Below are 288,358 nucleotides of genomic sequence, written 5' to 3' on the forward strand. Positions count from 1 at the left end.
CCTATGTAATGAAACCCTGTTTTTTTTTTTTTAAATAAAATACTCGGGACATTGAAGCTGGGGAGAATGGCATCCCCAGAGTCCACCAGGGGAGGCCAGAGAAGCTCTGAAGCCCCCTACCCCAAGACCTTGACCTTTGCATTTCTTCCATTTGACTCTTCTTGAGTTGTGTCCTTTATAACAAAACTGTAGTTTTAAGGATGGTATTTTAGTGAGATCAAGAGTTCTTCCACCAAATCATCAAAACTGAAGGGAGAGGGGTCACAGGAACTCCCAAACTTGTAGCCAAGTTGGACGAAAGTGTGGGTATCCTGGGGTCTCCACTTGCAGCTGGGGGCTAAAATAAAGGCAGTCTAGCTGGGATCTCCCCCCTGACCTGGTGGGGTCCAGGTTGTCAATGTCAGAATTGAATCGAATTGTACAACACTAGCTGGTATCAGAGAACTGTTGTTAGAATACAGACATATTTCATGTTTCTATCTTTTAAATTATAATAAAATAAATATGAAATTCACCCTTCAGGATATAATGTACATTATAGAGAAAAGAGTCAGTAACATTGTGGTGACTGCCTGGTGACACGTTTACTAGACTTAGATGGTGATCGCTTTGTCAGGCACATAAATGCTGAGTCCTTACGCTGTCTACCTGACATTAATCTAATATTGTATGTCAAGTATAAGTAAAAGGAAATTTAAATAATTTACTCTTTTAACCATTTTTGTTTTTAAACCTTTTATTGAAATATAGCGTAATGTAGAAAACATATATAAACTTATAAGTACAACTTGTAAGTAAACTGTTCAATCATATTTCAAAAATTGAATATTCCCCTGTACCCAGCATCTGGATGAACAACAGGATATCCCAACATTCCAGAGAAGAAAAGGGATATATTGAAAAGACAGAAACTTTTCATCAAAGAAAGCTGGATATATTAATTAAAATGGAGGTGAGAGAGGTAATTACTTTCCCATACATTTGCATATTCCCACTCTGTAATATACTGTTCCTAAAAATGACCTCACGGAAGACTTTCTAAGTACTTCTGTTAATGTTAAAAAGCTTTTGCAGTAATAATTTTGGGACATATTGAATAAAAACTAGTCAAACAGGTGTATCATTTAAGAAGATCTTCACAAACTCAGACTCCAAGGCCTAGTACCTGAACATTCTCAAATCAGGAGAAGAATAAGGAAAATATTTCTTGCCCATTCTAGGTATATTTCTAAAATTATGGTAAAATATATAATAGAATCTGCCACGTTAGCTATCTTCAAGTGTACAATTCAGTGGCGTTAAGAACATTCACAATGTTATATCACCATTATCCATTTCAGAACTTGTTTGCCCCAAACAGGAATTCTGTACTCATTAAACAAACAATAATTCCCCCATTGTCCCCTCTCCCAGCCCCTGGCAGCCACTATTCTCATTTCTGTGTCAATGAGCTTGCCTATTTTAGGTACCTCCAATAAGTGGGATCATACACTTTGACGTTTTGTGTCAGTTTATTTCACTTAGCGTAATATCTTCACAGTTCATCCATGTTATAGCATGTTCAAGAATTTCATTCCTTGTTAAGGCTGACGAATATTCCACTATATGTATACACATTCTGTTTATACACTCATCTGTTATCCACTCATCTTTCTGTCATCTTTTTGTTACTGTGAGTAACACTGCTATGAACACTGGTGCACAACTATATGTATTGTAGATTTTCATAAATCCATCCTTAAGTATTTTTGTTGTATAAATAAACTTTTAGGGCACTTTATGATTCAGGGGTCAAATGGAAATTAATGATAACATGCATTTTAAGGAGTCCAATATTTTATTTTCAGCATTAATATTTGTCTATGCTGAAGATTCAGGGATAAAATAACAGGCAAAAAACTGGAATGCAAGCAACACTACATAGGCATATTATAAATATATAGGAATGTTTTGTGAATTATTGGACTAAAAAAGACAAAATTACATCAATTATTTTGTGCTTAATCTTTTTGAATATACTTTTAGTATTAAATACACTGAAAGTGCTTATGCTTAAAGATTCTGCCTTTGTTTAGCTAAGAACACATGCTTACCCTTGGCTAATCAGAATTAGTTTCGAAAGGTAAAACTTCTTAGAGGTAAGCATGGCATTTAGTACTTTAGACCTATATTCTTGCTGGACTGGCCGCTGGGCGATCGCTCTCGTTCTTTAGTAATTTCCATCTCAATTTTGGCTTTGATTTTCTCCCAATCTATTTGGAGCTGCAGTAGAAGAAAAGAAGAAAAACGCTTATATACTAAAGACATTTTTTGTTTAATCCAAACAAAGAATAAACGAAAAAGAATGACTCCCAAAACATTAGAGTAAAAGGGAATGAAAGAAAAGTTAAGAAAAAATAATGCTTAAAAAAAAAAAGCGGGGACTTCCGGCAAGATGGAGGAATAGGTGGACGCACCGTACCTCCTCGCACAACCAAGAACAGAACAACAATAATTTACAACAATGATTTGCAGTCATAATATCAGAACTGTCAGAGGATTTATCTAAATGGAAGTCGGACAGCCAAGAAGTTGAAGTAGACCCGTACATCCAGACTGGTAGGGGACGGTGAGCCGAGCGGCGCAGGGCTGGCGCGGGTCGCAGGCGTGCGTAGGTCGGGAGAAATTTGGCGCAGAATTGGCGCGACAGCAATCTGGGGCGTGGGAGCGCAGCCGTGCAGCGGTGATCCCTGAGTACGCAAGCAGCGGCTGGGGGAATCAGTGGGGCAGCGACTGTGGACCAGGGCAGAGCTCACGGCCCAGAAGCCCAGGGAAGTGTCTGGCTCCAGGAGTACGGAACGGTCGCCATTGATCCCTCCTGTCCCCGCTCCCGCCCCTGCCCCCACATATAACGTCACAATCTAGCGACTGGGGCACCCAGCCCCCCACCATAACTAGAGCGACCAGACTGGAGAAAAAATAAATAAATAAATAAAATAATAGGAGAGACAGGGAAAGACAGAAGACATGTTTCCAGCAGAACAGATCAGTCCCCCAGGACTCATCCTTTTGTGCGACCAAGAAATAGCCAATCTATCAGATGCACAGTTCAAACCACTGGTGATCAGGAAGCTCACGGAACTGGTTGATTTTGGATGCAAATTACATGGAAAAATGCAGATTACCATAAAAGGGATGCAGGAAGATATATGGAGGAGAGCCAATAGTGAAAGGAAGGAATCTGAGTCTCAAAACAACACAGTGGACCAGAAGGAAGACAGAATCAACCAAGCAGGAAAGCATGATGAAATAAGAATTCAAAAAATTGAAGAAAAGCTTAAGACCATCAAGGACACCTTTAAACGTTCCAACATCCGAATTATAGGGGTACCAGAAGGGGAGGACCAACAAGTGGAAAAGTTATTTGAACAAATAATAAAGGAGAACTTCCCCAAACTGGCAAAGGGAACTTTGTCTTCCAAGCCTTCCAAGGAGTCTTCCAAGAAATCCAAGGAGCGCAGAGAGCCCCAAAGAAGTTGGACCCAAAAAGAAACACACCAAGGCACATCATAATTACTTTAGCCAAGGTAAAAACGAAGGAGAGAATCCTAGAAGCAGCAAGAGATAAGGGGACAGTCACCTACAAAGGAGTTCCCATCAGACTGTCAGCTGATTTCTCAAAAGAGACCTTACAGGCAAGAAGGGGCTGGAAAGAAATATTCCAAGTCATGAAAGACAAGGACCTACATCCCAGATTGCTCTATCCAGCAAAGCTCTCATTTAGAATGGAAGAGAAGATAAAGTGCTTTTCAGATAAGGTCAAATTAAAGGAGTTCATCATCACCAAGCCCTTACTTTATGAAATGCTAAAGGGACTTATCTAAGAAAAGAAGATAAAGAAAACACATGTATAGTAAAAGGACAGCAAACTCACAATTATTAACAACCACACCTAAAGCAAAACCAAAAGAAACTAAGCAAACAACTAGAATAGGAACAGAACCACAGAAATGGAGGGCACATGGGGGGCTAGCAGTAGGGGTGGGAGGAGGAGAGAGGGGGAAAAGGTATAGAGAATAAGTAGCATAGAATGTAGGGGGAGGGCAAGAATAGTACGGGAAATGTAGAAGCTAAAGAACTCATAAGTATGACACATGGACATGGACTAAAGGGGGGGAACGTGGGTGGGAGAGGGGGTACAGGGTGGAGGGGAGTGAAGGGGGAAATGGGACAACTGTAATAGCATAATCAATAAAATATATTTTAAAAAAAAGCTTGAAGACCAAATAATTACCACAATGAAAAGCAAAAACTCTCACTGTGACTCAAAAGACCAAAATCTTGCTGTAGCTGTTTATAAAAGGCACACCTAGACGGTGCCAAGGAGCCGCAGGTTCTGCACAGGTGCCCCGGGGACACAGGGGTGAATGTGCACTGCTGTCCCCCGAGCCTGCTGCAAACGGGTCAGCTCTTCACTGTGTACAAACTGAGGTTTCCATCAGAGGCCTAGCCATGAGGGAAGGCAGGGCAGCCATCTGCTTCCCCTGAGTACACTCTGCAACAATGGCTCCTCTGCAACAACTCTTCAAGTAATATGAAGTCACAGTGGTGGTTAAAACACTGATGTAAAGACATCAGATGAGGTAGTGGGAAAGCTAGGCTGGGACACATTGGAATCATTGAAAAGTGGCAACTTGTAATCTGTTTCTTTCCCTTTGACCCACGATGCAGCACCTCTGCTCCGCCCACATTACATCTGGTGTCAGGAATGGACTGTCCTGAATTTCAGGAACAATCTTTAAGAAAAAACTTTGTTCTGTTTTAAAAAGTTTGGAGGTCACTAATTAAGAAATGTGTGTCCTCTCAGGCAAGATACAGGAAAAATTGTGTCCTAGGCTAAAGTGACTCTGATTTACGATGAAATAAACCGGAACTCCTGAGACTGAGCCAAAAGTGAACTGGTTTTCACCTCCACGTAGGGACGTTGGGTGGAATAAGTAACATTACATCACACTGAAGTGCTGTTTGCTGCTTGAACAGATTTATCTTAAGTAACCGAGAGATTAATTTAAGGAATTCATGCCTCCTTTATTTTGTGCCAGAAGTTGATGAAATTAAATGCTTAGTTCTTTTTTTATTCCAATATCCTTTATCCAAATTTCTGTGAATTAATTTGTGGATATTTTTGGCCATCTTTTCTTAAAGATAATAATTCCACTTACTTTTTCTATAGTATATCAGAAAGATGAATCAAAAGAATCCTTCCTACCAGCAGAAGATGAAGGTCTGTGCTAAGATGCAAGGACAGCTCATTGAAAGGCAGAGCAAACATTAGATTATTTGAAAGACTCATTTTTCAATCAGGCTGGAACCTGATATTTTTTAAATGGCAAAACACTTGTTTCTATGTCTAACAAAACATTTGCAAAGAGAAAGGCAAACTTGATGAATGCTTTGGCCTTCTTCCAGCCTTAAATTGACTTACATATGTTTCTCAAATCAATCACAATAAAACCATATATTGATGGTACTCTGAACAACTGTTGCTCTGTTACAACAGAAGTCCATCAAATAAATTAATGACATCTATACTGGTAACTTGTTATAATAATGGTGTCAGCTGATAGGTGCCCTACTGAAAATAAATGTTTCACTTTCACTTTGGCATTTATCCAGTTTTAGAACAGTGTTCTCATAATTTAGTCCTTGGAATAGAGTATTTTTAAGTGAGTTTTATATGAGGACATACTCATGACAGCTGTCAAGTGACTTCTATACTAAAACACATCCTTTCCTCTTATAGGGAGTATCAATTCTATTTGACACTTCTTATTCTGGTTCCTAGTCAATTCTTACTCACATAGAAGTAATTTCAAAATCATACCAGATGGCTCTCCTTCCTGCACCCCATCTCTCTCAGACTCAGCTGAAAATCAGAAGCTCATGAAGTGTTTGTTTGTTGGGGTTTTTTTGCTCTTTTTTCCCTTTCTCCTACCATAATGTTTTAAACATTTCCAGGTTCTTCTATTTTTCTTATTCCACAGAGTATGTGTTCAATGGATTGAATATATTCCTCAAGTGGATTTATTTGCCAGACTTGTATTATTTTATAGAAACCACTGAACACCATTGTAAACCAGGCACAATGACTCTAATTGGGGTTCTTTGAAGACAGTATAACTTATGTGAATCCCAAATTTCAACATTTTAAACTACAAATGCCCAAATAACACATCAGGGCTCATAAATATGAATGTGTATCAGCCTACGGCCATACCACCCTGAATGCGCCCGATCTCGTCTGAATGTGTAATCAAACTTTTCACTTCTAAGTATATCTAAACTTTCACATTATGCATTATTAACCCACTAGAATTCAATATATCTAGAATAAATTTTTGAATTTTTGCTAATTAAACTTTTACTCCTGAAATAAATAAGTGAGTATTCATGTACATTTTTTAAATAAATAAATGAATTAAAGGTTAAGGAAATCAACTGGTTCACAGAGTTAGCAGCAAGGTTGGCCCTCTCTTGTCTGTGTGGCTAGAGGTAAACTTGATTTCTGCAGACTGAGCCTGGTGGCCACAATCAGCTCTGCTCTAGGCATTGGGGCAAACGCTTTTGTTCTGGCTCCTCTTGTGGGCTAGCATGCACTAGAATGAGTTTCTTCTAATTGGGGTTATAAAATCTGAGGTTCTGGAATTCCAGAGGCAAGGGTTTACGCTTGGTTTGATCCTAGGCGCTGAAGTCTACTTAGGCTATGCCCTTCTGGAGGGGCAACCTAGCTCCCTAGAATTCTGGAGGGTGACAAAGTATCTGTTTTCTGGCCAGCGCCCCCTGTGCTTATGTAACCCCTGGGGCAGAAGGGGCAGCTGGTGAAACACAAAATTCAGAAGTTAGAAGCTTTTATCCCAGGCATTTATATCGTTTATCTAAAATATTAATTAACACTAACCCTTAACACAAACTGGATATTATGAAAACAGATTTGTTAATCAAAACATGGTTGTAAGAGTTTTTAAAATTAGTAATATAATTATGTAGTCAAAAGAAGACTACAACATCATAAGGCAGAAAGTAATTTTTTTAGATCAAGGTATGGATTATTCAACTTGTCTCATTAAGATGAATATTATATATACATTATAAAACCCATACATTTTTATAAAGTAATACTTACACCTTCTGCATACTGCAAGTATCGTTTATTAGTTTCCTGTTTACCAAATGTTTCCAAAAACTTTTGACGGTAGGCAAGAACTGTATCAACATGTGTTTTGTGTTTTACAGCCAATTCAAGTGCCCTATAATGAGAATAAAACAGATTATCAGCATTGCCTGTATTGGTCTCCATGGGCAGTACTGGGGTGAGAGAGCGGACAAAGGGTCTATGTTGTTCTCTCCACTCATCCCTCCGTATAGACCGTCATTCCCTACCTTGTCCATCCTGCACATTTCTATTTATACTGCGAGGTCATATCAAGAAGTATCTCTTCTCCGTGACGGCTCCCCTTGTAGAAATAAATGACCATTATCTTATCTGTGCTCCATAACATTTTATGCATAGTATTATTACAACACTACTTAAGTGCATTATAATTATTGTAAGTCTGTTTTTTTTTTTCACTAACCTATATATTTATTGAAGAAAGATCTGGCTGTCATTTCTTTTGGTGAGTACTACAGAGTATATGTATGGTAAATGTTCACTGAAAAATTCATTGAAATCATAATAAAATGCGAGTAAATGAACTTCCCCCCAAATGTTCAATGATACTGACCATTTTTGTAAATCTGTAATGAATTTATTGTTCATTTTTAAAAGATTTTATTTATTTATTTTTAGACAGAGAGGAAGGGAGGAAGAAAGAGAGGAAGAGAAACATCAATGTGTGTTTGCCCCTTACACGCCCCCCACTGGGGACCCAGCCCACAACCCAGGCTGCACAACCAAAGGGAATCGAACCAGTGACCCTTTGGTTTGCAGGCTGGCACTCAATCCACTGAGCCACACCAGCCAGGGCTGAATTTATTGTTTAATATTCAACTGAAAACTGATATCCTTACTTTATTAACATAGCAAATTTAAAATATGGAGATAAAATTTGAGGATGAGTTTGACAAAATGCCTTTGCCATTGATTCTTTAGAAAAAGTTAATAGCCATTTAAGTTTTACAATCTATACAATTATGGATTTATATAATGTAGAATTAATATCTACAGTAGATATAGAATTAACATCTTTATAACTGATTAATTTTAAGGCAATATTTAAATAGGAGATAAGAACTGAATGAATTGCTGAAATCAGTAGTACAACACTAAAGACATAAAATCTGTGTTGATAATATGGTGGGAAATGAAGAGATTAGTTCTCAATTCCAGGCTGCTCTGTGTATGCAGGTTTTGGACAGCAGCCCAGCCCGTGAGCCTGTGCATAACTCACATTAGTTGAGTCAGTCGGGAACAGCCAGTACAGGTTTCCTTACTCTACTCTCTGTCATCTTGCTTGAAGTACGGGAAACAGCCACCGTAACAGTCACGTAACAGTCACAGTACATTGTTCCTCAAGTTTTCTTGCTTTCTCATGTGACTTAATAACTTCTGAACAGGCCAGTCATAATTTATCAGAACCAACTATTATAAATCTGTTGTTTTAGACAAGACTGACCAATGACTTAGTTTTTTTTTGCAATGTGCGACTCTTTAGTAGGAAACTGTTTCATTCTTAGCATGCTTTGGTTTGACCTAAACTAAATAATTACTTTAAGATTTTAGATATGCTGTGTTTATTAACTGACGATAAGACAATTGAGAAATTAAGGATTTAATATGAAAAAATTATGAATATGTCACACTAATACAAATACAAATGATAAAATTCAGCACAATGATTCACTATAAAAATACATGGGCATAAACCATATTGCCAAATTCAAGGGTACTGATATTTGCTACCCACTACAAACTCCTCACAAAGTTCCTTTATTCCTCTGTGACTTTAAGTCTTTCAGAGAAAAACAGGATACACAGAAAAGAATGCAGAGGTATTACAATATAGAGGAACAAAAGTGGAAGATAAGAAAAGGTAAAAAAACAATTCATAGAAAGTCAAAAGATGAGAAGTAGAAGTAAGGACTGTCTGCCTTAACCTTTGTAACCCTCTCCCACATCGGCCCCTGTACGTCCCTAAGGCTCTGATTCCAGAGGTGGATGTGTGAGTGGAAACTGCTGAAGCACCCCCTTTGCACTTTAGGAGTTCCACTTCCTGTTCTTTATGATTGCATGCGATGGGAGAAGGAATGCCTGACTGCATACAACTGGAAGTATTTCTCAGTGGGGAGTACAGAAGCATCCATTCTGGGTGGGGCTTTCCAAAAATTTCAAAGAGATATTTTCCTAGGGGACATTAATACATTTAATTATGTAGAAAAGATAGAAGATGATGTCTAATCTTGCATTTAGACACTAGATATTAAGTATTATCTGTCATTACAGTCATTATTATTATAAAATATACATTAATTATCTGATTAAAGAGCAATGGCTAAAGATAAACATTCAAATGATATGTGCTATTTTAAATGTTCTCTAAAAATATACATTGGGTAAAAAATGTTTCCATACCACATTTAGGAGGGAATTCACTCCAAATTATATAAAGGTTATAGGAACAGCATGTCTCTAGCAAATGGTTATTTGGCAACCAAACAAATGTAACATTAGATTATGGAGCTGGAATAAATCCATGTATCTTCTCTGATTTTAAATAGAAGGAAGTTATATAAAAAGATAACTCCAAAATATGACTTTTTTGCGTATCTTGAAAATAGCAAAATCACTTTATGTAACTGGTAGAAGTGGAGAAATTATTTTTAGTAATACTTACATAAATAATCAATATATATACCTGGAGTTTTTAGTTTCTTTCTTAACTTCAGTTTTTCAGAAGAGACCACCCCCAATGTCCAAAGTGAAAGTCAAGTAGATAGCTTGCTTACCTACAACTCCTCACGGACTGCATTTTATTAGGTTGCAGGTAACTTTCAAATTCAAGTAGGAATGACAGAAACACAAACCAGGTAAAACTATGCTTCCCAAATGGAATAATACTATTAAAATAAAATCTGTTCCCTTCTAAAGGCTTTAAAGAAATACAGACATTCAAGGATCTTGAAAGCAATCTAGCTCTGGCTGGTGTGTCTCAGTGGCTTGAGCACCAGCCTGAGAACCAAAGGGATACCGGTTTGATTCTCAGTCGAGGGCACATGTCTGGGTCGTGGGCCAGGTCCCCAGTGGGGGGCGCATGAGAGGCAACCACAAATTGATGTTTCTTCCCTTTTTCCCTCCCTTCCCCTCTCTAAATACTATATAAAACCTTAAAAAAAGAGCCAAATATTTTTTAAAAAGCAATCTATTTATCATCCAGTCCATTCTTTGGATTATGCTATTATAAACTGATTCTTATATTAAATCCAAATATATATCCCTCTTACTCCTAGCTTTTTATCTTAGCCATACCACTTAGAATCAAAAAGTGTCATCACAGAACTTGGTTGATTTTGTTCGTGGCTACATTCTCAAAGCTTAAAACCTGGCACATGAGAGACACTCAATAAATATTTTAAAAATGAATAATAGCTACCATTTATTGAAGGTTTACTATGTCTGTGTCAGTATGCTAAGAAATTTTCACAATTTTAATCTGGACAATAAACATGAAGTTTTAATACCTCCATTTCAACATAAGGAAACTGAGATTTATAGACCCTCAGTCACCGGTCCAAGATCAGAGCCAGAAATGCAAAACCAGAAGTCAAACCCAGGTTGGATTCCAAAGCCCCCATTCTCAACCACTACATTTGTCCTTTTCCTGTTCAACAGCCTTTTTGAACAAGTACTTTTAAATGACCAGAAGCTTCAACAAGAGTATTAAATAAAAACAGATCCCCATGTAATGTCTAAATAAGCCTAATATGGCAAGCACTGATTAACATATGCTGAATAAATGAATATGCAATGAGAACAAATATTCCAAGTAGTTTCGATTTGGAAATGGCAATATATAAAAGTTTCTTAGCAGCTATAAGAACTTCCGTTGATTATCTAGTCAGTTTTTACTCAATCCTTCATAATTATGCTAAAAGTGATGGGAAACCATGGGTTTCATTTAAATGAGTCAGAAGTCAAGAGTGACATGATCAGATTTACACTGGGACAAGGTCATTGTGACGACAGTGTGAACAACGGGTAGGAGAAGAGTGGATGCAGAGAGATCAGTGATGATGACATACTGAGAAAAACTTGGATCAGCCTACACAAGGGTGCTGGTGGTAAAGTGGACGAGAGTCAAAGGTATATGGGAGGAAAAACAGTTAGTGACTGGGGGCTGGCGAGCATAAGGAAAATGTCAAATGTGACACCTAGACTTCTAGCTTTGCAGAGCCTGAAAAGATAGCTGGTTCTGGAAGCAAATATGGCCAAGTCAGAGGGGTAGATGAGAGGTGAGTATTTGGGAGTCTTGAGTGCAGAACTAGTGATCAGAATCCTGGAACCATGCTTCTGGATCTTTATCTTGTAGACACAAAAGTCTACCAGCACCTGCCCAACCCACTGGTTTACAGTTAAGATAAAAAGCAAGAAGCGTAGGAAAGGGAGAGGTCAGGTAGACGTGGGAGTGGAGGAGCACTAATGTGTTCATTCTTGCCCCATTAAATCCTCTTTGCCCTTCTTGTCTCCCCTCTCCCTGAGATCTCACACCTTAGGGTAAGGGCATTTGCTGGAAATTGGAGATAGGGGAGAAGGCAGGTACAGGGAGGGAGATACAGAAATAACAGGGAGAATTTGAAGTCACAGGAGAAAATTAGATAGGGAAATAAAGCTGAGGGAGGCAGAAAGGACACCAACTCTGTTGACACCCAGATCCTAAGAAATGTGGAGTCAGAAACAACTGATTCCATTTGAGAGGATAGGTAGAGGACCAGTGTCCCCTGGGAAGAGGTAAGTTTCACTTAGGTCAAGCAGATACAAGAAATGTACAGAGGGCATCATATGTATATGTATATGTATAAAACAATATACATTATCTATATATATTATAGGGCTATCAATAGAAGCCATCAGAGGCAAATAGCCTCATCGCCCTACTATGGCACTGACACCCTGTTATGTATCTACACTTCGTGTTTGTAGAGGAGCACTGCAAAGGGATTAAGGGTATTGCATAGAGATTAAGAGCATGAATATTAAGACCTACTATGTATATGTAATATTAAATGTTTCTATTCTGTAGTAAGTATATAATTATAATTTGAAAGGGGAAAGATGCTGTAAAAGTTTGCAAAGGTAAATAATGAAAGAGTTAAACAGCAATCCAATAAAAAATAAGTACTGATATCAATAATACATATCTAATTGCTTGATGATACAATTAGATAAGAAAATTCAAGTCCTCTTTGATAGTAGGAGACTAAGTTGAAATCTTAGATCTGCCACCAAGTTAGAGTAAGCCTCAACTTCTTCATTTGTAAAGTGCTGTGATAACAAAATAAGAAGAAATACAGAAAGTGTTAATACAATTCCAGACATGTCATAAGTACTCAATAACTAGAGGCTTCATTATTTTTTTTACTCTCTTGTAATTTTAATTTCAATTAAATCCATAAATTTAATTAAATGGAATAATATCTCATTGTTGTTTTGACTTGCATTTCGGTAATGATTAGTGATGTTGAGCATCTTTTCATATGTATATTGGCCATATGCATGTCTTCCTTGGAAAAGTGTTTATTCAGGTCCTCTGCCTGTATTTTAAATCACATTGTTTGTTTTTCTGTTGAGTTGTATGAGTTCTTTATATATTTTGGATATTAGCTGCTTATTGGAAGTATCATTTACAAATATCTCCTCCCATTTAGTTGGTTGCCTAGTTTTAATGGTTTCTTTTGCTGTGCAGCTTTTTTTAGCTTGATGTAGTCTCACTGGTTTATTCTTGCTTTTGTTTCTCTTGCTTTGGGTGGGGATCAAGTTCAATAGAACACCTCTGAGACCAATATTCTTAAGCTTACTGCCTATGTTTTCTTCTATGTATTTTACAGTTTCAGGTCTTACATTTCAGTCTTTAATCCATTTTCAGTTAATTTTTGTGTATGGTATAAGTAATTCAAATTACTATTATTAATGACAATAAGATAGAATTCCTAACTAAGGTATAAGCTTTTAAAGCTAAAGATCTTTTAAAAGTTTTAAAAAATATTATGCAGTGTTCAGAGTGCTATATAAATACTAATTTCTAAAACTTATCAACATAAATATTTTCTCAAAATACTAAATGCTTTTAACATTATCCTTTCCTATTTCTCATGGAATTCTACCTTGGTAATGGTATACACAAATTTCACTACTTACTTAACATAGAGTTTTAAAAATATTATTCATACTGTCTCTTTCCAAACTACTTGCTTTAAAATTTATGAATTAGGAATAAATTGAGGAGAAGGACAATGACTTATTCATGTTTATAGAACCAAAAACATTTTTCATGATCTTTTTACAGTTAAACAATGATGGCAAATTTGTCTAAATAAAGGACATAAACAGAGTGACTGAATTATAGGAATAGTATATAGATCATTAGTGCATAGATTAAATAAAGAGACTATAGGATGTCAATGACAAAACTATCTGCCATTCTTGTTATTTCTATTCAAGGGGAAGGTAGAGATAGGGTATGTATAAAATTCTAATCTAAGGGAATTTTAAGTAAGGGGCCTGTAATTGAAAGATTTAGGGGTTCTAGTTGAGCCCAGAGAGAAACAAAAATGAGGAAAGACATTTGTAACCTGGAAAAGTAGGCATGTCAATTTTATAACATAGTAACTAGAGGTGAATGTATATAAGCACCATAAGCCTGTTCACTGAAAGAGTGAGTGGGGGAACCCACCCGTGTCCGAGGGAAGGAGCAGCATGCCAGTCTGTCTCAGAAATCAGTCTGCCCCAGAGCTTAGTGGTGGGGAAGGTTACTACCGACCGCTCCTTACCACAAATCCTTTCAGCTTTCTTCCTTAGCATCACAAATCTCTCTTGGCTCGTCTTCTCTCTTTTTCCCATCTTTTGTGGATTTCTCTTCTTTCACTCATCCCATAAACATTGTTGATGTCAACTCACCCCACACAATTCCCCAGTCCATTTCCTGATGACTCCAAAATCTACATCTCCAGTTCAAATCTTTCCCATGAGCTCCTGTTCTATTTCACCAACTATTAGCACATATTTCTTCACAAATGTTTCAAATTCAATATACCTAAAATGAACTATTTTCACTTCCATATCTGTTATCAGTATTTCCATCTATTCAGTTACTGAAATCAAAAATTTGGGAAACATCCCAAATTCTCTTTTCTTCTTCATACCTCAAGTTCTAATCAATCGCAAGTTCAGAGAAGGCATAAATCTTGAATGACAAACTAGTCAAAAATATAAACATAAATCAATTTTTTTGTGGTGTTAGGAAACTATTAAGCACAGTGGAAAATGTAATGTACTAAAGTGGCAGGGAAAAGAATAAGATCAATTTGGTTTTGGAACTGATAAAAACTATTTTTATTACCTTTCCCAGTTGTAGAGATTAATATTGATCTGGATTGCTTGATAAACAAGGCCAGCCTGAAGAAGTACTATTTCAGCCTCCTGTATGTTCCCACTAAACATTAATATGTGGGCCATTTTTGATTCTTTAGATGGAAGATCTTTTATAGAATTGATGTATTGAACCTTATCAATCTAATAAAAGAAAAAATATTTGAATTGGATAATAACAGAAATATAACAAATTATGGCAACACACACACAAATATACATGTACATAAATGTTATTTACTTCACCAATTGCTGCATAGGCTATTTCTGCAGTAGTCATATCTCGATTAGCAACTGCCATAGCAGCTAGGCAAGCCCACATGGTTTGTTCCTAAAATGAAATATGAGAATAATTATTTCAATATGTGGCTGAAGTTTTAAAACAGTGATTGAAAATATAATAAAATTGTTTTAATTAAAAATAAAAAATTTACTGAGCATGGCACTGAAAGAACTACTAATTCAATAAATTAATGATACAGAAATTTCATTGTGGCTACTTTGTTAAATATGTACTAATAACACATAAAGAACTTCTTTGGGATAAAATTTTTTAAATTTTCATTTCTAATTATCAAAGATTTATTTTTTAACTTAACTGTATTTTTTCCATAATTTTTTAAAAAGATTTTATTTATTTTTAGAGAGAGGGGAAGGGAGGGAGAGGAACTTTGAGGTGCAAGAGAAACATCCACCGGTTGCCTGCAACACAGGCATGTGTCCCGATGGGAATTGAACTGCTGACCTTTCAGTTCCCAGGCCAGCACTCAATCCACTGAGCCACACCAGCCAGGGCTGAACTTAATGATGCACTTTTAAGATAATCCTCCAGGCTTTTTGATGAGATGTCAAAGGAAACAACATACAGGGAGCCTGAGGAATAGTTTCTTGGATAAGAGCAGATTGCCACCAACAACCCATTGCAAAAAGAAAAACATCGAAAAGTCACTCCACAAAAGTATATTCTCAGGAATGTGAAACAATGTTCAACAAGAGTTCTGTGGTCAAACATACTCAGAAAATCCTGAATTCAACCTTAGCTGTACAAATCATCTGAGAAACTTAAAAACTATGCCCAGATCACTCCCCAGATTTAAGAAATTAGAATCTCTGTAGGGGTAGAAGTTGAGAACCTGACTTTTAAAAAAGTTTAGAAGACTTTCTATATGTATCAATACTAAGAAACTGCCCATTTCAACTATAACTTGTTCAGAGAATAAATTACGGAGCATCTATCCCCCTGTATCATTTGTAGCTTCACTTATAAAAAGAGACATGATCCCAACTGCATATTTTCCAGCCCTTAACTGTTATCATTTCTCATCTTGCAAAAAAGATACTGTGTAAACTAATACACAACTATGGATCTGAAATATAAGTACCTTAACAAAGCGACAAAGTCTCACAGCATCTTCCCACTTTGAACTGCTTACATATTCATGCAGAATAGCAGGATATGGTGATATGCTGATGTGAACCAGCGAGCCATCAGCTCTTCTTATAGTTACCTGATTGCCAACAAAACTCACAATGTGGGGATTTTTACTAAATTCACTGTAGGAAAAAAAAGCAAAGTGTAATTTATATGCTGAGCAAATTTTTCATATATATTAAATTTGGGGAGTTGATCCCTGACATACATATGAAGTATCCAACTTCCAAAATGCATCTCCAAAAAAGTTAACTCCACAGAGAATGTATGTATTGAAATAAACACTTGAATCTAACTTGTTATATACACTTGGAACAAAATACACTATTTAATGTGGCAAAACTATTACATATGTGAGAGCTATTTCTAAAAACATTTCAAACAACTTTTTTCCCTCAGTTCTAAGGTAAGTCACACAAATGATTCACTAAACTTGAGCTTTTAAAGTATTAAAGTGTAAACCCTTAAAAATTAAGCTGATTTCAAGATTATTCTCCCACCATAAAAAAAGGTAAACTTTAAGTAAAGAGACTAACTTCTCTTTATTAGTTTAAAAACTTTTAATATGATGTCTCTCCAGTTTTGCTAAGGTTGTGAATTTGAATATCAAAAATGAACTCAAAATAGATTTGCAAATTAGGCTAAGATTTAAAAGTTGAGAAGTCTTTGTGATTCTATTTTGTCAAGACTGAGAGATCCCCTTACTGTTTCTTAGAGGATTTGATATTTTTTATCTTTAATATTAATTTCAAAATTCAATGCTAGATTGAATTCAATTTTAGAACACATATATTCCTGAACATCTTAAAATGATAATCTGAGATAGAGTCAAGTGACACAACCTTGTGACGAGGTTGTGACGAGGTTGTGTGTCACTGAAAAACCTTAGGAACTAGTTGAGTTACCATTAAATATTAAGCTTGAAAATTATATTCATGTAAGGAAAATTATATCCATATAAGAAACAAATAAATATAATAGCTTTATACAACACTTTTAACTTGGTTCCATCATTTAAGTCTCACTAAATTAACTTTAGCTGAACAAATTATTTAGCTGACTAAGTGAAAGACACCTTGTAGGATTAAAATTAGAGGCAAAGACATGACACTTTATTCGTTTTATTTACCAAAATAAAAAAGTCTATGCAGTAAAGCATTACCTTGCATCCTTTTCATACAATGTTTTAGGCAAAATGTCTCTGTCCACATAAACTGTGTTAGGGTAATACCACACTGTAAATCGAGTATCTTGAAGTCCGCAAAGGATATTGCACGTATCACTCCACGCCAAAGTGTGCACCATTGTTCCTCATTTTAAAAAGAATGTTAATGCACTATTAGTTCCACTATATAAATATTAAAAATATATCTTTAAAATCAGCTGACATACAAGGCCCCATCTAATTTCTGGTAGGTATGACTCTAATTTCTAATCATATAATGGCAAAACATGTACAAAAATTCACATAAGAATTGATGGAAATATTTGAATATTCTAACCACAACCATTATATTTTTAATTTCCAAGTCTTTCTTCAATGCCAATTTAGCTGTGGTAGCTAAAGATTTGCTATTAAAATGGAGTTAAATAGGTAAAAAAATGTTATGAAATTAAATCATTCATAGATTCATTCAAGAAAGTAAGCTATTTATATGGCAATAGATCTAAGAAAATTGAAAGTAATTAAAATTCTAAATGGGTTACAACTTTTTACCGAGTTTGACAATTTGTTCTTCCTTCCCAAATCGTTTCACTGAGGTGATATAAAGATCTCTATTTTTATCAATGAAAGCAATTTTTCTATCATTGGTAAGTCCTTTTTGATCTAGAGCAATTTCCAAAATTTCACTCTAAAAAAAAAAATTAAATACCGGATTAGTTTTAGTGCTTGACCATCAGACCATTTTAATTATTTAAAGAACATCTGTTTACTTAAAGATCATTATAAATCACTCCCCTACTTACAGTGATAAACTGCCCGTTAAATAATTTTAAACTGCTAGCACACTAATAAATCAAAAGCTATACTAACACGTACTTTTAAAAAAATTTACCAGGGAAAGATGCCCCTTACAACACTAAAATAACATACACTTTGAAACCGAGAAAGCTGACAAACACTTCCATCTTAGTGGCAGGGTGACGGGGGAGAGGCAGGTGGGTGTCACATGGGAGGTCTACTTTGAAAAAAAAGAGAGGACATCTACTTGGACTAAGGTCCTCATACCGAAGTTCACTCTAAGCATATTGGCTATATTGCAAAGACTTGTAAGAACTGATTTGTGGAAATATCTTGTATTTAGAGCGTTAAATTTTATAGATCCTTTCACATTCATTTCATGTGAAACAAGAAACAATCTTCTGATGTAGGATTATGATACTTATTTTGCAGATGAGAAGACTGAGATCCATAGCCATTAAGTGATTTTGCTCAGAAAAAGCTGGTAACAAGCATAACTCGATTTTACAACCCAGACTTCTGACCGCATAGCAAGTGGTCTGTCTACAGTAGCAAAGTACCTCTGGCATGTTGCATTCATCTATTATATCATCATACTAGCCAGTAAAATGAATTTCCTTGTAATTTGAAAATGGTTCAGTATGGATTTATTTCAATTCAATTCAAGGGGTATCTGTTTACTGCTTATTATGTCTGAAGACCTGCTAGGATCTGTGAATTCAGTAAGAATCATGATCACATCAAGCAGTCATACCTATCATATACTACCATAACATCCTGAAAAAAACCAAAACCTGCATATACCCTTATGCAAGTTGAGGGGTCAGAATAAACCATGTATCAGTTCATAATACATTAAAAAAAACTCTTCTCTTTGCAAATACCATCAGTTGTATTTTAAGGAAGAAAAGAATGTTGTGCCACGTATATCAAGCTATGTATGAAATATTATTTTAGGTATTTTCAAAAGGGAAGCCTTTCATAGAAACTGATCTTTACAATAAAGAACTCCTCATACCCATCAAAAGTACCTAATATACAAGGTGGGGACAAAAGTAGGTTCACAGTTGTGAGTATATGAAACAGTTTATTCCTGTATTATTTATTGTATTATTTTCCATATAAACAACCATAAACCTACTTTTGCCACAACCTGTATTTTAAAAAAAACTGTTAAACAGATATGATTCTCCTCACTAAGGAATTCAAACGGAAAGACTGACAGTAGCAATGCCTTGGTGCACAGTGTGGGGAGGAGGGTTTCCTCCCCATTCTCTCTTCACTCAGCGGGGCTTTCCCACGCTCCTCCCGTCCAGTCCTGCTAAGGCCCCTTCTGTCTGATTCCTCCTGAGTTGCTCTCTGCAGTGAGACATGGAAGCAGCTTCCTGTTCACTTGAACCTTCTCCCTTGACCTACACTAACATTCATTTAATAAAAGACAGACCAGAGTTCTAGTTTTGGCTCTGTTACGTATTTGGGTAGGTCTTGGTTTTTAGTGTCTTCATATAAAATGAAATAAAACAGACTGAGTGACTTTCTCTAGAGAATGCCAAATTTTTAAATCCTCTGTATTATATACAAGACAAAGAGGTAAAAATGTCTTGTGCAACTTCATTTGTACAATAATGAAATTGTAACTTTCTTACTCCTAGAAAGTGTTCTAGAAAAAGAATTAACAACACTAAAAGAAATGTTTGTTAAAGCTTACTAAATGGCCCTCATTTCAACCCAACTAACAAAAATAATATCTTCAATAGCTGAGAAATTGATTCCCTTTTTTAAATGCTTAATCCTACTGAAAAGGAAGAATTCTGCTTACATAGTCTTGATTTAAAATGATCGTAACAAAGAGAATGTGGGGACAGAGGCATCTCATGTATAAAGGGGGGGTGCTCAAAACACAGAACTTATAAAAAATTCTGTATTTACTCTTACATGTTTAAACTTCAGTCACCTTCGAAATACTCTCCATTTGGTGCAATATGCCCTATCAAGACTTTTTTCCACTGCTCAAAACAGTTTTTGAACTTGTCAATTTTAATGTCTTTTAGTGCTTCTGCTGTTTTTTGGTCCCCCTCTTCCACAGCAGCAAAACATTTCCCTTTGAGGACTTTTTTTCTCCCAGAAAACAAAAAAAAAGTTGGTTGAGTTGGGATCAACTGAATAGGGAGGGTGGGGCACAGGGGTCATGCAGTTTTGGTCAAAAACTGCTGAACACTCAGTGTTGAATGGGCAGGTATACTTACAAGTCACCCATTATAAAATAGTCAAACCCAGTGAAGGAATCTTCAAAAAAAAATTCACTGAAGCCAAATGCAGCCTCTCACAACAATGCCAGCTGGTACACTGGTACAGATGGGTTCCTAGAACACTTACAGAGCAGGGGAAGCCCTCCAGAAGATAATTCTGTTTTTTGGGAGGTCCCCCCTCCCAAGTATTACTAGTGAGAATATAAATTGATACAATCTCTTTGCAAGATAACCTGACAATACTTATTTGAAAAGTAATTCATCTTGGCAATATTGTAATAGAAAAAGACTGGAAACGAATTGTCCATCACTTGGGTACAGGTTAAATAAATTCTGATACATCCATAAAATATTATATATGGTGGGAGGGTGGTGGGGGGAGGGTTGAGGAACCACATTATCTGATATGTAAAGATCTCCAGAAAGAATGTTGTGTGAGAAAATCAAGGTGCAGAGTTATATGTTATGGTTTTGTAAAAGAGGGAGAAAAGAACATATCTCAGTTTTATTCATATATACACTAAGTATCTCTGAAAGGGCCCTGACTGGTGTGGCTCAGTTGTTTGGAGCATCATCCTATAAACCAAAATGCTGCAAGTTCGATGCCTCCTCAGGGTACATACCTAGGTTGCAGGTTTGCTCCCTGGTTGAGGCACGACTGATGTCTCTTTCGCACATCCATGTTTCTTTCCCCCTCCCTCCCTCCCTTCCCTTCCCTCTAAAATCAATAAGCATGTCCTCAGGTGAGGATAAAAATATAAATAAATCAATAAACAAACAAACAAACAAACAAAACTAGTACCCAAGTTGTACCCCAGACCATTATATCAGCAAGGGAGGGGCAGTCTTTTAAAAAAAAAATCTCTGAAAGGATGTGTAGGAGATTAATCAAGTGGTTATTTATTTTGTAGAAAGAAACTGTATTGATGAGGGACAGGTATAGTGGACAAACATTTTCACTGTATAGTTTTCTATGCTTTTTGATTTCTGAACTATATGAACGTACGTGCTAATCAAACTTACATCTAATAAATACAAAAAGAAAAGTGTAACACTTTACTCAAAGCATTGAACAATATCGTTAAAGGTATCTTTAGACCCTAATATATCACTTATTAGAAAGATAACACAATAAAGTGTGCTCCTTTGTTTATTCAAGGCTAAAAATCAGGAAGCAATAAATGATTCACAATTCAGTGTCTTTTTGTACTTCTACAGAATTTTTTTTCAGTTTAACTACAGTCTTAAAAACCTAAAGAAAATGCTGACAATGGAAAAGCTGCAATGCATTTTGAAATATAAATACATTTTTATTTACTGATTGGTACAAATTTAATCACAAAAGAACATTTTATTGAAAAGCAGAAATGAGCCTAGACAGCAGACACCTAAGTCAGATCCTTTTATTCACTTAATTTCCATATGTAGCTATGTTTTCCTCCTTAAAATGAAAATATTTTATTATTTTCCTTTCTTCCTTTTTTTCTTTTTATTATAGTTGTTCCAATTTTTCCACCTTTGCCCCCTCCACCTAGCACCCCACACTCCCCCAGGCAATCCCCCCCCCACTGTTCATGTCCATGGGTCATACACGTAAGTTCTTTGGCTGCTCCATTTCCTATGCTGCACTTTACATCCCCATGGCTATTCTATAACTCCCTATTTGTAATTCTTAATCTCTTAAAATGAAAACAATGTTAAAAAGGAAGTAATTACAGGCCATTTACATTAGAAATAACTAATGTCCATTACCTTATGAGAAAGAAGCTTCCCATCACCTAATGGTTTTCCAGTTGATGCCTCAAAGAGGAAGATTACTTTAAAAAAAAAAGTAGAACATTAGTTAATGTATTATGTTAGCATTTTTATTGGTAAACTTCAATGGAATTACCATAATCCTCATGAGAAATTATCTAACTCAGTGGCCCATACAGTATCTATCAGCATAGAAGAGCAGCGGTATCAAATTCCTATGTATTAATGGGCTCATAATTCTGATGAAAACAGTAGAACTGGATACATCTTCCCAAAACATACATTCCCTAATCAGAATTGTTGTTAATGGTATGGCTTCAAGGCTACATGGGATCAATGATGGCAAGTCCAAATCTGGATGTTATCTCTAGTTTTGATAACTCTGATCTAGACCAATCTAACACCACAATCATTTGACAAAGGAAAATCATATCAAGTGCTTACTATAATACCAGGCCATGTGTTTTGTGCTGTTCATTTCCCTGTGGTCAGTATACCACTATGGTATAATTTGTCTGACACTTGTCCTGAATTCCTGGCAGAGAACTTGAACCCTTGGAATCCCTTGAGGGATAGGACTGTCTTTGTTTGCTAAAAGGGATACTTGGGGGAACAGACGCTGCTTCTGACCCTTTCTGTTTCACCAAAGGTTTCCAGACACGACGGTGGTATTACTAGCAGTATCTTCTCTATTTTAAAAGGATGGTTGGAGGGGGAAGATTGTTGGAGTGTTTTTTGTGATTCTCTAATTACTTCAGCCCAAGATTCATCCCTAATGGAGTGATTTTATATAACTGACCATACACATAGGATTACAGAAATTAAATGACAGAAATGGCATGAAAAGACAAAAGTGGTACAAGCAGTCAGCAAAAAAAAAATTTGGACAATTTATAAAGATCATAAAAATGTTAAAATACATATAATGTGATATTTAAATTCCAGAGGAACACACTTTTAATATGTATATTGATTATTAGCTTTTAGTAAACCTTAGGATATTAAGTTTGAGGTCACTGGTTATATTCACAAGAAAACCCTGTCACAATAGTAAGTTATGTTCTAAGACTGCTGATTATGCTGAGAAAGATGACAAAGGAAAATATGTAAAAGAATTTTTAATTTATAGAAATAAAATGAGAAAAACTTGGTTTCCATTTTAAAAAATGCTTTGGGCTTGGCTAAACCCAGTTATTTTCATAGCCACACAAACTAATAACTTAGAAAGAAAAAGCCTTCCACCCTCATGCTGACTGCACGTATTTTATAGAGCTGGAGGTGTAAGGATGAACACGTCTACTCTCCCACAACTGGCCCTGACCTGTGGGAGGCCGGACCTGCGTTTTAGCGATAACATGTAACAAAAACTGGCAGAAAGAACAACTAAGGAGCTGGAAGCTGAAAGAACTGCTTCTAAACTTAACTGTTCTCTAACTTCCACACCCCTTACACCCAGACATTTCTTTCAAATAATCACCCTTACTAATATCATTCTGTATCTGTGAAGATGAACAGGGAGAAGTCGAAAGCAGTACCTCTTGCCCTGGCTGGTGTAGCTCAGCGGTTGAGTGCTGGTCTGAGAATCTAAGGGCTATTGGTTCAATTCTCAGTCTAGGGCACATGCCTGGGTTGTGGGCCAGGTCCCCAGTAAGGGGGTGTGCAAGAGGCAACCACACATTGATGTTTCTCACTGTCTTCTTCTCCCTCCCTCCCCCTCTCCAAAAGATAAATAAAATCTTTAAAAAAAAAAAAAAGCAGTACCTCTTTACTACTTAAACAATTATCCCAAGGGGTATCTTTGAATCCATGTGCCATGTATTCATTGAGCACCTACCATAACATAGAGTTCTGGGGTTGGTTCAAGGATCCTGCCTATAAAGAAGGTCCCAGATTAGGAAGGAACCACTGGTTTTACTTGTGGATGGCCGCCTTGAAAGGAAATTTTAACAATTCCATGGTAAGGATTTAGATACTTCAATTGTGTTTTCTATTGTTAGCATAAACCTCTATTTAGCCACTCATGAGTACTGGTTTCTTTAAAAGTGAACATAAGGAAAATATTTCCCTTCTCAATTTTTATCAGTTCTACAACAATTTTATTTTAGTCTTTCAATTTTCTTTTTATAGCAAAAGAAAACTACACAATTATCTTGCTCAACAATCAAAATTTATGTCAATAAAGCAAAATGAATTGGCATACATGTAAATCCATATTTCTGAAAATGTTCATAATTCTTTCTAAATGTAAAATTCTATGAACTAGCAAAGGATTAAAGAATAATGAAATGTTTCAGATACGAATTAACTATAGAAAATTTCAGAAGTCTTTGGTCCTCTTACCTTTCTCTACTCACTTCCTAAGTGATTTCATTTGGCGTCATGGCACCACCTGCACGTCAATGACTCCTAAAGTTATGTCTCTCGTCCCCACCTCTGTCCTGAGCCCTGGGCTTGTTCATGCAATTGTTTACTCTCCATCTACCCTCAGATGTCTAAAAAGCATTTAAACTTACCAAGGCCAAAACTTTGGGGTGGCCAAAAAGTTTGTTTAGTTTTTTTGATATGATGGCTTTAGTCTTTAACTTCATTCAAAACAATTTTGTTAGACTGTACTGTGGCAGCTGCCATATCAGCGTGCATTAAAAAAAAAAACTTACCGAAGTTGGTGAGTTTTTGTGTAGCAATTTTAACATTGAAGATGGAAGAAGATACACGACATTTTAGGCATATTATGCTTCATTATTTCAAGAACAGTAAAAACACAACTGAAAAGCCATAAAAGGCTTGTGCAGTGTATGGAGAAGGTGCTGTGACTGATTGATGTCAGTGTATGGAGAAGGTGACTGTGACTGTCAAAAGTGGTTTGCAAAGTTTCTTGGTACTGTTGACATTTTGGCTAAATAATTCTTTGCTAGAGGTCTGTCTTATGTGTGGGAAGATGTTTAGCAGCACCCCTGGCCTCTGCCCACTAGAAGCCAATAGCAGGAGATAGCCAATATACTCAAAGTATCCAAATCAATAAAATTATTGGTGAAAATGAGAAATGTATGTATGTTTTAAGGAAAAAACTGAACAGACTTTTTGGCCCACCCAATAGAACCCTGGGTTTGTGTACCTCCTCTAACTTCCCCCTCCCCTGTTTTCCATCTCAATCACCCATGATAAAAACCTATGATAATATGTTTACCTCCTCTTGTTCCCTCATGCCCCCATCCTTACCATAGGCAAGTCTTCACACGACCTGGTTCCTGCTCATCTATTCTCTGTCCTCCTCTCCTGGGACTCTGCTTATCTCAGGTGGACCTGGTCACAAGGCCTTCTGGCAGTTCTTGTACATGCTAATCATTCCACCTCAGAACCCTTGCACTTGCTTGTCCTGTTCCCCTCCCCCACTTCCGGATCTCTCTGTTCCCTCACCCTGCCCTGGTTTTCCTCACAGCAAGTTATCACTAGCTACTTTTGTATTTGTCTGTCTTGTTCGCCATCGTATCCTCAACTTCTGGAAAAGCACTTGGCACACAGTAAACACTTATGTTTGTTGGATAAATGAAATTGTGATACAGCAATGCCTTAATAAAATAGTTTTCTGGACTGTGCAATTGCAGAACACCCGACGTATTAATTTACAAATACTAATGTGGTCTAGGATTTTACATGAAAATTTAAAATTATTCATAACTTTTTTCTACTTAATTTAAAATACTGATTTTAATAATATATAAGTAAAATAAATAGTACAATGAAGCATACACTATTTACAATGAAGCCAAATGTTACCAAATGAAGAAAAAGGAAATATTTTAAAAATCAATACACTTAAAAAGTAATCTGAACCTTTTTCAGATTTACAATCTTGAATTCAAACTCTCTACCAACAGCTACTGAATATGTAAAGATTTATTCCTTACCCACTAAGCTTTGTTACTGCTGTGACATTATATATTTGTTAAATTAAGTGTCACAACTTTATATATAATATTACAACCTCAGTTCTGTCATCGATTCATGAATTACAACTTCAGTTTTTTCATTAATTCATGATTAGGAAAAATAAAAAGGTCTTAATTCTTTCATACAAAGTTAACACATTAAAAATGAGAAAATGAAAGTTACTTTATGAAAATTTTACAATATTAACAAATGTCACAGAAATCTGACATAGAATATTATAGAAAATGTACTTACTTTTTTCATCAGCTTTATCTTTTATTGCTATGGTATCATTACTCAGAGACACAGTTTGTGCATTTAGAATATCTGTTCTCATTCCAGGAAATTTTGGAGAAGAAATAAAGCGTCCTTCATAAGAATATAAATAGATACCACCACCATCTACAAGAAGAAAATGTCTAAAAAATAAAGAATAAAAAATATTCTCAAGTAGGAGTTTACTTCCCTTTGGAAAAATCTAAATCTTATAATTAAAATCAGTCCATAGATACACACAAAATGAAATATTCAAACAACCTGAAAAGACAACACTGGTTGTTCTGGTTTGTTTCTAGGTTTTTGTTTTTTGATGGAGGTCAAAGAAGTAACATGAAAATGCCCATAATCACCACCCTATATACTAAAATTCTGACCCTGTTTACATTATACTTGCAATTCTTTTCCTTTCCTAAAGAAGCATTTCTATACAAAGGCAATAGGAAAATCTCACAACTTACAATTCAGTGATTTTAATTCCTGATGCTATATATACTACAAAACAGCATGAATACATATTTCACAATTAACAATTATGCTAAAGGCAAAAATTAAGCTCTGGCTGGTGTGGCTCAGTGGATTGGGCACCGGCCTGTGAACCAAAGGGTCACCAGTTTGATTCCCAGTCAGGGCACATGCCTGGACTGTGGGCCAGGTCCCTGGTGGGGAGCACACGAGAGGCAACCACACACTGATGTTTCTCTCCTCCTCTTTCTTCGTCCCTTCCCCCTCTCTAAAAATAAATAAATAAAATCTTTTTAAAAAAGACAAAGATTAAATATTGGCTAAAGTCCAAAACAGTAAAAATGACTCAAAAATTAACATCAGGGCCAGTATTTATTAAAATTGGATGCTTTGACTTTGACCATCAGCAATGTATTCATATCTAAAATAACATTTTTTTTCCCAGCCAGGACTAGGGTTCATTCACTGTGTGGACAGCTATATTCAAGGCATAAGGGTTCTGTGTAGCCAATTTTTTATTAAGTCAAAATGTAAATATTTAATGGCTGTTATTGTTTCTTTGAAAACTGGGGACAGACTCATAGATGGAGAGTAGGAGGACAGGAAGTTGTCGGGGGGGAGGCTAGGGGTGGAGGGACTGAGCAAAAAGGAAAAAGGAATCATGGACAACAGTACAAAGACTGCTGGGAGGAGGGATATATAAGAGGACTAAAGGATAATGGAAAAAATACAATAAAGATTAAATACAAAAAAATTTATAAACACTGCAAAAGTACAATTGAAACAATACAGAGAAATCAAAAGATCTCTTGTAATCCTACTTCTGTAAAGATAATGCATAGCAAACAAAGTATGAATATACTGTAACTTTACTTAGCTAATGCACTCCTAACAGACTTTTATTTCAGATTATTTACTGTTCTAAAGAATGCCTAGAGTCTATACACATTTCTGTATGTGTACTTATTTCCTTGGTACAATTTCTAGAAATACAGTTATTGGATTGAAGGCCTTACACTGTTAACATTTTAATATATATTGTTAAACTGCCCCTGGAAAGGTTGTATTGATTTACACTCCTACGACTGCCATATTGAAGTGCCTATTTCTTCAATACTGAACACATTATTACATTTTTAAATCTTATGTCCAAGGTTTTAATATCCTTGATTCAGAACTAATTCTTGACTCAGAAGTTGCTAATTGCTCTTTCTTGTTATGGAAACAAATAGGAAATAAACACCAAACCAATGAAAAGTTAGTGCATAATAAATCCCCAATACATGTTGGGGGTTCCCCCCAAAAACTGGAATTATCTTCTGGAGGTCAGGCCCCTTGTAGTAAAGGCTTCCCCCCGTTAGGTGAGTGTTCTAGGAACCCATCTGTATGAGTGTACCAGCTGGCATTGTTGTGAGAGGCTGCATTCGGCTCAGTGAAATTTTTTGAAGACTCAACACATTTGCCTAGTTCATAATGGGTGATTTGTGAGTGTACCTGCCCACACTGTGCTGCGTGTTCAGCAGTTTTTGACCAAAAAAACTACATGACCCTTATGCCCTACCCTTCTTGTTCACCCAATCTTGCCCTGAGTGGCTTTTGTTTCCCTGGATGAAAAAAAGCCCTCAAAGTCCTCAAAGGGAAACATTTTGCTGATATGGAAGAAGTGAAACAAAAAAACGGAAGATGCAATTAAAAGACATCAAAATAGGTTCAAAAATTCTTTTGAACAGTGGTAAAAACATCTTGATAGGTGTATTGCATCTAATGGAGAGTACTTTGAAGGTGACTGAAGTTTAAACATGTAATAATAAATACATATTTTTAATAAATAAATTCCTGGTTTTTGGGGTCTCCCCTCACATACACCTTAATTAAATTAATACTTGAGAATTAAAGTATAGTTTATTTAATTAAAGGGTTTGGACCTTATACACTAGTGTATAGTAGCTAATGTTGACAAAGTAATACATCATATTGCTATAAATTCTTTCTTAGCATCAGTACTAAAAGCGTTTTCTCTCCTAAAGATACTACAGCTTCTAATCTTGAAAATAAACAGTGTTTCAAGGGGCAAACATAACTAAATGTACAAATAAGACCAGCAACAGGCACTGAGTACAAAGTTCTTTAATTACCTGATAATTTATTCCACTGACACATGCCTTTACTAAGAGCATATTCAATAAATACATTTATAAATACATCAATTTGGAATTGTCTGAGTAAAAAGAATTTCAGAAATATGGTTTTTTAGACAGCTCACATCTTAAGTGGCAAAGATGTCTTTTTAAAAAATGTGTAACTAAATAAATCATACATTCACTTTTACCAAACAGATGATACAAAATTTGACACAGTTATTTTCTTGATCAATCAAAGTCATACATATAATGATCATACTCTTCAACAACTAGTTAACTGATAGCTTTGACTCACAAGAATCTGTTGGTGCATCAAAAGAATTACATCACTCAGCTACACAGGTCTATGCTTTAAGTATTCTTTCTGTTCCCTTGCCAGGCAGTCACTTTTCTTCCTGTCACTGCGCCATTCCTCTTCTGGTTTGCTATTTATAAAATGCTATGGGCTAGAAAACCTGGTAATAAACACTATTAAGAGCTGCCTAGGTGGTGAGTAATAAAAAAAGGGATGAGGAATAAAATACATGGTTTAGTGCAAATATTTTTATAGGTAGCTATTTTAGGTAATTGTCTGTTATATTTTTATACTTTATTCCAGGTTTTACTGGGTTGTAGCTTTCTAACTTTGACTTGTGATTCAGGAGTGGATCACGGTACTTAAAAGACTGATAGTTTTCATGGAAAAGTATGGATTCCTGAGTAATAGCTATTCCATGCTTACTCTAGTTCATTGGTTTGGAGTTTCTTAGTCCTGTATACACTGGAGAGTTTGGAAGAGAATATTATTTCTCAAACTTGGTCAGAGCCAAGTAGTGGCTCATAAAATCAATGAGTTTGAACCAATATTTAAAAATAAAAACAGAAGAGAACAGAAAACAAAGGGACCATGAAGTCAAAACTATTTCATATCAATTTGCCTGTTTCACTCTCATTTTCTCATGTCATTATTCTGATGTTTACTTCTAATAAGTTTATTCTCATCGTTTTAAATAAATAACCTCCAAATCTCAACTTTAATTTTGATACAGTAAATGGTGATATATAAAACCCTCAGTATCTTTGTAAGAAGGTAAGCAAATTCTGAGACCAAAAAGTTTCAGAACTATCAATCTAAGAACTCATCCTCTGACTTTCTCCTTTTAAAATAAATAGTAAAAACGGATTGATAACCAATGACTATTGTACAATATCATTCTGTAAACAGCATGCTTTAAAGAGTGCTTTGCTGTGATCTGAAGTATCTGAACCCCAAATTCAATAATCAAACATGATAAGCAAATTACCTTTCTGCCTGCAGAATTAAACTAACAGTTCCTTCTTTGAGATCAAATATAAGTGGTGTGTTCCAGTTCTTTGTACTAGAAGATAAATAAAATGGATATTTATTAACATTTAAAATACTGAACACTTTTTATAAGACAGGTACTCACTTTAAGTGTTTTGAGTTTCACAATAACTCAGTATATGTTTCTATTGCAGCAGTTGGCACATTGTTCTGAAACTATTCCCTTAACTTCTGTACCCCCAACTAGAATGCAGACTTGGTCCCTAGCACCTAGGGAGCAGAGGGAGCATTCAATAACAGTTATTGTAGGAATCACAATAAATGAATTGAAGAATTCTTATACTTAAGTACAAGTTCTGTCATGTATTAGCTTTGTGCTTCGGGCAACTCATCTGATGTTTCTCAGCTGAAAAACAGTAGCAGTGTGGCCCAGTGAAGGAAGGATGGGTTTTTGGCTTAACAGCTCAGGATTAGAAATCTGGTTTTACCACTGTTGGCCAAATCTTAATAAACTTAGTCCCCTAAGTGTCAATTTCTTTATTTGTAATATGAAGATAATGGCAACTTACCTAAGTGTTTAGCTAATGGCCTATTATATAGCAGATACTGAACAAACAGAAACTATAGTAACAATAAGATGATAAACAGGATTATTTTTCCTACAGGTCTCCCAAACAGATGTTTGTGAAGCATTCTATAAACTGTAAAATATTATATAAGTACTTATTAACTAAATAGATGAATAACTGAACAAATAACTCCTTTAGTTTTTATAGTGTAATATGATTCAAAGATAAGGATGGGTAGAGAGAACATTTACAACCTGAAAAACCTATCTCCAGATAATCGGTTGTTTCACAATTTAAAATAGTTTTTATTACTCCTATGTATTCTGGATCTCTCAATTATTTTCATAGAAGCAACCCTTTATTTTTTTTAAAGGTCTTGGCTCTTAAACTTACATTTATTTATTTATTTATTTTAAAGATTTTATTTGTTGTTTAGAGAGAGGGGAAGGGAAGGAGAAACAGAAGGACAAAACACTAATGTGTGAAACACCGACCACCCCCAACAGGGGACCTGGCCCGCAACCCAGGCTTGTGCCCCAATTGGGAACTGAACCAGTGACTTTTGGTTCACAGGCTGGCACTCAACTCACTGAGCCACACCAGCCAGGGGCAGAAGCGATGCTTTAAATTTCATCTTCAGAACTAGAAGATGCAAGAAAGGGAAGGATGCAGTGAGGACATACACTGGTGGGAGATTAATCTTGGCTAATGTAGGGTCTGATACCCATTTCAATAAGTAAATGCATGCATAAAGCAAAACAACAAATAAATTAGTACTAATAATTAGTAAGTCTGGGTTTTGCAGGTATGATAAAGATGTGCTTTTGTATTTTAGAAAAAATATGGCATGCTTCATTTATGAAGCTATTAGAATTAACCTTCATTCTTTGTCAAAAGAGCTGATAAGAATAGTGATTATGTGAGGTATTTTTAATGTCCCCTCACAAAATGAGATTTCTAACAACTGAGAAATAAACATGCCATGGAAATATAAACTCCCCAAACCATACTGTTGAATAATCAAGAGCATTTTCTATACAATTATTGGTAAAATTAGAAGAAAATTTAACACACAGTTGCATATATTCTTTTTGCAGAACTTGTTTTTTCCAGAACTTCTCATATAAACTACTATATTGCTTGCAAGTTTGTTTTAAAAGTTGTATTTTTTATTACTAAAAAAAGGGCAACAGTTATTAAAAACTTAGATTCAAATCCTAGCTCTTCCTTTAGTAAAGAAGTTAAGTAATTGGGCCTGTGGCCAGTTATTTAATTCCTCCCTATGTCATTTAGTTTCTTCATCTCATAAAATGGGGGTAATGATAACAACAGTACCCAACACACAGGGTAAATTAGGTCATGACCATAAAAAAAGTCTAACAGTGCTCAGTAAGTGATAATTATTACATAAAACCCTAGAAAGCTTTTTAATGGAATGAAATAGGTTTTGGCGATGACAGGTGTCAGGACTACCCGTTCCTACTACTGCTCCTTGGTATTCCACATCATTAGATGTTTTGTGCCTTAAGGAATGTCTTGACAACAAGCGAGGGGAGTCATGGTTAAATCAGAAAAGAGAAGTAGTCTACTATTTTGCCAAATATTAACCGGTAAAAGTTAATTAATGGGAAAGGTGGAGTGACCAAAAACACCCCTGCTAAACTTTTGGTAACTATTTTTAAAAGCAACCTCTCAAATATAAGTAACACCTAATGATACTAACCCTACCCTTTTCAATGGGTAACCCTACAGATCCAAACATTACATCCTTCTGCAGAGTAGAAGAAATCCCTCCAATACAGCTGTTCAGAGTCCTACCTTCTTCAAACAAACAAACCCTAAAATGAAGAGATATTCTCTATTTCTGCAACCCCATGAAAACATCTGAATAAGTATTATTCAGATACTAATGTACACTAAGTGATTATTAAGATTTTTCTCACATTCTATATAATACCTTCCCTATATCTCAACTATTTAACTTTGTATCTTTCTTGACTTTTTTCACATTTTCCCTGTTGTTCCTTCTGTTTCATTCTTGAGAAATGAATTTTCATGTAAAACTGAGCTCCTTGTTTCTCAGCCCCCTCTCCTCTGCTTCCCTCTACTCCAGACTTGGCTATTATCCCAGCTACAGATTCTGATCAGTAGCAAATTTACACAGTGACTGAGGAATATTAATACATAGTTTTAAGAACTGTCAATTGGGTATCTTTGTGCTGTGTATTACTGGGTATTAGGATACCAAGAAAACACTATTTTTCATGCTTTCATTTATTCATCTAAAACTATTTTCTTATTTACTAAGTACCTACTACATGCTGGGCACTATGCTACATGAAAGTGTCAGGAGCACAACTCCTGAAAGTGTCACAGTGGCTACCTGAGTTTTCTGGATAGTTAAGGAGTCAACTGGTGGTATGCTAGAGCCGGCTTGTACCAACTGTTTGATTTTTAGGAATTTGCAAGCCAATTGTTCAATAAAGCCATTATTTAAAATTATACTACATTATATTTAAAACAAAGATAATAAATACTTAAAACATCACCTCCAGATTATGTTACACATTTTACTATTATCTGTGCACTTGAGATTTACGTGGCAATACTACGGAATGGTTTGCAGCTGTGCGCCCCTCCTCACTTCTGCTCTCAGACACCACACTGGCAGCTTGAAATCGGCCACAGTTCCAGTATTCACATCATAGAAATCAGCAATCAATGCGTATCAAGTCTGTTTGTTTCCAGAAAGTCCACTGTTCAACATTTATTAGCATATACTGAGTCACCATTTAAAAAATACCAAGTATATTATTAGAGTTTTAGGTGCAAGTCTTGGAAGTGTTGAATCATTCTCTGACTTCTAATGCAAAGTATACTGAATGCAATATTTGCATTCATCATCCCTGGACAACTCTGGGTCATCAATATGAACATCCCTGATTACCCTGAGCTATGTTAAGCCTAAATGCCTCCTCGTGTCCTTACTGAATATATGTCAGCCTATTGTCAGGCTGCCAACTGTCCCCTATTCCAATGGTTGGGACTTTCCTTTTCATATCACTTATCAGCTGCTCCTAATCTTCTCTGGAATCTGAAATCAAATGATACTAAATTCCTTAGAACTGTGAGTAAAGTAAGAGCAACACTATTCCAGAGAAGCACTTTAAAAGTGATTATTAACTTTTGATTCACAAACTTTACTGGATCTATTTTCAGTGCTCACAGCTCACTTTTTCTCACTCTTGTTTGGGATGAAGTTCAGGGTAGGTGAGATTTTGAGAAGGGTAAGTTTAAACCAAACCATGTTGTTGCAAAAGATTAAAAATAAATTCCTCACCACAGACAAAACTCTGGATTTTTAAGAAAAGCAAGATGCTTACGAGAACACATAACATTGAAGAGACGTTGAAACAACTAAGTGTGCATAGTTCAAAGATGCTTTAATGACTCTATCACGGAATTCCAGTAAATCCACTGCATCATTAAGAACATTACGAACCTAAACAAGGAAAAATGAAATACCAACAAACAACATTAAAATACATCAAACTTTTATTAGATGTTCACAAGATTTTGAAAAACAAAAAAATTCAATGCTCTCATGATTGACTGCCCAATCATATAAAAAAGAATTCAATAGGAACTAGGCATCAGATGGCATGTTTGGGTATAAAAATCAACCAACAGGATTACAGACACAAAAAAATCCTTTGGAAATAAACAGAAAAAGATGTATAGAGATTTCTAACCTGCAAGCCAATCTGAATGATGTAGCAATGGAGAAATAGGGTGAAAAATGCTATAACCTTGAGATATAGTCAAAGAAGGGTGGCAGACAGGAGTTGGGAAGAGACTACTATACAGGGTGGAGCAAAAGTAGGTTGACAGTTGTTCATATGAAAAATAATACAATAATTAGTAAATAATAATACATAAACACACTGTCTTGTGTACTCACAACTGTAAACCTACTTTTGTCCTATCATATACAATTTCTGTTCAAAATGGTAAGTATATGAGGTCTGTCTGGGAAAAGTCCAGCTGTTGTTAACAAAATGAGAATTGATGTAACCTGGCAGCCAAGGAGAGTGGACTGGAATGTGCATGGGTGAACAATGACAACTTCACTGTACTAGTCAGTGAGGGTTGTAGATGCCATTGAGTGAGCATGTGGACTGTGTGGACATGACATTCAAAATGACCGAGTAGAACAATGAATCTGCATCAAATTTTGTGTAAGCTTGAACTTTCCTCTCCAGAAACTATTAGGATGACTCAGAAGGCCACAGCTGTGGGAAACTGATGACTGGCAGCTTCACCACAACAATGTGTCTGCTTATGCATCACATCTCGTGCAGAGTTTTTGGTGAAACATCAAATTACCCAGGTGACTCAGCCCCACTAGAGCCCAGATTTGGCAACCTGTGACTTCTGGCTTTTTAAAACTAAAATCACCTTTGAAAGGGAAGAGATTTCAGACCATCAAAGAGATTCAGGAAAATACAATAGGGCAGCTGATGGCAATTAGGAGAACTGTGTGAGGTCCCTAAGTACCTACTTTGAAGGGGACTGAGGCCTCACTGTCCTAGTACAATGTTTCTTGTATCTTGTATGTTCTACAATAAAAGTCTCTATTTTTCACATTACATGGCTGAATACCTTCTGGACAGGCCTCATATATCTTTTTCAGTGTTAGCTATTACTTTAAAATTTAAGTTCTAAAAAAAAGAGAGATAATAACTTCAAAAATCAAAAGCAGAAGAGGATGTATTAGTCAAGAAACCAACTGCATAGTGAAAAAAACCAAGCTGCAATGAGGAGAGAAAGTATTTCCATATGTAAAAACACAGAGATGATATATAAGAAAACTAATCACCAACTAACAAAAGGAGATGTGGCTTTGATAGTCAAAAGTTTTATAAATGTTTGTAACAGAATCAAGTTTCTGAGGATTTTAACAGTTGGTAGTGTTGGCCCAAAATCCCAAAGTTGACTGACAATCTGCAAGAAATCTGGAAAAATGTTGGGCAAGTTAAATTTATCTAATCTCTGGTCAGTAGCAGAATGGGTAAGATATTATAGTACGAGCTGAAAAAGAAAAAAAGTTAATTGTAATCAGTATTTCTCCTCAACATGATATCTTTCTAAATACAGCGTTATGTGACAATTACAGTATTAATGAAGAATGACAGGGTGTGGGAAAAAAGATAGGAGGACAAAGCCAAACTTCTTATAAGTATTTCTTGGAAGTATTTCTATCTATAAGGCACATTATATTTTTATTACCTGCTCCTCAACTCCCAACACCACCAAACTATTATCACCACAACAATAGAGAGCAAAATTATGTACACATATATTCCTTGACCCAGTAATCTTGCTTCTGGAATTCTGGCCCAAAGATGAACAAGCAAAACCATGAGATAACATGCACACAAGTCTATTACTACACACAGCATAATGGTAACAGCAACAGACTAGAAACAGCCAACTACCAGTACAGGATAGGTACATTCACAAGTGGAACGCCATGCGGCTGTAAAAGGAACAGGACCATCTATGGAGTGTTCTCCAGTATATATCATAAAGTTTAAAATGCAAGACACCAAACAGTGTGTATAGTATGATACCTTTTATTTAATAAAGGGAAGGACTCGGAGATATATGCATTTGTTTATATTAAAAAATAAAACAAGAAATCTAAAATAGTATTCAGTAACATATTATTAGAATAATATTGATTGATTATTTGAAACATATTTTAGGAGACATACACAGGGTCCAGCACCAATAATGCCCCTTTTATTATAAAATCTTTTTATTACAAAGTTATAAGCATGTAATTCTGTCACATAATAGTATCACATTCAAGTATAGCATATGACATTTTAGGTAAAATGTTGAAATTAAAACTATATAATTATTACACCCATGTTATCACCCTACCTACCACCACTCACACAGGCCTTACTTCCTGTTCCAGATGGAAAAAGTAAGGTCTGCTTGAGTGTGGTTGGCAGGGTCCATGAATGCTTTGCACGAGATGGACAGCAATTTGAACATTTCACCTAAAATGTCATGTGCTGTGCTTGAGTGTGATATTGTTATGTTACAGAATTACAGGCTTATGATTTTGTAACAATAAAAAGGAGTGTTATTTGTGCCATATATATATATAGATAGATAGATAGATATAGATATATAGATATACATATATATCTCTCTATGTATAGCGCGCCATTAATTTCTTCAGGAACCAAAATTTTCTTATAAAAGAACTTCAAATTAAAAACCAAGAGTAAAACTCTGTAATCTAAAATTTGAACTTGAAGCCTCAGCATACACTCCTGACATATTTTTATGTCAAAAATAAATACATTTTATCTAGAAGTAATGATCAAACCAGTAATAATGAGCACACCCAGCACCTGGATCATGGCCTCTAAATAACATTCCCCTCCAAAAGGAACAAGGCCTTCTTGGAAAAATGGCTGATCTCCAAGTCTGGAACAGAAAATGTATAAGAGGAGCCTAGAACATCTTGTCAGTAATGCGAGCAAGCTACTAAGATCAGGTGATTGCTGTGGGGAAGAGGGGTATAAGGGGACTAAATGGTAATGGGAAAAAATATAATAAAGATTAAATTTAAAAAAGAAAAAGAAAAAAGAACAGAAGAGCAAATTAGCCAAAGCCACTTGAGCATTAAAGAAAATAATAACTGCAATGGATTGAAACACAACAAAAATGTTAAAATCTGCAAATTTATAATGATAACATCATCAACAACAACAAAAAAGAAACTTATTGGACATGCTAGAAAATCAACTCATTATATGAAAACTGATAAATGAAGGAAAATAATTAAAAATTTGGCTCACCTCAGGGTAACCAAATGGTTGATGAGGTAAAGTCTTTGATAAAAGTTTTAGCTAATAAATACAGAAGGAATGATAGAATTACAAATTAACACTTAGTAACTCCCAATGAAACATGACTCTCGACAAGTATCATCTACAGCAAATAGAAATATTAAATTAAGCCCTGGCTGGTGTGGCTCAGTAGATTGAGCATAGGCCTGCGAACCAAAGGGTTGCCAGTTCGATTCCCAGTCAGGGCACATGCCTGGGTTGTAGGCCAGGTCCCCAGTAGGGGGCAAGAAAGAGGCAATCACACATTGATGTTTCTCTCCTTTTCTTTAAAATAAAAAACGAGAGAAAAAGAAATATTCAGTTCAAAGTCTAATGGGGCGTTATATAATAGATACACCAGACTGACAACCTGAACACACTAATCAATCTGTGCGTCCCTGAAGGAGAAATAAGCAGACGTGTCTCCTGATGTGATGTGATGGGAAGCGCACAGCCTCACCTACAAAGCAGTCATCATCAAGGCTCAAACAGGGATTGTTCCAGATTTTAAAAGACTGAAAAGACAAATTAACTAAATGCAATGTGGGACCTTGTTTCCTGATACAAACAAGCAAACAGTAAAAATATACAAACAAACAGAGAAATGGAACCTGTCACTGTAGAAAGACATTTAGGAAACAACTAGAGAAATGTGAACTATTGTTATGGTTATGCTAAAATAAAAATAGCTCTTATCTGTTAGACATTTTTAAAATTCTTAATAAAAAGAGTGATGCCAGGACCCGTGGTAAAGAAAAAGAATATGTTCACGTCACTCTTCAATGGGTGGGGAAGTGACTGCAGGAAAGGGGAGCAGTCCGACAGCAGGAGTTCAAGGGGCTGGAGTTCTTCAGGGAGAAAGGAGTTGTTTGGCCTGGGATCAGCAATGGCGGGTAAGGGAGACACTTCCCCCAACCTCCGGACCCAGCTATGCTTGGCATAAAGAAGAAATACATCTCTCCTTGGGAAGGCTATAGGAGAAACAATGGCCTCAGGAAGCTGGTTTTTACTTAAAACAAAAATGTATAGAGTGCCTTGAATGAAAACGCTGAGCTCTGTCTGTCTGCAAGGCCACAGAGGTGTGCCGTGGATGTGTACTGCACAACTCTTGGTCTCAGGCAACAGGCCCCGGGCGCTGAGCAAGTCATGCCTCCAGGTGGTAACCCTGTGAATCTCTCTTCAAACCCTAGGCTTTTAAAAGTCTTCTTGCATGAAGGGGAGAAGAGGGCTACCCCACAGATCCCCATGCTCTAATTTCAAACAGAGACCCGGATCTGGCCATTTGTCTCACTTCGGGTACTTTTAGTTCCATTAGCAGCAGCCACTCTCCTCACTGTCTTCGCCTGCCTGCTCTGGACCTGGAGTCAAGCAGGTCAGGGCCCGCATTCCACACTCTGCATTTCTGTTCCATTTCTGGTCCACAGAAATGTTTATCTTGTTTTTTGAGTCCACATAAGACATTTAAAAAATATTTTTTCATATATTATTGATGTCTTTGGAGCCAAAGGTATATCTATTCCTTCCAAGTGTGAACTTATGACACCATCTTCACTAGAAGTCTGAGCTCCCAGAAACTTTTTAAAAGGTCCAAAATGCCATCCTTTCCTAGAAACATTTTAAAGTTAATGGAGTGAAATAAAAGTTTTTAAAGGAAGTTATATGATAGTTTCTTTATAGCAATGATACCCAGTGAAACAAACCTGCTCTGAATACAGGCTTAGAGAAATTCAGTATTTAAAAACCCAATTGTATAAACTTGTCTACATAAATTATTTAAATTATAGACAGGTTTCTTAAAATTCATATTTGCCCAAAGCTTCACATGGAAGAAATCTCTTTTTTGTGTGTGTGTGAATCTGGAACACTAGAACCAAACAGGAAAAAAATGCTAGCCATAATAAAAAAAACTAGCTCTGGCTGGTGTAGCTCAGTGGATTGGGCACCAGCTGTGAACCAAAGGGTCGGAGGTTTGATTCCCAGTCAGGGCACATGCCTGGGTTGCAGGTCAGGTCCCCTGTAGGAGCCATGTGAGAGGCAACTACACATTGGTGTTTCTCTCCCTCTCTTTCTCCCTCCCTTCTCCTCTCTCTAAAAATAAATAAATAAAATCTGTAAAAACCCCTAAAGGTACACTGATGATTGCTGTTAAAATTTCCCAACTACAGCAAATCCTACATCAAAAATGTCCTGATAAAACTTTAATTTGCATCTACTACTCTGCTCAATTCAGGGCAGATTCAGAATTAACCTCTTGATACTTTTATCTCCTGACCAAGATATTTAGAATCCCCAGATGTACATAAATCCAAAAATTCTGTTTCCAGATTTCCAAAATACCTGGTATCCAAAATACCACTTAATCCTATAGATAGCTATAATCACAGTAAGCAGCTACCATTTATTTTTGTTTTACATACATTATCTCATTTAATTCTCAAAATTTCTCTATTATTAACTCTTATCTTTACACAGGAGATAAAATGACTAAGATTCAAATAATCCTGAACTTCTGCAACTATTAAAAATCAAAGTTGTGGCTTATGCTAAATTAAGAGTGGTGGGAAAGAGGTAAGCTTGAGGCCTGAGAAACGCCTCATCTCCTACACCTGTACTCTCTCCCTTCCAGGCACTTCCTCCTAACAAAGACATCAACCATCCCGTTTGGGGGAGAAACATCCACTGGAATACAGCTCAGAGGCAAGGAGCTGATTAAGAAACCTCCCTTCAAGGTTACTGAGTCATAAAAAAGCTGGTAACAGGGATTCAGGTATAGCAATGTAGCCTACTGCCAAGTAAGGTCTAGATTCAAGAGCTACGATTCAACATGATCTCTGCTTTCTGAGTTAATGAAATACAAATCAACCAATAGTCTACTAAGCTCCTAAGGATATCGTAAAAGTCTATAAAACCAAGCAAACAAACAGTTGTGATTATTCCCTCTCTATGGCAATTCACAACCCCCACCTCAACAAAAGTAAGTGGGCAACTTCCACTCCTGGGTATTTACCCAAAGAAAACAAAAACACTAATTTGAAAAGATATATGAACCCTTATGTCCACTGCAGCATTATTTACCAGCGACAAGATATGGAGGCAACCTAAGTGTCCATTGGTAGATGCATGGATAAAGAAGGTGTGACTTGTTATGGAATATTGCTCAGCAAGAAAAAAGAATGAATATTGCCATTTGCAACACGGAAAGACCTAGAATATATTATGCTACATGAAATAGGTCAGACAAAGAAAAATACTGCATGATTTAGTTATATATGGAATTAAAAAAAACCACCAAATGAATAAACAAAATGAAACAGAAACAGACCCACAGATATACAGAACAAGCTGATGCTTACCACAGGGGAGGCAGAGGAGTGGAGGAAGAAAAAAATTTGCACTAAAATGGGGCTAGTTATTAGGGTTTTCTAAATATTATTGTGCAGGGTGTCTGAATTAAAAACAAACAAAGAAATCGCCACCTGCTTCCATTAGGGACTGAAAATAAAACTAAGTGGGCTACTAAAATGTATAGTCCCTAAAAAGGGAATCCTCTGACACAGCAGACTACCCCAGAAAGGCAAACTAGAGTTATGAAATTAACCAAGAAACTAACTCTGTTGCTAAGAAAAAGGGTCTCAAGTTCTCAGGATATTCCTGGCCAGCTCTATTTCAGCTATGGACCTGGCTCATCATTGTGTTATTTTCCCTTCTCCCCTCTTTCAGACTGTTTTCACCCTCATCATTTTAAATTGGGAACACAGGGCGAGTGAGGAGAATAATTAAAATACACATTTATTTATAGTTTTCCAGGCCAGAGATCTGAAGTGGAAAGAATAACTGGAAGAATCTGCGTTATCTTCTTTTGGGGAGGGGATGGGTTTATTTTCCATTGCATATGGAATAGCTGCATTAGTTAAGTAGTACAATGCTGAATTATACATATATGAATAAGGGTATGTATGTGTGGTTAGGTAGCTTGTAAAGTGGCTCTTAATGATCCTAACTTCTTGGTACCCGCATCCTTGTGTAAGTCTCTCCATTTGGGTGTGGACTGAACCATGTAGGAGCTTGCTTCCAATGAATTAAATATGGCGAAAGTGATGAGATGTCACTTGTAAGAGGAGAAAATACACATGGACATAAATGGGACAGTTTTGATCATGGGTTGGGACTGGGTGATGAGTGATAGAGATTCATTACACTATTCTACTTTTATATATGTTTTAAATATTCCATATTAATAAGTTTAAAAACTTAAAAATAAGTAAACAAAATAGAGAAAAATTATAGTGTGCCTAATCATTATGAATCTGGTGACCACATTATCCAAATTTAAAAATTTGGATTCTTAGGCTAAAAAATATTGGAATAGATCTATCCAAAAGATCACACAATATATGCTTCCAAATTTTTATAGTATTTATAACAACCTGAGTTCTGAATACTGAAGACAGCAGCAACTGATATAGACAGGGGAAAGAGGAGGAAGAAGGTCAAGTTCCCCTTTCTTTGGCAGAGGGTTTGCCATTGGCACATTGTCTTTGGCCTCTTCCTCCTACCTTTTATCAATTAACTTTCAAAATATCTGTTGAGTGCTTATTATACGCAAAGCACTGGGCCAGGTCCTCTAGGGGAAATAAAGAGAAGTGAAATGCAGGACAGTGTCGGAGGCTGACAGCTGAAGAGAGAACCCCTCCCTCTGATGTTCTCTGCCCGTGAAACATTTCCCTCTGCCCCCCACTTCTGCACCCCAACCTTTCTGTCTTCATCTACAAAGTACTTCACTCCAGAATTACCTGTCTTTCTTCCTAATTCCCAATAAGAACTTCCTATTATTTTCCCACTTTGGCTTGCCTTAGGTAATTCTTAAAGGGAAAAAAAAATAATAAGGTTAAATAAACTTATACAACTATAAATAAATAATGTAACCCTGATGTGATGAGAAAGAAGATTAGGCCTGCCTTGGCGTCAGGTCCAGGAACTAAATCTAATTTGTCATAGCTTCCCCCCTCCCTCCTCAGCAGAGTCCACACGTTTCCTAAATGTTTCATGTTTCACTATCCCTGACTCAACCCCATAACTGCAGTAGCTGTGGACACTTAGGGTCTATATTAGTGAAAGGTTCTTACCTTATGTCATGAAAAAATAATCACTAATAGTACAGTTAAACTACATCTAATGTGACTGAATTTCTATAAACTCAATTTAAATATAATTAATGAAGATAGTTCCATAATCTGTATAGCGAACCAATGTGAAAAGAAGCAGGTTTAATCACCCATGCACCCTAATCATACCTGCATAGTCCTCCTTTTCGTTAATGTCACTTGGAAGTTTTTCCACTCCCAACGCTGCTCCACCACGTGGGCAAAAACAACATGCCCGTTTCCGCAGGCTCCGGCGATCTGAGTGCCGTCAATGGACCATGCAATATTAAATATGCTGCCGGTGCTGGGCTTTTCTAAAGCGTATGACCACTGGGAAACAGAAAACAAGAGAGAAACCAATTTAGTTTTTTAAAATTTTAAGTTTTAAACTGAGCATATGTTAACATTAAGATAATTTTTTGGAAAAGTCTCCATTCTATAATTAAGAAATATTTTTGTTATTAAATCATAGTGTACTAAACAAAACATGTAAGTTTAAAGTACATAGTAGAATATGTATGAAACATGTAACATGTTTGAAATCTCTCAAGAACTGCAGAATGCCCACACCATTTCGAATCACATTATTACTTTTAAGTAACAATACTGTACACATACAAAAATTCTAGAAAAAAATCCAAGACATCTTACTATTAATTCTCAAGGATCTTTATAGTCCCTACATCTAAGAATTCTAATCATATTTTAAGAATGTCATTAAAAATTGAAACTAAACATAATGTAACTAAAACATTTTTGATATACACTTTAAATTGTGAAAGTATAGGTAAATTGATCTCTTTTTTTCCAGAATGCAGTAAGTATAAACTCTTCTATGTGAGAATCTTCTATGTGAGAATCTATGTGAAAATATTACCTAGATGTATCCAATAAGCATTAGCTGGAAGAAAAAAAAAAGAGGGGTGTGTGTGTATAAGACAGTAGAAAAAAACTTTGAAAGATGGTATTACATGCATTTTCTTTCATTTTTCAGATGCAAATATGTATATGCTATGTCAGGATCCAGGGCAAACCACCCCCAAATATCTCACAATGCCGTACTGATTACCAAAAATTAAAGTTACTTGAAAAGCAGCTAGTGCAAGAAGGGCACTTTGAATGCAGGAAAGAAATCTCCCCTATGAAAGGTACCTTTGTGCTCTGAGGGGGATGACACCCTAATTGCTAGGATTAAGGAATCCTGAGCTGAGAAGCCTCTTTAAAAACACCTTATTATTTTTCACTAATTTACTACCCAAGGTCTCTTTTTATTTAGATTCCTTACTAATGAGCACCCCAAACCTCAGTCTTACCCTATCAGTTCTCCACAAATTTGTCTAAAAGTATAAAAAGCTGGCTGTTTCAATCATTTGCCTGATAATCATTTATGATCTCCCATATGGACATATTTTTTTTTCCTCTTAACCTGGTCTTTTGTCAATTTTATTAGTAGTCAGAACTGAAGAGGAAGTAGGGAAGGGAATTTCCCCTTCCCAACAGCTAGAAGGATGGTTTATTTATTTGACTAAACTTATACACATTCTCTTTCCATTCTTCCAACCCTATCGTCAAATTGTCTTGATTTCTTTTTGTTGTTGTTGCTCTTGGGTGGATATTTATTTTTGTTCTACGTATTTTTTCAATATTATTAGCTATGGGCTCATTGACAAAAAAGTAGAGGAAGTGGCAAAAATACAGAAAAACATTTACTCATTCATGCAACTATAAAACAAGGTTTTATATTCCCAATAAAAGTTCCCAAATACAATCAAAATGCTGAACGACTTGCTGCACTGAGTTTTTTTGCAACTCCCTCCCATTCCCCTTCAGACTTCTGTTCCTTAAGGAAAAGCACCAATCATCAAGTTATCAAGGAGGTGGTAATAAACCAAACTTCACTACATTGGCAGCATGAAAATTTTAGAAACTTCCTTTTCTGAAATTAAGAATAAGTTCAAAAAAGGAATGTATGTAATACTTGAGGTCCTCTTTTTAAAAATCAGTGTAGACAGCAAGCATAGTAATCATCTGCTTTGGGTAATAAAATGAAACTAACCCACTTGTTTTGACAAATGAGAATTATAAACTACAACATGACTACTACTTTACTAAAATGTGGTTGATATAGACAAATGAAACTCAGTTTGATAATATGTAATATTTCACGGCTTGGACCAGGCTTATGGCACATCTCACTCAATTAATAAATCTAGTCTATTCTTTATGGTGTCGATGAAACAGAGAGAATTTATTTTAGAACCCCAGATTCACATTTTAAAACTTTAAAGTATGATTTTAAAACACTCAAAGAATTAAATCAGCCAGAAAGAACCATCTGACTAAAATTGAACACACAAGTATTTATCTAAAAACTCATTCCTGATCCTAAGAAAATAAAATGTTGAGATTACCTTTACCCTATATTCAACTGACTTCTTTCACAGTCCACATAAACCAACAAAAATGAAATCTGCAACATGCAACTTATTCCCCCCAAATTTTCAAGGAATATAAATCATGATATACCTGTTACATTGTTATTTTTAAATTGAAGAAGTTATTTTTTCAGATTACTGTAGTAATAATAAAAAAAGCATACAGCACAAGCAAATCACCAGAGAACAGGTCTTTAATAGTTACTAAATTTGGTTAGTAACAGGGTTATAGTTTGTCCAGTCAGTAAATTTAATGATTTTTATTTGTAAGTCAAAAGACCTATTTATCATTTGGGCTTTTAAAGAGTCTTTTACAGCCTAATCTCTTCTTTTTCCCAAATATGCCAAGGAATATTGCATTCAAGTTTGTATTTCTATCCTTTAGAAAAGAATGAGGTAGCTTTCCCAGATGTAATGTAGTAGTTCTAGCAGTAAGAGCCCTGAAGATGAATTTTCAAATACCCCTCACTTACGGTTACCTCTTTCTACAACCTAACTATCCCCTACTCTAAGATAATGTAACTCATAGTGTGCTCAGGCCAGCAGCATCTCTATTTTGAGTGATCTTGTTAGAAATGCAAATTAACTAGTCCCACCAGATCCTAGAGTATCTGATCCTCTAGGGGATGCGGGCCAGGAAACTTTTAACAAGCTCTTCAAGAGATACTTAAACATGTAAGGTTAGGATACTGGTTCATAACTCTGGCTGTACATTAGAATTCATCTGGGAAACTTTAAAAAATAACCAAAGCCCATAAATTCAACCAGCTAAATCCAGAATCTCTTGGGGGTGTGTCTGAATATGTTTTTAAAATTCTCTGATTTTAACGTAGAGCCACCGTTCAAGAGAATAGCGAAATGCATGCGTTGGTTTCAGACTATCATGAAGCTGGCTCACTGTGAATTGGCAACACCTTGCCAATTCATCAGCTAACTCTTAAGAAAACCACGTGACCTCCTTCTTAGCCTCCAAACCAGCTTCTCATAATTATGTGTAAATTTGGTTTCTTACATTCATCAACCTATTTTTTTCTTTTTTATTATTAGATATTATTAGAATTTCAAACATCCAAAATCCAGATTGTGGGAACCTATAGGATGTGACCCAGTTTCTTCAACTACAGAAAAATGCAAGGGGAAAAAAAGATGCATAAGGGAAGCTCATAAATCAAGAGATCTAAAAGATTTGTCAACCAATCTCGGTAACTGCCTTATTTGCATCTCAGTTCCAACAAACTGAAAAACAAAAGACAATTGGAAAAATTTGAACAGTGACTGGATACTTGAGAATTTTAAGGAATTACTCAATGAACAACGAACAATGAACTGTTCATTATTTTTAGATTTAATAATAGTATGTAAGTTACATTTTTATTATATTTTTAAAGGTTTTATTTATTTATTTTTGAGAGAGAGGGGGAGGAAGGGAGAAAGAGAGGGAGAAAAACTTTGATACATGTTTTGATTGCCTCTCACACACCCCCACTGGGGACCTGGTCCGCAACCCAGGCATGTGCGGACCTTTTAGTTCACGGGCCAGCACTCACTGAGCCACACCAGCCATGGCTAGAAGTAAAGCCTCTATATTTAGTGATGTGTGGAAATATTTAGTGATGAAATGACATGATGTCAGGGATTTGCTCAAAATAATCTGGGCCATAGAGAAGTACATGATGGTATAGATGAGGTAAGAATTAGCCATTAGTTGACAATTCTTGGAAGCTGGGTAATGGGTAAACAGGAATTAATCACAGCAACTGATGCTCTTGTAACCTCTAAATGTCACCAATAAATGTTATTGCTCAGTATCATGAATTCATTAATTTTAACATATTTGATGTGTTTTCATATATACATATAATGCTCCAATTAGCCCAATTTTAACCAGTGGGATCCCTTCAGGTTGGTTCTTTAGTTTTTTTGACAGAATCCTGTAGTCTCTGCTCACTTTTCCTTGTTTTCTACTATGACAAAATGTGCCAGGTTCATATTTCGTACTGCCTGACCCACACCTGGAATCAGCCTTTTCTCCAATGGGCCCTAGCTCACTTTATGGACATGTGGAAAATGGTACTGAGAGAAAGCCCACAGGTGCTAGGAGTACTTACTGCCACTGAGTTGATCATTGCTTTTCTAGGCCTTTTTAATGAACAGAACTACACAATTCTTTTCATGAACTGAAACCGACACTTTCTATTCAAACCCAGGACTACAGAATTTTCACTTATCCTAACCAATCTTCCCTTAGTATCTCCTTTTACATGGCAAAAATCCCTGTTCTTCAGAGAACTAATATAAATACTCAAAATATCAATATTAAAATCACAACTGATTGCAAGTTTTAAATTTTTTTTCATTTTTTTGCCCTTAAGCCTATTTCCTTTTTTAAAAAACAACAACATTGTGGTACATTTCACATATTATAAAATTCATCCTTTTAAAGTACAGAACTCAGTGGGTTTTTAGTACAGAGCAGTACAGCCATCACCACTGTGTAATTTCAGAACATTTTTATCACCACAAAAAGAAACCGATACCCATTAGCAGCACTCCCATTACCCCTCTACCCCAGCCTGTGGCAACCACTAATCTATTTTCATTTTCTACTCCTGCCATTTCATATAAATGGAAGGATACAATACATGGCTTTTGTGACTGGCTTCTTTCACTTAGCACAATGTTTCCAAGGTTCTCCCATGTTGTGGCGTGTGTCAGTGCTTCATCCCTTTTGATTGCCAGATAATATTGTATAAATACAACATTTTGTTTCTCCATTCACCACTTGATGGGCCATGTGGATTTTTCAACTTTTTGGCTATTATGAATAATGCTACTACGATCATTTGTGTACAGGCTTTTGTATGGACATATGCTTTTGTTTCTCTGGGTCCATACATGCCTAGGAGTGGAACTGCTGGGTCTATGGTGACTCTACATTTGACATTGTGAGGAACTGCCAAACTGTTTTTCAAGTGGTGGGGTCATTTTCTATTGAGTCTCTACTGTGGGCACAAGGAGCAGACAACCAAATCATTTAGTCATTTGGAATAGCTCCTCTCTGTGTAGTTACACATACAATTAAATACAGTTAGGTTCATTTATTTCATTTACTTTTGAGTTTTAGGAATTGTTTTCTAAAACTTTAATTTTGTTTTATAACTATGTAAAATATTTACATGGTTCCAAAGTTAAATTTATTACACACACACACACACACACACATATAAAGGTATAATCAAAGAGATCTAACTTCTATCCCTTTTGTTTCCCCATTTTCTTTCTCCTATAAATTATCTTTTATTCTATGTTTTATCCTTACATCTTTCTTCAATATATGTGTGTGTGTGTGTGTGTGTGTGCGTACACGCGCAGACATCAGCATTTACCTAAAAAAGGGGCAGGAATAGTGCTACAAATATGTCTAACAATATGCAGGATATTATCTATTATAGTATATGAATACATACATTCTTTTCTTGCCATTGACAGTTTTTATTTAAAGCCTGTGCATACATGTGTGCCTTTCATATGTGGTCTATTTAATTTGTTCTTCCTCTTTTTTGGAATGTATTTTAGTATTCAAAAAGGTTTCCATTTTTTAATCTAATGAATCTAAGGTAAGAATCTAATCTCTTACCTTTATACTATTTTTATAAAAATACCCTTACCAAGCCCTGGCTGGCATAGCTCAGTGGATTGAGCACGGGCTGTGAACCAAAGCGTCGCAGGTTCAATTCCCAGTCAGGGCACATGCCTGGGTTGCAGGCCAGGGCCCACAGCAACCGCAGTTATGTTTCTCTCTCCTTCTCTCTCTCTCCTTCTCTCTCTCTCTCTCTCTCTCTCTCTCTCTCTCTCTCTCTCCCTCTCTTCCCTCTCTAAAAATAAATAAATAAAATTACATTAAAAAAACCCTTACCTTCATGCCACATTTTGGGGCATTTTCCTATTGGTTGTCTATTATAAGCAATGTAAAAATTAGGAGATATCCTACCCCTCTCCTTTTACCCATATCTGATTTTAAGTAATATCCTTTTATTACCAAATTAATACCTGTAAACATAATCAGTAAGTTTATTCTACTTTGTTTTAATCCTCACTTGAGGATATGTTTATATTGATTTTAGAGAGAGAGGGAGGGGAAGAGAGAGAGAGAGAAACATCTATATGAGAGAGAAATATTGATTAATTGCTCCCCGTATGCACCCTGACCGGGGACTGAAACCACAACTTAGGTATGTGCCCTGACCAGGAATCGAACCTGCAGCCTCTTGGTGTATGGAACACCGCTCCAACCAACTGAACTACCTGACCAGGGCTACTTTCCATAAACTCTCTCATCCTCCCATTTTGCAATGTTAATGACTTATAGCCATTACATACTATACTATATTCTTCACAGACACCATTTTGTCTTAGTTCTACCGGTGAGTATATACTTGGTGCTCATGACCACTCCTTAATTTACTATGTCCCTAGTCATGTTGTTAATCTGAGGCTAATTTTCTTGTAGACTCCTCTAAACACTCATGAGAACAACATTCCTTAAATTCCTACATAACAGTTTATTTCAGTTTGTTTATGACCTTTATACTTAAATGTTAGAATGGCTGGATATAAAACCGTTGGCTCACCTATTCTTTGTTTTTTTAGCATCTTATGCTAATCTATTGTCTTCTCACATAACCTATAGCTATCAAAGTCTGGTGACAGAATCAAGATGGAGGTGTAGGTAAACATGCTTTGCTTCCTCAAACAACTACAGCAAAAATTACAGCTAGACTACAAAACAATATCACCCAGATTTGTCAGAAAATCAAGCTGTATGGGAGTCTAACAACCAAGAACTTAAAGAAGCTACATTCATCCAGACGGATAGGAGGGCAGAGACTTGGATAGGCACAGACAGGCATGGAAAGGCAGAGAGGTGTGGCAACATGGAACAGACAGTCATACATTCCTGTGTGGTAGATAAAAATCGGGAGGGATACCTTGGGAGTGAGGTATCCCATTCCCAGACCATACCACCCTGCTCAGGATTCCAGTGCCAGGAAGATAAGTCCACATAACTTCTGGCTATCAAAACCTGCGGGGATTGGGGCGGCAGAAGGAACTCTGGGATTCTCAAGAGACTCCTCTTATAAGGCCCACAACAGACTTAGGACTCATGCAGACCCACCCCTCTAGGATTTAGCACTAGGGCATTAGCTGGAAGGTCACCAGTGGCTTACAGATTGTGAAGTGATTGGCAAGAGGGCGAGTGCTGGGCAGAAACTGTCTCTTGGGGAAATCTCCAGAGGCCAGGCAGCAGCATTCCCCTCTCTGAGCCCTCCCCACACAAAGCCCAGAGCCCTGGTGATTACCTAAGGCTCTGCCCCATCAGTTTACAGGCGCCTTTTCCACAATAGGCCATGCTCCTAAGACAGGGAGTCAAAGCATCTCCACCTAATGCACAGAAACAAACACAGGGAGGCTGCCAAAATGAGGAGACAAAGAAACATGGCCCAGGAGTTCCGGCCAAGATGGAGGCATAGGTAGAAACTTTCACTTCCTTAAACAACCAAAAGGAGGGTAACAACCAATCTAAAATCAATAAACAACCAGAAGTGCCAAAAAAAATCAAACTGCATGGAACCCCGACAACCACAGAACTAAAGAAACAGTCAAACAGAAGAACCAAACCAGTAAGGTAGCAGACAGAGAGAAACTGTGGTGAGGCAGCGAACCGTGGTGGTAAGGCTGACTTAAGAGGAAACTGAGACTCAGAGTGGGCTGTGGACTACAGCAGTTGCCATGGTGGGAGAAACTCCCAGTCTCACATGAGAATTCATTGAAAAGTGGGCTACAGACAAGCAGGGGAGCTGCATTTTTCCTCTGTGGCCCCTCCCCCACAGGCAGTGCCACAGCACAGCAAAGAGGGTTGCCCTGCCCAGGTGAATACCTAAGGCCCTGCCCCCCTACAACTTAAAGCTTAACGGGAGCCCTGAACAAAGAAATAGGGCAAAAATGAAAGAACAGAGCAAAACTTCAGAAAGAGAGCCAAATGATAAGGAGATAGCCAACCTACCTGATGGAGAATTTAAAGCCCTGGTAATCAAAATGCTCACAGAACTAATTTGAGCTTGGTCAAAAGATGAAAGAACAAATAAATGAAAGATACCCAAAGTGAAATAAAGCAAAATATTAAGGGAACCAACAGTGACAGGAAGGAAACCAGGACTCAAATCAATGATTTGGAACAAAAGGAAGAAATAAACATCCAACCAAACAAAATGAAGAAACAAGAATGTAAGAAAATGAAGAGAGACTTTTGAACCTCTTTGACAACTTGAAATGTTCCAATATCCTAAGTATAGGGGTGCCAGAAGGAAAAGAACAGCAAGAAATTAAAAACTTATTTGAACAAATAGTGAAGGAAAACTTCCCCAATCTGGTCAAGGAAATAGACTTTCAGGAATCTCAGAGAGTCCCAAAGAAGTTGGACCCAAGTAGAAACACACCAAGGCATATCATCATTAAGTTACCCAAGATTAAAGATAAGGAGAGAATCTTAAAAGCATCAAGAGGAAAGGAAAGAGTTACCTACAAAAGAGTGCCCATAAGACTATCAGCTGATTTCTCAAAAGAAACCCTGCAGGTAAGAAGGGGCTGGAAAGAAGTATTTGAAGTCATAAAAGGCAAGAACCTACATCCAAGAAAACTCTATCCAGAAAAGCTATCATTTAGAATGGAAGGGCAGATAAACTGCTTCCCAGATAAGGTCAAATTAAAGGAGTTCATCATCACCAAGTCATTCTTATATGAAGTGTTAAAGGGACTTATCTAAGAAAAGGAAGATCAAAAATATGAACAGTAAAATGACAACAAACCCACAACTACCAACAAATGAACCTAAAAAAATTAAGAAAAACAATGAAAACAAAAACTAATCAAACAAGCAAAACAGGAACAGAATCAGAGAAATGAACATCACAGGGAGGGTTTTCAGTGGGGAGGGGGAAGGGAGGAGTGGGGGGAAGGCACAGGGAAAAAGAAGCATATTTGGTAAGCATTAAATAGATGTGGAGAGAAAAAAATGGTATAGGAAACAAAGAACTCAAAGAACTTATATGTACGGCCTATGGAGATGAACTAAGCAGGGGGAGCTGAAAGACTGAAGGGTGGAGGGGGGGATAAAGAGGGGAGAGTTGGGAAAACTGTAATAGCATAATCAATAAAATATACTTAAAAAAAGAAAATATGGCCCAAATGAAAGAACAGAACAAAACTCCAGAAAAAGGACTACATGAAATGGATATAAGCAACCTATCAGATGCACAGTTCAAAACACTGGTTATCAGGATGCTCAAAGAAATCACTGGATACTACTATAGCATAAAAAAAAAAAAACAGGAAGAAATAAAGGTTACATTAAGTGAAAAAAAAAGAGAAAAATCTACAGGGAATCAAGAGTGGAGGGGGTGAAACTGAGAATCATGTCAATGATTTGGAACATAAGGAAGAAAAAAGCATTCAATCAGAACAACAAGAAGAAAAAAAGAACTAAAAAAAAAATGAGGATAGTATAAGGAGCCTCTGGGACATCTCCAAACATACAGATCCAAATCACAGGGGTGTCAGAAGGAGAAGAGGAAGAGCAAGAAATTGAAAATGTATTTGAAAAGACAGTGAAAGAAAACTTTCCTAATTTGGTGAAGGAAATAGCCATACAAGTCCAGGAAAAAGAGGACCACACAAAGATATATCATAATTAAAATGCCAAAGGTTAAAGATAAGGAGAGAATCTTAACAGCAGCAAGAGAGAAGCAGAGTGTTACATACAAAGGAGCTCCCATAAGACTATCAGCTGATTTCTCAAAAGAAGCTTTGCAGGAGTAGAAGGGACTGACGAGAAGTACTCAAAGTGATGAAAAGCAAGGACCTACAACCAAGATTACTCTATCCAGCACAGCTATCATTTAGAATTGAAAAGCAGATAAAGTGCTTCCCAGAAAAGGTCAAGTTAAAGGAGTTCATCATCACCAAGCCATTATTATATGAAATGTTAGAAGGAATTATATAAGAAAAAGATCAAAACTATGAACATTAAAATGGCAATAAATTCACAACTACCAATAACTGAATCTAAAAAACAAACTAAGCAAACAAGGAACAGAATCATAGATACGGAGATTGTCTGGAGGGTTATCAGCTGGAAGGGGCTTGGGGTAGAATGGGGGAAAAGGTGCAGGGGTTAAGAAGTACAAATTGGTAGTTACAAAATAGACAGGGGAGGTTAAGAAGAGTATAGGAAATGGAATAGCCAAATAATTTATATGCATGACCCATAGACATGAACTAAGGGGGGGATTGCTGGAGGGAATGGGAGTACCTGGTGGAGGGGAGCAAAGGGTTTGTAAAACTAGGACAACTGTAGCAGCATAATCAATAAAATACATTTTTTTAAAAGTCTAATCATATTCTGATTCTCTTCCCTGTATGAGTGACATTTGTTTCCTTGGATGCCCATCAGACTTTTTTCTTTTTCTTTAAACTTCTTTAGTTTTATTATCATATAACTGGGTGTTAGTCATCTGGGTCTATTTCATAGGTATGTGGTATGTCTTTCCAATAACAATTTCAAATCTCTTATGTTTGAGGAAATCTTTCTTGAGGGGTAGCTTTTAGTATCTGTTCTGTTAATTTCTTTGGCTTCTCCTCTGAAGACTCCTATTATGTGTACTTTGGATCTTTTCTATCACTTTCTATCAAAACCTTATATGTCTTTCGGCATTTCCTTGCTTCCTAGTTCACAATTCTATTCACCTTAAGGCATTATCCATTATGTTTATTTGCTCTTATATTCCTTCTAGTTTGGTCTTCACTTTTGTAATAACTTTTCCTTTTCTATAATTCTCCCCTGAGTTCTGTTATCTCTCCTTAAAAGTTTCCCTTTCTCACCCTGGCTGGTGTAGCTCAGTGGATTGATCACTGGCCTGCAAACCGAAAGGTCACTGGTTCAATCCCTGATCAGGGCACATGCCTGGGTTTCGGGCCAGGTACTCAGTTGGGGTGTGCAGGAAGCAACAGTTGATCTTTCTCTCACACATTGATGTTTTTCCCTCTCTCCCTCCCCTCTCTCTAAAGATAAATACATAAAATAAAAAATACAAAATAAATCTCCCTTTCTCTAGTCACTTAGTTTAATTTTCTTAGTTCTAATTTATATGGTTATTTCACAGCTTCTGTAATATTCTTAATATCCTTCAATATTGCAGTGCTTGTCTTATTATGGCATGCTTTCACTGCCTTTGGCAGCACTATATAATTTGACTGTGATCCTGTTCTGCTGCTCATCTTTAAGTGAAATGGATTTTGTTATTCTTTTGAAAAGGAAGAATTTTCCACCAGGGTAGCTCTAGAGCTCTCTCTTCTGTTGTTTCTCTTAGTGATAATTTTAAAAAAAGCTCCATTTTCTTTGAGACCATCTTCTACTTCTTTCCTCCATTTTCATTGGGACTTCCTATCTTTTTTTTGCTCACTTTTCTCTGTTCTGATCAATCTGGATTTTACTCCCAGCAATTTCTGCTCAGTGCAGACTTTGGTCCTGACAAGAAGCTTGATTTGTTAGTTTCAAGGGTACACTAGGTCTACACAGCTACAGAGCTGTCAGGTCCTACCATGGTCCTTCCCACTGCACCCACTTAGAATTGGATCCTCTAGAAATTTCTTTCCAGTTTCAGCTACTGTTCTCACTTTCAGGTATTTATGGTGATTTGGTGTTCTTTTCTCATGGTCTGAGAAGCCTGGTTGCCTTTCCTCTGCTTCCTCACACACAGATTCTGATACCAGGTGTGCCTGTCATTAGCACTTGGGAAAACACCTGTATTTGGAAGTTTGCAGGTATACAGTGTCACCTACTTTCACTGTAGTTGTTTGTGGGTTTTAAAGTTTATGGTCTCTTATTTTCTCTGTTTTATGGGGAGATTAGAGAAGATTCAAAAACTATCCCACTATACCCAATGACATGGACAGATCTCACGGACATGACTGAACAGAAAAAGTTGGTCACAAAAGTGTAAATACTGTATGATTCAGCTTATTAGAAAGTTAAAAACAGGTAAAACTCATCTCTGGTGACCGAAGCCAGTTACTATGGGGGGGGGGGGGTAACTGACTGAAGGGAGTCACAAAGGAAATTTCTGGGTTGTTAATAACGCTCTATATCAACATGGGTGGTGGTTTCCTGGGTATTTACATACATAAAAATTTGCTGAGCTATTAACATAAGATACTATATATGTTATATCTCAATTTTTTAAAAAATGCTGCCTCTCCCATTATCTTTCCCCCTCAACCTCTTTTTATTAAAATTTACTCATGCTTTCTTTTCATAGTTTAATAGTGTTTTAGACCATAATATTGAGCTAAGTATCTAACATCAATACAAAAAGTAAAAGGAAATATAAAATCTAGTAATCATAACCATGTACAAACCTGCTCAAAGACTTATAAGGTGCATAAAAATGAAAATATTTGATTTTATGACTATGGGTATTATTTTTTCATTTTTATTATTTTTCTTATATTTCTTTTTGCCATAAATTTCTTCAAAATATAAGTCATATCTAATTAAATTATTTCATACTAATCACTATTTGTGCCTATACAATACTGATGAGGTTTTATATTTTTCCCCCCTAATTCCAAACAATACATTGTAGATTAACAGTCCTCTTAGGATACAGAATACAAAAAAGGAAACAAAAAAAAATTACTTTTGACTTGGTGAAGTGCAACTAATTTCTAAAAACACAAGATGAATAAGCAAAAAGCAGAAGGAGAACAATAGAAAAAGTAGTAAGTATAAAAGACGTTTACAGAACACAAATGCGGTCTGTATTCACAATATGACATCCAAGTTATTTTAGGCGGCCACTGAACAAGAACACAGGAAACTGCTGTTAGGCTGTTGAGAGACTTAGCGACGTATTTTTGTCTAAAGAGCTCATCACAGTGGCTTTGGCTGTGGGCAAGTATCTCCCCAAGTATCAAGAAGTTGATGGCCCCCCAAAGGGCCATCTCCCTGGGTAACAGTATTCCATGCCTCTCTCTTCCCTTTCTCATCCAATACCTGCTCTTGGTTAACCAAATTACTGACAAAGGACCTGATAAGAACAAGTGTAATCTGTTACGCCCATGATACTATTACATTCTAAGAAATAGCAATTTCTTAATTCAAAACAATAAAGCTAATAGGAGAAATTTCGTTATCAATAGAATGTAGTGAAAGCCTTTCCCCGGACATTCCACCTAACTCACTGCTAAGACTGGCCCTGATCTACAGTTACAAAGTTAGAGTTTTCTGTAACAAATTACCACAAACTCAAAGGTTTCGAACAACACAAATGTGTTATCTTAAAGTTCTATAGACCATACATCCAACTCAGCACTCCCCAAGCTAAAATCAAGGTGCCAGCGGGGCGGCGTTCCTTTCCAGAGGCTCTGGGGCAGAATCCGTTTCCTCAGTCAAGCTGGGTGTTAGCAGAACTCAGTTTCTTAGAGATGCAGGACTGAGTCCCCACACCCTTTCTGGTCATTCACGGCTTCCAGAAGCCACCTGCATTCCTTGGCTTGGTCTCCTTCCTCTATTTTTTTTTTTTTACTTTGTGAGTACATTTATTAAAGCTGGGGACGGTGAAACAAGGGAGTACAAGGGAGGGCCTAGGATAGAAGGAGCAACACAAGAGAGCCTAGGCAGGGGTGCTTTGACTCACTGGAGAGTCAGAAAAAGGGGGACCCTGGAGACAGGTTCAGGGGGTTAGCCTGGGATGAGCTGCCCCTGCCCATTGCTCCCCTGGTTGCAAGTCTCAGGGGGATCTTCAGAGTTTAAGAGATGCATACCTGTGAGGGAAAACAAGGGGAGAGCGAAAAGTCGCTGGTGTGTGCTCCCGGGAGGGAGAGCGTACCCGCTCCCTCCTTCTTTAAAGGCAGTGAAGTAGAATGAGTTGCTCTTTGAGTCTCTCCAGCTTCATTGTCTAACCGAGCTAGGAAAGATTCTCTTCTTTTAAGGACTTACATGATCAGACTGGGCCAACCTGGATAATCCAGCACGTCTTACCATCTAAAGGTTCATACCTGTAATCACATCTGCAAAATCCCTTTTGCCTTTTCAGGTTGCCTATGTTCAGGTTCTGGGGATAGGGCGTGGGCATCCCTGGGAGCCCATTATTTGGCCTACCATTAAATTACAGCAGTCAATTTGGGGATTTTTTGAAAGGTGATTCATTTTTTTAAAGATTTAGATTCATTTATAAGCATAAATACAAAAAACAATATTTTTAAGTAGTTTGGAATTTATGGTTTGGGCTTTCAAAAAGTTTATTTTCACAATTAAAAGGTAATTAAACAATGATTTGACCATGTTGTCACCAAATGGTAATAGAATCTGGGATTTTTCATGTGGTACTGAATTATCAAGGATATCCAAAAGAAAACATTTAAAAATTATTAAACAAGTTGCTTTAAGAAAAAAGCAAAATAGGTTTATGACATCAAACAAAATATGCATTTACTATTCTATCATGTGAATTGTACAAAAGCATTGAGATTATATTGAGAAAAAAAAGCCATCATTTTTCATGACTGTCTCCCAACAGTATGAGAAATTAGACTGAGAGGGAACCTTCCTCAGAGAAAATGTGAGCATTGTAGAATACTGAGGAAAAAGTCCTTATGGAGCAATTTTAAATCATCAAATCTATAACCCCTATCAGATGATACTTCAAATAATTAGATATGGCCTAATGGTCTAGAAAAATCTATGAAATTCTTTAAAAAGTAGATGGAGAGGAAGGGAAAAATAATTTAACTAAAGACAATGAAATGAAAGAACATCTTTTCTTAAATCAGAATAAAGGATTTAAAATTTTTTACATGACTGGAACCTCTGGCAATGACAAATCAAAATGTATAAATGTTACAAGTTTGATTTATGAAGCATTTATAAATTGAAGAAAATACTAGACAAGAGATTGCACCACTTTCCCCCCCAAAGTGGCATAAGGGAACAACGACATAGCTGGATTGCCCATGTGAAACAGAAGCTTTTGCATAATTTTAGTGTATGTGTATCTAAAGAACATTTCTCAAACAGAAGTAAAATTCTTTGCTTCTACACATAGAAAGTTAAATTGAGATCTTTCGGCAGCAAAATTAAAAAATCAAATTCAAATTTATACAGGATATCACATTTAGAAATTTTAAACTAACTTTCTCAAAAACATCAACCAAACTGACTAACGGGATCAACTCTAGTAATGAACTAATGAACTAGTCAAAATGCTACTTGAGTTACTTTAATTCAGTTAAATTAATGTCATTAAAAACCAAACCAAAATCTTTTGTGTACATAATGATCCATTAAAATGCAACATTCATGGAATACCTACTATGTGTTAGGTGTTGATTTTTCAAAGATTAAAAGTAAATTATGTAATAATAGAACTGATTTTTTTGTATGCTTGCCTAGTTTCTTACAGCAAGTCTAGACACGAGGGTCCCACTGTTAAGAAGTACAGTTGCCTTAATTTACAGTTTATATTTTATGACTCCTGGAAATATAATTCTAATTTTCACTATAAAGGCAGAAATTTATTCCTCTGAAAAGAAATCTCTCAGAGGATTAAACTGAAAATTGTTGGCCAATTAGGCTAAGCTGGCTTCAAACACAAAAGGTAACCTCCTGGGTTGGCTGCCTCCCTCCGTTTTCAGCACCTGGACCTCACCAGCTGTCCCTCTGGCGACCGAGTTAGCGTCCTGGCAGCCATATTTGCACAGCACAGTGCAGCCTGCCCAGGCACATGTGATTAGATCGGCCAGGAGCACCTTACCGAGGCCGGGCCAGAGACAGGCAGGCAGAGGCAAAAGACACAAAGGGAACATTTTCTGTGTTTTCGAAGCACTCCAGTTTCTGATTCCTAAAGCCTAGCTACATCCTTCCCTGGCTTCTGGAAGATATTCCCATAACATTTTAACCAATTCCTCTCCTTGCTTAATGGCTTCTGTTACTTGTATGCAACTATAACGAAATGTAGAGTAACTCTGAAGTCACAGGACCAGCCACATAGCTCCAGCCCTGCTTCAGTTTTTCCCACTTCTAGCATGCCATGTTCAGGGCTGCCTCTCATATACAAAAGCCTTATACTTAAACACAAAGAAACAAACAACATGCTAATGCTACCCACGAGAGGAAGCGAGCATTATGTTCAATGCCCATGGAAAAGATCTCAAAGAACTGTGAAGTTAAAAGGAGGCAATCACTTAGCCCAGCCCATTTATTTTATAGATGTGGAAACTGAAGGCCCAGAAGAAGCCTTTAACTCTGTAAATTCACCACTGGAGTCTTGACTCCAGAGCTCTACAAACATGCCAATGCTATTCCTACCTTAAAATAAAACAAAACAAAACAGGCAATCATACTAGAAAGAACAACAACTGAAAATGTGTCTATAGAGTGTTGACCTACTATGATATTACATGCCTTTGAGGCCATTTTTTTCTTGTACTCTGTCAAATTGCTTAAGCATGCAGATTATTTTCCAATAGGGAAATAAGAGATATTTAAACTAAAAAACATGACTTTACAATAATAACTTTTAAAAGTACCTCTTAAATGCCTACCTCACCCTTCTCTTTACTCCTAAATAAATATACTTCGTTAAAAGGATCCTCAAATAATTCAAGTCATAAAAGTAAGTGTGTTTTCACACATTAAGTTTAGGTGGAAGAGAAAATAGATGCAAAGCTTCTTACATTTCTTCAAGGTACATTAAATGATTCTTAAAATCAATATTCTCTCTAATGTACCAGGAATTAGCAAATTGCAGAGTGTCTTAAATTAGGTGTTGATATAAATCAGCGATTTTCAACCGGTGTTGCCACAAGAATCTTTAAAACATGCAATATCTGACTATTTGGTCAGGGGCACTGACCTCTTTTCCCTTAGATTGTCAAATTTAAAAAATGTCACTCTGACTGGTGTAGCTCATTGGATTGAGCATGGGCTGTGAACCAAAGGGTGGCCAGTTTGATTCCCAGTCAGGACACATGCCTGTGTTGTGGGTCATGTCCCCAGTGGGGGCCATGTGAGAGGCAACCACACATTGATATTTCTCTCCTTCTCTTTCTCCCTCCCTTCCCCAATCTTTAAAAATAAATTAATTAATTAAAAGTCAAAAGTAAAAAATGTCAACAGCCAGCACAATCATAGCTGTCTGGTATAAATGAATCAAAATTATACCTATTTTTTGACAGATTGGCAAAAAATAATATTTCTTGGGGTACACAGAATTTTAATTATTAGTTTAGTATGCCATTAGATGAAAAAGGTTGAAAATCACTTATATAATTGACAACAAAAGATTATATGTAACAGTAAGACCAGTTACTGCAGATGATATAATCATTGCAATTAATTGAATGGAAGTATAAAGGAACAGAGGGTAATGTTTTTATTATAATGACAAACTGGATATTCAAACACAGAGAATATAAGAATGGCAGTAAGTTCTCTCTTACACAAGCAATAGCACCACCTGCTGATAAGTAAAAGCTAAAAGGTCAATAGACCTTTTTAATTGTGCTGAGAAGTACCTTATACATTCAAAATTTTCCCTTGATTTCCATTACATCTAATTTAATATAATGCAATTCATTAATACATTCTGCATATTCATTTATGACTATGTTATTTTGAAAGATTTTACCTTATATATTTGAATCATGCCTTCTAAAAATCAAAGGTAAAAATAATACTATAGAATCTAGAGAAAAAATATGGTACTATGGCTTTTAATTTTTCTGCCATAAGTAATTCACATACACCATAATTTCCTTTACTAACCACTCAATAATGTACATTTAGTTTGTATCTGATATTCCCTGACCACATCTAAAATAATGCCATCTCCCATACCCAGTTTTATTTTTGTAGCATTTATTACTATTAAACATACTACATATTCATTTTGTTTGTTTGCTTATAGTGTTTCATCTGCTGGAATAAAAATTCAGAGCAATTTACTTTGTTTATGACTATTTAACACCTAGGGCATGTGCTTAGCATATAGTAGACTCAAATACTGGTGAAGGAATTAGTAAATATGAAAATAAATGGGCAAATTAACATGTAACACATTTTTTAAATTCCTTGAAAGTACAATAGTTTTGTCAAAAGTTTCAAGGATCTTGATAAATGTTGCCAAATTATACTTGAGAAAAGTTGTACCAATAAATGTTGCATTCAGTGCATTATGAGGAAGCCCATTTTCCCATTCTCTGGTAAGTGCGAAAAAGCATTGCTCTGTAATTTTTTTTTTTTTGCATGAAGCTCATTATTGAAGAGACTGGACATATTTGGGGGTTCTAGAGATATTTACAATGTACTTCTTTCATCCTTTGCTCATTTTTTACAGTTTCAGATTTTCTATTAGGTTCCTTTTTATAATTTCTGTCTCTTAATTGATCCTTTCTATTTGTCCAGATCTTGTCCTCTTGGTGCCCTTTAGCTCTTTGAGCATATTTAAGACCATTGATGTAAAGTCTTTGTTTTTAAAGACTTTATGTTTGATTTAAAGTCTCTGTCTTTAAAGACTTGAAGTCTAATGCTGGGCCTCCTCATGGATGGTTTTATTTCTTTTTTTTCTGTGAATGGACAATACTTTCCTGCCTCTTTGTATGCCTTGTAATTTTTTTGTTGAAAAGTAGATGTTTTGGATATTATAATGTGGTAACGCTGGAAATCAGATTCTCCCCGCTCCCCAGGTTTTCTGTTGTTGCTTTTTGAGGGCTGTATTCATTATTTATTTAGTGACTTTCCAAACTATTTTTGCCAAGACTATTGTTTTCATGTGTAGTCACTGAAGTCTCCATTCGTTATCTCAGGGGTTAGCTTGTGACCTGACAGAGCCAAAAAGAAAGAAAAAAATACTCTTCCCCTCTTTGCCAATTGGCTCTGAGCTCGAGGACTCCAGCCACACTTAGCCAGGCCACCTATAATTCTTCCTTATCCTTCACCTCCTGCTTGTGATGCAAAGCTCTACACAAAGATCAGCCCATGCTACAAAGCTAGCATCCCCTCAGGTCTTTTCTGAGCCTGTGTCTGGCTCTGGGCATGTGTGTTGTTCTCTGGATTCCTCAGTATATGTGAGAACCCTCCAAAGCTTTCATTCTCCCATGTACCTTCCTCTTCAGCCCCCTCTTTCCTAGGTTTTTTAGTCTGTCTTCTGCTTGCCCCAGGTGGGTTGGGTATGCTTTTTTTGGTTTTGGCAGAAGGCCACAAGGGAAGCTACTCCAGCTTGGAGAGATATCCAAAGGAAGCAAAACAAAGACAAGCCTCTGCGCCAATCCCTCTGAGAACCACCAGACAGGTCAAAAAGTACAACCACAATTTTCTGAGAACATGGTTCATATTCTCCCATCCAGCACCAGCAAGCCTCACCAGAATGCAGGCTACTTCCCCCATGGCCACAGCCAAGCTGGGAATGAGGGATGGTGAGCAGGTAAGCAAATATGCCACAATGCTTTCTTACCAAAATTTAGCAGTCTCTCTCTTCATTAAGCATTCCCCCTGACTGCTACAAGTTTTAAAATAGATTCCAGAACTCTAAAAAAGTTGAATCTGACATTTTTTGCCAGTTTAATGGTTGCTTGAGTAGACAGACCAATTCCTGGAGCTCCCTACTCCACCATTTTCTGTGACATCACTCCTTTTTTGCTCATTTTTACTGGAGAACATATTAAAGATCTTTATTATACCTGTATAATTGACACCTTTCATTAAGAAAAGTTCACACTATACAAAATCATAAAAGAAGTAAAAGATATAGAATACAGCAACCATGGGTATATCTCTAGCAGTGCAGTCAGACACATGGCTATACTATTTTCCTCAGTGGGATCCTAGAATAAAATGCTCTCCTATAACCTGGTCTTTATATTAAGTAACTTATCATGGATATCTTTCCAGGTTTTTAAACATAACCCTTCTCCATTTTTAGGAGTTGAGGGTAGTCCATTTTAGGTATATAGAATAACACCTAACTAGTCTCCTACATGAGGACATTTAATTTATTTCTAATTTTCACTATTATAACAACACTATGATGAAACTGCTATGCATACATCTTTGTGTACTTGTACAGTGATCTCTTTGGAGAAAATTCCTATAATTCAGATCCTTAGGTCAAGGAATGGGTAGTCTAACACTTGGGTATGTATTATTAAACTACTCTTCAAGAAGATGGAATCAATTCACATTCCTACCAACAGTAAATAAGAGAGCTCATTTCCTTCTACTTGAGTAAACCCAAGGTTTTTTAAGTCATTGTTAATCTTTCCAACCTAGTAGGTAAAATATATCATTATTTCTTTATTTTATATTTATGTACTAGTTAACTTGAACATCCCTTTGTGTTTGTATTGGCCGTTTGCACGTGTTTTGTGAACTACTGTCCAAGTCACCTGGCTGTTTCCCTGAGCAATTCCGTGCAGAGTGAACCTCAGACAGGTAGCCCTCCCTGTCCACTTCACCTTGAGAACCACTGTACTAGTTAGCACAGCTCTCAAATGTGCAAAACTAATTTTCAAAAACTCATGACCAATTATTTTAAATAAAATTTTGATATGCAGAGAATAGCTGCTACCAGACCAGCCTTCTCATACTTGTATACTAAAGACGAACTACAAAAACAACTACTTGAACACGGGAGAAAAATCAAAAGCAGGCAGACAGCCACACTGAAAAATAGTTTGGCCATTGCTCAAAAAGTGAAACATACAGTTACTATTTAACCCAGTAATTCTACTCTTAAGTTTATACCAAAGAAAAATGAAAACATATTTCCACACAAAACTTAGACACATTCATAGCAGAATCACTCATGATAAAAAATTGAACAAATCCAAATGTCTGTCAACTGATAAATGGATAAACAAAACATGTCATATTCATGTAATATTCCATATAATGGAATATTATTTGTCCACAAAAAGAAATGATGTATTGATATATACTACAACATGGATGAACCTTAAAAATATTACGCTAAATGTAAGAAGCCAGCCACAAGAGGCCATATAATGTATTATTCCATTTATATGGCGAGAATAGACAAATCCATATAAAAGAAAGTACCAGTAGATCAGTAGTTGCCAGAGGCTGGGAGTGACTTAGGGAGAAACAGAGATTGGCAATGAGTATGTGATTCCTTTTAGAGGGGAGGGAAATGTTCTAAAACAGAGTGTGGTGGTGCTTGCACAATCCTATGAATATAATAAAAATAGTGAACTGAACACTTCATGTGGATACATGTAGAATATGTGAATTATATCTCAATAAAGTTGATTTTTTAAAAAAGCAGTCAGAAACTTGAGGGGAGTCAATGGTTGAGAGAAGGGAACAGTAGTGAGTGAAATTCCATGTTTTTACAACTTTTTACCTGAGAGCAGGCCCTACTTGTTGCCTGCACCACTCTTCCTTTGAAACTAAAGCAGTATTTCCAATATGTGAATAGTATTGTGTTACTACCCACCACCCAAGGTTCTCTACCGGCTGACATACTGATGTTCCAACTGCATTGTTTTAGCTGTTTAAAGCAAATCTTATATTGGATGCTAATAGTAAAGCTGACCAATGTTTAGCTTCTCTGTTGTGGGTGAAGAGGAGGACCACCAAGAACTCAGCCCTCTCCCCTGTTTTCCACCCCAAAGCACCACTTTAGGAGGCTCCACAGAAAATAATTAGATTTAAAATCATTAAAATTGAAACTCTTCCATGGCAAACAAGATCTTATCTGAGAATGTCTTTTTGGTATCATCTCCTGGTACCATCCCATGTAAAATCTTACTGCACAAAAAGCACCAAACTCTCCTATATTTTGATGCACAAGAGGTTCCCTCTGCCTGCAACTACTTGGAGAACTACTCATTCTTTAAGCCTCAGCTCTCCGATTAATGTCCCCTGCAGAGTTAGGCCCTGCCACGCCTTCACAGTGCTTACACTGAACAAGCCTCCTCCAGAGCACTAACCACGCTGCACTTTAAATCCCAGTCTCATCTCTACAAGACTGTCAACAACTTGAAGGAAAATCTTAACAGCTTTCCATCCCTAGTTTCTAAAATACTTTGATGAATAGTATATATTTAATGTCTATTGAATAAAAACCAAATCCTTTTAGAAAGTTGTTTTCTAGATTAACATTCTAAAAATGGATTTGATGTTTAATAAAGTAAATCTTTAATTCATGTATTCAGATCAACTCGATGCCCCAAGCTTTTAAAATGTTTAACTATTTTCATTAAAATGGCAAAAGTATTATGCTTAAATTGACTTATTAGTGAATTATTGAGTATCTACTGTGTTATATAGATAAAACAGAATCCTTGAGCTTTGGGATCTTTTTAAAGAGTTGTTTGTTTGTTCGTTTATTTATTTATTTATTTTTAAAGAGAGAGGGGAAGGGAGGGAGAAAGACGGGGAGAGAAACATCAATGTGTGGGTGCCTCTCTCACACCCCCCCCACCAGGGACCTGGACAGCAACCCAGGCATGTGCCCTCACTGGGAATCAAACTGGGAACTTTTTGGTTCACAGGCTGGCACTCAATCCACTGAGACACACCAGCCAGGGCTAACCATGGGATCTTATAAACTATCTAGGGGGTAAAAAATAATATATATAAAACTAAAATGGACAATGTAAGAGCACAAGATATTATGAAAATGTGAGTAGATATTCTATAGACAGAATCATTGATAGAAAAATCAGATGAAAATGAGATCACGTGCTCTATTATCCTGATGTTATAACTAAGAAAAAAGAAACCTAGGTGACAAGTTAGAAAAACAGATAAACTTTAGATCATCTGTGGAAGGAACCATGAAAAAGAAGTCAAACATGAGATGGGCCTTATAGAGTGAGTTGTTCTCAGTAAGTATAAGACAGAGGGAGAGCGTTCCATGAAGAAATGACTGAGAAAGTCAGTGAGTGCAGAGGATTCGTGAGTCAGTGCTGGACCTGATGTGGGCAGACAGAAATTAAGAAGGAGTTGTAAGAAGGAAAGACTATAAATGGATTGTATGGCACCGGGTTTCAGAGAATTTGTAAAGCCAGGCAGAGGACTTTATATTTTATGTAATAAAAAACAAGTAACCAGAAAACTTAAAAGATCATTTATAAAGTGCTAAAAATTCTCAGTTAACAGTCTTATTTTGCAATGGAGGAAAATAAGCCACAGAACAAATTACGTGATTTCCTCATAGAAATAGTGTGGAAGAGCCACACTCATACAGAGCTGCTATTTCTGGAAACGAAACGACTTATTCTTCAAGTACAGCTGGGAAACGCTGCTGCATTTGGCTGTGTGCTGAAGTGCTACACAGAATTCGCGTGGCAGAAGGCACATTCTCTCGTGAGGAAAACGTCTCACAGGCATTCAAACACGGAACTCTTAACAAAAAAAATAGTCCTTTGGTTTTAAAATGGCCAGTTTTTAAGTTTACCGTATTTTACCAAAAATATGAAACCAAAATTTTTGTATGAAACATATTTGACAATTGAAAAAATGTTTACAATTGAACTCTCCATATTGATTGAGCATGAATTTTAATACTTTAGATACTTTACCATCTTTTATAATCATGCTTAAAATAAGTATTTCCAGAAAGACAAATTGGAGAGAATATACCTGTTCTTCAAACTTAAAGAGTTTGGTTCCATAAATCTGGAATTAATTGAACCAGTATATTAGGAAGACAAATCAGAATTGCAGATTCAGTCAAACGCAATCATTGAAAATGTTTTTTTAAAGACTGGGGACCATATAAGGGGAATAAATGGTAATGGAAAAAAATACAAATTTTTTTTAAAAAGCAATTTACTGGAAAAAATGATTGAGAGCCAGGTGTGCTGTGCATTACCACATTTATGACAGCACATCTGTGACTACTCACCACTATAACTTACCCCAGTTTTATCACACAAGCGTAAGGTATGAAACGAGCCAATAGCAAATAATTCTCCATCTGGAGCCCAGGCAACTGAGGTAATAGGATGCTCATGAGGTTGTGAACTGTACAAAAGACGGCCATAACTATCCCATACCTACAAAAGCAAATTTTAAAAAATCTTTGAAAACAGTCACCACCGCATTATTACAAACAAGTTTGTCTTACAGTGAGATATCAAGTTAAGACTTGGAAAGCACTGCTTTACAATATTAACAATTAAATGTCTTTATTATCACAAAAGGGGGAAAAAGGTATATTTCTTGAAACCTAAATACCTCAAAAATATATATATTATGGTAACAATGTGATAATTTTCAGATGTTACTAAATCTCTGATTAATCATAAAACCTACCATTCTGAGTCCATTTAAATGTAATAAAGTTTTGAGATGTTGCGTTTTTGATTAAATTCTTTTTGTCCAACAAATGCTCTATCAACTTTCTCTAAAAGCATTTATTTAAATTAAACTTCCTCTCACTACAGTTACATTAAATTTTATCCCCCCTCCCAAATTATTTTGGTCTGAAGCTAATAATGTTTAACTAATAATCTTGATTTTTAAAATCTTAAATTGAGTCACTAAAACTAGAAGTTGTATTTATGTTGATACTTACAAAATCAAAGTCTACAGGTCAATGAGAAAATCAGCACTTTAAAATACCAGTTAAAATTATAAAATAACAACTTGCTAAATTATTAGAGTTAAATGACATGGCTAAAATGAAGGACTAAAAGAGTATTCTTAGATACTAAGTACTTTTCACCTAAATTTGACTCTTACAACCAGGTGATTAATTCAAACATACGTACCTTGTATTTACAGTCTTCACCAGCAGATAAAATTAAATCGTTGACTGAGTTCCAATCTACTTTCAAAATAATGCCATCATGAGCTTTCCACTATGAAAAAAAAAGATATTAATTATAACTTCAAGAGCACCAAAGTTTTTTTTTTAATAGGAAAAGACATTTTGCCTCTTTCTAATGATTCTCTTGTGGTCTCCTTGGAGATTCCCATCTTCCTTTCATAGCCATTACGCATAACCTCACTTGCCTGTTTCATTTCTAACCTAAACTAATGAAAGTACCTAGCACTAGGACATCCACTATATAGCTGACGTCCAAGTATAGCTTACATCCTTAAAAATTTCCTCACATGCCTGAACTCCAGATGGAAAATCACTTGCTGCTGAATGATTCCAAGTTTGATATTTGTGTGATAAGACTGGAATGAACGTTATGTACTCCAAAACTTAAGTTAAATCCAAAGCTTGCTCTCCTTTGTACAGCTGGATCCATTACTGATACTGCTTTCATTCTTATTAACTTATTCTTTTCTTTTTTTTATTGTTGTTAAAGTACAGTTGTCTCCATTTTCCTGCCACCACTTTCACCTGCCCCACAACCCCACCTCTCACCCTCAACCCTGTGCCCCTCCTTCTTTAGTACTCTCTTCATTCCCTTCTGCATATTCCCCTAAGCTTCGTTCTCTTTACCCTTGTGTCTCTACAGTAGTCACTGAACAACTGTGAGAATCTTCTGCTGCACTTAGCATAAAACAAAAGGATGTATTCCACAGACATTTATATATTCTACACACATATATATAGATGTATATACACGTGACCCAGAAATTGGCAATCCAGAAAGTATGCACAGATATTTTCTTGTCCTTAAATAATCTTGTCCTTGGATAATTCACATATCCATTTAGTCATTACTACACATGCAATTAAAAACTATCTTTCACCATGTTTAGGCAGAACAATATAACTGAAAAATAATTAATTTTCCTTGAAGCCTCTAAGGTACATATTAGTGTCTGAGCCATTTAACTTCATATTAAATTGTGATCAATTTTAAGGGCTCTCTCTATACACCATTCCCAATCTATTATTCTTAATGTGTTCAGAATAAAATATTAAATTAGGCCCAAATAAGAACAATTCATAGCTTGTTTTATTCAAGATATATAAAAACATGCTCTCTCAACATGTGTTACCATGTTTTGGTAACACATGTTAAAAAGCAATAATTCTCACAAGTTCCAGCTAAATTAACCCAATGTCCTAAAATAAACTGCAAAGACAAAAATAACAATATATAGACAGACATATATATATAGCTAGATCTACACATAGAGTCTTGAGAGTTTCATTTTAAAGCTATGAAAATTAATTTTGCATATTCAAAAGTTAGAAACAAAATATGATTTAAAGTTCCCTTACACAGTTGATCCATGAGTTTGAACTGAACGGGTCCACTTACATGAGGATTTTTTTCAATAAATACTATAAATGTATTTTCTCTTCCTATGATTTTAATATTTCCTCTACCTTATTTTAATATAGTATGTAGTACATATAACATACAAAATATGTGTTAATTGACCGTTTATGATATTGGTAAGGCTTCTGGTCAACAGTAGGCTATTAGCAGTTAAGTTCTGTAGAATAGAAGGTTATAACTGAATTTTCCACTGTGCAAAGGCCAGTGCTCCTAATCCCTGGGTTGTTCAAGGATCAACTCTACTATGCTTTAGGATATAAATTTATATACTACATATATGTACTATTATATATATTACTATTATATACAACATACAGTTTTCACTTATTTCTCAATGTTGGTCATTTTATGAAATTCTTTTGAACAAGCTCCTTAACACCAGAGAACATTCTGTTTCACTTTGAATATCTCACAGGTAGCACACTGCCTGGTATACAGTGGGTATGCACTACATTTTCACTAACTGAATAAATAAAAAATGTCTCCTCACTATAAAACCACATTCTGGGTCTCTGTAAGTCCAGAGAGCTCTTATAGGAAATGAGATATATACTTTTGAACTGTATTCTACAATCGAGAATTAAGCGTTCTGTTTTTTGGACAATCCAAATTTGAGTATATATTTATGCTCAGGGAGCACTGTCACAGCTTTAGTTTTTTAAAAGGAATAGAAAATTTGCACTGTTACTAACCATACTTTAACTCTTCCTCTCTACTCTAGCTGAACTTTGGCACTAGATACTTTTCCTTCCCTCCATTACTTCCCAGCTCAAAGGCTCTACCAAACCACTATATTATAATTTTATTTACCAGTGGTGACATAAGCATCTTCCAATCACATAATTTTAAACTAAAAGATTCATCTTGCCTGTTTTTTGCTATATAATTTCACAGCAGATTTTCTGAGTGCAAGTGGTAGGGAAGAACTTTGGCTAAAGGCAGTCAGAACTAGTTCTCTTTTGCAGCTTTTTCCTTTTGCCCAAATTCTTCTCCTTATTTATCTAAGAGGAAGAACTTATATATCTTTTATTTCTTGTTTGCCCCACAGTTCTTAGCAGACTGTTCTGCATGTAGGAAAAATGTAAATGTATGCTGACCACATGATATATAGCATAATCTATAAATAAGTTACTAATATGAAATCTCAAAGTCATTTTGATCTCCCTACTCCCCCAAATCTGTATCTACTCAACTGTTAAATCTGATGCTTTTTCTTAAAACACCTTTATAACCTACTGTAGCAGATCAATCTCCAGCACCAAAACCCTTCACCAGGACCTAGTCATTCTACATCTTTTTCTGACCTCCTTGCTCTAATGTATTAGGGGCTGACTACAAGGTAGAGATAAGTTAATAATAACTCCAATAACAATCCCTCTACACTGAATGCTTACTGTATGCACTCAATACACTTACTGTATGTACTGTCCTAAGCACTCTGTAATTTAACTCATTTAATCCTCACAATAATCTTATCAAGTATCACAACTAAGACAAGAGAGCTGAGGCTCAAAAACATAATTTGCACTTGAACCCAGGCGACTAACTACAAAGCCTACATTCTTATTCACCCCACTACACTGTATTATTATCAACAAATAAAGAAAATGATTCTTCCTTTTACCACTGGAATCAAACATCAAAATTCTGGACATAGGCTTAAAGGTTTTCCATTAATCTGTCCTATGCTGACCTGTTTTAACTGCCACCATTGTTTTGCTTCTATGTAATTGGTAAAATTACCTGATTTATTCTAAATTGTTCTACACTGATTACGCCTCCATTCCCAAAATACTGAAAGAATGCCAGAGTCTCAGAGAAACCCCACGTGTACTGAATAGATGAGGAGAAGCAGGAAGATGACAGTCATGATGATAAAAAATAGTCTAAACAAACTTTTAAAGTTTCATGATTTTTGTCTTGTTTTGTCTCAAATCTATACATTTGAGACTGGTTCTGCTAAATTGCCAATTGTGCCAAATCATATGACAATTTGGTAACTCAAAACACATTTATGATTTACTGGTAAATTGTGAGTTGGAATAAGGAGGAAGTGAACCTTGTTGGCAACATAGCCAAATATTCCCAATTCTATAAAAAAGGCTGATAAAACCACACACTGAAAATCCTCAGACTGTAAAAAGACCACCCAGAAGAAAGGGACTACTAAGAAAATGACCTCTCACTTAACAGTCTGGCAAATCCTGGTAACAATTTACAAATGCCTGAGAAGTACCTGTAAAACTTTAGCATTGGGTTGAAGAGGTTTAATGATCAGCTGCTTGCCTGCTGTATAAAGAACCTTTTCTGAATCAGGGCCCCACGCCACTGAATACACTGGTGTTCCTGTAAAAAAGAAAAAGAAAAAAAACCTGATCAACTTTACCATGTCTTTTAAAAAGAGAGATTGTTAAGAGGATCAAAAACGTAATTTGGGGTGTCATTTCATTTCCTCCTAATTCAAAAGCCCTTTTAAATGTGAGTAGAGCCTTATATTGAAATACAGACTGGGTTAACACTGACCATTGAAAATCTGCTTTGACAACTGCCAAACTATAGTTTTAACTAATTTTGGTTTTCTCAGAAAAGATGCAGTTTTTAGGAATTTAAAATATTTTGCTACTGAAATATATAAAATAAATATACTACATTATTTTAATACATAAAGAGGTACCATTTCCCATCATCAATAGCCATCAGTTTAAACTGACTCAATGCATAAATTGACTTAAATTTTCACACAAAAATACATGTGGTATACTCACCTTATAAATAAGTCCCATTCCTGATGCTGCTACAGGAAACGGAACTTCCCCTCATCCACTGCTTAAGAAGTAGCCTAATGCATAGAAACCACCAAAGCCCCAAATGACCTATGTCTCCCACCTATGAAATCACAAATGGCATATTAAATATCAGATCGGGAAAAGTCTTGCTATCAATCAAGTGTGGCTTTAGCCTAAAAGCTGGGCTAAGGGCTCAAACATCCTATAACCAGGACAAAGTTGACTCCACTTCCAGGAGAAAGATGCAAGTTCGAATTACCTATCATACCATAAACTATCAATACATTAAATTTCATACTGCTTTCAATGTCCTAGAGTAGGAATTTAGGGGTAGTATTTTCTAACTCAATTACTTTCTAAATTACCTAATATCTTCTGGAAGGCTATACTTTTTGTGAGCCTAGGTTTTTTTAAAAAATGAATACCTTATCTATTGAAAGCATTAAAAATCGATATCCGCTGTCTGATTTAGTTAGCTGTTCATGAGGAAAGTGAATCAGGTTATAAAATTAATCTATGAAATATGAAATATATATCAGGTAAAAGCTTGTGTTCACTCTTTTTTTTTGTGCCATTTATTTCTTTTCCAACCAAAACACAACTGTAAGCAAGTCTCAATGGTATACAAGACTTAGAAAGTCTAATTTAGATCTAGTCCAAAAAAATCCTGAAGCATGCCTTCCACAGTTTAGGAGAAACGTACTGGGTCTAAATATCCTATCCAGTCAATGACACCTAGGGCTGTTCTGTCATCAGAGGAACCTACCGATGGCCCATGATGTGGCCAATCTCAGAAGGCACTTCTCCTTTTTCTGTACTTAATAAGTACATTTTCTTGGAGTAGCCAGGAGCTGACCAGGGCTTAAAAAATAAATCTCTAAATGAACAGAATGAAGTGCTAATAAACTCCCCAGGAAATGTAAATAAAAATTTCACATATCTCCAATGTGGTTCTCAGATGAGGACTGGAAGGGAACAGGGGAGGAAAAGTTATTTGATAAAGAGGTAGTATTATAGGGGCCCTCTTTATTTTCACTATTATAGTTGTAATTATTGTGCAAAATATTAAATAGATTTTAATGATAGATTATCAAATCTTCATGAATACACTCAGTAAAATTACACTTTCCTGAGCACATACTAAATGATAACAAACATCTATACCCAAGGAAATAATTCAGTAACTACAGCTCCCATTTAGTTATACAGGATGTGACTCTAGCCCTTTAGTTGTGGTAAAAGGCACAGTTGGGGTATAGGATGAGGAGCTACGGATGCTTCAGTCCTCTTTAGCATTGAATCTGTGGCCCCATTAAGTCAGCTGTGTCACCATTTCCTTGTTGATAAAGCGTATAGATCTTCAGAATACTTATTTTTCCCTTTTGGGACATTAAGATTATTCATTTCCTGTTTATAAAACAATATTTTAGACAATAATAATGTTAAAGAAACAGATATAATAACTATGGCTTAAAACAAAATAAGCTTATGGAGAAAAAGTAACTCCTTTGTTATAACATGTGATTTTGAACCACATTCCTTCAATCAAAAAACAAATACTGAGCTATTTATGATAAATAACCTTAAGGAAGATCACTAGCTATGTCCCATGAATTTAGTCTTCCTAACCATCAATATTCAAAATGGATAAAACATCAAGAACAAAGAGAAGTCTCATCATAGTCACTCTTTATATTTGTAATAAAATATTAAGTGTGAAACTATTGTATGTATGAATGTTTTCTTTTCCAAAAGGAGATGTACTACACATTGCTGTATAACTTCCAATTTGCGTGGTTCCAACATGGATCATTACTGAAAGTAGATTAATTAGCTTTAGAAAAAACGTAATTATTTCTATTATGATGAAATCTATACCATTAACATCTGAAACAAATCTATAATATTTTAAATTCTTTAAGAAACATTATTAAAGCACTGAATTATTAGTGCTATACTTCACTCTGTAAAGTCAGCATGGAAATAAATTTAGCTATTAAGACTGAATAACTTTAAACCAAAATGTTTATAAAATTATGTAATAAAATTATGTAAAAAATTATGTTTTTATTTCATAATTAAGAAAAATAGATAAAAAACAAAAAAATTATAAGAAATTGTTTGCTTTTTATATTGGGAATTTTTATTTATGTTCCATTTCAGTTAAGACACTCAAAAAGATCTTGTTTTTCTGACTTTGTACAATATAACCATGTGACCTTTTTGACATTTTTTAAGAAACCACATGCACCTGGGGTTGTGTTAAATGTCAGACCCTTATCTCTTGGTAAAACAAATTATCTAAATTCTTTCAACCTGTTGAAGGCATTTTAAACCACAGAAGAGGAGACAAATATGTATTTCAATTGTTTTAAGGAAGTACCTGGTCAAACATACCATGTTTTTCACATTCATACTAAAAGGTATCCCCTAAAAATGTTGTTTTTGAATGTTTTTAAGAATGCTTTTGAAACAGACACTTCACTATTTTAATGAAGCATTAGTTATCTTTGCCTTGAATGCAATATAGGTTTACACTGAATGAATATAAGGAAAGTGCTTGGAGCAGAGTCTGGCACTATATGAGCACTACCTGTTAGTGACTACTACTAAAATTACTTTGCAATGCCATAAGCAACCATTTGTTTATTATGTTGTTTATGGTGGCTAGTAGGTTCTCAATTTTTTACTTGCTGTTACCAAATCATTAAAAATTTAAAAACCAAGAATTATTTCTCTTTATTCTATTTGTACAGGCAAGTACTAACAATTGGTAATCAAGTGCGATTTATAAAATTAAAAAAGGAACTTTTTGGACTTCCAGACAAAATGTTGGAGGCATAGGTAGATACACTTTGCCTCCCTGAACAACCAAAAGAAGGGCAACAACAAACTTAAAAACAAAAAATAACCAGAACTGCAGGAAAATCAAACTGTATGAAAGTCCGACAACCAAGGAATTAAAGAAGAAACATTCATCCAGACCAGTAGGAGGAGCAGAGATGGGCACAGGGGCAGAGAGGATGCATGACAAGGTAGCAACTGGAGGACCAGGCAGGCAAGGCTGTGGCTGGTGGTCCCACATTTGCATACGGATAAACTGGGGAGCAAGACAGACTGTGCAACCCAGGGTTCCAGAGCAGGAAAAGGAATCCTTAAAACCCCTGTCTGTAAAAACCTGTGGAGGTTGCAGCAGCAGGAGAAACTCCCAGTCTCACAGGAGAGTCCACTGGAGAGACCCACAAGGTCCTAGAATGTAAGCAAACCCATCCACCCAGAAATCAGCACCAGAAGGGGCCAATTTCTTGTGGGTATCGGGGAAAGTGACAGAAAGCTAGCCTAGAGCTGAGCAAGTGGCATTGTTACCTCTGCGACACCTACCCACATACAGTGCCACAAAGCAGCCACATGGGTTGCCCTGACTTGGCAAATACTTAAGGCTCTGCCCATTACTACATAACAGGCACAGAAAGACAAAGAAATAAGGCCCAAATAAAAGAAGAGATAAAAACTCCAAAAACAGAACTAACCTATGAAGAGAAAGGAAACCTATCAGATGCAGAGTTCAAAACACTGGTAATCAGGATGCTCAGAGAAATGGTTGAGTATGGTTACAAAATACAGGGAAAAGTGAAGGCTATGCAAAGTGAAACAGAGAAAAATATACAGGGAACCAATAGTGAAGGAAGGAAAACTGGGACTCAAATCAATGATTCTGAGCAAAAGGAAGACATAAACATTCAACTGGAACATAATGAAGAAACAAGAATTCAAAAAAATGAGGAGAGGCTTAGGAACCTCTAGGACATCTTTAAACGTTCCAACATCTGAATCATAGGGGTGCCAGAAGGAGAAGAGGAAGAGCAAGAAATGGAAAACTTGTTTCAAAAAACAATGAAGGAGAACTTCCCTAATCTGGCAAAAGAAACAGAGTTCCAGGAAATCCAGGAAGCTCAGAGAGTCCCAAGGAAGCACACACCAAGGCACATCCTAATTACATTAGCCAAGATTAAAGAGAAGGAGAGAATCTTAGAAGCAGCAAGAGAAAAGGAGACAGTTACCTAAAAAGGAGTTCCCACAAGACTGTCAGCTGATTTCTCAAAAGAAATCTTACAGGCAAGAAGGGGCTGGAAAGAAGTATTCCAAGTCATGAAAGGCAAGGACCTACATCCAAGATTACTCTATCCAGCAAAGCTATCATTTAGAATGGAAGGGCAGATGAGGTGCTTCTCAGATAAGGTCAAGTTAAAGGAGTTTATCATCACCAAGCTCTTATTATATGCAATGTTAGAGGGCCTTATCTAAGAAAAAGAAGATCAAAACTATGAACAGTAAAATGACAACAAATTCACTATCAACAACTGAACCTAAACAAACTAAGCAAACAACTAGAACAGTAGAAAAGGAACAGAATCACAGAAATGGAGATGACAAGGAGTGTTGTCAGTAGGGAGGAGGGGAGAATAAGAGAAAAGGTACAGGGAATAAGAAGCATAATAGGTTGGTACAAAACAGACGGGGAGGTTAAGAAAAATATGGAAAATGGAGAAGCCAAAGAACTTATACGTAGGACCCACGGACATGAACTGAGTGGGAGGAATGCTGGCTGGGGAAGGGGGGTAGAGGAGAATAAAGGGGAAAAAATGGGACAACTGTTAATAGCATTATCAATAAAATATACTTTTAAAAAAAGGAACTTTTTGGTTATGTAAGTCACTGGGTCAATACAGAGAAAAAGTTTAAATGGAGACTTTTGTTTCTTTAGTTTCCATCAGCCACCTCCCCCTTAGGTACCTCAGTTTCCCCCTTAGCTTCACCTTTTACCTTTCTGTAACTGACTCTCACATTAATATTTCAGCCTTTACCTCTGAGCTCTAACAATATTTCTACTTGCCCCAACAACATGTCAGAACTCAAACTCTACATATTCAAAGCTATCATCCCTGCACACATATCTCCTCATTTATTCTTCCCTCTGAATTCTTCCCTCTTATAGGGTACCCATTCCTCTCAGCCACGAAAAACGATTCTTTTTTTTTCCAACTACTATCACCACCACTGCCTTGGTGTTTAAACCTAAATCCACACTAACATGGAATATTTCAGTAACCTCCTTAGTAGCCACCCTTATTTAATCTCTAACTCTTCTAATTTATCCTGCATATTATCACTAAGGTAATATTCCTAAAAGACATCCTTATCTCTTACTCTCATGCTCAATTTTTTTCAAGATTTTAGAATAAAAGGCTTATGAAATAAACCCCACCCCCCCCCCCCCCCCATGAAGCATCTGAGACTGTCAGTGTCTTCGTCCCTTGGGCAGTCCCTCACACAGCCTACCCCTTGGCCCGAAGGGCATGCTCTCACTCCCACTCACCTGACTTCCATGTTTTATGCTGGTCACCTCTATGCCTCTAATCATCTAATGTCCTCCACAGAAACAATACATCTCCTTACCTAATTTCTTCATCCTTCAAAACCCACCCAAAAGATGCTGCAACTTTTCCCAGGAAGCTTTTCTGATACTTTCTCCCCCATAAGTATTGATCTTGGCCTTCCTCGTCTTCCCACAGCACCTTATAGCGATGAGCACATTCTGCCCTGTATTATAGTTCTTTGTACCTCCAGTTAACTCCTCTCACTAAATTCATTATGGACAGGTTCCATGTTTTGTCATTGCATTCTTCCATTTGAATATAGTGTGGAAAAGGTTTGTAATACTCTGTTCCAATTTTAATCTATAATTAAAATACTATATAATGTAACACATGATAGGGCCTAATTATAATTACCCCCGGCCTATACATTATTTTTCTCTAAAAAGGAAAAACAACTCCTCAAAGGTACCAGTAAGAATCCTTTTTTAAACTAAGTCAAATTTCCCCCCAAAACTTGGGGTTAATCCTTCTTCTACATCAGAGGAGAAGGTAATGACTGTGACTTTGTCTATTTGTATACCTGGTTCCAATCATCAAGAAATTAATTTAGGCGGGTGGAAATGGGAGGGAGGTGGGGAGCACTGTGGGGGCTGGCTGGGATGGGAGTAAAAGACAGAAAACTACTTGAACAACAATTAAAATAAAAAAATTAACTTAGGAATTAATTTGCGTTCATCAAGAAATGAGTATAATTAACATAAACATGGAGTAAAAATCACAAGAATGCTTTCAACACTGTTTACTAAATTCCAAGTTTTATAATAATTCAGGCTTATTTTATTTTATTTTTATGCCAAAATTTAGTTTTTTTCCCTCAAAGGAGGCAGATGTCCCCCACCTCCACCTCACATGACCTTAGTTGAGCCTTCAGCATCCAGCTTGCAGTAATTCAGATTTACAAAAACCCTCAAACCTTGTAGTTTCTAATAAATCAAATAAACCTTATAAATAAGGAATTCTCCCTTTGAGGTTAATGTCACTATAACTTAACTTCTCTAACAATTTTTCTCGAAGATACAACAGGGAAAGTCTGTGCCTTGTTAGAGAAGTGTGGTTTGCACCAATGACTAAAACTTAAAAATTAGTTGCATGGTTCTCTAGTCAATTTGTAATCCTTCACCTAGGAAAAGATAATCAGGCTGCCCCACTGAAATACCAGGAGGTTAACTAAAATAAGAAAATCTAATTTAATTTTGCGCATTAATTTTATAATTAACATAAGTCTTGAGGTTGAAAAGAATAAATGGAATTCAAATAGGATAAAAATGATTGGTCCTTTCACAGCCATTTGATGTTAAGGAATTTATAGCTATTTAGAATGTTGACGGAAAGTATCATTATATGATATGAATATATAATAAAATTACCTATATTATATGATATAATCTGCATTTTGGCTTTTAAGAGAATCCTATTTACCCATGTAGTTTGGAGGAAGAAAAAAAAAAAACCACTCATCCCTCTCCAAAATAAACACCATAGAGAAACACTAACTCAAACTGAATCACAGACCTAAGTGCAAGCACTAAAACTATAGAACTCTTAGAAGAAAACATAGGTGTAAATCTTTATGGCTTTGTGTTAGGCAATAGTTTCTTAGATATGACACCAAAAGCAGAAGCAATTAAAGAAAAAATAGATAAACTGAACTTCATCACAACTTCTCTATTTTAAAAGATATCAAGACAGTTTTAAAAAAATCATGGAATGGATAAAATATACACCAAATAAGTCTATTACCCAGAATATACAAAGAATTCTTGCAACTCAGCAATAAAAAGTGTGCAAAAGTTTCAATAGACATTTCTCCAGAGAAGATAAATGAATAGCCAATAAGCACAGAAAAATATCCTCAATATCATCAGCCATCAGGGAAATGCAAATCAAAACTATAGTGAGATACCACTTTACACTCAATAGGATGATTATAATAAAAAACACAACCAATAACAAATGTTGATAATGTGGAGAAATGGAAATCTTCATATATTTTTAGCAGGAATATAAAATGGTACATTTACTTTGAAAAACAACTTCAAGATTTGTATTTACTGATATAGAACTATATAGAACTATCTCGAAGATAGTTCATGACTCAAGTAAAAATAAGCAAAGAGCACATTGTAGTAGACAGCATGCAACCACTTGTTTGTAAAAGGAAAAAAAGGAATATATAAAAGCAGATTTGTTATGCAAGAAAAAGTTATACTAGTTGCTTCTGGGAATGTTTGTTGGGTGGCTGGACAACAGGAGTAATATGAGAGATCAAAACAACATTTAAAAAGCAACTTTATCCCCTCTTATATGTTTTAAATTCTGAAGCATGTGACTGTATTATCTATTAAAAATTAATACTTAAAAATAAAATAAAAAGATTTAAGTGCTCCCTGCAAGGTACACACTACCAATCAAAATTAATGATCATTAATTAAAGGCAGGGGTTTCAAACTGAAATACTTTCAGATTTATGGTGTATTCTCCCATGTAACATAATGAGTGAAGTGAGTGTAAGAAAAATGAGAAGTTTAAAATCCAATTAAAAATCGAGCAGCCACTGCTGAACTCCAGCTTACTGTACTCATTCCAAAAAGCAGGCCCAATGTTGTCAGATCTTCCAATTTTTCAAGACACTAGAAATCCAAATTTGTATGTGAAATGTCCTGGTTTGTAATATTGGGTCTGTACCATGCTAGTGTATCAGATTCAGCCCAAAAGCCACCTGGTTTGTGACCTCTAATTTATAAAGTCTTTAATTTATGAATATATATTGTATTTCCAACAGCCTTGCCAATCTGGGGCCTCTAAATGCATTTTCTCAGGAAGAGTAAAACAAGTACCAGCTTCGTTTCCAGACCCATTACACAGGTAAACTGTAGTACTGTCACCTACTCTCTATGATTAACAATGTTTATGTTAAACAACTGATTCTAAGTTTCAACTTTAGACTTTGGAAGGCCCCAAAACAGAGGATCCAAGGGTAGTAAAAGAAGATGTCTGGGAAGAATTTACTGAAACAGAAGGAGCCTTAGGGGTGCACTGATGAAGGATCTTAGGCAGGAATTCAGATATAGTGGGAAGTGATATAAGCTTTCAGAATTTCTCTGAAAATCTGTGTCTTCTGTAGACAACAAATTTAGCAAAAGAAAAAAGAAAGGAAAAAAGGATATGTTGCAGCAGCAGCAACTATAAAGAACTGCAGCCCCAGCTCCAAGAAGGCGATGGTCTCTGAAGGAATTCTGTCAGCTGCTCATATGTCAGACATCGTAAAGTGAGAATGCCAAATAATTAGCCCTAACAGAAGTATGAAGCCAAAAGTAAATCGCCAGGCCCGCTAGAAGACTAAAGTAAAGTTTATTTTCTAAAGGTGCATTTTATTACTCAAGTAACAATAAATTGACTTTTTTTTTAACTAAAATTCACCCATGAATGTGTCTATAAACTCTAAATTTTCTACTCATGGATAAATATTCTATTTGGAGATTATCTGGAGGGAAGATTTAACTTTAGGAGTAAGTCCTAACTAGTACTCTGGTTCCTCTGCTAACGTTTGGTTAATGGGTAACTAAAAGAAACAACTATTTTAACGTTATCCTGAGAATAAACAACTTAAAAGCGAAATCTATAAATTTTTATTAGTCAGTTGTTGAAAATGCTTCACGGTATGATTTTATCATATAATCTGAAGAGCAGTCTGCAAGCAGCTTTTTGGCAACCTGTCTCTGAAGATCAGTTGATACATTCTCAGGTCAACATTAATCTGCTTTATTGTTCCTTGGTAAATGTAATTAGGAAAATAAATCTGCTATACAGGAAAAAAATCTTACACAACCTAAACCCCAACAGGAATGACCATTTTATAGACTGACTCTACGGGCACTTCTTCCCAATTAACATAGAAAACCGAGGGGCTGCTCTAAGTAGCTGCAGCTTACCGAGTTTTGGGTCATCAGGGCATCTGCTCCCCTCCATTGTATAGCAATTCAATATACAACATAGTTTAGAAAGGGTGATAATATTATGAAGTGATTAGGACTTTTTAAGTCAGGAGAAACTTAGTATTTCCAATTACTATTATTCACTTAAGCAGATACTAAATCCTATTCTAGATGGGATATGTTCATAATGCTTCAGAATTATTTATATAAGAACCATTAGCCTTTAACCATATTTGTATGGATTCACTAACAAAGAAAAAGTTCTTGAGTATTTCGTATATTTCTTGGCTTGAGTAACACAGGTACCATAGTCCATCAGGCAACATGGAAAATAAGAGGAAGAAGTGTAAATAGAAATGAGATTTTTAGCTTTTGAAACTGACCAAAATCAGTCTCAGAAACGATATTAGACTATTGTTAAAGGAAAATGCTAAGACATTTTTATTTATTATAATACATACCTTGCTGAGCTAAAGTTGATCTTAGCATTCCAGTCTTTGACCAGATTTTTATTTGTCCATCTTCTCCCACTGTAAAGAGAAAATGATAATTGACATTTTTAGCTACAAGAAATAATTTAAATTTAAGTATTACATTTACATGTAAAAATCAGTAGTATCTATATTAATGCATATTTAAAATTTGGTCAAAATTCATTCTAATTAAATAATAGTGCTTCATAACTGTAAGATTTAATTGAAATTTTATCAAAGTATCCTTCCATAATAAAAATTGTTACTTTTTAATATTAGAAGGCTTATGAGTACATAATTGAAATAATGCCTTCATTTTCACTGAAATCTCCATCCTAGAATTCTAAGAAAAGTACTTTCAGTGCAATAAGATGAAGTTACAGCTGAATTCCAATGACCTGGGGGCTAAACAGATGAAGCAGTAGACTACTTTTTTAAACAGTTTGCCTGAAGGGTTAAAAAGAAAGAGGAAGTTGTAGCTAGAGAGAGTTATTGGTTAACAAAGGATTTTTACTTCTTTCTTCTCAACTTTCAAAATGGATGACATCTGAACACCCTCATGCACTGAAAAAGAAACCACTGAAAAAGGAGAAGTTGAAGAAACAAGTAAGAGAAAATGACAACTCACTGAGAAAAGTCTGACAGAAGGCCCGGGGGATGGTGTGGTGATTTTAAAACATATCCACAAATTGTTTGTTGTTCCTCCTCTGAAGAGGTGGAATTTAATTTCTCCTTCCTTCAGTGTGGGCTATACTTAGTGACTTGCTGATAATAGAATGGTAGAAATGATGGAGTACAACTTCTGAGGGTGGGTCATAAAATACAGTGCAGCTTCTATCTTGTTCTCTCATGGATCGCTCACGTGGGGAGAAGCCAGCTATCTTACTGTTAGAACACGCGAGCAGCTCTATGGAGAGGCCCATGTGGTGAGGAGCTAAGGCCTCCGCCAACAGAGGAACTAAGAACTCTGGCCAACAGCCACGTGAGTAAGCTCTCTTGGAAACAGATCCTTCAGTCCCAGTCAAGCTTTCATATGATGGCAGCCCTGCCTAACTTCTTAAAAGTCTGGGACAGAACCACCCAGTTAAACTGTTCCCTGTCTCACAGAAACTGTAAGGTAATACGGGTATACTATCTTAAGTCACTAACTTTGTAGGTAATTTGTTATAAAACAATAGATAACTACTACAATAGGTGAAGAAGAGAATCCCTGCAGTAGGGCAGGAGATGGGAAAGAGATAGAAGAGGGTAATGGTCAGTTAAATGGGAATATTTTGACTTTTAAAATTTTAAAGAATTATAATTTTTAGGAAAAAAGGAATTATAATTTTTATTTACATTCTACTTGAGCATTTCAAAAGTATTTTTGACAGAATATTCTCCATAAGTCATGTAGGAAAATTAGTAATAAGACTTCCAGCTAACATGGAGTTGTACGTAGATACACTTTGCCTCCTCACACAACCAAAAGAAGAACAACAACAAATTGAAAAACCAAAAATAACCAGAACTGCCAGAAAATCAACCTGTATTGAGTCTGACAACCAATGAGTTAAAGAAGAAACATTCATTCAGATTGGTAAGAGAGGAGGAGAGGACGCAGGGCCAGGCAATGGCTGGAGGACCAGCCGGGCAAGGTGGCAGCTAGCGGACAAGGCAGTCCCACGTTTGTGCCAGTAAACTAGGAGGAACATCTGGGGAGCAAGACAGACCATGAAACCCAGGGTTCCAGCGCGAGAAATTAAGCTTCAAAACCTGACTGGAAAAACCTGTGGGCATTGTGGTGGCAAGAGGAACTCTCAACCTCACGGGAGAGTCCATTGCAGAGAACCAAGGGGTCCTAGAACATACACAAACCCACCCACCCTGGAATCAGCACCAGAAGGGGCCAATTTGCTTGTGGGTACTGGGGGAAGTGACTGAAAGCTGGCCAGAGCCCCCAAGCAGCACTATTCCCTCCGGGACTCCTCCTCCACATATAGTACCACAATGCAGGGCTTTGCAGAGACAAAAAAGTATGGCCCAAATGACCAAATGAAAGAACAGATCAAAGCTCAAAAAATAGAACTAAGTGATGAAGACACAGCCAATCTATCAGATGCAGAGTTCAAAACACTGGTAACCAGGATGCTCACAGAAATGGTTGAGTAAGGTTGCAAAATAGAGGAAGAAATGAAGGCTATGAAAAGTGAAATAAAGAAAAATATACAGGGAACCAACAGTGAAAAGAAGGAAACGGACTCAAATCAACAATTCGGAGCAGAAGGAAGAAATAAACATTCAGCCACAACAGAATGAAGAAACAAGAATTCAAAAAAATGAGAAGAGGCTTAGGAAACTTAAGGACAACTTTAAACATTCCAACATCCAAATCATAGGGGTGCCAAAAGGAGTACAGGAAGAGCAAGAAATGGAAAACTTATTTGAAAAAATAATGAACGAAAACTTTCCTCATCTAGTGAAGGAAATAGACATGTAAGTCTAGAAAACTCAGAGAATCCCAAAGAAGTTGGACCCAAGGAAGCACACACTAAGGCACATCATAATTACATTACCCAAGGTTAAACATAAGAAGAGATGCCCTGGCTGGCGTGGCTAGGTAGATTGAGTGCCAGCCTGTGAACCGAGGTGTTGCCGGTTTGATTCCCTGTCAAGGCACATGCCTGGGTTGCGAGCTAGGTCCCCAGTGGGGGGCATGCAGAAGGCAGCCACACATTGATGTTTTTCTCCCTCTCTTTCTCCTTCTCTTTTCCTCTCTCCAAAAATAAATAAATAAAATTTGGGGGGAAAAAGATAAAGAGAATCTTCAAAGCAACAAGAGAAAAGGAGACAGTTACCTAAAAAGAAGTTCCCATAAGACTATCAGCTGATTTCTCAAAAGAAACTACAGGCAAGAAGGGGTTGGAAAGAAGTATTCAAAGTCATGAAAGGCAAAGACTTACATCCAAGAATACTCTATCCAGCAAAGCTATCATTTAGAATAGAAGGACAGATAAAGTACTTCCCAGATAAGGTAAAGTTAAAGGAGTTCATCATCACCAAGCCCTTATTACATGCAATATTAAAGGGATTTATCTAAGAAAAAGAAGATCATCAAAAATATGAACAATAAAATGACAACAATCTCATAACTATCAACAACTGAACCTAAAAAAAACACACACACACAAAAAACTAAGCAACTAGAACAAGAAGAGAATCACAGAAATGGAGATCACATGGAGGGTTACAGGTGGGGAAGAGAAGAAAGGAGAATGAGGTGCAGGGAATAAGAAGCACAAATGGTTGGTACAAAATAGACAGGGGAAGGTTAAGAACAGTATATGAAATGGAGAAGCCAAAGAACTTAAATATGCAAACCATGTACATGAACTAAGGTGGGGGAAATGCTGGTAGCAGGGGGGTTGCAGAGCGGAGGGGAATAAAGGAGAGGAAAATATGGGACAACTGTAATGGCATAATCAATCAAATATATTTTAAAAAACTAGTAATATATGACATTCTCAATTATAACATTATATAGCAGCCTGGATCATTACTGCCAATTATTTACTGTTAGTGAAAGATGGTTTCTAAGAAAATATTTTCTTCCTTTGAAAATTTTTCTTTCAAAAAATTCATTTAACCTGTTATTTTTGCAGACAACTTACCTGTAACCAATGCCGTTCCTTCATAATTCCATCTTCCTGCAAGTACTGCTCCACAGTGAGCTTCTACACTTTTTTCCACTCTTCCTAACTTAGAAATCAGATGAAATTTACCTGAAAGAAATTATACTTGAGAAATCTATTTTATTAAATGAATTTGTTCAATCAACAAACATCTGTTGACTATCAACTACTGGACTAGTTAGCAGAGTGCTAGCCACTAGAGACAAAAGGGCAACAAATATAAGTATTCTTACTCTCAAGGAACACACAATCTATTGGAAAACAGGCACAAAAACAAAATTATAAAACCTTGAAACAAGTGGTATAAGAGAAAATACGTAAATGATGCTATGATAATTCAGAGGGACAATAAAACTTGCCTCGATATGGCCAAAAGGAATGCAAAGAAATGTCAAGAAAGCCTTCTATTTAAGCATTTTTGTAGGCTTGCATTTTTACAGGGGATTGAAAAGCAGGAGAAGGTGTAAAGGAGAGGAACCAAGATAGTGAAACGGTTTTAAAAGATAAACTGAGGCATATTTTAAAATTTTAAGAGTTTCTATGAGCAAAAATTGATTCTAATTAGAGCACCAAAGCAGAAGTGGTTAGGAGCGCTCCCCTGATAGGAGCTCAGAGAGAGGCTTTTATAGGCAAAAGGCAGAAGCCCAGTAAGGAAATTACTGACTATAGCTTAAAGCCTAGTTGGCTGTTCATGTTTCGTTGTCCTTCGGTTTCAGTTACGTAAACTTGAGGCATTTATAGGCTTAGACTTTGGTTTGCACATGTGGACTGATAGCATTAGAGTCACCTCAGTCTAATGGCCTCCTTGTTTAGTTAATTTAACAATTAATGATCCCACATTTTAAAATACTTGCCTTATATGATGTTATATTGTGGCAGGCACCAGGTAGGCTATCTGGTTCCCAACCCAAAAAGTTCACAGAGAGTGAGCCAAAAGTAAGTTACAGTTGTTTGTATGAAAAAATACAATTATTAATAACTAATAGTACAAGAATAAACTGTGTTTCATGTACCCGCAACTGTATACCTACTTTTGCCTAACCCCATCTTCAGGGAAAAAGTTAACAAACTGCATCTTTAAAGTACAGAAACAAAGTATATAAGAGATGTCAAGGGGATAAATCAACTGTGCAAAGAGTAAGTATTACAGGAATCTGAGAAAAGATTAGTGTGATTTTGAATGATCTTGAAGTCTAGTAACACATAGATTGTGTTATTAGGTAAATTAAGTGCAATGAAATTAAAAATGTTACCCAAATCAATACATATGAGGTCTGTCCAGAACAAGTCCAGCCATTGTTAATATAACAAGAACGGTTTACACAACATCGATCTACACAACATCGATCTAACCCGGCAGCCAAGGAGAGTGGACTGGAATATGCATGGATGAACAATAATGACTTCACTGTGCTAGTCAGTGGGGGCAGTAGATGCCATTGAGTGAGCATGTGTACTGTGTGATTATCACATTCAAAATGACTGAGTAGAGCAATGAATCTGCATCAAGTTTTACATTAAGCTTCAACATTCCTCTGCAGAAACTACTTGGATGATTCAGAAGGCCTCATCTATGGGCAACTGGTGATTGGCAGCTTTATCAAAACAATGTGCCCACTCATGCATCACGTCTTGTGCAGTTTTTTGGCAAAATATCAAATCACCCAGGTGACTCAGACCCCCTACAGCCCAGATTTGGTGCCCTGCAACTTCTGGCTTTTCCCAAAGCTAAAATCACCTTTAAAAGGAAAGAGATTTCAGATCGACAATGAGATTCAGGAATATAGGATGGGCAGCTGATGGCAACTGGGAGAAATGTGCGAGGTCTCAAGGTGCCTACTTTGAAGGGGACTGAGGCATCATTATCCTGTGTAAAATGTTTCTTGTATCTGTATCTTCTTCAATAAATGTCTCTATTTTTTACATTATATGGCTGGATACCTTGTAAACAAACCTCCTATATAAACTTGTGTATACACCTATAATTTTGGGCAGGGCAGTAGAATAACATGGCTGCCTAACTAATTTTACCTCAGAAGATTTATTTTGTTTCCATTCATTTTTAACTTAAGGCTTTCAAGATCTGGCTTAATAGTAACTATTCATTAAAAATATATTTAAGTCAGATGCTTAAGATGGCTTTAAAACATTTCTCTGGAGAATCTAATACAGATAGTTTTAAAACATTTAACACCTAGCACACTGTGGTTCTTTCACTGACCACCTATCCACTCCCACCAACAAAGTCTTTCCCTCTTTTTTACACAGTGTACATTGTTTGTAGCTCTGTTGCATCATTTTTTATTGGGCTGTGATTCGTTTCAGGGCATGGGGCCATGTCTTAGTCATATTTTTTATTTGCAATATGCTTTTACATAATCAGCATTTGTTAAATTTAACCAACTCAGCAACCATACCCAGTAACTAAAAATAAATACATTTTTTAAATGGACTGCTTTGATTGTTTTCTTTCTCATTCATTTTCTAGCACTTCAACGATAATCTACCCTTTCCTTTGATCCAACCACCCACTAACACCACCGACACCATCTACTTTTCCCCACACCTTCCTTTTAATTTTATAATTACCTCTGGGTCATTTTTCAATGTAACAATTACTTTGAATTAAACTGTGGTACCATTCTCTTTATGATACCAACTTAAAATTACAGACAACATACAAGGGAGGAAATCTCAAGAGAGGAAACTAAAGATGACATATAATACATGGAAAGCTAATCCTGTGGCCATTATTTACTTAATCAGGTCTGTTTCACTAAATGTTAGCATATTGCCTAGCACAGAATATCCACATACTACACAATTACTGGATATAATGAATAAATCCGTCACCAAAGAAATTATCCAAACTCTTAAACTAGAAATGAAGGGTCCAAAATTGCCTTTTAATCTATTCCATATTTCAAAAATGTGTTTTGGTCAATATTTCTTATTATAAAATACCAAATACTGACTTTCTAACAAGTGGTAAAATTATTTGTGCTTCTTATGGCCTCACAAAAGATGTACCACATTTTGCCATGTATGTGCTCCCATGTATAATGTGCACCCATGTTTTTGTGCACATTATACATGGATTATTATACCCATTATTGTATCCATGGTATGTAATCCTTATACACATGTATAATAATGTGCATCCTTATTTTTCCCTCAAAAATTTAGGCAAAAAAGTGAGCATTATACATGGCAAAATACAGTATATTGGGATAACTAGGGTCAGGCTCTTTGCATAGATTTGGCACTTAATAAATCTTTGGCCTTTGCATATTGGCTGATTATTATAAATTGCTTGAATAGCATACCCCAGGGTAAAGCATAAATATGTTACATATATCAGATATTTAAAACTGATAATCACTCATTTTTAACTCTTTTGGTTCTTCTTCTCCCCAGATTTTCTATAACTTTTTAAAAGTGCAAGCCCAAAACTAGAGATCAACTAATTTATTTCCAATTATTTGCTAGGGGTGGGGTTGGAAAGATAATATAACCAATATGATTATTTATTAAACAATGAATAATTTGGATAAAAACATGGGTATTTAAATTCTGGGGTATAAAATTAATCTCTTGTTATTGCAGATAAACTAGAAAGAGGAAAATGTTATAAAAAGAAAGAACAGAGGGAGTAGATTAAAGTTATATGAAACACATTTTTTAAAATTAGAAATGCCTTAAGAAATGTCCATGGAAACCTAAGAAGGCTTGGAATAGGGTGTTAGGAAAAAAGGGCACATGAACACTTTTGCAGAATGCTTAATAGCAGAAATGTTTTGGCAGATGGTTGCAAAAAGCCACAGAGATCAGTAACTGCTAACTTCTGATAAAAAAAATAAATACACAAATTCTTTTTAAAGTGGGTTTTAAAATGGATGTACTAACTAGTAAGAGAATATAGGGGTTATTGTAAGATATCTAATACAATGTAGGAAAGTATCAAACATAACATAAACATATGCTTTCACTAAACATAATTTAAGGAGTGTTTTCTGGCTTTACAAGATCTTATACCAGAATTCCTTAACATAGCAGCTCCCCTAATGCATTTTAAATAATTCAATTCTTTTTAAAATGTAAATTTTTAACACATTGTTACAGAATGTCTCCTCTATAAAGTGGAATACAATTGCATGAAATGTTCAAAAAAAGGAAATAATATTGAAGAGAGAATTACTGGTCAGACAGAATACTTGGCAAAGGGCTGCTTTATGTGCAGGACCTGCCCCAAACCCAAGGATGTCTTCTGAACATCACCAGTATGACCACAGAAGAGGGAGGGGGATGGACAAACTCAAAAACTGTAATCTTGTCTGACAGGGTAAAGGTGGAAAACTTAAGAGGAGAAAGTTGGTGGCAACTAGAAAACCTCTTAGACAATGAATTAAATCTTGAAGAGAATTTATTTTTAAAGTATAAGGTCAACATCACACAAATTGAAAAAGCCCTAGAAATCTATGGTACAACATTATTTTAGTGGTTAACTATGCTGCATGATCCCATACAAATGTGTTAAGAGGGTAGATCTCGTGTTATATGGGCTGTTTTGAAAACCAGAATAATAGGTTGGGTTTTTTTTTAAATTAAAGTATTGGGTTAACACAGAATATGGTGCTGGTATCTCCAACACCTCAGATCTTTAACTGGCAGGAAACTCCTCGACCACCTCCTAATGTCATCCACTTTCTTCTCCACTTGAACGTTTCTTTTTCATTTCTGGATGCTGGTTTGTCTTACCCTTCCACTTCTTTCCTTTGATCTATCGTCCTTTCCCTTCTGTTTCATCAGACCCCAGACACTCCTCACCCTGGCCCAGGAGAAAATACTCAACTGCTCTGCTCTGGTTCTCTCTCCTCCCCACAACTAGCTGCGGCGTGTTACCTTATCTGCTTTTTTATACAGTACGCCCCAAAATAAAATTAAACATTCTAGTTTCTCAAGAGTCATAATGTATGTTCTCTTATTTAATCTTGCAGATTTATCTTTTAAATTAAATTTTTTAGACTTTTTTTCCTATCAGAAAGTGTTTTATCTAAAGCCAATGTGAAATAAAGACCCAAGCAATTATTCTTTAGTTAAGTAATTAAGTAATCTTAATAATTTAGGGAACACTCAGACAACAGGAATTATCAAAACTAATTAGATTTACTATTCATATTTAGCAGATAAAATTCAATTGTCATACTGTTGAGTTTAATAACGAAAATGCAAAGAAAATATATGATATGCCATCTGCTGTGTAACTTATTTTAAAAAGGTGAAATGAGAAAATATACATGCATTTGTTTATTTCTGTCAAAAGAAATCCAGGAAGAATAAACCAGAACCAAAAAGATTAGCTACCTGGAGGTAGCTAAATAGAAACAAGATGTATGGGATTGGGTGGGTGAGGGCAGTAATACTGCTCTGAGTAAGTATATTTTTTAATACAATTTTGACTTTGTGGAACCACCCACGTTAATGTTTAACATACACAAAAAATAATCAAATCAACAAGAATGGAAGAGAGGAAAACCTTAAATGAAAAACAAACAGAAACAAACATACTTAACTGTATTTTAAATGAATGACATAGCACGTAAGCAGGGGAAATGCAAGTAACTTTTGAACACAGGCCTTTGACTCTATAGCCTCAGTGTAAAGAAAACAACAGGAGACAAATAATGAATTTGAATTAATTTTTTCAGTAGTATGGGTTGGCAACTCTGAAACAACCTACTGTGTATTGTAGTATTGAGCAAATGACTAAATACAGGGTCCAGCACAAGTAACACTTTTTTTATTACAAAACCTTTTATTACAAAATCATAAGCATGTAATTCTGTAACATAACAATATCACACTCAAGCACACCATATAACATTTTAGGTGAACTGTTCAAATTAAAACTTCAAGTTGTTATACCCATATTATTACCCTACCAACCACACTCAAGCAGGTATTACTTCTGCCAGACCCTGTATATGGGGAATAATGAAAGCCAGGCTTTCTCACGGTTTTCAAACATGGAGAAAAAGACACTAGAATTAACCTTGTGGTATTGAATTAGAACTGGTGGCATCAGAATTAACTCATGGTTGTTAGCATGAAAAAAAAAATGGAAGGAAGAAAGGGAGGAAGGAAGAGAAAGAAACAGGTGTAGATATGTTTTTAAATATTCATTTATATTTGTAATTCTTAGCTCAGTCCTCTGAAAGGGCCTGGAAGTATACACACTCCTTTGAAATGAGTACATCTAGCACTCTCATCTTAGTTTTTAAATACCATTAAGCACCCCCCCCCCCCAAAAAACAATAAGATTTGGGTGCTGGGACTGGAAAAGTGCAATATGAGCCTAGAACACCTTGTGCCAGCAAAGAAGTGCTTCAGAAATGATGAAGACACATACCCTACCCTGCCAAAAAACACAAATTTTTGAGCTGGCTTAACAGGGCTCCCAATGGCCAAATCTGGGACAATGTTAACGTCAAAATTAAAAAATAATGGTAACAGTATACTCAAGAAATAAAATAAGAATCTATGAATCTAAATGACGTAAGCAAACAAATAAATAAATAGCGGGGAGATGGGAGGCTCTACCTTGCAGCAGAAAACCAACTAAACAATGTGGAAAGAATTATGAAGTTTTTAAAAATTACCAACTGGCAACCATCTTAGTAATAACTCAGCCAAGAATCATCAATAGATGCTAAGATAGTGGGAGGAAGTTTGAGGAGGAGGAAAAGAATATTTTTAAATGGTCTGAAAGTGGTATTTCACAAATTATTTATTAAAAGAGAAAAGTAGTAACTATAGTAGATTGACTTAGTGAATAGGCCTTTTGAATTAATCAAAGTTAAGATCACTAAAAATGGGTCAAACCAGCATCATGAATCTCCCAATATGATACCCTAAGTATTGATGCTAAAAAAGTGTAAACTACATCTAATCATGAGGAAACAGCCACCAAACACAAATTGAGGAACTTTTCTACAAAAATAACAGGACTGTATTCTTCAAAGCTGTCAAGATTAAAAAAGAAACATTAAGGAGTTGCTCCAGATTAAAGGAGGCTAGAGAACCATAATAAAAGCAATGTGTCACTCAGCACCAGAAAAAACAAATTTCTATAGAAGACATTATTAGGACAATTGTTAAAATTTTAATATGAACTATAGATTAGATAGATAATACTATTGAACCAATGCTAAATTTCTTGATTTTGATCAATCTATTGTGGTTATATAACAGAAAATTCTTATTCTTAGGAAATACATTAAAGTATTTACAGTTAAAGGGCATGTCTATAAGTTACTTTCAAATGTGGGGGAGTGGGCAGAGAGAGAGAACCAATGATAAAGAACATGAAACAAAATGTTAACAATTAGTAAATTTAGATTAAGGATATGGAAAAGTTACTCGCACAACTCTTGCAACTTTTCTGTGAATGTGAAATTAAGTAAAAATTAAAAGTATTTTTATTAAGCCAATGCTTTATCATCTGAGGCAAACTGAATTCTAGCTGTGGTTCGAGCTTCTAAGCACCAGGCACTATAATAAGTTCTGTCTGTGAAAGTCATGGAGCTGATGTGCTTGTCTGCCATAACGTCCCTTCTCCGTTCTGGTTACAAAAACCCTCTTCTCTTTGCTTCCCTTTCCACAGCGGCCTGAAGCTTGCTGTGCTCAATCAGTGTCCCCTCCCCTGACCAAAGTAATTTACTAAGTGATGGGCAAGTGACCCCATGATCTCCCACCACCCTCTCTACTACTTGCCTGCAAGAAATATTTAGGGAGAAGCACTCTGCTGATATTTCTTTTCTAGTACAATAAGACTTGGGCTGTGGGCTGCGATGATGCTCACTTGGTAGGGGCAGCCTATCTAAGACACGGTAAGAACAGGGGCCTGATGCAGCTGTGCTTAAAGATCTATCCCTGGAGCTAAGTGAACCAAAAAACTACATCTGTGCGTAAGTGTTAACTGAGTGACTTTCTATTACTTTTGATGAATGTACTCTTAATTGACATAGTGGGTAAAGTGTCATACAGACAATAACAATTCAGATTATTTATTTTACTTTTATTTATTTATTTTCAGAAAGGGAAAGGGAGGAGAAAGAGAGGAAGAGAAACATCAATGTGTGGTTGCCTCTCACACACCCCTTACTGGGGACCTGGCCCACAACCCAGGCATGTGCCCTGACTGGGAATCGAACTGGCGAGTCGTTGGTTCACAGGCCGGCGCTCAGTCCACTGAGCCATACCATCAAGGGCCAACAATTCAAGTCATTTCTAAAAAAATTAAAATATTCCCTTAAAAAGTAGAAAATCATGCTTTTTTATGTACCAGTAATAAAGCTATGATCAAGTTAAATAAATCTCCAACTCTGTAGAAATCAGCATGTACTAGAAAATAAAGATAGCTTACTAAATGGGTATGTGTTGTGTCCTTACTTTTAGTGTAGTTATGTCATGAAGTTAAATTTGAAGAAATTATAAACCCAAACTCGTAACAGCTTAATAACTAGTACAAGAGCACAGAAAAAATAAAGCCAAAGGCTCATATTCAACCCCATGATATACCAGTTTAATTCACATTCCTTCATGACAATAGTTTTATAGCTTGTATTGTACACAAATCAATTGACAAAACAGAAAATGGACAAAATGTGTGGATGAAGGCAAACAGATCCACAAATACCAGTTTGTAAAACAGCTCCAAGCATAAAAGTCAAATTAACATGATGTCTTTTGAATACAAAGAAGAGCAAGTAACATCAAAAACTTACCATCAGAACTTGTGAGGACAAAACTTTCTGCCTGAGTTTGTTTCTTTGTGCCTAAACTTTTTGGAAACCAGTGAAGATCTATTGGGTAAATATCATCCGGGAGCTTTACTATTTGACTTGTTTCACTGGTTAACAAGTTCCACTTCACTATTTGGTGATCATCACTGCATGAATACAGTTCTTCAGCAGTAGTCCAGCCCACGCAGCTTACTAATTCTTGATGTGTCACCATGTTAAGGAGACATAAAACACACAAAAGTCTTAAATTTTAAATAATAAAAGACTTTTCAGATGCAGATTATAAAATGAGTATAAAATAGAATGAAACATTTTAAGCTTCTAAATGTAGTTACCATTTTATGACTTCATATACTTTCCATTTAAAGGAAAATGTGCATCTAATCAAAACAGTTGTAAGAATGAAAAGCAAGTTAAGAAAACCAGATGCCAACAAAAAAAAAAAGATGACTACATCGAAATATGAAAATTGTGTTACAAGATATTCCATAAATAAGGCCAAAAGATATACAAAGACATTGAACAGATGAAAAGGTACGAAAGGATATACACTAAACTACTGGGGAATAAATAGGGAGAAAAGGGGGTCATACTTTTTTATCTACATATATTTGTATCATTTAAGTTATTAAATTAAGCATGTATTATTTTGATAAGTTCTAAAAAATCAAGTATTAATCGAGTACTGAAATCTACTAGTAAAATATCTGCTTAAATTACACATTATAATAACAATTTACCTAGGAAAAAACCTATAGCTTAACAGCTGAAACTACAATCTTACCAAACTTATTCACATTAAATTCAGGAAATAGTTCAATTAGAATTTACTTTATCTATAAAGTGTATAATGCTGGATAAGATATGAACCCTAAATTTCTTACTTTATTTCATCCATTTTTGGTCTCTGATTTGTCTGAAAGATTTCTGATAAATCAAGAAGCCCTCACTTCCTCCATCAGAACGGGCTGCTTATCCTAGCAGAACGGTGTCTCTAGAGAAGGCATTTCAGTTTGTTGTTTATGAGGGACACTTTCTATTGCTTATATCTGGAATCCTATATTACAGATCATTCCTAGGTGGGTTGACCAATCCTTTTACTTCCTCCTCTTCTGGTCAGTGCTTTCTATTAGCTTATCTGAGCATTCAAAAACTTCAAGGAGAAAGAGACAATGTGCCATAATTATTCTGGGATGTTCTAAGATTTTTAATACTTCAAAACATGGCAAATTAAGCAAATGACCAAAAAAGGCTAAAAGAAATTGTAGAAAGATTATAACAGTCTAAAGATAAATAGGTAATAAAGTGGAACTGGAATACTGGTAAGTCAAAATATAATCTAAACAAAAGAGACCAGGTAGCTCAGTTGGTTAGAGCATCATCACAATATGCCAAGGTTGTGTGTTATGGTTCGATCCGCAGTCAGGGCACATACAAGAAGCAACCAATGAATACGTAAATAAGTGGAACAACACATCTATGTGACCCCTACTCCTTCTTCGCTCTCTAAAGTCAATAAATTAAATGAATAAATAAATAAAGGATATCTTTAGACCATTACTAAAAAAATTTCTATAGCCTAAATGATGCATTTTTTTAAAAAAATTATTTACTCTTTATAGAGAGGGGATGGAAGGAAGAAAGAGAGAGAAACATCGATGTGTAAGAGAAACATCAATTGATTACCTCTTGCACATCCCTAACTGGGGACCTGGCCCGCAACCCAGGCATGTGCCCTGACTGGGAATTGAACCAGTGACCTTTCGCTTCGCCAGACATCCAACCCACTGAGCCTCACCAGTCAGGGCTATAGCCTAAATAATGTTAGGTAAGAGCTTTAGAAAGGGAGAATGTTAGGTAAAATTTAGAAAAGGAGAAAACAACACACACACCAAAACATAACACATTAAGCTTCTCCTTACATAAACTGCTAGAGATACACATCAGATGTGCATGATATATCTTCAAACCAATAGGACAACTGCAACTATGAGGGAAATGAGAAGACTACCAGATTAAAAAAGTCTAAAAAGACTGCTATGAGACTATTACTCTTCAAGCTTGAAAAGAAAGGTAAACACAGATAATGGACATAGTCAGAGTCTTGTGAATGGCACGAACCTTGTATATGGTATGATTGTATATGGTATGATTGTATATGGCATGAATAGCTGAGGGCACACTTTGAAAAAGCAGTAAAAATGACTTAAGTAGAAATAAGAAGGATTATATCTTCACTTAGAAGAAGACAATATAAATTCAAAAGATGTGATCAAATGTCTAAATCAGTGCTTTTCTATCTCTGAAGAAGGAACACGTTTTTCTTGATTTCAAATCTGCCTCAAACATTTCATAAGATAAAATAAAAATGAATTACTAAAAAAAGATCTTATATTTGGATGGTGTCACAATGTCAAATTGTTACAAAAATTTTTTACTTCTTACTTTCAATTCCTGTAACTTATCCCTTTATAGGCCTGTAATCAAGTCTCTAGATCATACTTTTAGAAGCAGCGGTATAAATAAGAACGAAAGTAGAGGGGCCTCCCACATGTTCCTGAAACATAACTGGGAATCCTGATGACAAACTACGGGGTCACGTGCCCGAGAAAACTTTATTTATTTACTTACTTACTTACTAACTTACTTATTTATTTTAAGTTTATTTTCACCCTGCAAATCACTGTATCAAATCAGCTCAGCACTGTCCCGCTGGAATAGCAGTTTCTTTTTCTTTTTAAAAGATTGTATTTATTTATTTAGAGAGCGGGGAAGAGAGGGAGAAAGAGAGGGAGAGAAACATTAATGTGTGGTTGCCTCTCATGCTCCGCCAACTGGGGACCTAGACCCCAACCCAGGCATTTGCCCTGACTGGGAATTGAACCTGCGACCCTTTGGTTCACAGCCCACACTCAATCCACTGAGCTATACCAGCCAGAGTGAGGAAATATATTTATAGCTGCCATTTTCCTGCATGAAATAATAAAGGTCAGATTTTCCCAGCTCGTTCTCCACTTTATCATGAGTATGAATAAATAGAGCAGAACTCATTTAAAAACATACTAGATCGCACTAGCAAAGAAAACTTTATTTGGTTAAAAAGAAAAGTTTCTCTTTAAGATCTTACTAGACTAAACAAAACTGTTTTTTATGTACTTAAGCACAGTACTTAAGTAAAGTAAGAAAAATGTCAATAAGAATTTGAAAGTAAGATTTAGAGCAAATAGTTTACTTTGGAGAATTACCTGCAACACATGATCTCAATATTTCAAAACAATTTAGCTAAGCTACCATTAAAGGAACTAAAAAAAATTATCCAAGTAGAATACAAAATAGAACGAAACTTTTAACAACACTCTAGTAAGATGATCCCAGTATGGTCTATAAGTGTTAAAAGGATATGCTTTGGTTCTTTTAGAAGAGATATCTTCAGTCTCATGTTTCCGCTTTCCAGCAAAATTTTAAAATGCAACTTGACTGTATTCACTGTAAAAAATAAAAGTTAGGGGGGAAATAGAAAATCTGCATTAAAAAAACCACATGTACACAAAATAAATACAAGCAAGCAAAACACCTAAGCACCCCAAGGACACTGAAACACACTTTCAATCCTGCTGGTATTAAAGATGGAAAAGAGGAAGAAAACTAGTCAGTGTGCTAATCCTGCCAAAAGGTGATTGAAGGCCTTGGGTTGGACCCCAGAGGTCCTCTACACCATGCCTAAAACAGTCCTACAAGTGCAGAACACCACTAAATCTGGTCAGGTAAATTATTTTCAAAAGCTATCCTGAGGTCAAATCAAAAGATTCTGTAAACTGGGAATCCTCTCAATGGCAAATCAATGTTGGTCCTGTTGAATACATTAGTTCACATCCCAAGGTCTGATCAAGGACTAAGATATTAAGAGTCTTAACTATGGAACCCACATGGAAATATCATGACATCACTGACCCAGCGGTCCAATCTGAGATTTACATTCTATTGGAGGTAGATAACGCCCTCCCCCAACAGTTAAGGTTGCCATAGTGGCAATGTGAAAAACAAGTGAGTTATTTAAGGCAGAGGTAATAAATCCCTTTAAAAGTTATATAAAAAGCACATAAAGCCCTGGCTGGCGTAGCTCAGTGGATAGAGTGCGGCTGCGAACCAAAGCATCGCAGGTTCGATTCCTAGTCAGGGCACATGCCTGGGTTGCAGGCCACAGCCCCTAGCAACCACACATTGATGTTTCTCTCTCTCTCTTTCTCCCTCCCTTCCCTCTCTAAAAATAAATAAATAAAATCTTTTTTAAAAATCACATATAATTGACAAATATATATATTTGACACACAATTATATGTAATTGACACATATATTGACAAATAAAAATTTGGAAAAAGACTAACTTCCCCTCCCCCCAATAACCAAGTCATCAAAAGATACAAATCAAGAAAATGCTAACCTGTCTAAATTCACTTTATAGTTACGAGATTCTTTCTGAGTAGTCTCACTAATCTAATAAGAAAATAAATAAGAGTCATTAAAGGAACAAAATTCTCTTCACCAACTATAAAATTACTGCTAACTAGATGAAAGAATGTGCTGATAAGAATTCAGTAGGCCTCCCTCAGATAACTTCTCATTCCCCCCAGTCCAGGAAGACTTTTAGATCAGCAAGGTGCTAAATATAGCTGCATTTCAAAGCGCCTTTGTCACTTATTCTACTTGTAAATTTGTTAGATTGGAAGGAAAACGTTGTTAAAACCACAGAAAAAAATCTGAAGTTTCATGGTCAGCCAATATGCAACTAGAGTAAGAAGACCTCTCTCTTCCAGTTCACTCAGAAAGATTTCTGTTCAACACCAGAAGTATGAAACTGTGTACGGCAGCCAGAGAAAGAATACAATCTCTCCCTGGCACACTTCACAGGCTCGTTTTTAGTCCCTAGGAGCTTCAACATTTTTCTCAAAACTTCTTCCTCCCTTCCATCAGAGCTCTTCTAATTAGAGAGGGAAAAAGAGTAAACACATTTATAAAATTCTGCTCTTTCACAGTAATTCAAATTCTCCCAGTTTATAAGGATTTTAAAAGAATAACAGCAGACAATTGTTGCTTCTGGAAATGACAACACAAGAAAATACAGATAAAATCTGAATATACATTTCAACTAGAAACTTAAAAGATCTTTGACAAAAAGGCATGACGTAATCTAGATCAAAATACCTCAGACATGAAATCCATAATAATTAGGAAGAATTTCTCATTTTTTTTAACGAAAAAAGAATCTGCAACCATTCGGAAACAAGGTGCCAGGGAATTACAGAAAGAGGAGGGTGGCATTCTAACACTGGGAAGATTCTCCCTTGTTCAGAAAGATCTTCCCCATACGTCCTGTTTTGCTGAGATGATTTGCATGAAGCATATGTGCATTCAGATGTGAAACAAAATAGAGGAATAATGAAAATGTAGTATTAGAACACAGCCAATTTGGAGAAGTGCAGAGCTGCCCGAAGGCTGTGTTGAGGCATTTTTATCTGTCCAAAGGCACTAGCTACCAAAGAGCTGACTAGTCAGTGGTGTCTGGGGTGGGATGGGGGAAGGGGGAATAATAAAGAGAAAGTTTCTTGAATACAGATAACTTGATCTACTTCACAACCTTGTATAGGGAGTACATGGGAGCAAGTACGCCTTTGCTACAAGAAATCATTTATAAGTTGTCTAGTGTGGATCAACATTCACCAGGCTTAAGAGAAAAAAATGTGCTCAGCAAACCCCAATAGTCCAGCTACCAAAATATACTCCAAATGTGACTACTTCACAGCACGTCCATCATAGTTCAAAGCCACCATCATCCTCTGCCTTGACTACTGCAGTCACCCCAGAGCTGATCTTCCTCCTCCTACACTTACTCTTTTCAAACTCTTGTACACGCTTTTAAGGGTAAGTAAGATCATGAAGGCCAAGTATGGCTAAGACAGAGGGAGTGAGGGAGTGGCAGGAAGTTGACATTTTTAAAGTGTCAGTATGGATAAGTACATTTAAAACAAACAAATAAATAGATAAATTAAAACAAAGCAAGGATGAACATGACTGGAAACAGACCAGCTAAGATTTTAAGAATCTGCAAAGTGGCTTGGATGTGGAAGGCAGTACTGGTACAAATGATAAGAAGTGGTCATATTCTGAATATATTTTAAAATAAGATTTCATAGGATTTGTTGATGAACTGGGTTTAAGAGATAGAAAAATAAAATAGGACATTGAAGCTTCAACGGGCAGAATCGAGTTGCCATTTACTGAAATGAGGAAAATGTTAGAAGGGATGATATCAAAAATTCTGGTTTGGATATGTTAAGTTTAAGGTGCCCATGAGACACCCAAACAGAGAATTCAAGGATAAATAGGATATACAAGTCTGGAGTCAAGGAAGACGACAGATCTGGAGATAACAATGAAATATCACTATGAAGGTTGTCAGCACAAAGATCATGTTCAAAGCCATGGATGAGAATTCCCAGCTACGTGAAAAGGTGGTCGCTTCAATGGCCTAGAAGTCCTTCTGAAGTCTGAAGTATTGTTTGCACTAAGATGCTACAGGAAGTGAACCAGAGAAAAACAAGTGGAGACACATAATCAGATGCTTAAGACAGGTTTGGGGAGTGCTGGTATTGGTAATGATGAGGTGGGTTAAGACTGTGAAAAGTAGGTAGCCAAAGTCAAGGAACTGACAGGCCAGGGAAAGGGATGGATTGATTTGTGGGTATTAAATTACTGAGAATAAAGCCCTGGCTGGCGTAGCTCAGTGGATTGAACGCGGGCTGGGAACCAAAGTGTCCCAGGTTCGATTCCCAGCCAGGGTACATTCCTGGGTTGCAGGCCATAACCCCCAGCAACCGCACATTGATGTTTCTCTCTCTCTCTCTCTCTCTCTCCCTCCATCCCTCCCTACCTCCCTTCCCTCCCTTCCCTCTCTAAAAATAAATAAATAAAATCTTTAAAAAAAAATTACTGAGAATAACGAGAAGAATAGTGGTGGAGACGGAGACAGATTATTCATTAAATAAGGAAAAACACCTGAGATCGGCAAATGACTGTAGGAAGGCAGGACAGAGAATGATCTAATCTGGTAGGACTCGTTTCAAAGAGAGTAGGGGATTTTAGAGAGGAAAAGGGAAAAAGTATCAATTGTCTGGATACACTAATGATGAACAAGGGAGGCCTGGAGGCAAAATAGCCTCCACTTGAGAGGACCATGGGGAAAGCAGTTTCCTTAGGAAACATCCAGATTTAACTTAGACTACGAAGGTAAAGAAATAAATTAGGGTAAAGGTTGAGGACACAGATTTGGCTAATGATACACTGTGAGTTCAAAAGGTAGAGTGAGTGGTAGGATTTAGATTGGAAAGAGTTCAGAATTTGGAACAGTTAGTGGGAAATGGTCAAAATAGGTGACTGTCCTCCAATATTCATTTATCCCTACTTATGTGATAGAAAAATCTGAATTTTTGCTACATACCTGGTCGGTCACCATACCTGTTTCTCCAGCTGCCCTAAAAACCAGGTGTTGCCACACAGGACATTAACAATCCTGAAACCCGCATGGGAATGTTACATCATCAACCTACGGGTCCAACCTGGTATTTACATTCTGTGAATGTAGATAACACTGCTCAAAAGTAATGGGCCCACACAAGTAACTCATTTACTTTTTAAGGAAGCTATTTATAAAAGTTATTAAAATCTCAGCATAAGTGGAAAATAAAAACTTAGAAAATAATAGTAACACTCTCCTTGCTATGCCATCGAGGCCATGTATAACACAGTAATAAGATGGAAAGAACCAAGACTCTTGGCCTCTTGGAGGGTCACATCAGTCCTGTACCACCTATTCAGAATTTTGTGTGATAGAGAATAAAGTTTTATCATGTTTAAGTTACTGTCACCAATAGCTAAACCTACTGACCAACTAATGCAGGGAACTAAGAGTGTTGAATTAAGAGTCCTTACATCCCTGTTTTCTGGGAAAAGAAAACAGGGGTGTAAGGTGTGATAGAATAGTCCCAGTGGTCTCTTAAGGGAAGGTGGATAATCAATTTACACTGTAGCCTCCTTCCTGGAACCGGTCTCTTAGGTACTATGTAGTGTTGATGGAGATAGAGCAAAGACCAAGGTTTCCCAAAGAAGGAATTCTGCTTCCAGACTGAAAAAAGAAATTTTGCCTGAATTTTCAGCTTTACAACTCAAGACTACAATATCAAATGTTTCTCTGGAGAGCCCTATTAGGGTTTATGTTATGGATATATGTGTTTACAATGTGGAACATAGTTAGAACTAAAAGAGAATTAAGTATTAGTGTTAAGAATTAAACTTAACATTATGCTAATTGAAATAAGCCAGTCACAAAAGCACAGATACTTTATTATTCCACTTGTATGAAGTATCTAGAGTAGTCAGATTCATACAGACAGAAAATAAAATGGTGGTTGTGAGGGATGCGGGGAAGGAGAACTGGGGAGTTATTGTTTAATGGGTACCGAGTTTCACTTCTGCAAGATGAAAAGCGTTCTATGGATGGATGGACGTGATAGTAGCACAATACGAATGAACTTAATGCCACTGAACTGTACACTTAAAAATCGTTGCAATAGTTTATCAAAAACCAGAAAATTGTATTTAACAAATAAAGTAGAGATAGAAACACTAACAAAAGCATAAAGTTTCAGCAGGAAGGCATGATTTGTCAACAAGACTGTACCTATAGATAAGAAGAAGCAGAAAAGCCTCAACAGTGAACAGGAATGTGAAGGATAAATAAGAAACACAAGAGCTAGATCATAAGGACATTAATTCCAAGTTCTTTCAAGGTCATTTGCATATTGGCTAACCCTGTGTATTGATATTAATAGTTGAAATTAATGGTTTGTTTGTAACTACCCAAGGTCCTATTTTTAAAAGTGCAATTTTTATCAACAATCTTCTTAACTGACAGCTCTAATCAGACTTCTCGGTCTCATTCCCAGAAAAGAAGAAAAGGGAGAGAGGTAGATCTTTTATTCAGACTGGTCCCATCATAGAACTATACAAGAATTCTCTTGTATGACTGGGAAGAGAGAGACAGGCTCACTGTGCCCAGGGATAGATTCAAAGACACAAAAAGCAAAGGAAACAGGTTTTCAAATACCAGTATAATTCAATTACAAAAGACTTCCAACCCCTACCACACTCCAATTACCATATGCATTTGCTCAAGTGTAGTATATACTTGTGATATTTACATTTCCTTGCAACTTTATCATTATAGCTAGATCTTGCAAATCATACTTTAATATTCTTTTCATTGGTTATGCTTATAATCCTTTTGCAAGGTGCCCTAATAAATGCAGGATGTTTATTTTTATTCTAGCCAATAAACCATGTGATTCAAATATTGAAAAATTAGTCATCTTTAATTCACCTTTTTAATTCACCAACTAGCATAAAAGAACCACACTCAACTGATATATAGAGTGCTATGCAACTATTTAAAAAATAAGATGAAATGTGTATATGTTGAAACAGAATGATGTCTATAAATAAATGCAAGAGGTATACAGGAATAATATATAACTCAATCCCTTTCGTGTAAATAAAAAGGGATATATATTTAAGCTATTGGATACTAAAATATTTTTCTGGGAAGATATACAAGACACTTAATGGAGATGTCTGTGAAAACAGGGGTACTGGGATGAGAAGGGCAGCTTTTAATTCTCATTTTACATGTTTCTATAGTGTTTGAAGTTTTTTTATTTTTTTAAAGATTTTATTTATTTATTTCCAGACAGAGGAGAAGGGAAGGAGAGAGAGGAGAGAAACATCAGTGTGTGGTTGCCTCTGGCACACCCCTCGTTGGGGACCTGGCCTGCAACCCAGGCATGTGCCCTGACTGGTAACCGAACCAGTAGCCATTTGGTTTGCAGGCCAGTGCTCAGTCCACTAAAGGACACCAGCCAGAGCTGTAGTATTTGAGGTTTTAACATGTTCATAGCATTTTATTTATCTATACAGTCATATATTTATTATAGAATTAAGTGAGTGATAAGATTATGGCCCAATTATATTTTTCCTTTATGCATTTCTGCATTTTTTAAAAACACAATGTTATTTTTTCATAAGATCACCATTCCCATTCTTTGCAGTCTCTATTACACTTGACCCCTTTCTTTTAGTGACCCTGTCCTAGTGACCTCACACATATTGTACACTGTTTTCTTCCTTATCTAAAAAGGGGTTAATACCTACTTCAGATTGATTATGATGATTACGTAAGTACATAAAATGTCTAGTAGAATGCTGAAATACAGTAAAAACTTAAGCATTGTTACCTATTTATGGTGCAAACTGGGGTTTTTGTCATCCTGCATATATTCATTCTTGTCCGAGCTACAAGGAATTTCTCATGAAATACAGACTTCCTCACTCTAAACTCTTGTGGCTTGAATAGAGTCAGCATGAGAGCCAGACTTCAGCCAATTAGAGAATTCCATTCCCTTTGCACAGAACCTTCTTCAAAAATGGCCCAGGACTTTTATTCAAATAAATGGTGGGAAAGAAAAACTCTTCTTACCCCCAGTCTTTAATTTTAGATTTGAGGCTGGAGATACTGTAGCTATCTTACCACAGCAGGGACTCACCCCAGAGCTGCCAAAAGCCACCATGTGGAGCCTGAGAATAGGAAGACAGTGGTATGCAAAGCAGAGCAAAGACAGAAACCAAAGCCTGCTGTCTTTGTTTGAACACTGAATCCAGTTATGCTCACCTGATTTTTGGTTATGGGAGCCAATTTTTTTTTTCTTAAAACAAACAGGATTGGGTTTTCTGTCACATGTAATCTAGAGTCCTACCAGAGACATTACTACGATTCTTTCTTTTTCCTAGATTCTAAGAATGACAATTTTCTGATGTTATCCCCTCTTCACTCACAACTTTAAAAACCTAGCCTATTTTTAGTGTTCCAACTATTCTTACAACATTATCTCATCCTATTTTCTCTCTGAGCTATATTCTCTACTGCTACTGCCCATGGGATATACACATATATCTCCATAATCCTAACAAACATTAATTAAAAAAAAAAAACAACTCATCTTTCCAAATGGTCCTTCCCAGAAAATCTATTCTGCTTCCTCATTTCCTATTTTTTCTGCATTAAATTAGGTGAGAGTTTCAACAAGGTTAATGTGCTTGGGGACCTATATTATCAAGAGGGATAGTCACTACTATCTGTCCTGTCTATATCCAATTTATTAACCTTAAACAATAGGCTCTAAGTACGCATACATCACTTACATAAGTTCATGTTTATTCATTTTGATTTAGTAGTTAATATCTAATTAACTCAAATATTTAAAAACACAAACTTGACTAATATTTTTAAACATTTACCCGCAAAACTAGTATCACTTTATGAAATGTTGTGACCACATTGGAAGGCAGACAAAACAGATATTGTAATAATGACAAAATCATGCACTTAAAGAATTGCAAATGTGGGTTTTAATTCTAATTCCAACTTTTTTCTGAACTTATTTCTTCTTGTGGAGTACAATTTTACTTTTAAAATGTAAAAAGTGTGGTTCTCTTCCCTGGCTGACTGAAATTACAGATAATGGTTGTTAGATAATTTTGGACCAGAAAGATGAGACTTATACTTTCTGAAATGATTATAAACTAGTCCATTTCAATTGGACGAGCCTCTTCTTATAATTTGATAGTGTTGATTTCATGAGAAGTATCCCAGGTATTGGCGGGGATTATTCAAGTCTTTATTTCTTGTGACTCTCAAAGCACTTCTTAATTTGAGTCCTATTTTCACTCTAGATTTACGTATAATCTGTAGCTGTTTATTCCGGATGTCTTTTCTTCATAATACAATCTGGTTTAAGCCTGTTTTGAAATATTTGTTGTGAGTGGGGTATGTTAGGTTCAACTACATCTAAAGCCATCAGTCACTTTATTGATTTACTGAAATTACATTTCTTTCTCACCAGTCATTAAGACCTACTGTTATTTAGAACAATCATCAAAGGCAGTAAAACTAGTGTTTGTGATTTAGCCTTCTTCCTATCCCTTCATCACTAATTCAAAGATACAAAGAACAATATCTGACTTAAAGAGTTTACACTCTTAACTTTGTACATTAAAATCTATAAAAGCTATAGATATTAGTTCTCCCAAATGTGTCAGGATTTTTTCCATTCTGCTACATAGGGATTTCTGACCTCACACATGGAGGACTGTACAGTAATAATCTAAGCCATGCCTGATATGTCTCTTTTGCCTTTAACACATCCCACCTAATAACTATTATTTTTTTACCAAGTCATTCCTTAGCACAAACTCTAATAGGTATTTCCTCCATATCATATCTCAAATCCTGACCTAGCTTTCAAGACACTTCATAAACTAACCTTTTTGTAACTTGACATCCCATTATACATTCTTAGCATATCAAATGCTTACAGCGTGTGTGCTGTATGAACAATCATAAACAATCCTATGAGATAGGTATTATATGCTGGTTTTATAAATAAATACTCTCAGAGAAACTGATAAATTGAATAAATTGTCCAAGTATGTCCAAGTAAAAAGTGATGGGACCTGGGATTCTGTTACCTTTTACATTTTTCTACTACATTGTGCTGTCTCCCCTTTACACCACTCAATTCAGTCAAGCCTTGTCTTTTTCAGGGTCAATATCTCTCCAACTCATGTTTTGCATTGTTTTACAAACTTCAAAAACCCAAAAGATTTCAGAAGCTTTCAACCTTATATCTTCTTGTATGCCTACAGCCATTTTTTTCCTTCAGCTTTATTTTATGTAGTTTGTCTTACAAAAACAGTAAGTATAAAAGTATAATATCAAGCCAGTGCTTATTCAAACCACACCAAGTCTCCCCAGCTCACCAGATTCATACACTTGTGGTGAGTGTCCACACGCCTCTTTGAGAATTACTAAACCTCACTGTATGCTCCTCAGGACAAGAGTCATAATACTTAGAATGACCATGTAAATTCAAAGAGCTGACTGGTGCTTTAGTATGTCAGACCCTAAGCGTGCAAACGTTAAAAAAAGAAAAGAGGCCCCTAGTTCTCAATGTCAAGTACATAAAAGTTGCTAAATAAATATTTCCTGGGTGATTAAGACCACTTTGGAGAATCTGATCCAAGTTCTGGAAAAACTAACTCCTCAGACAAGCACACTAACACACAAAACTTTGTATACTATTTCTGGGGGCGGGAGCGAGGGGTGGGTACTAGTAATTCCCCTTAAGTCCAATTCACAAACCCGCGGTTAAAAACTCACATAACTGAATTCTCTAGGAACAGGAATACTTGCTTAATAACCCTGTTTATGTCCTGCACGGTGCGATGTATACAACAGCAACTTTAGAAATATTTGCTAATCTATAATTTTCTCATAAAGATAACCAAGTGACATCGGCATATCTTTTCTTCCCTGACGGAATTTTTGAGTCAAATGATTTCAAAAGCACCCGCCCCCGACCCCTCCATTAGTAACACTAACAACTTAACACCAATAACTCGAAATCATTACTTAGTTATTCGCATGTGTGTTACACGATCATTCACCAATCCAGATCTTCTCCTTGTTGTCCCTCGACTAGCTCCAAATTCAGGGCTTCCTCCATCGCATCCCAAAAGCTACGTCCAGGGAGCCCCATTGACCCCAGGGAGACAGAAAATAACTGATGCTCCACGCCGCACACACCCTCGAAGCAGGAAAGGTGAAACCCAGTGATGGCCACAACTTCCAAACCCTTTCTTCGCCACCACCTAAGATGATGAGATTTACCTTAAGTTGCACGAAAGCGGTGCCCATCGCTCTCGCAGAGAAGACACCAGCTACCAAGAAGCTTCCCGACCTCCCCGTCACCATAGCGACTTCTAAAGAGCTCGGCTCCATCCCTCTTCCCGCGATACTTCCCCACAGCGCGTCACGCGAGCGGGCCTGAGGCTCCGCCTTTTAGAGAGCCCGCCCTCTCTTTAAGGGACCTTATTGGACGACTGAGTCCCGCCTCCAGCTGTGGGCGTAGCCCTACTTTTATTTTATTTTTTCTCTTCTTCAAAACTCGCCAGGATGGTGGAGGGTGGGGGATTATAATATTTTTATAAAAGTGCTGTTCCCGTGGGTCACAGGGAAAACATTACTTCTCTCTTCTTTTTCAATTAGTAGAAATATCCCCCGTTTCCTGGGTTCCCCGTCCAGTAGTTCGCGCATGTGTGTAGGCGACCAGAAGATGGCGGTGATAATCGCCGCACTTTTTTTCAAATTAGTGATTCCCAGAAAGCATTGCGCACATTTGTAACGAATTTCCGTTCGAGTTTGTATTTTAGGCGCCATTTTCGAGTGAAGGACCCGGAGCCGAAACACCGGTGGAAGAGGGGGCTATATACAGCCGTTTCCAGTCTTGGTGGGAGTGGACTGTCCCGCAGGTAAAGTACATGTTTTTCTGATCAGGTTGTCATACTCTCACTTCCTACCCCGTCCGCGCGAGCGCTGAAAGTAGAGGCCTTGAGCTAGAGAAGCCGAAGTCTGCGCTGAGGCTGTCGCCGGGAGATTTGTCTCGCTGTCACCCCTCCCCCCCCCCTTGGCCGCTCCTCCGCAGTCCGGGCTCCCGCGCGCTTTTCCCGGGCGCCACTTCGCTGAGCTACTTTAGCGTCGCTTGGGGTGTGGGGTAGGGGTTCTGAGCCTTGCAGATTGCAGAAATTCTGGTGTCTGTCGGGGGAAAGGGCGTTACCCCTTGCCCCCTGCCCTACTCTCTTCTCCCAAGAGACTAATCACCGGGTCTTAGCCCTTACTTGTGATCTTTCGTAGTTTATTATCCAACGGGAGTCTGCCGCGGGCCCCGGAGGGACAAACCCCAGTCACCCCAAAATGATTGTACCCGGAGCAGGCGCCGCCGGCGTCCGATTTGGAAGTCTCGAGTTGTCTACCCCAGCTTCCGTCCGCCCTTCCCAATCGGACTGTAGAGACCTTGAAGTCCCCGAGCCGTCAACGGCACCCAAGACCTAAAAGGCGGGGAGAGGACAGTGGGCGGCGAGTCGTCCGTTAGACTTCTGCTCTATAGCCCCTCCAAGCTAAAGCTCATACGAACTCCTTAAGAAGTCTGCGCATCCCTGGCCCCGAGAGCGTGGGAATGTTAGTACATGCCAGCGTATGGAAATGACTTCGTTTAGAAATTACATTCAAATATGCTTATACACATATACTGTGGGCGAAGGGGGTGAGGCATTTAAAAATAAAAATTACTTAAGCAGTTCCTCCATCGTTGCTTGATTCCCAGGCACGTCTAGGTTTCCCCATTTGTTTAGGACTTTTTTAAGAACACGAATCCCGCCTCCTTAGCACTTTTGTTTGTGTGTGTGTGTGTGTGTGCCCTCTTTCCCCAGGACCCGCTGGAGTTGAGCGGGGTTTTTTAAACAGATTCTCGGAAGCGGGTGGACGGAGTTTTTCCTAGATCAGGGTGGGGTAGAAGCTGAGTCGTCCCGCCGCGGGTTTCGGCGGGGAACGTCCGTACCCGCTGGGCCCTGCGGCCGGTGGGCTGTCTGACTCCGGCCTCTCACCCAGCGGCAGCGACCATGCCCGGTAAAGGCAACCATCCCTCTACCGCCCGGCGCAGAGAAGAAGGGCCGCCGCGGTCCTCGAACGGCACCAGCAGCGACGCGGAGCCTGAGCCGCCGCCCGGCCGTGCCCGGAGCCCAGCCCCTGCTGTCGCAGGTGAGTAGCCCGCCGAGACTCGGCGGCGGGAAAGCTCGCTGGGGGACCCCAGGGGGTCCGCGCCCAGCCCGGGACTGGCAGGTTTTATTTGGCTTGGGCCAGAGGGGCTGCAGGGGTGACATTTGAAGATCGCGTGTCGGTCCGTTAGGTCAGCTCGGGAAAGCGATTTGGCGATTTCCAGAGATTAGACTCCAAGTGCAATTTCGGTGTAACGGTGCTGGAGAGATTGGGGCGAGTTTCAGTTGTGAATTTCTGTTTGTGGCCTTGTTATTTCCGCGGAAATCGGCACGGTCAGCCAAGAGCCAGTGGCCTTTTTTTCAGACAGCATCGCTATGACTATGTTAATATAATGAAAAGTTGCTTGACCCTAACCTCACTTACGTGGTCTTAAAGTGCGGTTAGAGAAATGATAATTTACTAGAAACCATTGTACCTTTTGTGAGTCCAATAATTGGATGACATTATGAAACCCCTGTGACAGTTTCGGTGGAGCTTGGAAGTATCCGAAGTTAAGATTCCAGGTGCTCAAAAGATACGGAGAGAATTGGATCTGGAGTTTAGGATTTAACCACTTCTTTAGGCAGGGAACAGGGAATCAGGTAGTTGTGGTTTTCCCAGATTTGCTTTATGGAGTAGTGTTTTGACTCTTAAGAGTAATGTTTCTATAGGTTTTTGTGACTGGTGGCATTTCTTTAAAGAATTTTTTTAATAAAACCAAGATGAAAGATTCTTGTCCCATGTGAGCTTAGGATAATACTATTTAAGTGGAAAATACAGATTTCTAGGTTTCTTAAATAACATCTCTCCAGAGATTAACAGGCTCTGCTAGTCCTCAGAACGAATTGCACTAATGCAGGCTTTTCCCCCCTTCCCTTCCCTTCCCTTTCCTTTCCTTTCCTTTGACTGACTTAGAAACTCCAAGTGAAGACATTGATAATAGGAGTTTAGAAGAGATTTTGAATAGCATCCGTCCTCCCCCACCTCCAGCAATGACCAATGAAGCTGGAGCTCCTCGACTTATGATAACTCATATTGTAAACCAGAACTTCAAATCCTATGCTGGGGAAAAAATTCTGGGACCTTTTCATAAGGTATTTGACCATTTTAAATAATTACTGGAAGATAATGAGTCTTTACTACAAGATGTTTCGATTTTGTAACATTTATCTTGATTGATACATGGTATGTTTGCTTTTAACAACAAATTAGCTTTTGTTTCTTCTGATTATCTTTGGTACCTCTTTACCTGTTATAAAGTTTTTCTCACTGAATAATATTGGTGAGGTTTTGGTTTGAAGGGAGTATTTTCTCTTTACTGTTAGAATGAATTTTGTAAAAAGTTAGAATGTGGTCTATTCTAAGGCGTAGAAATAAGAAAAATTAAGTTGTGTTGTAGCAATGAAAACTTTTGAATATTTGTAAATTTGTTGCAAGTTAAAAAAATCAAGCAGTGTATAATCATAGTATGACCTTTAAACTTCACTTTAATTTTTTTTTCCTGTTCTTTTTATGCAGCGCTTTTCCTGTATTATTGGGCCAAATGGCAGTGGTAAATCCAATGTTATTGATTCTATGCTTTTTGTGTTTGGCTATCGAGCACAAAAAATAAGATCTAAAAAGCTCTCGGTACTAATACACAATTCTGATGAACACAAGGATATTCAGAGTTGTACTGTAGAAGTTCATTTTCAAAAGATAATTGATAAGGTAAGGGGCTTTGACTATTTAGTCATTTGCAACTTCAAGTAGGGAATACAAAGAATTCTAATACATTGCACATGTTGTTATGTTTGGCTTCAGTTGGCTTTTAAAAATTAATATATGGTTAAAGCAGAACAGATTATTGATTTAATTACCTCCATGACCATATTTTCTTTTTGAGGAGTGGTGGTGGTGGCTGTTAAACTTAAAATATTGAAATTTTTAACCAGGGAAGTTAATTTTAAGTAGCCCAGAGTAGTTCTTACCTTTCTAGAATTAAAACATTAAGCAGTTTTAGTATTCTGAGTGCCAAATAGGCATTCTTTTACTATAAATTTTGGCTTCATTTTTAAAGTTATATTTTTATTGCCTTCGGGTAAATTACCTAAATTGAAAATGTAACAGTTGACTAATTTTACCATCTGTTAATTTCAGTTCACATTAAATTTAATGTTACTAGTAGTCCTGTGTATCTGATATGTAAGTGCTTTGCTTCAGTTTGAACTACCCTTTTAAAACAAGAAGGGTCGAGCTTACATGTTTGTTTTCTAGAAAAGGAGGCAAATACATGGTTTTGTTGGTGTAGGTTTTTTTTCTCTTCTGATTAATAATTAACTTTGGAAATCCATGGTTCAAAAATGAGTGGCTGGAACCTAAAAAACTAATTATGTAATGAAAAGGGGATGTGACTTGGCTTGTAGGTTTTATTTTCTTTTTTTTTTAATATAAAGGGCTATAAAGCTATACAGTTGTATCTATTTTAATTTTGTTTCTTAAGTCCCTATACAATTTGAATTGGAAAATAGATTGCTAGTAAATCAGATTTAATTCATGTAAATTTTAAGCCATAACTTCAAAATGACATACTTTTAAGGGGAAGTAAAAAGTTATGATTTTGATGAAGTAGATTTTGTATTTCAATTAAATCTGAGTATTTCTAAATGTGGGGAATGTAGTTGTCAATTATTTTTTTACAATTCTTTTTACCTTCGAGGAATGGTATTTTTTTCTCTCCCAACCCCTCAAAAAACAAACCAAAAAAAAAAAAACCTAAGCCGTACCACCTCCTTTTTTTTTTTTTTTTTTTTTTCCCCTTGAATCATCCTTTACAGCATTTTTTTTAGTGGGCTAGTAACATTTGGTTTTTCAACATGGTTTAATAATCTGTGAGTTTGTTTTGGATATGGTGAGATTCTTGTCCCCCTTCATCAACTCTTTTTTCAGTCAAATGTTTTTAGGCTTATTTGAATGTGGCATTTTTGTTTTGTTTTGTTTATTTGGTTTAGCGTTTTGGTTTTTGTGATCTATGAGGAAGGAATCAAACAACTTTGAACCATATCAATTCATATGAAGTGAGTAAGATTTGGAGCAGACTTGTAACTTAGTACCAACAGTTGTTTTCTGGTCTTGTTTTTCCTTAAAACAGGAAGGGGATGATTATGAAGTCATTCCTAACAGTAACTTCTATGTATCCAGAACGGCCTACAGAGATAATACTTCTGCCTACCACATAAATGGAAACAAGTCCACGTTTAAGGATGTTGGAAATCTTCTTCGAAGCCATGGCATTGACTTGGACCATAATAGATTTTTAATTTTGCAGGTAAGTTTATTGAAGACTTAAGAGGTTCTCGTATTCCTGTTACTTTTCTTTTCCAATAAAGTTTTGGAGGGGTGGTTCCCCTGTTGAAGGAATCCTGTATTTTTTGAGGCCTTAAAGTACTGTAGCAGCACATCATGGTTTACATTCTAGTCAAGATGCGAATCATTATTTGCTGCTCTAGAAATTTAAGGAAATTCATTCAAAACTATATTTTCATCATTAGATGCTCCTGTTTAGATGGACTGACATACTTGTTCCGCTCTAGCAGCACGTAAATATTGGCGTAGTGAAATAAATATTAAACACCAATATTATTGTGCTGCTTTAGTGTGACAGGGATATAGCAACTATTTATCATTTTTGTTTTTATTTCCTTTTAAGATAATATTTTAAATAAGATTCATTATCTCCTAATAGTTCTTTTTCTTTACTTTTGTTCTTATTCTTAACTTTACTAATAATATATAGCAAAAAAATAAGTAAATAAAAGATTCTGTACACGTGGTGTTTGCCAAATTTACCTGGACACTTACCTAATTTAATTTAATCTCGTTTTTAACACTTAGAATTATTAACTAAAAGCTTGCTCAAGTTGGTTTTTGTTTTGGTTAGAGTGGCCTACTTAACCACTGTTGGAAAATCAGAAAGTAACTGATATTTCATTAAATATTAGAACTCTTCAGGGTTTTTTTAAGGGGCATAAATTTAAGTACTGGGTGTTAAGTTGATTTTTATTAGAAACTCTGTATTCTTTGAGTAAGGATATATTCTACTAGCAGTGCTTGGTAAGAAAAATCCTTTATCTTTTCTTCTTTATGTGTTTCTTTAAAGTTTTTAGTGTAAAGCAGGACTTTGACATACTAAAATTCCTTTTTTATTTAAGGCTCTCTTTTCCTGTGTCCTGCCCAGAATCATCAAGGGTATCATAACAAAAGCAAAACTATATTGTGATGTAGAAATAGCTAATTAATATTCTTTAGTATCTTGTCCTACTGATTTTACACTAAGTTGGGAATTTCGATTTGATACTAAAAGTTTTGTTAGGATGACTGAGTGTTCCCAATAACAAACTTATAAAATCTTTTCCATTTCTCCATTTTTGTCTTTGTTCCTCAACTATTTTTTTTTTTAAATATAACTTGTAGACATACATAGTGTATGTACAAGGTAAATAATTATTATTCTGAAATGACTTATATTAATATCTTCTGCTACCAGGCACAGTACATTTGTAATGCTTCTATGTAACCCACACTTCTTTTAAAAAGAATGTTGGTGAATCTGCTCTAGATATATTTTTAAACAAGATTTTAGTTAACACAAATGTGGAATTAAAGCTTTGTGGGTTTTTTAAAAATCAAATTTAACTATTTTATGGATGTTTATTATGTTATGAGATTTGGTTTGATTAATTATGGATAAAAAGATATATCCCTTTATAATACTAAATTTGGTAGTGCTACTATTTTGCAAGAACCTATACTTGTGTTTATCTTTTGTTTATAATTTGCTGTTTAATGTTATACTGGGATAATCAAAGTTTTACACATGTGCAAAAACATCAAAAGTAAGTGGACGGCATTTTAACCCTTGTAAGGGTAAATTTTTTCCTTGGTGCAGCCTCTTCATAATTTAATAATAATGAAAGCAAAATAAAGCAACAGCTTCCCAAAAAACTAAATAAGAATACTTTTTAAAATTGTCAACTTTATATCAATATGTAATTCTGAGGTACCCAAGATGCTTAATACTAAGATAAATTGTCCAAGTTAACAGATTAAATTCCATTTGATTAAATTTACAGGTAAGCACTTTAGAAACTCATCTATTAGGAAGAAGAAAGAGGGATTGGACTAGGTAGAACTAATGCTGCCCCATTTAAAACTTAGAGGGAAAGTTGCAGTGGTTTCTATGGATTTTTATTTAATTCCTTATCAAAAGCTTAGACTTCTGCACTAGAGATTTAAGGAATTTGGAGGTAAGTAAGATGTGGTTTTTATTACTTTCTCTCCCACTGGATAACATTTATCTTAAAAACTATCTGTGGTTTGGGAGTCTGGAAACATGGAGACGTCATAATATCACCATCTAAGACATAAATGATTAAGTACTTTGAATAAAATGTATAGACTAGCCAGTGGTTGTGATAAACAGAAGTCTGTGAGGATACATTTTATCAGTTGACCACTCAAATGAGTACCTCAGTAGGTACTATGCTAAGATGCTGTAAAGGATACAAAGATGGTTAAACCCTGTTCTTGTCCTTAGGGGCACTAATATCTGCCTTCAAAAAGTGTTTGATTATAATTGACCATTGTACTTTTCTTGTTTGTGCATTTATTCATTTCTGTATACCTCATTGGGATCCTTTGCCCCATTACAATAACTATTGGTGCCAACTAGTGGTGTCTTATTAGCCCCATAAAGCACTTTAGGGTGACAGTGTCATATAAATTAGGTTTAGTTGGTTTGGATGCTTTTGCTCCATTCAAGGTTGGAATGCTAACCCTTAATGCTTTCATTATAGTTCAAAGTTCCATTAATGATTGCTATCTCAGGAGTGTTTTTATAAACACCTGAAAAGCTGCAACTATTAACACAATTTCAGTTTTGTCAAAGTGTTCTACTTCATATGCCTTGTGTTTCTATTATAAAATCTGAATTACATTTTCAAACAAAAACCAGGATGTTTTTCTTACCATAAGTTAGGTCTGAGTTTTTACTTGTCCATCTCTTTCTATCCAGTATAGTTCTCCTAAGCCAGGCATGGCGTACAAACTATTTGAGTTCTGGTATTTTTGCCTGTAGAAATAAGTCTGTGCTAGATGAAAGAAATTCTTACTTTATCAATAATAACCTTAATTATTCAATAGTATCTTGTTCAATGGCCTCAACTATGAAAGAAAATGGGAGGCCACCCATAAGTGACCAGAAGAGAGACCAAGTCATCCACCCACTAAAGCAACGATGTTCAACGTTTTTCATCTCATTCATGGCACACATAAGCTAATTACTAAAATTCTCCGGCACCCCCAAAAATATTTTTTTGGCCGAACCGACCCCCCAAAAATAGGTATAATTTTGGTTCATTCACACTGGAAAGCTATTGTGTTGGCTGCTGTCATTTTTTTTTATTTGACAGTCTAAGGGAAAGCAGGTCAGTGCTCCTGACTAAATAGTTAGGTATTGCATGTTTTAAATATTCTTGTAGCGCACCAGTTGAAAAATTGCTGCTCTAAAGCATTATCCTATTTATGTGCTTATTTAAGATAGGTACTGGCTACTAACCTTGGTGGTTTCAGTTTTTGGCCTCTGGAGCTCACAAAGAGCAAATTAGAATCAAATTCATTAGAATAAGATAAAGGATAATAATTTACAATGAAAATGGAGAAAATAAAAAGACTGAGACAAAATAAAAATTTAAAGTTCAGTAATTGTGGGCCATTTAATTTTGATGCAAATATCCATATTTTGAGAGCAATTTAGGCCTTTTTAGGGAAAATATTTGTGTTATAACTATATACTTGAGTTTTGTAGTTCTTTTGCTAAAATTTGGATTTCATTGAATAAGGATAAACAGCATCATATCCATTCATTCCTCCTAGGTTTTTATGTTGAATTTCTGTAAGTTGGGTTATCAAAAAATGGTATAGCTGAATCACAATATCCTGGTTTTTCCACCCACTTCAGTTAAGAGTTAAGCCTTTGTATTATAGTTTCTTGAAGTATGATTGTTATTTCTGTGTTACTCTTAAAAACCATAGTTGATATTTTCCATAGTTGTTCAATGTCTCTGATATAGTTTAAACATAATTTAAAACATAGTCTGTAGTAAATAACAGCAAAAAAAATTGTTTAAAACTTTGTGTAGTATACAGAAGATGTAGAAACTAGAAATAACAGAATACAGGCCTATAGAACTGTGTTAGCTTCAGATGCTAGGATTGCAGCAACTTGAAACTTTTTTGTTGTTATTATGTCACCGCTATTTGTGAGCCTTGATATGGAAGGGTGACTTTAAATCAGGTTGATGCTTTAAAATTATCTCTGAAATGTATTGAGCTTAGTGCCCTAAATTAAAACTATAGTTTATAATTTCTTATGGGGTACATAATATTTCTGAAAAATAAAGATGTGGTTGCCTGGGCACAGACTATCAACTCACAGATTTTTAATCTGTGAATTTTGTGAAATGGCACAAAATGTAAAAAGCAAGAAAAAATAGGAACAGGTGGTAAAGTGAGGCAAAGGACATCAAGGAACAGTCAGAAGAAAGGTCCCAGATTGTCATTGGAGTACCAGAGCAGTCCTAACAGGCATGCTACAAGTAGAGGCCTAAGTGTTCTAATAGTAATAGCTTATTGGTTTATTAGTGCCGATCTGACAATAACTGGTTTAAAATTCTTTTTTGAATACCATATAATAAGCGATCTAAAACTGAATGTTATGTGGGACTTGAGATAGAACTGTTGTGATTCATAAATGCCCTTGTTTTTGTTTTTTTTAGTTTAATATTTATTTAACTAGTCAAGCTTATTAGAATGAAAAGAAATTACAGCTCTATATCCTTCATTTTAGTTGTGGGTAGAGGGAACAAATAACCAAAAACAAGTAACCACTGTACCCAAAGCTAGTCACTCTCCTAATAGTGGTATGTCATTTCTTCAATAAGTAATTAGGCCAGGAATATTTTCATCGGTATAAACTGGTATAACTGGATCTTAATTTCTGGTTATCTGAAAAAATGTATACTGTATTTAAATGATACAACCATTTGACTCATGTGTAAGTTTTCTTGACATCGTTTTAATATCAGGTGTCAACTATTATATTTGTTACTTGGATAACTTAAAAGACTTAAACAGAGATCTGTGGTTCTCAGCTGAGGGTAGTTTTGCATTGAGACAGTTTAGGTTATTATAGCTGGGATAGGGGAGATGCTAGTAAACATACTAAGATGCTCAGCATAGCTCCCCATAACAAAAGAGTATCTAGCATAAAATGTCACTATTGGTAAACCCTATCTAGATAACAATTTTGAATAGGACTTGGCTTCTTCAGTGACTAGAATTCACCCTGTTGTAATTCAAAGCTTTGGGTATTTTTCCAGGCTTAAATCTTGTCTAAAACTTAAACTATCGCTGCAATTATTTAGAAAGAACTGATCATTGAAAGCAGAATAAGATATCTACATATTTTAGTTTAAACACTAATTTTTTTTAGGAAACACTAATTCATGCATACTGAAGATTATAGAAAATCTAAACAGGTTCTTTGGATAACATTTCACTTTGTATTTGACGATCGTGTACTACTGTGTTGTCAGTAGAAACTGGTGATGATATATAAATATTAAAAATTATACATTTCAATGAGTAGATTGAAATGAAGTTTTATTTTTTATTTTGTTTTTCATAATTATGTTGAAGCTTTTGGTAATCATGACACTTTGTCATCAGCAAGTTTTCTCCAAATATTTGGGGTTTGTTCATAAATAAATATTTTAAATATGTAAGGAGAGAAAGAGTAGTATGCTCTTTTTAATGTGTAAATTTTTTCCTTAATTTTTTTCATCCTTGCTGTTTTTCTGAAAGAAAGGTTTTTCTATTTTTTCCTTCTTGTCTGCCCCTTTTCTTCTGTTGTAATAGTATAGAATTCAAGCAGGCTACTTCTGTGAAGTAAAGTAGCAGCATTTTGCCTGAGCATATTTACACAAAATTTTCTCCACCATCAAACAAATGACTGCCTGGAAGTCAGTCTTAAAGGTTACTGATTATGTGGGGTTTTTTTTTTCCTCTTTTCTCTTTGTAAATCAATGGCAAAAAATACTAAAACATAATAGTAATCTAAGATTTTAATTACAATTTAGTTTTATATTCATGATTGCAAACAAAAGTTTTTCAATGTCATGTATCAGGGCCTTTAGTTTTCAGTCACTTGGGTTTCTTCTCTTGCTTGAGAAATAGGTAGTTTCCTTTTCCAGTTAATGGTCTTATTTTTAGAAAGTTAGAACATTAGGTTTGAGACATCCTTATGGAGCCCAGCCCTTGTTGAGCAACTCATAATACCATATATATAGAGAAAGTTTAATAATAATACTAACCACCTAGAGATACGATTCTTACCATGTCATAACCAGGAAGGGTCTTTTTGAAAATTCTTGGTTTTAAGACAGGAGCTCTAATTATGTTATTAACAGTTGATAATGTTAATGTTGCCACAATAACTGAGTTGCCGATTATATGAATAAACTTGCTGAATCTTGCAATAGAAAAGTTGATAGTTTTATTTATATTGAATTACTATTGTAGATGGGGAAGCTTCCTTTATTTTACTTCTGTGTGTATATGGGGGTGTATATAATATATGAGTTTATGTAAGAGAATGTAAATGTACATTTCTTGTAGAAAATTGAAACTCTTAAGAAAAATATCAGTGAAGAGAACATTTTTTTATTTGTATCTTGTTAAATGTCTAAACTACTCATTTACAACATTTATTTTTTTATTACTGTTGGATTTGTTCATTGTTCCTAATTCTGAGTTTAAGGTTGATGTAGCTAAACATGTAAAATGAATGTGAAATGTGACTTTTTTTAAAGGGTGAAGTTGAACAAATTGCTATGATGAAACCAAAAGGCCAGACTGATCAAGATGAGGGTATGCTTGAATATTTAGAAGATATAATTGGTTGTGGACGGCTAAATGAACCTATTAAAGTCTTGTGTCGCAGAGTTGAAATATTAAATGAACACAGAGGAGAGAAGGTGAATCTTTTGTAGACTTGTTGTAAATCAGAATGTTTTATTTATTAACATTTTGCTGAAGTAAATATTCAAGTTATAATAAATAATAATTATTGGAAAATGTTTAGTATTTTAGATTGACTTTCATATATTTTTTAATTTTATGTTTGTATTAATCATAGTTTATATGTTTTTAATATTGGCATATTTTAAATTCAGATTGTACATTTGAAGTGTGTTTTAACAATCTACACACTATTACTTTTTGTAGTTAAACAGAGTTAAGATGGTGGAAAAGGAAAAAGATGCCTTAGAAGGAGAGAAAAACTTAGCAATTGAATTTCTTACCTTGGAAAATGAAATATTTAGAAAAAAGAATCATGTTTGTCAATATTACATGTGAGTACCTTAATTAATTTTTATATTTCTGACATTAAACCAAATCCCTTTCTCTTTTCCTGTATTAGAGAGATACAAAGACTGAAGTAAAAAAAAAAAATTCTAAAAATTTTTTTATGTGATGAATTCATTAAATTAGGGTTGTTTACCATAGTATTGAAGTTTACTTTGAAAAAGCCTACTTTAAATTGAGAGGTGGGTTCACACGTATTTATTTACTATGCTTAAAAACTTCATACTTTTTAATTCATGTGACAGATCTAACTTTGTTTATATGGAACCTATTTTGTCCCTAATTCTAGTCTTGACCCTGGCTTGGTTGTCTTCCCCTTCCTCCACACACATCCCTCAATAGCCCCAGGCAGTTGTAAAATGACTTTAAAGAAAAAGAATCTTTTAGAAACAGCTGGTTTTACTAAAATAGTTACATAATTTTAGAAATGGCATTTTAGGATCTCCAATTTCTTTTTTCCCTCCCTCTAGTCATGATCTGCAGAAACGAGTTGCTGAAATGGAAACTCAAAAGGAAAAAATTAATGAAGATACCAAAGAAATTAATGAGAAGAGCAGTATACTATCAAACGAAATGAAAGCTAAGAATAAAGCTGTAAAAGATGTAGAGAAGTAATTATTTTTTGGAAAGTACTAGAAGTATTTAAATTCAGTTAGTTTTATTACCTGTATGTGTGTGTCTATATATAAACTTATTGGCAGCACATAAGTATAATACGTTTACCACCATATAAAATGGTCTCCTCTTACAGACAAAAACAAAAAATGTAATTGCCCTGCATCCTGTACGTCATTTCTACAGATTCAAGTGCTCAGTGATCTTAGAATAATGGAGGATACTACCCCCTTGTGGCAGAACTCCGTAAGACAAAACGTCAGTAAAAATAAGCATGTAACCTGACAGGTTGTCTTTAAGAATAGAGTTCACAAACCTACCAGAAATAGAATTGAATTTATGTTGGATTTTTAAAAATTTTGCCTATGACTTTTTTTCTGTACCAGTATTTAATGAAACCAGTATCTCTAACTTATGTGATTTTTCTTTAAGATAAGTTTCACTCTTACGATAAAAAAAAATTTTTAGCCCTGGCTGTGTCGCTCAGTGGATTGAGTACCTGCCTGGGAATGTAAGGGTTGCTGGTTCAGTTCCCAGTCAGGGTACATTCCTGGGTTGCAGGCTAGGCCTCCAGTAAGGGATGCACAAGGGGTGACCACACATTGATGTGGCCGTTAGCATTTTTTTGTACCTAAAATTTTTTTAGACATCATCCTGGAAAATGTAGTTTTAGACATTGTTCCTGGAAAATGTAGTGTTTATCATCTAGCGTAGAAGGACAAAATAACTTTCATAATCACTTAATGGCTTCCTCAAATATGAGGGTAAGGTAGGGTCAACTTGAAAATAGGTTATTTTAGGATCGTACCTTACAAGAAGTTGGACACATTTATAGAGAAAATGTCCAAGGCAAGATATATAATGTGGCTTCAAATACCTGAGTATCAAGAATAGTGACTGATAATTTTCTTGCTTTGTTAGGAAACTGAATAAAATTACAAAATATATTGAGGAGAACAAAGAAAAATTTACACAGCTAGATTTGGAAGATGTTCAAGTTAGGGAAAAATTAAAACATGCTTCAAGTAAGGCAAAAAAACTGGAGAAACAACTTCAAAAAGATAAAGAAAAGGTAGGTTTAAAGAAAATCCTTAAAATTTAATGTCTGCATATCAGATTTAGTTTTTATGATTTTTCATTGATATGGTTACTCCATATTACCTAACAGAATGCATTGGAAATCTAAATGTTAAGTGTTTTAAGATTTCCATTGTAACCTGATTATTTTCCCCAAGGAGAAATCTTAACATTCATTGATTTTGAGTTTTGGAGCTTATGTTTCTATGATATGCATTGTTGGGAAACATTTACCAAATCAGCAATTCTGTTTTGGTAGATAAAATAGTTTTCCCCCTCTAGGGTAGTCAGGGAGTCAGTTGTGAGGTGGAGGGATCAAGCAAAAAAGTAAAAGAACTCCTGGACACAAGACAACAGTGTGGTGATTGTGGGGTGCGTGGGAGAGAGGTATAAGGGGGATAGATAAATGATAATGGAAAAAAAACTTTTTAAAAACAAGACCAAAAATTTTTAGTTATATGTTATAGATTAAGAATTATTACCCACCTACAAAAATTAAATTGTGCCCCCTTAAAAAGGAGGAAGGGGAATCTGGTAATTTACAAGGTTTTACCAAAAGATGAACTTTGGACAAGAAGGCCTAACTGCTAAGGGCCCGACTGTAATAAATTAATTTGGGCCTTTCAAACTATGTCCAAAGCTCTATCAGATTCTAATAGATATGACACCTAAACAAATCCCCTTCCCCCAAACAGTTTTTTACCATGTAACTTCACAGTAATTATAATATAAGCTTTGTTTTACCTTAAAAGCATTTTCTAAATGTATTTGTTCACAAAATACTTTCTGCTTGGTACAGTAACAAATCTTACATGAATCATTGTTTGAGGAATACCATGTAGGAAAATGCTGACCTTCTCTAGTACTAGATAATGGGAAAAAACAAAATATACCATGTAAATTTGAGAGTAACCCCTAAATTAGACAGATAGCCAGATTTAACTGTTATAGAGGGACTGGCCTTTAGGCATCAAATGTGAGTAAGTAGTCCTGGCTGGTGTGGCTCAGTGGATTGAGCACTGGCCTACAAACCAAAGGGTCGCCTGTTCAATTCCCAGGTCAGGGCATATGCCTGGATTGTAGGCCAGGTCCCTAGTGAGGGACATATGAAAAGCAACCACACATTGATATTTCTCTTCCTCTCTCTCCCTCCCTTTCCCCTCTGCCTAAAAATAAATAATGCTTTTTTTTTTTTTTTTAAATGTGAGTAAGTAGTTATTACCAGAAAGTAGTAATGGAATAAAATATTAGTCCTACATGGTGACTCTGGGAGGGTAAAGTTGTGAATGACCTTAGGATTTGAGGGAAGGCAGGGGTTGCAAGGATAGTTCGTGCTAAGCTGTAGTATACTGTGACCGATAGTTTAAGAAACGTCATAGAGCATTTTAATAGGTGAAAGGATAATTATCACCTAAAATTGGAACAGAAGGAAGAAAGACCGAATGTCTAGGCAGGGAGAATTTTCTTCTTAAGGAATCAAGAATTCATAGAATTAGCTTTACCACTAGACAGATAGAATATAGAAATTTCAGATAATTGGTAAGAAGGTATTATACTTGCTGATATCCCTTTGCAAGTAAATTATATCGAAGAGACAGAAAAAACAAAAGTACTTGCTGAAACCAACTAATTCAAATCTAATTACAAACAAAACCACAAAGACCTGGAAGACCCTATGAAACACTTTTAAATAAGTCAGATGTTGGTAGTGCTAGACAGCCTAAAGGCATGCACTCCTATAACTTTATTTTATAATCTTAGGTAGAAGAATTTGAAAATATACCTGCCAAGAGTAAGAATATCATAACCGAGACAACAACTAGAAAGAATGCCCTTGAGAAGGAAAAAGAGAAAGAAGAAGAAAAGTTGAAGGAAGTTATGGATAGCCTTAAACAGGAAACACAAGGACTTCAGAAAGAAAAAGAAGTAAGATTTTTTTCATCACTTGGTGTTTATTTTAGTAGCTTTTTAAAACTTGAATGTTTTTGTAGTAATAAAAACTGACCTTTTAGAAGAAAAGGTTTGGACTTTAATATCTAATCTAACATTCCTAAAAATAGCCCACACCCTTTTTCATTCCTGCTTTCCTGTTTTAAAAAAAAATAGCTGAGTGAGAATTTATAATGCTTGCAGAATATGTACCATATCAAATATTTTATTATGTATGCCATTCTTTGTTGGGCCTGTTAATTTCATCATCAAATTTTCTTTTCCATCTTAAGTTATTTTCTTGGTAACTTAATTGGTTACCACCTGTAAAAACCTGGGACCACACTAACCACAAGTTGGCCACTCCTTTCTTTGCTTCAAGAAGCTTTTATGTAATAGTTTACACTGTAGCAGTTGTGTCAGTTCTTGGTTCAAATTCTAGATCAGTAACTTACAATTTCTGATCTTTGCAGATTATGTCTCCAAATCATAGTCCTCAAAACAGTGAAAAAATAATGCCCATCTTATGAATCTTTGTGAAAATAAAATGTGTGTGTGTGTGTGTGTACACACTCATAAATGCCTTGAAATTAAGAAATGTTAACTATTATATTACTTTAGCACTTGATTAATGTAATGAGTTTACAGTTGTCCCATTGGTATGACTTATCTACCTAATGAGTATTATTTAAGTGCAAATTTTATGTGTCTTCATTTATATTCACCACAGCCTTTTTGAGAACATTGAACATGTTAAATTGACATTTTAATAGATCATGGTTATTTAGTTAAATTGACATATGTACAACCTCTGTATGTTAATTATCCGTATTTTTTGGACCATAAATACACCTAGGTTTTAGAGGAGGAAAATAGGGGGGGAATTTGAGGCAAAACATGTGGTATAATATTTAATAACATAACATAATATTTCACCAATATAAATGTAAACAGAACTAAACAGCAGTATGAACAACCATTATGGGGGTGGGATGCGTCTTATGGTCTAAAAAATACAGTATGCTTCTTAAAAGTTTGATTTTTTAAGTTATAGGCATAATAGATCCTATTGTGGAATATGGACGTGTTTTAATGTCACACTGAAATTTTTTTTCTTTTAATTGTTGTTCAAGTACAGTTTTCTGCCTTTTACTCCCATCCCAGCCAACCCCCCCATTTTTAAAAAAAATTATTTTAATTGTTGTTCATCACTACAAATTTTTTTAAGTAGGACACCTATATGGTAAAGTGGCAATGGATAAAACAGCTTTCATAATGGAATACTCTGGATATAGATTGTCACATTTGCTCATCTAATGTACATGAGCATTTCTATTTGCCTTTGTACCCTTTGTTAAAAAAGAAAAAGCAGGACTGACATCCAGGTGTCTTCATTCCTGAGCATAAAGTAATAGCTAAAAACAGATGCTTTGCCACTTACGAGTGAGTGCATTTGAGCAAGTTATTCCAACTCTGATCTCATTTTCCTTAAATGAACATAATGATGGTATTTACCTCATTGCATTGTTATCTTAAGGAATTAATACATATAAGCCATTTATAATAATGTCTAGAATATAGTGAATTGTGTGTGTGTGTTAGTGTTCATGATTTTCACCATCAGACATTTTAAACTGATGACTTTGTACAGAGCTTGATATTTCTGGACCTATTCCTTAATGTGTGAAATGAAGGGGTCAGACTTTTGTAAGGGCCTTTCTTATGCCATTGCTCTAACAGATTTTTTCTTCACAGTCCATTATAGTGGGCCAACATTTCTGCTCTAGTACATGACTAGTGTTAGAACTTTCTGCTGAGTAGACCTTAAACTACTTAGCATTTCAGGTAATGTAGTATGCAAAGACCATAGGGAGTTTAGACCTAAATTTTTGTTCTCTTAACTATTATTTTGTTTTAATTTCTGAAATGAGCATATTGATATATATCTCATTGAGCTCTTGTGAAATCAGTTGGGAAAAGACTATGTATAATGAACACTGGCACCTAGGCAAAATCTATTAGTCCATTCCATTTGTAAAACCTCTTAGTAGAATTCAAAATACATGGCTTCTATTTCAGTTTAGGTTTGAAAATACGGTGTTTCAGAATTAATGGAGTCTTATGTTTTAACAGAGTCAAGAGAAAGAACTCATGGGTTTCAGCAAATTGGTAAATGAAGCACGTTCAAAGATGGATGTAGCCCAGTCAGAACTTGATATCTATCTCAGTGGGCATAATACTGCGGTGTCTCAGTTAAGTAAGGCCAAGGAAGCTCTAATTGCAGCTTCTGAGACTCTCAAAGAAAGAAAAGCTGCAATTGCAGATATAGAGGCAAAACTCCCTCACACTGAACACGAATTAAAGGAGGTAAATCTCTGCTTCTGTATTTCTCCTGAACATTGTTTGTCAACCCAAGTTTTGTATATATTTTTTTAATCTCAACTGGTATACAGATGGTCCCCAACTTAAGATTTTTTAATTTTATAATTGTGTGAAAGCAATATGTGTGATAAGTCACGTGAGATACTCAACACTTTATAATAAACTAGGCTTTGTGTTAGATGATTTTGCTGAACTGTAGACCAACGTAAATGTTTGGAGTACATTTAACTAGGCTAGGCTATGATGTTCAGTAGGTTAAGTGTATTAATGCATTTTTGATTTAATGGTATTTTCACCTTACAGTGGGGTTTTTGTTATATAATACCATCCTAAGTCAAGGAGCATCTATACAGATTGTTTTTCATTAGCATTAATCTTCCGCAAAAGAATGGAGTTGAAATTTGAGTATTCCAACTGACATGAGCTGAGACTGTCAAGAAACTGGTATCAAACAGCAAATAATACTGCTACCAGCACCATTGTTTCCCATGGAAATAATTTAAACAAAAGAAAGTTTATGTTTCCCTAAATCTAAGTGTAGACAAATTATGCACAAATAAATGAAAACCATAAATATATTTGTGGATGAACATGCCGGCCAGCTATCTTAATGTATTCTGTTTTTGAATTTATGGATGTGGTTTCTTTCTTGGAACTACAGACTGTTTTGAACTAATGAAGATACCTAGTTTAGCCACTTGGTGCCCCTCTTGACTTGAATGACTTATATATCTAAGTAATCTTGTAACTTGAATCCCCAAAGCATCTTTAGATGAGATGGCAATAGAAAAATGCAGTCTGAAGAGAAATAATAGTTTTGGGTTTTGTTTTTCTATGTTTAGTAAATGTATACCCTTTGGTCATTGGGGAATTTCTTCCATGTAAAATTTAAATGCAAACTTGTCTAATCCAGTGACCACTTCTATCTCCCCCATAGTAATTCACATTATTTTTGGATAGATTGTAGCTATAACTTGAGCTTTTTCTTTATACCAGTGTGACTGCTATTAGAGCTAATAATTTAAAGCCAGGAGATGAGGGAGAATGTCACAAAAAATGGCTGATCTGAGTTGGAGATTAAGCAGCTGAGAATTTGAATTTTTGTGTGCATGCATGTGTGTGGTTCCTCTCCTTTTGGCACCCTGACATTTTTGTATAGCAATAGTACCGTTCACTCATCACATGCCCCTTCATTTCAGAGCTGTGCTTTTTTTGTTTTTTTCTTTATTTAATTAAATATATAATACATTTTCTTTATTATTTAGAAAGCAAAGCATAGTATAACCATAGTCCTGCCTGGTCACCCATATCTAGGATTCTGTACCAGAGTCTATTTCTTTATTAGTGCAGAATTTAAGAATTAGGACACACATACATAACTGAGGTTCCCCAAACTGGGATTTCCACAGCCCTAGCTCTACTTGCTCTATCAATATCAGTGTGTTGCTCCTAGAACCATACTGCATTTATGCTCTTTGTTATTGACTCAAAGAATTTATTCCCTTATTAAAGGAGAAAATCCATCCACATTTTTTCAAAACCAAATGGTCACTTAGTTCTGATTCAAGTGTTTATTGTTGGTCTGTCTTTTCCCTTTTTTCAGGTGTTATAACTGACACTATGCTGTGATTGGGCATAGAATTATGAGATTCATTTTTTTTTTCACTTTTCACTTTCAGAAAGAAAAGGAACTTCAAAAACTTACACAAGAAGAAATAAGTTGCAAAAGTTTGGTTCGTGACCTTTTCCAAAAAGTTGAAGAGGCAAAGAGTTCCTTAGCAGTGAATCAAAGTAGGGGGAAAGTTCTTGATGCAATAATTCGAGAAAAAAAAGCTGGCAGGATTCCAGGAATATATGGAAGATTGGTAAAGTAGATTTATTTGGACATGACTATGCATTTTTCTGAAGTAAAACATAAATAATTTTCTTGCCTTGACTTAAAGAAACTGTATACTGAGTGTCACTGAAATAAAATAACACTCATTTTTTGTTTTCTTTTGTTTGAAAGGATATTCATTTTAGACATTTTGCCCTTATACTCAAGCATGGTAAAATTTTTTGTAATATGGATTCTTTCATATTAAAAATAGGGTTTTTTGTTTGTTTTTTAATTTGGATAATTGTAATCATTTTAATTCCAAGGAAAAAAACCAAACTTTAGTAGTGATAAACTTAACAAAGCTACTCTATTCTTTTTGTAAAAGAAAAAAAGCATTTTACAAATTATATTTTGGGTTTTATACCATTGTACCAAAGGATGTGGCTAGAGTTTAGGGACATCAGCAAGGGATATTCAGAAACCCAAGGCTAGCTAGCAATAGTGGACACTATTCCCGCTCCTGAGACCAAAGAGGGAAGGAGGAATGGGGAAAATGTATTTCAACCCCATTCAATTGATGCAATCTCTGAGCCAGCATTCCAGAGAATGGAGCAGAAGAAAATGATTCACAAGGGCAAATGAAAATTATCCAGCATAGTTGATTCATGTCTAAATGTTAAGTGAGTTCCACCTAATTTTCTCAAAGATACATAATTTAATCCTATGATGGAGGACCCCCCCCCCGTCAAAAACAAAACAAAACAAACAAACAAAAAAAACCATTATTTTCTGGTAGGCAGACCCTTGTAGTATAGGCTTTGCCCGCTAGGTGAGTGTTCTGGGAACCTATCTGTGTCAGTGTACCACCTGATGTTGCTATGAGATGTTGAGTTCAGCTTCAGTGAATTTTTATTTTTAAAGATTTTATTTATTTATTTTTAGAGAGAGGAGAAAGGAAGGAGAAAGAGAGAGACAGAAATATCAGTGTATGGTTGCATACCATACACTGCACTGCACGCGCTGCACTGGGGACCTGGTTTGCAGCTCACGCTCAATCCAGTTTCGGTGAATTTTTTTTAAGACTCAACACATTTGCCCATTTCATCATGGGCAATTTACAAGCTTATCTGTCCACACAAAAAACAGCATGACATCGTGACCCATCCTCTATATTCACTCAATCTCATCCCTAGCAAGTATTTTTTGTTTCCCTGGATAAAAAAATCCCTCAAGGGGAAATGTTTTGCCAGTCTATAAGAAGTGAAACAAAAACCCAGCACACTAAAAGGCATCAAAATAGCTCTGGCTGGTGTGGCTTGGTGGGTTGAGCACCAGCCTATGAACCAAACGATTGCAGGTTCGAATCCTAAAATCTTTTTTTTTTTTTTTTTTTTAGTTCTAAAAGGCATCAGAATAGAAGAATAGATGAGTTCAAACACCTTGATAGGTATATTCCATCAAATGGAGAGTACTTTGAAGGTGACTGAAGTTTAAATATGAGAGAATAAATATACAATCTTTTATAAACTCGGGTGTTTTGGGGGATCCCCCCTCATATTCCTTTGCTCTCAAAGAAAAATAAAGCTAGTCAGCGAATGCTTCTTGACAGCTAATTTATTAATAGATAAGCAGGCAAAAGCATTTCATTAGGACTCTTCATAATCTTAGATTGGCTTTGAATAATTCAGAGCTTTATAATTTTATAAGTTTATTATTTTTAGGTTTCAAATTTTCACATTTTAATTTTTGTGCAATGAAAGCAGTTATTTCATTTCGTGCTTTTATTAACAATTTAAAACTGCATATTCATGACCTTTTAAAATGTACATTAAAACTTTAGTTGAGTAACAGGAACACCTACATTTTCATTGTGTACCCTTTTCGTACTTTTTAAAACCATGTGAGTATAGTTTTTCAGTTAAGAGTCATTTGCAAAATCTGTATGAATAATTATGAGATGATCCTGTGCCTAATTTCTTGCTGGTTGTACATTGATTTTGCCCCCCTTCTTTTATATTAGGGGGACTTAGGAGCAATTGATGAAAAATACGATGTTGCTATTTCATCCTGTTGTCGTGCATTAGACTACATTGTTGTTGATTCTATTGATACAGCCCAGGAATGTGTAAATTTCCTTAAAAGACAAAATATTGGAGTTGCAACCTTTATAGGTTTGGATAAGGTAGGTACTCATAAAAAGCTACATATAATTGCATTAAGTGCCAAGCATTCCAGGGGGTTTTCCCCCTAGGTTTTTCCTCATGGTTATTTAGGGAACACCTGATAGGTTTTGAGGATTATTTTAGGCTCTGGGGTTAAATGGTTGTGGGAAAAAAAAAACATCTTGTAATTCCTCCTCTAAAGGATTATACATTCCATTGTCAGAGTGACTGATAGTTTGCATTTCTAATTTCTGTCATCAATAACTGCTTTAAAAAAATAAAATCTTATTGATATATAATTCATGTCCTATAAAAGTCACCATTTTAACATACACAGTTCAGGGAGTCTTAATATATTCACAAGGTGGTTTAATTGGACCTATGCAATTCCAGATTCTTTTCATCGTCCCCAAAAGAAACCTCATTCACATTAGCGGTCACTACTTCCCCCAAGCAACCTCGAAGCTTTTTTTGTCTCTTACCATAGATTTATCTATTATGGACAGTTCATATAAATTGAATCATACAATAAGAAAGCTTTTGTGAATGGCTTCTTTAACTGAGCAGATTTGCAAAGTTTATCCATACTGTATTATGCATAAGTACTTCATTTCTTTTTATTGCTGAATGATATTCCATTGTGTGGATATACCACATTTTGTTTACTCATCAGTTAGGCATTTGTGTTGTTTCTATGTTTGGCTATTATGGGTAATATAGCTATGAAAATTCAAGTGCAGGTTTTTGTGCAAATATGTTTTTAATTCTCTTGGGTTGATGCCTAAGAATGGAATTACTGGGTCAAATGTGAACTGTTCAACTTTTTAAGGAGCTACCAAACTTTTTCACAGTGGCTGTGCCATTTCCTACCAGCAATGTATGAGGATTCTAATTTTTCTACATCCTCACCAACACTTGTTACAGTTGCATTAATGAGTATAAAGTAGTATCTCATTGTGCATCTCCTGATGACTAATGATGAATATCTTTCTGTGTGTTTATTGGCTATTTGATGCCTTCTTTGGAGAAATATCCAGATCCTTTGCCTATTCATTAATTGGTTTAATAGTTTTGTGGGAGGTTCTTTAGAATTTTATATATGTAAGATCATGTCATTTTTGCATAGGGATAGTTTTATAATTTCTTTTTTTAAAATAAGAGTGAAGTAACAGTCTAAACATATTAAATGGAAAATTCCAAAAGTAAACAGTTCATAAGTTTTATTAAATTTTACACTATTTTCAGTAGTGTGATGAAATCTCGCACTGTCTTCCCAGACATAGGTTATCCCTTTGCCTCAAGTGATATTGCTACTTTCCTGTTACTCACTTAGTAGCCAGATCTGTTATCAGAGAAATCACATTCACATAACTTGTATTACAATGAATTATAATCATTCTCTTTCATTAGTTGTTAGTCTCATACTGTGCTTAATTTATAAATTAAACTTTATCAGAGGTATGTATGTATAGGAAAAACATAGTACATACATGGTTGAGTACTATCCACAGTTTTAGGCATCCACTGGTGGTCTTAGACCATATCCCCTGTAGATAAGGGGGAACTGCTGTACTCAATTATGCAGATACTTAGAATCTTGCATATATTACATGTATAATACTTATGATCTTAAAATGATATGTTCTTTCTATAAGTATATATTTATTTAATTTTTAGATGGCAGTATGGGCAAAGAAAATGTCCAAAATTCAAACTCCTGAACATACTCCTCGGTTATTTGATTTAGTAAAAGTAAAAGATGAGGAAATTCGCCAAGCTTTTTACTTTGCTTTACGAGATACCTTAGTAGCTGACAACTTAGATCAAGCCACAAGAGTTGCGTATCAAAAAGATAGAAGATGGAGAGTGGTGACGTTACAGGGACAGATCATAGAACAGTCAGGTAATATGGTTTTATTCCTGATATTGAGTCTATCTTTATTTAATCTTGTTGCAGGAGACATCTAAAGTCTGACTTCTCTTTTCTCCAGGTACAATGACTGGTGGTGGAAGCAAAGTAATGAAAGGAAGAATGGGTTCTTCAGTTGTTGAAATCTCTGAAGAAGAGGTAGGTATGTTTAAAATTAGTCATACTTAAAAAAAACAGCTTTATTGATATATAACATACATACTATAAAATATAAAATCCAGCCATTTTAATATACTATACTCACATTTTAACAGATTTCTATAAATGACTAATATTTAAGGCCCTGGCTGCTGTAGCTCAGTGGATTGAGTGGGCCTGCACAGCAAGGGTCACCGGTACTATTCCCAGTCAGGACACGTGTCTGGTGCAGGCCATGTCCCCAGTAGGGGAGGCACAAGAGGCAACCACACATTGATGTTTCTCTCCCTCTCTTTCTCCTTCCTCTACCCTCTCTCTAAAAATAAATTTAAAAATTTTTTAAAGACTACTATATAAGATGTGGAGTTTTCTGTAAAGCTCTTTAAAGTTCTAAAAATAAAATGTTAATTGGAAAATATGTGCTTAACATTTTTTCTATTACATTTGGATCATATGACTATTTCATAATTTAACCATTCACTTACAGTTTGGCATTTAACTTGCTTTTTTCCCCACATAATTATTACTGCATTACATAATTAGTTTTTTTCTATTTCAAAATATTTTATATGCACCCACAAGTATATTTGAATGTCAAAAATGGGGAAAATTGTGTTCTCTTGTCACCCTCAGAACATTATATCTACGTTTTTTTTATCCTTAAAAATATATACATGGCCCTGGCTAGTGTAGTTAAGTGGATTGAGCGTGGGCCTGTGAACCAAGGGTCGCTGGTTCAATTCCCACTCAGGGCACATGCCTGGGTTGCAAACCAGTTCCCTGGGTGGGAGTACACGAGAGGCAACCACACATTGATGTTTCTCTCCCGCCCTTACCCTCTCTCTAAAAATAAATAAAATCTTTAAAACACACACACGGATGTCCTGGATACCTGACTTTTTCCCGCTATGCCTTCATTCCCCCCCCCCCAAATTTTGAAATACTTTATATCATTCCACTTAAACATCTGCATAGGGTAACTGACTTTGCTGTTAATCTGAAACACTCTTATTAAAAACTTAGTTAACTGGTACTCTTCTTTGTAGGTAAATAAAATGGAATCACAGTTGCAGAGAGACTCTCAAAAGGCAGTAAAAATCCAGGAACAGAAAGTACAACTGGAAGAAGCAGTAGTTAAATTAAAGCATTGTCGACGAGAAATGAGGAATACCCTAGAAAAGTTTACTGCAAGCATCAAGGTACTCTTGTCAATATTAGCTGAAACTATTGGAATTCAGTAGTAATTTAGCAGAAGCATTTTGATATTTGCTTACAATTTTAATATAAGGGAGGAAGGGGATGGATCTCTAGGGAGAAGACTGCCTCTTGATGATTTTGTTTCCCTGAGTACTAATGGATAAATGCCGTCACAGTGTTGCTCTAGCCACAGTTATTCCTGGTTTCCATTAGTACTCCATAGAAATGTCTCTTCCTTAACAACTATATGACCTTTTCATTTTTTTCAAAGGGGAATGTTTTCATAATCATAAAATAGCAATGCATGCTTATAAACAAAACAAAAAAACAAGTTTTCAGAAAATATCCAAAAGATAATCACCCTCAATTTTTATGTATCCTTGAACATTGCATACATGTTTATGTATGTAATAAATATGGATATACATATTAAGTATACATGTGGGATTTCAATGAGTTACACTATTCTTCAATTAAGAAATTGTGGTTTTCTGTCTAAGCCAATGAAAATTTACTTGGCAGTTGAATTAGAGCTTTTTGTTTATATAGTTTGATAAATGTTTTTATGTACACTGCTATGTTTAAAATATCTTTGTTTGGTATATACTCATTCAATTATTTCCTTAGGTTAGATTCCTAAAATAAAAATTACTACTCAGTATGTATACAGTGTTTAAGGTATTTATTGCATAAGACCAAAGTGACCTCAAAAAGATGGTTCTAATTCATTTACTCCTAACAGCATATACAAATAATTATTTGTCCAAGTCTTAATACACTAGGTACTCTTCAGTACATTGTAAATTCGCTACTTTAATATACTGAAAATGACATTTAACTTTCCTTTGTAATGAATTTACCAACCCATCATTTTATGTTTGTTGGCCATTTTCATTTTTTATATAAATTGTTCATGTTTTCTGTTTTCATTGGTCCTTAAAGATTTTAAGTGCCTTTTTTTAAGTTCAGAATGTTTAAAGGAAATGTTACTGAGTTAAAATACTGACCTTAAATATTAAAACTGTTCTGTAGCCTTTATCAGAGCAAGAAGAATATTTGAATGTCCAAGTTAAGGAACTTGAAGCTAATGTACTTGCTACAGCCCCTGACAAAAAAAGGCAGAAATTACTAGAAGAAAATGTTAGTGGTTTCAAAACAGGTATGTTTACAAATACAGACCTTTTTTTTTTTTTTTTTGAGTTCGTTAAAAATAATGTTTGAAATGTTTAAAATAACAGTTTATAGGCTATTTAAAAATAGCAAGTCACTGCTCTGTTTTAGGGTTTCTATTGTTTCATTCTCAAGATTATAAAGTACTATTAAGGTTAAATAAGTACCATTAAATTGAGACTTACATTTGACAGATAAGGAAGCCAAGGCATGAAAGAGTTTATATAATTTGCCCAAGGTTACATTAGCATACATATGGTGTTATAAGAATTCAAGCCAGTCTGATTCCCAGAACCCATGCTCTTAATTTTCATATTTTGTACTCTTAAGATTTTATTTATTTTTAGAGAGGGGGGAAGGAAGGGAGAAGAGAGGGAGAGAAACATCGATGTACAAGAGATACATCTATCAGTTGCCTCTCCCACACTCCCAGCTGAGGACCTGGCCCGCAACCCAGGCATGTGCCCTGACTGGGAATCTAACTGGCAACCTTTTGGTTTGCAGGCTGGCACTCAATCCGCTGAGCCACACCAGCCAGGGCAGATTAAATATTTTGTTTTACATTTATTTAGTGCTTAAACATTTCTCCAGCTAATGTGCAGCAAAATAGAGAAGGGATAGTGGGGGAGGCGGGCAGCATGGTATAGAATGGTGATTTAAAATTACAGATGTTATATGCCAGTTTTTTTCTCCTACTTCTAATAGACATGCTACTATTGATATAAAAAAATGCATTGTATATATTTGAAAATGAGGAAGAAAATGTTCTAAAGATCTAGCCCCTCATAGCTGGCCCATCCCAAGTGTAAGTCATGGTGCCAGCCCCCACTGCAGCTACAGGTGAGCCTGGCACATAGGCAGCCTAATGGAATTTCAGCCATCTTAGATCTGAAAAAAAATTACTCCTGTTGGCAATGTAGACGACCTATTAAATGTGTATATTTAATATCCTTAGAGAATAAAGAGGGACCCAAAAGACAAAAAAAAAAAACACACACACACAAAAATACCAAAACAGGTTGTTTTGTTTTTCAAGAGCCGAGTGATCTCAAAAACATTTAAAAAACAATTCTAACCTATCTAATAGAGAAGAGACAAAAAGGAAGCAATCGTTAATTTCTTATCCAATCCTTTTCTCAGTAAATCCTATCTCCACCTGTGCCAGATGCCCACATACCTACTAGGAGCTTTATGGGAATCTCTTTCCATAAGTTAGCTCAATTTTTTGTTTACCTGTCTAGGTATAGATATTCTTGGTAGCTTGAGCATCTTACCTTTTTGTCACCTTTCATCCTTCTGATCTTGTATTGTGATTAAGATTTAAATAGAACAGAATCTACTCTGGCGTATGTGTGCATAAGAGAATAGTAGGTTGTTTACAGAATTATTAGGCTGACTAAAGAAAGAAATTCTAAGTTGAACATTCAAGAATAATTTCCTGAGCTACTCTGCAAAACCACTAAAAGAACTATACTGCCTCTCAAATTGGAAAGCTTAACACTACAATTTACCAACAGCAGAAGCACATTACACCCACTGTAATCTGTACCATCAAAGTTAATGTCACTGCCTGTAATCACAAAGCTTTTGACCGGACACCAGAACTCCTAACTCCACTAAGAACTTTCCTGTGACTGCTTGCTTACAGAAACATGTTTGATTCATCACTTTTGCCTCCCAAATAATACTTTTGTTTTGGTTGAATGGACCTAAATGATGTCTGAATCCTAGGTACTAGGGAATCTAGGAAATGCAACTTAGCTATCTGTACCACACAAAAGAATGCCAATTTTACCATCTCCTCCACTTCTTATAACAAATGGAGAAGAACTCTAAGGTTAGCAAAATAAAATGACCACAATTTCTTCACCCCTGGGAAGTTAATGGGCATAGAGTCTCACGGTAAAAATCACTACAAGACCAATAGTCAAGGAAGTACCCTAAGAAAAAGTTGTAAATGTCTTTGAAATGAGCTTCAGTGCATGAAGCCATTGAGAAATAAATGGGTTATTTTCAGAGCTGAGCCAGATATTGTACCATGGCGATTGTAACACCATTCGTCTTGACAAGAGTTTTTGAGGTGCTTTTCCCCAAATGTCTAAAATTTCTTTTAAATACGTCAGGTTAGTCATATTGACTGAAGAAATTTACATCCAACAAGTGCTTGTTAACCTAGAAACATGAATTAAGAGTTTGGTGTTTTCTTGTTTTTTGTTTGTTTGTTTGTTTTTTGTTTTGTTGTTGTTTGTTTGTTTGTTTTCCAGAATATGACAAGGTGGCTGAGAGAGCTGGTAAAATAGAAGCTGAGGTTCAAAGATTACACAATATCATTGTAGAAATTAATAATCATAAACTCAAGGCCCAGCAAGACAAACTTGATAAAATAAATAAGCAATTAGATGAATGTGCTTCTGCTATTACTAAGGCCCAAGTAGCAATCAAGACTGCGGACAGGTAGAGTATGTCCTACCCTACTTTGTCTTCCTCTTCCCTCCCTCAACATTAGAAAGGGGCTTAATACTTAATATCCATTGAATGTCTCTATTACTGTTACTTACTAAATCTGTCTGATATGTTATTACCTAATAGGACTTAAGGGGAACACTATAAACATTTATCATATGACTAGTTTTGTTTTAAATTAATAAAACAGGTATACCTTGACAAAGTGTAGTTCTGTAACTCCCCAGATGTTGTGAGGACATAGAAATTAGTTTTCTTTCTCTGGCTTAGGAGTAGTTGGTGATTAAATAGATGTAGATCTTTGAGATCTCTTAGAACAATTGTCTAAGTAATTTAAATTCTTAATTAACTAGATTATTCGGTTGTCTTAGATCACAAAAAGTTTTTTATTTTATCCATTCATAGATCGTTTTAAAATGAATTTTTAGATTACTATTGAAGTATTTCTAAAAGAATTAAAGCCAACTGTGTATATAAAAGTGTTGAAATGTGAATAGCTGTCTCTTGAAACTAGAAGAAATTGATTGCATATTGATTATCTCGTGACTAAGCTATTCCAGTGCTTTTTGCTCAAAGATAAGGCACTAATAAGCCATTTGTTAGGAGCAGATTTTTGCAGAAACACATTTGTCAAAGTAGAAGTAATTTTATGAGGGGAGAAAACAGTCGTTCTTCCCACTGTGCCCCCATCCCTATACCCCTTTGGAAGTACTTGTTGCCCTGAGTTGAACTGGGAGGTAATTTTTATTTCAATATATAGCTTCATGGGTACAGTGACTTTAAGAATGTCCAATTTGACAAGTGACAAAAGAATATAATAATTGAACCTGCTTCAAAGTGTAAGATTGAATGGTACTAGAAGCTTATATATAAGGAACTTTCATTAATTTGTACTGAGTTTAATAAAGTATACAGTACCCACAAGTGTACATATATGTGTAAACAAAAACAAACAAAAATATGTGTAAACAAATTCAGGGGTGATTTTGAAAATCACAAATCTTTAAGTCTGTAATAGAGAAAAATGTCATGGTACATCATGAAAAATTATTTGGGAGGTTTTAAGAAGCAGATTAATCAGTCACATTACCATATTTTTAATACATTATTTTGCTTGTTCAGAAATCTTAAAAAAGCACAAGACTCTGTCTTTCGCACAGAAAAAGAAATAAAAGATACAACGAAGGAAGTAGGTGACTTAACAGCAGAACTAAAAAGTCTTGAAGAAAAGGCAACAGAGGTCATAAAGAATACAAATGCTGCAGAGGTAAGAATTAGAGAAGGGAGAGAATGGTATTTGAAACAGTTGAAATAATTGGATATATGACATCAGTGCCTCGCATAATACACGCTCAGTAGGTTATAACTATATTAACTTTTACTTGTACAATAAAAATGAATGCTGTAACTTTTGAGTAAATAAGTTTTAATTTAAAATGAAAAGAGCATGGGAAGAGATTGCCAGCTTCAACTTGGTAATGTGAAACTACCTGTTCTTTATTTGGGAAGGTCATATCTGTAGCAATTATTCTTGGTTTTTAGGAGTCCTTACCGGAGATCCAGAAAGAACATCGTAATCTGCTTCAAGAACTAAAAGTAATTCAAGAAAATGAACACGCTCTTCAAAAAGATGCACTTAGTATTAAATTGAAACTTGAACAAATAGATGGTCACATTGCAGAACATAATTCTAAAATAAGATATTGGCAAAAAGAGGTGAGATTTTTACCATTTAGTTAAATGCAACTTTAAAATACCGTTTATGAAACATGGTTTAGTTTTTTGGGTTTTTGTTTGTGTAGTAAGGTATGTTATGATTCTTAATTTCATGATATAATGACTCCCCAGGTTTATAGGGAATATAAGGAACAATATGCAGTAAAAGTAATCAACATACTCATCCAAGGGCTGATTTGGAGATTTAACAGAAGGCTACGTTGAACACTTTGGAATACTATACCTGTTTTTCTTTTTTTTAATTACTTATTATTTAATTGTATTTTTCCCATTTCCATTTATTCCCCTTATCCTGTCTTCCATCTCCCCCCAGTCCCTCCACCTCCACCCACAATCACCACACTGTTGTCAGTGGCCATGAGCACTTTTTCTTCTTTGCTCAATCCTGCCACCCCACAGCTGTCAGCCTGCTCTCCATATTACTGTCTCTATTTTGCATGTTAATTCAGTCTGTTAATTAGATTCCACATAAAGGGAAATCATATGGTATGTGTCTGTCTGTGACTGGCTTATTTCACTTAGCATAATGTTATCTAGATCCCTCCATACTGTCACAAAGGGTAAAATTATCTTTTTTCTTTTTTTTTTTTTTTTTTTCTTTTTTTGGCGGCCAAGTAGTATGCCATTGTGTAAATGTACCATAGTTGTTTTTTCCATAGTTGAAAAAAATCATATTTTTTTTGAAGTCCTTTGAAAAGTAGTTGATGCACAAATTAGTTACAAATCCCTGATATATATGTTGTTATAATAGGTAGGTATGTTATCATATTGTTGATTTGATTCTTTTAAACAATGAATGATAGTATGGTGCCCTCCCTAACTGTTCATTTAATTGAACTTTTAGATTTCAAAAATATCACTGCATCCCATAGAAAATAATCCTGTTGAAGAGATTTCAGTTCTGAGCCCAGAGGATCTTGAAGCCATCAAGAATCCAGATTCTATAACAAATCAAATTGCACTTTTGGAAGCCCAGTGCCATGAAATGAAACCAAACCTTGGTGCCATTGCAGAGTATAAAAAGAAGGTATGAATAAACTGTTCATGTATCATAGTCAGAAATTCTTAGTCCTCAGTCTCAGTTGTGGCCCCTGATTTCATATAATGTGCAGTGTTGTCATCTCAGATTTATAACTGAATAGATGCTTATTCTCATGATATTCTTTCCATAGGAAGAATTATATTTACAACGGGTAGCAGAATTGGACAAAATTACTCATGAAAGAGATAATTTTAGACAGGCATATGAAGATCTTCGGAAACAAAGGCTTAATGAATTTATGGCAGGTTTTTATATAATAACAAACAAATTAAAGGAAAATTACCAAATGCTTACTTTGGGAGGTGATGCTGAACTGGAGCTTGTAGACAGCTTGGATCCTTTCTCTGAAGGAATCATGTTCAGGTTTGTAATCAAATCCTAAGTTCTGGATCCTCCTATTACAGAGTTCTGTATTTTCTCCAAATTCTTAAGTGTCTTTTAGAGGTGGGACATGAAGTTTGAAGATGTGTAACTTGTTTTATTTGATCATAAATACTAAATTATTTACATATTGACAGTTTAGAGCATAAAACCTGGACAAACAGCAAATACTTTTTTTAAGTATGTTTTATTGATTATGCTATTACAGTTGTCCCAATTTTTCCCCTTTTTTCTCCCCTCTGGCCCAGTACCCCCATACCCTCAGGCCTGAGATTATCACCAGGGCCAGTGGAGCAACTGTCTTAACCGCTTTGTGACTCTGGTGGGGAGGGCTCATAGAGGGGACAGTGCCACTGACTGGACTATGGAGATTGCCTGGAGGAAGCTGTCTGTCTCCCAGCACTCACACTTCACTTTCTCCCCATATGCCACTTGAGCCCTTCCAGCTGTTGCCCTGGTGCTGAATCCCAGAAGGTGTAGGTCTGAGTAGGTCTATGCGGGCTCTTTAAGAGGGAAGAGGAGTCTCTTAAGAATCCCACAGTTTCTTCCGCTGCCCCAACCCCCACTGGCTTTTACAGGCAGAAGTTACGGGGTCTTATCTCCCTGGTGCTGGAACCTTGGGCTGGATGGTCTGGTCTGGGGCTGGTATCACTCACTCCAGGGGTATCTGTTCTGACTTTTATCCACCACACATGAATGTGAGGCTGTCCGTTGTGCCACCTCTCCACCTCCATGCGTCTTTGCCCCTCCTACCCGTCTGGGTGAATGTACCTTCTTTAAATCCTTGGTTGTTGGACTCCCATACAGCTCAATTTTCTGACAAATCTGGGTTATACTTGTTTTGTAGTCCAGGTGTAATTCTTGCTATAGTCGTACACAGAGGCGTGTTTACCTAACACCTCCATCTTAACATCTGTAAAAATTGTATTAGAAATGGGGGGAGAATAGCAAAAAGTACTTATTAGCCTGCTTTTTAAATCTTAAAGTTTAGGTAGATGCTCCTATGTGTTCATCCTCCAGTAATGTTTTTATAAAATTACCCTCCCCCCCCAAACTTACAATTGTGAAAAGCAACTTAGAAATTCCTGAGGAAGGTGATTATGGAAAACAAATCAGAGTCTTAACCTTTACACATAATTCAGCTAATGAGATTTTATTATTTCAGTGTTCGACCACCTAAGAAAAGTTGGAAAAAGATCTTCAATCTTTCAGGAGGAGAGAAAACACTTAGTTCATTGGCTTTAGTATTTGCTCTTCATCACTACAAACCCACTCCACTGTACTTCATGGATGAGATTGATGCAGCCCTTGATTTTAAAAATGTGTCCATTGTTGCATTTTACATATACGTAAGTAATCATTTAGAGCTTCGTTTCTTAAAAATTGTATGGGTTGCTCAAACATTGCAGGTTGAATTCTTTGACTTCTTTCTTTCTGTTAAGGTTTTATTTATTTATTTTAGGGAGAGGGAAAGGGAGGGAAAGAGAGGCAGAGAGACATCCACGTGTGGGATTGCCTTTTGTGCAACCACTATTGGGGACCTGGCCCACAACCCAGGCATGTGCCCTGACTGGGAATTGAACCTGTGATCCTTTGGTTTGCAGGTGGGTGCTCAACCTGTGATCACAGGTGAGCCACACGGCCAGGGTTCTTTGACTTATTTCTTACTTTTGAGCTTTTTTTTTAAACTATTCTCTTCTAACCCCGTGTCCTGGGGTATCAAAGGAAACAAACTTCTTTACTTGAACCAAATTCTTCCATTTGGGGGAAAGAAAGATATAAATTGATAGTATAAATTAGAAGATACACAGCTAGAATCTTCTATATCCTGCTTAGAACTTTTTCCATTAAAAGACTCCTACGCAGCCATGCTTCCAGAAATACTCAAATTTCTCTCAAATACTGTTGCATAAATTATACATCTCATCATTCCTGTTTGTGTTAATTATCAATGTATTATTAAATTTATAGCCTAAAATACAAGGTCCGCCAGAAGTAAGGCCCTGCTTGAGTGTAGTTGGTAGGGTAATAATATGGGTGTAGTAATTTATAGTTTTAATGTGAATATTTCACCTAAAATGTCATATGGTATGCTTGAGTGTGACATTATGATGTTACATAATTACATGCCTGTGCTTTTGTAATAAAAGGTTTTTGTAATAAAAAGGGGGCATTATTTGTGTCAAACCCTGTAGATTGCAGGGAGGTAACGCCTAGATCTTTATTGTATGATGTACCTGTCAATACTTAGTGTTTCTTACTCTTTCTCTTTAGGAACAAACGAAAAATGCCCAGTTCATAATAATCTCTCTTCGAAATAATATGTTTGAGATTTCAGATAGACTTATTGGAATTTACAAGACATATGATATAACAAAAAGTGTTGCAGTAAACCCAAAAGAAATTGCATCTAAGGACTTTGTTAAACTTGTTTATACAGAAGATTCATCAAATTGAATCAATACAGATCCAGTGTATTACTGATTTTTTTTCTTTGTAAAGGATTACAACTATATAAAATTCATATTCCTGAACTTGATCGTGTAAACTTGCTTCTAGTTTCTGCTGTTACAAGTCTAATAAAATATTCTACCTACTTCTAGGAGATTGTAAGAATCTGACAATTTTGTAAGGAGCAGACAATGAAGAAAATAAGATACCTAGAAGGTCAGATTGCTCACCTTTTTACCAAATTGCTACCATCAGAGTTTAAAGTATGTTAATTTAGTTACTTTTAAGTTCTAAACTAGTTCATGTTATCAAGATGCAGCATACTCTTGTGGACCTTTGACTTACAGTGGAAAAACCTGCCAGCTACTAGTTTATAAATTCCTAAGGTGTTGTGTTCCCATTAATTTAATTTACTACTTTAGACAGTCACTGTTTGTTACTCATATACTGGGAACTTTTTTTTAAATCAGTCATTCTGAATTATAAGGATGAAAATTTAAATACTTTATATTGCTTGTCTAAAATTTGATATATGTTTAAAACAATTGCAAGAGGGCCAGCAAACTGAGACAGTGTGTCAACATGACTAGGATATTGCATACGGTGAAAAAAAATACCCACTATAGTTACTTCATAAAAAGTGAAGTATACAGAGGTTAAATTCCATAGTGTAAGTGGAAGTTAAGATAGAGGGCTGTTTCCTACCAAATTGTCATGGGGTGTGTGTGTTGACACTATTAGCTCAAAAAATATGCTACTGTAAATAAGCTGGCAACCGCTTGGTTTTCAGGAGTTTGGGTACTGAGTCAAAAGGTTTTACCCTTTCTATTCAATTTCTACATAAAGATCCTGAGGACTTAAAAATAAGAGTTAATTAGCTCATTATTCAGTAATGCATTATTTAGGGACTAAAAATCCAACAAATATTTGTGTTATAATGTAAATACATTAGCATGGACCTAAATAAAGATCTAAACCTCAAGTATAGTCTTTTGTTTGTTTTTTAATTTTAATTATATTGTGAAAAAGAAGGCCAAACTGCCACATGCAGAGCCTCATTTGGATGTGTCCGGAGTTTTGGAAGCTTGACTACTCTGTTGTCCTGCAAAGGACCTTGAGAGCTTGTTTGGAGGTCCTAGCAGGGGAGCATGGCCTTGACAAGGTGCGTACAGCTTCAGGAGGGACACACATGGAGCAGTGAGGGAGGAAGGGGACATCTGCCCAGCCAGCCAGATCAGCAGAATCAACCTGGCAATAGATGTTGCAGCCAGTTTGTCTTCACACCCTAGTTATTTGTTTTCGATCAAGATTATCTAAAAGTAACTAGAAAAGGCTATAATTATAATCAAGTGTGTTTTCATTGGTGAGAGGAGAGATGAATGGAATTAAGTATTTTATTGTGTTTTACTTTTTGTTTTAATTTTATTTATTTTTAGAGAGGAAAGAGAGGGAGATAGAGAGAAACATCAATGTGCGGTTGCTGGGGGTTATGGCCTGCAACCCAGGAATGTACCCTGGCTGAGAATGGAACCTGCAACACTTTGGTTCCCAGCCTGCACTCAATTCACTGAGCTACGCCAGCCAGGGCTTTATTGCATTTTAATAACCAGTGTAATAGTAGAGTTTAGTACTAAGTTTTAAAAAAGTAGCTGTGACTGGCGTGGCTCAATGAATTGTAGCTGGCCTGCAAACCAAAGGGTCACCAATTCAATTCCTAGTCTGGGCATGTGTCTGGGTTGCAGGCCAGGTCCACAGAGGGCATGCGAGAGGTAACCACACATGGATGTTTCCATCACTTCCTCATTCTCTAAAAGTAAATAAAATCCTTTAAAAAAAAATGCCTGATAACTCACAACTCATATCAAAATCCCAAAGTTACCACCCCTGAGTCTGAGTGCCTTAAGTCACTCAATAGTTAAGAGTTTATGGAAATATATATTTTTGTTATGCATAAAACAAATAACTTGAATATGTACTTCAAATATTACCATCTCCTGGTAAAAATGCAAAGAGAACAGCACATTTAAGAATTGGTTACTTGTATATAAGCACAACTTGGGAGATATTGCAGGTTCATTAGTAGACCAAGACCACCACAATAAAGCAAGTCACACAATTTTTTGGTTTGCTAGTACATACAAAGGTTATGTTTATCCCACACATACTGCAGTCTATTCAGTGCAATAGCATATCTTTTTAAAAATGTACATACCTAAATTTAAAAATGCTTTATTGCTGCTTTAGAAAAAGCCATTATCCATGGCTTTAGTGAGCTGTAATTTTTCTGGCATAGACAGACTTGCTTGATGAAGGGTTGCCATGAAACTTCAATTTGTAAAACACAATCTGCAAACTGCAATAAAACAAGGTATGCCTGTACTTGACTATATTCATACACAATACATAAATCAAAAAATAAAATTTTAGTCTCTTAAAAATTGGCAAATGACAAAATAGTTGCATCAAATACGCAAGCCAGTGAGGCTCTTTTGGGCATTGTCTCTTGAACCAAAACATCGCAGGTTCCATCGGGGTCCATGCCTGGGTTGCAAGTTTGGTCCCCTGAGGCAGGCACAGAAGGCAACCAATTGTTGTTTCTCTCACACCCATGTTTTCATCCTCTCCCTCCTTCCCCACACTTAAAAAAAGATGATGTCAGACTAAAAGTGTTGTTTAAGACTTCTGGCCAAGATGGAGGTGTAGGTAAACACTACCTTCTTGCACAACCAAAAGAAGGAAGGACAACAAACTTAACTAGAACTGACAAAATCAAATTGTACGGAAACCCAACAACCAAGGAGTTAAAGAAGACACATTCATCCAGACTGGTAGGAGGGGCGAAGATGGGCAGCCAGGTGGAGAGGACTTGAGGCAAGGCAGTGGCTGGAGGACCTGGCAAGGAAGCGGATTGCAGATTGGGCGGTCCTACACTCATGTGCAGATAAAACTGAAGGGACAATTTGGGAGTGAGACAGACCACACAACCCAGGGCTCCAGTGTGGGGAAATAAAGCCTCAGAACCTCTGACAGAAAACAATGGTGGGGGTTGAGGCAGCAGTGGGAGAAACTCCCAGCCTCACAGGAGAAGTCGTTGGAGAGACCAACAGGGTCCTAGAACATACACAAGCCAATCCACCCAGGAATCAGTACCAGAAGGGCCCACTTTGCTTGTGGGAAGCAGGGGAGGTGACCGAAAACCAGTGGAGAGCAGAGCAAGCAGCACTGTTCCCTCTCAAACCCCTCCCCAACATACAGCAGCACAACGCAGGGACGTGGGTTGCCCTGCTCTGGTGAACACCTAGGGCTCCGCCCCTTACAACATCACACGGGTGCTGAGATAAAAAATAAAAAATGGCCCAAATGAAAGAACAGATCAAAGCTCTAGAAAACACAACTGAGCAACAAAGAGACAGCCACCCTATCAGATGCATAGTTCAAACCACTGGTAATCGGGATGCTCACAGAATTGGTTGAATATGGTTGCAAATAGAGGAAAAAATGAAGGCTATGCTAAGTAAAATAAAGGAAAATGTACAGGGAATCAACAGTTGACAGGAAGGAAACTGGGACTCAAATCAATGCTGTGTACCAGAAAGAAGAAACATTCAACCAGAACAGAAAAAAAAAAAATTCAAGAAAATGAGAAGCTTAGGAAACTCCAGGACATCTTTAAACATTCCAACATCCAAATCACAGGGGTGCCAGAAGAGGAAGAGCAAGAAATTGAAAACTTATTTGAACAAATAATGGAGAACTTCCCCAATCTGGCAAAGGAAATAGACTTCCAGGAAGTTCAGGAAGCTCAGAGACTCCCAAAGAAGCTGGACCCAAGGAAGAATACACCAAGGCACATAATTACATTACCCAAGATTAAAGATAAGGAATCTTAAAAGCAGCAAGAAAAAACCAGGCAGTTACCTACAAAGGAGTGCCCATAAGACTGCCAGCTGATTTATCAAAAGAAACCTTACAGGTAAGAAGGGGTTGAAAAGAAGTATTCCAAGTCATGAAAGGCAAGAACCTACATCCAATATTACTGTATCCAGCAAAGCTTTCATTTAGAATGGAAGGACAGATAAAGTGCTTCCCAGATAAAGTCAAGTTGAAGGAGTTCATCATCACCCAGCCCTTATATGAAATGTTAAAGAGACTTATCTAAGAAAAAGGTCAAAAACTATGAACAATAAAATGACAAACTCACAGTTATTAACAACCGAACCTAAAACAAAAACAAACTAAGCAAACAATAGAACAGGAACAGGATCATAGAAATAGAGATCACAGGGAGGGTCATCAGTGGGGGAGTGGGAGAGAAAGAGGGGGGAAGGTACAGAGAATGAGTAACATAAATGGTAGGTGGAAAATAGGGGAAGGGAGATAAGCAATCTATCAGATGCAGAGTTCAAAACACTGGTTATAACGATGCTCAAGGAACTTAGTGAATACCTCAACAGCATAAAAATGACCCAGGCAGAAAGGATATAATGGAAACAAAGAATAATTTACAGTCCTCGCTAGTGTGGCTCAGTGGATTGAGTGCTGGCCTGTGAACCGAAGGGTTGCTGGTTCAATTCCTAGTCAGGGCACATGCCTGGGTTGCTGGTCAGGTCCCCAGTAGGGTGTGCGTGAGAGGCAACCACACATTGATGTTTCCCTTTCTCCTTCCCTTCCCCTCTCTAAAAATAAATGAATAAATAAATAAATAAATAAAATCTTTAAAAAATAAAAAACAATTTACAGGGAATCAACAGCAGAATGGATGAAACTGAGAATCAAAGCAATGATATGGAACATAAGAAAAAAAAACAACCAATCAGAACAACAAAAAGAAAAAATCCAAAAAAAAACGAGGCTAATATATGGAGCTTCTGGGACAATTTCAAGTATATCAATCAATGTTCACATCATAGGTGTGCCAGAAGAAGAGAAAGAGCAAGAAATTGGAACTCTATTTGAAAAAATAATGAAAGAAAACTTCCTTAACTGGCTGAAGGAAATAGACATGCAAGTTCAGGAAGCACAGAGAGTCCCAAACAAGATGGATGCAAACAGACCCACACCAAGACACATCATAATTAAAATGCCAAAGGTTAAAGAGAGAACCCTAAATATAGCAAGAGAAAAGTAGTTACCTACAGGGGAGTTCCCATAAGACTGTCAGCTGATTTCTGAAAAGAAACTTTGCAGGCTAGAAGGGACTGGCAAAAAATATTCAAAGTCATGAAAAGCAAGGACCTACTGCCAAGATTGCTCTACCTCACAGAGATATCATTTAGAATTGAAGAGCAGATAAAGAGCTTCCCAGAAAAAACTAAAACTAAAAAACTAAAGTTCATTGTCACCAAACCATTATCATATGAAATGTTAAAGGGACTTAAGAGAAAAAGATCAAAACTATGAACAAGAAAATGGCAATAAACATACCTATCAACAACTGAATCTAACAAACAAACTAAGCAAGGAAGAACATAGCCCTGGCTCAGTGGATTGAGCACTGGCCTGTGAACTGAAAGGTCACCAGTTCAATCCCTGGTCAGGGCACATGCCTTGGTTGTGGGTCAGGTGACTGGTTGTGAGTGTAGGAGAGGCAAGCTGGCTGATTCGATGTTTCTCCACACATCAATGTTTCTCTCCCTGTCTTCTTCCCTTCCCCTCTCTCTAAAAATAAAGAAATAAAATCTTTTTTTATATCATTAGTTTATTAGAAAAGAGACACAGAAGTTATTTACATGATGAAAGATTTCAGTACTCCAAAGGAATGGACTGCATAACATGATGCCATTTCAATAGTGATTTATTTCCATCTACATACTTTCCAAGAATGTCACCATCTCTAAATAAGAAATAATCTTTGTCATCTAGAACTACTTTGGTTCCTCCATATTCTGGAAGAACTTTATCTCCAACTTTCACTCTACTGGTTGAATCTCTCCACCCTCTCATTTGGAGCCAAATCCAACAGCTACTATGATTACTTGCAATACTTTTCCTTGAGATTTTTCTGGGAGCATAATGCCTCCTTTGGTCACAGTTTCTGCAGCACACCTTCCAACCAATACACAAAGAGGGACAGAAACTCTCTAAATGCCTGTCCTGCCATGACTCCAGCCACCACAGTTTGTGGTACTCTGCTCTCACACTGTGGCTGAAAGAAGAGACCAGCAGTTGGGCCAAGAAATAAAATCTTAAAAAAAAAAAAGAAAAGAAAAGAAAAGAAAAGAACAGACAGAATCATGGATATGGAGGGCATTTTTGATGGATGCCAGATGTGAGGCATGTTTGGGGAAATGGGTGAAGACATGAGGGAATTAAAAAGTACAAATTGGTAGTCACAGAATAGCCATGAGCATGTAAAGTACAGTACAGGAAATGAAGTAGCCAAAGAACTTAAACGCATGACACATGGACATGAAAAATGTCTAGGAGATTGCCTGAGGGAGTAGGGGCTTCTGGGGTGACAAAGGGGAAAAACTTGGACAACTGTAACAGCACAATAAAATATAATTTTAAAGATTTGAACAAAAAAAAACCCTGTCTTTAAGCAATCCCTTAGCATTTTAGACTTTGCTGCTTGATTTGAAAACATCACTATATTTGCCCATTTAAAAGTTTCAAGCCACATCAAAAATAAAGGCATAGGCACTTTCAGGTTTTTGCCATCTTTTAATCTAAAAGCTAATTTGCATGAAGAACTGCAAAGCCAATCACTACAGTATATTAATGCTAAAAGACAATACTGGTACAAGAATGTTTAAATGTCACAGCAATATTAAGTCAACCTCTCTAACCAATAAAAACAAATAGGATAATAATATTCAAGTCAAGAAATCATTAGATTTTATTCTAGTTTTTAAACTGAAAACCAGAAATATTGTCTTATTTCTGACACATTTCTATCCAACAGAAGCATGAAAGGTTTAAAATATTTCTATATATTTGTTGTAACTCTAATAAAGTTTAGTTTGCTATTCTATTTATCCATGCAACCCCTATTTCTCCATTTAACAATGGTTGTTAGTCCCTGTACAGAGTAAGCCTATTTCAATAATTTAGATCTGAATTTTCAATGAAAAGCTGTATTCCACATAAATTCCTTCAGTAAATATAAAGTGTGACATAGTGTATTCTGTAAATCATGCAGACTGTTAGATAAACTTTGGTAAACGAATAGAGAGACTTCAGAAAAACATAGTGAAGTGATTTCATTTAGAAAGGTTATTATGTGTTGATTAAAAAAAAGGATCAACATCAGTATCACTGAAATTAGTGTAACTATAATGACATTTAGAATCTTAAAAAATTCAACTTCCTTTACATCATCAGGCCAGGAACATGGCATTCTTTGTGAAGAAATTTTCATTTCAGGAATGAGAAGTTTTTTTATTTTTCCAATTTCTGTTCTGTTCCAATCTTCTTTCAATACTTGGCTTACTCGAGGATAAATTTCAATACATTGGACCTCAGGAAGTGGACTTTGTTTCAAGACCTGCACACGCTGGCGGATGTCATCAACTTTTTCAAGAAATTTAAGTGGAGACTCTTCTCGTAAAGATGTTGTCAATGTCATTAATTCAAGCTGCTGCTCTCTCATTTCTTTTATTCTTTCAATGTGTGGAGTATATTCTTGATTAATCAGATTGCCAACTTCACAGAGAGCAGTTAGGAAATTTTTTTTTTTCTGTTCTAATGTATCACTAAGCTCCTTAAAATACTGGAGAACAACTGCTTTCTCACTTTGGACCATTTTCTCTGAATGAGATTTTTGTTCTTCCAGCTTTTCAATAAGACAAGTAAGATCTGTCCAGTGTGTGTCTGTTAACTGTTCAAGCAGTTTTTGAGGTGTGTCCTTTTCTTTTAGATAGGCGCTTTGAAGATCATCTATAGGATGACCATGATGTTGGCCTATGGTAAGGCACTGACCACAAACTAACTTTTTATCTAGTAGGCAGTAAACATTTAATGGTTGTCTGTAATGTTCAGGGCAAGTGACAATATGTGGATGATCTTCCTGCTGGTACTTTTCAATAATAGCCCTTAATGCAAAATTAACAGGTAAAGATTCAATACCAGTTGGAGCAATTTCAATACTACTTCTGCAATTAGGGCACTTGAGTGGAATTCGTAAGGGTCTCCATATATAAAAGTTACCAGATGCCTGAAGAACGTTTTCCAAGCAGTTTCTACAAAACGTATGAGAGCATGGTAGTACACGAGGATCTTCAAAAATACTGTAACAAATGGGACACGTCAACTCGTCCTCAAAATTGTACATTTCCTGTCAAGAGAAAAAAAGTATTTTAAGTCTACATATAACAAAGATAACTGTGCATATGTAAAGTTTTGGCTGTTAACCTCCACTGTTAATATATTATACCATGCTTCTCATTTAAAAGATGATAAGAGAAGGTGAAGAAATTAGTCAAAGAACATGTATGCATAACCCACAGACCCTGACAACAGTGCAGTGATGGCCTGGAGCTGGTGGACTGGATGGAGATGGGCAAAGGAGAGGAAAATGAGGCATCTGTACTAGTGTTAACAATAAAAATAATGTTAAACAATAACTACAAAAAGTATGACAAAGAAAAAATAATAAGAATAACTGAGGTATTTACTAAGATCTTTTTTAATGTAACATTCTTAGTAATGCAATTCCTAATATATAATGCTGAATAACTGATCATCATTAAGAGCTTATTTAGGACAAAAATCATGGTAAACAATTCTAATTAATTTGTAATGTTTCAAATTGAAGTTATTTAAGTTTGTTTCTATGTAATGAAGATTTAAATTCAAAGTGTTCTATTGAAGTCTACTTAATCACTGTAACTATTCTGTGCAACTTTTTACATTCTAAAATGCTAAAAATAAGTTAGGCTTAGCAGAATTATATTCTTTAATGCATTCTTTCATGCTCTCAGTTGGCTCAACCATAGGTTCTAAAGCAAGTTACTAAATTTCTCTAGCAACTGCTATGATAAATTTCTTAGCTTCTTGCACTGGACTAGTAGTGTGCTGAAAACCCAGGATCAGCTTAGGGTAATACTCTAAAGTAATTTTATTTATTTAAATTTTGAAAGCATGTTTATTAAAGTTGGGGGCAGTGAAACAAGGAAGGACTTAGGATAAAAGGAGCAACAGGAAAGAGCCTAGGTGGAGCTGCGTTGGCTCTCTAGAAATGTTAAAGTAATTTTAATTTGAAGATTTAGAAGGGAAAAACATTTTTTAATTGGTCCTCGCAATAAAAAGGAGGTGTTAATCATGGCAACTGAATTATCACTAGACCATAAGCAGTAAAGAACACCATTAAGACTCTCTTTAATGAAAGAAGCCCAGTAATAGTTCAGAGACCCTGACACAATAAACTTGACCTCTCGGCAAGCTATTATTAACATTTTCAACAAGCCTGACAGTTTTGCACCTAATCACCTCTTTGTAATAGTCCTTTGTACCTATCAATACAAGCTACAATCCTTAGGACTTACTTAGCCCTGATAGAGAAAAACCAAGTTACACTACTGTTTAAAGAACCTCAAAAAGCAAAACAAAAAACCCAAGTATAACATTATGTAAAATACAGGGCCTGGAACAAATAATGCCCCTTTTTATTACAAAGTCATAAGCATGTAATTCTGCAACATAACAATATCATACTCAAGCATTTTACATGAAATGCTCAAATTAAAACTGTAAATTATTATATCCCTATTACTACCCCACCAACCACACTCAAGCAGTCCTTACTTCTGTCATACCCTGTGTAAAGATTACTATATCCTCCTCTATAAAAAAATTAAATTTGAGCCCTGGCTGGTGTGGCTCAGTGGATTGAGTACTGGCCTGTGAACCAAAGGGTACTGGTTCAATTCCCAGCCAGGGCACATGCCTGGGTTATGAGCCAGTTCCCCAATTGGGGATGCACAAGAGGCAACCACACATTAATGTTTCTCTCCCTCTCTTTCTCCCTCCCCTCCCCTCTCTCTAAAAATAAATAAATACATTAAAAAATTAAGCTTGAGAAAACAAATTGTATTTTTAATAAACATAAAAACCACTTTAGACTTTTATTTCTGTGCTCCCTACACTTACCATTTTCAAAACCAAATTCTTATTCATGCTTCAAATCTCAATGTAAATCTACCTCCTCCCCAGATTAGGTGCCCTCTTAATCTCAACTAACGTTGCACTTCCACTTTACAGCATTTACCCATATTTTCAGACCATAAGATGCATCTAGGTTTTAGAGGAAAATAGGAAGAAAAATTTTGAAGCAAAAAATGTGGTAAAATATTTAATAACATAAATAACATAATATTTCACCAATGTAAATGTAAACAGACCTCAACAGCATTAACAACCATTATTCCTCCCAGATTTGGTGAGGCGGAGGGGTGGGGGGGTGCGAGTACTCTTATAGTCTGAAAAATATGGTAACTGGCTTTCATTTAGAAAAAATTCATAACATTTTTCTATACATCAGAATATAAACCTACACTAAGGGCAAAATTGTGTCTAAGCACAAAAGATGGCACACAGAGTAGGCATTTGCTCACAATTGGTAAATATTGCCTCTTTTTTCCCCTAAGGATTTTATTTATTTATTTGTAGAGAGGGAGGGAGGGAGAAAGAGAAGGAGAGAAACATCAATGTTTGGTTGCCTCTCTCATGCTCCATTTGGGGACCCAGCCCACAATCCAGGCATGCGCCCTGACTAGGAATTGAACCAGAACCCTTTCATAGGCCGACACTCAGTCCACTGAACCATACCAACCAGGGCTAAACACTTCCTCTTACAAGACCAATGTTAATGTCAGATCTTAGTTTTCTGGTTTCTTTAAAATAGCAAAATCTCTACTTTCTTAGGAAAAGCTCTAACTGGAGAGTCCATCAGAAAATACATTCTATTCAGACCAATCAATACTAAGAACCCTAAAAAGCCAAGATGTGTCACAAAGACAATAAGCTTCTTCAACTGTAAAACATTCCAGGAAACTCACGTAACTGGGCAACAGTACAAAAGATGACATTCAATGCACATAAATTCAAGTGCGTGCATGTTGGACTTTATGACTTTACCCCATTATCTCCAGATCACACAAAGCTACCCAAGAAAAACAAACATGTTTCTCAGAGAATTTCAGTGATGTCATGAAAAATACAGAAAATAGCACTTCACAAGGAATAAAATTTGAGCAGTGGACATATATTCTATTTAGATTTAACATTAGAGCTATTTAATATTAAACACAAAAATTATCCTTGAAATAGAATCCAATCTTTCCCTCCAAAGTCCTACAAATTTGTCAAAAGCTACAAAACATTCTCCCTCAGGACCCATTTAGGGATCCCAAAAACTCAACTTTCTTTAGAATGAGGATATTCTCAATAATAATGTAAAGAAAATATCTCCTAAGCTCATATAAAAATGAAAGCAAATATTATGGTCTCAAAACTTACTTTCATAGTATGTAAAATTTCATTAGAAATTTATGAATAACTTGAAGACACAGAAAGTGAATTTTACTCTTGAACTACCTTCTTCTTGCTGAGTTATTAAAAATTAATTTTAGACAACAAACCCATGGGAAGTCAGATACTGAGAAGCCAGGCTGGTTGACAATAACTATAAGACTAGGAACTTTCTAACTCTGGTTGCTGCCCAAGAAACAGAAGATATGGGTGGTTATCATGTTTAGAGGCTAGTTCTTCCATGATCGGGTGTGACATTTTATGCACAAGAAATTTCCATAACCAGCCTAAATTCTTGATGGTAAAAAAAGGAGCAAGAAACTTTAGCTACATATATTTTCTAGGGTAAATATATTAAATTTAGCTATGTTGTATATATGTAACAACACTGAACCCTGTAAGACAATGAAGCAATAACTTCAATACAGATGTGGGCAAAAATAGGTTAATAATAATAAAATTCAATAATTAATGACTAAATAATCATACAAGAATAAACTTTGTATTTTGTGTACTCACAACTGTAAACTACTTTTGTCCTTCCTGTATTCTCAGAAAAAAATGGCTTCCAACCTAAAATCTTATGCAAAGAAAAATAAAAAACTTTCCAGGGTAGACTAAAGATAACTTGACATGAGAGTTCTCAAAAATGAGCATGCCTCCCTCCCCACTAAGTAAAGAAGCTACTGTAGTGTTGAAAGAAAAGCAAAAATTCTCATAAGGATAATGGTGCAATGAAGTCCAGGAAAAGTGTTCAGCAAGCCTATAGAACAAGTAATCCAGAGGAAGAAGACAGAAATCCAGAAATAAATGTCTTTTAAGTAAATGAATGGAACTGACAATATTTCATGTGTCTGAACATACTGAGAGGTAATGAGGAAACTAAATTTAAGGAAAAGTGATAGAATCATGAAAAGAGAAAATATGTCATAATTATATGGCTTGTCATATTATTCACAAAATCATAGATATTTAATATTGACTTGTTCAAAAAGCATAACTGTTATAGACTGTCATGTCTGTGTCCCAACAAAATTTCTATGTTGAAATCCTAACCCTTTATGTGATAGTATTAGGAGTGGAGTCTTTGGGAGGTTGTTATATCATGAGGGTGGAGCCCTCACGAATGGGATTGGTGTCCTTATGAGAAGAGACACCAGGGCTTCTGTCTGCTCTCCCCTGTACGAGGACCCAGCGAGAAAATGGCCATCTGCAAACCAGGAAGAAAGCTCTCACCAGACCCTAACTATGCTGAGCTGACATTTTGATCTTAGGCTTCCTAGTCTCCAGAACTGTGAGAAATAAATGTTTGTTGTTTAAAGCACCCAGTCTATAATATCTCAAACTAAGAAAATGATATAATTATATTTGGGGGAGGGAATATGGGAAAGAAACTGTGTTAAGAACTAAGTCTTCTCTTATAAGAAGTCAATACATACCTAAGTGAAAAATCAAGAAATCACATAAAAAGCGTATTATTTAGAAATACAGAAGCAAATATCAAAAGAAATCATTAGAAGAAATATAAATGATTGCTTCTGGAGTACAGGAACCAGAAATGAGGAAAGAGAGAGCAGGGCACTGCTTTTTTTCATTATAAACTTAAATACTGCTATTTTACTTTCAACTGCTAATATGCAATTAAAATATAATAAAGTTTTAAAGAAAGAAATAAAGACAATCCTACAAACATCCTAGCAGAAAAGATAGCTAAAAACAAACAAACAAACAAAAAACATAATGGTCTCCAAATTCTCTTCTGGGAGACTGTAATTTCCAAAGATGGTGACAATTATCGCCCACATATGCAATGGAACTTTGCTAGTACTCCCCCATCAAGAGATGAAAGCTATACCCCTCCCGGTGCCTCCCCCCCACCCCCAAATCTGGATAGGATACACGACTGCTCTGACCTACAGGATATAACACAAGTGATGCGATGACAGTTCTGGGTATGGCCCGTAACTGGCCTGGCAGGTTGCTGACTCTTAGAATCACAAACTGCTAAGTTAAAAGTCCAGGCTACTCTGTGGAGAGGCCAGATGGAGAAGCAATGAGGTGCCAGACATGTAAGTAGAAAAGCCATCTTGGACATGCAGCCAGCCAGCCTTCAGATGTTTGTAACATAGTAGCAGATAACCAGAGCCAGGAAGCAACAAGGAATGCTAAAACACAATGTAGCATGTCCACAAGGTCTGGAAAAGAACATGACCTACAAATTCTTGTCCCCAGCCAAGATCTAACTTATTGATGTGAAACAATATAAACACTCTCAGCAAAATCTGTAGGGTTAAAAAAAAATTCTAGAGAGCAGAGCTGAAACCATATACTTTCATTACCAAAGTCATATGCTCTCATTAACCAGTAAAAAGTATTACTTTCTCCAGGAAGTCCAAGTAAAAATGGATAACTTAATTTGAGATTTCCTGCTTCTCTTTTGAAAGTCACCAAGAAAAAGGAATATAAAAATTCTTTTCAGAAAGAAACCTAAGGCTACATCATCTACTTATAAATTATTTCACAGATTTCTTGTGTTTAAGTATCAAAAAACACATTTCTGAATTTCTAAACTTGTTATGCAGTCTTTCTCCAGAGGGCTGATTTTGTATGGTGTCTCCACAATGTCTAACCAGCCTATTACAGACGGGTCAGCGCTGATAAGAAATGATGGAGAATTAAGCAGCAGCAAAAATATTGCTGCCCATTCTCCTGTGTAAACAATTTTTTACTAATATGTTATTGCCTTTCATCTCTAAACATGAATGGTTATAAAACATTTATTACATCTAACATCCATTAAAGAGGAACTATATTTACCACATTATAGAGTTAGATGACTTGTTCTAGGACTTACAGTGTGAGTCAGCTATAAGTCTGGGAAAATTCAAGAGGTGCCACCACCCAGACTGGGGCTCACATCCTTGTGGCCCTAACTGATAAGAAGCACATATCATGTAATTAAACTTACTTTAGAAATACTATTTATCATTGTGCAGTCTATATACATAAGGTAAGGTTTAAAAGTACTTTTGTACATCCCTGGCCCACTGGCTCGGTTGGTTAGAGCATCATTATGTGCACCAAAAAGTTATAGGTTTGATACCTGGTCTGGGCACATACCTAGGTTGCAGGTTCAATCGCCAGTCCGGGTGCATATGGGTGATAACCAATCCATGTTTCTCTCTCACATTCATGTTTCTCTTTCTCTTTCTCTCTTGCCTCCCCCCTCCCCCACGCAACCATCCTCTCTCTGAAAGCAGTGAATATATCCTTAGGTAAGGAGTAAAAAAGATAAAATACTTTTGTACATATACATTGTGCAAAACAGTGAGGGATCACCATAACTCTTTCAAATAAAAAAAAAATCCCTGGTCAGATTTGATTACAACTCTGCCCATTTGTACTGTTTTCCTGCATTTTGACATCAACAAGTTTCCCCAAACTAAAAAAGAAACAATTAAGGCAGGGAATTAAGGAAATTCAGGGAAATGAAGAAACTATTTATTCAGGGAATAAAAATTACCTGAAAATTCTTTTGTTTTGTATTCACTTGATTGATCTCCCACAGCTTACTCACTTTGTCGATCTTCTGCTTCGAAAACTGAATATATTTTATCTCTCCAAGTTTTTCAGACTCTTTTATTCTTATTCTAAAATTAAAATTCATGTTTTAGAAGCACAATCTAAAAAAATACAATAAATAGGATACCAAAGGAACGGTTATTTCGCTGTCTTTGATGTTTACCTTCCCTATGCTTCCTTGTGTATTTAGAAAAGTAGGGACAAATACTAACAGTTGTTCAGCAGCAGGAGAGGCATCACTTTACCTTGAAAGTCCCAACAACTCTGCGACCCAATAAATGGTCACGAAGGACTTCTTTTATGACGCCAAGCATTTCTTGAGCCCTCAAAAATACTGTTAGCCAGCAATGGTGATGATGAGGCAAACATTCACGGTCATTTCGGACTGCTTAAAGTGTAAGTGGAAGGCAAGAAGTATCCATGCACTGAGAGATGTTTGCCACCTTAGGCCTCGAAGTATTGATTTAGGTTATTCCCATCAATACGCCTGTTCATGCAACTATTGTGAGATCTTGGGTCACTTTTACTTAATGCATCTCCGAACTGAAGTTTCCCATCTGTTAAAATGGGCAGGAGTGCACCCACCCTGTTAAGTCCCAAAAGAACCTCTCCCAGAGAAAGGGTTCCCAATAGCAGCAGCCTTCCCCTTCTCTTTTCCAAGATTTACGAGAAATCCTCCCGGGCCTCCCTCCTCCCGGGCGCCCGCCCACCGGCTCGGGCCTCCTCCGCCCGGAAGCCCGAGCCGCGAGGCAGACCCGCTCCACGGAGTCCGGCCCCTCCCAGCCTCCCCGCCACTGAGCACGGTCTCCCCCTCGGGAACGTCGTTCCACACTGGGGGGAAGGAAACGAGGCTCCCCACAGTCCCCAACGGGGACAAGCGGGAATAGTTGCAGGACCCAAGCCCGTTCTCTCCAGCAAGCCCCTCGACTGCCCTCCAAACACAGCCAACATACCAGCCTCTGCTACAGCCAGAGAAGAGGAGCCGCCGCCTTCTCCAACGCAACGCGAAGAGAAGCTCCTTACACTCAGCCGGGCAATTTCACAGGCCCACACGGAGCTCGCCACCCTTCACGTAGAGGCGGAGAAAACCTCAGCTTCCCCGCCCTCCTCCGTCTGAGGGCCCTCAGGTGCTCAGTGGGGCGGGGCTTCGCCGAGCCCCCCAAGGAAGCCGCCGTCTCCCGGCAACATTCAACTGTCTAGCGCCGGCCAATGGGAAGGAGCGCGGGGTTGCAGTTCGAAAGTAAACCGCTGGGCTCCTTCAGAGGCGGGGCGTGAGCGCCGGGTCTGGGTGGGAGGTGCCACGCTGCTTCCCGCGCCTGCGCACTAGGTGCAGGCAGCCCCCTGCCTTTCCCCGGAGGTCCAGTGCGGGTGGCACGGAGGCTGGACAGGGGTCCTTCGTCAGGAATCCGGATGGCACCATTGGTCCCGGGAGAGGTGGGATTAGGAAGCAACCAGCGATTCTCAGTACTATTTGCTTCACAGGCTCCCTGCTTGGAGGAGTCTCCGCACCCGCTGTGAAGACACACTCACCCCAGTGGGCAGGGTCTGGGCCCCAGAGCCGGGTTTCTTTTGTTTACGGAGTCTGGGCACCTGACCCTACCCGAGTACTGGGGTGAGCGTGGGGAGAAAGGGCTTCTGATTATTTAGAATTGTCTTCTACTTAAAGAAAACTAACCCTGTTAGAGCTAGTGGGATCTTGGGACTCATTGGGACGATCTCCCTGCTTCTCTCCCTGCTCTTCCCGCCCCCCAGTTTATGAAATTATCGCGTAGCGATGACGACTGTTGCACAAATTCCTGACTTCCAATTCAATTTCTCTACCAAGTCCCTATTTCACTTCCTTAACCCCCTAGAATCAGAAAACATAAATGGCAGTCATCCTTTTAATTCAGAAACTTTATCCAGCTGTATCTCAAGATACACTTATACAGTCCCTCCCTCAACTATACCTAAAAGCCATTTACCACCGTGCTAAATAAAATTATGAGTATTGTTATACTGTGTATTGCCAGTACATTCAGGTTTTAAGCTCTTAATATCATAAATTACAGGAAAAAACACAACGCAAAACAATGTGATGAGTCCTAAGCCGAACTGAGATGTCTTCCCCAATTCAGTTATTGAAAAAGCTACTTTATGATGCGCGTATTCTGGCAATATCCAGAGATATCCAGTATTACATGGTGGTGTTGTAACAGGGAATAAAAACTTTATACTACTCTGACTTATCATAAAGTAGAATTAGAATAAAATGTACTAACAAACTAATACAAAGAACTCACATACTTACAGTTTCCTTATAAGCATACTGCAAATGCCAGCAGTTCCTATATGAAAAACAGCCATGACCACAACTTTGGGTAATGCAGATCACCCAACTGCAGGAATTTGGCTGCACTGAACAGCTCCAGGATGCTGACACATTAAAGATCCGTATCAGGACCAGCTGCCTGCACATCCACAGCCTCTCCTCCCAGTATCTTTGTTCTCCTTGTCCCTCACCCTCCTTATAAAAGCCTCTGCCTGCACTGAGATATTAAGGTGGGCTTTGAGATGAGAATCCACCATCTTCCAGGTTACTGGCACTTGAATAAAACCACTTTCCTTTATATCATCAGTACACGACTCTAGAGTTGGCTTTCAAAGCAGCAGGCAGCTGGAACTGCTCTAGGTTGTAACATATGAGAACATTTCAACTTTGTTATCCACGTGCATTTTCTAGTTAAACATAAGGATAGCTTTTTAACTTCTGTCAAAACAGTATGTTGGGAATATCTTTCCATAACAATATATGTACTATACTTCTATAAAATTATTCTTTTTTTTAAAGCATAACTATGATGATAACTATGGGCTTTGGGTGATTATGATGTCAACATAGATTCATCACTTGTAACAAATGTACCACTCTGGTGGAGAATATTGATAATGGGGAAGGCTATGCATGTGGGGGAGCAGGAAATATGTGGGAAGTCTCTGTACTCTACCCTCAATTTTGCTGTGAGCCTAAAAATTCTGTTAAAAATAATAGGTTCTTGCCCTGGCTGGTGTGGCTCAGTGGATTGAGCACTGGCCTACAAACCAAAGGGTCACTGGTTCAATTCCCAGTCAGGGCACATGCCTAGGTTGCAGGCCAAGTATCCAGTGTGTGGGGTGTGTGAAAGGCAACTGTACATTGATGTTTCTCTCCCTCTCTTTCTCCCTCCCTTCCCCTCTGTCTAAAAATAAATTTAAAAAATCTTTAAAAATAATAAATTCTTAATTTAAAAAAAGCTTTTAAATTTTTAAGTGTAATTCCTCCAGAATGCATACATGTGGCCGAGTACTGCTTTGAACTATAATTTTTTCCACCTGTGTTTTCCCCTAAAAAGAGTTATGTGCTTAGCAAGAAAGCAAAAATAGCTTTCACCACTAGATTTAACTGGCCTTTATTTTCTGAAAAGCCTCGGCCCATTGAGGAAAATAACATTTGAGGGAAGAGACTGAATGTTCAGGATCAGAAAGAAGTCTAAAAGAACCTATGCACCCCACTGTTCACAGCAGCACAATTTACAATAGCCAAGTGCTGGAAGCAACCTAGATGCCCATCAGGAAATGACTGGATCAAAAAACTATGGTACATTTACACATTGGAATTCTGTGCATCAGAAAGAAAGAAGGAGCTCCTACTCTTTGCAGCAGCATGGATGGAACTGAAGAGCATTATGCTAAATGAAATAAGCCAGGTGGTAAAAGACAAATACCATATGATCTCACTTTTAACAGGAACCTAAACAACAAAACAAACAAACAAACAAGCAAAATATAGTCAAAGACACTGAAATAGAGAACAGGCTGACAGTGACCAGAGAGGAGAGGGGAGGGAATTTCAGGGGATAAGGGGAGGGGTTTGCAGGAACAAGTATAAAGGACACATGGACAAAAACAAGGGGGGTGGGGAGCATGGAAACAGGAGGGAGGTGGGGAGGGATGGAAGGGTGGGCTGGGATGGGAGTAAAAGGCAGAAAACTGTACTTGAATAACAATTAAAGTTTTAAAAATTTAAAAAATTTAAAAAGAAAGAAGTCTAATAGCTCCAAAACAGAGACTACTCAGGTCCTAATGGGGGGTGCTGTGACACCTACAAGGAAGGGCTACATCTGTTCCTACATCTGTTCCTGCTTTAGAGGCCCGTGGGTTTCCAACTTTGCCAAAGACGTCTGTCACTCAATGTGACCAGAAGTGCCAGACAGCTAGCTACAGGAGCCTAAAAAGCAGCCTTAACAGTCACAGTCACCGAACATACTTAGGTTTATGAACTCCATGGATGAAAAGTGGCCGCATACTAAACCTGAGAAGCTCTGGGGAGGCCTGCATGGCAGCCTTACAAACTCAGAGACTAAAGTAACCACATAGGATGGTCTGAGATGAAAACCTTCTAACTCCAAGCAGTTCATGGCAGGTAGTCCTGTCCTAGGGCAGTACTTTTCCCTAACAAAGGTCAGTAGATACCCTGACTGAGCCTGTCGTCTTTTTGCATCTAGGATAATATGCCTGGTATCATGTCTTTGCAATAACAAAGTAATTTCCCTTTTTCCAGACCCTTCAAAGCACAGGTACCCCAGCAGGTCAGACTTCCTGACACAGTTGAAGGCTACAGTATGAAATACAATCTGCTTTCTAAAAATATTTTTAAAGATTTTATTTATTTACTTTTAAAGAGGGGAAGGGAGAAAGAGAGGGAGAGAAACGTCAATGTGAAAGAGTCACGTAGATCAATTGGTTGCCTCTTACATGCCCCCAACCTGGCCCACAACCCAAGCATGTGTTCTGACTGGGAATCGAGCTGGCAACCTTTCATTTCACAGGCTGGCTCTCAATCCACTAAGCCACACCAGCCAGGGCTAAAATATTTTCTGATGACAAAGAATAATTTTCTAAGAAATCATCATTGGTAAAAGAAATGAAGAAAATGCAAATTATAATAATCCCATCCTTTAGAGTAACCACTGTTCACAATGTGATGTGTACAGAAATTGCCTCAACTTGTGAACTTACATCAGAATAAAAGCCTCACTGTCTTTCCCTGTCACCAAGGAATGAGATTAGTGGATACTGGCATAGTGATATCACCTTGGACTTAATGAAAGTCTGGCCTTATTAAAAGTATTTGAATCAGCCCTGGCTGGTGTGTCTCAGTGGATTGAGTGTGGTTCCTGGTCAGGGCACAGACCTGGATTGAGGGCCAGGTCCCCATTGGAGGTTGTGGGAGAAGTCACCACATAATGATGTTTGTTTCCCTCTCTTTCTCCTTTCCTTCTCCTCTGTCTGGAAATAAATAAATAAAATCTAAACAAACAAACAAACAAACCAGGTCTTTGAATCCTTTTCCTGTTCATAAATTGAGCAGCTTCTGTATTCTCCAGATTTTCTATGCATTTGCTAACATCTGCTGGATTATGAACATCAGGCTTTATCATATCTTCCTAAGGAATGCATAATGTTCTCCTCTTCCAGAACATTTCTTTCTCCCCAGCAAGCACTTCTTCCTAGAAGACCTTCAGTGAGGGGATCAGCTGGGTTATAAAAATCTACTGCACCTGCCCCTTGATTCAATTATTTTATCTCTTGAGTTTTAAAGAGCAATTCCTTTAAATCACCTTCCACCCTCAATTTCCAACACCCGGGGAAATTCCTGAGGCTTCCCTTAAGATTTCTGAAAACTTCCATGGATTTAGTTTGAAGTCCCCCTTCTCTCCAGGGGTGATGTCTCTATTTCACCCCTATGTCATCCCAGAATGCACAGCTCAACCTCAATTTTAGTTTCCATAAGAAATCTCTTCACCCCAAGCATGTTATGTTGGAAAACTCTTTACTAGAGTTTAGAGGACTGCATTGCATAGCACCCAGCACTCCACCATCTCCTTTGCCTACTTCTTTTCTCCTTTCCTCCTGGATCCCCCTTCTTCCAGTCCCAAATTCTTCCTGCTCATTTATTCAGGTAGCCTCCTGTTTCTTGTGGGCCTGTGCTTCCTAAAATTTAGTCTTTGAACCAGTAGCATCAGCAGCACCAGGAATGTGTTAGAAAAGCAAACTCTCAGGTCCAAACCCAGACCCACTGCATCAGAAACTCCTGTGGCAGGGAGCTGGCAATGTGTTTTCAAAAGCCCTCCAGGGTTCTGATGCCTGTTAAAGTTTGATAACTACTGCACTCACATCCAAGGTTTAAATTCTCCCCCATGTCTGCCTCTGAAGTTATTCTGTGAGCAAAGGAGCATCCCCCACCCCCACCAAAAGAGACATCCTCACACGAGCTATTGAGAGAATATATATATCCTTATCAAACTATATTTTATATTCATTATCATACATTTGCTTCTTGCTTTTCTTTCTCATCCCCTCTGATCAAACAGCTTCCCTTACTTGTTATGAAACACAGGTGGGGTGAGGGACCTGGCCATTCTTTGACCACAGCCTGATTTACTGAGTTGCCAAACCGCTCCAGAGTAATCTGGGTGGGTCCAGCCTGTGGGTATTTGATAGACAGTGGATTCAGGACAGGACACTTAAGTGTAAGAGCTTTTGAGGATAACGAGTGCATGGAATTAACTAGCAACACTAAACTCTGAGAGGTTGAAAGGCTAATATAAATTAAGGGTGCTCCCATTATTCCAACAGGTAATTAACTTAAAAGCGTTGAGCTGCTTTGGAGGAGCAGAGGAGATACAGCAGGGGAAGAGACATGACAGTAACCCCAATTCCAACCCTCACCATGTCCCAGAAGTTTACAGACCACGTCATGAGTACCCCATTCTTCAGAGACTGATGTTCTTTCCAAAGAATGGAGACTTCATTGGGCTGAAGCCCTGTTAGAAGCACAGCGAATTCTTTTTTTTTTAAGACTTTATTTATTTTTACAGAGAGGGGAAGGGAAGGAGAAAGAGAGGGAGAGAAACATCAATGTGTGGTTGCCTCTCATGCACCCCTTACTGGGGACCTGGCCTGCAACCCAGGTGTGTACCCTGACTGGGAATTGAACCAGCAACCCTTTGGTTTGCAACCTGTGCTAAATCCACTGAGCTACGCCAGCCAGGGCAACAGTGAATTCTTTATCAGATCTGAATTTGCGTTCCCGATACCACCTCCCAATCTGTGTCTTCTATCTTTCAAATCCTGATTATTTTCGGTCACCGCCATCTCTGGTCTTCTCTCTTATGCATGGTTAACCCCTTATTTCTCCAGTTTTTCTTTCCCTGACCCATATGTCTACCATTCCACTTCCTACTGAAATTTTCTTTCCACTGTGGCCTCTGGAACTTCTGTTTCCAGGAAAGCAAACTCCCCTGTATATTCCACCTTTCTGATCAAAGTACCCTCCGCTTCTGAAAACTGACTTCTCCCTGAGGAAACATGTCTCCTTCATCTCCCCCAGGAATGCTGCTCTTCCTCCCACACTCAGGTACAAGACTAACCCAATCTCATCAGCGGTGGACACAGACCAGAACACAGTTTGTGTTTGTTCCTTCATTCTTGCCACCAGCAAAACCTTGCCCCCCACCCCCCGACCCCAGAGGGGCACTCACATGTACTCTTGCTCTCCTCACCAAGATCTTAAATTGAGCTCACAGCTTCAGGCTACTGGAGGCTGGCCCTGATGCCACTTGCAGCTCCTCTGTGGGCCCAGCCACACAGAGGTGGCTGGTATGGCATAGAAATGAGGCCCCTATCCCCAACCTTGTATCCCCAAGACCCCCAAGCCTCACAGGGCCCCTGATCATCCAGTCCCTATAGCTTCTATCGAACCTCTCAGGGTCTCCATTTCCTTCCCTTTCACCATGTCTTCCACACACCAGGTAGCAATGTCCTTTTCCTCTTTTTGTTTTGTTTTCAGTTTTTCCCCAGCTTTATTCAGACATAATTGACAAGTAACTGTGTATAAATTTAAGGTGTACAGAGTGATGATTGGATATATGCATATACTGTAAAATTATTACCACAAAAAAGCTAGCTGAAACATATATATCACTCACATAGTACTTTCTTATCTTTTTCCTATTTCAGACAAGCAGAAGAAGCAGAAGTTAACATTATTCATGCATATTGAGAATACAAATGGATCCTAAGGGTTGGGGGTTTATATAGCCTCACACAACAAGCTTCAGCAGCATCTATACGCACTTAATCACCCTCTTTCTAGAAAGACTCGAATTTTTGGTTTTCAGGACACCACATCCATTCATTTTCCCCCTTCTCTCTGGCCATGTCTTCTCCTGTGGAGGTCCTTTTCTATGCCTAAGCCTACATGTTGATTAATGTTTCTTTCTTGGGCCCCAATTTTCCTTTCACTCCACCTACTTCTCTTGGCCCAACATACTCCCTGTCATAGCTTCAGTTACCGTAGATAGGATGAAGATTGCTTGAATCACAGCTTTAGCCTAGACCTCCTTCTCCGCTCCACAGCCACATATTTTCTCCCTCACTAGACATCTCTTCTTGGACGTCTCTTGTGTACCTTATCATTAATATGTCCTAAATCATAGTCCTTCCCCGCAAACTAGCTCTTTGCCTGTGCTCCCCAGTTCAGTGAATGGCACTATCACTATTCTAACGGCCTAAGACTAGGGGGTCTCTTATTTCCTACTTCACCTTCACTCTTGACAATCAGTAAATTACAAAGTCTAGAGTCAGGCCTTAACCTCCTGGTTCAGGTCAACGTGATTCCTCTTGGATTTCTATGTAATGAGATATTGCCCTGGCTGGTGTAGCTCAGTGGATTGAGCTTGGGCCTGTGAACCAGAGGGTCACCAGTTCGATTCCCAGTCAGAGCACACACCTGGATTGTGGGTCAGGTCCCCAGTGGGGGGGCATGTGAGAGGCAACTACACATTGATGTGTATCTCTCTGTCTTTCTCCTTCCCTTTCCCTCTCTCTAATAAATAAAATCTTTTAAAAAAATAATTGAGACACCCCACCTAGAGTTTTGCTCTTCTCCAAGGTAGTGCTTTCCAATCTGTTTCTCATCATAGTATACCCAAGTTTTTGCACAGCACACCGGGATAACCATTTGAGACTGCAGGAAGAAGCTATGAGGTTATGCCTGTTGCCTCAGAGACTAAGGCAGTCATAATCTTGGCTCACTCTAAATCTGTTCATGCCATGCTGAGAAGCAATGGGCTAATTTCTTCACCTTTCTGCAACCAGAGTGGCCTTTCTAAAGCACAGAACTCACCAGGTTGCTGTCCTGCTCAGAGTCCTCCTGTGGCTACCTAGCAGCTTGCACTGTATTCAAGATCTGACCCTGCCTCCTCCTCTAGCCTCCTCACTCCCTCTTGCCTTCTCATATCCCCTTCCTCATGCTCCAATCACACCAGCATGGCGTGCCTTTATCTAGAGAGGCCTATGAGCTCTTGCCTCTAGATTTCCTTTTCCCTCAGATACCACCAACCTTCCCCCACCCCCCAGGGCTGGCACTTAGTACTACGTAACATGTAAATTAAACAAGGACAGAGACCGTGCCTGGAATTGAATCTGGTTCATTGTAAGAACCCAAACACATCTTGAGGAGTGAAGGAGTCAGCTTCTGTGATAGAGCACTAGACCCAGGAGGAGACACTTGGGCCCCTGCTGTGCCACTAATCTGCTAAACCTGCCTGGGCCTCAGTCTTCTCAGCCATCAAATTAGGGAACTGATCTCTGAATGCCCTTCCAGACCAGAAAACCATGCTCCCCAGAGCTCTTTGGATCCCAGTAGTCCTTTATGGCCATGCAATTCTTCACCTTTGCAGATAAATGAAGGTTTAAATTTGTGACAATTACTACAAATTTCTGTTCTACTGGAAATCAGAAAGTAACTAAATGTAAACAGTACCTATTTAATAATACTTTTGAAAATTCTAAATTTGGTGAGGACAGCAAACCTGGATTCCCCTCCACTCCTCTGACCCTAGTGTTAGTGCATTAGGGGGTAAACCAGGTCATGGTGGAGGCGGAGGTTCTAGAGCCCCCGTGCCCCCCTTCTTCCTGCCTTCATCCCCTCCCCACTTGGTTCCAGGAAACAACAGGTGCACTGTTTGGAGGCTGGCTGTGGAGTAAGATCTAAGCAAGGAGGTGGAGAGGTAGGTAACACAAGGTCTGGGGCAGGCTCTTCAGTTCTTCCCAGGCCAGTCACCAAAAAAAGCTTTGGTCATCATAAGGAAAAGGGGTTACCTTAATGCTGCATTTTATATTGGGCAGTGACTCCAGCTGAAAATGAAGCCAGTAAATGACCCAACTCAAGAAGAAAGAACAGAATGTCATTCCTCCCAAGGGGAAAAAAAAAACCCTAAGAAACTCAGCCACTGTTAAGGGCCTTTCATCCTGAAGTTCTCTCAATTTGTTTTGGACTAAAACCAAGTGTCAAGCCAAAGTCATTGCCTCTGTTAGGGTTTCCTCCAGGTAGTAAATTTATAGTTCAAAGGCTGTGCTAGGAGCTGCCGATCGTAATGCTGGCCATCAAATGCTAAACCATTGTGTTGTTGTACTCATTGTGGGCAGATTGAAGCTTATATTATAGTATTCTTGTTCATTTATATACTTATTCCTTCTTTGAAAGAAATGATAGCTATAATAAACACATACACATATATGCACATACATATATATAGCACTAGCTCTTCTGGTATGTAACCTAAACCCATATACTAATGACTATTTTTATTCCTATAGCTTTTTTAAACTTTTAGGTATATATTTATTATTTCACCTTTACTTATATTTGCTTTTAAAAACATGTTTACTATGCCCAGTAGAGCAGTGGACAGGTGTTGAGACTTGAAGGGCTGAGAAACTTCAGAAACATGACAATTGCTGGCAGGTGAGGAGTGATGAGGGAGGGAGGGAGGAGAAGGAAAATAAAAATTAATTCCTGCTTCAGCAGCTCAGCATTTCGCAATATGTGTCCCTGGAGATAAAATTACTTTTCTTCTGGCTGTAAAGTGAGAGATATGCCCTGGCTGGTGTGGCTCAGTGGATTGAGTGCTGGCCTGTGAACTGAAAGGCCACTGGTTCAATTCTCAGTCAGGGCACATGTGTGAGTTGTGGGCCAGGTCCCCAGTGGGGGGGGGGTGTGAGATGCAACCAGTTAATGTTTCTCTCCTTGTCTTTATCCCTCCTTTCCCCTCTCCCTAAAAATAAATAAATAAAATCTTTAAAAACAACAACAAGGTTCACTGTATATATGAAAACAGTGGCAACAAAAGGTAAGAATCAAGATAAGCAAAACTTACCTGATCACAGAAAAAAGAATATGTATGTGTAGATATATATCTGGGAATACAAGGAAAAATAACCGTTTAGTGCTGGTGGGTGTGGCTCAGTTGGTTGGGCATTGCCAGGAAAAGTGGTTCCATTCAGGGTCAGGGCACATACTTAGGTTGTGGTTTGGTCCTTAGTCGGGCACTTGCAGGAAGTAACCAATAGATGTTTCTCTCCTGCTCTCTCTCCCTCCCTCCCCTTCTTTCTTAAAAAAAAAAAGAATAGAAAAGAATAACCTTTTAATTAATATTAAGCAAGATATAAAGCCAATAACTCATAAAATAAGGGCAGAATGCAATGAAGAAGGAACATTCAGGAATATAAATAAAGCTCCTGGATATAAAAAGATTGGTAAAGTAAAAAAAAAAAAAAAAGAAAGAAAAGAAAGAAAAAAGAAAAAAGAATTAATAAAAGGATTGAAATAAAAAGTGAAAAAAGAAAACCTCTCAGAATGTTACATAAAAAAAGACAAAGGGATGAAAAGTAGCATCTAAGACCCAGTATTTATGTTCCAGAAAGAGAGAAGAGAGGAACTAGAGAAATTATTTTTAAAAAAATTACAAAACATTTTCAAAATCTGAAGTCACAAGTCTGCCAAAGCTGATAAATTAAGCAAGATTCATGCTAAATAGATCATCATCAAGTTTCAGAACACCAGGTACAAAGAGATCCTTAAAAGATTCTGAGAGAGAGGACTTCTGGCCAAGATGGAGGCATAGGTAGACACGCTGTGCCTCCTTGCACAACCAAGATAGGTACGATAACAATTTAGAAATAGAATAACAACCAGAACTGACAGAAAATTGATCTGAATGGAAGTTGGACAACCAAGAAGTTAAAATAGACACATTCATCCAGGCCAGTAGGAGGGGAGGTACTCGAGCAGCCAGGCACGGGTCATGGCAAGGAGAGCAGAGAACGTTGAGACCTGGTGTGTAAGGTATCTGGGGCACACAATACGACTGTGGGCAGACCCTGAGCATGCAAGCGGTAGCTGGCAAACCCCAGCCGAGGGGTGGCAACCAGCAGACCCAGTGAGGCAGCGATTGTGAAGCAAGGCAGTGCGTGCAACCCAGGATGCTAGCGCTGGGAAATAGAGCCTTGGGGCACTGACTGAAAACACCTGTAGGGGTTGAGGTGCAGGGAGAGACTCCCAGCCTCATAAGAAAGGTCATTGGAAAGTTCCACAGAGTGCACAAGCCCACCCACATGGGAATTGGCACCAAAGGGGCCCAGTTTGCTCAGGGGCAGCAGTGGAAGAGACTGAGGTCCAATGGAGAGCAGAGCTAGTGCCCTTGTTACCTCCCAAACCCTGCCCCCACATACAACATCACAACCCAGCGACTGGGGTGCCCCACCCTGGTGAACACCAAAGGCTCTGCCCCTTACATGTAACAGGCACAACCAGACCAAAGGGGGGCAGGGGGAAGATGGCTCAAACAGAATTGAAAGCTCGAACCAGTTCTTTTAAGCGACTGAGAGATAGCCAACCTATCATATGCACAGTTCAAAGCACTGGTGATCAGGATGCTCACAGAATTGGTTGAATTTGGTCACAAATTAGATGAAAAAATGAAGGCTATGCTAAGTGAAATGAAGAAAAATGCACAGGGAACCAATAGTGGTGGAATGAAAGCTGGGTCTCACATCAATGGAGTGGACCAGAAGGAAGAAAAAAAACATACAATCAGAAAAGAATGAAGAAATAAGAATTCAAAAGAATGAGGAGAGGCTTAGGAACCTCCAGGACATCTTTAAACAATCCAACATCTGAATTATGAGTACCAGAAGGAGTAGAGGAAGAGCAACAAGTGGAAAACTTATTTCAACAAATAATAAAGGAGAACTTCCCATTCTGGCAAAGGAAATAGACTTCCAGGAAGTCCAGGAAGCTCAGAGGGTCCCAAAGAAGTTAGACCTAAGAAGGAACACACCAATGCACATCATAATTACATTAGCCAAGGTAAAAATGAAGGAGAGAATCCTAGAAGCAGGAAGAGACAAGGGGACAGTCACCTACAAAGGAGTTCCATCAGACTGTCAGCTGATTTCTCAAAAGAGCCCTTACGGGCAAGAAGGGGCTGGAAAGAAGTATTCCAAGTCATGAAAAGCAAGGACCTGCATCCCAGACTGCTCTATCCAGCAAAGCTTTCATTTAGAATGGAAGGGCAGATAAAGTGCTGCTCAGATAAGTTAAAGGAGTTCATCATCACCAAGCCCTTATTTTATGAAATGTTAAAGGGACTTATCTAAGAAAAAGAAGATAAAAAACATGTATAGTAGTAAAAAGACAGCAAACTCACAATTATGAACCACACCTAAAACAAAAACAAATTAAGCAAACAACTAGAACAGGAACAGAACCACAGAAATGGAGATCACATGGAGGGTTAGCAACAGGGGAGTGGGAGGAGGAGAGAGGGGGAAAAGGTGCGGAGAATAAGTAGCATAGATGGTAGGTAGAAAATAGACAGGGAGATGGCAAGAATAGTATGGGAAATGTAGAAGCTAAAGAACTTATGACACATGGACATGAACTAAAGGCGGGGAATGTGGGTGGGAGAGGGTATGCAGCGGGAGGGGAGTGAAGGGGGGTAATGGGACAACTGTAATAGCATAATCATTAAAATATATTTAAAAAAAGATTCCGAGAGAAAGGGGGATAAACAGACCACCAATAAGGGAATGAGAACCCAATTTTCCTAAGAACTACCATAAGTAACATTAAACTCCAGAAGACATTGAAATCATTTCCTCAAGACTCTGTGAATTCTGGATTTAAATGTAGAATTCTATACCAGGCTAAATTAATGTGAAAGAAAAAGAAAGATATTTCCAGACAAAGACCTCAAAAATTTACTACCTCCATGAAATATTTCTGAGGAAGTTACTAGAGGATAAATGTCTATGAAACAAAAGAAATAAACAAGACAGAGAACGACAAGGGATTCGCAAAGGAATTTTCAACCCCTGGATTACCTCTTGCAATGAGTTCATATTGGAGCAGAGAGTGAAAGGCTGAGGAAGAGAGAACTCAGGGGAAAAAAAGGAGATTGTGATATCAGTTTGCAGAGGAGTTAATATAGTCCTAGCACACTATTTGGCTCTGTAGTGAGAAATATGTACACAATAGTGTAATCCTGTTTGCTACTTTTTGACTCTTAGAACCAAATCATAGTCAAGACAGACAATTATGTTTACAGAGTAAAAAGAAAAATAAACGTAATGGTTTATAGCAATATTATTCATACTAGCAAAAACAAAGGGGAAACAACAAAACTGTGTATCAGCTGAGATGGAGAAACAAAATGTGTTATTTTCATACACTGGGATATGATTTGACAAGAAAAAGGGAAGACATACTGATACACACTGGAACGTGGATGAACCTCCAAACCATTATGCTAAGTGAAAAAAGCTAGTTCCAAAAGACTACATATTGTGTGGGTTCACTTATATGATGTGTCTAGAATAGATAAATCCATGCAGACAGAAAGCAGACTAGTGGTTTTGTAAGGCTGGGGGAGCTATGGGGAAATGGGGAGCGACCGATAATAGGTATGGACTTTTTTGGGCTAGTAAAAATGTTCTAAAGTTGTAATAATGGTTGCAGAACTCTAAATATACTAACAACTTCTACTTCTGGATTGCACACTTTAAATGGGTGAACTTCACTGTATGTAAATTATACCTCGATCAAGTGTTAAGTTTTTGTTGTTGTTTTGGAAAGCTAACAAAAATTGGGAGGGTGAGAGAGGGACAGAGAGGTGAAGAGTTGAAGTGATAATACCCTTATCTTACTTATCATGGAATTAAAAGATAATGTTGATAAAATAAAAAATGGAGGTTTAAAGGAACAATTTTAACCCTGGTTGGTGTAGCTCGGTGGATTAAGTGTGGGCTTTGAACCAAAAGGTCACTGGTTTGATTCCCAGCCAGGGCACAGGCCTGGGTTTTGGGCCAGGTCCCCAGTGGGGGCCATGTGAGAGGCAACCACACATGGCTGTTTCACTCTCTCTCTCTCCCTCCCTCTCTCTCTCCCTCCCTTCCCCCCTCTCTAAAAATAAGTAAATCAAATCTTAAAACAAAAACTAAAGGAACAATTTAAAGTATAGAAGAATTCAAAAATGAAAGATCCCTTGCATCTAACCTAGGCATGTGCCCTGACTGGTGACCTTTCACTTTGCAGGGACAACTGAGCCATACAGGTCAGGGATATAGTGCTTTAATTAAAACAAAAAGGCTATGATTATAAAATTAGCATATAAAGGAAACATATTTACATGGCTCCAAAAATATGTTATCTTGTATGAAAACATATATTTCAATCCCCAACTAGACAATTATAGACCAAATTAACATTTCTGTCATGAGACCAATTTCAAAATACTGCATTCTACCATAAAGCCTTTAACACTGCCACCTCGTGGCAGTAAAAGGAAATTTCATTTATGTAGAAATTACATTTATTTATATAATTCACATGGTTCAAATTTAAATTTTTTAAAAATATCATGTGATAAAAAGCATCTCTCCAACCCTGTAGTTCAGAAATCCAGTTCCTTTCCATAAAGAATCCAGTGTTAACAGTTTCTTGTGTGTATTCTCCCCAAAAATACAGGGTCCGGCAGAAGTAAGACCTGCTTGAGTGTGGTTGGTAGGGTGATAATATGGGTGTAATAACTTATAGTTTTAATTTGAACATTTCACCTGACACATCATATGGTGTGCTTGAGTGTGATAGTGTTATGTTACAGAATTACATGGTTATGATTCTGTAATAAGAGATTTTGTAATAAAAAGGGGTGTTATTTGTTCTGGACCCTGTATTTTTAAGCATAACTAAAGCAAACATGTATATGTATATATATTTTAACACAAATAATAGAACACTAGAGTTATATATTTTGCTTTTTCAGTATTTTAATATTTTGGAGATTTTTCTATATCAATACACGAGTCTTCCTTAATATTATTAGTAGGTATAAAATATTCCATTATGTGAATGTTGGTTAATTAGTCAGCCCCTTATTTATAGTTAGTTCTAGTCTTTTGGTTTTTCAAATGATGCTGCAATGAGTAAATTTTTATGTATGCCATTTCTAACATTTTGGGAAGGATACCTGTATTTATTATTTTGAGAGGTTTTTTCAAATTCCTCTCCATGGAGTTTGTACTCCCAAGAGCAAGAGACATGAGCATACTGTTTTCCGACACCAATGGCATTGTGTTATCCAGGCTCTTCTGATCTTTCATGTAGAAAACAAATGGTTCCTTGCTGTTTAAATTTAAATTTAATTTATTATGGGGGAGGATGAGGATATATTCATGTTTAGGAGCCTGTCTTAGTTTGTTGTAACAAAGTACCACAGAGTGGGTGGCTTGAACAGCAGAACTTGATTGCCGCAGTGGTGGAGGCTGGATGTCTGATCAAGCTGTCGGCAGGGCTGGTCCCCTCCCAGGGCTGCGGGGATCTGTTCCGTGCCTCTGCCCTAGCCTCTGGTGCGCCGCTGGCAATCCTTGGCATTCCTTGGCTTGGAGGAGACTATCACTGTCTTCATTTTCATATGCTGTTCTCCCTCTGTCCAAATTTTCTCTTTTTATAAGGACACTAGTCATAATGGGTTAGAAGCCATCCTAACGACCTTATTTTGCTTGCTTACCTCTTTAAAGACCTATCTTCAAGTTAGGTCACATTCTGAAGTGCTGAGAGTCAGGACTTTAACATATGACTTCCAGGAGGACAAAATTCGGTTCACAAACAAAGCCATTTATGTTTTCTTAACCTCTCCGTATATTTTATCCAGTTTCCCATTGAGCCCTTAAAAATTGATTTGTAGGACCTTTTCATTTGTGAGGAACGTTGTTCCTCTTTCTAGGATCATTAGAAATAATTTTGTTTTTCTTTTTTTTTAAGATTTTATTTATTTATTTTTAGAGAGGGAAGGGAGGGAGAAAGAGAGAGAGAAACATCATTGTGCGGTTGCTGGGGGTCATGGCCTGCAACCCAGGCATGTACCTTGACTGGGAATCGAACCTGCAACACTTTGGTTTGCAGCCCGCACTCAATCCACTGAGCTACGCCAGCCAGGGCTTGTTGTTTTTCTTTTCAAGTTTTCTGTCCTATATTTTCCCACACAGGTAATTTTTACTTTTTAACTAAGTAAATTAATTGATTTCTTGTTTATGGTGTTTCTGAGTTTTCATATTGTACCCAGAAATTTCTTCCTCACTTTGCAGTTATAGCTCTCCCATGGTTCTGCGCTAGTACTTTTATAGTATTAGTGGGGTTTTGTCTTTGCTTTTTTTTTGCTTTTATTCATTTGGATTTCTGCTGTTATGAGGTGTAAAGTATGAAGCCAGCCTTCTTTCTGGATGACTACTCAGTTTTCCATTACTACTTTCCCTAGTTTTTTGAGATAGTGGTTTTCAAATACACTATGTTTCCAATTTGTTTATTTCTGGATTTTCAAAAAAAATTAACTCCAGGGAACTGTTGAGCCACTCTCTACACTGTTTTAACTAAGAGTTTATATTTTAAAATATGGCAGAGCTAGTACTCTTTTTCAGAATTTTCATCTTGCTTCTTGTTTATATATTTTTTCTTTTAAAAGGTCAACTTGGGTCGAAACTTCATGGAGGCTTCCATCTTGCATCTCAGCCACGAACACGCCATCCAGACTGAGGAAGATCAGGAAACTTCGGGGCCACACGAGCCAAGGCCACGGCTGCATGGACAAGCACAGGAAGTGCCTGGGAGGCAAAGGTAACGCTGGTGGCTTGCATCATCACAGGATCGACTTCGACAAATATCGCCCAGGTCACTTTGGGAAAGTTGGTACGAGGCATGACCACTTAGAGAGGAGCCAGAGTTTCTGCCCCACTGTCAACCTGGATGAACTGTAGACCTCAGTCCGTGAGCAGACGCGGGTCAATGCTGCCAAAAACAAGATCCGAGCTGCTCCCATCATTGATGCCGTGCAATCAATCGGGCTACTACAAAGTTCTGGGGAAGGGAAGACCCAAAGCAGCCTGTCGTTGTGAAGGCCACGTTCTTCAGCAGAAGAGCTAAGATTAAAGAGTGTTGGTGGGGCCTGTGGGCTGGTAGCTTAAAGCCACACGGAGGGGAGTTCAGTAAATACAAGTGCTTTTGTCTTCTGGTCTGAGGTTCTTTGGCACCTCTACCTGTGTGCCAGAAACCTGCCTAAAAGGTTCTAGGAGTTAAAGGTATGAGGACCTGGGCTCCGCTGCCAACTCCCCTGAGAAAGAAAGTGTGCAAGGTACTACCAACACTTACATGCCTTGGTCAGTTACCTGACTTCAACTTTTCATTTATAAGGTGAAAATGATAGCAAAATAAATAAATAAATAAATAAATGGTCGCCTTGGGAGAACTGACATTTACAATATCTTATTTAAGAAATGCACATGATTTTTAATTTAAATCCCCATGTGTTCAATAGTAGCATGTTATTATTTTTTAACTGAGGTGTATCTCACATACAGTAAGTTTCACTCCTTTTGGTGGACAGTTCTATGAATTTTGACATATGGATACAGTCCTATGTAACCAGCACTGCACTTTTCTTTGGAGCATTTATTTCTCCATCACTCTTGTGCACCTGTATAGTTGGTTTCTCCCCTCCCTAGTTCTGGACAACCACTGATCAATGTTTTATCCTTGTATATTTAAAATTTTTTTAAGTTATAAAGACACTTATTTAAAGTTATATATTTGCAGCCCTAATGGTTCTAAATTGTACATTTCAGGTTGAAGCAACACATTAAAATAATGAAGACAGCCCTGGTTGGTGTGGTTCGATCAGTGGACCGATCGTGGGCCTACAAACCAAATGGTTGCTGGTTCAGTTCCCAGTCACAGCACATGCCTGGGTTGCAGGCCAGGTCCCCAGTAGGGGGCACACAAGAGGCAACCACACACTGTTGTTTCTTTCCCTCTCTTTCTCCTTTCCTTCTCTTCTGTCTGGAAATAAACTCTTTAAAAATAAAATAAAATACTGAGGGCAGATGCATTTACAGATTTTGATTACATAATTATTTCTTTGCCCATTCTTCTTTCTTTCCCAAATAACCTCTTTCAGATATACTTCAAGGTAGAATTTATCCTCCTCATATTTTGTCCACTGCTCTTTATTTTCTGAAAAAGGGGAAGGGAGGGAGAAGGAGAGGGAAAGAAACATCAATGTGTAAGAGAAACAGTGAACATCAGTTGGTTGCCCCTCACACACCCGCAACTAGGGACCTGGCCTGCAACCCAAGCAAATGCCCTGCCAGGGAATTGAACCTGCAAAGGGAATCGAACCTTTTGGTTTGCAGGTTGGCACTCAATTCACTGAGTCACACAAGCCAGGGCTGCCCACTGCTCTTTAGGCAAGAGCAACTGTCTCACAGACAGGTCCAGTGCTCTCTTATTGTGAACATCCTGTTGTTAATACAGGTTTTCAGGAAGCCTTCTACAGCTTTTTGCGTTGTTATCCACATGTATTGTATGGGCCCCCATTAACCCCAGTTGATTGAATCCTGCAGCATGTAATACTATTTCTGAATGCCCTCTCACCACTAGTCTGATGCTGCAACATCAAGCCTGCTCACCACTTTGACCTGAGATGCTATCCTCATAGTTTTGTCTATTCTTGACTGTCATATAATAGGAATCAGATGGTATAAAGCATTTAATTCTAGCTTTCACTAGGCAAAGTGCATTTGAAGTGCATTCATGTTGTCATATTAGCTTCTTTTTTTTTCGAAGATTTTATTTTTTAGAGAGAGGGGAAGAGAAGGAAGAAAGAGAGGGAGAGAAACATCAAATGTGCAGTTGTCTCTCATGCACCCTCTACTGGGGACCTGGCCCAAAACCCTGGCATGTGCCCAGGTATAGTTATATGGATGTACCAGTTTATTCCATGCACCAGTTGAAGGAGCTTTGGGGTTGTTTCCAGTATTTGGGGGTTACGACTAATACAGCTAAAAACATTCACATATAGGGTTTCTGTGAATGAAGCTTTCATTTCACTTAATTGAATACCTAGGAGATTCCTGGTTATAGGGCAAAGTATGTTTAATTTTGTAACTGCCAAACTGTTTTCCAAAATGACTGGACCATTTTGTCTTCTTTCCAGGAATGTATGAGAGTTTCAGTAGCTTTGCATCCTTGTCAGCATTTGGTACATTTCATTCATGGTTAGTGATGAACATCTTTGTGTGTTTATTTGCTACCTACATATCATCTTTCATGGTGTCTGGGCAAATTTTTGTTCACTTTAAACTGGATTGTTTTCTTATTGAGTTTTTAGAGTTTATTTATAGGAGTGGGCAAAAGTAGGTTTACAGTTATACACAAGAGTTTGTGCTTATATTATTAATTATTGTACTATTTCCCATTTGAACAACTATAAATCTACTTTGCCAACTCCTGCATTTTAAGATGACATTGATTTCCTGCAGTAGCAGTCAAAGTTTTCTGCACGTTAATTGGACACATCTTTCAAAGTTTATAATGTGGGTGAATTTCTACTGTAAATATATTTTCATTGTATCTACTATATGATACTCACATACATATACATATTGCTAGGGAAGTGGCCTGTTGTACAAAGCAACAGGTCAGCAGGGGCTGGTCCCTGAGGGTCACTGGGCTCTAGTGGACCCCTGGCACCCAGAAATGTCTTCCTGCAATAGTAGTCTTGTGGCATTTACTCCAGTGCTCTCTGATGATAAAAAGCCTAACACTGTGCCAGCTGGTAATGAAGAAATATTTACAGTCCAGCTCCAGTGTCATGAAGTAGGGCGGAGAAGGGTGCATTTGGAGCTGAAAGCCAAGTGATAGTGGATATACCTCTAGATATTTTTTAGGCCATTCCCTCTTCTCTATTTCTACTATGCACTGTCCTATTCTAGACTTCCTTTTCTTTTTTATTGTTTATTTTTTAAAAAAGATTTATTTACTTATTTTTAGAGAGAGGGGATGGAAGGGAGAAAGAGAGGGAAGGAAACACCAATGTGTGAGAGAAACATCCATCAGTTGCCTCTCCCTTGCCTCTTGCAGGTTTCTCGCATACCCCCAAACTGGGGACTGGCCAGCAAACCAGGCGTGTGCCCTGACTGGGAATCCAGCCTGCTACTTTTTGGTTCACAGGCCAGCACTCAATTCACTGAGCAGCCAGGGCAAAACTTTCTTTTCTGAAGCTCAATTGCTCTAGAAGCTTTCTAATTAGTCTTCCTGCCTCTATTCTTGTCTCCCTGAAACCCATACCCAACAAGGTTGATTTATTTAAAAGTTTAAATTTGACAATGGCACTTTCATACGTAAAATCCCTAAGTCTCTCCTCCTAAATGCTATGTATTACTTGTTTTGGTCCCATTTCTCTGCTCCCTAGTTAGATTAAAATGACCCCTCCCCCCACCTCCTCAACACACACACCTCCCTGACATTGTTTATAGGGAAAAGCTCTGGTCCCAACTTTGGCTAACTCCTGAGGCAGTCAGGAGATCCTACTTTCTCCAAAAAGCGTTCCCGGAAAACTCTCCCCATAGTCTGCATGAAGTACCCATTCTGTTTGCTCCCATAAATCCATTTATTCTTTCATCTAAAGAATATTTGTACTCTGCTCCATGCAATGTGCCATATGGTTCCTGCTATAGTTGAGTGACACATGAATCTTGTAAACTTCAATGTGTTTTAAAGCAGCGATTTTCAACCAGTGTACTCCTAGAATTTTTAAACCATGCCATACCTGTTTAGTCAGGGACACTGACCTCCTGTCCCTTAGATTGTGAAATAAAAAATTTGACAACAGCCAACACAGTCATTCCATGTAAATGCATAAAAATTATACTTTTCTATAGGTCAGACTGGCAAAAAATATATTTTTTTGGTATGCCATGGAATTTTAGTTTGTGTGCCATGAGATGAAAAAGGTTAAAAATTGCTGCTGTAAAGGAGTGGAGTTCTATTAGAATTTTTAATAAAGAAATTTGACATAACTTGAGCAGTAAGTGCGGGCTTCCCTTATAAAGTTATGCTTAAGCCCTGACTGGTGTGGCTCAGTGGGTTGAGTGCTGGCCCGGCCCGCTAACCCAGGCGTCACTGCTTAGGTTCCTACATGCCGAGGTTGTGGGCCAGTTCCCCTGTTGGCTGCATGTGAGAGGCAACTGACTGATGTCCTCTCTCACAAATCAATGTTTCTCTCCTTTTCTCCCTCCCTTCTCCCTCTCTAAAAGTAAATAAAATCATTTTTAAAAAAGTTATGCCTAAGCTGAGGAATGAATAAAAGAGAGAAGGGGAGACTGTAGCAGAGAAAACAAAGTCCAAGTCCCCTTGGGAGGAACTGAAAAGTCGGGGTGGTGTGTGTGAAAAATAGCTAGAGAAGTTCTCTCTGGCCAAAAAAACGTCATGGCCATGTTAATGATTTTGCCTTAAATCAATGACATTTAAATATGTACTAGATACTTGCTATTAAAGAATTAATTTTTTAGAGATATACAATAGAACTGTGGTTATACTAAAAAAATAAAGCCAGTATTTTCAGAGCAAAATAATCAAATGTCTAGGATGTGCTTCTAAATAATCCCAGGGAAGTAGGAAAGGTGGGTGGGGCAGAGATGAGACAAGACTGACCATGAGTTGATGATGGTTGAAAATCAGTAATTAGTACATAAAAATTCAGTATTTTATTCAAATTTTGCACATGCTTGAAATTTCTAATAACTTAGAAAAAAGGATGCTGGTTTTTATTCTAAGAGCAGTGTGAAGATATGAAGTACTCTAAGTAACACTGGCACACTCAAGATTTAATGTTTAAAAATTCATTCTGGTTTCAGTGCAGAAATCAGATTAGGAGGGGGACAGTGGCTGAGGGAGATCATTTTCGTGTACTTTTAGATTTATCCTCACCCAAGGGCATGCTAACTGATTTTAGAGAGAGGGGAAGGGAGAGGGAGAGAAACGTTGATATGAGAGTTGCCTCTTGCACGGGCCTTATCACAGGTGGCAAACACAAGGCCCACAGGCCAAATCTGGCCCTCCACTTTGTTGTATCCGGCCCTGGCACCTTGTTTCTACCTGGGGGTAGCACCAAGCTCCTCGCCCCTAGTTAAGGAGTAGTTACATTTATACAGTCCTAAAATTACATTTGGCCCTTTGAAGGCAACCACAAGGCTGACATGGTCCCTGGTGAAAATGAGTCTGACACCCCCAATCTACATGAACCCACAACCTAGGCATATGCCCTGACCAGGAATGGAACCCATGACCACTGCATTTACAGGATGACCCTCCAACCCAGCCACACTGGCCAGGGCCTGTTCTATCTAGTTTTGACATGGTTCAAGAAAAGAGATGATGTTTGACTAAGGAAAAGAAATGGAAGTAAGTGAAAGGATACAAGAATCATTCTGGAGAACTTGAGAGGGAGGGGAGCTGACACTCACGGAGCCAGGGAACAATGCAAGAGGACATGTTCAGGGTAGGAAAGGAAGATTGCAGGCTCAGTCTTGGCCAAGTTATGGTTGCCTTTCTACACCTAAGAGAAAATTTCAAGGAGGCAGTCTGAAGACTTTAGAGAAAGCTAATACTGAACTTGGGATCAATGGCATGTCATAGGTGATCACAGAAGTGTGATCACTGTAATCTTTACACAGATTAAAGAGTTTAGTGTGAGAAGAGAATCTCAGGTTAAGAATTAAACCCTATCAGCATTTCATGATCTGGGAACATGTGCTAGCAGAGACAAAATGTTGGGTAGGAATGGCCAGAAAATCAGAAAAAAAACAATGTGATGTTATCTAAGGGAGCGGTCAAGCATCCAATGTTTCTCATATCAAAATAAATACAAAAATAACCCATTTAGTGAGATAGGCATTGGTGACTTTTCAAGGTTTTATGGTATAACAGGGGCAATGAGACTGTAATGGGTTGAGAAGTACGAGACTTGAGCTTGGAGAAAGCATACTTCTCAGAACTTCAGCTGTGATGGTAAGGGGAGGATGGGAGGGAGGGCTGTGCTTTAGTGCTTAAGATGGGAAATATCTGAGTGTGTTTAAATGTCAATGGGATCACATTGAAGGGGAATAGTTGAATACAAATACAAAGGAGAGGAGAGAGAAGGAGGAGACAAAATTCAAGACAATGGGACTAGTTATGAGCAGATTCCTCCTCTGAGCAGCGAGGAATGGACAAGTAACACATAGGGGATTTCTAAACTGTGAGCTGGTTTCTCTTTGTCACTTCCTCCCATTGAAATTAGAATCTACTAAGAATGAGGGGGGAGTTGGGGGCTTGAAAAAATTGAAATCTGAATAACAAAGCCTTAGGGTGGAGATAATTGAGATAAAGGCTACATTTTTGTGTGCTTCATTGAATGCTCTAATGTAGTCCCAAAACAATGGGGTCTACTAAAGGCACCACCTACATCTGTGTTTGTACTTAACTACTTTTAACTTTCCATTTATGACTGTCTCTCTCCCACTAAGCTGGACAGAAGGCAAATGCTACATTTTAACCAGCTTTCTATGCATGGCTCCAGATTTAATAATGCCTTGACCAATGTTGAGTTCTATGTCAAACGTAAAATGAATCAAAGTCCTGCCTTTATTTGTAGCAAAAGTAGAAGAGAACTTCCTTAGCTGCTATGCTTATTATTTACCTAGGATTAGTCTAAGTGCTTTACATAAATTAACTTATTTAACCCACAAAATAACCCACTGAAGATCACTTCCCAAATCAAGAAACAGAAGCACAGAGATAAACTTTCTAAGGCCCCACAGGAGTTAAGTGACAGAGCTAGGATTTGAATGAAGCCTGATAATCTACCAGTATTCACTTATGAACTTGTATCCAGTGCCTCTGCAACAGCAGCAAAAGAATGGGTGAACACCATGGTGATTATCAGAACTGTTTAAATTGGGACTAGATAAAACTTAAGAGTTCTTGTGCTTGCTCCTAATTTTTCTAGCACTAAAATTTTGTGTAACTGGCCCTGGTTGGTGTGGCTCAGTGGACTGAGCGCCAGCCAGCACACATGCCTGGCTTGTGGGCCAGGTCCCCAGCAGGGGGCGCACAAGAGGCAACCACACAAGGATGTTCCTCTCCCTCTTTCTCCCACCCTCTCTCTAAAAATAAAATCTTGAAAAAAAATTTTTTTGGTATAATTGCCATTTAGGCAGAAAAAATCTTGTGTAATTATGTAAATTAATAAACACTGGCTGCAACACCAATAACCAAAAGAAGCATTCTAATAATTTTATATTATAGACAGACTACAACAGCAATCACCTTCAAGGTTTGGAAACTTTGTAAAAACACCTACTACTAGGATGCACTTACTTCAATGAATATTTCAAAAATCAACATCAATAGGACTAAGTTACATCTGCCTAATAGTATATAAAATTGGTATTTGAAAAACACATCAGAACTCACTTCAGTATCTTATGGGCACCAGAATATCAAGTTAAAAAAAAAGGAAATAAAGAAATGAGCCTCCATCTGGCAAGGGATGAAGTGTCTTCCCTTCTTATAGAAAACATTCTAAACAATGGGGCAAATTAAAAACTTCTAAATTGAAGGAAGCCTTTTTAGAAATAGAGTAAGTTCATCTCAGAAACTGCATCATTATTGCAAACCTTTACTAAGTGCCTACAGAACTCAGGGTACATTCTTGGGGTTCATAGCACTTTGTTTATATGCTGACCTTGCCCTTTAGGAGCTTACAATCTCATGAAAAGATGGAGAAATGCAGATGTGACAGAGTAATGACTGAACAGACTCCACAGATCGAAAAGTTACCATAAATGTAAAACATACACTGCAAAATCAGCGGTAACGTGGATGGCAAGGGTAGCAGACAGTACTGGATATATCGAGCTCCCTGACGAAGACAAATACCTGGAATATTCAAGGGACAGAGTGAAGCCAAGAAAAATTCTACCTGCTGCCTCTTTCCTTACTCTGCCGCTGAAGAAAATTGCAGAACGAGGAATATGAGGATAGAAATGAACAGAGAAACAAACTTTTCAGTACTCTTGAGCACTTCTGATCACCAGACTGGAAAACCCAGGAACCTTAACAGCTGTCCTATAACCACCCTAAACAGGTCTGAAGAAAAAGGTAAAAACGTTTCTCTGCACTAATGGCATACTCACACAGGTGGGGCACCTTACAGACTGCACTGGGAACTACTAGATTTAAGGCAGAAAGTATAACTTTATGGAGGAAATATACTGTCAGGGACAAAGGGTTGGAAGTTGGAAATACCCATAACAGGTAATAGGAAACAGAAGTTTAATGTTAATGAGTTGAACAGGGGGACTACCCCTAAGAAATGAGAATATTGTAGGAGAGAGTAAGGTTATGTTGATTCCTGCCCAGCCCAATTAGCCAAAATATGGCAGAGGTTTTTTTTCTTTTTTAAAAGAGAAATAATCTCCTAAACCAAATCCAAGAGTTGGACACTGACACTGACAGTACCCAAAAACAGTAAAAATGATGGGGGAAAAGTGGCTCATGAGGCCCAGAAATCAGAGGAATGGAGGACCAGGATGCTGAATGAATTATCTGGATGACAGGGAACTGGAGATTCACGGCACCACAAAACAGCATGAAGATTTAAGCAGCTTACTGAGCCATTTTAAACAGCTATACGAAGAATAAAAACAGCTGAGGAAATTTTGAGTAAAGTTAGGGAGTAACAAGGAATACATCAGCTACACGAATCAGAGGTAAGATACAGTAGGTAAGAAAAGACAGGTCGTGCAGTATTTCCTTTTCTTCACACTCACCTGTCAACTCTATAAATAGTAGAGATTGAAATGGACATCCTGAACCAAATTTTTCACCCAAAGGGCCTGAATTTAAAAGAATATTCAAAATTAATGGAACTGCTAGGTTAAGTCTTAGGGAAAAAATGTTAATCTATCTCCTCTGTACATTGACATGTTAACTAATATGCGATGTGACACTATAGTCCAGTTATTTCTGATCACACCAGAATCCAGACTTTACAAATTTCCACCTTCCTTTAATTTAGGAATTCAGATTACAAGAATATCGGTGTGAACCTTGATTTTACTTAAAGGCATCTATGCGTAACTTTTTTATACTTCATTGATGTGCTGATTAAAAAGGTCACTTTCTCCTTTAAATGTTCAAAATATCAAATTGTTAGGCATGGATTTGCTAGTAGAGTGTTCGGAAATATTAGAACAATGTCTGGGCAAATCTTTCCCTCCTAATCATATTAAATTATTGGGTTAAAGAATTTTTGCGAATGAGTAAAGACGGTACAGAAACACACCAGATACAAACCTTCAAAATAGTCCATAATGGATTCTAATTAAATTTTTATGCTTATGAGGTAAATAATCCACTAAAACTGAGAAATTAACAATTGGTAACTACTTTTGATTCAAGCTAAGTTAGCCTGCTTATTTAAAGCTCACCTTCTTACTATCCATGATGGAAGATTTCAATTTTGAAAACTCAAAAGGAAATAAAATAAAATACAGGCATACCTCGTTTTATTGTGCTTAGCTTTATTGCACATTGCAGATGCTGCATTTGTTACAAATTAAAGGTAAGACCCTCCACCAGCAAAAAAATTGACTTACTGAAGGCTTAGAAAAGTTAGCATTTCCTAGCAATAAAATATTTTGAAACTAGGATATATACATTTTTTTAGACAGTGTTATTGTACACTTAACAGACTATAGTATAGTGTAAAACATATATGCACCAGGAAACAAAAAAAACTAGATTCACTTTGTTGTGGTGGTCTGGAGCCAAACCCTGCAATATCTCCGAGGTATGCCTGTAACAACAAAACTAGAACGACACATTTCTGCAACAATTAGTATAAGCCATTCCACAAAACACAGATAGGAAAAGCTGTGTAAACTTTTTTGCATTGGTTCACAAATTTAAGTGAATTTTTTGAACAGTAATTGGAAGCACAGCTTCCAATGGTATGGAAGGTGAGGATCTGGGTCTTACCTGACCCTCAGTATGTGACCTTGATAGTTAATTCATCTCTTGACAATTTATCATCTGAAAGGGTTAGTAAGGACCATTCATTCATGCTCTGAAATTCATGTACACCTATAGACCCCCTAAAATTGTATATGCATTTTGGGAGGTGGGAGCTCTTCTAATTTCCATTAGATTCTCACAGGTGACCTTGATCTAAAAATAAACTTGTAATTACCTGATCGCTTTGTAAATTGCTCCAGATCTAAATGTTATTCCCTTGTGGTAGGTAGAACTCAAGATGACTCACTTCCAAGCTTCCCTAGTGTACCTTACCTTTTTAATCCCCTTCCCTCAAGTGAAGAAGAATCTGTGAATATAACAGATATCGCCCTGTGATTAGTTTACAGCACAGGGCAAAGGAGAAGGGGTTTTGCAGGTGCAATTAAAGTACTAACCAGTTTGACTTTGAGACTTAATCAGGTGAGTCTTTTAGAAGGCTCCAGGCCTTCCCTAAAAGCAGATTCTCCTGCAGGTCTTGAAGAAGCAAGCTGCCATGAGTTCTAAAGCTGCAAGGAAATGAGTTCTGCCATAGAAGGATGGAAGAGGACACGAGCTTCACGTGAGGTTCTGGCTCTGGTTGAAACCCTGACTGTGGCCTTGAGTTCCTGAACACAGGAACTAGCTAAGCTGTACCTGGACCCACAGAAACAATAAATATGTTGTCTTAAACTGTAATTTGTTAGACAGCAACAGATACTACCTCACTCTTTAAAGCCAAAGCTTAGCTTAATTTCTCTTTTCTTGAGGGAACTGAGGCAATGGAGAATTCAAATAGGGTGTTCTGGAAATTACATTACTGTTACAATACCCAGTCACTTTACAAAGGAACAGGGTAAGCCTAAACTAGACGTGAAAAACTCTTCCAGACGTATTTTTAGTAGTCAACAGTTTCAACTATAGGAATGCTCTGGGTTTGGTTCAGAGTAACGTGGAAAACACTAAACCTACTGTGACACACAATAGAAAGGAAAAAATATCTTTAAAAAATATATTTTAGACCAGGGCTACTCATGTACCTGTAATACACTTATTTTCACAGCACTTGAGAAGGGCTCAATGCTCCAAAAAGGAAGTTTAAGACACGAGAAGCCAAGAACATTAAGCTTACCCAAGGCTTGTTATTTCATCCCACCCCCATCACAAATAATGCTCTATGTTAAAAATCAATCAGGTTCCTAGATCAGTGACTGTGGCGAATGGTTAACTGTGCTGAAACAATTTCAGATGAGGTAAAGTTCCTACAATTCTATTGGAACATCAATGTCTTGTATGAGACCATGGACAGAAATAAAATATTTAGACCACAGGCGGCAAACACAAGGCCCGAGGGCCAAATCCAGCCCCCCCACCTCGTTTTAACCGGCCTGGCACCTTGTTTCTGCCTGGTGGCAGCGCCAAACTCTCACTTAATTGTTAAGGAGTAGTTACATTTATCCAGTCCTAAAATTATATTCAGCCCTTTGAAGGCAACCCCAAGGCTGATGTGGCCCCTGGTGAAAATGAGTCTGACACCCGATTTAGACCATCAGGTAGCCCTTGTACTCAGAGATGTTAAAATCATCTACAACTAGTTTGTACATAAGGATAAGTATTCTATAAAATCATCTGGCCTACTATAACTTCATCAGCTTACTTTGAACCAAATTTTTGTTTACTAAAAGCCTTGAATTATGCAAAGTATTGTTATATTCACCTTGAGGTAACTTAAAACCTTCTATAAAACCCACACTTTGTATGCAATCTATCATTTGGAACTATATGTTGAAGTTATAGTAATACTTAAAATATAGCTCAAATTCTCTCTCTCAGCCCATTTTGCTGGAAGAATGAAGAAAGGCCAAAACCTTCATTTGGACAGGGAGAAAGCACAGCATAGTTGGTTGTCACCTGAACAAATTCAGTGGTTTAGAACAGTAATATATCTATATTGAAATTATAGAACTGAAAAAATATGTTCTGTTATGTTGGTTCTGGGTCAAAAGTTTAGAAAGACAAGCTAATAAAACCCACATAGTTACACTAACTTTGCATTAATATGTGTAAGAAATCCACACAGCACACACACACACACACACACCCCATGTAAAACATTGCTTAAGTTTAATGTTTATTTCCCCAAGACAGCCTAGCCTGCACTCTACTTGGATAAATTTTACAAGCTAGTTTTCTGCTGCTTCTAGTTTTAAACTTTAACCATGTTTCTGATGACAAGGAATGCTGCAAAAATACTCTAGTTCAACAAAGAGTTATGATCACAAAATAATTTTTATCCATTCTACAGTGTTTCAGATTTACCAGTTGATTTTTAAACACAAAGTATAGATAGATGCTAATGGTGGCTAATCTGGTATGTTTCTTATAGCAAACTGTTGTTCATGCAACACTTGTGCTCAAAGGGGAAGGCACAGGATTTCCTACAATGAGCCACCTTATAAAGAGTTCTTTTTGTACAAATTAATTTATGTCACATTTAATTTAGTGTGCATAACCTCAAAACTGAGGTATTATTCCAATTTATAAAAACCACTTGCATAACTTTTATGCAAGTTTTAAAAATACAAAGTTTTCTCCCTAAAGTGGCTCAAAATAGATTGTTCATGGCTGCCTACATCTAAGATAAAAAGATTCTAAAACAATTGAACAGATTAGGCATATTATTAAAGGTGTTCAAACCATTACTTGATTTGTACATCTATTCAAACCTCTTCATCAGTCTTTATTCAGCAGTACATATGCACCAAATTTCATTTTAGAAGTTTCCATATCATTTTCATAGAAAACAAAGTTTGAAAACAAGTAACATTTAAACACAGCACGGTATTCTACCACAACTGAAACTCTTTTCTTCTTCTTTACAGGACTCAACAAAATCTAAAAATGAACTATGTTGTAGATTTACCTCATGCAAAGATCTTTATGTTGTCTCTGAAAATGAAAAGGATGGCTTTTAAAAGCACATTTTACTGTTTATACTATTATGGCAACTTGTGTACTGCAACACAGTCTATTTTGAGGGAAATTTATGATTTTTTTCCATGCAAAAATCTACACAAATTAGTTTTGATGATATGGAAAACTTTTCATAGCATCAAACATTCATCTGGTGCAAATGCACAGGGAAACCTTCCTGAAAAGTTTTCTGACTTGAGAAGCAACTAAAAAGCCAAGTAGGTAAAGTAAATAAAAACTTAAAAAAAAAAAAAAGGGAGCGGGGTGGGAGAAGGGAAGGGGGAATAGAAAACACAGGCTGCAGAGTAAACCGATGTCTGCTGCTAAACCGGTCTTTGTTTTCATGTCCAGTGTACATTAACACTTATGATCTCATTTTGATGATTTACTAGGTTTGTTACCAGCCCCCTGAAGGCGAATCAAGCTTGCATGCATTCACATACAGCACCACAACCATACTCTCATACACAGTCACTCCAGGACTAGGAGTCTGCTTCGTGAGTGAAGAGCCCTAGATTTGAAAGATGAACCTGGCTCTCTCTCTTTGAGCCATTCATTCAACACTGTCCATTCACACACTGCTTCATAGCAAGGCCTGGGCTCATTTTCCTTTGACTTATATGGGCGTCCTATTCTCTTTTATGCTTACAAGGCTCGAAGATGACAGGTACTGCACTTTCCCCTCAATTGATATAGAGTAAGTCAATGTTCCTTCTCAGGCACTGAAGTTCTGTGACCTGTAGCCCTTTTTACTTTGATCAGCCTAAATAAGCACTCATGTAAAGTTTTCATTACATTTTGCCACTCATTCTCACTCGCACCCACTCGCCATCTTGACTTCATTTGGGCATTTTCTGTGATTCCAAATGAAATCTTCACATTTTCTTTCCCGATTTAATGCAGCAGCAGATCCCATGAGCCAAGCTTGATGGATCAAACCTTTTTATATATATGTGTATATATATGTATCTCAGTGCTGCATTGTACCTAACTTCCACAACATCTTTCTAAAACTGGAACCCTTCTGTTGGTACATTGGCAGATGAATTGAAACCAAATGTTCCACCTTGTATTGCCTCTGGAACAAGGCTAGCATCTTCATCAATCTATAGGGAAAAAGAAGAAAAATGAGGATTAGTTTTACAGTACACATAAACAGCATTATAGTAATGTTCCCATTTCCCCTAAAAAGGTGTGAGAGAAATAAGCATCAACTATCCTATCATCTCTTTAGAAAGCTGAAACATTTTGTAAAAACTTTTTCTTGAGGACAACAAAATGTGAAGAAACTTGAGAATATGCAAGACAAATATCTTTTCAAGTATGAAATAGAAGTAATAAAGATGATCATATACCTCAAACTGAGAAGATACTATAATTTCCCGTATATCTGGGCAAATACAAAATAGTTGATGACATAAAAAAATATGCCACCGCTTTTAGAATAAGTGTAATCTTGGTTAATTTTTAATAGCAGTTAGGCTTAAATAACAGCTAATAATGAATACATACTCTATATGCTTTATATCTAAAGATTCTTTTTTGAAGTTAACACACAATTATGAGCCTATAGTGAAGTTCCTATAAATGTGCATATCATCTTAATTATTTTCACAATGTAAGAGAATAATAAAGAACTGCATATTGAAGTATTAGAAATCATAAGGCCTTGTGTATAACTAATTGCAAATTAGGACTTTCAAAAATACAACTTTAAAAGACATGTAATAAAAGCTACCCTTAAAAGAGTATGTCTTTTCTGGATTTTATTTTTGATTTATTTAACTGGTATCATATTCTAAATGGGACTTGATCATCTAAAGGACCTGATATCTAAATAGTTTAATCATCTACAGTGTCCGGCAGAAGTAAGGCCTGCTTGAATGTGGTTGGTAGGGTAACAATATATAGTTTTAATTTGAACATTTCACCTAAAATGTTGTATGGTGTGCTTGAGTGATACTGTCGTTACAGAATTACATGCTTATGATTTTGTAATTAAAAAGTGGTGTTATTTGTGCCAGACCCTAGGTAAGTACATTGTACAATTTTCTTTTTCAATACAGACATGCATCAAATTAACAATGGGGACACATCCTGAGAAATGCATTGTTAGGTGATTTCACTGCTGTGCAAACATCATGAAGTGTACTAACACAAACCTAGATGGAGTAGCCTAATACTGTAATTGCATGTGCTATAATTTTCCCCCAATTTTTAAAAAAGAGTTTATTTATTTTTAGAGAGAGGAGAAGGGAGGGAGAAGGAGAGGAAAAGAAGCATCAATCAGTTGTCTCTTTCATGCCCCCAACTTCACTTGAGTAATGTAGTGGGGTACAACATTACAATGCCTGTGACATAACTAGGCAATATGAAGTTTTCCGCTTCGTCATTATAATCTTATGGGACCACTGTCGTATATATGGTCCATCACTGACCAAAATGTTGTTATGTGGCTCATGACTGGTACTGTCCTTGTCAGGTCAATGTTCTGACAATGTATGCTTAAAAAATGTTTGATAATATTCTACTCCTTTTTGATAATGTGGAAAAGTTTGTGCTATGAGTTATTTGTTAAAAAGTTGAGAACATCATTCAAGAAATTCACTGGTGGCTACACCTAATCATTATAATTTTCTAAGGAACAACTGCTTTAATCATTGACTTACTTTCCAAATAGGAAATACTAAAAATAAGTTAATACTTTAAATTCCATTACCATATACTAACAAATCTGAAGACTTCTATATACTACACCTTACATTATATGGAAATTTATCTTTTTTGATGATTTATTATTTTAGATTTATTTATCTTCATATTTAGTTTTGGTCACCACTAAAAATAACAGTGAGAATATAGTCAATAGTGGATTAACTAATTATCATCACAAAGGATTTGTCACAGGTCACACTTGTATCACTGTTTTGTTTATAAATACATTATGTTAGTAACAATATACAATATATAATTATAGACACATCAAATAAAAAATAAAGCCTAACTTCTCCAGTGTAAAAAAAATTCTTAACTTTCTTGCTCCAAGGGACTTTTAAATATTGAAATTATTATGTTTCTGAAATAAGTGACCTTACTGTCATTTACCTATTTTAATTCCACTCCCCTCAAAACATATGTGCATGTTCTAGCTTATATTATTTCATCCAGACTTATATTTATTAAGAAAACTAAAAAAACTATAAAGTTATCAAATACATCATCTGTAGAGAAGAACTGATCGATGATCTCATAGGCCAATTTGTAGATGTCTTCATTTTCATGATTTTGTAGTTGTTCGATTTTCTCCAGTCCTGCAAGAGATTTTGTGAAGTGAAACAAGGTAATATTTAAAAAGTAATGGCAAAAAGGGCACAATAATCTTGGGACCACATAATCCAATTACTGAATTGCAAATCTACAATGTTGGGGAATTTATTCTAAAGGTGAATCTTAAAAATCAGATCTGGTTTTGCCTTTTAGGAGTTGCAATTTTAAGGTCTCTGAAAAGTAATGAAATTTCCTTTTCACTTGTGTTCTTCCTTCCTCTACTCCTTAAGAGGTGAGTTGTTTTGGGCTCATTTCTCACTCTATACACACTCTCTTTATGGGACCCTTTTATTAAAAAATTGAGCTACTAATATAGGCTAAGACCTGTAAATCTAAAGTTTCATTTCTTTTCTGAGCTTCAGATGCATAAAATTTACATGTCCGCATGATAATTTCACCAGGATGTTTCATAGTTACCTGAAAGCTGAACTGTTTGGAGGGTTGGGCTGGGATGGGGGTAAAGGGCAGAAAACTGTACTTGAACAACAATTAAAAAAAATCAGTCATATGATATTATGTACAGCACGGTGACTGCAGTTAGTTACTAATCCTGTTTTGTGCATTTGGAAATTGTTAAGAATAAATCTTAAAATCTCTGTATAAAAAAGGCTGAACCATCTTAAACACAATTTGTTATTTGCCTTTATGCATTTAAACTGTTTGTTCTACTGTATTCTTACTTGATGGTAACAGCTTGAAGTCTGAGAGAAAGCCAAAGTTCCCCTTCCCTCAATACTCTACAATTAAATCTTAAAAGCCTCAAACTCCACCCATTTTTTAAAAGATTTTATTTATTTTTAGACAGATGGGAAGGGAAAGAGGGAGAGGAACATCAATGTGTGGTTGCCTCTTGTGTGCCCCCTTCTGGGGACCTGGTCTGAAATCCAGGCATGTGCCCTAAACTGGGAATAGAACCTGCAGCCCTTTGGTTTGCAGGTTGGCGCTCAAGCCACTGAGCCATGCCAGTCAGGGCTCTATCCACTTCTTGAACCTTGTGATGATCCCTTTGTCTCCATTATTACTGCCCTCATTAATTGTGGCCCAACTACTATATACTTTCCTAACCAGTTTTCTGTCTCTAGCAGGTCCCATTCCTCTGGTAAGCACGCTCCACCTAAACATACTAATGGCTTACCAAACAAAATCTTTCAATGGCTTGTCATACCCTATGTCAAAATCCATTGGGATTCTTGGACCTCACCTCCAATGGGGTAGGCAATGCTCAAGATCTATATTTTCATTTTAATACATAAAAATACATTTTTAATAATTAAAATGTTTTCCATGGGTAAAAATAGCAAAAGTAGTAAAATATTTTTAAACTATGTCTGTTTTTAATTTTCTGGTACTCACTTCCCAACTAATTCCCTAACACTATTCTCCACCTTCTGTTCCTAACTTGGTATTATACATGGTTTCTTTTTAAATTTTATTTGTCATTTTAGTAACTTTAAAAATACCATTTCTTAGTAATTTTCAAGCCTCTGGACTCCTCTACTAAGTTGAAGATATAGTTGTCCTACTCCTATCATTATGCTTCCCTTCATTTACTTCTCAACTTCTGTCAGAAATACCTTTAGTTTTATGTTTATTCAGGTCAACATTTACAATTTGTTTCACAGCCACATTCAAGACTTCCATGTTCTGTGTACTTGTTAATTCTAAGAGTTGAAAGCTAAGAGGTGTTGCTTATATTCCAGGTGGCTCGATACACAGCCATGTATCACAGCCGTGTTGCGGCACCATGACTTATACCAGTTATAGCAAGTGTAATGAGTCTCCAACAAGCACAATGAGTCCCGAGCAAGAGCTGAATGCTGAAATATTCTTTTCTTGTCAAAATGCAGTAAGGATTTGACCAGTTCTGAAGCTGACGAGTACCAAAGTATAACTGTATCTCCATCATGCTAAAAAGCTTGTAAGAGTACAGGGACCTGCTTACTGGCCCTCATCCTTTTGGCATTTTCTACCCCATATTCTGTGATTCAGCAATAATGAACTACTTACAATTTGCTGAATGCTATTTCTCACCTCAGACTTTGCTCATGGTGTTAATATCTGCCTGGAACACCATTCATCCCTTTTTACTTTATTAATCCTTATTCATCTCTCAAAATCCAGCTCAGGTGTGACTTCCTGCTTCTTCCAGGATGGATTACATATTTCATTTTGTTGTGCATTTCTATTAGGGTAATTAGCACATTAAATCAGTTCATATTTATCTGTATGACTAGACTACATGTCTCGAGGGCAGGAACTGTGTCTTGCTTACCACTGACTTCCAAGTATCTTAGCACAGTGCCTGTTCAATATATGGCAGCAATTCAGTTACCTAAGCATGTGCATGAAGCTGAGAAGGACTGTACACATAGAACATATATTTACTTTATTCTGTTACTTGATTATGTAAGACAAAAAAAATACAGAAGTGCTGTATTCATCAGAAAATAAAGGTAGTTACAAAATGAACATTAAAATATGTAGTAATAGCTTATAATAAACTTACCTCCACATTCTTCTATAAGATTGGCTATGGTTTCTGCCTCATCTTCAGCCATTTTTAATATATTACTTAACCCATCCAGTACTACCTGTACAACTTGTGCATCTTTTACAGTCAGCAAGTTGCAAAAAGGTGGAATAACATTTTGTTGAATTAGGTAGGCCACCTGAAGAATAAAAACACCATAATATAATAAATGTAGGTGAACTCTGTGTACTTATCTCACTGGAATATTTTGACTTTCAAATTCTAAGTGTGAAAACATGGCTTCATCTCTTGCATGTTAAGTTAGACTACATTAATCTAACTTCCTTTTCATGTACTATGTTTATTTTCCTTGAACTTCGAAAAAGTTAAAACTTCTAGCCAAGATGGAGGTGTAGGCAGATACATTTTGTCTCCTTACACAAAAGAGGAGCAATAAACTTAAAAACAAAAAACAACCAGAACTGCCAGAAAATGGAACTGTAGGGAACTCTGACAACCAAGGAATTAAAGAAGAAACATTCATTCAGGCTGATAGGAGGGTGGCAAGGTGGCGGCTGGAAGACCTGCTGGTCCCACATTTGTGTGCAGATAAACCAGGAGGAACTATTGGAAAGTGAGACAGACCACGCCATCCAGGGTTCCAGCATGCAGAAATAAAGCCTCAAACTTCTGATTGTAAAAACCTGTGGGAATTATGGTGGTGAGAGAAACTCCTGGCCTCACAGGAGAGTTTGTTGGGGAGACCCACAGGGTCCTAAAACATACTCAAGCCCATCACCAAGGAATCAGCATCAGAAAGGCCCAATTTGCTTGTATGTAGTGGAGGAAGTAACTGAAAGCCAGCCAGAGCCAAGCGACATTATTCCCTCTCAGACCCCTCCCCATATACAGTGCAACAGCATAGCAATGTGCGTTACCTCACCCTGGTGAAGACCTAAGTCTCAGTCCCTTACTAGGTAACAGGCACACCGAGACAAAAAACATGGCCCAAATGAAAGAACATATCAAAGCTCCAAAACCAGAATTAAGTGATAAAGAGATAGCCAACCTATCAGATGCAGAGTTCAAAACACTGGTAATCAGGATGCTCACAGAAATGGTTGAGTATGGTCTCAAAATAAAGGTAAAGTGAAGACTATGCAAAGTAAAAGAGATAAAAATATACAGGGAACTAACAGTGACTGGAAGGAAACCGGGACTCCAATCAATGATTTGGAGCAGAAGGAAGAACATTCAACCAGAACAGAATGAAAAAACAAGAATTCAGCCCTGGATGGTGTGGCTCAGTGGACTGAGTACTGGCCTGCAAACTGAAAGGTCACCAGTTCAATCCCCGGTCAGGGCACATGCCTGGGAGGTAGGCTGGGGCCCCAGTTGGGGGTGTGCAAGAGGCAACTACACGCTGATGTTTCTTTCCCTCTCATTCTCCCTCCTTTCCTCTCTCTCTAAAGGGAAATAAATAACATCTTTTTTAAAAAGATGTTATTTATTTATTTTTAGAGAGGGAAGGGGGGGGAGAGAGAGAGGGAGGGAGAGGGAGAGGAGGATCAATGTGCAGTTGCTGGGGGTCATGGCCTGCAACCCAGGCATGTGCCCTGACTGGGAATTGAAGCTATGATGCTTTGGTTCGCAGTCCGTGCTCAATCCACTGAGCTACGCCAACCAGGGCATAAATAACATCTTTAAAAAAATAAAAAAAAAAATGAAGAGAGGCTGAAGAACCTACAGGAAAACTTTAAACATTCCAACATCTGAATCATAGGGGTGCCAGAAGGAGAACAGGAAGAGCAAGAAACTGAAAAATTTCAAAAAATAATGGAGAACTTTCCCAATCTGGCAAAGGAAACAGACTTTCAGGAAGTCCAGGAAGCTCAGAGTCCCAAAGAAGTTGGATCCAAGGAAGAACACACCAAGGCACATCAGAATTAAATTACCTAAGATTAAAGATAGGAGAGAATCCTAAAAGCAAGAGAAAAAGGAGAGTTGCCTACAAAGGAGTTCCCATAGGACTATCAGCTGATTTCTCAAAAGAAATTCAGGTAAGAAGGGACTGGAAAGAAGTGTTCCAAGTCATGAAAGGCAAGGACCTACATCCAAGATTATTCTATCCAGCAAAGCTATCATTTAGAATGGAAAGGCAGATAAAGTGCTTCTCAGATAAGGTCAAGTTAAAGGAGTTCATCATCGCCAAGCCCTTATCATATGAAATGTTAAAGGGATTTATCTAAGAAGATGATCAAAACTATGAATGGTAAAATGATAACAAACTCCCAACTATCAACAAATGAACCTAAACCAAAAACATAAACAAAGAAAAAGCAAACAACTAGAACAGAAATAGAATCACAGAAACTGGAGATCACATGGAGGGTTATCAGTGGAGAGGGGAGAATGGGAGAAAAGATAGAGAATAAAAAGCATAAATAGTAGGTACAAAATAAGACAGGGGGAGGTTAAGAGTAGTATAGGAAATGGGGAAACCAAAGAACTTATATGCACGACCCATGGGTATGAACTAAGGTGGAGGGGAGAGAGTGCTGGTGGGAGGGGAATAAAAAGAAGAAAAAAAAGGGATAACTGTAATAGCATAATCAATAAAATATATTAAAAAATTAAGTGAAAGTGAATGAATCACTCAATTTCACATGAAACAATTCTTTGCCATATGGAATGCTTTCAAAGATCCTTTCCCCTTTAGGATTAAGAAATTATAACAGCAGTTAAAAGGCTGGATATTTTTTTAAAAAAACTACTAACTGTTTAATGTGAGAGTATCCATGGATTCTTTAGTATTATTACGTTTGGCATTCTCATATACCTGGCCATCTTCAATTCACTATTCTATTGCTCCTGTAATATTTTCATAATATTTTCCTATCATTTTCATAGTTATTATTTCCCTGTACATTTATATTGTGCTCAGTATTCCTATTTAAGTGGATTCACTGCTTACCACCAGTCTACAGTTTATTTGTGATAATTATCAGTTTACTGTTCATCAGCTCCAAATTCACTCTTTGTAACTATCTGTGAAACATATCTTTCTTGGACCTTTAAAACCCATTTTATTTTGCCAGTAGGTACAATGTTAAGCTCTATCACCTGCATACTTTGCAAGTGAGTGCCTTTCTAAATTTTATGCCCTGGCACCTCTCAGTTCTCTAATTTGTATTCCCAGCCTTTTGGTTCAGTTTAATGCTTACCAAGTGGCTGGTAAATATTTGTTCATTTATTAGGAAAATATGAGAGGCAATTTCATTCTGTCCAATTAACCCAAAAAGTCCTTTTTTAAAAATTAATACTGTTATAAAGCAAAAAAGCAAAAGCAAAACCAAAAAAGCCTGCCAAACAAAGAACCCCCCGCCCCCCAAAAAAACCCCAACCCTGACTTAAGCCCTCAATCTTACCATGCATTAGAAAATTCTTGTAGATCAAGAAGCTGGGAAGGGAACACTTCTCATCTATGAAATACTGCTAAAGGAAGTCAAGGTGACACTTTCATATTAAAAAAAATCATAGATTGTCTGTTTTCTTACTATTATTTTCAATTATGATTTACCAAAATCTAAAACTTAAATGATCTGTACTGTTATTTTATCAGTTTTGAGAAATAAGAAAGAACTGAACTTACCTGATCTTTCCTCCCACTAATTGTTAAGTTACTTATGGCCCAAGCAGCTTCTTTCTGAGTGCCAAAATCCCCCTGCAACAGCAAAGCAAAGGGTATAAACTGCAATATCAAGTAAACTGGAAAGATGGTTTTTGAACACAGGGTTACTGCTAGCCTTTCTATAGGCACATATAATTTTTACTTATTAAGAGAACCCTTTGCCCCTGGCTGGTGTGGCTCATTGGGTTGAATTCCATCCTATGAACGAAATGTCACTGGTTGAATTTTCCCAGTGAAGGCACATGCCTGAGTTGCAGGCCAGGTCCCTGGTTGGGGGTGTGTAAGAGGCAACCGATCGATGTTTCTGTTGCACATCGATATCTGTCTCCCTTTCATTCTCCCTCCTTTTCCCTCTTTAAAAATAAATTAAATAAATAAAAATTAAAAAGCAGTACAAGAAGAATACATGGTAGGGTGGGAACAGGCATGTGGATAAGCATCTGCTTATATTTAAAGAGGAAACAATGGAAGAACAAATCAAAAACTAATTTAAAAATGAAGTAGTCATGCCCTGGCCAGTGTGGCTGAGTTGGTTGGAGCATTGTCCCATAAACTGAAGGGTTGTGGGTTCGATTCCCAGTTACAGCACATGGTTAGGTTGTGGGTTCTGTTGCCGGATGGTTGTATACGAGAGGCAACAAATTGGTGTTTCTCTCTCACATCAATGCTTTTCTCCCTCTCTTCCCCTTTTTCTTAAAAAAAAAAAAAAAAAAGATAAAATATCAAAATCAATAAGCATGTCCTCAGGTGGAGATAAAAAAAAATGGAGTAGTCATGTCACTATTGGCTGTATGGTCTTGTTATTTTGATAGATTTTATATTATATTTCTCAATACATGCTCAATTTTCTTCAGGAAGATTTCCAGCGTAAGAGAAATGAAAATATAAAGTCCAAGAAGTAAAAATAAAATCACTGTTATCTTATACCCAGTAATATCCAATAGCTTCCTTTCACTCATGATTTATTTTTCATGAATTCTCATATTCACATTAAAATATACTTTTCCACTTTCTAGAAAAATACACCATCACCTATTTTATTCACTCAGGCCTAGAAACAATGACAGCTTTATAGCAATGATCATTCTTAGTACCTGAACTATATCCTTAAATACCATTTGCTACAAAAAGGAGCCAGGACACCTTGTAGAAATAGTTCATTTAAGGTCTAGGTCAGAAAATATACAAGGTAAGTCTCAGAATCATGTCATATCCAAAATGAAGGAAGCTCTCACAAACTACAAGGTGATACAAAATAAAAAAAAACCCACGGACACCAAATTTAAGAGCTTCCTATTAGTCGGGGAACAACCTGGGCATCAGAGAGAACTATAATGGACCAAAACTTACAAAACATGTATGTATCTATATCATCTATATCTATCTATCTATATCTATTTATATATATCCATAATTTCATAACAACACTAGAAATTCCACCTTCGTCTCCTTTTGAGGTTGTTAGAAAACCATGTCATTCTGAAAACTGAGTAATGAGCAAAAATCATTTACCTTGCCATTGCTATATAAAATGTTCCCGTGTAAAATAATAGCTGATAAGCAAAAGCTCTTTACTGATGAATAATGGCTAATACACTGAATACTGATGAATAATGGCACCACATAAAGAATGACAAAATTACAAAGTCAGCATTTTGCAGTTCCTAGTAAAATAAGGGATCCAGGCAATGATCATTGATAAATGCCTAAAAACCATTATATGAAGGACTGATGTCTAGTTTTATAATAATCAGCTGGTATCGGCTAAAAACACCCGTGCTCACTCATTAATCTTAGTATCATCAGAAGTATGACAAATAGAACTTGTCTCCTGATGTGAATCACTAGGAAGTACAGAGTAGTACATAAGCATTCTTGCCTAACAAACTAAGCCTAATCTACCAGTTTATATGAAAGTAGCTTCTACTACCAGTTTATAAAAAACAGAGAGAAAAATAAGTTAGAAATATTTTTCTCTTTAATTATAGCTCCAAGTTCAGGAAAAAAAACAACAAAAAACCCCCAAAAAACTCCATGCTGTGATTATGACATTTTATTATTTTATCCTCACCCACGAACATTTTTTTCATTGCTTTTTTTAGAGAGAGAGGGTGAGGGTGAGTGAGAAACACTGATTAGTTGCCTTGCATAAGCGCCCAGATGGGGATCATGGGAGCCCAGATGAAGGATCAGGGCAGCAATATAGACATGTGCCCTGAACTGAAATTGAATCCGTAACCCTTTGGCTAGGACCAAGATCCAACCAAATGAACCACACCAGCCACGGCGATTATGAGACATTTTAAAATGTCTCTTTCCCAAACATTAATATAAACATGATACAGCATATGATTAAATACCATACTTACTTGCAGTTTAATCTTGGGTAATTTATTTATCTATACAACAGTTTCCTCATATGTCAAATGGGAATAATTCTTAACCTCACAGAGCTACAGTATTAAATGAAGCTCATAGAGCTACAGTATTAAATGAAGTAATATATTTAAAGTGTTCAGCACAATGCCTAAGCATGTATAATCAGTAGTAATAATATGAATGTTTAATAAATCCCAGGGTAATAATATTTTTAATAAAAGAATGATACAGAAGGGCCAAGGGTTCCTAAAAAGAAATGTTTCTTGTATATAAAAACTGGGTTTGAAAGTTTTAATATTAATACCACTTTGGTGTAGCATTTCTGTCAACTGTATAGGTTTTAATTAAATAAGAAGTATATATTCACATAATTTATTAAATTTAAATCCCTTTACTTTTACTCAGATATATAAAAGATGATTTTCTTACCTTATCCAAAAGGTGTATTATCATTGGGACAAGATTGGCATCAATTACTGCCTGAACCTGCTGCTGATTTCCTGCAGTGATGTTAGAGAGGAACCACACTGCTTCCTGTAGAACAAGACTCCTTCAATATTTCTCATTAAAAAAATAAAATTTGCACCTGAACTAAGACAAAACATGTTTACTACAATGTCCAAATGACTTTATTATGGAGTGAGTGCCATAATAAAAATTTTAGGAATCTCAACTCCTCTATCCCTTTTCATATTTTCTGTGGACAAATTGCTAATTGTTCCAATCCAAGTCATAATGAACTAATCCTTATAGAGAACTCTTGAAAACAATTCCGTAAATGCAAAGACTCAAAAGAAAATTGGATGAACAAATAACTAAGGAATCTAAGGCTGTAACACAAATACAAGTCCTAAAACTATTGTAAACAAGATTCAGCATCCCCTTCATATAATGTGCTTTACTCTCTATTCTGATTGAGTCCTAGCCAAAGTAGATAAATCTCAATTATCCATAGTAATTGAGACATGAAAAAATGAAATAGTGGTTTATATTAGTATACTTATTTGTAAATAGTCATTTACTGCACCAAGCCTCTCAAAAACTAAAGTAGCAGCAGACGTTTGATTCCTTTACTGGTCTACCTTAATGATCTTTTCATGCTTCCTTTATACCACAGCACAAGGTTACTGTAGCCAAGACTAAAAGTTTTTTTCTTTTTTGCAAGTTTCATAAATGCACACTGAAACCATAATTAGCATGAAACAAGGCAAAATATCCACTCAACATTCTATGCAGGACATTACTCTAATTTATCAAACTTAACAGATTTATCAATTTACTAAAGGAAAACATTTTCTCTATTTTAAGAAACTAGTAAACAAGTTTTACTCTAAAAACTATTAGTATTAGCTAGTGTGCAGTAGGCTCTTTTGGATCAGATCACAGGACCATGTTTAATGAACCTGTTAAAGATTTTAGGGTGCTAGGCTACTTAGGTGAGCTGTTCTTGGGTTATAATCATTGGCAATGTTGTAATCAATAACCCATGTATGTCTACAACAGCCTCAGATGCACTCCAATATCAGCATCACCAATCAGTGCCCCCTTTCCATAGCCTCCACAAGCACACACACACACACACACACACGCATGCACACACACACTCTATTAACTATCTATAAAATATTAAACCTAGATTAATTACTTAACTTAGATATGAAAAATTTCTAATCATATAACACTCAGCACCCAATTATCTTTATTTCATCATTTCCAAGAGAGCCAATTTTGCAATTTGTTATTTATCTATTCATGGAAAATCATGCTAATCCATGTTATGAAGAGTAAAATATTTTATATTCTCCTGATGTCTAAATGACAGTTTATATTAATAATATTATAGATAGTTCTGAGTTCTTGACTTTACAAATGAAAACTACTGACATTTTCTATGTCTTTATTAAATAGTATTTAAAAATACTTACTTTATTAATTTTCTCTTTGGGATGTGTCAGAAGTGCTGGGAAATGTGACAGAGCATCGCAGTTCAAAACTACTTGTGTTTGTTCATCAGTTCCAGTGACAATGTTGCCCACAGCTCGAAGAGCAGCAGTCTGAAACATAAAAAGCTTTAATGAAAATGGTGTTCTATATGAAATATTCCTTCTTATCAGAGATGTATGTTATGAAAGACAGATTCATTCATTCATTTGTTCATTCATTCATTCATGCCAACCTAATTCTTTTTGAACAAGCTGTGTTAGACACTGACTTAGAAACAGGTGAGTGAATAGGAAGTGAACAGGACACAAACCCCAGCTCTTATGAAGCTTATATTACTGTAGCAGTCAGTCAATAAATAAATAAATAAGAAGGATAATTTTAGATAGTAAGTAGGGCCATAAAAGAAGGCAGTACCATATATTTGGACCATAAAACACACCCAAGTTTTAGAGGAAAATAGGAAAAAAATTTTTGAAGCAAAAAAAATGTGGTAAAATGTTTAATAACACAACATTTCATCAATGTAAATATAAGCAAAACTCAATAGCAGCATTAACAACCATTATTCCTCCCAAATTTGGGGTGTGTGCATCTTATAGTCCAAAAATTATGGTACTTTAAATGATTTTAGAGAGAGGAAGGAAGAGAAGGAGGAAAAAACACATCAATTTGTTGTCCCACTTATTTATGCATTCAGTGGTTGCTTCTTGTATGTGTCCTGACCAAGGACTGAACCCACAACCTTGGTGTATCAGGACAATGCTCTAAGCAACTAAGCTACCTGGCCAGGGAAAGGCAATAATACCTTAAATTTTAGGTTTAGTGTCTCAGTAAGTTCACAAAACCATAGTGCCTTTTGGGAGGAAAGCAGGAATCTGCTTAATATATGAGATTTCATTATTCATATGAATTTAAATTATCAATTATTTTCTTTAGTTATAGTAGTTAAAGATTTTTGGGGGGCTAGTTTTTCCTTCTACAATATAAACCACACAGGGTTTTTTAAAAATGAAGATATAATTTACATAACAAAATTCATCCTTTCAAAGTGTACAATTTAGTTGTTCTTAGTATATTTAAAGTTGTGCAACCATAACTAGTATTTAATTCTAGAACATTTTCTTCACCCCAGAGGAGGATATCTGGATCCATAAGCAGTAATTCCCACTGCCTTCACTCCCAGGTTGCTGGCACACACACTATGCCTGTTCTGGTGGATTCTGGACATTTCATGTAACTGGAACAAAACAGCAGATGATCTTCTGATTTGGATTTTTTCATGTAACATAATGGTTTTAAGGTCCATCCATGTTGTAGCATATATCAGTATTTTATTCCTTTTTGTGGCTAAATAATTTGTATTATATGGACATTCCTTATTTTATTTAACCATCTGTTAAATATGGACATCTGGATTGTTATACTTTTTGGCTATTAAGAATAATACTGCTATGAACGTTTGTGTACATGTTTGTAATCTGAAAACGTGTTTTCAGTTTTCTTAAGTACAATACCTGACAGTGAAATTGCTGGGTCACATAATGACTCTACGTCTAACACTTTGAGTTACTGTCAAACTCTATTCCCAAGAGACTGAAACATTTTATAAATCTCATCAGCAGTGTATGAGGATTCCACTTTCTCTACATCCCTGCAAACACCTGTTACTGTTTTTTTGAATTATAGCCAGCCTGGTGGATATGAAGTATTATTTCCTGTGGCTTTGATTTGAATTTTCTTAATGATTAATAAATAATGTTGAACATCTTCTTATGTGCTTATTGACCATTTGTATGCCTTCTTGGGAAAATTGTATTTAAATGTTCTGTCTTTTTATTGTTGAGTTAAAGGAATTGTTTCTATATTTTAGATACAAGTCTGTTTTCTTATCTAATTTTTTCCTTGGTTGCTTGCAGTGTCATATCTAAGAAGCTACTGTCTCATCAAAAGTCGTAAGATTTAGACCTATGTTTTTTTCTTCTAAGAAGTTTATACTTTTAGTGCTTACATTTAGGTGTTTGGTCCACTTTAAGCTATTTCACCCAAGGGTATATTTACTGCGTTTAGAGAGGGAAGAGAGAGTAAGAGAGAGAAAAAAACATCAATGTGAGAGAGAACATGGACTGGTTGCCTCCTGTATATGTCCCAACCAGAATCAAACCTGCAACCTAGGTATGTGCTCCAACCAGGAATTGAACCTGCAACCTTCTGAGTGTACTGAAGTGTACAGAATGACACTTTAACCAACTGGGTCACCCATTAAGGGCATCAACTTCATTCTTTCACATATGGAGATCCCGTAGTCTGAGCATTATTTGTTGAATAGACTTCCTTTTGCTCATTGAATTTTCTTGGCACCCTTGTTGAAAATCAATTGATCATAAATGCATGAACTTATTTTTGAACTCCTGATTCTACTTCATTGTCTGTTTTTGAATGTTACCTTAAAGCAGTTACTGATAAGAAAAACTTACATTTTCATCAATAATAAACTCACCTGAACTTTAACTTCCTGGTGGCTGAGCAGAGGAACCAAATGAGGGACTATTCCAGAGTCTATTACCATCTGTATCTGTTCATTGCCAGCATCAGTAAGGTAAGAGAGGGCCCAGACTGTATCTACCAATATCTAAGAAATAAAACAAAAGTTCAAATAGCTTTAAAATATTTTCTCATTTTAATAATGAGAAATAATTTAATTCTTCTCATAATAATAATAATAATAATTCTTAACCATACAGAATAATCTATGATTGTCCTATTATGGTCTTTCTTTTTCTTTCACCTCAATTAACTGGAATCTTGATCTTTGTTACACTAGATATCATTATCTTTGAATGTCTGTACCAACTAAATACATCTTTAGGTCATATTCAGAACGTTCAGGTTAATTATGACCCATCCCTATCACAGATTAGTATCCAATCTTAATTCATTAAGATACAAATGTACTACATATCACATAAAATAGAAGAAAAAGACATTCTTTTTACCAAATGCTCAGACTGAAGGATAATAGGTCTAAGGATATTGTAGTAAATATATATAGTTGGAAAGAATACATGTAGCTAGCATACACAGTGGTTCCAAACATCTGGGCTAGATGGATATATATTCAAGGTGTTCTCTAGTTATCATTACTACCATGCAGCACGTCTAAAGCCAATACTCCAGCATTAGGATTAGAGTAGTTTCATCTTTCCCAATCAGTTTGCTTTGCCTTATAAAACCAGAGGCAACTTTCCAAACAGTGGAAGTCTCCCCCAGCTATAGAGTAAAACATTAAAAGCAACCTGTGCGATTAATAGTAAAAAAAAAGAAAAAAAAGAAAAAAAAGAAAAAGAAAAAAATAGTTCTAGGTTAAAAAAGGAAAAAAGAAAAAAGAGAGAGATAGCTCCTACACATATTAAAAAATTGTAATTTCAAATTATATCTGGGCATTGTGTTTCATCTTTTTTGTATTTAAGCCCTAATTAGAGTTTATGGCCAAAAGGAAGAACGACAAACAACTGTTAAACTACTACATACGTAATACAGTTAACTGACTATGACACAGGAATAAAAATTGATCCTGGAACTTGCTAAGCTTTTATGAAATAGGGACTCTGTGTCAAAAGACAAGCCAGAGAACTCTGAAACCTTTTAAATTCTAAACCAACATTATGTTTAAAACACCCAACAATCTCCTAGGAGGAGGATATATCTATCACTTAGCCATTGCTCCTTTTGGTAGTTTAAGAAAGTTCTACAAATATTTTTAATGTAAAAACAAAACACCAAATGACAAAATTCATACAATAGTGCACATCAAAATCATAATTTAAATCAGATAGGATCTTACATATATTTTTGTAACAAATTTAATATTCCAATGTAAGTTCACTAACTTCAACTTCAGTGTTTCATTTATGATTGTGGGAGTTTTTAAAATAAAGATTGTATTTATTTTTAGACAGGGGAAGGGAGGGAGGGAAATATCAATGTGTGGTTGCCTCTCTCATGCCCCTTACTGGGGACCTGGCCCGCAACCCAGACATGTGCTCTAACTGGGAATTGAACTGGCAATCCTTTGGTTCACAGCCTGGGCTCAATCCACTGAGCTATGCCAGCCAGGGTGGACTTTATTTTTAAGTATATTTTATTGATTATGCTGTTAGAATTGTCCCATTTTCTCCTCTTTACTCCCCTCTGTCCTGCACACCCCCTCCCACCCACATTTCCCTCTTTAGTTCATGTCCATAGGTCATACATATAAGGTCTTTGGCTTCTCCATTTCCTATACTATTCTTAATCTCCCTCTATTTTCTACCTGCCATTCATGCTACTTATTCTCTGTACCTTTCCCCCCCCTCCTCCCTTCCCACTCCCCTGTTGCTAACCCTCCATGCGATCTCCATTTCTGTGGTTCTGTTCCTGTTCTAGTTGTTTGCTTAGTTTGCTTTTGTTTTAGGTGTGGTTGTGAGTAACTGTGAGTTTGCTGTCCTTTTACCGTTCCTATTTGTCTTTTTCTTAGATAAGTCCCTTTAACATTTCATGTAATAAGGGCTTGGTGATGATGAACTCCTTTAACCTGACCTTATCTGAGCAGCGCTTTATCTGCCCTTCCATTCTAAATGAAAGCTTTGATGGACAGAGCAATCTTGGATGTAGGTCCTTGCCTTTCATGACTTGGAATACTTCTTTCCAGCCCCTTCGTGCCTGTAAGGTTTCTTTTGAGAAATCGGCTGACAGTCTTAGGGGAACTCCTTTGTAGGCAAGTGTCTCCTTTTCTCTTGCTGCTTCTAAGATTCTTTCCTTTTTAATTTTGGGTAATGTTAATTCTGATGTGCCTTGGTGTGTGCTTCCTTGGGTCTAACCTCTTTGGGAGTCTCTGAGCTTCCCGGACTTCCTGGAAGTCTATTCCCTTTGCCAGATTGGGGAAGTTCTCCTTCCTTATTTGTTCAAATAAGTTTTCAATTTCTTGCTCTTCCCCTTCTTCTGGTACCCCAGTCCAGTAATTCAGATGTTGGAATATTTAAAGATGTCCTGGAGGTTCCTAAGCCTCTCATTTTTTTGAATTCTTGTTTCTTCCTTCTGGTCCACACTGTTGATTTGAGTCCCAGTTTCCTTCCCGTCACTATTGGTTCCCTGTACATTTCTCTTTATTTCATTTAGTGTAGCCTTCATTTTTTTCATCTGATTTGTGACAAAATTCAACCAATTCTGTGAGCAGTGTTTTGAACTGTGAATCTGATAGGTTAGCTATCTCTTCGTCACTTAGTTGTATTTTTTCTGGAGCTGTGATCTGTTCTTTTGTTTTGACCATTTTTTTATGTTTCAGTGTGCCTGTTATGTAGTGAGGGGTGGGGCAACCCATGTTGTTGCTTTGTGATGCTGTACGTGGGGAGGGGTCTGAGAGGGAACAATGGCGCTTGCTGCTCTCTCTGCCAGCTTTTAGTCACTTCTCCCTCTTCCCCCAAGCAAACTGGGCCCACCTGGTGCTGATTCCCTGGAACAGGGAGTAAGGGGTTTTGTGTTATGTCCTGGGACCCTGTGGGTTTCTTCAACGAACTCTCCTGTGAGGCTGGGACTCTCCTTGCACCTCAACCCCCACAGGTGTTTACAATCAGTGGTTTGAGGCTTTATTTCCCTAAGCTGGGGCCCCAGGTTTTGAGTTCTGTCTTGCTCCCCATTTGTTCCTCTCAGTTTATCTGTGCACAAACGTGGGACTGCCCACTACACAATCCACTGCCTCGCCAGGCCTGCCAGCTGCCACCTTCCCCACCCCGGTCTGCCAGTGGGTCCTCTCCGCCCAGCTGCCCATCTCCATCCCTCCTAGTGGTCTGGGTGAGTGTGTCTTGTTTAACTCCTTGGTTGCCTGACTTCTATACAGTTCAATTTCTGTCAGTTCTAGTTGTTTTTTGTTTATAAATTGTTGTCCTTCTTTTGGTTGTGCAAGGAGGCACAGTGTGTCTACCTATGCCTCCATCTTGACCGGGAGTCATGTTTTTGTTTTGTTTTTAAACAAAAATATCTATCTATCTATGAATGAAGGGGACTTCAAAAGACTTCCAGAATTTATAAAGTTGTGTATTTATTCTTACATGTTTAAACTTTAGTCCCTTCTAAGTACTTTCCATTTGATGCAATACACATTTGGAGACATTTTTTCCCCTACTCAAAAGTTTTTGAACTTGTCAACTTTGATACCTTTTAGTATTTCTGCCATTTTTTTGTTTAATTTCTTCCACATTAGCAAAACATTTCCCTTTGAGGATTTTTTTCATCCAGGGAAACAAAATAAAAAGTTGTTCAGGGAAAGATTGAGTGAATAGGGAGGGTGGGGCATGGGGGTTATGCCATTTTTTGGTCAAAAACTGCTGAATACGTAGTGCAGTGTGGGCAGGTGCACTCATAAATCACCAACCATGAAATGGGCAAATGTATTGGAAGTGTCTTCAAAAAACATTCACTGAAACTGAACACAGCCTCTCACAATGCCAGCTGGTACACTGATACAGATGGGGTCCCAGAATATTCACCTAGCACAAGAAGCCTGTACTACAAGAGGGCTGTTCCTCCAGAAGGTAATTCCAGTTTTTTGGGGGTCCCCCCTCATGCGTATGTATAAACTAGGCATTATGTATGTATCTATGTACATATTTATAGAGAATGGGTGGGAAGGAGAAAGAGAAGGAGAGAAACACTGATTGGGTTCCAACCAGGAACGAACCCACAACCTTTCACCTTGTTTTGTTTTTATATCATTTATAATTTTATCAAAGCCTTTGGCTATAAGGAGGGCAAAACAAAAAATTGCTTACATTTTTTAAAAGATCCTAGACTATTTGGAGTTACAAAAAAATATCATTAGAGAAAACTCATCTAATGAGTTTTGCACATTATGTCACTGCTTGATGTAGTATAATTCTAAGTGTAATTTGTTCTATATGTTTTAGAGAGATCCTGGCAAAACAGTATTACCCTAGAAACTGTAAAGGAATGGAACAGCTTATCAAACACTGGCCATCATATCAAACTGTTTTTAAAGAACCACACAAGTCCCTGATTGTAGTCGCAATGTATTTTATCCATGTGATTTTCCTTACCCATTGTGTATATTTCTAGCTTTACTTTTTTTTTTAAAAAAAGATTTTATTTTATTTTTAAAGAGGGGAAAGGAGGGAGAAAGAGAGGGAAAGAAACGTCAACATGTGGTTGCTGCTTGCACTGGGGAATCTGGCCCGCAACCCAGGCATGTACCCGGACTGGGAACCAGCAACCCCTTGGTTCGTAGGATGGCACTCGATCCATGGAGCCACACCAGCCAGGGCAGTTTTCTGCCTCATTCATACTTCCTGAGTTGCTTTTTCCTTTGCCATCTTCATTAGTAAGAATGAGTATGACATATTTATTGTGTTTAAAATCTAGTCTATACTGATTATTTTCCTTGTCTGGAGTTCAAGAATGATCTCTACACCACGTGAAGCCACTACCAAGGTCACTATATAAGGAGGAATAGAGTAAAAACAAAACTGAAGAGCAAATCATGTCCATGGTTTGGAGTTATGTATATGAATATAAAGTTATACATAAAGTCTAACTATTTCTTTTTTTAATCTTTCAAAAAACAAAAATACCTGGTGTATGTGTTCTCTTATTGGCCAGGCTATCAAAATGAACTTCCATAAAAAGGTGATGAACAATCAAAGAGCTTTCAATGTAAGTTCTACAACACTGATATATGTGTACACATTTTATTGTTCAGACCAAAATAAGAGGCTTGACTTCTTCACTGAAATTACATTTAATGATGTAAATATACACAGTAAATACAGAAATGCCAAACTATGTATTATAGCTCTTGAAACGTAAATATCTGACAGAGTACACTGATACGATGTCCAGTGTAATCTTTTCACCCCTATGTCATGGGGGAGCCCTAAGACACATACAAACACATACACATAAAAATATATGAAGCCTTTACTCACGTTTACATCTGTGTGATGAATTAAAACACAAAGAGCTGGAAGAATCTGAAGAGAGAAATATATGGATTTTAAAATATATGTATATAAATACATGCATATAACGATACCTACTTTAATTTAAAAACAAAAATAAAAAACACTTGTTTACCTCCTGAATGGTTTCCATTGGGGGTGGTGGGTCTTTGTGCCGACATAAGTTGACCATAACCCAAGTAACATTTCTTAAGAATGTTATAGGAATAGATGGACTTATGAAGGAAAGTAAAGGTTTCACAACTCCAAGACTTATGACATAATCTCTACACTGTGGCCCATCACCTGTTGGGAAGAAGGATTTGTTAAGTCAACAAAATATGTTGATAATAAACATTCAAAAACCAAAGTACTGGGTTCAATGTGCTACTTTCTGTATTTTAACCAGTTATACTATTTAGTTTTATACAAATGTTGTAGATAATAACCAAGTTCACATTTTGGTCTCTGAGTCAAGAGAAGTAACATAAGGTACTCAAGTTATTTTTAGCACATTATTCACATACTCTATAAAATATTTTTATGCCATCTAAACACTAGAAGCCTAAAAAGTCTTTAAAATACTTTGCAAATAGAGAACAGATGCTTTTATTTTCGTTCAGTGGCAATCTCAGTTTAACAAATTTTCATGTAAGAAAAAGATATACCAAATATTATTAGAGATAAAATATTTGTAGAACTTATACTGATGAACCAATATCAGAGCATTGAGAGTATTAACTATGTCCCTGGCCAGGTAGCCCAGTTCATTAGAATGTTGTCCAATATGCCAAGGTTGTGGGTTCGATCCCTGGTAAAGACATGTAAAAGAACATAAAAGAACCAACCACTAAATGCATAAATGAGTGGAACAAATTGATGTTTCTCTCTCTCTCTCTAAAAGTCAATAAATAAAAAATTTAAAAGAGTATTAACTATAAATTACTCTATGTACTCAGAAAATTAAGTAAAGAAAAAAGGGGGTAGGGTGGGGAGAACCAACACCTGATTGGGTTCCATTTCAGATCTACTGAAATAGAAAATATGCAGGTATAGGATGTGTTTTTGATTCTTTTCTTGAATAAATAGGATTCGATAACAGGTTAAAGTTTGGAAATCACTGTATTAGACAACTGCCAAATTTAAATTCTCTATCTACAGTGTCACTGTAATTTCAGGAGGAAAGCCATGTTGAAGTATTACATTCTTCATTGTAAGTGAAAACACTTTTCCTTGCCCTATAATATTTGTAGATAAAAAGCTTGTTCTTTTTGTACCCATGTATGCTAATTAATTTTATAATGCCACTAGAACTAAAACTCAAAGACCAAGATGTTGCAGTAATAGTTTTAAACCTAAAATTTGGTATTAAAAGCAAAGGAGCGAGGAACCTAGGATACACAAATGACAGTATTCCTGATAGCAATACAGGGTGGGGCAAAAGTAGGTTTACAGTTGTTCATATGGAAGATAATACAATAAATAAAACTACAAGAGTAACCTCTGTGTTTTGCACACTCATTTTATAAACCTACATTTGCCCCATACTGTATTTCAGTGGCCAAGAAAAGTTTACAGACAAATTCTGCCTTCTGAAAAGGCAGAATAATTATAATTATGAAACTCTAACCATCCCTTGCCTTCCATTTTGGCCCCCCAAAAGAGTAATGAAAAGGAGGTATATCAAATAAAAAGGAGATATTTCCAAGCAAGAATAACAAATTTATGACAAAAATAAATTTTAACATCAAGAAATATAACACAGTTCAGATCCCAGATTTTTTCCTGCTAGAAAATAGTTTTCTCAATTTCTGTGTCTGGTTGATGTGCATACTCAAGCTGAAAAACAATTCTCGCCCTGGCTGGTGTGGCTCAATGGATTAAGCTCCAGCCTGCGAACCGAAAGGTCATAGGTTCCATTCTAGGTCAAGGCACATGTCTGGGTTATGGGCCAGGTTTTGAGTAGGGGGTGTGGGAGAGGCAACCACACATTGATGTTTCTCTCCCTTTTTCTTTCTCCTTCCCTCCCCCTCTCTCTAAAAATAAATAAAATCTTTTAAAAAACGTTCATTTTGTTTACTACTGGTTTATACTTAAACAACTTTAGCTTGCATAAACTATTTCACAAAAACTAGTAAAACAGACAAACTATTTTTTCCTTTTCAACTACTAGAAGTCGTCTTTATTATAATAGTATATGATAACAATTGTTGGGGTACTATTACAAATTTAAGACAAACCTATGATATTTCCCAATGCCCACACTGCTTGCTCACAGACATTTTGATGGGGTGAATGGAGAAGCCTCAGGAAAAGTGGCACAGCATCTGCAGGGGGAAATCGTAAGATCATTTAAGTCTAAATGCAGTTATATGTCAATTATACCTCAATAAGATTGTAAAAGAGGTTGAAGATAATATAATCTAAACCAAAATCAATCTTTGTCAAATTAAGCTGGTAAGATTTCATTCACAATTAAACTTGAATTTAATTCTAATTTTATGAGTAATTCCTTATAGATAAAGCATCGTCTTCAAATTAAAAAATCAAGAGTCCAATTGTGAAAGTAACTTTTTAATTATATCACATGAATAATATTACATGGACCTTTAGGTCAGCAATTCTTGTGCCACCTGAGACTTTCTGAATCAGAAATAATTTTGTTGTTTAACAAGAGTCAGAAACACAGAGAAAGGTTTGTATGTGAACAGAATACTGCACTGAACAAATGATTCTTCTATTTCCTTTCAAAAATTCTATTTGAACTACTTCCGGGCAAGATGGAGGCATAGGTAGACACGCTGTGCCTCCTTGCACAACCAAGATAGGTACGATAACAATTTAGAAATAGAATAACAACCAGAACTGACAGAAAATTGATCTGAATGGAAGGTGGACAACCAAGAAGTTAAAATAGACACATTCATCCAGGCCAGTAGGAGGGGAGGTACTCGAGCAGCTAGGCACAGGTCACAGCAAGGAGAGCAGAGATCGTTGAGACCTGGTGTGTAAGGTATCTGGGGCACACAATACGACTGTGGGCAGACCCTGAGCATGCAAGCGGTAGCTGGCAAACCCCAGCTGAGGGGTGGCAACCAGCAGACCCAGTGAGGCAGCGATTGTGAAGCAAGGCACTGCATGCAACCCAGGATGCTAGCGCTGGGAAATAGAGCCTTGGGGCACTGATTGAAAACACCTGTAGGGGTTGAGGCGCAGGGAGAGACTCCCAGCCTCACAAGAAAGGTCATTGGAAAGTTCCACAGAGTGCACAAGCCCACCCACATGGGAATTGGCACCAAGGGGGCCCAGTTTGCTCAGGGGCAGCAGTGGAAGGGACTGAGGTTCGGCGGAGAGCAGAGCAAGCGCCCTTGTTACCTCCCAAACCCCGCCCCCACATACAACCTCTGTCACAACCCAGCAACTGGGGTGCCCCGCCCTGGTGAACACCAAAGGCTCTGCCCCTCACACATAACAGGCATGACCAGACCAAAGGGGGGGGGGGGGGGGGCGGAAAGATGGCTCAAACAGAATTGAAAGCTCCGCACCAGTTCTTTTAAGTGACCGAGAGATAGCCAACCTATCAGATGCACAGTTCAAAGCACTGGTGATCAGGATGCTCACAGAATTGGTTGAATTTGGTCACAAATTAGATGAAAAAATGAAGGCTAGGCTAAGTGAAATGAAGAAAAATGCATAGGGAACCAATAGTGGTGGAATGAAAGCTGGGTCTCACATCAATGGAGTGGACCAGAAGGAAGAAAAAAACAAATGACTAGAAAGAATGAAGAAATAAGAATTCAAAAAAAAAATGAGGACAGGTTTAGGAACCTCCAGGACATCTTTAAACGATCCAACATCCAAATTATAGGGGTACTAGAAGGAGAAGAGGAAGAGCAACAAGTGGAAAACTTGTTTGAACAAATAATAAAGGAGAACTCCCCCAATCTGGTAAAGGAAAAGGAATAGACATTCAGGAAGTCCAGGAAGCTCAGAGAGTCCCAGAGATGTTGGACCCAAGAAGGAACACACCAATGCACATCATAATTACATTAGCCAAGGTAAAAATGAAGGATAGAATCCTAGAAGCAGCAAGAGATAAGGCGATACAAAGGAGACACCTACAAAGGAGTACCCATCAGACTGTCAGCTGATTTCTCAAAAGAGACCTTACGGGCAAGAAGGGGCTGGAAAGAAGTATTCCAAGTCATGAAAGGCAAGGACCTACATCCCAGACTGCTCTATCCAGCAAAGCTTTCATTTAGAATGGAAGGGCAGACAAAGTGCTGCTCAAATAAGGTCAAGTTAAAGGAGTTCATCATCACCAAGCCCTTATTTTATGAAATGTTAAAGGGACTTATCTAAGAAAAAGAAGATAAAAAACATGTATAGTAAAATGACAGCAAACTCACAATTATGAACCACACCTAAAACAAAAAGAAACTAAGCAAACAACTAGAACAGGAACAGAACCACAGAAATGGAGGTCACATGGAGGGTTAGCAACAGGGGAGTGGGAGGAGGAGAGAGGGGGAAAAGGTACGGAGAATAAGTAGCATAGATGGTAGGTAGAAAATAGGGGGATGGCAAGAATAGTATGGGAAATGTAGAAGCTAAAGAACTTATGACACATGGACATGAACTAAAGGGGGGGAATGTGGGTGGGAGAGGGTGTGCAGGGTGGAGGGGAATGAAGGGGGAATGGAACTATAATAGCATAATCAATAAAAAATATTTTAAAAAATTCTGTTTGAGTAAATATATTTCAATAGTACTTACTTTTAAAAAAAAGTAATTTACCCATTATTTTTGGTATATCAAGACACACTAGCAGTGGTAAAACAAATTCTAAGTCTCTTTTCTAATCTTTAAAGAGCACATAAACAGAAAGGGAAAAGAGTAAGGGATTAGACATTGTCTTTAGATTATATAAAATTTACTGAATAGTCAGCCCTGGCTGGTATGGCTCAGTGGATTGAGCACTGGACTACGAACTGAAATGTTGCTGATTTGATTCCCAGTGAGGACACATACTTGGGTTGCAGGCCAGGTCCCCAGTTGGGGGCATTCGAGAGGCAACCTACCAATGTTTTTCTCACACAATGATATTTTTCTCCCTCTCTGTCTTCCTCCCTTTCCCTCTCTAAAAATAAATAAATAAAATCTTTTAAAAAAATTACTGAATAGTCAACTATAGAAAACATTAACAAAACCCCTAAAAGGACAAAAATAATACTATCTGAGCCCAACAACATTAAACCAGTTTTACTAAGACTTAATGTGATTATTGAATATTCTTTCTATATAATATTACAAATGTCTACAATGAAATGCTTACTCAGATAAAGGGGAACACTTTTGTTCCCCTTTAAAATCATGTAGAAATTGGTGCCTAAGATTTTAACAAGTTCAGACAAGTGTAAAAGTTTATACACTAAAAAAGAATTTTAAAAGTATATCTTCTTTAAAATTAAGTTCTGGCAGTTGCATAAAAAAATTATTTCTTTGGTAGAAGAATCAAGTAGTATTTATGAAAAAAAAAAAAAAAAAAATACACTCAGGTTATTACTTCCAATAATGATTTCTTACTTCTTGAAACAATAAAGAAAAACAATCTTATTATAAAACAATGAAAAAAAATGTGAAGTTATCCTTTGAACATGACTACCTTACGAAAGAAGATTTCTCTGAAACGTGTGATAGAAATATCATTAAAACAGGCCCAGAGGCAGTATGGGAAAAACACCTTTATTTCTATAATGTCTGACAATAAACTATAATTACAATAATGTAATCTGCTACTATAATTAGGAAATGTCATTTTGAGTCAAATGAATTTTTGGAAATAGAAAATGCCAGTTATTGGTACAAGATGATCCAAGTAACATACCTAAGTTGGCCCATCTCAACTATCTTATTGAATAGCTATTTTTTATGATATAAAATTTTATTCTTTTCAGTAGAATGACTATTTTTACTAGCATCTTTAAAAAAGTTATCACAATTTTGTCTGTTAACCAACTTACTGGACTGAACTACTGCTTGAGTTTGTTCGGAGGTTCCAGACGCAATGTTTGTCAAAGCCCATGCAGCTTCAAACTGTAAAGAAGGACTACAAAAAACAAATAATTTTAAACAAAAGGGACTTTACATTGGCCCAAATATCTATGAACCCTTCCTCCCTTCTAGAGCATTATAAAAACACTGAATAGTTTGTTTCAAGAGGTATCTATGCATCCAGAACTTCTGTTAAACTTCCAATGACTGTTTAAAATTTCTCTTCAGTGTGAAAGGCATACAACCTAATCAGGTATCCTTATTTTTTAGTTAAGAACTCTTTAGTAAGATACCTGCACATTACTACCCCAACAGTTTTCTCAAGTACCTATCTGGCCAAACTATTTTTTGCCAGTTTTCAAAGTTTAAAAGTTACATGTGTCATTCTCAAGCTCCTGTATCAACACACTTTCATCTCCTGGTACCAACACATTTTGCATTGTTTTCTACTTTGTCTTTTCAACTCCACTTAGTAGGTCTTTTTTTTTAAATTTAAGGACCAAACTAATTACTAGAAAATCTTATCTTCTGCAAAACATACATCTTAAATGATTTCTTAAAATAATGTACTTACTTGTCATCTCTTTCAAGACAATGGACTAAAATAGGCAATATTCCAGATTTTATTAAGTCATCAATTGGTGGATTTCGATCACTGGACAACAGCTTCCTATAAGAGATATACACATCCCCTGTGAAACTTAGTCACATTAATTATATGATAATTAAATTCAAATTCATATTTGATATAAAGATCATAATAAGTCTGAATGGTTGGCACAAATACTCTCTGAAAAGCTTTTTAAATTTATATAATATAACCATTTCTCTGTTAAAGTATTAATTTATAGATTAATAATTAGGAAAATATGGTAGACCTAACCACCTTACTGCTTTTTTTTACTAGTACTGTAATATTATTCCCTCGATAAAGTCCCAAATATGACACAAAAAGACAGCTGTTTTTTGTGTTACCTTTAGACTTAATTTTGAGATCAGACGAAAAAAATTGGCCAGACTCCTTCATCATGTTATTTACCTTGCTAACAAAGGAATTAAGAAGTCACCAAAATATCCCAAATTATCCATCCCAGGTCACAATAGCAATAGATAAAAGGACAAAAGCAGGTAGGCTGCTGATACAAGTGTATAGTTGATACTAGTGTCCAGTATTTCATCCTACGGTATACACCAAGTCAAAGGTCATATAAGCTCAACAACATCCTCTAAAGAACAGCAATACATAGAAAAATATCCAAAGAGATACTGGAGATACTAAGGTGAACAAGACAGACACATCTTGCTTTCATTGCACTTAGAGGGTAAAACAACAAAACTTGGTGCCTATTTACAACATGTGGTAGATGAAGCCCTCAGTGTGGCCTAACCCAAATCACCCATTTAAATCCTGTGCACCAATATAATAATTAAATATTCAAGAAAACTTAATGAGATCATATGATGCCTATGGTATTTATTTACTACCTTATCAATGCAAACTCCTATACCTAGCTTTAAATCACTCCAAAAGTTGGCTTCATTTCAGCTAACTAATATTACTCTCTGTAATTCAACAAAAGGTCAGTTCTTTGTCCCACCATTTCAATGGCACTTTCAGGCCCTTTACATCGTATTCTTTGCCCTTGAGATGCCTTCTTTTCTGTCTATTCAAACTCTACATATTCAAAGCCCACTTCAAATTCTATGTTTTCACAGTAACCTTTCTGAATTCTAAATTCTCTGAATTACTAATAGAATATTTACATAGAACATGTTTATGTTTGCTGTTAAGTATCACTATTTTACATAGTTTTGCCTTCCTAATCAGGCTTTAAATTTCTTATAGGGCAAGAATTATGCCACATGCCCTTTCACAGTATTTTCTGTAACACATGGCACAATTCTTAGCACAAAGTAAAAAATAATCCAGTCTTTCTTAATTGAGGTACAAGATTTCATCTTAAAAAAAAAATTTTTTTTTCCCTTTTAAAGACCTGGCTGGTGTAGCTCAGTGGATTGAACACAAGCCTGTAAACCAAAGCACTACAGGTTTGATTCCCAGTCAGGGCACACACTTGGGTTGCAGGCCATGTCCCCAGTAGGGGTACACTAGAGGCAACCACATATTGATGTTTCACTCCCCCTTTTTCCCTCCCTTTCCCTCTCTCTAAAAACAAATAAATAAAATCTTGAAATAAAATTTTCTGTACTACTTCATTGAAGACATTCTCAAAGAGAAACTTTTTTGAGTGCATAATAGTACAAGCAGTATCTACAAAATAATAATAATACCTGTAATAATACCTGTAAAATCAGTTTTGTGCCACAGTCAATCTGTGCTAAGTTGCCAGCAGTTGCCAGCAGTTACCCACAGTTGCTTCTGTAATATCAGTGTAAATATTAACATAGTGAGAAAGAGCAAATGAGGTCTTAGAATTATTGTGAAAATAGGTATGATATTGTATACCTCCTGAAATTGTCTCAGGATCTCCTAGGGAGATTGAGAACCTCCCTGCCTTAGGGATTTAATTATCTTGCAGAACTCATATAGAACTCACACTGAGAAGAATTACTCCAAATTTATAAAATAATCAGTTCTGATAATGGTAAGCATAAAGTATCAATTTCTTAATTATTCTTCCTATAAACATTAGTTTGCCAATTTGAGGTGTGAAAATTTCTTTGATTTTCTTTCTACAAAACAGGGTCCTCTCCACGAAGTTCTGTTATCTGCAGTGGGCTAAATACTCTAATTCCATAATTTCACGTTTGAAATTCTCTAAGTAGGATCGATTTTTTGCTTAAGCCTTTCCTACTCCAAATCACAACACAGGGTGTTATTCTTATATTTATAAATATACAAAGCAACCACTATATTGTATATGATACAACCATGTCATCCCCAAACTATCTTTTAACACAAAGATCTCAGTAATAAGTTTTTATGGTTCTTCCCTTAAAATATGAGAGCAGCCCTGGCTGGTGTGGCTCTGTGGATTAAGCGCTGGCCTGCGAACCAAAGAGTGGCCAGTTCAATTCCCAGTCAGGACACATGCCTGGGTTGCAGGCCAGGTCCCCAGTTGGGGGTGTGTGAGAGGCAACCACACACTGATGTTTCTCTCCCTCTCTTTCTTCCTCCCTTCCCCTCTGTCTATAAATGAATGAATAAATAAATCTTTAAAAAATGTTTTTAAAAAGTCTCTCCATATTAAAAAAAATAAATAAAATATGAGAGCATAGGTTGTACAACAGAAATATACAAAATTACTCAGTATTCCTGCCTTAAAAGAGAGTGGGAATGTTTGTAGTCTTAAATCTTAATGTCTACTTGCCGATACACTGTTACATTAAGTTTTTGCTCCTCTACTCCGTACATAGGCCAGGATTTTCTCCCCTGTGCAGAGGGAAGCCAAATCTGCTCCTTCCTACACTGACGCCATCTTAGATTCCCCTACATTAAGTTTTTAACCCAATTTATTATTTGATCAATATGAGGATTGTGAGAATTAGCTACCTGGGCAGGATCTGAACAATCTAAGCTTTTATTAAACTAAACCTATTAATCAGTAAAAGGTAAAACTTTTTAAATAACGCTTTCCAATTAGTCTATAGCAATAACCTGTTAAATCGACTTTTCCCTAGCATCTGTGCTTCAATGTATTTGTGAGTTTAGAGCACTGCTGCCAATTTTAATACTCTAAATCAGAGGATAACTTAAATAAATCGGTTGGTTTCTGACTATTCTGTATTGTTTGTCATCCAAATTTAATGAGTGCCAAGACCAGAATATAGTGAAACCCTAAAACAGAACTCCTATATAAGCTATAAAAGTTAAATAAATCCTCAATATTTAACTTACCTAGCAGCTTGAACTGCACTTAATTGAATTCCTTGGTTATCACTTGAAGCATTCTGTAAAAAATAAAAGTTTTGATATAGATACACAATAATCAGTGAAGTCCAAGAAATATAATGAAGAGAGGAAAAAAATAACTGAACTTACTTGAACAATAGCTTCTAGAGAGGTATTTTGCTGGGAAAAAAGTTAAAGAGAAAACTAAGTTAAAAAGTCACCGTAAAATTCCATATTTATGTAAACTTTTCACTGGTAGTTTTAAGTCACCAAAATAACAATAACTTACCACTCTATAATCACCATCTATATCAGAATCTTCACAGATATCTTCATGTGGTACGTTCCTTCTCTTTAAGAGATGTTCATCTCTTTTATTCTTTAAAAAAAAAAAGAAAAAGAAAAAGAAAAAAAAGAACTTTAACTAAATAAAACTAAATACTTTCATACAAAGTATTTATGCTATCCTGTGCCTACAAACTGAAATATGAAGTGCCTTAAAATAAAATGCAAATGCAGAAAATTAAACCAAATTGTGAATTAAACACTTAAGCAACATTAATTTGAGTGCCAAATATTACATTTTGAATAAACTGTGAACTATGCAAAAACAAACTAAAAACCAGAAAAATTTGATTAAAAAAAGAGTATACAGTTTAAGCCAGAATCAAACATCCATATTTATTTAAAAGTACTAAATCATTTTATACATCTTCTGAGAGCTTCTCTTTATCACCTAAAAAAAAAGTCAAAGCAAAGGTTGGGTATTTCAAAAAGCAGACAGAAAGCAACACTGCCTTACAAAAATCAAGGGCCACTTGAATTTCACTAAAAATCTTTGGGACAAATTCAAAAATATATTCTCAACTACTTTAATACTTGAAAAGTTGATGAAATTTATAAGTAACAGGTTTCTTTCAGGGTAACTACTACTGTAAATAGAACTATTTAGCATAACTATACTTATGACTTACCATTTATATGTATCACTAAAAATTACAGAAGGAAAAAACTACCTAATAACTTGTTTTTGTTTTTTGATAATCATGAAGTTGTATTTTGACAACTTCAAAAGCTTGTCAAATTTAGTTAAAATCTTCCAGTTTTCAAAAGAAAAAGAAATACTAAGCACTTGAGAGTTATATACATTCGATATCTTCTATACATGCGATATCTTCTATACATGCTATGTTATTAGAATGCTGCTTAGAAGTATCCATTATTAATCAGACTTACCTTCCTTAATTCAACTACAACCTCATTTCGTTGTCTTCTCATAGTCTACAAGAAATTAAAGAAAAATATTTTAAAAATATCACCTCAAGTTCCATGATCCAGAGAAGACCACTATTAACATTTTGAAGTACATCTCCTTATCTTTTTTTCTAGCCATATCTGAACGTGTAATATTTGACTCATAATAAAGACCATATTATATTATATAGAAAATTTGCTATTTTCATTTCACACTCATATTCTCAAATATTGAAAATGTCTTTGAAGTTATCAATATATCCATAATACCAGATATATCACAAAATTTAAAAAACTGTAACAGAAGAATTATAAAAGTACAAAGACACAAAGAATAAAAGAATCCATGATCTCACTCCTCCCCCATATGAAATGTGACAAGTTAAAAAGTAATACATGTACAAGGGGAGTAAATTAACTGCTTTAGGAAAAAAGGTGGGGAGCCCTCTTTTCCTATCCAGTCTCTTTCTAAATGTAAACAATGTTAGATTCACTATGATTCTGACACATTTATCCATGTATTCTATTCTCCTCACTTCCACTTCATCTGTAAATTTTTAGAGATCTTCCATGGTGGTATATACAGAGCAACCTCATTCTTCCTAATGACCACATAATTGTTCTATTATGTACTGTAACCATTCTCATATTTTTAAACAAGGTCTTCACATTTTAGAGTCACCTAACATGTGGATGAATATATGTTCACTGTAAAACATTCAAGTGTTCACAAACAATACAAATTCAAACTCTTTCCATGTATGGTTCACCTCAGTCTTTATAATGACTGCACATTCCAAGGCATAGTAAGTGAGAAGAGCAAGGCACCAAGTTTTACTTACGTGTCTAACGAGTACCTCAATTTATGTCCAAAACCAAACTTTTGATCTTTAACAAATATACGTACTCTATTTCATCTCATACAGTTTATATGTGGAATAAGATTATGGGTTCTTTTTAAAAAAGGTATTTTATTTCCTTATTTTTAGAAAGGAGGGGAGGGATAAAGTGAGACAGAAACATTAATAACCTCTCACACCCCCCAACCAGGAACCTGGCCCACAACTGAGGCACGTGCCCTGACTGGGAAGTGAACCTTTCGGTCTGCAGGCCAGTGCTCAATCCACTGAGCCACACCAGCTAGGCCAAATTACAAGTTCTTTTATATTCTTTGTAACTTTCATATTTTTATAAGCCTTATATTACTGTTCACAATTTTTATGGTATACCCAATAGTACAGATCTATTAACAATTTCAAAGAAAATTTCAGCAAATGGCAACTCCATCCTTCCAGTTGCACAGACCAAAAATCATGGAGCCATCTTTGATTCTTCTTTTTTCTCTCACACATTAAATGTTAGCAAATACTATTGGTTCAACTTCCTCCTTTCACTCTTTCTTTCCATCTTCCTCCCCAGTCCATTCTTATCATAGCAACCAAAGGAACCCTCACAGGGAATCTTGTTTTTTTTTTTTTGTTTTTTTTTTTTTTTGTGAGCAGTAGACTCCTTTGGGAGCCTGGTGAAATCAATGGATACCTTCTCAGGATGATCTCATCATAAATTCCAAACTGGGCAGGTCCTGGTGGGTCATCACACCTGAGCCATGTAACTTTTTTAGTAAAAGGTTTATCTCTGTCTTAAGCAAAAATTGTTTCTGTGCATATAGGCTAAACACATCTTTCAAATGCCTCTTTTCAGAAGAGGCGTGACCACCCTCAAAAAGGCACATAACCTTAATTATGCTGTAATCCAATAACTGCCTTCCTTTCTTCCACCTTCCTGTAATCTTCCTTGCATCTGCTAATACATAAAACAAACTGCAAAACTGTCCCTCTCCAGAGCATCTGAGATCTTGCTTCCTCGCAACTGTCATCAGTTTGGCTCAAATAAACTTATAAAATCCTCTACAGGTTTAAATGTTGATTGTCAACAAAAGGGAATACTATTTTAGTTAGAAGTTAGTGAAAATAATGATGTAATTTTTTCTAACTTCCCAGGCATGCCTAAATTGTACACACAGACTCCACAGGAGGAAGGACTCAGTCAAGAACCCCTTTCTAAAGTCAGTTGTATCACATTACACTCCTGTTCAAAACCATCCTGTGGCTCTCTACTTTGGAGCAAAACACTATTCATTACAATGGCTTAAGTCCACTCAATCTTCCCACCTCATTTCCTCCTGTGGAGGAAAAAGGGGGTTCTATAGAAAGTAACTTTACAGTTGACCTGATGGTAAATTCCTCGCTGAGCAGGTCATGGAGGGTTAGTTTTGTCATAGGCCTATTACGTTTAAAAAATTATTTTAAATTTGATTGATTGATTGATTGAGAGAAAGAGGGAGAGAAAGAAAACAGACATTGATTTCTTGTTCCATATATTTACGTATTCATTGGTTGGTTCTTGTATGTTCCCTGAACAGGGACGGAACCCACAACCTCGGCATATGGGGACAAAGCTGTTAACCAACTGAGTGAAAGGTTTTAAGCAAGCCTTCCCATACAGCAACTCCTAAAAAGATGGACTCCAGAGTTAAACTCCTTGGATTCACTGTTATTCTTTCTCAAGATGTATTGGTTAATTTTATATGTACAGAAACCTTCACTTCAATTTTTGACCAAAGCAACTCATTCTATCATTAAGTGATGCTCTGGTTCAGGAGGGATTTAAAAAATATCAAGACTCATTAAAAAAAATTACTGATAAATAGGCTGCAAAGTGTATAAAAATGATCGAACAAGTATTACAATAAGAGTTTCAACATTCATTATAATTTGATGATTATAATCTTAAGAGCTAAGAAGAAATATATATATTCTTATTTGTAATATATATGTGTGTATATATATATATATATAATTATTATTTTTTACAAATAAGGAAACTCAGATTTAGAAGAGTTAAGTTACTTGGCCAAGGTCACATGGGTAGGAAAGTAGGATAGCCAGGATTAGAATTTAGTCTCATACAAGCCAATTAACTACTAAGCCATATTGTCCCCCAGAAGTCTTACAGTCAAATAAGAGTCCACGCCAATTTTAGAGCCTAGGGTTAATACTAAAGCAAAAGCTATACCCAAAGAGGTTTGCATTGTATCACAATATAAAACAACAATAACAAAAAACTACGTTTCACACAGAAAATAAAATTGGTAAAATATACTACTTATAAGACTGTTCAATAAAAGGTATACTTCTAAGAGACAGAGATATTTTTAGTCTGAGAATTAAAGTTTTTATTAGTAACTCCATCCAAAGAAGCAGGATTATGGTATTACATGGGCTTTAACTTCCTGCTAAAGCAACCTATTAAATAAACCCAAAACAACTACTGTTAAATATATTTTATATACACCAATTTTTTTCCCCATTACAGTACATCTTATTTATTAAGTTTGGAGTTTCTGATAAGTTGGAACTATTAATAAAAGGTTTATCGAACCAATTTAACACTGTAGTTATGACGTAACTATTCACAGAAACTTAACTTGCAAAGTAGGAGATTTGACAATCTCTTTAATAGAGAGCAAAAAAGGAAGAGTTCTCTTCTTTTGAAAAAACGCTATTACCTCCAAGGTAAAGAGAAAATTGAATGACATTTCCATTTTCAGCAGAAAGCCATTCTATGCACTAGCTTAGCAGCATTTTTACCCCTGTTTTTTCTTGCAAAAAACAAATGCCTTTAAAGTGGTATCACATATTCAGACATTTTCAACTCACAACTCCATCTGAATCAAAGACTTCTTTTTTAAAAAAATTTTTCTCTAGGGTCCTATGCAAGAGGTATATAAGACTGCTTTTTCTAAGTCTTTTCTAATCTTAAATAGCAAAGGTTTTATATATCACATGTGAATATAATAGTTGTGAATTCACATGACCTACACTGATACAGTAAGCTGTCAATTAGAATTCCAAAAGGCTGTGCCAAACTGGCTGAAGGCTTATTTATAGGCCAAAGAGCTATGTAAAGGACAAAGGCCGTAAATGGGGAGGAAGAGGCAGATAAAGCACTGAGTGAAAGAGGAGAGTTCAAACAGATGGCCCAGGATTTCTATATTTCTTTGCTTGTAATACAATATAAAGTTTTAAGCTCAGACAAAAGCAGACATGACATTGTCAAAAATTAAAAAAAATTAATCTTACAGAACACAGAATGCTATTTTATCTAAAAATTCAGTTTTGAAATTTAACAAATAATTACTGTGTCTATCATTGTGCTAAATTTTACAGATTAAACACCTTTTTTGCTCTAATGAGGTATACAATATATTACTTAGGTAATATCACACAAAAAAACAAAAGAAATAAAAATTTAAAAAATTAATCTGGTACAAGATCTTTTGTGGGGTGATGAGATATGTTCCAAAACTGGATTGTGGCAGTGTTTGTACAACTCTGAAAATTTACTAAAAATCACTGAATTGTACACTTAAAATAGGTGAGTTTTATACAAGGCAAATTGTATCTCAATAAAGCATTTTTAAAAAGTTATAAATACACATACATACCCCTCCTCCCTCAATATGAATTATTACTATACCATTTAGAACCTGCTGGAAAATATTGCCAGTCAGATATTTACTAATCGCCTATCTGCTAAGCACAAAAAGTGCAAAGATGGACCAGACATGGCATATCTATGGCCTTAAGGAGGTACTCTTATGATACAGAAACAGTACAGTAGTAATACCTATCATTTATAAACACTGAGTCCTGAACATGTTACTTGATTTTACTCATTTAATAAATGTAATGAGTTACTAAAGGTCCACTGCTCTTGACAGCAAAAAACTGAGTAATAGAGATGAAATATGAGCTGAGTCTTTAAGACTGAATGGAAATTCATTTAGACACAGGGGTTCCAGGTAGAAAAAAGGGCAAATACAAAAAGAGAAAACTATAAAAGATGGCACATGCTGCATCTGCTGAAGAATGTCAGGAGCCAGGAATGGAAAGGCAAGGAGCCAAATCAATGTCACAAAAAGCTAACCTAAACATTTTCAGAGAAAAGTGAGTTACTGGTATTTTCAACCCAAATGGTCATCATGTCCAAACTTACTTGTTAAGTACAATGGCTGTTCAACCCATAAATATGGTGAACAAAATGCTAAAAATATATAACCGCAGAAGTCTGTTTTTCCATTCCTTTCCTATTTCTCGCTTTCATCTCCACTTGATCTGTCCAGCAGCAACCATCATACTGCTTTATTCATGCCTTTGCCAAATAGTATATATGTGGTCAAATTGTATTATGGTTAGCAGATAAACCTCAACTTGACATTTAGGACAATAAAACAGAAATCTTAAGTGTTTAATCAAACTGTGGATTTCTTTCTCAGAGATGATATTTGTTAATAGTAGTAACAGAGAAAAGTTCTAATCAGCACTACTACTGGTGGGCAAAAGTCTACATAAGAAGAATCAAGTTCTTATCTGTGACAAGTAAAAAGATTAATGATGACTGAGTATAAAAGGAGTTTGAAACTAAATTCAGAGTAGCAGACTGAATTTAACCTTGGCAAGACTATTGGAGCAGTTTTAAGAAATAATTCTAGTCCAGATACTATATTCTAAATGATCCATATCTAAATTATAAGCACAGAAACTTAATAACACGAATATAATTTTAAAAAATCACAAAAAAAGTAGGCCACTGTTAACAGTTCTTAACTTCAAGAAATGGGATTACACTAGAGTTTCAAGCAATAGGGGTATGTATTAAATTAAAAAATTAGGAGAGTTCTGGTCAAGGTGGTGGTATAGATAAACATGGCTCACCTCCTCACACAACCACATCAAAACTACAACTAAACTATAGAACAACCATCACTCAGCACCATCAGATACTGAGCTGAATGGAAGTCTGACAACTACGGAATTAAAGAAACCACATCTACCCAGAGCGGCAGGAGAGGCAGAGATGCAGAATGGACTTGTCCCATATCCACCCTAACCCACACAGACTTACTCAGACTCACTCCCTCTGAGCTCCTGCACCAGGCTGGCAGCTTGAAGGGCACCAGTGGCATGCAGGGAGGAACTAAAGTGTCTGGCATCAGGGCAAGAGCTGGGGAACAAACAGCTTTCTCCCAGAAAGGCGGGAAAGGGTCATTGTCCCTTTTCTGAATCCTTCCCCTCAAAAGAGCTGCAGGACTGGCAGGCAAGTGCCATATCTGAGACTCCATCATCCTGGCTAACAATGTTTGCCCTGCCCTGGAGTTCCCTTGAGACTCCATTCCACACAGGTTGTTAACAAAGACTTTTCCATGTAAATGGCTGGCCATGGCTCATGCTTCACAACTTCCTAAATCCTCTCAAACAAACAACAGCTGGCATCACTGAGCCCCCAACCCCAGTATCTCCTGCTAAGTGGCCCCAAGCCTTGCACTAGCAGCAGCCACTTCAAATTGCTTTATAGCCCAGGCAGGGTGGCCCTGGGTAGAACAAGGGAGGCGGAGGGCAGGTTGACCTTAGCCTGCACCACCCAGTGGACAGCTACAGATCACACTGGAGCACCACCACCACCTGCTACACCTGCACAGCTGATCCTCCACAAAGGGTGGTGGTTGGTGGTAAGTGGTCACAGCCAGTTCTTGCAGCTGACTGGCCTCAGTTAATCCTTCCCATTAACCTGCCAACATCAATCAAGGCTCCACTACAAGAGGAGGGTGTACGCGGCCCACAGAGAGGGTATACCTCTAGTACCCAGGCTGGGTGATAGAGAAGACTGTGCCAATTGGACCCTACAGAGCACCTACTACATTAGGCCATAAGACAGGGAGTCATAGCAGCTTTATCTAATACATAGAAACAAACACAGGTAGGGTGCCAAAAGTAAGACACAAAGAAACAAGGCCCAAATGAAAGAACAGATCAAAACTCCAGAAAAAGAAAACTAAACAAAAGGGAGATAAGCAACCTTATCAGATGCAGAGTTTAAAACACAGGCTATAAAGATGCTCAAGAAACTTAGTAAGGACCTCAACAGAATAAAAAAGATCCATTCAGAAACAAAGGATTCACTAATTGAAATAAAGAACAATTTACATGGCAACAACAGTAGAGTAGATGAAGCCAAGAATCAAATCAAAGATTTGGAACATAAAGAAACAAAAAACAATCAACCAGAACAGCAAGAAGAAAAACAATAAAAAAAAAAAAAAATGAGAACAGTGTAAGCAGCCTCTGGGACTTCAAATGTTCTAACATTCACATCATAGGGGTGTCAGAGGAGAAAAGAAAGAGCAAGAAACTGGAAAGCTATTTGAAAAAATGATGAAAGAAAGCTCCCCTAATATGGTGAAGGAAGTAGACATGCAAGTCCAGGAACCACAGAGAGTCCCAAACAAAATGGATGGAAAGGAGCCCACTCCAAGACACATAATTAAAATGCCAAAGGGTAAAGATAAAGAGAGGATCTCTGAAAAGCAGCAAGAGAAAAGAAGTTAGTTACCTACAGGGGAGTTCCCATAAGACGATTGGCTGATTTCTCAAAAGAAACTTTGCAGGCTAGAAGGGACTGGCAAGAAATATCAAAAGTCATGAAAAGCAGGGACCTACAGCCAAGATTACTCTACCTCACAGAGATATCATTTAGAATCAAAGGGCAGATAAAGAGCTTCCCAGACAAGAAAAAAACTAAAGGAGTCCATCATCACCAAACCATTATTATATGAAATGTTAAAGGAACTTAAGAAAAAGATCAAAATTATGAACAATTAAATGGCAATAAATACAGACCTATCAACAAATGAATCTAAAAAACAAAGCAAACAAGAATAACAGAGACTCATGGATACACAGAGAGTTTCGATGGCTGCCAGATGGGATGGGGGTGTGGGGGAGTGGGTGAAGAGGTAAGGGGACTTAGAAGTCCAAACAGGTAGTTCCAGAATAGCCATGGGGATGTACAGTACAAGAAATGGAGTAGCCAAAGCACTTATAAGCATGACCCAGGGACATGAACAATGGTTGTAAGGATCACCTGAGAGAGTGGGGCATGCTGGTTGGAGGTGGGCAAATGGGGAAAGGTAGGGAGAATTGTAATAGCATAATCAGTAACATTTTAAAAAAAGTTACACATATCTATTTGGTAAATTTAGGAGGGTATGAAAAAACAAACAAACAAAAAAAGAATTTCCAGCATTTTCTATTTACCTATCTTATACAAGAAGAGTGGTATGTATGCAGGAGGAAGGAATAGGTAGGAGAAAATGTATGTATACATATACTTATCTCCTCCCAAGATGAGTTGCTACTATGTGACTATACTGCTCTACTAGTATATGGCTTCCAGTCCCCAGTTCTACTGTAATTAACAGAATCTTAGGTAAGTTACTATTTTTATAAGCATTAATTTCCTCATCTGTACAGTAAGGGAATTCAAAAGATCTCTAAGATTTCTTTGTCTCAAAAATTTCAATTTACTCAACTTCAAAAAACAATGTCAAAAAATATCTAACTGCCATTTGTACAAGTTATGCACAGCAATAATTTCTGTGCTAAGAATCCTGAAAAAGCCATAGCTCGAAACTGTAAACAATGAAGAATTATTTTGTGGCTCTGGAACAGCTGTTTTCACATTCTCTACTTCTATTTTCCTTGAAGTATAACAAATGAACTTTGTGTATGTGTGTATTGCATGTATGCATGTGTTGCTGGTGAGGAGGTGTCTGACAGGGAAAGAAAAATGGTTAAGAAATGACCATAGGTGGGTGAGGCACATATATAATAACTTCAGAGATGTGAATGGCTGCCAAGGTAAACTTTCAGAATCACTTATAGAAAGTGATTAAGGACGACACAGAGAGATCTGTTACATTAAACAAGTACATATTTAAGTTTTATATGAGCAAAGGGAAAAGTATTTCCGTTTTAGAATGAATGGATTATAAGGGACTGACAGAATGCTGGCAAGAACGATTATTTCTCTTCAAGTGTTTTGAGTACTTTACAAAAAAAATAAAATTTCACATAATGACTTAATGGCAGGGTGAAGAAAATTCAACACATGGGCAAGACACTGGGAAAAATTATGGAGAATATGAAACAAAATGAGGTGAAGCCAATTAAGGAAGTCAACAGAACCCAAGCTTTACACCATTGCTGTAGAAATCTGATTTCCCTTATTTTTGGTCCATTCTCAGATAATAAAAACAGTATTTTGTTCCAGTTGTAAAACAATAACAGATTAAAATGAAGTATGAAAAGAGATTAAAGAACGTTTTCCTTGTCTTATATAAACATAATCAATTCAAATTTATGGTTTTGTTACAGAAAAATCTACACAAATAGCATTATAAGATTTTTTAAATAGAATACAAATCATTTAAGTTATCTCAATTTATAAAGAAAGGAACCGAGGCCCAGTGACTTCCCCACTAGCAAGGCTCAGATTATCCTGGCCCCAGTCCATTGTTTTCTATACTACACTACACTACACTACCTTTTGATCCTAGGTTTACTTCTGTTACATATCTCTTCAAATAAGCTACTTTTCCTTCTCTTTATTTATTTAGAAAATATTATTTTTTCTCTGCGAACTTATATTCAAAGACTTCAACCTTGATAATACAAAAATCTTCATTAGGCCCTGGACGGTAGTTCAGCTGGTTAGAGCATTGTCCTGATTCACCAAGGTTGCAGGTTTGATCCCCTTCAGGGCACATACAAGAAGCAATCAATGAATGCATAAAAAAGTGGAACAACAACCAAAATACAATGTCTTTGTCTCCCTCTCCCTTTTTCTGTCTCTGTAAAATCAATTAAAAAATTTACAAATAAATTCTTCACTGAAAGGCAAATTAATGAGTTAAAAAGCCTAACTCTGTTTTCTTATACGTACACCTATGTTCATGGAAAGCCATTTTTTCCACACCACAAATATTTGCTGACCACCTACTATGTGCCACAAACTGTTCTCAGTGCTAAGAATACATCAGGGAACAAAATGATAAAAATCGTTGTCTTTATCAATCTACATTTTAGTGTGGGAGTGAGACAATAGATAAAACTAAAATATACAGCATGCTAGATGACGACAAATATTGGGGGAAAAATGTCCAGAAGAGGAGTATTTTTAAGATCACCTGTAAGAAGATAAGCAAATAAACCATATGGATATTTGGTAGAAACTATTCAAGGTGGAAGAATTAGCAAGTAAAAAAGGCCCAGACATGAGAGAAAAAGGAAGATAAGGAGTCTAGATGGGCTGACATACAGTGAACGAAGAGGAGTAGAAAATGGATGACCACTGTACAGATTTTGGCATTTACTCTTAGTGAGACTTGAAGACAGAACCTACAAAACTTGCCAATGGACAGGATAGGGCCATGAAAGAGAGGAGACAATGATGACTTGAAGTTTTATTAACAGATAACTGTTAAAAATCTCAATCTAAACTCAGCTTTCTCCCTCTCTTCCCCTTTATGTTCTCCCCAGAAACATTTTTAAAAGTTTGTTTAATTCTTATGGATGTTTTCACTGTATATAACACATTTACAGTAGTTTTATATATTTAAGATTTTTACATGAATATCATGCCATACATATCCTTTTAAAAATAATCTTTTTTTAAGCAGTTTTTAAGTTCACAGCTAAACTGAACAGAAAGTAGAGTTCCTATGTATTCACTCTCTTTCTAGTGCTATCAAATCCTACACGAGGATGGTACATTTGTTACAATTGATGAACTTACACTGACACGTCATTTCCCTCTTAAGTCCACAGTTTACATTTGGACTTTCTATGGGTTTTGACAAATGTCCCATTATAACACCATACAGATTAGATTCACCGTCCTAAAAATCCTCTGTACTCTGCCGATAACCCTTGGGAACCACTGATCTTTTACTGTCTATAATTTTGCCTTTCCAGAATATTACACAGTTGAATTAATAAAGTAGCCTTTTTGATTGGCTTCTTTCACTTAATGATATATATTTAGGGTTCTCCCATGTCTTTTCATGGCTGGACAGCTCATCGCTTCTTGGGCTGAATAATATTCCATTGTCTGAATGAACCACAGTTTCTTTATCCATTAATCTACTGAACAGCATCTCAGTTGCTTCAAAGTTTTGGCAATTATAAAGCTGCTCATACGGACCTAAATTTTTTAAAAATATATTTTATTGATTATGCTATTACAGTTGTCCCACCCCCCCCTTTATTCCCCTCCACCCTGCATGCCCCCTTTAGTTAATGTCTGTGGGTCATACACATAAGATCTTTGGCTTCTACATTTCCTATACTGTTCTTATCCTCCCCCTATTCTCTACGTACCATTTATGCTTATTCTCTGTAGCTTTTCCCCCTTTTCTCCCCTCCTACTCCCTCATAACCCTCCATATGATCTCCATTTCTGTGGTTCTGTTCCTGTTTGAGTTGTTTCCTTAGTTTGTTTTGGTTTTGTTTTAAGGTTCAGTTGTTAATAGCTGTGAGTTTGTTGTCATTTTACTGTTCATATTTTTATCTTTTTCTTAGATAAGTCCCTGTAACATTTCATATAATAAGGGCTGGGTGACGATGAACTCCTTTAACTTGGACTTTATCTGGGAAACACTTTATCTACCTTTCAATTCTAAATGATAGCTTTGCTGGGTAGAGTAATCTTGGATGTAGGTCCTTGCCTTTCATGACTTGGAATACTTCTTTCCAGCCCCTTCTTACCTGCATTTCTTTTGAGAAATCAGCTGATAGTCTAATGGATAGTCTAATGGACACTCCTTTGTAGGTAACTGTCTCCTTTTCTCTTGCTGCTTCTAAGATTCCCTCCTTATTTTTAATCTTGGGTAATGTTAATTCTGATGTGCCTTGGTGTGTGCTTCCTTGGGTCCAACCTCTTTGGGAGTCTCTGAGCTTCCTGGACTTCCTGGAAGTCTATTTCCTTTGCCAGATTGGGGAAGTTCTCCATTATTTGTTCAAATAAGTTTTTAATTTCTTGGTCTTCCTCTTCTCCTGGTACCTCTATGATTTGGATGTTGGAACATTTAAAGATGTCCAGGAGGTTCCCAAGACTCTCCTTCTTCTTCTGAATTCTTGTTTCTTCATTCTGTTCTGGTTGAATGTTTCGTCCTTCTGCTCCAAACCACTGATTTGAGTCCTGGTTTCCTTTCTATCACTGTTGGTTCCCTGTAGATTCTTCTTTATTTCACATAATGCAACCTGCATTGCTGCCTGGGTCTTTTTTATGCTGTTGAAGTACCCAGTGAGTTCCTGGAGCATCCTGATAACCAGTGTTTTGAACTTTGCATCTGATAGGCTGGCTATCTCTTCATCGCTTAGCTTTGAACTGTTCTTTCATTTGGGCCATTTTTTTTTGTCTTGGCAGGCCTGTTATGTTGTAAGGGGCGGAGCCTTAGGTGTTCACCAGGGTGGGGCAATCCCTGTCTCTGGGTTGTGAAGCTGTCTGTGGGGGACGAGTCCAAGAGGGAAGAGTGCTGCTTATTCCACGCTCTGCCGGTTTCCAGACACTTCCCCAGATACCCACAATCAAATTAGGCTCTTTTGGTGCTGACTCCCGGGTGGGTGGGCAGGCTTGTATATGTTCTAGTACCCTATGGGTCTCTCCCACAAAGTCTCCTGTGAGGCTGGGAGTTTCTCCTGCTACCGCCTCAACCCCCACAGGAGTTTCCAGTCAGAGGTTTTGAGGCTTTATTTCCCACACTGGAACCCTGGGCTGTCCGGTCTGTCTTGTTCCCTAGTTGTTCCTCCCAGTTCAACTGCGTGCTAATGTGGGACCACCCAGTCCACAATCCACCGTCTCACCAGGCCCGCCCGCTGCTGCCTTGCCGAGATTCCTCTCCGCCTCTCCTACTGGTCTGGATGAATGTTTCTTCTTTAACTCCTTGGTTGTCCGGCTTCCATACAGTTCGATTTTCTGTCAGTTCTGGTTGTTTTTGTTTTTAAATTGTTGTCCATCTTTTGGTTGTGCGAGGAGGCACAGTGCGTCTACCTACGCCTCCATCTTGGTAGGAAGTCAGACCTAAATTTTCAATTCATTTGCACAAATACCTAAGAGTGTGATTAATGGATTATATGTAAGAGTATGTTCTGTTTTGTAAGAAACTGTCAAACTGTCTTCCATGGTGGCTGTACCATTTTGTATTCCTACCTGCAGTAAATGAGAATTTTTATTGCTCCAAATTCTCTCCAGTATGTGTATAATGTTGTCAATTTTTTCCTTTTCTCTAAAATTATGGTGAAATTCACATAACATAAAATTTACTATCTTAAATAATTTTCTAAAAATTACAAATATTTTTAGGTAGAAAAACCCACAAATTATAAAATTTACCATCTTAACCATTTTTTAAAAAGATTTTATTTTAGCCCTGGCTGGCGTAGCTCAGTGGACTGAGCGTGGGCTGGGAACCAAAGTGTCCCAGGTTTGATTCCCAGCTAGGGTACATTCCTGGGTTGCAGGCCATGACCCCCAGCAACCGCACATTGATGTTTCTGTTTCTCTCTCTCTCTCTCGCTCGCTCTCTCTCCATCTGTCTTTCTCCCCACCTTCCCTCCCTAAAAAATAAATAAATAAAATCTTAAAAAAAAGATTTTATTTTTAGAGAGGGGAAGGAGGGAGAAAGAAAGAGAAACATCAATGTGTGGTTGCCTCATCATGTGGCCGCCACTGGGGACATGGCCTGCAACCCAGGCATATGCCCTGACTGGAAATTGAACCTGTAATCCTTTGGTGTACAGCCCATGCTCAATCCACTGAGCTATGCCAGCCAGGGCAAATCTTAACCATTTTTTAAGTGTGCAGTTCAGTAATGCTAAGTACATTTGCACTGCTGTGCATTCAATCTACAAAAGTTTTTACCTTGAAAAACTGTTCAGTGGGTTCTATACCCACTGAACAACTACCTATTTCCCTCAGCAATCATCAAGCTACTTTGTTTCTATGAATTCCACTATTCTAGGCACCTAATATGAGTAGAATCATACTGCTTTTTGTTTCTTAGCATAATGCCCTCAAGGTTCATCCATGTTGTGACATGTGTCGGAGTTCCCTTCAAGTTTGAATATTCCATTTTGTGTATACACCACATTTTATCCATTCACCCATAGAACACTTGGGTTGCTTCCAGCTTTTGTCTTTGTAAATAATGCTGCTAGGAATGCAAGTGCACAAATACTGCTTTGGGTCCCTTTCAATTCTTTTGGGTATATACTCAAGTGGAATTGCTGGATCATGTTATAATTAAATTTTTAATTTTTTAAGGATCCACCATACTGTTTTCCATAGGGGTTGCACCATCTTACATTCTCATTAAGAGTACACAAGTATACCAATATCTCCACATGTTCACCAATAGTTATTTTATCTTTTTTTAAGTTTTTATGCTAATGAGTATGAGACAGTGTCTCATTGTGGTTTTTATCTGCATTTCCTTCATGATTCTTGATGTTGAGGGTCTCTTCATATGCTTGTTGGCTATTTGTATACTTTTTCTAGAGAAATGTTTATTCAAACCCTTTGCCCATTTTTAATAGGTTTGTTTGTTGGTGAGTTGTAGGAGTTCTTTATAATTCTAGATATTAACCACATAGCAGATTTGCAAATATTTTCTCCCATTCCATCGGCTGACTTTTCAATTATGTTAACTGGATACTCTGATGCACAGAAGTTTTGAAATTCGGTGTAGTACAATAAATTTTTTGTTACCTATTCCTTTGGTATCATATGCAAGAAATCACTACCAAATCCAGTATCATTAAGCTTTTGTCCCATGTTTTCTTCTAGGAGTTTAACTGATTTAGGTCTTACATTTAGGTCCTTGATCTACTTCAAGTTAATAACTGTATTAACACATGGTGTTAGGTAAGGGTCCAACTTCATTTTTTTGCTTGTGGATATCAAATTTTCCCAGCACCTTTTAATGAAAACACTGTTCTTGTTCCAACAAATGAATGAGTGAGTGAATGATCTTGGCACCCTTGTCAAAAACAATTTGACCATACATGCATAAAAGTTTATTTCTGGGCTCCCTATTCTAGTCCATTGATCTATGTCTTACTTTAGGCCAATATCACACTATTTTGATTACTGTAGATTTGTAATAAGTTTTAAAATTAGGAGGTGTAAGACCTCCAACTTTTTCTTCTTTTTTCCAAGATTGTTTGTGACTATTCAGGATCCCTTGAGGTTCCATATAAATTTTAGGATAAATTTTCTTATTTCTGCAAATAATATCATTGGGAATTTGATAGAGATTACAGTAATTCTGTAGATCACTTTGGGTAGTACTGACATTTAGCAATAAGTCTTCCAATCTATTAACACAGGACATCTTTTCTTTTATTTGTCTTCTTTCTCTTTCAGCAATGTTTTGCAGTTTTCTGTGTAAAAGTCTTTCACCTCATTAATTAGGTTTATTCTTAAATATTTTACTTCTTTTGATGTTACTGTAAATGGATTTGCTTCTTAATTTCCTCTTCAGGTTGTACCTTGCTAGTGTATGCCAATTTTTTTAAATCCTTACTTGAGAATATGTTTATTAATTTTACAGAGAGGGAGAGACAAACATCAAAGTGAGAGAAACAATGATTGATTGCCTCCTGTATGCACACGAATAGGAGACTGATACTACAATCTAGGTATGTGCCCTGACCAGGAATCAAACCCTCAACCTTTGGTGTACAGGATGACACTCCAATCAACTGAACCACCAGGCCAGGACTAATGTATGGTGATTTTATGTCCTGTAACTTTGCTGAATCATTTATTATGTTTAATTTGTGTGTGTGTGTATCTTTACAGTTTTCTACATGTAAGATCATGTCATCTGCAAGCAGATAATTTTACTATTCCTTTCCAATTTAAATGCCTTTTATTTCTTTTTCTTGCCTAATTGCTCTGGCTAGGACTTGTTGAATAGACTGGGTGAAAGCAGGCATTCTTGTCTTGCTCCTGATCTTACATGAAAAGCTTTCAGTCTTTCACTTACTGAGTATGATGTCTGCTGGTCCTTTTCATATTTGGTCTGTATTTATGTTGAGGTAGTTTTCTTCTGACTTTGTTGAGGGTTTTTATCATGAAAGAGTGAATTTTATCAAATGCTTTCTCTGTAACAATTGAAATCATGTGATTTTATCTTCCATTCTGTTCATTTTCAGTATAGTACATTGACTGATTTCATATATTGAACTGTCCCCGAATTCCAGGAATAAACCCTATTTGTTCACAGTATATAATCCTTTCAATATTCCATTGAATTCATTTGCTATTATTTTGTTGAGAACTTTTGCAATGCTACTTACCAGGGATATTGGTCTTCAGTTTTCCTATGAAGTGTTTTTGCTTAGTTTTAGTACCAAGAGTAATGCTGGCCTCATAGAATGAGTTTGGCAGTGTTTCTTTGTCTTTAGTTTTTTGGGAAAAGTTTGAGGGGGATCAGTATTAATTCTGCTTAAAAGTTTGGTAGCATTCACCAGTGAAGGCATCTGGTCCTGGGCTCTTCTCTGTTGGGAAATTTTTGATTACTGATTCAATCTCCTTACTAGTTATAGGCCTGTTCAAATGTTCTATTTCTTCATGATTCAGTCTTGGTAGGTTACGTGTTTCCAGGAAGTTTCCCATTTTATCCAGGTTAACTGATTTGTTGGTGTATTAAGTCATATACATCATTTTGCAGTACTCTTTTTTCTATAAAACATATAACAAGTAAAAATATCTTACATGAGGAAACACCGAATCCTGAGTACTAAAATAACCAAGAGTTCAAGAAAAGGAAGAATCAATATGAATTGGTATGGTGAAGAAAAACTTAACTGAAGCCTGGACACTTAAGTTCAACTTGGAAATAGAAATAAATGGCAAGGTAAAGGAAAGACTAGAAAGTTTTTCCAGTTAGGGGTCCAACAAAAGCAAAGACAGAAAAGCAGAACTGAATGGTAAAGGTGAGGTGGGTTCATCTGCCTGAAGTGGGAGGAAAGTCTGATATGAAGTCATATAGATGAGGGAATTATAAGCTAAAAAGGTAAGAATTAATCTGGCCAGCCACAGGCATACTTCATTCTATTGTACTTTGCATTTTCATCAACATCAAGGCAAGACCCTCCAACCAGCATAAAGAGTTCAACTTGCTGAAGACTCAAGTAGTATTTTTTAGCAATAAAGTATTTCTTTAATTAAAATATGTACACTTTTTTTTTTAAAGACATAATGCCCTTGGACACTTAATAAATTACATAGACAGTATAGCACAAACATAACTTTGATATGCACTGGGAAACCAAAAACTTCACGTGACTCACTTTGTGATTTTTGCCTTATTGTGGTGGTCTGGAACCAAACTTCCAGTATCTCCGAGGTATGCCTGTACTTTAGTGTATGCCCCTTCATTAGCATTCATGCAGGAAACACTAAAAAATCTGCTAACCTAAACCAAGAACCTGAAATATCTAGCTTATTGACTCTTACAGACAACAGAAATCCACCAAAGACTTCTGAGTTGAAAAGTGTCAACAGCTATGGTGTTCTAGGAAGTTTACTGAAATACTGCATTGCAGTGGTTCTCACCTGGGGAGACTCTGTCATTAAGAGGACATTAGGCAATTATACACCTGGGGGGAGGGGAAGTGCTACTGGCACCTAGTAGGGCAGAGGTAGGGGTGCTGCTAAATATCTTATAATGTACAGTCAAGTTCCCAGACAAAGAATTACCTGGCTCAAAATGTCAACAGTGCCAAAGTTGAGAAACTTTGCTGTATTCAACTATGAGCTATTCTCACAAGAACCCAAATTAAGTTCAAATACAGGGTCCCACAGAAGTGACACCCGCTTGCATGTGGTTGGTAGAGTAATAATATGGATGTAGTAATTTATAATTTTCATTTGAACATCTCACCTAAAATGTCATATGGTGTCCTTGAGTGCGCTAGTGTTATGTTACAGAATTACAGGCTTATAATTTTGTAGTAAAAGATTTTGTAATAAAAGGGGCATGATTTGTGCCAGACCCTATATATTAGAAAAAATGTACAAAGACAATATTCCAAAAGATCAATAGCAGTAAGATTATAGAGGGTTATTTTATTTTTCCACTTTTCAAAAAAACTTCCACAATTATCACACCATTATCATTTCAAGAGAAAAAATTGACTTAGAAACTTGGATTTAGTACACTTTTAAAAAAAGTTTCATTTAACTCCCTTAAGTATTTAAGTGCCACTTATATGCCAGACTCTGTGATAAGAATTAAGAGTGGTGTACAAAACAGACAAGATCCATACTCTTAGAGAACTTACAGTCTGATGGGAGAAAATAACATTGAGTAAATACACTAACAAATTATGATTAGTGTTCTTAAGTTAACAACAGGGGGTTTTCAATTAGTTTGTTTAGAGATGGCCTAAGGAAATGATACTGAAGAGCCAAATGATGAGAAATAACTACACAGCTGAAAGAAAGGGAATGAAGGTAAAGGGGGTAAGAGAAGGCATTCTGACAGCCAGAGTAGCATGTGTAAAGGGCCTGAAGAGAGGGCTATTGATGTGTTAGAAATAAATGAATTAAAATAAGATGAATGAGAATGTAGTAACTAAAGGAGATAATAAACTTAGGTAGGAGAAATGGGCAGGAACCAGATTTGGCAAGGCCTGGAAGGTCTCAGTAATGAGTTGGAAAGGAAAATGTGGTGGGAAACTACTGAAGGAGAAGAGAGGTGTGATTTAACTTATTTTTAAAAAGAACCATTTGTGCCCTGGCTGGGTCCCATGCACCAAAGGGTTGCTGGTTCAACCCCCGGTCAGGTAAGGGAGACAACAGGTCAATGTTTTTCTCTAACTTGATGTTCCTGTCTCTGTCTCTCTCTCAAGTCAATTACAAACATATCCTCAGGTGAGGATTTAAAAAATAAAAAAAGCAGAAACATGCTGGTTATTTTATGATTAGAAAAGAGCAACAGCAGAAACCAGGCAACCACAGTGGAGATGAGATTTTGTCAAGGCAATAATGATTTACCCCAGATTTTAAAGTGAGTAAAAAGTTAACAGAAAGGAGTGGAGTGACAGTAACTAAATAATACAGTATTTACAGCCTTGTGCAAGAGAAACTTTTCTTTTCAGGGAAGCTGCTGCAGAAGGAGGCAATGATGTTCCCTGTCATATGACAGGTCTCCCCACCCCGAAATTCCACAGCTGAGTGGCAGTGAGGATGAAGCGGAAAACCAATTCAAAAAAAGGCCAACAGTAAAAAATGTCTACTTCAGGTAGGACTGAGCTTATTAACTCAGTGAGAGTCTCTCAATAATTTAACATAGATATAAAGACTAAGAGTATTTGGAAAAATAAAACAGTACTGGAGTTAGTGGCTGACAGAGCAGTACAGAGAAGATAGGTGAATTCCTATCACTAAGACATTCCTACTTGAAGTATCTTGGATAATGCAAGAACTGGTTCCCTAATTTTTCTAATACCCCATCCTTATTTGACCTAGTCTGAATAAGGATGTTCCTTGCATTCTCAAAAGCTTTATCATAACAAGTATTCATTATGGTGGAATTTTTATTTTACAGAAATTGAAATAAAAAAAATTTTAAGTTCTCCTAATGACATACGGCTGGCTAATGAGATGCAATCCTACAAATCTCAAGGGAAGCATCACTAACACCAAACATTTAGGGTGTCCTTTGCTTTCAATTTTGAGGTACATATTTATTGTAAACGTGAGTTTAGGAAAGAAAGATAAGGAATCCACTACAACACTAGTTTACAGAGTGGTTGAATACCCCCACAGGGTCAGTTTAGAATAGGAATCTGGGAAACCTTGACCTGCCAGAATGTGAACTCAATGAGAACAGGAATTTAACCCATGTTATTCATTCCTCTATCATGACTGCTTACAACAGAACCTCGGACACAGAAACTGAACAAATGAATTCAATACAGGAAAGAGCAGACAAACAAGTCAGTTAAAATAAGCTGCCAAGAGTTCACCTATGACCCTTAGGTACCAGAAAGTTGTCAGAGCCTCTACTGATTTCTCTTAATTAAACTTCGTGTGTTTTTTAAAAAACATACAACTTTACTGAGATATAATTCACACACCATATAATTCATTCATTTAAAGTGTAGTCTGTGGTTTTTAGTACATTCAGAAAGCTGCATATTAATTTTCACTGTAAAAGGCCCCATATCTATTAGCAGTCATTCTCCATCTCCCTTTGTCCTAGGTACTGGCAACCACTAATGTACTTTCTCTCTATGGATTTGCCCACTCTGGACATCTCATAAAAATGGAATTACAGAATATGTGATCTTTTTTGATTGGCTTCTTTCAGGTAGCACAATGTTTTCAAGATTCATCCATGTTGTTGCATGTAGCAGTACTTCTATTTTTTAAAAATAAGATTTTATTTATTTTTTAGAGAGACTGGAAGGAAGGGAGAGAAACATCAATATGTGAAAGAAACATTGATCGGTTGCCTCTCACACTGCCCCAACTGTGGACTTGGCCTGCAACCCAAGCATGTGCCCTGACCAGAAATTGAACTGGCAACCTTTCAGTTCACAGGCCGATGCTCAATCCACTGAGCCACACCAGCCAGGACAGCATTTCCTTTTTATAGCAGAATAATATTGCATTATATGGATCACCACATTTTGTCTACTCATTCATCAGTTAATGGACATTTGGGTTATTTCCATGTTTTGGCTACAATGTATAAGGCTGCTACGAACATTTATGTTTCAGTTTTTGTGCAGACACTTGTTTTCAGTTCTCTTAGGTTTATACCTAGGGGTAGAATTGCTGTTAAACCTTTTGAGTTTATGCCATACTGCATTCCAAAGTGGCGCCACCATTTTAAATTCCCATCATCCATGTCTAAGGGGTTGCACTTGTTCTACATCCTCACAAATGCTTCTATTTGTCTTTTTGTTGACAGCTATCCTAGTAGGTGTGAAGTGGTATCTCATTATGGTTTCGAGCTACATTCACTAATGACTAATGATATTGATCATGTTTTTTATTTGTTCCTTGGTCCTAAATAAGCTTTTTTTTTTTTTTTTTTTACCACTGAAAGATAATACTGTTACTGTTTTAAAGCATAGGAACAAAAGGGGTTAGAAAAAATTAGTCAAGACATTACGAGGAAAAAATGTGAATACTTAGATATAAGATATTGGAGGGACTCCTCATTCTTTTGGCAAACTTTGTTTAAATGGAGGTACCAACACCCTTGTGTGCATATACACACACAGAGAACTGGATGCACAGCACATGATCTTGTGCTAGCCAATCACAGAACCATATTCTCCTGCCCATAGTGAGTAATTCAGGTCTAAGCATGCAATCAAATCTTGTTTGATCAAAATCCTCCATAGACTTCCCCTACTACTCTAATAATTAATGCCAGCTGTGGCCCCAGACTTACCAGGTTATGAGAGACAGGCTCCCCCATTATGCTAAAAATAATTTGAGCTAGGTTTCTGTTGCCTAAGACATAATAACTACATAGTTAATATTTCAGCCTAAAACTATCAGACCTACCTTTCAATGGCAAGTCTATGGAAAAAAAGAGTTTATGGTACCCTTAAAGCCCCTATTCTAAAGAAAGCCAGAAAACAACAATTTTCATACTTAACCAAAGAACCAAGAATGATGAACAATTATTTGAAAACCTTAAATAAAAATCTGTCCTTGTTTTTCTGGACCAGGAACAGCTGTGGAAAGTGGCTAAAGAGGTCCAGGATAAATGGGCAGGATGGGTGGCAAACAGGATAGGGTCATTTAATATAACCAAGTGGAGATTACTTCTAGGTCTTTCAGGATACAACTACTATAACTAAATTTAACACCCACTTTAAGAAACCAAAAAGAAATGCTACAAAAGCTAAAACAAGTATTGAGAGTCAACATTGGGTAACTAAAGGTTACATTGACTAGGAAACTGAGAGACAATTTCTTTTAATATTTGAAAGGAAATCAGCCCTGGCTACCTAGCTTGGTTGGTTAGAACATCGTCTCAATACACCAAGGTTGTGGGTTTGATCCTTGGTCAGGGCACTTACAAGAATCAAACAACGAATGTATAAATCAGTGAAACAACAAATCGACATTTCTTTCTCTCTCCTTCCCCCTTCTCTAACAATCAATAAAAAATGAAAAATTAGCTTTCTTTTTTCCATCATCTTAGACATTGTGGAGGCCTGCTGGGAACAGGACTTCTATGACAAGTATGTGTAGAAGGCTGTGATCCAAAGCCGTTTTTGCCAGCTATAAATGGGGTCTCTGGAATCAGAGGGGGCACACAGCTCTTCTTAAAATTGAACGTGTTTATGTTCAAGATGAAACTGAATTCTATCTAGGTAAGAGATGTGCTTATGAGTACAAAGCAAAGAACAACATAGTAACTCCTGGTGGTAAATCAAACAAAACTGGATTAATCTGGGGAAAGTCGACTCATGCTCATGGAAAGAGTGGCATGGTTTGAGCTCAATTCCGAACCCACCTTCCTGCTAAGACCAATGGACACAGAATCCATATAATGCTGTAACCCTCAAGGATTTAAACTTATTAAAAAGGAAATAAACAGCTGACTGGAGTGGCTCAGTTGGTTGGGGGTCCTCTGGCAAAGCAAAGGATTACCAGTTGGGGCACATGGTTGGGTTGCAGGTCTGGTTCCCTGGTCAAGATACAAAGGGGAGCCAACCAATGAATGTTTCTCTTCTTCCCTGCCTCCCCTCTCTCTAAAATATGTAAATAAAATCTTTTTCTAAAACTAATTTTTAAAAATATTTTATTTATTTATTTTTAGAGAGGGGAAGGGAGGGAGAAAGAGAGAGAAACATCAATGTGTGGTTGCCTCTCATGTGGCCCCCACTGGGGACCCAGCCTGCAACCCAGGCACGTTCCCATCTCAGGGAATCAAACCTGTGATGCTTTGGTTCGCAGCCCATGTTCAATCCACCAAGCTACGCCAGCCAGGGCTCTAAAACTAATTTTTTTAAAAGTAAATTAAAAAAATAAAAACATTTGATAAAGATGAAAGCAGATCATATTCTATCACCAAATGAAACATTATTTTAGGATTATGACTTTTGTTAATAAAAATGTAATGACATTCCAGTTTGCCAAAATATAACCATTACTGAAAATGTAATTTTTAAGTTGAATGTAAATTAAATTTTAAGTAAAAGTGAAAGCTAATCAAATTTTGTCCTAACAGTAAATAAACAGTAATAGAAAAACAGTTCAGCATTTTAAATAATCAAGCTAATCCTGTATTACCAGCACACATCTATGACCTTAGACCATTGTTCATTATGGATACTAAACAGTGTGAATTAGAGCTATTTTCTGGTTAAATCTACAATCTTGTGGAAAAGGTTACAAAATCTACATAATGTATTTACTAACAACAGAGGATTAGAAAAATAAAGTCAGCAACTAGTAATTTTGAAACAATTTGGTTGAAGCACAGGAGAAAGTAGGCTTTCACTTGTGTGCTAATGAAGGGATAAAGGAAGCCTTCTCCAATTCAAGTGATGTGATTTGAATTATTCTAACAGGGAACACGAGGGGGAGGAGGTATTTGGAGTAATGTCTGATGAAGCAAGTTGGTAGAAATAAGAGAGCCTCCTTTCACTCTATATGTACTATGTCAATTACCCTTAAGCATTTAAATGGTTTAGAGAAATTAGGGTAAATTCAGTAACTATTAAATGGAGGAACCAGGGTTCAACCACAGATTAAGTAACTCCATAATCCATGTTCTTTAACTATAATGCTGGAAAGCCTTTTAAGAACCATTTCTTATTAAGCAACAGTCACTAGTACCAGAAGCAATAACAAGCAAAGACAGTGGTCAATGCGCCCCTGTGGGGACACTGAGGCCTTTTCAGAGGGTTGATAAGATCAAGCCCATTTCATAATATCTCTACTTTCTTATTATGTTAACATTTGCACTGCAGTGTAACACAGTGGGTAAAACTGGTGCTTTAGCAGGAATTAAGGCAATGTCACCAAGCTCTACTAAAAGTTATTGTATTTCAGGGTAAAAAAAAAAAAAGCCATTACACTTAGAATGTCCTTAATGAAAAACTGATCTTTTCTTTCTAAAATTTTGTGATAAAATATGGATTACACATAAACCACCTTTGCAGCACATGTATTTCTGCAGTAGGATGACTGTCTCAAGGTAAAAGTTTTTGTGTAATTGCAAAAGTTGCAAATTGAACTGGCCACTTTTTTAATGGAACTTCAGTTTGACTCAAAAGAATGACAAATTATGGTTATTCAAACAGTGTCTGTCAGATATTTTCAAAAAAATGAGCAAAGTGATCTTACAGCTTCAAGGGAAACAACTTACAGTATTTATTGGGTAATGATAAAATTTGAGCCTTGAAAATAAGACTTTTGGGAAAGTTGTACTCACCACTGTGAGCCCGACAGATTCCTAATATTTAAGATTTTTCTGATGAACTATGTGGTGATACTAATAATTGTGGATTTTCATTGTATAATAAAATGTGTCAGCATTTGGAAGAGCTACTTAATTCAGGGAACTAATATTTTCCAAATGACCAATACATGATATTACAAAATCAGCCATGGGCAAAAGAGACATGCCAAATGCAACAGACCAATGAATTTCAACGTAACAGAGTAGGAAAAGTCGTCTGATGTGGCTTCAGATTCCACATTGTACTTTAAGATATTACTACTTCTGATGTTATGGTATAGTATCAAAGATAATTCCCACAATTATGTAAAAGGGCTATTAAGACTTTGCTTTTTCAACTGCCTCCCTTTTCAACTTGGATATTCTTCATATACTTCAACCAAAGGGGCATTCCACAAAAGAATGAATTTAGACATTGGAAAATCCAGCTATCTATTTCTGTGTGAAATATTAATGAGCCCCGAAAAAAAAAAAAGTTAAACATGGTCATTCTTCCCACAAATTTTTTCAAGGTTTTGGAAAATAAGTCATTTTTATTAGAAACTTATATTTCTATAAAATAGCTTTATTATTTTCATACACATTTTTAAAATTCGTAAGTTTTAACTTCTGAAATGGTAAACGGTGGTAGAATCCACAGAACTCTTTGAGGGTCCTTAACTTTTTATAGCAATAAGCAGGTTGAGCCCCAAAGCTTTGAAAAGTTCTAAACTAAGACCATTATAAGCATGTATATATTGTCCTTATTTAGAATGTACTAACACAAATATTGTCCTTATGTTAACTGTAGATGAGAGTCTTCTCTGGCCCTTTTAGTAAACCTAAATGGGAAGCTTAGTATATGGATTGTGTTCTTTAGAATTTAAAGCCCACAAATGATGCACAATTTCTAAAAATCTCTTTGGGGAAAAAAGGAAACACTGAATACCTACTACACTCCATGGACTATGCTAGAAACTTTTACATAGAAGCTTTTAATCAACTTTGAGTTCTGTATTGAGGCTGAAAGAAGTTAGAAGGAGGTAGTAGAGCACAGTATGAACAGTATAGACTTTACTTTGACATACGTAAGTGAAAATCATTCCCTTGAATGCTATGCTATTAAGTCTCTTCACTCTAGAGTTTTTCTTCTATAAGATAATAATCTCTACTTATAAGATTGAGAGAAATGAGAATACAATTAAAAGTATATATAAGAAGTACTCAAAAAGTTAGTTCCCTTCAATCCTACTTCTCCTTTGTTTGAAAACTAAACAAATGAGTACCAAAATCATCATTCAAAGTTAAATTTGAGAAACTTACATTGTATTATTTTAGGCCTAATGGAGATGAATGTGCTTCAGTAAATGTTTAAAAATATTTTAAGAATCCACAACCAGTATCAGGTATTAGGGATCAATTTTTAAAAACTACTTATACATTTTTTCTGAAGTAGTTTCATTCTTTTAAAGCTAAATCATCCTACAACTCTTCTAATCTTGTATATTCATTTGACATACTAATATCTATGAAAACAAAGACATCTTGGTATATATAATTATCAATGAAGCAATTCTGAAATGGTTGTCCTGTAAACCAGGAAAGCTGGCAGGAAGTACAAAAACAATTATTTAATTCCCAACTATCTTTCTATCAGATATATCATATTGTCACATGCTTGGACTATTATATGAAAAATTAGACAGTAGTTATTTTAAGTATAGTAAATATGTTCCAAGATTTGTGATGAGAGAGGTCAGTCTCTAAAAGTTAACAAGACTTAATAGCTTAACAATGCTTTTCACTCTACAGTTTAACAAATCACCAAGGCCAATACTAAACAATGCAGCCGATCAATTTATTCAACTTCTGCCAACCAACAACTTTTTAAAAAAAAGTTCAAGCAGACTTCATGTTTTATGTTGTGTGGACAGTCAAGTTTCCACTTACATAGTATTTTAATATTCTTTTGTTTTCAGGTTTATTTCCCCTTAAAATCGTGTTTAAAAGGTCTAATTATTCTTCTAACATATGTTCTTTTCAAACCTGAATACTCTCTGAACTTCTATAAAAATTAAGTAGGTTTATTAGACAATCTACTAGAGAATTTTCCCTCTACTTTTAAACATAAACTAGATGAGCTTAATTTGCTTTATTCTGACAAATTTTCTCTTTGAGGTTTGGTCACTATCCATTTCCTGTGTTGCACTGTACATATCCTCCCTATAGTTACTATTCTCAAAACAAATACAATGATGATCCCCTAACACACTACATGAAAGAAGCCAAGCACTGGATATCATCTGACAGTTCTGTAAATTATTTTAAATGGATACTGGCATATGCTTTCTTTGATATTTTTGTCTTTCAAGAAGTTAGCATGACCACATTTGGGAGGAGCCAGAAAGGTTGAATGAAAGATAGGAGTGAATCAGATTGGAAGCTGTGAATCAGTTTCAAGCCCAACACTTAAAGTATGACTTTAGAAGTCACTGATTCCCTGTGCCCAAATCACCCTTCAATGAGCAATAACATTATTTCTACATAACAGTATCAACAATAAAAATAAAGTAACATAAACAGACAAAACTGTGGTGATGGCCTGAAGGAAAGCGAAGGTAAGGGCTGGGTGGAGGGCAAACAGGGAAAAAAATAGGGACAACTATAATAGTGTAAACAAAAAACTAATAAAGTTAAAACAAAGTAAAAAAGGTTCCTTATTAATTTTAAGTTCAACTTAAATTATATATAAACATAAAGAAAAACAAAGAGCCAATTGCAAATGAAGGAGTAAAAGAAAAAATTACTGAATCCTATAAAACCCCCTCCCTCCCCACAACCAGAAAAGTTGGAAGTGATAAAACACTCAGAGAATTACTGGACATCATCCTAACATTAACCTATTAAACTACATAACACTCATGAAACATATGTAAAGTACTTCTAGTTTTAAAGAGAAAAGAACCCTAAATGTGATTCTCTAAGGTCACAGATCTTAGATTAGACATCAGATTAAACTCTAGGTCTTTGTACTCTTCATAATTTTAAACTGTTGGATCAAACTGAAAAATGCTACCATTACCTCAATCTCTATGCTATCCTCTATATCTGTGCTGCCCAATAAGGTAGCCACTAGCTGCACTTAACTCTTAAGCACTTGGTATGTAGGTAGTCCCGAACTGAGATAGCTGTACATGTATAAAATACAAACTAGATTTTGAAGACTTAATATGAAAGAATATAAAATATTTCATTAATTATTTTACAACAATTACATGTTGGAATAGTATTTTGGAAATAGTGGATTAAATAAAATTCACTGAACAGCACTGGTCCATACATACTTCTTTCCAAAGACCTCTCAGTGAAATGTGATTATAACCAAATGAACTAGCAGTACATATTTAGAATTTGTCGTAGTATAACACAGAATCATATTGGGGGGTGGGGGGAGGAAACATGCATAAGTGTTTTGAGGGACACAAACATAAATGTAATTAATAAATATATAAAGTAGGCCATTCCAGTGTACTCTAAGGACTATAAAAGATGTTTCTACCTCAATACAGGCATGTGAGACTTTGAGTAGTCACAAGTGAGGAGAAAGTATGCCTTTCCATTAGAGTCATATCACATTTCCTTAGGTGGAAAAGTAAAAATATTCCTATTGTAATGTACACGCAGGCTTATCAAAGTTAGCAGAGGATGCTCATAAGGCACTATGATCATTTCAAAAAAACTTGCCTAATGTGTATTTACAGATCACATTATCACAATTTTGTTCTAATATGGAGTCAACACTTAATCTTATTTTGACTAAAGTAATGAGATATACAACACAGTAAGGGGGCAAATCAATTTAAAAAATAAGGATCACTTAAGAGAACTGTTTGGCAATTCTATACAATGTTACATATAAAGTTACCATGTGACCAGTAATTCCATTCCTAGGTATATAAAGAGAAATGAAAACATAGGTCCACAAAAAATATGTACATGAATGTTCATAGCACTATTATGTATAATAGAAAAAAGTGGAAACAATGCAAATGTCCATCAATGGATAAATAAAATGTGGTATATCCATAGTGTGGAATATTATTCAGCCATAAAAAGGAATGAAGCACTGATACATTCCTGTTACATATGTGAATCTTAAAAAAATGATGCCACCTGAAGGAAGCCAGTCACAAAAGATCACATATTGTATAATTCTATTCATATAAAATATCCAGAATAGGCAAATCTTAAAAGAAAGAGTGACTGCGAAAGGGAGAGTGACTGCTAATGAATTTGTGTTTCTTTTTGGGGAGATAAAAACATTCTAAGAGTGACTGTACTGATGGTTGCAACTATGTGAAAACATCAAAAGCCACATCAAATGGGTGAAATGTAAAATATGAGAGTCATATCTCAACAAAGCTGCTAGAAAAATGTAGGCCAAAATGGAGGGAAAAGTATTACAAGGATTTTTCAAGCATCTAATTGCTATTTTTCTGGATTTTATCACTGTGTAGTCTTTGTCTTTACGTTTTATCATTTGCGATTTTTTTTTTCATTTTTAACCTTAAAACAATCAGGAAATTAATGGCCTACTCCTAACCACTCAATAGTTCCTCAAACTTTGAAACCCACTTCAGAGATAAAATGGCTTTGGGGAAAACTCAAAAAATAGTTACTGTGTCAGCCAAGCAAATGGTACAAGTTCAGAAACAGGTGATGGGAATTTGGAGATCTCAGTATACAGAAATACCCAGGGACAACATAAAAAAGACTACTTTACCACTTTCTCTGAAAAGCTAAACTCTTAATCCATTCCGATGCAGAATAGATTGAAAAAACAAAAAAACCCAACCCTATTTATGTAAACTCTTAAAACTAAAGGGAAAAGGTCTATCAAAAATCTGTGTGCGTGTGTGTGTGTGTGTGCGTGTGTGTGTGTGCGTGTGTGTGTCTGTGTGTGTAACCCTCACACTGTATGTATCCTAAGAACCTCGGGGAGCAGCTAAATATGAGGCAATGAAGGGTTTTTATTTTCGCCCTTTTAAAATAATAAAGCGATGATGCCATTCCCTAGCCCACCCCATCCCCCACTACCACCGCCAGCAGGTGGAGGGAAAGGATACTGTAGACTAGAGGATGAAAGCTTTGTATAACCCTTTGGACTTTATATGTAAGAATGCAGCTGGTAGTCTCTCAAGGGGGGTGGGGGTAAAGAGATTTGTGAATAAGCTGAATTAAGGGGCATCCTTTGCCTGGAAGAGGGCACACGGTGAGCCACATCTTGAATCAGCTATGTCCATAGCAAAACAGAGGCCGCAGGAAGGCACTGTTAGCATCACCAGGATGGCCACTCACGCCGGGGGTGTTTTTTCAACGGAGAAGTTGAATCCTGTAGTTTGAATATCGGAGGGAGGCAGGGGTAGAGCGGGAATTGGGAAGACCAGAAAAAAATGCCTGTAAGTGGAGACGCCTCGGGCCTCGCCGAGGAAGTACCGAACCCCACTCGGTCGCCACACGCTCACACTCCCCAACCCCACCTCCCACTGCACTCCTTCCTGCGGCGCCAAACGCCGGTGCCCGAGAGAAAGCCGGAATCTCCGCCGCCGCTGCCGGGGTGGGGGCCGCAACCGGGCCGGAGAGGCACGGCGCACGCACGCCTCCTCCGCACTCGCCGCGCCCGGCGTCCCCGCGGCGCGGCCCAGCCCCTCGCTCCCGCGACGGACCGGCTCCTCCGGGCAGGCCTAGGCCGCGCTGGCTGTACCCCAGCACCTAGCTCCCCGGCAGAGGCGAACCAGGCCCGACACAAACTTCCCGGCGCGTTAGCAAAGGCGTCACGGACGGGCCGGCCCCCAGCGCCATTCCCCTGCGGCCCGGCGGCAGCTCCCGCCCCTACTCCCCAAACTCGAAGTCCCGGCGGAGATCGGTCCGAGGTCCACGGCCCCCACCCCTCCCGCACCCCCGAGTTTACCTCCAAGTCGCGGCCTTTGTTCTTGAAATTCTTGAGCCGTTGGTTGTCCAGTTTCTCGTTGTCCGCCATGGCCGGGCCGGTGACTCCTTCCCCCGCCCGGGCCCCGCGGGATCCGCCCCAACCACCACGCCGCACCGACACTCCCAGGAACCCGGCCGCCGCCTGAGCTGCTGTGCTCGCCGCGCCGCCGCTTCCTTCCTCCTCTCACCTGCCTCGGCCGCGGCCTTCTCCTCCTCTCCCCACCCGTCCCACCCCCCGCCCTAACCCCAGCGCGACAGCAGCTCCAGCAAAGACAACTGCGGGGCCGGGCGGCGGCAACCGCGGCGGAATGTGCTGCCGGCTGAGAGGGGGAGGCAGCCTCGATCTGAGGGCCCCGGCACTGCGGCCACGCCCATCGCCGCCAGCCCAGTTCGCCAATTGGCCGACCAGGCTTTGCTGCACTGGACCAATCAGAAAGGACGATGGAGAGCTGGGGCGGAAGAGCGAACGAAAGGGGAAGCAAGCGGCACTGGGAGGAAGGGGCTTAAGGCCCTGAAGGCTGGCAGAGGAGGGGCAGTGCGGGGGGGAGGGGAGGGGCGCGGCGGGGGCCGGGCGGGGAGGGACCACGTGCTTGCGGAACAAGGGGGAGGAAGCCAAGAGAATTAGACTTGAGAGGTGGGAAGGGGAAGGAGAAGGCTGGGGACGATTTGTTCAGCTCTGGTGGTAAAGGCAGCCCCAGACTTCTGGAGTCCAAGATAGAAGCCGAGTTAAACTACGTTCTTTTCTTCTGCGTTTTGCCTTCTCTTCCAGGGCATTCTTTGCGCGCTCCGCTGGATTTACAGGAAGTGGGAGCTGCGCCTCGGCATTAATCTGGGTCAGAAATCACCCTTGTCCAGGTCCCCACCGAGCTCCTTTCTAAGGCTCAAGGTCCCTGCCCTCCAGGGGCCGGGCTTTGAGGAGCGGACTGGCAGGGGTGATTTACGTGCTGGAGGCTCAGCGGCAAGCTGGAGGGACGTTGGGTGGAAAAGGACGCTTTAGACAAATCTGATTCATTCTCTCTGACCAAGTCCCCGCAACAGGTAGGAACTTGTGGACCGCCGATGATACCATCTCCTAGGTATTTCGTCCTAGATAAAGTAGCTACTTGGCCACAAAGTACTAGGTTCTGTAAGGCAGGGACCGTGGCACCTTACACAGTAACGAACTATTTTTAAATGTTGAAAAAGGAAATAAATTTTAAGGATATACATGTTTATCAGGAATATTATCGCCAGAGGCAGAAATAACACGAACTACAAAAAGAATGTACTCAGATATTTCGGAAAAAGGAAGAAAGACATGACTAAACAATATACTTAAATATCAACTAATAGTTCTTTAAATGTGCAGAAAAACGTGAAGTACAGTAGTCAGCAGCCACTGAGGTTGGATGGAAGACGTGTGTGTGTGTAGAAGTTTTGGATGTGTTTAAATTTGGCGAGGTCCCCCTTCCCTCCCAGTCTTTACTGGTGTGTGTGTGTGTGTATTGTACATACACATAATAGTTATTTTTTTGAGCAGAACAATGTGCAGAGATAAGACGTTTAAAATGGGAATAATACCTTTGAAGTCCTCGATATTTTGTATACTTTGACCTGCCTAGACAAACAGAAGCAGTACCTGGAAGTAATTCACACTGAAGGTTAACTGATTGGAAATTCAGTGTGGATTTTAATGATAATGTTTGTTATAAATCTCTATAACCCAAAGATTCATTTAATTGAAGTAACATTGCATATTGGAGCACTGTATTTTTTTAAAATTATATGTTTAGAATAAAATTCAGTCAAAAAGCTGGAATATGTGTGTGTTTTCCACCAATATGGATTTTTGTCACAAGCAGAATTCAAGAAAACAAATTACTAGTGAATTCCTACCTTATAAGTAGAAGTTATCTTGCTAATGTGCTGTGTAAAGATTAATATTTTGTACTTTTTGGAATAAATTCCATCATAGTTCTCATGGTAAAGGTTATGAAATTGTCTACCATTATATACCTTCATGTCTCCCAGTTACAACTGGTTGTCTCTGATGATTGAACAACTGGACGTTCTCTGCAGAATCCTCCTAAGAAGAGTGTGTGATCACTGTTGCCCACTTAGGAAGATACAAAAAATGGGAAATAACCATAATGTGTAATTTCAGTTCTTACTGAACTGAACGTCTTCCTTGCTAGACGACAAGCTTTCAGAAGTCAAGGGTCATATTTGTTTTGTTCTCTCTATACCCAGCACCTAGTACCTGGCACATTGTTTGCTCTCAGTGACTCTTTGTCAAATGCAAGACCTGAATCTAAGCTACTTTGAGTATATGTTTCATAGTTTAAAAACAGGCTAATGCTTCTTGATTAAAAATGTGGATTGAGTTGTTGTTGCTTCTGATTTACACTGGGTTCCTTCTAAAAATTCTTAACTTGGTATCATGCTCATTCCAGAGTTGAGGTTCAGGGGGTAGATTAGACATGAATTTCAGGGTAAATCCCTTCTACATGTTTAAAAATAGTTGTGAAAAAAAAAGTAAAAATAGTAGTGGCACACTTTGCTAAGATGAACAATTATTCTTAATTATGTTTAGGTAGTATGTTTGCTGGCCTAAATTTTTCATTTGAAATGATCATACCTATTGCCATTCAGTTTACATATTTGGTGTTTGTACTTACAGTTGTTCTAGATCAGGGGAGTAAAACTAATTTTCACTAGGGGCCACATCAGCCTCACAGTTGCCTTCAAACGGCCAAATGTAATTTTAGGACTGTATAAATGTAACTACTCCTTAACTAGGGGCCAGGAGCTCAGGGCTGCCGACGGGCAGAAACAAGGTGCCAATCTGGATAAAACAAGGTGGGGGGCGGATTTGGCCCATGGGCCTTGTGTTTGCCACCTTGTTCTAGATAGAAGATACATAGTTTACCAGAGGAGTAAAGAAGTTAGTCTGGGAGTTGGTAATTGCTCTAAAAGCAGATTGGCAACCTAATTGGGACTATATGGTAGGTCTAACTATAGTTAGGAGATATCAGAAATTCAATTTGCTGAACTAAGAAAATAGTAAAATGTAGCCATCAATACCATTTTAACATGGACTATTTAACAAATGTTTTTTTCATGTGTGTATATGAAAGTTATAACCAAACACTATAAAACCTATACAGGCATACCACAGAGATATTGCAGGTTCTGTTACAGACCACTGTACTAAAGCAAATATCACAATAAGGCAAGTTGTACTTTTTTTTTGCTGGTGGAGGGTCTTGCCTTCAATTTGTAAAACATGCAATACCTGTGAAGTGAAATCGAACGAAGCACGATAAAAGGTGCCTATGTATGAGGTCGGTTTTCCAATAGAATGTTCGTATCCTGAGTTGTTACAGTGTTGGTGTAGGAATAGTTAAAGTGTTATGGAGATAATTGCTTTTAATGTGTCACAAAATTCTTTTCCAGTCACTTTTCTGAATAAAGAAACTTTCTCTGTTCTGCAGAAGAGATTTGTGAGAGCAAGACTTATGAAGCTTTACAGAGGATTATCATTGATCAAAGGTAATTTCAAAAAGAATTAAAATTGATAATTATTTCTTTTAAGCAGTTTAGAGTATTCTTATGATACATATACTAAATTGGAGATAGTGAAATCCCTCTTTGTTGTAGACTATGGATCTTATAGTTTCTGTTAGTGTTGGGGAATTGTGTGTGATTTCTTGAGCTATTTGTTGGGGGGGGAAACAGAGGAAGCTGGGAAAAATGGTTTCTTTATTTTGAGTGAAGTACCTGAATGATAAGAGATTATGATTTAAAAGGCTAGCTGTTGATACTAACTTGGTTGAAAGAGATGAACCACTAGTATTTTTTAACTTAGTTTTTTAAGCTTAGTTTTGACTAATTAATTAGAGAGAAACTTATAATTCACGTGTACAAATCATTGGTTGATATCTACTTTTATTGCTACTAGGCAAACAGGTATAGCTTTTCTAAAACTTTTTATTTGGGCCTAAAATACTAGAAAATGAAAGGATGTATATACTATTTATTTTTAATTTTTAAAATATAAATACCACAGAAGGAGCAACTTAAGAATCCAAATAGTCAAGGAGACAATCATATGACTTAGAGCAATTTTTTCAAATAGAGAATTCCCCAGAACTAGATGTTAATAAGTGCTCCTTTAAAAAAAAAGTTTCTTTGGTCTAACAATTTGAGGAACTTGAGGGTAGGAGAGTAGTGAGAACTCAGAGACATTAGTGTTAAGTAGAACATTATTGGAAACTTGAAATCAGTGAGCTAGAAAGATCACTATTGCTCCTCAAGTTAAAAATGTGTTAATAACATCAAGCAAGTATAATGACTTACAAATGGGTGGTATTTCAGAAGTTTGCCTTTACAGAATAGTTCTTTGAAATAGAACTAATTTATTTGTGTAAAAACATCATAATGACTAGGACGTAGATGCTCAGATTAGCCCACAAAAGTTTATTTAATCTGTAAGGTTATATGAATGTCATAGGACCCAGTTACAACATGAGGCAAATATTTCTATGAGGAAAATATTTGGATTTACAACTTTGGTCAGGAGAAGTACATCCCATGTATTTGCCATTTGTATTTTTGCTGTAATAGAACCGATAACGAGGTGTGTTAGTGATGAAGTTACCAAGATTACATTTTCCCTTGCACTTGGAGTTCCATGGATCAGACATTTTACAAATTGACACCTGACCTGATGTAATGGAAGCCTGGCCTACCTCTCATCAGTCAGGCACCCCTGGTCTCCAGTAGCCCATAATGGAGAGCAACGCCAGAATTCTAGTGACTAGGACATCGGACACTGGGGAGTAGATGGGTTATAAGTCTAATTTCTTGCCCCAATATTTTCACTTCAGGCAAGCCCTGTATCCCTATCTTTTCTTTTTGTAATATAACCGCAGTAATCCCCCAACCTCCCACAGTAGCACCTCATATAACTATAATACACTGTCAAAACCAGGAAATTGATACTGATGTAATCCACAAAGCTTCTTTAGAGGGGAGGGAAGACATTAGACTGTAAAGAATATATGAAAATATCGGAGGGTGCCTACACACTGGAATCTGTGATAACCCTATGCTTTATGAGAAAGAATTCCATGACAGTAATAATAATTGTCACACATATTGAATACCTACCATATGTGAAGTATTTTGTTACTATCATTGTTGTCATTTGTATTTGTGTTCTTAGAAACATCTGACAATTAGTGAGCAATTGTGTGGCAGGCTGTCTTCTAAGCAGTTGATACCTATTAATTCATTGATAATCCTCACAAGTATATTATTACTCACTTTACAGAAAAGAAATTTGAAACACAGAGAGATTTAGTAATTTGCCGAAGATCACACAGTAAATAGAAGAGCTGACATTTGAACTGGGTCTGACACCAGAGCCAGCACTCCTGATTACCATGTAGGTACATAAATTTGGTGTTCATGGTAACCTTTCAAGGTAGGTATTATAATTTCCATTTTCTATATGAGGAACCTAAGCTTCAGAGAGGCTAAGCAACTTGCTCAAGACCCTAGATGATTAACAGGTTCTGGAGCCCCAGTTTGATTCCAGGCCTGACAAGCTGCAAGACCTCCACCATTTTTAGTTGACCATTGCTATGGACTGAATGTTTGTGTCTCCCCTGCTCCTCAGAAAAAAAATCCTTATGTGTTGAAACCTCATCCCCAATGTGATGGTGTCTGGAGGTAGGGTCTTTCGGAGGTAACTAGGTCTCGGGATACACCTCAAGAATGGGATTAGTACTCATCTAAAAGAGGCCTGGAGAAGACCCCTCATCCTTTCACCTAGTAAGGTAACTGTGAGAAGACAGTGGTCTACGAGGAAGAGAGTTTTCACCAGACACTGAATGAACTGTCACCTTGGTCTTGAACTTCCTCACCTGGAGAACTGTGAGAAATAAATTTCTGTTTATAAGCCACCCAGTCTATGGTATTTTGTTATAGCAGCCCAAACAGACAAAACAATTATACTGTCTCCCTGGCCTATACCAGATATGTACTGGACTTCTGTTGTGTGATTTATATAAAGATATATATATATATTTGGTCTTCCTCCATGGTTTCTGGCACATAACACCTGAAACTTCTGTAATTTCCTTATTGATAAGAGTTACTGGGGCATCTTTCCTTTTCAGATTCTGAGATAGCTCGAGTGAAAATTGGATGTCCTTCATGACTTTAGGAAAGTCCCTAAGAATAGGGGGTTGGTTGCCAGGGGAAGTAACTATGTGATTAGAGGGTTGAAACTTGCAGTCCTAGTCCCCTCTGACCTCTGGGAGGGGAAAGGGACTGGCGGTTGAATCAATGGCCAGTGCTTTAATCAATCATTCCTCCACAATAAAGCCTCCATTAAAAACCCAAAAAGGACAGGTTCAGAGAGCTTCCATTTGGTGAGTGCATGGAGGTGCTGAGAAGGTGGCGAGCCCAAGGAGGACATGGAATGGAAGTTCTGTACCTTTTTTCCCAAACCCTGCCTTGTGCATCTTTTCCACCTGGCTATCTCGAGTTAGATCCTTTCAAAATAAACTGGAAATCCAGTAGACAAACTTTTTCTAAGTTCTGTGAGGTGCTTTAGCAAGTTAATTGAACCCCAGGAAGGGGCTGTATGACTCCAATTTATAGCTAGGTCAGTCAGGAGCACAGGTGACAACCTAAACTTGTGATTGGTGTGTGAAGTGAGGTGGGGAGGCCTTAATCTATGGGATCCGACACTTGTGTCCCAGTCATGTCAAAATTGAGTTAAATTATAGGGTACTTAATATGTCACAGAATTGCATGGTATGGGGAAAAAAAGAATAACACATTCGGTGATCAGAAGTGAAAATAGTGCTGTGAGTAAATAAAACAGGAGAGTATTTTTTCCTTAACAGGCTCTGAAGAGGTGCAGTTCTGAAATGCCTGAAGGCAGTAGCTCTCAGCGTTAGTGTGCTTTCCACCACCTGCCAGACTTAAAACCCAAATTGGTGGACTCCATCACCAGTTTCTTCTTTTTAATGTCTTTTGTCACTTTATTTTCTATTATTTTTATTGATAATGCTATTACAATTGCTCCAATTTCCCTCTTTGCCCCCCTCCATCCAGCACCCCACTCTCTCAGACAAATCCCCACACCATTGTTCATGTCCTTGGGTCATGCATGTAAGTTCTTTGGCTGCTCCATTTCCTGTACTGTACTTTACATCCCCATGGCTACTTTGTAACCACCTATTTGTACTTCTTAATCCCCTCACCTCTCTACCCATTCCCCCACATCCCCTTCCAGCTGGAAAATATCAAAATGCTCTCCATATACATGATTCTGTCTCTGTTGTTCTTGATTCTTAGTTTGTTTTTTAAATTCAGTTGTTGATAGTTATGCCATTTATTGCCATTTAATTGTGCATAGTTTTGATCTTTTCTTAAAATAAGCCCCTTTAACATTTCATATAATACTGGTTTGGTGATGATGAACTCCTTTAGTTTTTTTCTTCTCTGGGAAGCTCTTTATCTGCCCTTTGATTCTAAATGATATCTTTGTAGGGTAGAGCAATCTTGGCTGTATGTACCTGCTCTCATGACTTTGGATATTTCTTGCCAATCCCTTCTAGCCTGCAAAGTTTCTTTTGAGAAATCAGCCAATAGTCTTATGGGAACTCCCCTGTAGGTAACTAACTTCTTTTCTCTTGCTGCTTTTAAGATCCTCTCTTTATCTTTAACCTTTGGCATTTTAGTTATGAAGTGCCTTGGAGTGGGCCTCTTTGCATCCACCTTGTTTGAGACTCTCTGTGGTTCCTGGACTTGCATGTCTACTTCTTTCACCACATTAGGGGAGCTTTCTTTCATTATTTTTTTCAAATAGCTTTCCAGTTTCTTGCTGTCTCTTCTCCTCTGACATCCCTATGATGTGAATGTTGGAACATTTGAAGTTGTCCCAGAGGCTGCTTTCACTATTCTCATTTTGTTGGATTGTTTTTCTTCTTGCTGTTCTGGTTGATTGTTTTTTGTTTCTTTATGTTCCAAATCTTTGATTTGATTCTTGGCTTCATCTACTGTTGTTGCCCTGTAAATTGTTCTTTATTTCAATTAGTGAATCCTTTGTTTCTGAATGGATCTTTTTTATTCTGTTGAGGTCCTTACTAAGTTTCTTGAGCATCTGTATAACCAGTGTTTTAAACTGTGCATCTGATAAGTTTGCTTACCTCCCTTTTGTTTAGTTTTCTTTTTCTGGAGTTTTGATCTGTTCTTTCATTTAGGCCTTGTTTCTTTGTGTCTTACTTTTGGCATCCTACCTGTGTTTGTTTCTATGTATTAGGTAAAGCTGCTATAACTCCTTGTCATGGTAGTGTGACCTAATGTAGTAGGTATCCTGTAGGGTCCAGTGGCACAGCCTCCCCTATCACACAAGCTGGGTACTTGAGATGTGCCCAAGTCCCCACTCCTCTTTTGTTGAGCCATGATTGCTGTCAGCAGGTTAATGTGAGGGATATACCCAGGCCAATCACTTGCAAGGACTGGTTCTGACCACTGACTGCCAACCTCCACCCTTTGTAGAGGATCAGCTGTGCAGGAGCAGGGTGGTGGTGCTCCAATGTGATCTATAGCTGTCCACTGGGTGTGCAGGCTTGGTGTTTCCCAGGTGGTGCAGGCCAAGGTCAGCTCCCCTTTGTGTTCTATCTGGGGGCCACCCTGCATGAGGTATAAAATAATCAGATGGCTGCTATTTGTGCTGGGCTTGACAATTCCTAGGTGAAGCCAAGCTGTGAATCTATGCTGTTTGCTGCTAGTGCCAGGCTTGGGGCCACTTAGCAAGAGGTATAGGGGCTGGGGGCTCACTGAAGCCAGCTGTTGCTTGTTTGAGAAGATTCAGGAAGTTGTGAAGCATGAGCCAAGACCAGTCATTCACATGGAAAAGTCTCTGTTAACAGCTTGGGTAAGACAGAGTCTCAGGGGATCTCCATGGTGGGATAAGTGGTGTTAGCAAAGTTGATGGAGTCTCAGATATGGCAGGCTCTGTGTCTCTGTTGGGGGAAGGTTCTGGAAAGGGACAGTGGCCTCTGCCTGCCTTTCTGTCTGGGAGAAAACTGTCCCCCAGCTCTTGCCTTGATGACAGACACTTCAGTTTCTATATGCCACTGGCGCCCTTCAAGCTGCTATCTTGGTGCTGGAGCTCAGAGGGAGTGAGTTTGAATAAGTCCATGTGTGGGTTTTTAAGAGGAACTGCTTGGGACTCTAGGAGTTCTTCCACCAACTCAGTTCCTACTGGTTTTTGCAGCCAGAAGCTATGGGGACTTATCTTCCTAGCAGTGGAACACTGGGCTGGGGGTCCTGATGTGGAGCTGGGACTCCTTGCTCCTGAGATATTGCTTCCGAATTTTTATTCACCACATGTGGATGTGGGACCAGCTCATTCTGCATCTCTGCCCCTCTTACTGGTTTGAATGGATGTGGTTTCTTTAATTCTGTAGTTGTCAGACTTCCATTCAGCTCAGTATCTAATGGTTCTGAGTGATGGTTTTATAGTTTGGTTGTAGTTTTGATGTGGTTGTGCAAGGAAGCCAGCAGTGATTACCTATGTTGCCATCTTGACCAGAAGTCCATCCCCAGTTTCTGATTTAGCATCTCTGGGAGATCATCTGAAGATTTGAATTTCTAACATGTGCTCACTTGATACTTACGGTACTGGTTCCTGGAATGTATTTTGAGAGCTACTAGATCTGGTCTAACAGCTCTTATAAGCTGGTTTCAGCCTAAGGTACGGACAGAGTTAAAATAAGCATAATTAGACATCATGGTAATAGGTGATGATATGTCATGCAAAATTTTAAAGTAGTACAACTGTAAAATAACAGCTTCCTCAAAATAATAGCACTTCCCAAAAAAACACACCAAATAATGTTTCAAGGACAATTTACAGGCTAGTAATATCCAGTTCCATTTTACTTTCTGAATAGATTTTTTTTTGAAAAGTTTTCCTGGGTCCCTTTCTGCCTCTTGTTTTTTTTTTTCTTGAGGCTTTTCAAGTAGCATTTTCTTAATGACATTCTTCTAAAAGACTGGCTTCACTGAGTCTGTGAAATCTGTTCTGAGTTCTTGTTAGCTTAAATCTCATATCCTTTTCCACTGCCTTCTCTAGCTCTTTGAAGGTTCAGGCCTGTCCCAGTTCTTGAGTCAATTCCCAAAGGAGCAGAACATGTCTTTATTAATGGTTCTTGATCTGCTCCTGAATTCCAGCTCATTTGCCAGGCATTCTGGTTTCCCTCTACCAGCCTCCTCCTTAGGGCCATGCCTTCAGAGGGTCTAACCAGGAGTGGGGCCACCTGCCACATCTGGACTGATCTCCTGGAACCATCTCTGATACCAACAAACAACAGAAATGCACAATTAAGTTCCCTCTTTTTAGTTATCCTGTTCAGGGGGATCCCTTCACAATAAAAGTAATGAAAAAAAAAAACCCTGTTAATTTTTAATTCTGTCTCATTTCTATTAATGGGGCTACTCCATTTCTTGAGCTAAAAACCTTTTTTAAAAAATTCTTCATCCTTTTTCTCCTGTGTTCCCTGTTCAATCAATGGCAAATTGTGTTGACTAAAGAGGATATCTTCATAGTGCCTCATTTGCCTCTGCATTCTCCCTGTTACCATCCTCTGCCCTGCTCAAGACTGATAAGAATTGTTTCAGATTCCTTATGTCTCAGAGTTGGAAAACATTACAGATATTATGTTGGAAAACATCATGGATATTATGTAGTTCAACTACTTATTTTGTGTTTGAATTTTCACCCCGATGTTCTCATTCAGTGCAACACATTCATTACTGGCGAACTCAGTATTTCTTAAATCATAACCCATTCAGTCTTCAGAGGATATCACTAGCAAGTTCTTCATGTCAAACACATGTATGCATTATAATATCTTTTAAAGAAAAAGTTACTGTAATATTTAAGGTAGAAGCAATTGTCTGGAGATAAAGGACAAATACATTAAGTAGAGCTTTTTCTATTTTTTACATTTGTGAAAATGATAGATTCCTACATTCACTAATATCTTATACCTGGATTTTGGGTCCTCTTTTGAAATTTGAGAATAGTAGTGCTAGTTAGAATGCTGAAAATGAAACCTCATGGGTATGAGTGATTTTAATAACTTTAGTGAAGACAGAACTGATATCCTAGGACAGATGACTGACTGCCTTGGATATTCACATAAAATGAGGACTCTGATATATTTATTAATTGTTTTTCCCTATCACTGGGCATAGATTACATGTGACATATGGTACCATGTATACACATATAATTCTAGAAAATGAATTAAAAATAGTACAAGATTGAGCACTTATAAGGCACAGAATGTGGTCTTGAAATACATGCTACCTCATAGGATTTATCAGTTTCTATTAATAGTTCTGTCACTATGTTATACAAAACCCTGAAGTCTCTTGGAGAACGTCTCAAATAGTTTCAACAGATTCTCCAGATGCCTATGAAGTCAAAGGTCTGTAACTCCTGGTGTGTCATTTAGACTGAGCCACCACTGACTACCTTATGGTGGACTTCAAAAGAAAACTTTAGGAACAAATCCTTTAATGTCCTGGAAACCCTTGTCCTTTTACCTATGTGCTTATCGCATCACTCATTAGGTAGTGTTAAAAGTTGCTGCCCTCTTAACTAATAAGAATCAGAGCCTGATAAGTGTTAGATGGTCTTACTTAGAGCCCATTAGATTTTAGAATGTCATGTTCTCTTGCCTTTTGGCTACAACCCTAAGATCTGCCTAATCAAACCCTGATGTTTTAAATGGCAGAACATAAGCTACCATGCTGATCCCAAATTAGACTTGTCAGGTTTTTAGTTCTATTTATAAATAGAAGCATCAGAGGAAACATTTAAGTTGCAGACAGATCAAGTCAACTTATGACTAGTAATACTATTATTTGGATATTCAAGGATATCATAGAGCCATTGAGAGCAGTAGAAAAAATACTTACTGATACCTAGGTAGCCTAGAAGAGCTGTTTAATTTCTAGAGATAGAAAATTCCTGTCCATAATTTTTCTTATTTTTTTTCTTACATTACTACTTGCCACATAAAAGGAGGGGAAAAAAAACTACCCATCATGTTTTTCTGTCCTGATGACACTATCGTAAAACCTCTTTAAAGGCCAGAGAAATCTCTTCTGAGAGCTGCACCTCCCTGTCTCCTCATTGACTCCCTGTCAATCCTCTTGGAGGCACTCTCGTGGCACGCAAAGTGATCCAAAGGGTACACTGGAAAATCTCTGATCTCAGCATTATTAACATGCTAGCTGCTTTTAGGAGTAATTTAAACATGCTTTCCATCGCATTTATCACAAGTATTTCACTTATTATAATCCCCAAAATAACAAAGATGTATGTATGTGTGCCTGTGTGTTGGGGGGGGAGATAGACAACATGTATATTTCCACTCATTCATCCATATATTACCACCGAGCATGTTTTATATCCTAGCACTTGTACTGTAATTTACAAGGTTGGGCAAAAGTAGGTTTACACTTGTATGTGAAACAGCTTACTCATATTATTATTTATTAATTATTGTATCATTTTCCATATGAACAACTGTATACCTGCTTTTGCCCTACCTTGTATAAGGTAGTGTAGCATACATCTAAGTGTCTAGTGTAGTATATAGCCAGGGCCAGCTTCATGGGCAATGCAACCTATATAATTGCACAAGGCCCTACACTTAGAAGGGCTCCACTTGGCTAAATACTCTGCTGTCGTCTTGAAATTCTTGATTTTTTAACAAGGGGCTCCACATTTTCATTGTGCACTGGGCCCTGCAAATTATGTAGTCTGCCTTGGATATTGCAATATATGTTTTTCTAACTACCTACCCGCAATTTTTTTGGCATATGTTCTTTCAATCTTTAAAAAATGCCTATGTCATATTTTCAATTTAAATGTAAATAAGTAATGCAAATAAATACAGGATCATACTATACATACTATTCTGTAACCTGATTTTCATTTAAGATATAGGGACATAACTCTCCGTCATTTATCTCATACTCTGTGATGGTTGAAGAATATTCTTTTATATGGATAAACCATAATTTAATCTGATGGATACGTAATATCTCCTGGTTTTTGCTATGACAGAGTAAATATTCTTGAATATATGTCTTTGTTCACTCAGCCCACTATTTCCTTAGGAGAAATTTCTAGAAGTAGAATTGCTGAGTCAGAGGGTATGGACATTTAAAATGTGATACTACCTAATTTGCTCCTTAGAAAGATTGTACTAGATTATACCAGCCTAAATCCCACCAATAGGTTATAAATACCATGGTTGCCACACATACTGAGCATAATAATTCAGCTTCATCTTTGCCAACCTGAGAGTGCCTGCTATTTTAAAAGGCCTTAGCTTACTAGGATATCATTGATTCTGCTGATAGGGAATGGCAGTATATTGAATCAAAAATCAAAGTGAGTACTTCTTTAGGGAGTGATTTTGTACTGGCCTTCCTAGCCAAATATTTGAAGCACTCTAAGCCCCCAACTTTTCTGTTAAAGTTTTTGCTTTCAAGGTGTAGCATTCGGTAATGCCGTAAGTGCTCAATGAGTCCCTCAGGGACATTAATCTTACTGTCTTTTTGCCCATAACCCCCAACTTTTAAAAACCATTTTTATTTTGAAACAATTTCAGACTTTCACTAAAGTTGTAGAACAGTACAAAGAATTCCCATGCACCCTTCACCGAGAGTCCCCAAATGTTGACATTTTATCATACTTGCTTTCATGTGATCTCTTCCTCTGAACTCTGAGAGTTATTTACCCCAAATATTTTAAATTCATCTCTTATTTAATTATAGTACAGTTACTAAATCAGGAAAACTGATACAACAATTATTACCTAGAGACATTATCTAATATTCATCAATATTCCCAATAATTTCCTTTATAGAAAAAGAAGAAAGAAGATATTCTGGCTCAGGATTCGACCCAGGATCACACATTACATTTAGTTGTAATGAGTTCCCCCACCACATCCTTATTTTATGTCATATTTTTTTCTAGATGAACCATAGGTTGATGTAGAAAAATACTTTTTGGCAACCTAAATTCCAAAACTCTGATTGGTTAGCTTCTTTTGGACTCATATGTTTTAAAGCAAAATTGCTTAAAAGGAAAAAACTATGGTTCAGCAGGTTAAAGAAGTGGCTTGCTCTTACTATAGGCAATGGAAATTCGCAGCAGTAATCATAAGCTGTAAGAAAGTGAAAATTCCAAAATCCTTTAAAAATGCCAGGGCCTTTAAAAACCTTTAAGAAAAGTTTTTCCAGGCCCTTTCTAAAAAGATTGTTTGCCACCTTTTTTAATGGTAGCAGGTGTTGAGAAGTACAAATAAAGTCAGCCTCAGGAGGGAGAAAAAACCCCGAAACAGATGTGATGTGAAATGACTCAACGCCAGAGACAAGGGACATTTGTGTTCTTTGTAGGATGACAGTGAACAGCTTTCTTTCTCTTGAATCTTTTATTAATAACCCAAATAGTGTGAGGTATGTTGACTGGGTAAATGAAATCTTTCATTATGGTTAACGCTTGAATAGACTTCCTGAAGCTCTTGTGGATAGTTGTGATTAGTTGATCTGAGAGCGTCTACAATTTAAAGATGAGTTCATAAAGAAAGTGCAGATGGATATTTTACTTATCAAGCAAACACTCAAAAAGTGATTACTGTGTGTCAGTGTTTTAACCACCTGGAATGAAAACTCGTTACCCTATCACACTTTTTATGTTATGAATGGGGAAACAAGGCACAGAAGAGCAGAGCAGGTCGCCCAAGGTCACACAGCTTCGGTGGCTAAGAAACAGGATCTCAAAGGAAAGCCTGTAGGCTTTCCAGGGTGGTTTAATCGCATAAAATCTCAAACCTAACCCATCAGTTTCACTTTGGGGTTGGGAGCACAATTGAAATTCAGCAGCACGGGGGCAGTGAAGAAGGAAAGAAGTCTGGACTATTGATGACAGCAGAGGGCAATAGTTAGAAAACCCCTGAAAGCAAACTGCTGTATTTTTAACCAACAAAATTATAAGTGCTTTTTGAGCCTGCCATGGCTGGTGTGGCTCAGTCAGCTGGAGCTGTGGTCCAGTAAACCAAAAGGTTGTGGGTTCCATTCCCTGTCAGGGCACATGCCTAGGTTGGGTGTTTGATTCTGGTTAGGGCAATATGAGAGACCAATCACCTGGTGTTTCTCTTAGTTTCTTTCTCACATTGGTGAGGATTAAAAAAATACAGCAACAACCAACAACAAAAACAAACCCCACAGCCTGCAGGAAATAAATAAATAAATAAAGTTTTTCTGAACTAAGCTTTCTTCTTAAAGTTCAGGAAAACTAAGTTCACCTAACAATGATCAACAGGTCTGATGCCATAAGGTATTATAAGGAATAAGAATAAGGAGTAAAATAACAGTAAAAGCATACTAGAAAGATGTACTCAAAAAGCAGGTCTGAAGCATTGTATTTTTTCAAAATGAGATAAAGTACATTAAAAAATTATATAAGAAATGAAAGAGCAAAATTGATTAGAATTCAAAAAGGAAGTGACAGAACTCAAGAAAGAATTGGAAAATAAAGTAGCAGAGTTTAGGTTCAGCCTGGAGCCTTGCTACTCCAGGGTCCGTGTGCTGGGGACCACACCACAGGCCTCCGTGGCAGCTGCCTCCAGGTTATTAATAAAGGTGCTGAATTTCTCTACTTCTAAAAATGGCTTTAAAATATTTTAAGATAATAAATGTTGAGTAGTTTTAATAAAGATGATTATTTAAAATATGGAAATTTTATTTAATAATTTTGTGGCTGTTTTAGTAGGGTATTATAATTTAAATCTCAGGCCCTGCAGCTTTAATCCAAAGACTGTGGGTGCCTTACTGCATTAAATGAGATTTTGTGAAAAGCAAATAAAAATTTTTTAAGAAGTCAAACCATAAAAGTGAATTTAATGTGGCAGCAAATGTCGCAATATATTATGGAGACATTTTACTTATGTAAAAACTCACCCAAAATTTATTAAAGCAGTTTTTTGTAATGTGACATTGCATTATCATAAATTGGAATTTTTCCATCATAAAGGGTGAGGAATATGTTTAAGAAAAGGGTGCTATTAGCAGAAGAATTGAATGGTAAACTTAGAATAGTCATTCTCACAGTGCGAGAGCATGTGTAATTTTAAAATGTGTATTGAATATGACTTTTTAAAATACAACTCAAGAAAAATTAAGCTTGATAAAATCTGTTCAGTTGGTGGAAGAGTCGTTCCACTGTGAGAAGGCATGATGAGGGAACAGGATAAAATCTGGTACACAGTAATACAGACCCTGGTGTGTGTGTGTGTGTGTGTGTGTGTGTGTGAATGTGTATGATGGAGGTGAAGATGCACAGACTACATATATTCAAGTCATTTTGGTAGATTTTCCAAACTATAGTATACAGGCCAAGCCCATCCCACTCTGGCTGAAAACCACAAATATAAAATATTAAGGCTAATTGAAGAGATATTTGGACTATGTACAGAGGTTGTATATTCTAACATAAATCATGTGGAAAACTTTCCTACCCCTAAAATTTTTTGCACCAAAACACCAAGTTAAATGAATGTTGAAAAGTCTTAAAGGACAAAAGATGGCTTTGTCAGCAAGTTGTTTTTAAGTTCTCCACAACTGGTTCTGTTTTTACGAACCAACACGGAGCTGAAGGAAGAAAACATTTTTTAAGTCAGACTTTGATGAAAATGAAAGTCCTAGGTTCTGATTTGGACATCTCCAAAACAATTTTGGATCTGGGCTTTGGAGCCCTAAGTGGGCCTACCTCAAGAAAAATAAAAGTGGAAGGGACATAGATCTCTTTGCCCACTCTTCATTAATAAATGAACGTACTACTACAACCTGGCCACCGATGACATTAGCCAATTGATCTGGGGCTCCCTTCCAGGGTGGATATGAACCCTGGACCCCAGGTGAATTCTGCCTGCTTTGTTTCCTAGCACCTTAACCTCAGTGCCTTACACAGCCAGTCCCTTCTTACCCAGGTACTGAGTTCTTTCATGCCTTGTCCAGATTCCCTCCGACTTTTTTGTTAAATGTGTTTTCACTGCCCATGGCACATTCATTGGAGCTTGGAGGTTAAGAAATAAGAAACCCTTTAACTCAGTCCATTTTATTTCTTCTGAACAGGTGTAACAAAAAGTTGGTGGGGTAGGATAAAAACATTTGATTAAAAAGAGATATGAAGAGTTCAGTTTATTTTCAATATGACTCTGGGAATACAGGGAATTGACTTGTTTCCATTAACTATATATTCAGCTTTGGTTTTTACATATTAAAAAAGGATTTTATAGTGAGAATATCAGTAAGTTCCAAGGAACTTTGGGGAAAGTACTGAACTTATTTCATTTTTAAAATTGTGGCTGGTGGTTATTATAAGATAATACATGCATGTGGTAAAAATACATAAAGAAAATCAAACAGTAAAAGGTTACCGAGTAAAAATCAAGTCTTCTTCCCAGATTTGCTCCGTCATCTTCAAGTTCCCTTCTAATAAAGACATGTACAACAGTTCCTGAAGCTGAGGTCAATGAGCAGGTGGTGAATTAATCCTTTTGCAACTCAATCTTTGCCTTTAAAGACTTAAAAAAACAAAATGCTGCGCTGTGAGCCTCAGTACTGTTGGAAGGAACCACTCAGCATTGGTTTCCTGAGTCATCATTGGTGTTGTTTACATGTAAATTGGATAGGACCCAAAGTTTATAAATGATTGCACAATGCAAATTAGAATGCCCTGTTGTGGGTCACTGAATATGTACCACTCAGGTTACAGTTTAACCGTGCTAAATTACAGTTTCCATGCTAAGAAAACCAAACTATGGATACAAATGGTAATAAGCAAAGCATTCATCAGAGATTTGAAACAAGTTTATTTTAATTTATAGTTGATGGAATAGGCCTCCCTCAATGTCAAGAGTTTGAATGACCATTTAAAGTAATTTGTTATCTTTGGTAGACTAGTAATTTCTGAAGAGATAGATACATTTAAGATAAATCCATTTTCTATCTTTATAAACTTAAGTGTAAACGTTTATCTACTCTTTGACTTTTTTCACACAAATTTCTTATCTTTTCATGGTCAATGCCAACTTGTCTTTGATATCTGAATAGTACATTTCTAAAATTATGCTGAATGTAGTTTCTCTCTACAGTTCATTGCATTCAGCTACTATCCTAACGAGAACGTAGAATAATACTTTAAGTAAACAAGTTATTTACAGCCGAGATTATTTTTTGCTTGTGTTTTCATAGCTCAGAGCCCAATAGTTCATTAGTATAATCTGACTTATTTTCTTTCAATACATTTATCTTAACATTTGTCTATATTGAATTCAACTGTCATATTTCTGCATTTTTAGATTCATTATTGATTTTAACTGAATTTTACAATCTACATAATAAACATTCATTTCTTTATTCAGCAAACATTCATTGAATATCTACTGTGGTCAAAGTTGAGTAAGACATAGTGCTGTTTCTAGCAGCCTCACAATGTTTGACTTGAGAGGTCAACCAACATGGAAAAGAGAAACACACTTGAACAAATCAATTTTATGAAATGTTAATACAGAAGATAGATTTGCAATTAGATACCACCTTGGCGATGAAACATAATAATAATGTTGGCAAAACAAGTTGTATTATTTTTTTTAAAGATTTTATTTGTTTATTATTAGAGAGAGGGGAAGGGAGGGAGAGAAACATCAATGTGTGGTTGCCTCTCACATGGCCCGTTACTGAGGGCCTGGCCTGTAGCCCAGGCATGTGCCCTGACTGGGAATCGAACTAGTGACCCTTTGGTTTGCAGCCGACACTCAATCCACTGAGCTATACCAGTTAGGGCCAAGTTGTATTCTTGTTTAGAGAAACAGTCTCCTGCTATCCTCAGGTAATTGGACAAGAGCTCAGAAATGTTCCATTGTATTCAGAAGAGAAATATTTGGTTATTCATGATTTTAATTTTTGTTCCACAAATCCTGAAAAAATTGTTTGGTCCTATTTCCAAAGGTTTTTCTTTCTGGTGACTACTGTGTCAGCAAGTGAAAGTCACCTGGCAGGTGCTGGGCCTGTCTAATTCTGACAGCTAGAGCTAGTTATGAGGAAGGTTGCCAAACTAAGGTAGTGTCCTTAGTATTCTCATTCAGAAATAAATTGTAGGAAAAGTGCAAAGGTTGTTCTTTAATGTTGTAGTGTACTTCTATAGCATATATATTTTACTTCTTAACCAAGCAATTTTATATTGAAAAGCAAAAATCATGTTCACTTTTACCTAATCACTACATTATTATTATTATTATTATTATTATATTAGTATTATTATTACCACCATAGGAAAGAGAGGGAGCATCTCACATATTTTAACTGAAGCCTCTTGAACTTCTCCCCAAGTCTATTTCTAGTTGTTCCTTTTATCTGTAAATGGTAATTCTGCCTACCCAGTTGATCATGCCAGAAACCTAGTTATCATGCTTGAAAATTCCATCTGCCTGTGAAGGGTACTTCATGTCCAATAAGTGACCTTTCTTTCTACGCTCAAAATATTTTGAACTTATTCACTTCTCTTTATCTGCATTGCCACTGCCCTCATCTAGGCCACTGTTGTGTCTCTCTGGACAACTGTGAAAACTTTCTCACTGATCACCCCATGTCCACACTTGCTGCTTCTCCAATCCCATCCCATCCTCAATAGCTATGAGAGTGATGGTTTAAAGGGAAATCACATTATATCATTTGTCATAGCCCAGACTGCTGTAACAAACTACTACAGACTGGGTAGCTTATAAATGACAGAAACTTATTGCTCACAGTTCTGGAGTCTGGGAAGTCCAAGATTAAGGTGCCAGCAGATTCAGCTTCTGGTGAGATCCACCTTCTTTGTAGCCAGTGCCTTCTCACTGTGTCCTCACATGGCTAAAGAGTTAGGGATCTCTCTGGAGCCTTTTGTATAACACTCCATTCATTAAGGGTCTGCAGTATGACCTAATCATCTCCCCAAAGCCCTACCTTCTAATACCATCTTTGGGGGTTAGGATTCAACATAAGAATTTTGAAGGAGCGGGGGACACAGACATTCAGATTTCTCTGTTTAAAAGTTTCAGTGGCTTCTCATTACTCATCCTTAACCTGGTCTACCAGGTCCTTCCTGATTGCTACTGTCATTTTGAGCTCTTGGTCACCATGCCCCAGCAATACTGGGCTCCCTTTGCCTTCATTGCACCTCAAACTCCTTCCCATCTCAGGTCCTTCTTGCATGTTGTTTTCTCTGCTGCCCTGTCCTTTCTCCACCTCTTGGTGGGGACACCCATCCTTCAGGTCTTAGCTTGAATGTCACTTTTTCTTTAGTCCTGATTCTGTGGGCTAGATTGGACTCTCCAGGTTTATTTTTCTCAAAGTACTCTATTCTTGTCCTTCATAACCGTCACCAGTAATAATTATATGGTTATTTGTGCAGTTATTTATTCACTGTCCTTCTTTCTCACTATTACAATTGCCATGAGAGCAGAGACCACACCTGTTTTTCTTCACATTGTATTCCAAGCACTTCCTAGCACAGCAACTGCTGTATAAATATTTGTTGAAGACAACTGACAGCAGATAGTCACTAAAACACAGCATAATTAAGCTTTAGTTTATGGGAGTTTGGGTATTAAAGTGCATCTTTTATCAACTCAATCTGTAAGAAATGGGTCAATTAGTTATTTTTTCTGAGCTTCAATAACCATATACTATGGTCTAGTCAGTTTTGTGCACGTTAAATATCCCCAAATTGTTGAGTTGAATACAGATGCTTTTTTCTTTCTTTCTTTTTTAAAGCAATCACAGAATCTATCCTGTCTGGCCTTTCGCTGGAAGGTTTCTTGCATCTCTGAGAAGAGGACCCTCACCACGCACTTCTCTCTTGCTGTGGGGCCTGCCAGCGTGTTTTCCTCTGCTGTTGCTGACCTCCCTGGGCAGCACTATCTGACAGTCCTGGAGGCACCTTGTCTTGTGCTTAGACTCTACCGAGACATCCAGTTACTGCTTCCATGTCTGCTTGGTTCTCAGGCGTAAGTCCACATGCTTCTTGCCAGTGATGTTGGTGCAGTTGCTGCTCATGACTTCCATTGACCAGTCTTTTTCTTTTTCCTCCTAAGTAATGGGGAACTTTATTCTTTTGTTTTTTAATTATTTTATTGTTGTTCAGTTACAGTTGTCTGCATTTACCTCCTACCACTCCCCCCACCCACCCCAGCCAAACCTACCTCCCTCTCTTGCTTCCACCCCTCCTTGGTTTTGTCCATGCATCCTTTATAGTTGTCCCTGAAAACGCTTCTGCCCATTATTGCCTCCCCACTCCCCTCTGGTTACTGACAGATTGTTCTTAATTTCAATGTCTCTGGTTATATTTTGCTTTCTTTTTTCTTTTGTTGATTAGGTTCCACTCAAAGGTGAGATCATATGGTATTTGTCCCTCACCACCTGGCTTATTTAACTTAGCATAATTCTCTCCAATTCCATCCATGCTGTCACAAAGGGTATAAGCTCCTTCTTTCTCTCTGCTGCATAGTATTCCATTGTGTAAATGTACCATAGTTTTTTTATCCACTCACTTACCAATGGGCACTTAGGTTGCTTCTAGCACTTGGCCATTGTAAATTGTGCTGCTACGAACATTGGGGTGCATAGGTTCTTTTGGATTGGTGTTTCAGGGTTCTTAGGGTATAATCCCAGCTGTGGAATTGCTGGGTCAAAAGGCAGTTCCATTTTTAGTTTTCTCAGGAAATTGCATACTGTTTTCCACAGTGGCTGCACCAGTCTGCATTCCCACCAACAGTGCACTAGGGTTCCCTTTTCTCCACAACCTCTCCAGCACTTGTTTTTTATTGATTTCTTTATGATGGCCATTCTGACTGGTGTGAAGTGATATCTCATTGTGGTTTTAATTTGCATCTCTCTGATGGCTAGTGATGCTGAGCATCTCTTCATGTGTCCCTGGGCCCTCTGTATGTCCTCCTTGGAGAAGTATCTGTTCAAGTCTTTTGCCCACTTTTTAATTGTTTTTTTTTTGTCTTCCTAGAGTGAAGTTGTATGAGTTCTTTATATATTTTGGAGATCAAACCCTTGTCTGAGGTGTCATTGGCAAACACGCTAGAGGTGGGTACGAGGAAGGTTGCAAATATGTTTTGCAAATATGTATAGCAAATATGTTTTCCCATATAGCTGGTTCTCTTTTCATTTTAATGCTGTTTTCTTTAGCCATACAGAAGCTTTTTAATTTGATGAAGTCCCGTTTGTTTATTCTTTCCTTTATGTCCCTTGCTTTAGGGGACATATCAGTGAACATATTGCTGCATGGAATGTCTGAGATTTTCCCGCCAATGTTTTCCTCTAAGACTTTTATGGTGTTACAATTTATATTTAAGTCTTTTATCCACCTTGAATTTATTTTTGTGTATGGTGTAAGTTGGTGATTTAGTTTCATTTTTTTTGCATGTAACTGTCCAGAGCTCGCAACACCATTTGTTGAAGAGGCTATTTTTGCTCCATTTTATGCTTCTTCTCCCTTTGTCAAATATTAATTGACCGTAGAGACTTGGGTTTATTTCTGGGCTCTCTGTTTTGTTCCATTGGTCTATGTGTCTGTTCTTATGCCAGTAGCAGGCTGTTTTGATTACAGTTGCCTTGTAATACAGTTTGATATCAGGTATTGTGATCCTCTTACTTTGTTATTCTTCCTCAAAATTGCTGCAGCTACTTGGGTCATTTATGGTTCCATACAAATTTTTGAAATGTTTGTTCTGTATCTGTGAAATATGTCATTGGTACTTTAATAGGGATTGCATTGAATCTGTACATTGCTTTGGGTAGTATGGACATTTGGACGATGTTAATTCTTTCAATCCATGAGCATGGTACATGCTTCCATTTGTTTGTGTCTTCCTTAATTTTTTTCTTCAGTGTTGTGTAGTTTTCTGAGTACAGATCTTTTACATCCTTAGTTAGGTTTATTCCTAGGTACTTTATTTTTCTTGTTGCTGTTATCAAATGGGATTTTTTTCCTGATTTGTTTCTGATATTTCAATGTTAGTGTACAAAAATACCTTTGATTTCTGAATATTGAGTTTTTATCTTGCTGTTTTGCCAAATTCACTTGTTAGGTTGAGTAGTTTTTTGGTGGAGTCTATAGGATTTTCTATTTACAATATCATGTTATCTGCAAACAATGATGGTTTTGATCCCCCCTTTCTAATTTGTATGCCTTTTATTTCTTTTTCTTGTCTGATTGCTGTGGCCAGGACTTCCAGTACTATGTTGAATAGGAGTGGTGAAAGCATGCATCCTTATCTTGTTCCTGATCTTTGTGGGAAAGCTCTAAGTTTTTGCCCATTGAGTGTGTCCATCAGCCAGTCTTTACTTGTTCTCAGTGTCATGACATCTTACTATCTAGAAATTTATTTCTATTGAAAACAGAAATTTTGTTATTTCTATCTCTTCTAGATCATTTGAAAGCTGTAAACAAAAATAGTCTCAACACAGATTGTTTTTTACTGTGACATCTCCCCATAGTTTTTATCCCTAAGCCAGTTCCCTATTGTGTAGGACAGACTCCAAGGTGGGACTGTGATCTATACCTCCCAGTATTTTGTCCTTGTGCATTCCCCCTTTCTTGAGTGTGGGTGGGACCTATGACTTGCTTCTAATCAGAAGAACATAGCAAAGATGATGGGATGTACTTGGTCACATGGATGGGCTTACTTACTAAGATTATAACATCAGTCTTGCTGAGGGACCTTCTCTTACTGGCTTTAAAGAAGGAAGCTGCTGTGTTGTGAGCTTCCCTAAAGAGAGGACTGTGTATCAAAGAGCTGAGGGAGGCCTCCATCCAACAGCTAGCAAGAAATGGAGGATCTCAGTCCACAAGTGAGCAGATCCTTCCCAGTTGAGTCTTGGGTAAAAATCCGTCTCTGGTGAACATTGTGATTGCAGGGGACCCAGCTAAGCTGCACTGCAGCATCTAACTCACAAAAACTGAGGTAATAAATGTGTTTTGTTTTAAGTCACTAAGTTTATAGAATATTGTCAGGCAGCAATAGATAGTAAATACATCTATCCTTGACTAAAATATTTTACTGACATATTTTTCCCCATCCATTTATTAGTTTCTTTCGGCATAGAATTTGGTCAAAGCTTTTTTTTAAAAAAAGATTTTATTTATTTATTTTTAGAGAGGGAAGGGAGGGAGAAAGAGAGAGAGAGAAACATCAATGTGCGGTTGCTGGGGGTCATGGCCTGCAGCCCAGGCATGTACCCTGACTTGGAATTGAACCTGCGACACTTTGGTTCGCAGCCCGCCCTCAATCCACTGAGCCACGCCTGCCAGGGCTATGGTCAAAGCTTTTTGAGAAAATAGATATCATAGCTTCCTCTTTCTGCACCTAATTATTTACTTGCCAAAATGTCTAATCAACTATGACTTCTGCCTTAAGAATCTGCATAATTGTTTCTTCTGCCCTCAGGGATCAAATATATGTACATATTGAGTAATTGCTTTTATAACAGATTTGCCAGTGTCTGTCTTAAGGAAATAGGGCTGTAGCTATTTATTCCTTGATAACGTCTCTCTCACGAATAGGACCACTCCTATTCTAGCACAGTGTAATGTAACACAATGTCATTTGTTAAGAATGTACACCCTAAAGATATTTCTCAAATGGTGTGTGAATGTTTGGGTCCATACCATGTATATTATTGTATCAGTGGTATGTCTGAATTGGAATGTACCTGATTCTAAAAATAGCCATATGTATAGGGTAAGGTCTAGGTTAGTGCCATCCAGTAGAAATATAATGCTTACCATGTACTTACTTTTAAATTTTCTAGGAGCTACATTTAAAAAATGAAAGAAGCAGGTATAATTGATATTTAATAATATAATTTACTAAAAAAACATGATATCCAAAATAGTATGATTTGACATGCAATTAATATAATAAAATGAATGAGGTATTTTCCATTTTTAAAAAACTGACTCTTCAAAATTTCACATATTTTTTATGTTCACAGCAAATCTCAGTTTAGATTAGCCACGTTTCACATGCTCAGTTACTATATGGGCCTGTTGGCTAGTGCGTTGGACAGTACAGCTTTAGATAGTTACATGAGCATGTTAAATTACAGACATAAAGTAATCCACATAAAATTCAGCTTGATATGGCCAAATCCTTCTGGATTAAAAAGGAAATTATATATACACATGTAAATAGAAGAAGATCTAAGGTGTGGATCAAAGCAGAGAGCAGTGGTAGGTGCTATGGTTTAATAAGACATACAATCCTTCGTATGTACAGATTTTTACATTTACTACCTGCCCGAAAGAGTGATTCTTGTACATTTGATGTTGTGTGAATTTGAATCACCTTGGCTATAGGAGCAGCCCCTTGGTGGGTGTGCAAACCTGTCTGACTTCCCTGTGTCTTTATTTCTCAACCTATCTCATAAGCATTCATGTTCACTAAAATCCTGAAGGATTCACTTAATTTCTATCATTTATATTTGTGGCATCTCATGGGAGAAATCACATGCTTAGTGGAATATACAGACTTGAGGTCATATCCATACTCAGACTGAATCTTTCCCCAATGTCAGATTTTGATAGAGCTAGGAGGGGCTTATAAGACTAGACTGTGTTTCCTGCCTGACTCCATTTCAGCAAATCTCCCCAAAATGTTATGCCCCATTTATTGAAAGTTTTCATCATAGCACATTGCAATTTTTCTTTCTTTTCCAGATACTATTATGTTATCTTAATGTTATTTGTTGATATTGCTTAATGACCCAAAAAGAAAATTCTTTCTCTTAATCTAATAAGTGATTCCTTTCAAAAACTTTCTCTTTTAAAGTTCTGTGAAGGAAAAATGAAGGACCTTTACCTGAAGACATATAAGTACTGTTCCATCAGACAACTAATTCTTAGTCATAAATGGCTAGAGTGTTTCTCAAGGATTGTCTGACTCATGGCTCCACCTCCTTCTCCTTGATGTTGATCGAGAAGAGCCATATTATGAATATCCCTTAACTAGTAAGTATGGGGATGCTTATTATATCATAAGTATGTTTTAAATATTTCATAATTTATAAAAATTGATTGATTTTTAGAGAGAGAGAGGAAGAGGTGGAGAGAGAGAGAGAGAAGGAAAGAGACATTGACTTGTTCTACTCATTTATGCATTCATTGGTTGATTCTTATAGGTGCCCTAACCAGGAATCGAACCTGCATTCTTTTCTGACATGATGAAATTAAGAAACAGAGAAGTTCAGTGGCACTGCTAGTAAGTACAAGATAAGATTCAAACTTAGGTCTGCTCAACTTCAAAGCCTGTGATCTTTATGTTTTGACACTGCCTAAACTTGACATCTTCCTAAAACACGAGTGGAACTTGTTTCTTTCTTATCACACACTTTCAGTGGCTTCCCAGTGCATTCCTCGGGCAAATGATGTGTCCATTCCTTTCTTCACCCTGCTCCCATTAGCATTTTCATGCACACCGTATCCTTATCTCACTGGGTGATTACCATTTTCCCAAACTTGCCATGCTTATTCATGTTTTCATGCCTCTGCCATGCTGTTTCCTCAACTTGAAGTGCACTTTTTTTCGCTTTTCTTTTTTCTCTAAAATGCTAATCACCTTGTCAAAACCACGCTCAAATGAGTTTTTTTCCAGGGAACGCTTTCTTGTTATACCCAAGATAAATTGTTTCTTCTTTACTCTTACAGCACAATGCTTATTATGGATAGCTTTTACATCATTCTGTTTTAATGAGTACTTTTCTATGTATCTGTCTGTAAATACCTGGAAGGCAGGGATCACTCCTTATTTATACTCTGCCCTACTTAAAAAAATTGAGGCAATTGGCAACTTTCTCTTTTTAGCTCTGTATTTTCTAGAATATATCACAGTTTTATATATATAGAATATATAGGATATATATAGAATATATAGCAGTTTTTAGAAAATGTATACACACACGAATACTCAATAAAATTGACTGAATACATGGATAAGTGAATGAATAAATACATGACAAAATATTTGTGGTATATATTTTTTCCTGACTATGTCCATTGTGGGAAGTTTGGAAAATACAGGGGAAGAAAAGTAATTCATATTCCTACCACAGAGATTTTGGATAATATCCCTCTTCCTTAGCTGATGTTGGGAAATGGCTTAGAAAATTACCAATACGTGTTATTTGGTATAATGTGGACTTAATGGGCAAAAGGCCACAGTTGCACAGATCCCTGTCCCCTCAGGGAAGTGGATGTGTATCAGTAAGACTAGAGACATCAAGGACTGTATAGACATTTTTATGCATGGGTATAAATTCAAAAGCTACAAAAGAGTATGTAGTGAAAAGTAAATCTCCCTCCACTCTTGTCTTCCAGTCACCCAATTCCCCTTCCCAGAGCCAACCATCGTTACCAATTTGCAGGTTTAAAAAGTTGATTATTCCAAGTGATACTTAATTTCAAAATTTATTTTATACATTACTCTTATATCTTAGACAAAAGCTGCTGTTAAAAATCTAATATATAAAAAAACACTCATTTAGCTAGAATTATCAGTTAATTGATTTTGTGAACTAGCAATTCTTTTTAAACAGAGGTGAATGAACAGTCTTCAGCTGCAGTACACATGCTGTCTTTGTCCATTGTGGTGACTTTTGCTTCTATAGTGGCTTATAGTAAGACTTCTGGAGGGAAGAAAGTCACGTAACTAGGATAGTTCACACCTTCAAAACTATCGCCAAATCATTTCTTTGTTTTCCATATCGGCTCCCTCTTATATGCGGCCATTTTATTTTTACTTAAGTATAGTTGGCATACAATATTATATAGTTTCAGGTGTACAACATAGTGATTTGACATTTATATACTTCCTGATGTGATCACCACAGTAAGTCTAGTAACCATCTGTCACCATGCAGTTATCACAATATTATCGTCCATATTTCCCTCTACTTTTTCATCCTTCTTCACACCCCCCTCCCTTCTGACAACCATGATGTGGTTGGGCCTCTCTCCTGCTGTGTCATCAGTGACTGCACAGCCACCAAGCTCAGTTCCTTGGCTTTCCAACATGCTGTAAACTAACCAATACCCTGTAATAAATCCCTTTCTGCTTACACTAGTGAGAGTGTACTCTGCGATCCCTAATTTGTACTCCAGTATGTTTCTAAACTAGTCAGTTGCAAGGGGAACAGGATTTCCCAATTTCAGGGAGGGGATGGATGTTTGAGAATCAGACACAATAACTCTTACCACTGAAGTTTGGTATCCACCTCCTCTGCTACTGCTTTTGTTCAGAGCACCAGGACTTCTCCAGTGTAACTTCTTGGCAGCATTTGACCCTGATGTCCACCTAACACTTTTCAAAAACTCTCCCTTCTTTGAGCCTCAGTTTGCAAAATCTTCTGATTTCCTTCTTTTTCCTTTGTTCCTTCTCAGTATCCATTGAGGGACCTTTGTTCTCTGCTGCTGGTCATTTAAAGATGAGTATTCCTCAGCGTTCTCTACCAAATCTACTTCTCTTTTTATTCAATATATTATTCAGAAGTGATTTTAGGTTTTTCTACTCCCATGGCCTTCATTAATATTTGTATAATTCTGACTTCCAAGAAGTTTATTTCTTCAGGACAGTTACCTCTCCTAAACACCAGTTGCATTCTAAATTATCTCTACTGCAGTGGCTCATAAGCATTTTAAACATAGGACTGGCAAAATGGAACTCATTAGCTTCCTCTTCTCACTTCATTGATGTCTCTGAAACTAGCACAGTTCTTCGTTTTATTCCCTGTCCTGGTAAATGACATCACTCTGCAGGATTGCTCAAACTAGAAACTGGGTGTCAACCTTCAGTCTTCACTCTCCTTTGTCTAGCCAACCAATCTTTAAGTCCCACCATTTATAGTCCCCAAATACCTCTCAGTTCATCTCTACTGCCTTACTTCTAGATACCATCATCTCCAGACTGTTAACCGCAGCAGCCTCCTAACCAGTCTCTCCTTCCAATCTTCCCTCCTTCTAATTCATTCTTTACATCGAAGATAGACTAGTACATTCAGAACATGGAACATGATCTGGCTTTTCCCTGTCTGTGGAATAACATCTTAACCCCCTTCACAGGGCTTGCAGGGCTTCCCATGGTTGGCTTCTGTAGCATCATTTATTGCACTCCGTGCTTCCTCTCCAGCACACTTCATGTCCAGCTGTACTCAGGCTGAGAATGGGGCATATTCTCAGATTCTAGAATACATCCTACTTTCTTTGAACTGTGGAACAGCATGCTCTAAAAGGACTGACTCTAACTTAGGTTTTATTTTCTTCAGCAAGTCTTTCCCTTCTGGGTTGGTGCCTCTGCTTTGTTCTCCAATAGCAGGGAAGTACCTTTTACTTCCTCACAATGCATTTGTGATATGCAATTGTAACTCCTGATTTTCTGCTCTGTCTTGCCCCAATATACCTTACTCTGTGGAAGCAAGTGCTATGACTATTTCGTTCATTGTTAATGACCCTGTCACCTAGCATAGTACTAGCACTTAAGTATCTATGAAATGAATGAACAGTTGACATAATTAATAAGGTTGTATATGATAAGGGAGTAATAAACAATTAATTGTTCACTAATTACTGCATAGTGACCATGGTTATCAACAGAGTTACCTAAATCTAAATCATGGTTGCTGAAACCTCTTTGCCTATATTGGTGATACAGGCGGTTTGTTTCTCAATACCGTTACCAACTTAAGTGTTTTATTGTAGTTTGACTTAAAAGAAAATGTAAAAATCTTAAATCTAAAGCTTGATAGGTGTTTTTACGCATACATTCACCTGGGTAGCCACTATTCAGATCAATACGTAGACATTTCCAGCACCCCAGAAGGCTCCCTCATCCCACCTCCAGTCGGTGTCCTCTGGTCACTACAGACTTGTTTGCCTGATCTTGAACTCTACATAATGAGGTGGCTTCTTTTACTCATCATCATGTTGGTGAGTTTTATTCTTTTTCATTGCTGTATTCATCTCATTGTATGACTACCCATACAATGTTCTTTACCCATTTTTACTCTCAAAAGACATTTGGGTTGTTTCAAGCTTGGGCTGTTATGAATAAAGCTATTGTAAATATTCTTATATGTACATTGGGTGGACATAAGCCCTAATTTATACTGTGGGGTATAGCCAGGAGATACTTTGTTTTATCACAGGATATGCTTAAATTTAGCTTAAGTACATATATTACCAAATGTTTTATCTAAGTCATTATACCAGTTTATACTTGCAGCAATAAATGTATGAGAGTTACAGTTGCTCCACATCCTTGATATTATTTTTTAGTATCTTTTAATAATTTATAAAATTTCACAATAATCTGAAATGAAAACTAAAATTATTATAATAGCATAAAAGCATTCAAAACAGGCTTCTTAAGGCAGGTTAGTTTTTCAGGCATAAAATAATAAAAATGGCTGATATTTATGTGGCATGCACTGCCTTCCAGGTGTATTCTAGGCTCTGTAAGTAGGCTACCTCATTTAATCATCATGACAGATTTATGAAGTAGATACTGTTACCCCCATTTTAGGGATAAGAAATTTGTGGCATAAAGACACGTAGTAAATCATAGACTTTCAAAGAACTGGGTGAAAAACCTGTATAGACTAGTTAACATAACCCCTCACTGCACTGAACAAAGAAGCTGGCCCAGAAAGCAGGCTGCGTCTTAGGAAAGGAAGGTCACCCATTTTGTTAGGGGTAAAACCTGGACTGGAATCCAGATTTCCTAATAAATCAGCACTACACAAACTAGATAAAATTAACAGTAATCAAAACACACATTTTGAAAAAATACTTCATTCTCTTCAGCATTAGTTACTATGAATTTGGCTTATAGAATAGTTTTACCAAGCTCTAAAACAATTTTAAAACTGTCAAACAAGGTCATAAAAAAAAAAAGGATTCATGTTTTGTGGGGCCAAAAGTTTATACAGTTGTGAGAGGGAGATCATCAAGAAAAAGAACATAAAAATATTTTACTTAAATTTTTTTTATTTTAATTGTTCTAGTGCAGTTTTCTGCCTTTTACTCCCCAAAATATTTTACTTTTGCAAATGCTACAAAAACATGGGAACGTATTTTGAGTCCTGGCAGTGACCAGCCTCCCATTATGCAGATTTGTCCCAAGTGTCCCTGTCCCCTGGTGTTCCTGTCCTTGTGTGAGTCTTCTCCCACATGGTGTTGGGATTGGTCCGTGAGACCAACAGAATGTAGTAGAAGTGGTGTCACTTCAGAGGCTAGGTTATAAAAGACATTAGGGCTTTTACCTTTCTCTCTCTTGGATCATTCACTCTGGGGAACCCAGCCTCTACGTTAGGAAACCCTGAGGCAGCCCTGTGGGGAAGCCCATGTGCTGACACACTGAAGTCTCCAGCCCACGGCCATGTGAGTGAGTCATGTTGGAAGTGGATCCTCTGGCTCTGGTCAAGCCTTAAATAACTGCACCCTCAGCAGCAGTGTTGTCAGATAGTCTGACCGGAACCACCAGAGAAGCTGCTCCCAGATCCCAGGCTCAGAAACTGAGATAATAAGGTTATTGTTCTAAGCTGATAAATTTTGGAGTAAATTGCTGTATGGAAATTGGTAACTAATACAGGTCCCTCACAGGACATTGGCAGAGGCCCATGCAAGTGAGAAGGCTAGAAGTTTGGGCTTTATGATACATTGGTCTCTGTGTATGTTAATGGCTAAGCTAGATTATTGCAGCAGAGACAGCTGGTTTTCCACCGAAGTTTGTTTTTTCTTTCTTCCACAGACAGTGTAACCACATTATGCCTGTCCAGTTATGAGCTACACTGCCCACCCCTGTGCAGCCGCGTGTTTTGTGTGACTAAACTCTAGTTAATGGAATGCAGCAGCAGTACCATGTGCCCTCCTGGACTGTGCTTTCAAGGGAATGGGCGTTGTGCTCCTTCCTTCTCATGGGCCAGGATGGGGATAAGCAGAGTGACTTTAGAAGACGAGTGTTGAACATGACAGAAATCCTGTCTGGCTGAGTCTCTGAATGACTTCATGCAGCAGAGCCTCTACCCCTCCAGGCTGGGACACCCCTCTGAAACATTTTGTTAGAAATAGGCTTCTATTGTGTTTGAGTGATGACCTCTTAAGGGCTATGTGTTAAAACAAGTAAGCTTACCCTAACTACTGTAATTAGTTATGTTCCTCAAATTTAGGTGCCTAATTATTTGTTTCCTTATATATTTACTTTTCTGTAAAATTTCAAATATATAAAAGTGTGGGCAATCGTATAATATAGCCTTGTACATCACTTAATACATCACTTAAATTTCTACCTTTGTGTTAAAAAGCAGTTCCTACCTTCATGCATTTGTGCCATTTCTTACACAGGTGTGGCCATTCTTATGTCATCCGTATCCTCTTTCTCCTCCGATCCTTTCTGGATATTTTTAAAGCAAAGCTCAGAGTCTCAAACACCATATCATTTCATTGCGTGCATTAAAAATGTTATGTAAGAAACCTCCTCCACTTTGCCTGGAACTCAGTGCTTTTTATGGAACTGTGGCTGAAAAAAGGCCAGTTCCCATCACTTGACAACACATGACGAAGACAGTGTGAGAGGCACAAACTCTCCAAAGAATGTCTCAGAACCCACCTTCAACACATTCAAGCTGGAAGTTGTGAGCTTACAAAGGGGCCTGGCTGTGCCAGGCAGGCTGAGAGCATAGAGCGACCAGCATCAGGTCCAGAACTGCCACCAGACGACTTGGGTTCTAAGTGTCTGAACCTCTCTCAGCTACTGACTAGCTGTATGCCCTTCAACCATTCACTGAATTACTTCAGATCTTCATGTTTTCTCATTTATAAGATAGAAATAATACCCATTCTATCACTGGATTGATATGATAAAATCAGCTAAGGTTTTCTAAAATTATCAACTTTCTGTGATAATCAGTTTATAACATGAAAATAAATGTAAGCTAAGTTTTTAATTCTTATTTAATGTTTTCCTCTACAGTAGCATTTGTAGTCATTTAAGCTATAGGAATCTATTAAAATCTGTGTTATTGGTGGGAGTAATGATCTTTTGTAGGTAGTTTTTAGTTATGAGTCAGCAGCACCACTGTTCCCAAAAGGGAAAACGATGCTGCAGTCTGTATGTTGGGTATTGGACAGCACTGTGGCGGAGCTCCCGCACGGAGAAGCACAAATAGAATCTTCACCGAGTTTCTCCCTCAGTAGCTCAGCTCTGCACCCTCTCCGATATCCAGATTATGCTCTGGACAGTTCTGGGTAATCTGGGATACGGAGATTTCCAGGTAGTAATGACTTCCGTCACACATCAAAATGTCTCCTTCTGCATAACTGAGCTCAATTCCAGTGGGTCGCACTGCTGAGCAAAGTAGGTGTTGATGGGACAAGTCCAGGCCACGTGTTTGGCTCCGGGCTCCAGGCTCTGACATTGTGGCTCCTGCTTGACAGCCTCTGACCTCTCACTTGGCCTTCCTGAGCTTTCACCTTGATCTCTGTTTTCTCTCTTCATTTACAATATTTCAGTAACACCATTGTGTTTAAAAAGGAAGTATACAATAACTCCTGTGAAAAATGAATAGATATTTTTCCCTCTCCTACTGAATCTGAATACAATGTTTCTCCTTTCTGGTTTCTGGATTTTAATTACATTGTAAGTCCCTGCTAAGTTAGAACCTGTCTGTTCTTTTAACATTTAATTTTAGAATAGTTTTAGATTTACAAGAAAGTTGCAAAAAGAACACCGAGAGTTCTTATCTGCCCTTCACCCCATTTCCCCTGCTGTGAGCATCTCACATTACCAGGCTACTTGTGTCATAGCTAAGGAACCAACACTGGTACAGTGCTGGTAGCTAAACTAACTCTGGACTTCATTTGGATTTCAGTAGTTTTTCTACTAATGTCCTTTTTCTGTGCCAGGATCCCATCCAGAATACCACATTACACTTGTCATCATGTCTTCTTGGCCCTTCTCTGATCTGTGACAATTTTTTAGGCTTTCCTTATTTTTTATAATTTTTTACTCTTTTGAGGAGTGCTAGTTTTCATGCCAGTTTTGAGAAGTACTAGTCACAGGTACTAGGTATTTTGTAACATGCATCTCAATTTGATTTTTTTTCTGGTTAGACTGGGGTTAGGGGTTTTGGGGAGGATGGCCACAGGAGCGAAGTACCATTCTCATCACATTGCATCAGGGGTATCTGCTGGCAATATGACTCATTACTGGTTGTGTTACCCTTGACTACTTAGTTTAGGTAGTGTTCTCCAGCTTTCTTCACTACAAAGTAACTTTTCCCCTTTCCCACATTCTGCTCTTTAGAAGAAAATGTCTAAACTCAGCCCATAGCTATGCGGGGGAAGAGGGATTAAGCTCCACCTCTTGGAGCAAGAGTATCTACAAAAATAATTTGAATGTCTAACAGAAAGAAGATTTGTTTTTGTCTCCCGTTTATTTTTTCAATTATGTATATCAATATGGATTTCTGGACATTTATAGGTGATGAGGTTAACACAGGAACTTTGTAAATGCGCGAGTGTGGCCTACAAGCATGGAGTTTCCGATGTGGCTGGTCTGCAGTGGGGCCGCAGCGTGTGTGCTCTTTTTACTTTCTCTAAATTCTGCCCTCCTGCCTAAGTTGAAGATCGGCACTTTTTAAAAAAAGATTATTTATTTATTTATTTTTAGAGAGGGGAAGGGAGGGAGAGAGAGGGAGGGAAATATCAATGTGTGGTTGCCTCTGGAGCACCCCCAACTGGTGAACTGGCCTGCAACCCAGGCATGTGCCCTGAATGGGAATCGAACTGGTGACCCTTTGGTTCACAGGCCAGTGCTCAATCCACTAAGCCACACCAGCCAGGGTGAGGACCACTACTTGTTATTTTAACTTCATAGGACAGATTTGATCATAATCAGTTCATGGCATGTTATCATCATTGGTCCGTGCAATGCCCCTCTCTAATTTTGTTAATTCTATTTTGTCATCTCACTCCACGTCCATTTTCACTGTTCCCAAAGAACACCATTCTAATGTATTAAATGAGTGTCTTCTCTTTGTATGTGCCTTTGTACAGTGTTTTGTTTTCTGTACATGTATGTCTCAATTATAAAAACAGCACTTTATAACACAGACCATTCTGTTTTTTTTTTAAGTTTTAAAACATTAACATTTTTGGGAGCAGTTTTAGGTTTACAGAA

The 288,358-nt window shown here is 36.9% G+C and overlaps 4 protein-coding genes, 2 long non-coding RNA genes, 1 other non-coding gene and 1 pseudogene across 15 annotated transcripts in view; 2 read left to right on the plus strand and 6 right to left on the minus strand.

Annotated features, from left to right (window-relative positions):
* Positions 1 to 1,015: 1,015 nt before the first annotated feature.
* On the minus strand, positions 1,016 to 108,585 carry IFT80 (intraflagellar transport 80). The gene is made up of 20 exons (XM_028504881.2): positions 108,450 to 108,585; positions 98,018 to 98,101; positions 94,598 to 94,819; positions 85,791 to 85,901; positions 82,129 to 82,197; positions 71,745 to 71,854; positions 68,030 to 68,119; positions 67,175 to 67,312; positions 42,891 to 43,070; positions 34,069 to 34,187; positions 30,115 to 30,189; positions 26,205 to 26,368; positions 22,017 to 22,081; positions 17,770 to 17,905; positions 17,215 to 17,362; positions 16,003 to 16,174; positions 14,862 to 14,951; positions 14,592 to 14,764; positions 7,163 to 7,286; positions 1,016 to 2,262 (listed from the first exon to the last, which is right to left on the minus strand). The coding sequence occupies exons 2-20, from the start codon at positions 98,052 to 98,054 to the stop codon at positions 2,152 to 2,154; spliced, it is 2,334 nt and encodes a 777-aa protein (XP_028360682.1). The 5' UTR covers positions 98,055 to 98,101; positions 108,450 to 108,585; the 3' UTR covers positions 1,016 to 2,151.
* A 276-nt stretch (positions 108,586 to 108,861) lies between these two features.
* Positions 108,862 to 144,311, plus strand: SMC4 (structural maintenance of chromosomes 4). 3 transcript variants are annotated; one of them, XM_036017613.1, is made up of 24 exons: positions 108,862 to 109,090; positions 110,048 to 110,375; positions 111,288 to 111,466; positions 111,891 to 112,082; positions 113,503 to 113,679; positions 120,281 to 120,445; positions 120,696 to 120,823; positions 121,307 to 121,447; positions 122,373 to 122,523; positions 124,290 to 124,454; positions 126,591 to 126,824; positions 128,519 to 128,704; positions 130,679 to 130,840; positions 132,498 to 132,723; positions 132,812 to 132,888; positions 133,935 to 134,087; positions 135,118 to 135,244; positions 137,520 to 137,709; positions 138,841 to 138,985; positions 139,261 to 139,434; positions 140,300 to 140,482; positions 140,628 to 140,860; positions 142,044 to 142,227; positions 143,153 to 144,079. In XM_036017613.1, the coding sequence occupies exons 2-24, from the start codon at positions 110,237 to 110,239 to the stop codon at positions 143,333 to 143,335; spliced, it is 3,894 nt and encodes a 1,297-aa protein (XP_035873506.1). In that variant the 5' UTR covers positions 108,862 to 109,090; positions 110,048 to 110,236; the 3' UTR covers positions 143,336 to 144,079. The 3 variants fall into 3 exon arrangements, with proteins under 3 accessions (XP_035873506.1, XP_035873507.1, XP_028390020.1); XM_036017614.1 differs by having other exon boundaries at positions 110,232 to 110,375; XM_028534219.2 differs by lacking the exon at positions 108,862 to 109,090 and having other exon boundaries at positions 109,506 to 110,375; positions 143,153 to 144,311.
* A 2,169-nt stretch (positions 144,312 to 146,480) lies between these two features.
* LOC118498793 lies at positions 146,481 to 163,090 on the minus strand. The gene is made up of 3 exons (XR_004901256.1): positions 162,706 to 163,090; positions 151,704 to 151,707; positions 146,481 to 146,491 (listed from the first exon to the last, which is right to left on the minus strand). It is a non-coding gene; the product is annotated as an uncharacterized LOC118498793 (long non-coding RNA).
* On the minus strand, positions 149,010 to 149,747 carry LOC114490774 (annotated as a pseudogene).
* On the minus strand, positions 149,909 to 159,535 carry TRIM59 (tripartite motif containing 59). 2 transcript variants are annotated; one of them, XM_028504971.2, is made up of 3 exons: positions 159,334 to 159,535; positions 158,322 to 158,448; positions 149,909 to 151,604 (listed from the first exon to the last, which is right to left on the minus strand). In XM_028504971.2, the coding sequence occupies exon 3, from the start codon at positions 151,599 to 151,601 to the stop codon at positions 150,393 to 150,395; it is 1,209 nt and encodes a 402-aa protein (XP_028360772.1). In that variant the 5' UTR covers positions 151,602 to 151,604; positions 158,322 to 158,448; positions 159,334 to 159,535; the 3' UTR covers positions 149,909 to 150,392. The 2 variants fall into 2 exon arrangements, with proteins under 2 accessions (XP_028360772.1, XP_035873508.1); XM_036017615.1 differs by lacking the exons at positions 158,322 to 158,448; positions 159,334 to 159,535 and adding an exon at positions 155,519 to 155,534 and having other exon boundaries at positions 150,150 to 151,605.
* A 25,681-nt stretch (positions 163,091 to 188,771) lies between the features above and the next one.
* On the minus strand, positions 188,772 to 253,341 carry KPNA4 (karyopherin subunit alpha 4). Of its 2 annotated transcripts, XM_036017616.1 has the most exons (18): positions 252,961 to 253,207; positions 252,245 to 252,381; positions 222,584 to 222,628; positions 221,637 to 221,726; positions 221,498 to 221,527; positions 221,354 to 221,406; positions 218,069 to 218,164; positions 217,464 to 217,549; positions 213,681 to 213,767; positions 211,577 to 211,746; positions 211,429 to 211,473; positions 205,953 to 206,084; positions 203,437 to 203,565; positions 201,941 to 202,045; positions 199,094 to 199,165; positions 195,478 to 195,640; positions 192,861 to 192,955; positions 188,772 to 190,750 (listed from the first exon to the last, which is right to left on the minus strand). In XM_036017616.1, the coding sequence occupies exons 2-18, from the start codon at positions 252,326 to 252,328 to the stop codon at positions 190,652 to 190,654; spliced, it is 1,581 nt and encodes a 526-aa protein (XP_035873509.1). In that variant the 5' UTR covers positions 252,329 to 252,381; positions 252,961 to 253,207; the 3' UTR covers positions 188,772 to 190,651. The 2 variants fall into 2 exon arrangements, with proteins under 2 accessions (XP_035873509.1, XP_028360939.1); XM_028505138.1 differs by lacking the exon at positions 252,245 to 252,381 and having other exon boundaries at positions 252,961 to 253,341.
* On the minus strand, positions 202,882 to 203,227 carry LOC114491262. The gene has a single exon (XR_003684058.1).
* Positions 253,342 to 253,569: 228 nt separating the features above from the next.
* The window catches only part of LOC118498794, a 46,424-nt gene continuing 11,635 nt past the window's right edge, over positions 253,570 to 288,358 (plus strand). For 2 of the 5 annotated variants that reach the window (XR_004901260.1, XR_004901257.1), the window contains exons 1-3: positions 256,414 to 256,511; positions 278,960 to 279,172; positions 279,309 to 279,388. This is a non-coding gene — a long non-coding RNA (uncharacterized LOC118498794). Of the gene's footprint in view, positions 254,019 to 256,413; positions 256,512 to 258,294; positions 258,409 to 278,959; positions 279,173 to 279,308; positions 279,389 to 284,929; positions 287,815 to 288,358 lie in introns of those variants that run through there. The other 3 variants (XR_004901258.1, XR_004901261.1, XR_004901259.1) reach the window with 3 other exon arrangements.

This window comes from Phyllostomus discolor, chromosome 2, assembly GCF_004126475.2.
Source record: "Phyllostomus discolor isolate MPI-MPIP mPhyDis1 chromosome 2, mPhyDis1.pri.v3, whole genome shotgun sequence".
NCBI classification, from domain to species: Eukaryota; Metazoa; Chordata; class Mammalia; order Chiroptera; family Phyllostomidae; genus Phyllostomus; species Phyllostomus discolor.

Excerpts from the sequence above, each read along its gene's own strand:
- TRIM59 (XM_028504971.2), bottom strand. The coding sequence starts at position 151,601 with ATGTACAATTTTGAGGACGAGTTGACGTGTCCCATTTGTTACAGTATT.
- SMC4 (XM_036017613.1), top strand. The coding sequence starts at position 110,237 with ATGCCCGGTAAAGGCAACCATCCCTCTACCGCCCGGCGCAGAGAAGAA. Across the intron at positions 126,825-128,518 it reads CTGAACACGAATTAAAGGAG|AAAGAAAAGGAACTTCAAAA; the intron begins GTAAATCTCTGC and ends TTTCACTTTCAG. Across the intron at positions 132,724-132,811 it reads ACAGATCATAGAACAGTCAG|GTACAATGACTGGTGGTGGA; the intron begins GTAATATGGTTT and ends TCTTTTCTCCAG.
- KPNA4 (XM_036017616.1), bottom strand. The coding sequence starts at position 252,328 with ATGCTAACAGTGCCTTCCTGCGGCCTCTGTTTTGCTATGGACATAGCT. Across the intron at positions 213,768-217,463 it reads TCAAGCAGTAGTTCAGTCCA|ATGCTGTGCCACTTTTCCTG; the intron begins GTAAGTTGGTTA and ends TTCCCCCTGCAG. Across the intron at positions 195,641-199,093 it reads TTAGTGGGAGGAAAGATCAG|GTGGCCTACCTAATTCAACA; the intron begins GTAAGTTCAGTT and ends TTTATTCTTCAG.
- IFT80 (XM_028504881.2), bottom strand. The coding sequence starts at position 98,054 with ATGAGACTGAAGATATCTCTTCTAAAAGAACCAAAGC. Across the intron at positions 71,855-82,128 it reads ATCAACTTTAGCTCAGCAAG|GAACACCAGTGTATTCAGTG; the intron begins GTATGTATTATA and ends TCTTTTTTACAG. Across the intron at positions 2,263-7,162 it reads ACTTGCAGTATGCAGAAGGT|CTCCAAATAGATTGGGAGAA; the intron begins GTAAGTATTACT and ends CTTCTACTGCAG.